The sequence below is a fragment of the Balaenoptera physalus genome, assembly GCF_965194825.1.
Source record: "Balaenoptera physalus genome assembly, chromosome: 1".
Classification (NCBI taxonomy): Eukaryota; Metazoa; Chordata; class Mammalia; order Artiodactyla; family Balaenopteridae; genus Balaenoptera; species Balaenoptera physalus.
Genome location: NC_138882.1, coordinates 189,466,843 through 189,755,200, shown reverse-complemented (window position 1 = coordinate 189,755,200; position 288,358 = coordinate 189,466,843). Strand labels below are relative to the sequence as shown.

The 288,358-nt window shown below is 46.4% G+C and overlaps 5 protein-coding genes and 2 long non-coding RNA genes across 14 annotated transcripts in view; 3 read left to right on the top strand and 4 right to left on the bottom strand.

Annotated features, from left to right (window-relative positions):
* The window catches only part of RERE (arginine-glutamic acid dipeptide repeats), a 419,625-nt gene extending 369,885 nt beyond the window's left edge, over window positions 1-49,740 (bottom strand). Inside the window, exons 1-2 of one of the 4 annotated variants that reach the window (XM_082460931.1) lie at window positions 49,005-49,740; window positions 29,507-29,579 (exon numbers count right to left, since the gene is read on the bottom strand). The gene's annotated coding sequence lies outside the window, so the exon portion shown is untranslated. The remainder of the gene's footprint in view (window positions 1-29,506; window positions 29,580-49,004) is intronic. The other 3 variants (XM_082460929.1, XM_082460934.1, XM_082460933.1) reach the window with 3 other exon arrangements.
* Window positions 48,774-76,860, top strand: LOC309660752. Its single transcript, XR_014263589.1, has 2 exons — window positions 48,774-49,035; window positions 69,085-76,860. It is a non-coding gene; the product is annotated as an uncharacterized lncRNA (long non-coding RNA).
* A 5,293-nt stretch (window positions 76,861-82,153) lies between these two features.
* On the bottom strand, window positions 82,154-96,402 carry ENO1 (enolase 1). Of its 2 annotated transcripts, none has more exons than XM_082461309.1 (12): window positions 96,245-96,402; window positions 93,706-93,799; window positions 91,130-91,225; window positions 90,053-90,111; window positions 87,933-88,002; window positions 87,347-87,480; window positions 86,739-86,961; window positions 85,397-85,594; window positions 84,622-84,823; window positions 84,101-84,209; window positions 83,794-83,852; window positions 82,154-82,585 (listed from the first exon to the last, which is right to left on the bottom strand). In XM_082461309.1, exons 2-12 carry the CDS (start codon window positions 93,788-93,790, stop codon window positions 82,516-82,518), a joined length of 1,305 nt encoding a protein of 434 aa, XP_082317435.1. In that variant the 5' UTR covers window positions 93,791-93,799; window positions 96,245-96,402; the 3' UTR covers window positions 82,154-82,515. The 2 variants fall into 2 exon arrangements, with proteins under 2 accessions (XP_082317435.1, XP_082317434.1); XM_082461308.1 differs by lacking the exon at window positions 90,053-90,111 and adding an exon at window positions 89,665-89,723.
* A 47,135-nt stretch (window positions 96,403-143,537) lies between these two features.
* On the top strand, window positions 143,538-171,142 carry CA6 (carbonic anhydrase 6; the record flags this gene model as incomplete). Its single annotated transcript, XM_082461644.1, is given in 9 exon segments — window positions 143,538-143,616; window positions 145,784-145,963; window positions 151,727-151,875; window positions 152,522-152,614; window positions 156,531-156,600; window positions 159,857-160,014; window positions 162,645-162,702; window positions 162,705-162,767; window positions 163,436-171,142. Coding segments are annotated over 9 exon segments (951 nt in total). The 3' UTR covers window positions 163,537-171,142.
* A 10,856-nt stretch (window positions 171,143-181,998) lies between these two features.
* On the bottom strand, window positions 181,999-205,323 carry SLC2A7 (solute carrier family 2 member 7). The gene is given in 18 exon segments (XM_082461628.1): window positions 181,999-185,599; window positions 185,603-185,716; window positions 186,312-186,373; window positions 186,376-186,423; window positions 188,216-188,291; window positions 192,163-192,243; window positions 194,322-194,369; window positions 194,373-194,405; window positions 194,407-194,436; window positions 195,073-195,197; window positions 195,200-195,259; window positions 195,738-195,741; window positions 195,745-195,863; window positions 197,637-197,789; window positions 198,608-198,700; window positions 198,703-198,731; window positions 201,386-201,546; window positions 205,040-205,323. Coding segments are annotated over 18 exon segments (1,584 nt in total). The 5' UTR covers window positions 205,283-205,323; the 3' UTR covers window positions 181,999-185,494.
* Window positions 205,076-206,704, top strand: LOC309660744. Its single transcript, XR_014263585.1, has 3 exons — window positions 205,076-205,159; window positions 205,317-205,477; window positions 206,530-206,704. It is a non-coding gene; the product is annotated as an uncharacterized lncRNA (long non-coding RNA).
* A 7,165-nt stretch (window positions 206,705-213,869) lies between these two features.
* SLC2A5 (solute carrier family 2 member 5) lies at window positions 213,870-277,819 on the bottom strand. Of its 4 annotated transcripts, none has more exons than XM_082461249.1 (13): window positions 273,603-277,819; window positions 260,920-261,133; window positions 230,687-230,785; window positions 229,726-229,886; window positions 224,482-224,606; window positions 219,621-219,773; window positions 216,735-216,860; window positions 216,437-216,624; window positions 216,208-216,318; window positions 215,702-215,803; window positions 215,327-215,402; window positions 214,731-214,858; window positions 213,870-214,638 (listed from the first exon to the last, which is right to left on the bottom strand). In XM_082461249.1, the coding sequence occupies exons 1-13, from the start codon at window positions 273,983-273,985 to the stop codon at window positions 214,435-214,437; spliced, it is 2,070 nt and encodes a 689-aa protein (XP_082317375.1). In that variant the 5' UTR covers window positions 273,986-277,819; the 3' UTR covers window positions 213,870-214,434. The 4 variants fall into 4 exon arrangements, with proteins under 4 accessions (XP_082317375.1, XP_082317374.1, XP_082317376.1 ...); XM_082461248.1 differs by lacking the exons at window positions 260,920-261,133; window positions 273,603-277,819 and adding an exon at window positions 238,035-239,024 and having other exon boundaries at window positions 213,870-214,279; window positions 214,409-214,638; XM_082461250.1 differs by lacking the exons at window positions 260,920-261,133; window positions 273,603-277,819 and adding an exon at window positions 247,615-252,686.
* Between the last annotated feature and the right edge of the window lie 10,539 nt (window positions 277,820-288,358).

Below are 288,358 nucleotides of genomic sequence, written 5' to 3'. Positions count from 1 at the left end.
AGATAAACCCATGCACCTATGGTCAACTAATCTATGACAAAGGAGGCAAGGACACAATGGAGAAAAGACAGCCTCTTCAATAAGTGGTGCTGGGAAAACTGGACAGTTACATGTAAAAGAATGAAATTAGAACACTCCCTAACACCATACACAAAAATAAACTCAAAATGGATTCGAGACCTAAATGTAACACCAGACACTATAAAACTCTTAGAGGAAAACATAGGAAGAACAACACTCTTTGACATAAATCACAGCAAGATCTTTTTTGATCCACCTCCTAGAGTAATGGAAATAAAAACAAAAATAAATAAATGGGACCTAATGAAACTTAAAAGCTTTTACACAGCAAAGGAAACCATAAACAAGACGAAAAGACAACCCTCAGAATGGGAGAAAATATTTGCAAACGAATCAACGGACAAAGGATTAATCTCCAAAATACATAAACAGCTCATGCAGCTCAATATTAAAAAAACAAACAACCAATTCAAAAATGGGCAGAAGACCTAAATAGACATTTCTCCAAAGAAGACGTACAGATGGCCAAGAAGCACATGAAAAGCTGCTCAACATCACTAATTATTAGAGACACGCAAATCAAAACTACAATGAGGTATCACCTCACACCAGTTAGAATGGGCATCATCAGAAAATCTACAAAGAACAAATGCTGTAGAGGATGTGGAGAAAAGGGAACCCTCTTGCACTGTTGGTGGGAATGTAAATTGATACAGCCACTATGGAGAACAGTATGGAGGTTCCTTAAAAAACTAAAAATAGAATTACCATATGATCCAGCAATCCCACTACTGGGCATATACCCAGAGAAAACCATAATTCAAAAAGACACATGCACCCCAGTGTTCACTGCAGCACTATTTACAATAGTCAGGTCATAGAAGCAACCTAAATGCCCATCGACAGACGAATGGATAAAGAAATTGTGGTACATATATACAATGGAATATTACTCAGCCATAAAAAGGAACGATACTGGGTCATTTGTTGAGACGTGGATGGATCTAGAGACTGTCATACAAAGTGAAGTAAGTCAGAAAAAGAAAAACAAATATCGTATATTAACGCATATATGTGGAACCTAGAAAAATGGTACAGATGAACCGGTTTGCAGAGCAGAAATTGAGACACAGATGTAGAGAAGAAACATATGGACACCAAGCAGGGAAAGTGGTGGGGGGGTGGGGGGGTGGTGTGATGACTTGGGCGATTGGTACTGACATGTATACAATGATGTGTATAAAATTGATGACTAATAAGAACCTGCTGTATAAAAAAATAAAATAAAATTCAAAAATTTTTAAAAAAAAAATTTTTTTTTAAACTTTAAATTTTTTTTTTTTAAAAACCAGACTCATCCATATATTCAGTCCTTCAGCCAACCATGTGCCAGGCACAATCCCTGCTGACTGAGGGAACTGCCTGGTTGGGAAAGGAAGTAGAGATAAACAGTCACAACATGGTGGGTTGAATACTAATAATGGGGGTCAGGAAAGGCTTCCTGAAGGAAATTACATCTAAACTGAAGCCTGAAAAGTTAAGTAAGAGCTGCAAAGTCAAAGAAAAAGGGAAGACTGCCACCAGAGACAGGGCTTTACCCAGGTAATTAATACAGTCACATTTGTATTTTTAAAAGATCAAAAAGCCCCAAAGAAGACAGCAAAGGGCCAATAAGTAAAAGAAAAGATGCTAAACACCATTAGGGAAACGCAAATCAAAACTAAGATCAGTTCACACCCTCCAGAATGGCTACAATTAAAAAAAAAAAAAAAAAACTGGTAACAATAAGTGTTATCAAGGATGTGGAGAAATTAGAACATTCATACACTGCTGGTGGGATTGTAACATGGTATAGACACTTTGGGAAACTATTTGGCTCAAAACGTTAAACATAAAGGAACTATATGACCCAACAATTTCACTCCTAAGTGTATACCCAAGAGAAATCAAAAAACATATCCACATAAAAATTTGTACATCAATGTTTACAGAAGCACTTTTTAACAGCGAAAAAGCAAATGTACATTGATGAATGAATGGATAAACAAAATGTTGTATATCCATACAATGGACGGTTATTTGACAATAAAAAGGAATGAGGGCTTCCCTGGTGGCGCAGTGGTTAAGAATCCGCCTGCCAATGCAGGGGACACGGGTTTGAGCCCTGGTCCAGGAAGATTCCACATGCCACAGAGCAACTAAGCCCCTGCGCCACAACTACTGAGCCTGCTCTCTAGAGCCTGTGCGCCACAACTACTGAGCCCACGTGCCACAACTACTGAATCCCTCACACCTAGAGCCCGGGCTGCACAAGAAAAGAAGCCACCGCAATGAGAAGCCCACGCACAACAACGAAGAGCAGACCCTGCTCACCGTAACTAGAGAAAGCCCAACGCAGCCAATAATAAATTAAATAAATAATTTTTTTTAAAAAAAGGAATGAAGTGCGGACGTATGTTACAACATGGATGAACCTTGAAAACATTATGCTAAGTCCAAGATGCCAGTCACAAAAGACTGTATAATTCCATTTACGTGAAATGTCCAGAACAGGCAAATCCATAGAGATAGAAAGTCGTTGCTTACGGCTGAGGGGTGGGTGGGGAAGAAATGAGGAGTGACTACTAATGAATACAGGGTTTCTTCTGGGGGTGATTAAACGTTCTAAATTGACTGTGGTGATGGTTGCACAACTCTGTGAACATACTAAAAATAAATGAATTGCATGCTTTAAATGGGTAAACAGTTTGGTATAGGAATTAAATCTCAATAGGGCTGTTATAAAACAAAACAAAACAAAACAAAAAGATCAAAAGGACTACAGTGGTGAAGAATACATTGGAAGGGGACAGGATTTGAACAAGCAGACTGGTTTCCAAGTTGTAAAGTAACTCAGGAGACAGTGGCCTGAACTAGAGAAACAGGAGTGGGAAGAGACAGAGGATAAAGAAACAAGGCTTGGTTTACAGTGGGGAGGAAAGAGGGAGTCTACACTATGCAGGGTTTCTGGCTTAGACAAATGAGCAGCATTTCTTTTTTTTTTTAAAGAAATTCACGTTCTTTTATTTATTTATTTATTTATGACTGTGTTGGGTCTTCGTTTCTGTGCGAGGGCTTTCTCTAGTTGTGGCAAGTGGGGACCACTCTTCATCGCGGTGCGCAGGCCTCTCACCATCGCGGCCTCTCTTGTTGTGGAGCACAGGCTCCAGACGCGCAGGCTCAGTAATTGTGGCTCACGGGCCCAGTTGCTCCGTGGCATGTGGGATCTTCCCAGATCAGGGCTCGAACCCGTGTCCCCTGCATTGGCAGGCAGATTCTCAACCACTGCGCCACCAGGGAAGCCCTGAGCAGCATTTCTTGAAACAGGAAAACAAGGAAAGACATGTTTGGGTTAAAGGAAATTCACTGTATTTTTAAGTTTAACTATTTTTATAAAAGTTGTATAAGTACTTGGAGAAGGTTTTGTTTCAAGACGTTATAAGCTTTCCCAGTCAGGCATTTGTTTATTCAATTTTTAAATGTAATTTAATGTTAGCTATGTTCATAAATGGAACTGGATGTTTAAAGGGAATTAAGTCTGTTCAAATTGAATTAATCAACATACATCAAAAGCTATCCTGAAAGTTATTTTTCTTATATTTTTATATAAAATGTACTGAATACATGAATAGACTAATGAGATTTATAAATTAAATTTGGGGCTTAAGGAAAGCTGGGTTTTACATTTTTTTAGCTTTAATAAATTGACTATTAATTTTGAACACCAGTAAATGTAAGTAGTTAGGTACGTAGCATTAGTGGGTGACATGTAGCATTAATGGCTGGAAATTGAGAGGTTCCAATCTGATGGCTTCTATTTTCTCTGTGAAATAGGAAGTGAGGTCATCTATTCAAAAGGTGGAAAGCAAGGATGAGAGAAACAGGAACAGAAACCCCAGGTCTAATGAATAGTTGAAATAAAAGTGATGGGCAAGGGGGATGGGGGGGAGGGGGGACAGAAGGACCACCTGGCATTGTCACTGGCCTAGTTTGGATGTGGAGACCATGACCTCACAGAGGCATCCATCAGCTGAATGATGCCTTTTTCTTTACAACTGCTTAGTTAGCATGACCTTCTTCCAAATAATGTTATATGCACTTGGTTACTCTGAGGTATAAACATAACATGCTTCCAAACTTTTGATTTTCAACTATACAGAAATAACTAAAAGGAAAATCTGTTCATATATTGTACAAAAAGAGGAGTACTTCTGTATTCTAATCCTGACCATGCAAAAAATTCTTTCCAGTAAAGAAATGTAAAACACAGTATGTCTTCTAGAAAATAAAGAAAATATCATTTACTCATTATGCTTTAATAACATTTCCATGCCTTTTTTCCTCTAACTCCTAAGTCAGGATTCTAGACCAGTGTTGTTCAACAGAACTTTCAGCAGTGATAAAAATATTCTGTATCTGTACTGTCCAATACAGCAGTTACTGGTCACATGTAACTGTTGAGCATTTGAAATGTGGCTAGTATGAAGAACTTAATTTTTACGTTAATTTTTAAGTTAATTTTATTTAATTTAAATTTAGGTAGCCAATGAGGCTAGTGGCTACCAAATGGGACAGCACAATAGACTTTTCTATTAACAAAAATGAATAAATTTATGGGCCAGCTAGGTGCCCAAGAGTCCTAAGTTTATAGTACAAAAGATAAAACAGATACATGAATTCACTCATCCACTCATTTATGAATACATGTAACAACTGTGATTCTTGCCCATGAAGAGTCTTTGGTTCAATTCTCATATACCACAGTTCTGAAGCCTCAAAAATGTGGGTGCGGACTAGGAGGACAAAGGAAACCCATTTGACACCCCAAGTTTCAATGGAATACAGTATACTTAAGAGAAGGAGCCATCATCCTTAGAGTGAACGTATTTATCAGGTATCTTCTAAAGGCTAGGTAAGGGTGGACAAATCTGGTCTGAAACCTGTTTTTGTAAATAAAGTGTTACACACACAAAAAAAGCTGGGGACTTCCTTGGTGGTCCAGTGGTTAAGAATGCGTCTTCCAAAGCAGGGGACTCGGGTTTGATCCCTAGTCGGAGAGCTAAGATCCCACATGCCACAGGGCAACTAAGCCCGTGGACCACAACTAAAGAGCCTGCGCACCGCAACTACAGAGCCTGCGCACCGCAACTACTAAACCCACACACTCTGGAGCCCACGCGCCACAAATGGAGAGAAGCCCACACGCCGCAATGAAAGATCCCACGTGACGCAACTAAGACTGGACGTAGCTGAGAATAAATAATTTTTTTTTAATGCCCATTTGTTTACATATTATCCATGGCGGTTTTGGGGTACAAGGGCAGAGTTTAATAGTTGTGACCAACACCAGCCAGCCCATAAAGCCTAAAACATTTACTATCTAGGCCTTAACAAAAAAAGTAGGCTGACCCCTGCTCTAGGCTAAGGGCTGCAAAAGCTGTTTGCACGAGCTAAGAGAAAAGAAGGCTCGATAGGCTACAATCACTAAATGAAGAATTCCTGATATCTAAACCACTTACATTATAAGAAAAGTTAAACCTAAAACGTATTTTTAAAAATCATAAAACTCTGGGACTTCCTTGGTGGTGCAGTGGTTAAGAATCAGCAATGAAGACCCAAAGCAGCCAAAAATAAATTAAATTTTAAAAAATAATAATTTTGTTGACTGAATTACCAAAAAAAGTTTAAAAATGTTTAACTCTAAAAATTTCACTACTACTTCACATCTTAAAGATCTGTAAGTCAAACATCTGTCTAAACCGAGATGTCTAAGAAATACTACATTCTTCGAAATGGTATAGCTATAATGTGAAATTACATTAAATCATATCCAGATGCTATGTCTTCCATAACAAGTCTCATCCAAAGAATGTAGCTAATGAATATAAGTTGTCATTTTTCTGCAACTCACTACTAATTGGAGGCAAAAGAAAGAATATAGTCACTACATAAAAGTACAAGCACAACATCATTTCCAGAATTTATAACACACCAAATAATGTTCTCATTCACATTTTACTACTATGAATAGTTTTTTATATCTTTAAATCTTTTCATGAAATATTTACAATGTACAGACTTAGAGAATACAAGGGACACCATGTGTACTCACTACCCAGATTTAACAAATGTTAACATTTTGCCAGATATGCTTCAGATCTTTTTGCCCTTAAAGCCCTTAATGTTACAGCTATAGTTAGATGCTCTCCGCCCACTTCTGTTTTGTTTTTTTTTTTAATATTCAAAAAGGAGAGACTAGATGTGACCAAACTTCAGGGTTCCTGGATATTTTTTTTTTCTTTTTTGCCGCAACACATGGCTTGCGGGATTCTTAGTTCCCATACCAGGGATTGAACTCGGGCCCTCGGCAGTGAGAGTGCAAAGACCTAACCACTGCACCACCAGGGAATTGCCCCTAGATTTTTTTTAATCCATAATAACACATTTTTATTATCCTATTTAAACCCTTCACCAATTCAATGTCCAGTCTGAAGCAAAAAGTTACTATAGGGGGTTTCCCTGGTGGCGCAGTGGTTAAGAATCCACCTGCCAATGCAGGGGACACGGGTTCAAGCCCTGGTCCAAGAAGATCCCACATGTTGCAGAGCAACTAAGCCCGTGCGCCACAACTACTGAGCCTGCTTTCTGCAGCCCGCGAGCCACAACTACTGAGCCCACGTGCCACAACTACTGAAGCCCGTGTGCCTAGAGCCCGTGCTCCACAACAGGAGAAGCCACCACAATGAGAAGCCCGCACACCGCAACAAAGAGTAGCCCCCGCTCGCCGCAACTAGATAGAGCCCGTGCGCAGCAACGAAGACCCAATGCAGCCAAAACTAAAATTAATTAATTTTAAAAAAAGTTACTATAGTTACACAAACCTATTTGCACCAAATAAGCTTCAAAAAAAAAAAACTACTGGCGAGTTCCCTGGCAGTCCAGAGGTTAGGACTCGGTTCTCTCACTGCGGAGGGCCTGGGTTCAATCCCTGGTCGGGGAACTAAGATCCCGTAGCCGTGTGGTGTAGCCCCAAAAAAAACAAAAAAGAAAACTATTAAAGCCATCCTCAGAAAGACTATAAAATGGATATCTTTGCCATCACCTATATTATTAGCATTTTGGTTCACAGTTTTGTTTTTAAATGATTCCTTAGATCTGCACTGTCCAATACAGCAGACACAGCCATATGCGGCTACTGCGCACCTGCAATGTGCTAATCCAAACTGAGATATAAGTGTAAAATGCACACTGGATTTCAAATACTTAGTATGGGAAAAAAAAAGAAAAAAAGAATGTAAACAACTTCACTAATAATTTTATATTATTTATATGTTGAAATAATATTTTGGACACAATGGGTTACAAAAAGTATATTGCTAAAGTTAATTTCATGCCTTTTTTTTAAGTGGCTACTAGAAAATGTTAAATTACATATGTAGTTCATAGTTAGTGCTCTCATTATAATGTCTGTAGTGCTATCCTAGATACATCAAATTAGCACCAGAATAAGAACTAAAATTTCAGAACAAGACAAAGATGTCCACTCTCACCACTTCTGTTCAACATAGCACTGGAAGTCCTAGCCGCAGCAATCAGACAAGAAAAAGAAATAAAAGGCATCCAAATTGGAAAGGAAGAGGTAAAACTGTCATTATATGCAGATGACATGATACTATATATAAAAAACCCTAGACGCCATACAAAAACTACTGGAACTGATAAACGAATTCAGCAAGATAGCAGGATACAAGATTAACATACAGAAATCGATTGCATTTCTTTACATTAACAATGAAACGTCAGAAAGAGAAAGTAAAAAAAAAAATCTCTTTTAAATTCACATCAAGAAGATTTCCCTGGTGGTGCAGTGGTTAAGAATCCACCTGCCAATGCAGGGGACACGGGTTTGAGCCCTGGTCCAGGAAGATCCCACATGCCGCGGACCAACTAAGCCCATGCGCCACAACTACTGAGCCCACACTCTAGTGCTGGTGAGCCACAACTACTGAAGCCCATGCGTCTAGAGCCCCTGCTCTGCAACAAGAGAAGCCACCTCAATGAGAAGCCCGCGCACCGCAACAAAGAGTAGCCCCCGCGCGCTGCAACTAGAGAAAGCCCACACACAGCAACAAAGACCCAACGCAGCCAAAAATTAATTAATTAATTAACTAATTAATTTTTTAAAATCGCATCAAGAAAAAATAAAATACTTAGGAATAAACCTGACCAATGAGGTGAAAGATTTATACGCTGAGAACTATAAAACACTGATAAAGGAAACTGAAGATGATTCAAAAATATGCAAAGATATCCCATGCTCTTGGGATTGGAAGAATTACTGTTAAAATGGCCATACTACCCAAAGCAATCTACAGACTTAATGCGATCCCTATCGAACTACCCATGACATTTTTCACAGAACTAGAACAAATAATCCTAAAATTTACATGGAACCACAAAACACCCAGAATTGTCAAAGCAATCCTGAGGGAAAAGAACAAAGCTAGGAGGCATAACCCTCACAGACTTCAGACAATACTACAAAGCTACAGTAATCAAAACAGCGTGATACTGGCACAAAAATACACATAAGGATCAGTGGAACAGAACAGAGAGTCCAGAAATAAACCCACACACCTACGGTCAATTAATCTTCAACAAAGGAGGCAAGAATATACAATGGAGAAAAGACAGTCTCTTCAGCAAGTGGTGTTGGGAAAGCTAGACAGCTGCATGTAAATCAGTGAAGTTAAAACACTCCCTCACACCATACACAAAAATAAACTCAAAATGGCTTAAAGACTTAAATATAAGACATGATGCCATAAAACTCCTAGAGGAGAACATAGGCAAAACATTCTCTGACATAAATCATAGCAATGTTTTCTTAGATCAGTTTCCCAAGACAATAGAAATAAAAGCAAAAATAAACAAATGGGACCTAATCAAACTTATCAGCTTTTGCATGGCAAAGGAAACCATAAACAATACAAAAAGACAACCTACAGGAATGGGAAAAAAATTTGCAAACAATGTGACCAACAAACGCTTCATTTCCAAAATATACAAACAGCTCATACAACTCAATAACAAAAAAAAAACAACCCAATCAAAAAATGGGCAGAAGACCTAAATAGACATTTCTCCAAAGAAGACACACAGATGACCAATAGGCACATGAAAAAATGCTCAACATCACTAATTATTAGACAAATGCAAATCAAAACTACAATGAGGGATCACCTCACACCAGTCAGGATGACCATCATCAAAAAGTTTTACAAATAATAAATGCTGGAGGGACCTCCCTGGTGGCACAGTGGTTAAAACTCCGCACTCCCAATGCAGGGGGCCCGGTTTCTATCCCTGGTCAGGGAACTAGATCCCACATGCATGCCACAACTAAGAGTTCACATGCCACAACTACGGAGCCCATGGGCTGCAACTAAGGAGCCCACCTGCTCCATAGTTGTATGTAAATTGGTAGTCACTTTGGAAAACGGTATGGAAGTTCCTTAAGAAACTAAAAATAGAATTATCATATGATCCTGCAATCCCACTCCTGGGCATATATCCGGAGAAAACTCTAATTCAAAAAGATATATGCACCTCAATATTCATAGCAGCCCTATATACAATTGCCAAGACATGGAAGCAACCTAAATGTCCATCGACAAATGAATGGATAAAGATGTGGTATACATATACAATGGAATATTACTCAGCCATAAAAAGGAATGAAATAATGCCAGTTGCAACAACATGGATGGACCCAGAGATTATCACACTAAGTGAAGTAAGACAGTGAAAGACAAACATCATATCACTTACATGTGGAATCTAAAAAAATGATACAAATGAACTTATTTACAAAACAGAAACAGACTCACAGATATAGAAAACAAACTTACAGTTACTAAAGGGGAAAGGCAAAGGGTGGGGATAAATTAGGAGTTATGGATTAGTTGATACAAACTACTATATATAAAATAAGCAACAAGGTCATACTGTAGAGCACAGGGAACTTCACTCATTACCTTGTAATTAGCTATAATGAAAAAAATCAGAAAAAGAATGAAAAAACAAATATATATATATACACACACACACATATATATATACCTGAATCACTCCTCTGCTGTACACCTGAAAGTAACACAACATTGTTAACTATACTTCAATTAAAAAAAAAAAAAAAACACACAAGTTCAGAATCAATAGTTAGAAAAACATGCAATGGTTGAGATGGTCAAAATGGTAGAGTTGTGGTTGTTATCTAGGCGAGTTAGAGGGAAGAATACTATTTACAGAAAAGCAGGACCCCCAGATTATCCTTCTACATCACCAGAACACCCCAGAAAAACACTCTTTGCTTCATTTCATTTTACTCATGTGTATCTGGAAAATTACTCTCTTTTCAGAAGTTAATTCTTTAGCAACTTAAATGGATTAAAAACAGATCTAATACAATTCATTCATCCATTTTACAATTTTTATTAATTGGGACTGGGGATACAGTGGTAAATTTACAACTGTGACTTGCCTTCTGGTGTGCGGGGGGAGGGGGGGGCAGTGATGTGCAAACAATGAACAAGTTAACAAATAAGTAAAAGACTCACTTCAGAAAAGTGCTTTGAAGAAGTTATATGAAAAAAGTCAGTAGTCATTCTTTCCAGTTCAATCCTATCTTTAGAATCAGCTTTTACGGGGCTTCCTTGGTGGTGCAGTGGTTTGAGAATCCGCCTGCCGATGCAGGGTACACGGGTTCAAGCCTTGGTCCAGGAAAATCCCACATGCCGCGGAGCAACTAAGCCTGTGGGCCACAGCTACTGAGCCTGCGCTCTAGAATCCAAGAGCCACAACTACTGAGCCTGCATGCCACAACTACTGAAGCCCCTGTGCCTAGAGCCCGTGCTCGGCAACAAGAGAAGCCATCGCAATGAGAAGCCCATGCACTGCAATGAAAAGTAGCCCCCCTCACCACAACTAGAGAAAGCCTGTGCACAGCAACGAACACCCAACACAGCCAAAAACAAATAAATTAAGAATCAGCTTTTAGGAGTCCTTGGATGCTGTAGACACTGAGATTTATTTTAGGGCGTGATAAATTAGTTATTTCAATGTGTTCATACTACAAGCTCATTTTCTGTGTAAATATTTTCAATCAAAGCTTTCTGCAAAACACGTGTACATCACACAAGAAAATGCAAGGCAATTTATGTCATTGTCATAATTCTCATAATACTTAAATGCCCAATTTTGCTTTTAATGCTTAATTAAGGTGAAAAGTCAGTGATTATTTACCCTTTTTCACTGAAGAAAAGCAAATAAGAATATCTTGCTGTTAACATGGCAAAATAAATTCCTAATTGTTAAACACCCAACATTCTTCAGTATAAATCTTCTGGGTCCAGGAAATGGCACAAAGACCAAGGCTGGCATGGTCAACTTCCTCTCATTAAAAAAAACAAAACAAACTCCAAAAATCCTGGGAGTTCATACTCAGAGAAAACATTTATGTGTGTGGCCATAACTATGAAACTGAATTGGCCTCCATAAATGACATGTCAGTCAGGTCAGGGGTTAAAAGCAACCCTTCACTACTGTCAACTCTCAGTGTACCCACACATCAAAACACTATGCAACCATTATAAACCATATTAAAGATACAATACACAATTGGGTGAGGAAAATAGCAGATGTTAGAAATGTTCGATAATAATCGGATTCAGTAAATTATGGCAAAGATACTAAAAAATCCTGAAAGTAAATTTATTGACACTGAATGACATGGAAACATTCATATTTTACTGAGTAAACAGTAACCGCAAAAATATATCTAACATGATACTATTTTTTAAATGTATTAATACTGCCTATGTAGGAAAAAAATCTGGAAGAACATATCACAAATAGCTAACATTAGTTGTCTAGGATCCTTTTAAGTTTCTTTTTAACCCTACTTTCTAACTTTTATACAATTAACTTCTACTACCACTTTATAAAGCAAGGAAAATGCAAAAATTACATTTAAAATAACTTCAAAAACAGTACAAACATATGATACCAATGATATTCAAACACAGTGAGATAAAGAGAAAAGGAAATTACACAAAAGAAATGTCACAGAGTGGTAATAGAACCATCTCTGGGAGACTGGTTCAAGATGGCAGAGTAGAAGGACGCACGCTCATTCCCTCTCGCAAGAGCACCGGAATCACAACTAACTGCTGAACAATCATTGACAGGAAGACAATGGAACTCACCAAAAAAGATACCCCACATCCAAAGACAAAGGAGAAGCCACAATGAGACAGTAGGAGGGGCGCAATCACAGTAAGATCAAATCCCATAACTGCTGGGTGGATGACTCACAAACTGGAGAACACTTACACCACAGAAGTCCACCCACTGGAGTGAAGGTTCCGAGCCCCACGTCAGGCTTCCCAACCTGAGGGTCCAGCAACAGGAGGAGGAATTCCTAGAGAATCAAACTTTGAAGGCTAGCAGGATTTGACTGCAGGATTTCGACAGGACTGGGGGAAACAGAGACTCCACTCTTGGAGGGCACACACAAAGTACTGTGTGCATCAGGACCCAGGAGAAGGAGCAGTGACCTCAAAGGAGACTGAACCAGACTTACGTGCTAGTATTGGAGGGTCTCCTGCAGAGGCGGGGGGTGACTGTGGCTCACCATGGGGACAAGAACACTGGCAGCAGAAGTTCTGGGAAGTACTCCTTGGCGTGAGCCCTCCCAGAGTCCGCCATTAGCCCCACCAAAGAACAGGGTAGGCTCCAGTGCTGGGTCACCTCAGGCCACACAACCAACAGGGAGGGAACCCAGCCCCACCCATCAGCAGACAAGCAGATTAAAGTTTTACTGAGCTCTGCACACCAGAGCAACAGCCAGCTCTACCCACCACCAGTCCCTCCCATCAAGAAACTTGCACAAGCCTCTTAAACAGCCTCATCCACCAGAGAGCAGACAGCAGAAGCAAGAAGAACTACAATTCTGCAACCTGTGGAAGGAAAACCACATTCACAGAAACACAGACAAAATGAAAAGGCAGAGAACTTTGTACCAGATGAAGGAACAAGATAAAACCCTAGAAAAACAACTAAATGAAGTAGAGATAGGCAACCTTCCAAAAAAAGAATTCAGGATAATGATAGTGAAGATGATCCAGGACCTCGGAAAAAGAACGGAGGCAAAGATCGAGAAGATGCAAGAAATGATTAACAAAGATCTAGAAGAATTAAAGAACAAACAAACAGAGATGACCAATACAATAACTGAAATGAAAAATACACCAGAGGAATCAATAGCAGAATAACTGAGACAGAAGAACGGATAAGTGACCTGAAAAAGAGAATGCTGGAATTCACTGCCACGGAATAGAATAGAGAAAAAAGAATGAAAAGAAATGAAGACAGCCTAAGAGACCTCTGGGACAACATTAAACTCAACAACATTCACATTATAGGTGGCCCAGAAGGAGAAGAGAGAGAGAAAGGACCAGAGAAAATATCTGAAAAGATTATACTCAAAAACTTCCTTAACCTGGGAAAGGAAATAGCCACCCAAGTCCAGGAAGCGCAGAGGGTCTCAGGCAGGATAAACCCAAGGAGAAACACGCTGAGACACATAGTAATCAAACTGACAAAAGTTAAAGACAAAGAAAAATTACTGAAAGCAACAAGGGAAAAATGACAAATAACATAAAAGGGAACTCCCATAAGGTTAACAGCTGATTTCTCAGCACAAACTCTACAAGCCAGAAGGGAGTGGTACAATATATCTAAAGTGATGAAAGGGAAGAACCTACAACCAAGATTACTCTACTCGGCAAGGATCTCATTCAGATTTGACAGAGAAATCAAAAGCTTTACAGACAACCAAAAGCTAAGAGAACTCAGCACCACCAAAACAGCTCTACAACAAATGCTAAAGCAACTTCTATAAGTGGGAAACACAAGAGAAAAAAAGGACCTATAAAAACAACCCGTAACAATTAAGAAAATGGTAATAGGAACATACATATCAATAATTACCTTAAATGTGAATGGATTAAATGCTCCAACCAAAAGACACAGGCTCGTTAAGTGGATACAAAAACAAGACCCATATATATATGCTGTCTACAGGAGACCCACCTGAGACCTATGGACACATACAGACTGAAAGTGAGGGGATGGAAACAGATATTCCATGCAAATGGAAATCAAAAGAAAGCTGGGGTAGTAATACTCATATCAGATAAAACAGACTTTAGAATAAAGGATGTTACAGGAGACAAGGAAGGACACCACATAATGATCAAGGAATCAATCCAAGAAGATATAACAATTATAAATATATATGCACCCAACATAGGAGCACCTCAATACATAGGCAACTGCTAACAGCTATAAAAGAGGAAATCAACAGTAACACAATAGTAGTGGGGGACTTTAACACTGCACTTACATCAATGGACAGATCATCCAGACAGAAAATTAATAAAGAAACACAAGCTTTCAATGACACAATAAAGCAGATAGATTTAATTGATATTTACAGGACATTCCATCTAAAAACAGTAGATTACACTTTCTTCTCAACTGCACACGGAACACTCTCCAGGATAGATCACATCTTGGGTCACAAATCAAGCCTTGGTAAATTTAAGAAAATTGAAATCATATCAACATCTTTTCCGACCACAACGCTATGAGATCAGAAATCAATTACAGGGGTAAAAAAACGTAAAAAACACAAACACATGGAAGCTAAACAATATGTTACTAAATAACCAAGACATCACTGAAGAAATCAAAGAGGAAATCAAAAAATACCTAGAGGCAAATTACAATGAAAACACAATCCAAAACCTATGCAGCAAAAGCAGTTCTAAGAAGGAAGTTCATAGCAATACAAGCCTACCTCAAGAAACAAGAAAAATCTCAAACAATCTAAACCTACACCTAAAGGAACTAGAGAAAGAAGAACAAACAAAACCCGAAGTTAGTAGAATGAAAGAAATCATAAAAATCAGAGCAGAAATAAATGAAATAGAAACAAAGAAAACAAGAGCAAAGATCAATAAAACTAAAAGCTGGTTCTTTAAGAACATAAACAAAATTGATAAACCTTTAGCCAGACTCATTAAGAAAAACAGGGAGGGCTTCCCTGGTGGCGCAGTGGTTAAGAATCCGCCTGCTAATGCAGGCGACACGGGTTTGAGCCCTGGTCCGGGAAGATCCCACATAAATAAATAAATAACTAAAAAAAAAAAAAAAAGAAAGAAAAACAGGGAGAGGACTCAAATCAATAAAATTAGAAATGCAAAAGGAGAAGTTACAACAGACACCGCAGAAATACAAAGCATCCTAAGAGACTACTACAAGCAACTCTATGCCAATAAAATGGACAACCTGGAAGAAATGGACAAACTCTTAGAAAGGTATAACCTTCCAAAACTGAATCAGGAAGAAACAGAAAATATGAGCAGACCAATCACAAGAAATGAAATTGAAACTGTAATTAAAAATCTTCCAACAAACAGAAGTCCAGGACCAAATGGCTTCACAGGTAAATTCTATCAAACATTTAGAGAAGAGCTAACACCCTTCCTTCTCAAACTCTTCCAAAAAATTGCAGAGGAAGGAACACTCCTAAACTCATTCTATGAGGCCACCATCACCCTGATACCAAAACCAGACAAAGACACTACAAAAAAAGAAAATTACAGACCGATATCACTGATAAATATAGATGCAAAAATCCTCAACAAAATACTAGCAAACAGAATCCAACAACACATTAAAAGGATCATACACCATGATCAAGTGGGACTTATCCCAGGGATGCAAGGATTCTTCAATACACACAAACCAATCAATGTGATACACCATATTAACAAATTGAAGAATAAAAACCATATGATCATCTCAATAGATGCAGAAAAAGCTTTTGACAAAATTCAACACCCATTTATGATAAAAGCTCTCCAGAAAGTGGGCATAGAGGGAAACTACCTCAACATAATAAGGGCCATATATGACAAACCCACAGCAAACATCATTCTCAATGGTGAAAAACTGAAAGCATTTCCTCTAAGATCAGGAACAAGACAAGGATGGCCACACTCATCACTATTATTCAACATAGTTTTGGAAGTCCTAGCCATGGCAATCAGAGAAGAAAAAGAAATAAAAGGAATAAAAAATGGAAAAGAAGTAAAACTGTCACTGTTTGCAGATGACATGACCCTATACATAGAGAATCCCAAAGATGCCATCAGAAAACTACTACAGCTAATCAATGAATTTGGTAAAGCTGCAGGATACAAAATTAATGCACAAAAATCTCTTGCATTCCTATATGCTAACAACGAAAGATCAGAAAGAGAAATTAAGGAAACAATCCCATTCATCACTGCAATAAACCTACCTAAGGAGGTAAAAGACCTGTACTCAGGAAACAATAAGACACTGATGAAAGAAATCAAAGATGACACAAACAGATGGAAAGATATACCATGTTCTTGGATTGGAAGAATCCACATTGTGAAGATGACTATACTACCCAAAGCAATCTATAGATTCAATGCCATCCCTATCAAATTACCAGTGGCATTTTTTACAGAATTAGAACAAAAAAATCTTAAAATTCATATGGAGACACAGAAGACCCCGAATAGCCAAAGCAGTCTTCAGGGAAAAAAATGGAGCTGGAGGAATCAGACTCCCTGACTTCAGACTATATTACAAAGCTACGGTAATGAAGACAATATGGTACTGGCACAAAAACAGAAATAGAGATCAATGGAACAGGAGAGAAAGCCCAGAGATAAACCCACACACCTATGGTCAACTAATCTAGGACAAAGGAGGCAAGGATATACAATGGAGAAAAGACAGTATCTTCAATAAGTGGTGCTGGGAAAACTGGACAGCTACATGTAAAAGAATGAAATTAGAACGCTCCCTAACACCATACACAAAAATAAACTCAAAATGGATTAGAGACCTAAATGGAAGACCCAACAGTATAAAACTCTTAGAGGAAAACATAGGAAGAACAACACTCTTTGACATAAATCACAGCAAGATCTTTTTTGATCCACCTCCTAGAGTAATGGAAATGAAAACAAAAATAAATAAATGGGACCTAATGAAACTTAAAAGCTTTTGCAAAGCAAGGAAACTACAAACAAGACGAAAAGACAACCCTCAGAACGGGAGAAAATATTTGCAAACGAATCAATGGGCAAAGGATTAATCTCCAAAATATATAAACAGCTCATGCAGCTCAATATTTAAAAAACAAACAACCCAACCAGAAAATGGGCAGAAGTCCTAAACAGACATTTCTCCAAAGAAGACGTACAGATGGCCACGAGGTACATGAAAAGCTGCTCAACATCACCAATCATTAGAGAAATGCAAATCAAAACTACAGTGAAGTATCACCTCACCTGGTTAGAATGGGCATCATCAGAAAATCTACAAACAACAAATGCTGGTGAGGGTGTGGAGAAAAGGAAACCCTCTGCACTGTTGGTGGGAATGTAAATTGATACAGCCACTATGGAGAACAGTATGGAGGTTCCTTAAAAAACTAAAAATAGAATTACCATATGACCCAGCAATCCCACTACTGGGCATATACCCAGAGAAAACCATAATTCAAAAAGACACCTGCACCCCAGTGTTCACTGCAGCACTATTTACAACAGCCAGGTCATGGAAGCAACCTAAATGCCCATTGACAGACGAATGGACAAAGAAGATGTGGTACATATATATAATGGAATATTACTCAGCCATAAAAAGGAATGAAGCTGGGTCATTTGTAGAGACGTGGATGGATCTAGAGACTGTCATACAGAGTGAAGTAAGTCAGAAAGAGAAAAACAAATATCGTATATTAACGCATATATGTGGAATCTAGAAAAAGGGTACAGATGAACTGGTCTGCAGGGCAGAAATAGAGACACAGATGTAGAGAACAAATGTATGGACACCAAGGGGGGGAAAGTGGCGGGGGGGGGGGTGCGTGAGATGAATTGGGAGATTGGGATTGAGATATATAGACTAACATGTATAAAACAGATAACTAATAAAAACCTGCTGTATAAAAAAATAAAATAAAATTTAAATGATAAAAAAAGGAGAGAGAGGAATCCAAAACAAAAAAACAAAAAAAAAAGAACCATCTCTGCGTGGTCTTTCCCCCCATTTACAGAAGTCTTTGACATCTGTTCACAGTCTTCCTTCTCACCTGAGTCCTACCATAATCAAGGTGATGGCAACAAGAGGATACCCAAGCCAGGTGCTTGGTCCTCAACTCCAGTGACCTCCCCCTTCACTCCATAAAGCCATCCGCTTACACAGCCACAACCTGCTCCATGCTTGAAACCATCAAATTCAAGGCATTCCATTCAGACCACTACCCCCAGCGATCCTGAATAATCAGATAGATTTGTCCATCAGAACCCTTCCTCCTTTGATCCTGTTTTCTTCCTGCCAATATCGTTCAGAGTTCACTCATACTTACTCTGGTTTACTCTCCCTGCTTCTAGGAATTTCATATCTTCCCCTTTATTTGGTAAACTATTTAAAAACTACACCCAACTTACTTCAATGACAAAAAAAGAATCAAAATGGATTATTATTCTATTATACAGACGAGAATCATACTTTACCTCATCCTCTTAAGGAGAGAATCATAAAACTGCTAGATTCAAGTACTGGCGTTTTCATTTTAACTCATGGACGGTCCAACCCTCATCTCCTGCTTTTCCTCAAAATTATTTCATTATTCCAGCAGAGCGAAATTCAATCACGTAAACTATCTTATCCTCATACCTCCTCTCATAATCTATTCTCTCAATTCTTTTTAAATCTTTCCCACATCTGTATTTCCCAGCACTTAACATCAAATACACATGGTAGACATTCAATAAACACTGGAATGCTTGACTGCTTTCATCACTTATGCTTTGTATATATTAACTCATCTAATTCTTTCTAAATTTTTTCACTCACAGCAAGTTATTAGGTACTTTCTTCCCCCAAAAACTGTCTCATTCTATTTTGAGTATGTAATGCACAATTTTCCAAATTTTAAAAATAAATTCTTCTCTTTCCAATTCCTCTAAATACCATCAATATTTGACCTTCCCCTTAAATATGTTCTTTTGCTGAATGTTAAAATAACATCAAAGCCAAAAATTAGAACTACTTATTCTGAGTGAAGCCAATAAGCGCTTAAACCTTTGAAGGAATTCTAAATGGAGCAAGAAAGCCATCAATATTTTATCTGCTAACATTTACACTGCAACCTACTTAAAACAGTAAGTTATATGGCTGTTTCCATTTCTGGAAGGTATCGGCTTATCTAAGAAATCCAGATTTCCTCTCTGCCCTCCTAGAAAAAAACATACTGTCAAGTGTCACTGAATATGTTTCTTATGTTTTACACCATTAAAATTTAATAATGGAACTAACTGTGAAAGGAAAAAAACGAAGAAGAAGGATCTAACTTAGGTTCAATTTTTAGAATTTCTTAATGCAAAATATCAATAAAATGGGAAAATAAAACAGAAGGGAATATTTTATTTTCTAAACGAAATTAAAGAAAAACACAGAGTTCTGGGATTCCCCGGCGGTCCAGTGGTTAGGACTCGGCACTTCCGCTGCCGTGGCCCGGGTTCAACCACTCGTCAGGGAGCTGAGATCCCTTATGTTTTTCTGGCACAGCCAAAACAAACATACGGTTTCAGACAGGTCATTCTACAACAAAATGTGTCATAATTTTAAGGAAAGGTGTAGGACACAGTAGAAAAGGCTTCAACTACCCAGACCTCAGTTTGAACCCGAAATCTGATATCACTACTAGACCTCTCTGAAGAAGAAATGGGTTATTAGAAGTAATGAGAGAATGCAGTAACTAGAATAATTCCCCGTGCTCCAATGCTATCTTATATTCGCCATACGAAGCTAACAGCAGAGCACCTCAAGTATCAGCCGTTATATAAAGTTTCTCTAATGTATATATTTACTATTCGACTAAGTATCAAAATAACTCACTGTGATCACCTACACAGACTGCTGTCTTAAAGTCCCTCTGCTCTATTCAGCTATAGGAAGCTGTTCTTGATGTGTAGTCTGAACAGATCAACTACCTTTTTTCCAGCTGAGGTTTGGTTATACCTTTTTGAAAGGAATATTTCTTTGTTAGGCACACTTCAAGTGCAAGTTCAAACTGGGCATCTCAGAGCAGACTGGATCATGTCGAATGCCATGCACCCAAGTCATCCAGTTTTATTAAAGATGCTGCCAAGTCCTTAAGAGAATTTCTAGAAATGAAAGCAGGATGGTGCAAGGCATGGAAAATTACTAGTCACCTTTACAACCTAAAATTTAACCTTAATATAGATCTTAACAGTTAAATTTACAATAAACTGACTGAAAAATTTTTCAACCATGCCAAAAAATCATGACATTAATACATTTTAGCTGATTAGTGGAAAAAAGCAATTAACCAAGTTCTTCAATTATCAAAAATTGATACTTAAAACACTTCCTTTTAGAGGTCCCTATTCATTTTAATTTTTGATAGCACTTATATGTAAGGGGGCAAACAAATCAAAGAAAATAGTGTAGAAAACTTCAGTTTTTTACAAAGAATTTAAAAGAAACTTTGTTCTAATGTTTAGATATGCTGCTACTGAATAGTTTTATTTGTAATATCAAAACTCGCTTATACTCTATCTAGGGAAATAATTGTAAATATGAGAAGACACATCTTGCTTATAAATACAAGCTCCATGAGAGCAGAGGGTTTTTTCCTATTTCTCTTTATTCATTATCCTATCCTCAGTGCCTGGAACAGTGACACTGGATATTTACTGAATTTTTTAAAAGATCCATACAATGTTACTCACAATAGTAAAAAACTGAAAACACGTATGAAACAGTATACATTCATTGTAATGATGAAGACTATATAATTGCACAGAAGTACTTATACTTTTTAAAATAACTTTTTTGGGCTTCCCTGGTGGTGCAGTGGTTAAGAATCCGCCTGCCAATGCAGGGGACATGGGTTCGAGCCCTGGTCCGGGAAGATCCCACATGCCACGGAGCAACTAAGCCCGTGCGCCACAACTACTGAGCCTGTGCTCTAGAGCCCGTGAGCCAAAACTACTGAGCCCATGCGCCTACAGCCCGTGCTCTGCAACAAGAGAAGCCACCACAATGAGAAGCCCAAGGACGGCAACAAAGAGCAGCCCCCTCTTGCCACAACTAGAGAAAGCCCACACACAGCAACGAAGACTCAATGCAGCCAAAAATAAAAATAAAAAAATAAATCTTTAAAAAAATTTTTAAATAAATAAATAATAAAATAAAATAACTTTTTTTTTTTTTGGTCCATACACACAGCTTGCGGGATCTTAGTTCCCCGACCAGCGGTTGAACCCGGGCCATGGCAGTGAAAATGCCAAGTCCTAACCACTGGACCACCAGGGAATTCCCAAAACAACATTTTTTAAAGTATTAACTTAGACATTAAGAAAACTGGGTTCCAATATCAACTCGGTCACTAAGTTGACTTGTGCTCTGGGGTAAATGACAATCTATATGGGTTCCAGTACCTTCATGTGAACTACTTCCCCTACTTCTTGGCCTCTGCTGGTCCATTCTCAAGTAGAAATTACAGGAAAAAGAACACACCTGAGTTACCTCAGAAAGCAAAGATTGACCACATGGTAGAGAAAAGGGGTAAGCAACCTGTATCAAATCAAATGCAATCTGCCCTATCCAACCAGACCGAGAATTTCTTAGTGATACGCTCTTCAAGCCACACTGACTCGGGGTCATCCATTTTCACTCTAGGGTCCCAAAGGCATACTTGAACCAACCACTCTACAATAAACAGAGGCAGTAACTTAGGTCATCTGATCCAAGAGAACAATGCCATCCAGGGTACACCAAAATATCAAGCCCTACTGTCAAAGGAACCAGAAAATAAAGTACAGGTGGAAAGGGAGCAATTTCACCTGCTGGAAATAGAGAACAAAGATCTCTGTGCCAGCCAACGACTCTCGTAGAGAGGAATAGGCTGCTCACCAATCTGTTGGAAGAAAAGCAGCTGTTCTCAAATCCTTGGAATAAAAACTATTATAATTTTACTATATTCATTACACATCACCTGGGACAAATCCACAAGAACACTTTCTATTTTACAGACTCTTTCTGATGAAACTCTCAAAGACCTTCCAAAAGCATCATTTGCCCTTCAACACCTCCCTCCATCCCACTTCCCTCACCCCACAGCCAAACACTATTAGCAGCCACTACAGAACTACCAGAGGAAGCACAGCGCTGTGGTGAGGAGCACAGACCCTGGAGCCAGACTGCCTAGACTCAAAACTTGGCTCTGCCCCTTCCTAGCTGGGTGACTCTGGGCAAGTTACTGAAACTTTCTGTGCCTCCACTTAGGGACAATAAAATAACATACAGGATTATTATAAAGGTTAAACTTACATAGAACAGTGCCTGGGTAAGTACTAAGTGTAAAATTATTATTTTTTAATGTAAGTAAATGATTTGCACTAAGGTCCACTCCTTATAAGGAAAACTGACGACACTTAGGAATTCTCATTCCCTGTGGTCTAATTACCAAACCATGCAAACTATTAACACAAAAGAGAAATCTCAAGGAAGAAAGTACGTTGGTGCCCCATGGTTTCACTGGCAAGCCATAGGCTAGGAATTCCTAAACTGCAGGTTCATGGAGGGATTCAGGCAACCCATTAATCCCCTGAAAATGCACAAAATTTTGAGACACTAAGATCCTTCTATACTATTATTTCTCCTATCTTAAAAAAAAAAAATTTCTCTTCTCTTCACTAAATTTCTACTACCTTCAACTATTCTCCCAAAAGGTGCTATATTCACTCTCTCAAATTCTCCTTTCATTCTCTCTTAAACCCACTCCAATAAGGCTCTTGACTCCACTGAAACCAGTCTTGTGAAGATCACTTCTGACCTCCACATTGCAAAATCCAATGATCAATTCTCAGTCCTAATCTGACCTGGTTTAGCAGGGTTTTTTTCCCCAGTTCATCTCCCCCTCTTGCTTGATATATTTTTCTTGCTCGGCTTCCAGGGTGCCATCTACTATCAGCTACAGTCTCTTGGTTTTCCATTTTTGCTGATCTCTTCTCAGAAATTTCTGTTGCCGATTGTTCTCACCTCAGTCTTCTCATTTTCCTTCCTGACAACACCATCCTTCTAGCTGCTCAGTCCCAAAACCTTGCAATCATTCTTGACTCTTCTCTTTCACCACGACCCTACATCAAAATTCATCAGAAAATATTGTTGCTCTACCTTCAAAAGACATCCAGAAGCCAAACACTTCTCACTCCCTCACTGCTACTACCGTGGTCTGAGCCACCATCATTTCTCATATTGATTATTACAATAGCCTCCTACCTGTCTCCTTATTTCCACCCTTTTGCCCCAGTCTGTTGTTAATACAGCAGTCAGAGTGATCCTTTAAAAATACAAATCATATGTCACTCTCTGCTCAAAACCTTCCAAGGCCTTCCCATTTCAATTTATGCCAAGGTCCTTAATAGGACCGCAGGGGCACCAGAGATCTACTTGCCCCTACTCCCTTACCAGTACATACTACACTTTATCTTAGGAGTCAATAGAGATGAATGGTGGTCCCCCAAAAGTTAAGTCCAAGTCCTAAACGCCCAGTTCCTGTGAATTTGGTCTGATTTGGAAAAATAGTCTTTGCAGATGTAATCAAGTTAAGGATGTCAAGATGAGATCATCCTGGATTTAGGGTGGGTCCCAAAACTGATGACAGGCAGAGGGAAATGAGAGAGAGAGAAGTGAAGACAGAAGCAGAGATTGGAGTGATGAGTCTATAAGCCAAGGGATGCTGGCAGCCACCAGAAGCTAGGAAAGAAGCATGGAATGACTACTACCTCAGAGCCTCCAGAAGGAACCAACTCTGCCAACAACTTGATTTCAGACTTCTGGCCCCCAGAACTATGAGCGAATAAATTGCAGTTGTTTTAAGTCACCCAGTCTGTGGTACTTTGCTACAGCAGCCCCGGAAACTAACACACCACCCTTCCCCTCTATTGTCCCGCTCCAACTGTGCTGTCTTCCTTGCTCCCACCTCTGTGCTGGCTTTTCCTCTCTTCCTGGAATGCTCAAACCCCAGAACTCCAAATGCCTAACCTGAGCACCACCTTTAACCTTTTGCTCAAATACCACCTTATCAGGCCTATCCTGATTCCCCTATTTAAATCCCTGGTGGCGCAGTGGTTAAGAATCCGCCTGCCAATGCAGGGGACACGGGTTCGAGCCCTGGTCCGGGAGGATCCCACACGCCACGGAGCAACTAAGCCCATGAGCCACAACTACTGAAGCTCGCACGCCTAGAGCCCATGCTCTGCAACAAGAGAAGCCACCGCAACGAGAAGCCCGCGCACTGCAGCGGGGAGTAGCCCCCACTCACCGCAACTAGAGAAAGCCCGTGCGCAGCAACGAAGACCCAACGCAGCCAAAAATAAATTTATTTTTAAAAAAAGACCCCAACCCTTAAAAAAAGCAAACAAAATCCATTAAACACTCAACACCATGACTTAACATCTTGCATCTTGCAAACAGCAGATATCATGAGTTTAAATTCCCTACTCCAAAAACCAGATTTTGTCTAAAAAAAAAAAAAGACAATCCACTTCAATTTAGTGGCTTAAGAAGTAACTTCACCCACTTTTCACAGGACCTTCTACACACTAAAGGGTGTCCCTGGCCTAAGCTATTGTCTCTCTATAGCTAAAGTAATAAAGAGGAGCGGCCATCAGTGTGAAGCATTCACATAAGTAAGTCAATGTAGTTTCACAAACCTCAAGAACACTGTCAAATACTTTTCTCTATCTAGCTAAAATCCTGTGCAGAACAGAGGAGTAGAACCAAAGCAAACCGTAACTGTCTAGTATCTATCTTTACTATGGAGTACACAAATGTTTACTCAAAATACAACATCATTGTTTATAAGGCCTTGAGAAACTGTTGTAGAATGAATGTCATTTACATCTACAGCTTAGTATGAACCATAAAGTGTAACAACAGGGAGCAGTCAAGCACAGCAAAACTCGTTAACGGACTCTGATAACGGCAGAAAGGCACCCACTGCATTCCTTATTATTGCTGCAGCGTATTTCACACTTAATCCTAAATGGGTCTACTTGAACACAATCCTACTAATAAGCACTAGAATTCAGTATATAATTTACCCAAGTATATACTCTTCAGACATACTTTTTATATTACATAAAGGACCATTACAGAAGAAAATCTGCACATCTGCTGTTATGGAATTTTTCTTGTTCCCAGCAAGCGGATTAACAATACAATTCCCAGCCCTCACCTTTACTGGGTTTTTTTCCCCACTTCACCAGTTTAGCAATTTCAAGACTACAAAATCTACCAAATACCCTGAAGAAAAAGGCATTTTGAACACTACTAACTCATATTCAACAAGAGGTGGTTTGCCTTAACTAGTGGTAATACTTCCATCTCTCAGGACACAGCATCTCACCAAATCCCAAATCTGCCCACTTTCATCACCCGCGGTCCAACCCTATCCAAGCCCCGGCCCTGCCTCTCCTGCAGGCCGCCAACAGCCTCCTCCCCACTCTCCCTGCTTCCACTCTGAAGGGCAACAGTCGTTTTACTCAACAGCCAGAGGGATCTTTTTAAAAGAGAAATCAGATCTTGTCACACCCCTGAACAAAACCTTCCGCTGGCGTCCCATTACACTTAGAGTAAAAGCCAGAGGCCTTACCGTGGTCTACGGGGACCTGTAAGACACACACATTCCCCCCCCACCACACCTCCTCCCACACCTCCTAAGCTCTCCAGAGCCAGTCCACTGTTCCTTAACCACACCGGCAGGCTCCCACCTCAGGACTTCTGCACCTGGTGTTCCCTCTGCCTGGAATACTCTATCGCCAATTCTCTGGACAGTTCCTTAACCTGTTCAAGTCCTGCTTAAATGTCACCTCTATAGAGAAGCTCTTCCTGCATACCCTACTTCACAGCATCCCCCATACACCCCATCAGTCTCTCTCCCCTGTCTAAGCAACACAGTTGCTTCATTTTATAATTTGTTTAATTTCAATAAGAATAAAGGTATATTTTCCTTGTTCAAAATGAAATCTGGGACTTCCCTGGTGGCGCAGTGGTTAGGAATCCACCTGCCAATGCAGGCCACATGGGTTCAAGCCCTGGTCTGGGAAGATCCCACATGCCGCGGAGCAACTAAGCCCGTGCGCCACAACTACTGAGCCTGCGCTCTAGAGCCCGCGAGCCACAACTACTGAGCTCGCGCGCCTAGAGCCCGTGCTCCGCAACAAGAGAAGCCACCGCAATGAGAAGCCCACGCATCGCAACGAAGAGTAGCCCCTGCTCGCCGCAACTAGAGAAAGTCTGCAGCAACAGAGACCCAACGCAGAAAAATAAATAAAATAATTTTTTTTAATGAAATCTGAGCAAAAAAATGCAATTTTTATAGGCTACTCCCTATGAAGTTAGACACAATATAGAAATAAATACACACACGTCTTTTTAAAAATAATTCTGTGCTTTGTGTATGGTTTTTCTTTATTTTATATTTAGAAGCATTGGAAAGAAGTGCTGTACGTACAAGAAAGTTATGTTAGTAGTACTAGACATAGTAGGAAAAAAGAACAATGGATATAACCTAAATGCCCGGTACATACATATATATATATATATATATATATATATATATATATATATGAAGAAATACGTACATTAAAAAACATAAGACAACCATAATAAATAATAATAATGAGAAAAGTGTTCAGGAGACATTAAGTTTTTTTTTTTTAATTAATGACAACGAAAAATAAGTCCAACCTTTACACTGCCCAAACATTTGCTAAACACTTGTCTTGTGCCTGGCCCGCCCTGACAGACTAGGACTGGGCCGGAGCTCTGGGCTCCCAGGTGGCAGGGGCTGAGCAGGCACTTATGACCCAGGATGTCCCAGGCAGGACAGGTGCCGCAGGAGAGCGAAGCTGGAGACAGCCCTGACGGAGGAAAGGCTGTCAGATGAAATGATGCCTAAACTGAGACCTGAAGGAGAAACAGGAGGGAGCATTAAAAAAAGGGGGCGGGGAGGGCGGATGAAAGAGGTATGAAGCAGAGTGGGTGTCTGGGGTGAGAGGCAAAAGAACAGATGAACCGGAATCATACATAATCTATAATTTACGCTTTTTTTTAGAAAACTAAAACAACTACTGCATTTGGTGGCAGGATCTTTGGTAAAGAATTTTTATGAGATATGATACTCAATAAAAGCCAACAGTGATTCTTCACCAACCACTTAGACTTCTAAGAGCCTGTTTTGTCGTGTGGCTATTTCTCTTTCCTCCAGTCTACCCTGCCATCTGACCAAATACAAGCAGGGACAGGAAGCAGTTCTAACACGGCACACCAGCACATACACGTCTTTCCCAGAACTGGCCAGGGCACCTCCTATCGCCACATTACAAATCTGGGGCCAAAAGTACTCAGTCCTCCACAGTCGCTGGCCACCTTGCTACTTTACTCACCCCCCGCTTCCCGTCAGGTGTCAACAGGAATTCTGTGCTGAGCATTCCAAGCCTCTCTCATATGGTCCACCTAACTTATCCCACCCCATTCCTCCCCACAGATTTGTTACTCCAACCAGGCTCTCTTTACTTAACCCTGGACACACCATCCTCATTCCTGCCTCAGGCTGACCCTGCTAGGACTGCCCTAACCTGCTCTCCCAGTTCCTAGTCAAATAGCACCCATTCTTCAAGGCCCCCCTCTTAGCTTCTCAATGGATTCTTAGTTAACTTCTTTAACCCACAATAACCTCTAGTTAGCCTGAATGTGAACTATATTTGTTATGCTATACAATAAGTAGTTCCACTTTTTTTTTTTTATGTACTTTCAACACAGCGCTTCATCCCTAAGAGACATGCACAAAAACATCGATTCTACCGTTGTAGAAGCGCAAAGTCGGGAAAAGAACAATCAACCATGCACACATTAATTGCCCATCACTAGGGAAAGAGTAAATAAACTGTAGCAAAATTAGTCTCTGGAATGCCACGCTGTAGTTAAAATTAATACATTGGGGAGGGGGTGGTGGGATGAATTGGGAGATTGGGACTGACATATATACACTAATATGCATAAAATAGATAACCAATAAGAACCTGCTGCATAATAAATAAATAAATAAGTAAAATTAATATATTAGATCTCTCTGTGTCAGCATGGATTAATCTCAAAACCGTAATTCTGAACCACAACAAAAAAGTAATCTGCAGAAAGAGACACGCAGTGTGACCTCACTTACGTACATTTTTTTTTAATTAATTAATTTATTTATTTATTTTTGGCTGTGTTGGGTCTTTGTTTCTGTGTGAGGGCTTTCTCCAGTTGCGGCAAGCGGGGGCCACTCTTCATCGCGGTGCGCGGGCCTCTCACTGTCACGGCCTCTCCTGTTGCGGAGCACAGGCTCCAGACGCGCAGGCTCAGTAGTTGTGGCTCACGGGCTTAGTTGCTCCGTGGCATGTGGGATCTTCCTGGACCAGGGCTCGAACCCGTGTCCCCTGCATTGGCAGGCAGATTCTTAACCACTGCGCCACCAGGGAAGCCCTTGTACATTTTTTGAACACGTAAAAATACTATGTATTCTCTTGGGGTATAGGCATGTATAGGATAACCAGAGAAACATGAGTGGTAATGAGAAATACTGAGATCTGCAGGGTGGCCACCTCTTTGGGGGAGTGGGGGAAAGAGTTGCAATCAGAAAGGGCATCTGAGAGAGATTCGATTATATTTGTCTTATTTATGGTGCATGCTGCAGAGTGGGACATATGGTATCTGCTTTAGCATCTTCTGTATTTTTCATATGTCTGATATATTACATAAGAAAAAAGAGAACATCTAAGAAGCTATAATCATTGCTCTGTGTGTGTGTGTGTGTGTGTGTGTGTGTGTGTGTGTGTGTGTGCGCGCGCGCGCGCACACTGATTTTTCAGCATCAGATCGCTTTTTTTTTTTTCAGATGACTATTATCATTTTCAGGTCTGCAAAAAGGCTTTGTCCAAAAGCAATGCTCATTTTAAGTGCAATATCTCATCGAGATTTTGGGGGGCACATAAGCAATGGGACGAAGTACTCTTGGTCCACAGGGCAAAAGCTGGACCAGTGAAACCGTTTCCTAATGTATTTGAGTAGTTCCACTTTTGTTCTAGAAAACTCAGAACGTTGCATTTTTGCAAGGCTTGCCTCCTAAACTGTAAGGCCAAAGTTTATATCCCACTTTCATCAGTATTAAACTTGGAAGCACATCCAGTACCTGCTGGCTGGCTGACAGAGCCTGTGTGGAAGGTTCAGCCGGGCAGAATTCAGTGCCAGCTTCTTCTCTGCAACTACAAGTTCAAACACCATGATTAGGATTGAATTTACATGCCCCTCTAGCACAGGAAACAGATTTACTTCTTTATTAATTCATTCATTCACTCATTCATTCATTCCTAATGCAGGCAAACATCGCCATAGTGCAAGTCTCCCCAGCACCTTCCACATTATCTAGCAAATAAGAAATAATAATACAAATAAATAATAAATCTATTTGGTGAATGAATAGATTTAATGCCAGTAAAAGAAATAAGGAAGTAATAGGTATGACTAACGGCTTCGAGTTTAATTAATAAAGCCCCAAGGTGATCCTTGTTGTCATTTTTTTTTTAATGCAATATATTTATTTTTAAACAATGCTTCATATCCTCCATATAGAGTTATCTTAATTTTTCTAAAAACTAAGTCAGTCATTTTCCAGGAAGAAAAAAGGGTCAGGATTTACTTCTTATTTAGGGAGGAAGGAGAGAATGAATTGAAAAACTAAGTACTGTGTCCCCCATCACGCCAAGAGGAAAACATGTAATAGGATCAGCACCTAATTCACTCATAGCATGTGTCCACAAAAAAAAGTATGCAAGCTCCCAAGGCAGAGAAGATCAAGGGGCAATGCTAAGCCCTTCTGCTATAGGACTCCTCTTTCTTTATTTGAAAATCGTTTTTTCCCCAAAGAAGGGGCTCAGGAAGAATGAACAAAACTATTTTCACATCACCTCTGAGAGAATGTTCTTAAAAGTAAACAAAACATATAGAAAGGTATTTGGTGTTAATACCGGGTTAGGATGCCCAACCTCTCCCAAGAAGAGATGTACCTTCTACTGCCTGGAAACTGTCAGTGACAAGGAAAACCTCATCCCAGTTACACCAGGCCACACATCCACAATAAACGTAGCTGCCTGAAGGGGGGCTGAAGGACCAATTTGTTGACAAACAAGATGTCTTGTGTTGTAACTCCGTTAAGTGCTACATAAATGTCCAGGGTGTATGTACGCTTCTCACTCTGGGCTGTCGGAGCATGATATTTCTTCTACTACAGTTCCTTTCAGACTGTATTTTAGTGATTTTTATTCATATCTGCTCCCTCCTTTTGCTCATGAACTCTGTTGAGAGCAGGGACACGTCTTACTCATCTTTGAGCTCCCACGGCCTAGTACAGTGCCCTGTAAAAGACACTAAAAATTACTGTCGACAAGCCCAATGTATCACTCAGATGCTCCCTTACCAAGCGCCAACTGCCCAGAGAAAAGGAGACTTAGCTGAGAGCAGCCTCCTAGAAGGTACAGCCTTAAATTACAGATCATTTCTATAACAATCATTATGTTTCACTTACTAATCACCTTATCTATCCTTTCGGAAAAACAAGATTGAGCTTTCCTTTTCATGATTAGTAAGGTACGTGGAAAGTATGATCACTCTGATATCTCTTTTTTTCAAATTAAACACATCCATGGGAATCATAGGGGAAGAAAAGGGAACACACTGTATTTAAGAAAAAGACATTAGTTACAAACCAATAATTCTCTAAAAATCAAGCAAAACAAAGTATGAAGGGAAAAACCTTTGTCAGAAACCATTTAAGGATAAGTAAAGTACATCATCACTATAAACTTAGAACAATTCTCTCCCAGAATTTATCACCAACAGAAAAGGTGAAGCTTCACAGAAAAAGATAAATCAGAAGGGCGCCTTCTTCACGTAGTGAAATTCAGGTTATATCTTTTCATAACCCATTAAGTTTATAATTGAAAAAGTACCAAGTTGTACAACTTTTCGACACATCTAAAAACAAACGTCAGGTCAGTAATTCACAGAAACCAGCAGAAACCAGGCAGTCACAACTGGTTTACCTCATCTCTGAAATATACTTTTAACTATGTGTTTGGCTAATTTCATAGCCATCTGTTATTCTTATGGACCTTTCTCTTATAATATCCACTAAAACAGAGAAATTCAAATACTGACCTCTAATTTAACGTAATACAAACAACAGGTCTCCTGTCCAGAATTACATCAAAAGGCCACAGTTCCTTTTTCAGTAACACCACGAGCAGGAGGCTAAAGCCCTCCACAGAGCATCTCTGTAAGTGGTCCTGCAGTGACTGTGCCACGGTGCACATACAGTTACCCCTAGACAATTACCTCCTAAAAGAAGACCGACGATTGTCACTGTGTCTAAAGTGAAACCAAAGTTTTCTAAACTAAACAGGTGTAGCAGATGAGCTCAAAACAGGGCCACCTCCTCCCTTCTTGGTGCTTTAGCAACATTCAATTCTCTTTTTTTTTAATTAATTGATTGATTTTTGGCTGCGTTGGGTCTTCGTTGCTTGCTGCATGCGGGCTTTCCCTAGTTGCGGTGAGCGGGAGCTACTCTTTGTTGTGGTGCGTGGGCTTCTCATTGTGGTGGCTTCTCTTGTTGCGGAGCACAGGCTCTAGGCGTGTGGGCTTCACTAGTTGTGGCATGTGGGCTTCAGTAGTTGTGGCTCGCAGGCTCAGAAGTTGTGGCACACGGGCTTAGTTTCTCCACTGCATGTGGGATCTTCCCAGACCAGGGCTCGAACCCGTGTCCCCTGCACTGGCAGGCGGATTCTTAACCACTGCACCACCAGGAAAGTCCAACATTCAATTCTCTTAACACTCCCCCAAGAGGTTGGATTCTTTTTAGTGATGTCTTACACCTAGTATTTTCTCTCAATTTTAAGAAGGTTTAAAGATGCTGTGAAGCGGCAGGGGAGGGGTACCTCAGAGAAGCAGGGGTCCATTTTTATTTTGGGAGCTAAAAGTGAATCATTTCTAAGCAATGTGCAGAGGGGGCTGAGGCCCACCTTGATGACAACAGTATCAAAGGCGTAAATTTCCAAGGGTCATGAATCACTACAGCAAGCATATCTGCAGAGTGTGCTACTCCGCAAGCGCTTTGCAACCTAAACATTTCCATCCTCTACGGTCCTTCAATAGCCTCAAAGGATGCCTTGGATATCAAAGCCAGCCCCACACCCGCAAGCCTGGCAATCAGCATTCTAGAAAACTGCAAGAAGGCAGGCAAAATCCAAGCAAAATGGACTTTGGGAATGCAAGGAATTTGACGGCACCTGTATTCTTCTCCGGGAGTGATAAAAATATGACCAGTTCCCACAGAATTTGATCTTTAAGGGGAGAAATTACCCCAAATATCCAAACCAAATGAGAAAACAAATTATCTGAACACCTCATGGGAAAAGTAAGCACTTAACCAGACAACTCTCCCCTGACACAGGACCATTTTTTAAAAGTGGGGGTGGGGGGGGGGGGAAGACCCATACTAACTGTTTTAATTACAAATTAATCTTTGACTCCCAGAAAGTAAAAAAGCTTCAAAGCTTCCTTCCTGAGTGGTTAGACTCGAATAACCAACTTAAACAGCCTCTTAAATCATTTCAGGGGCCACATGCTAACATCAGCTCTCTCTAGATCTTAACATTAAAAGTTCACAGGCCTGTGATTGACGTGGCAGGAAAAACTGCTACCTGCTCCTATCCCCTAAGTCAAACAACCTATTGATGCCATCCTCATTATATTTTTCCACCAAAAAATATATTTACAGATCTCTGAAATTTTTAAATTGCTGCATTTATTTAAAAAGAAGAAAAAAGCAATGCATTATCACTCTCATAAAATGCATTTTTGATGTCTCTTGTCATAAAATGAAAACAAAAATTTTATTTTAGGACAAGACATCTAAGTTCTCTACTACAGCTGAACACTAACTGAGCACTTTGTAGTAACTGCATAAAAACATCTAAAACAAATACACTTGCATGTAGTGTTCGTATAAGAAATACATCAAGAAAACAGTGGATTTCTCTAGAGGTAACATTACAGAGGATAAATACTGCTAGATTAAGTAAGGGTTGTGAGCTGCAATAGCCTAGGCTCCTGAGAAAGAAAAAGATAACTAAAGTACTTCAGATTTGTAGAGGTTTTTTTAAATAAATTTATTTATTTTATTTATTTATTTTATTTATTTATTTTTGACTGCGTTGAGCCTTCATTGCTGCGCACGGGTTTTCTCTAGTTGCGGAGAGTGGGGTCTACTCTTCGTTGCAGTGTGTGGGGCTCTAGGCGCGCGGTCTTCAGTAGTTGTGGCTTGCGGGCTCAGTAGTTGTGGCTCTTGGGCTCTAGGGCGCAGGCTCAGTAGTTGTGGCTCACGGGCTTAGTTGCTCCACAGCATGTGGGATCTTCTGGGACCAGGGCTCGGACCCGTGTCCCCTGCACTGGCAGGCAGATTCTTAACCACTGCGCCAACAGGGAAGCCCCCCAGATTTGTAGAGTTTATTTTTTCAATTTATTTCCATATCAATTTTTTCATTTCAGTTGATGTACTACAGTCCCCATTCGACAGCTGAGGAAGTAGGGCACTTCATCATCCCTCGAACCCACGGTACAAGTGGATTCAGACTCCAGGTCCTCTCACGTTAACTAATCAAGCTCATTTATAATGCTCATTGGTTGTCATGGTTCAGGACATTTTGGTGAAGCAAGAAAGAACATGAATTACACAGCACGTACAGTGTGTTTAAAAGACCCAATTATTCTCTCCTATCAAATCAACATCACATATCAGCAAAACATTATTTCTAGGGTTATAAACACTGTTTCCCCAAAGGTCACCCAGTTCTCGTATCTCACCTTGACCCAAATGCACACAGCACACAAAAATTTTATTTGGGTATTTTTTTAGGACAGTGCTTCTAAGCCAAGAAACTGCCCTCAAGTATAAATGGAAAATCCATAAATTAAGATAATTCAAGCCACTCAGTGTTCACACTAGTCTCACCCTAAGTAATCATGCCACTGACCCAAGTGTCAGTCAGCGCCATCTTCAATCTCCCTATGAAGAGCTAAAGGAAAAGAAAATCTAATTAAAAGCCCAAGAAAAAAATCCACTTTAATCAAAACTACAAGCCAAAGGCCAAGGGACTTCATGGTAGGAAAAACCCTAAAACTTGAAAAAACTGTTAACAAGAAAAGAGATATCAAGAGAGAAAAAGAGGAGACACTTTAATTTAAAGGACTAAAACCAAACCAGTCAAAAACAACTTTCCAAACAGAAGAAGCATAAAAATATGGAGAAATAATAGAAGATGAGGGGATTAAAATGCAAAAGAATCACAGTTTTAAGGACATTTTACTAAGAAGAAAAGGAAACTAAATGTTTAAAGCATTACTTTATAAAAATCAAAGAATAACTGAGTTCTATCAAAATCAATAGAAAATCACTATGAGTCTCCGTCAACATCTTTCCCCAAATGAACAACCATATAGATGAGGGTCCCAGATATAACCAGTAATAAGAGCTACTAATCTGTAATAGTCCTTGGACAGGAGCTACCTGGGACTCTACCAGATGGGAGTCAATGCTAAAGGACAGAAAGATTTTACTCAAAAAAATCAGTCTGACAGTTGCCAGCATGCTTTTCTCCGCAAGAAAATATCTGTGAAACATAACAGAAACACGCACAAGCCAGATCACCACTGTTCTTAAAGTGAAGCAATGTAATCATCTTATCACACACACACACTCACACACACACACTTTAGTATATATTAAGAAATCTCTGAATAAAAAATGACCATAGTAATTACACAGGAGTTGACTCATCCATGTAAAAAAACTGACTTACTAATTTTAAACACTTACCGTATTTTTTAAATCTTTTTACCTCAGAAGCTTTTACACTTCAGATTTCGTATTTTTTTTTTAATTTCAGAAAAAGTCGAAAAGTTTGTGTCACCTTTAGCAGTTGGAAATCAGTTTCAACTACAAGTTATTTAAAAGAAATCACTCCCCATCCAGTACCAAAGCACTGAGATTCCAAAGCAGTTGTCATGCATAATTCCATTTTGGAACCCAGCTAGCCCAACTGCACTCTCAGGTAAGAGAGGCCTACAGACTGGAAAAATAACAAGAAAAGTTGTATTTCCCATTTCCTATTGAGCCTAATATGCTGATGAGCTTGGAAAGAAAGAGAGGACCTCAAGTCCAGCTTGATAGTTATTTACTATAAATAATAAAGCAATGGTTGGCACTCAATTTTAAAACAAATGAGTAAAACCCACAAATTGTATACTTTAAAAGGGTAAATTTTATAGTATGTGAATTATATCTCAGTAAAGTTATTTTTTAAATAAACAAATAAATGGTACTTGGAAAGAAGTGATCCATATAACATAAACCACCCAGCTCTACTACTGAGAGACAACAAAAATGTGTATTTTAAAATTCTGATATATAAAAAGATCATTAACTTCATTCATGGTCTAAGATGCAAATTAAGATAAAATACTGTACATTTTTCACCTATCAGATTACCAAAGATCAAGAACTTTCATAATGTCCAGGGTTGGTGATAAGATAAGGAAATCTAAACCTTAAAACACTCTGTGTGCACTGGCACATCTTGGAGGGCAACTTATTCACAGCTCTGAAAATTAAAAATGCACACACCTATTGCTGCAGCAATTCCACTTCTAAGAATTTATCCTACAGATACACCTATGCAACTGTACAGGTACAAGGATTAAAAAAAAAAGCCAGAATCAATCTAAGTGTCCATCAACAGGAAATTAAAGTATGCATCCACACAATGCCCCACTATGCAGATTTTCTTTAAAAAAAGAAAGACAAGGTATAATTACAATTGACTTGAAAAATGTGTGATTGGAGTATTAAGTAAAAAGCAAAATTCAAGATAGTATGTATAGCATATACACATGTGCTTATATATGCATAGGAAATGTCTAGAAGAATATTGGGGGAGTGGGCACTACTCTTTTTGAACTGTATGAATCGATTATAATGAGTGTACATTAATTTTATAATTACAACTTATATTTAATTACAATGTATCAGGCTCTCAAATAGTCTCACCCTGGTGTGAAGTCTCCCCATGCAATGACCCCTGCCTTTCCAGTGCTCTACTGTTCCAGCCGAATGAGTCTGTTCTTCCTTAGAGAAATCAGCCCAAAGGACTCCTCTTCAAAATGCTCTTGCGATCTGGTTGTAACTGCTACCAGCAACAGCTTCAAACATAAATTACCTGAGTTGAAAGAACTACGTCTGCCTGCACCTGCTACAGAACATTTCTAAACACTTTTTTTAAAAAAAGGAAATTGAAACACAATTTAATAATCCTCATCATAGAAGCAGCAAATGTACCATTCCCCATGTTTTCCAGCCTTTGTGCCTTTGCTCCATGAAATTTCCTGCCTGAAATCCTCTCAGCTACTTATCACATGTCCAAATCCTGCCAATCCTTCAAAACACAGGTTAAACACCTTCTCCTACACCACATCTTCCCTAAGGCCTCCAGCCAGAGCTAATTCTCTTTCTTAAACCACAGCACCAACACCTTGAGGTACTTTCCTCTACCTAGTACTCCACTGTGTACATGTCTTATTCTCATTGGTGAGAAAGTTCTTCAAAGGCACACAACTGGTGTATAAGTCATTGTGTATACCCCAGTTCATACATAAATTAACCTGATGTGTTACTATAGCATCTAATAACAAAAGCATGGCAAGAATCTAAAAATAAAAAGCACAGCTTTTTCTTATGTATTTATGTAATATTTACACATGACAAACAGTAGGAGTATGAAAAGGTAAGGCTCCCTCTCTCTCCATCCCCCTCCCCAGTGCCCTACTATGCCTCCTTAAAAGGCAATCACTATGATCAATTTCTTAACACAGGGTTTTAAGAAGTTCTTGGACACTATAACTTTACAACACATTCATAACTTTGGGTCTAAGTTGACAGAAGTAACTGGTATGTCAATTATACAACTGCACACTGTGTACATGTATGTTGCGGCAAAGAAAATATGACAACCAACAGATGGAAAGATAAACTGTGTCCTACGACTTACAAAACTAAATTTCTCCCGAGTTGTGAGAAGAAAAGTCATTGTTCATTATCAAGAAACTTATAGACTGTTTCAAGCATACCTATAAACCAAGTTATTAGAATTATTAGTTATTAGTTTTTTCATAATGTAAAAACTGCTTAAGGATTCCATAAAGACTCTAAAATTCCCACTAAGCTATGAAAAAGGTGCTAAGCCATTACAGATAAAATACTAAAAAAAAATGTAGATGTTTTATAAAGCTAGATATCTTAAAGAATATTAATAAACTGTTTATAAAAGCATTTCTCAATATCATATATAGTGACAAGATGTCTGCACAGTTTTCTAATTTATAAATGATAAGAATTAAATGTTTGGGCTTCCCTGGTGACGCAGTGGTTAAGAATCTGCCTGCCAATGCAGGGGATACGGGTTCGAGCCCTGGTCTGGGAAGATCCCACATGCCGCGGAGCCACTAAGCCCGTGCACCACAACTACTGAGCCTGTGCTCTGGAGCCCATGAGCCACAACTGCTGAGCCCACGTGCCACAACTACTGAAGCCCGCACACCTAGAGCCCGTGCTCCGCAACAAGAGAAGCCACCGCGATGAGAAGCCTGTGCACCACAACAAAGAGTAGCCCCCGCTCGCCACAACTAGAGAAAGCTCGCGCACAGCAACGAAGACCCAACACAGCCATAAATAAATAAATAAATAAATTTTTTTAAAAATGTCATTCTCAAGAATTTGTCCAAAACTCAGCTTCCTGAATATGTCTTGGGGCTAAGAGATTACGCCAAATCTCCTTTATCATCAACATCAATAATATTACACAATAAAATTATTCATTCAGTCATTCAACAAGTGAGTGAATACCTACGGCGTTCCTCACATGCTAGACGCAAGGAACACTGAGCTCTGCCCTCCTGGAGTTTACCTGAACAGTGTACCTGAGGTTGCAAAATCTGAAGGCAACACTCCAGGTGCCTCTTTTCTAGCCTCCAAGTTAATCATCCCCCATCTGTCGTCATAGTCTTGTTTTAGACTGAGCATAATATGATTAGGCTTCAGTTCTGCTCTGTTAACATAATCATATATAATCATATTCCTCAAAGATTACACTCCCGTTACCAAAATTAAAATCAGCACATTACCGAAATGCCACAGTAGCTATCATTAATGGTGGGCCACTTTTCCAAATGGTAAATCTTATTTATCACATGACATTTCTCGTTAATTTCATCTCAAAGAGTAACCTTATCCTTAAATTTGAAAAATACTTTGCACCTCCCCCCAGGCCCCAGGGGTGGACCTAAAAAAAGTCAGAATGTAGGGCTGCTAGACCGATAGCCAACTGTTTTTGGTTATTTCTCACAGGCCATTAAACCAAGCTCACTAGAGAGCTGAAGGTGGACCAACAAGACGCGCCTCTCTCTCTCCATATCCTACCTTCTTGAACCTCTCTAAGAGGAGGGAATATTAATCTGATGGGGTCACAGTTCAAAACGCTGATTGGACTTGTTTATAAGTTCAAATATTAATTACAGATTAAAAGTTACACACATATATACTCAAGGGATGGCTGTCTTGCTCTTGCTCGTTTCTCTCACACACACTCTAGAAGACTAACGTTTGGGTCTTTGGTAAAGTGGCCAGCCAGAGGAGTAAGTCGGTGAGATTTAGGAGGAAGGGAGGTCCCTTGCCTAGGCTTTAAGTTTAAGCAATACACACCCCAACCCAGTTTACTAGACAGCTCTGTATTGGTATTTTGGCCAAAAGCCCAATTAATAATAAAATAATACTTTGAATTTCCCACTTGCCATTATTCTACTTACATAAATCTCCTTTAGGAACATCACAAGGAAGAGGGGCAGCTAAGTTATGACGTCTGATCATTCATTAACACCCCAAACCTCACCAATACTTTCTGGTCTATGTCATTCACTTTATATTTAATCATGTACTGTTCTGTAGCATTTCCTATATTCAAGGGATAGTAAAAACTTTATGTTGCTGACTTAGAACTTATTTGAACCCTCTAGAGTTGACCCATTGCTCCTACGTATCTCGTAGTCGTTGAGTGTTGCAGATAAAGAAACGGAACATAGTGGAAAGCTAGATCTATGGATGACAATGATAACAGGAATAATTTTAAAAATTAGGCTAACATTGAGCACTTATTATTTACCAGAGACATTTTAAGCACTTTATGTGTATTAATTACACTGGTCCTCGCAACAAATTTATGAGTACTATTATTACCCCTACATTGCAGATGAGGAAACTGAGCCACAGAAAGGTAAGTAACTTGCCTAAAGTCAGAGTTGATAAGCAGAAAGCTGGGAATTGAGTCTAGAGCTCTTAACTACTTTGCTACAATAGTATAATAGTTATGGGTGGACAAATACAGATTGGTAAATTTTGAGGCTCAGTGCCCAGAAGACATCTGAGGAGACAGAGGGCAACACGGGTCCAGATCTCAGAAGAGAGATCAGGGCTGTATTTATAAACTTGCAGGTTGGAAGCACTAGGTGGAATGAGGTCACTCTGGAAGACAGCGCTGAGGGAGGAGTTAATAGACAGAACCATGAGGAACACCAATATTTAAAATAAAGTTGACATTTTAAGTCAAACTGACGATGCAGTAAGCTGGTATTTTTGTATTATATACATATAAAACACACAGTACATTATAAATCAAAATATGTAATAGGTATACCTACTCTGGGAACTAGAACTACAACGACTCTGGGTTATGGTAGCACCTGCTTTCAATGTACTGTTGGACGTAGCACGTTAGACGGGACACCACCCACAACACTGTTTCAACGGGAGGGAATAATCTGCTCTAAGATCTAACTTCAGAAATGACCTCCAAGGAATACACAGTTGTGAAAAGAAAGATGGCCTGAATAGATGGCCAAATTTCAATGATTCTAGGGTGTACGATGTTTTACATTTTTAAGTCATGAGAACTGGGACAGGTCTTACATAGTTTAATTGGCAGCATTTTATTTCTTAGTGGTACATAAAATATGGTGCATCTTACTACTGATGGCATCTTAAGACACAATGAAATGTGTCTTTTAGAATACATCCCATTCTACATGTGAGCATACATACTGGTATAATTACAGGAAAGCTTTCTGCTTTCAAGGGGTTTACAATCTAATGGAAAGAACATGATTAACAATAAGATATAAACGCAAAGAATAAACATTAATACAAGATATGAAGTGATAAAATGAGTGGAAAGGTTAAAGAACTGAAGGTACTTAATTGCTAGGAAATATGAGTAACCAAACCAAAACAACTTAAGGCAGTGTGTCCTAAGCACAGTTTTAACTGAAATAGATGAAAACTGATGGAAGAACAACAGAAAGAAGGTAGGAAATAAATGATATCTCAACAAAGGCAGAGGGAGAAGATGAATAATGTGAGGTTATGGTCACATCCCTCTCCTCTCAGAACCAGCAACTACCTGCTAGTTAAAGTAAAGCACTGCTTGAAGATAACTAATCAAAGGGAAAAGCTTTTTTTAATCTTCTATATCTCTCTCCTTTGAATCCCTGTGATAGCTTTTTTTTTTTAATCTATTTATTTCATTTATTTATTTTTGGCCGCATTGTGTCTTCGTTGCTGCATGTGGGCTTTCTCTAGTTGCGGTGAGCGGGGGCTCCTCTTCGGTGCAGTGCACGGGCTTCTCATTGCGGTGGCTTCTCTTGTTGTGGAGCACAGGCTCTAGGCACAAGGGCTTCAGTATTTGTGGTGTGCGGGCTTCAGTAGTGTGCCGCACGGGCTTAGTTGCTCCGCGGCATGTGGGATCTTCCCGGACCAGGGCTCAAACCTGTGTCCCCTGCATTGGCAGGCGTATTCTTAACCACTGCGCCACCAGGGAAGCCCCCCCTGTAGTAGTTTTAAAATCTACAAATTCTTTGATACTCCTCCCTTCAAGAGCTGCATCTTAATTCCCTTCTCTCTGCCTGTGGGCTGGACTTAGCGACTTGATTCTAACTAATAGAATATGATGGAAGTGACAGTGTGTGAATTCTGAGACGAGGCCATAAAAAACTTCCTCCTCGCTTTCTCTCTTTCCCCTCCCTCCTCTCATTCTGGGGGAAGCCAAATGCCATGTAATGAGGTCATACAGGTAACCATATGGAAAGGTCTATGTGGCAAGCAACCAAGGCTTCTTGCAGAGGCCTTTCTTCCCACAGCCAGGTGAGTGAGTCACCTGGAAGCAGAGCCTCTAGCCCCGATCAAGCCTTCAGACGATGGCAGCTCCAGCTGCATCCTAACTGCAACCTCAGGAGAGACCTCTGAGCCAGAATCACTCAACTAGGCCACTCCCAGACTACTGACCACGGAAACTGTGAGATAATAAATTTTACTGTGCTGTCACCAAGTTTTGAGGTAATTTGTTATGCTGCAATACATAACTAATACAACCCCAGAATATTTTGTCTCTCTAAAATACTTATCTTTTTTTAAATTTTATTGAAGTATGGTTGATTTACAGTGTTGTGTTAATTTCTGCTGTACAGCAAAGTGATTGCATTATACATTTATATATATTCTTCTTCACATTCTTTTCGATTATGGCTTATCACAGGATACTGAATATAGTTCCCTGTGCTATACAGTAGAACCTTGTTGTTTATCCCCTTAAACACTTATCTTTATCTTCTAACAACTTAAGTGTACACCGATGGCCAGTATAGAGAAAATTTCTAGAAGGCTGCTCTCTTCATCTTTACATGCCTATAAGGCTTACTTCAGTGAACTGCATAGTTAAGTACCTGTTTTTGTTTATTATTTGTTAAAAGACCAGTGCTTATACAATTGACTGCAGTTATCCAAAAATGAAGTGATTATATCTTGAATAAGAATATAGCTACTGGAGCAGGGTAAAAAAGAAAAATATTGATTTGACCTGATTACAAGATGGAATGAGGGATAACAGATGCAACAATCAAAAGTTAACTCCAGAATGACAAATGTATAAAGTGGAAATAGTAGTTATGTTGTACCCTTGGAAAGACTAGAGTGGAAAACTTGCTTGAAGAAGAACAGTACAGAGCAGCAAAGCATTATAACAGTAACACCCAGAACTTACTTCTTCATTATTAAGGAAAAAAGGACAAGCCACTTGATTAAGGAAGGATTAGCTTCACATGTGTTTCTCAAACTGTTCTACAGAATAGTGGTTCTCATTAAAACATCACAGGCATTCTTTGGGGAAGGGAAAAACAAACAAAAACCCTCTACATACCATAGTCCTAAGTTTTTAAGGCTTTAGGGTGCTAATATGCATTATAAATTTATTTGACCTTAGGACACTTAAAATACTTGCAGCATTTTAGTATGCCATGAATATAGTTTGGGAAACACCAAATTGGGTAAGCAGGTAGGTAGACAAGTAGATGAGGAGATTCATAGGAAATAAAACAAGACAAATGTAATAAAATGATCTCACCTAAAAAAGAGAGCTGACTACCACTGATGATTATGTAGTTTCTTAAAGGAAAATAAACTTAGATAAGCTATCAAAAGCAACAACAGCTGCACCAGATGTCAGGGAAAATGAAGATGGAAAAAATGTGATAGGATAGAAAAGAAGAAAAAAAATTTCCTTTCCATAGGCCATGGCTCAGAATGCCTTCCATCCCCTCAGCTCCTACTGTGCACCTCAAGAGAGCTGGTGTGAGCAACCCGCCATCTAGAAGGCAGGCAGGTAGCTTAAGAGGTGGTCTGATCCCAAACCCTTTACCAACAGTGATGATAACTAACAACCTATCAGATCTTCTTTCTTGGGAAACGTTAATTAAATATATTAAGAGTCCTTAGTGGAAGTGGAAGCAGAGGGACAAAGACACGAAGAAACCAGAGATTAACCAGCTGAGTGAAGACTAGAGGATTAGGTGGGCAAGCTCTGGCTGTTTAGTGCCTTGTGCAGGAAAAGAACACCTTTCTTCAATAAAAAATTTAAGTTAGTATACTATTGTTCAACCTCAACAACCTTATGTGATGGCCCTGCCAGAGACAGCAGGACCTCAGCCAGGTGATGCCCCTTCAGTCACATTCAATGACCCACCCAGAAAGAAGGGAGAGGGAAGGGAAAGAGGAGTGAATGGGCAGGAGGAACACAGGCTCTGCCTTCAATAAGGAGCATCTAGTTTAAATTCACCAGAGTGATGTTTTCATATATCAAATATGTTTTTAAATCAGTGGCCAGAGTCTACCCACCCCGTGAGGAATCAAGCCAAGCTGTTCTAGCGTGGATACACTTCCCCAGGGTAGCCAGGTTCTGCCCAGGGAGGGAGAGGTTTCCAGAGCCTCCCAGGCAGCGTCTCCAAATTCATACATGCAGACACATGCCCACACTCCAGCTGGCTCACACTCCCCTTAAATTGTATTCGCCCCACACACATTAAGTGCCACCACCACTCCGCCCACCTCCTGCTCCCCACCCCGCAGAGAAGTAAGGGGGTCAGGAATCAGACCTCTGGGAGCCAGTGGACACCTGTAGGTGTCTCTGCTGAGCGTGGCCGTGGCCATGGGTGCTGGAATGGGTCTCTGCAGGAGGGGCTCTCCCGTGCTGCTCCAACACTCTGCCTAGAGATGTTGCACGGCCATGCTTGCTCACGAGTTCTCCTTCAGGTTAGTCCAGGCCCACAGCGCAAACACTGTGCCCTTATGAGCGGTGTCCTTGCGCTACACACAGTCTGGACATCCATGCACTGCCCTGGCACTAGGGTATACGGTCAACAAACTCTTCCCACTGAGGAGGCAACGCGGTAATCGGGTCACTAAAGCTGGGCGGCATCCATAGCCCTAACAGCATTCCAGCGTCCACAAGACCCGTCTGAACCTGTGGTGCTTCTGCGAGGCCTCTCGAAGTTTAAATTTCTGTTCCACTTTTTCCCAATATGTGAGAATGACTTGGAAGACTTTCTGTTCCTCGTACAAAACCCTCACAAATCACACGTATATAACTAGTTTAAAATCAGGATATGACCCATAGCTTCAACTTCTGTTGCAAAAGCCCAAGACAAATAGGCTGTAAGAATTCCTCAAATACCAAGTGATCTATGAATTAGAGGTCTTATCATTTTGTAACATAACCACATAAAGAAATAGTCCACAGTTAAGTATGTTGCTGACATACTGGCAAATTTTACCAAATAAAAACAACAATTTTACACTGGCACAAACAGGTCACCTTACCAAAAAACCTCATACAGTATTAGCAGTCCTACTGACCTCGCTACCTAATGTACAGACACATATTACCTCTTGCATTGCTTGCCAAACCAACAAGTTATACAAATCACAATTCCAAACAAAATCCAATCTAGTAAATAGATTTCGTATTTCAGCATGTTGGAGTTATTTGTGGTCAAATGTTCACTAAAATGACTTAAGCAATCTTAACCATTTTCTCCTCATTATTTAAAAAACACTAGAACTCTCTTAGACAAGAAACTAAGCACAAGTCAAAAGGCTCACCAAAATCACACTTAGGACAAGTAGAGCTACAAATATGGAATAATTACCAAGATATTAATTATTAACAATCACTTAACTATGATTCAAGAGAAATTCCTGGTTGTTGAAAAACCCTACAACGGACTAGAGCACATTATCAGAAACTGATTATCTCAGACAATAGTGTATTGTTTCAGGGTGTGTGGGTGTGTGTGTGTGTGTGTATGTGTGTGTGTGGGTGTGTGTGTAATGAGGTTCACAGCTGTGTTACACTAATGACTCAAACACCTGAATTTTCTGCTATCTTAACCTTTAAATCAACTACAAAAGAAGCTGCCAAAAGTAGTTAGGAGAAGAGCACAAAATTCCCCAAAGAACTTGGTATATACAACTTATTTTACTACGTAAATTTTCATTACTGAGCTTTGAACAAGATGTTAGAGAGTCAAAACTAATTTTAAAAGCAAGGGGTGCTTACTAAATCCATAATAATATTCAACATACACTGGTTTTTAGAAGGGGGCACAAGCCATATTCGTGTGTGTGTGTTTACAGCACCTGGCATATTTCTGTTCAATATTACATATAATTGCTGCAGGACCTGACAATGATTACTGTCTCACTTTTTAAAAACTTTACGACTAACCATTAAGTCAAAGTTGAAAAAGTAACTGATGCATTTCTTGATTTGGGTTACCTTCTTGTAGTGAACTGGTTCTCAGTTATTCTAGTTACCTTGTAACAAAACATTGGCAGAGACTATACAGGATTGAAATTACCTGACTCTATTCTTGCTGAATAAATAATACATTTGACCTGTTCACATTTCATTGTAAAAGATCCACAGCTTTAGAGATTACACTCTAAGCTTTGAAAGCAAAGTGAATCAGAAATCACATTCCTAAGAGCAGCCAGTCTGGAACAGAAGATGTTTATTCTACACTGAATCCCCCTTGCCACTGCAAACCTCTCTAACAGTTCATTACATTTAAAACAGTTGAGATGGGTAGGACGTGTGATAATAAGAGTTCTTCAAGGTATTTATCAAGCAGATTATTTCTATCAAGCAGATTATTTCTGAAACTACACCTTGGTTTAGAAGCGTTTGAGCAGGAATTTGGCCTTCTCTGTTAATCTGTACGTACTCACTTCGCATCTTCTCTTGATTCTTATTTTTTTTTTACTCTAATCCATAGAACAAGTTATCCTATCAGACTTAATTTTATTTGTTTCTATGACTCTTGGAAACACTGCTGCAGTGCAGCACTATTACATATGCAAAACTGCTGATTTCAGTGAGCTCCTCTCCTACCCCTCCATCCCCCACCCCTCCCACCCCCATTAAATCTTGGGGGAAAACTTCCGGGTCCAGTGCTGGGATTTTTCTTTTCGATAGGGTAGGTCTACTTGACTTTTTACTAATGATACTGAAAACTTTTTAAAGACTGCTAGTGTGGGGCTTCCCTGGTGGTCCACTGGCTATGACTCCCGAGTTCCCAGTGCTGTGGGCCCGGGTTCAATCCCTGGTCAGGGAACTAGATCCCACATGCTACAACTAAAGATCCTGCATGCCGCAACTAAGATCCGGCGCAGCCAAATAAATAAATAAAAAGACTGCTAGAGTATGTAGAGTTTCAGACACCAAGAACACAAATAAGCCCCCTTACTTTTTTTTACTATTTCAAGGCAAACTGTATTTCTCATAAAAGACAGAGAGTCCTTGGAAGTCACAATGTATAAATACTTCTAATAATAGAACAAATTAATGTCAAGACAGCCAATAATGTAAAAAGCCTCAATGCAGCCATGCCTGTCAAAGAGCATCTGTATTAGCAGCCCAGGGAAGTGGCATTTGCAGGAAAGCACTACAACTGTGTTCAAAAGAAAATCATTAGGCCTCAGAGGTTAATCCCCTCCCCCATCCTCTTCGTCTGGATCCTTCAAGGCAATTAACCAGTAGAAGGCGCTACTCTGCAACCCACAATATTCACACCAACCTGCATCCTTGCCCCAGAGCTGGGTCTAACCCAGGTGTACTCTTCTCAGCCTATTCCCTGCCCAGCGTTCCAGGAAGCCTCTACATTAGCCCCAAAAGCAGAAAACCAGATCTTTTCTTACAACCCCGATTTTTCAAACAATACAAAACAAAACACAGAGAGCTCAGCAGCCAGTATACCTGTCTTATCAAACCTTCAGACCACCACCAATATGTCAAATCATAAACACACACACTTTGCTAACTATTAACCTCAAATACAGTCTTTATTATCTTAACTGAGACAATCTACTTCTACCTAGAAAAGACGACCCTGGTCACATTCACTACAGTAACAGTCAACTAAACAAATCACTGTCTCCAACAAAGTCAGGGGCAATGAGGAATACGAAAGCTGACTATAAGGCCACGACATATAATGAGGGATTTTATCTTTACATGCACAAAAAAGAAAGAGCAGTAGAAACCAGGGCTGCAAAGGCAAGAAAGGGTGATAGAAAAGAGGAGTCTCTGAACATGTTTTCGAGTGTCCTTTAGTTTCCGACGTACTCTTCTGCCTCTTACAAGGTTGCAAAAAAAGGCCAGACAGAAGATGGGTGAAAGAAAACTGAAGAAGAAAAGCACCCACCCTTCCTCCATCTCCTCTCCCCTCTCCCAAAAAGAGCTGTGTTTGTCTGTGCAAACCTAGTCCCAAATATGGGAGAGAGAGAATGAATGTGTGTATGGAAGAACAATGAGCCCTCTGCCTGGTATTTTGTGTGTGTGTGTGTGTGTGTGTGTGTCTGCCTCTGCCGTTTTTCCCTTCGACCTCAACAACAGGGAGAGCTGGAAGCCAGCTTCCCATCCAGCCTAGGCCATCGAAATCCAAACTGGTTCATAATTACGGTGGAATTAACTCAGCAAGCAAATCGAGGAGAGGAAATAGCTACCCAAAGATGATTTTACTATTGTAGAGATCCATCCTCTCTCCCCTCCCCCAACAGACTGAGACTACAGAAAGCAGTGTACACCAGACAAAAAGGTCTCTTTAAATGGAAAGCAATTATGGAAACTGTTTCAAACCTAAACATAGGACGTGTTAGTTTGTGTTACATTAAAATGTTTGTTGTGCAATTCACCGAGTTACCCTTTTACTAGTTATCTTTTTTGTGTTTAAAAAATTGCTTTGGAGAAAACTATTTCAGGATTCATACAAAACTACTTTCTAAATGTACCTTAAAATAGCAACACATACTGAAACATTTAAAGCACCCATTTTCTCAAGGACACATTTTGCTTAAATCAATGTTTGAAGTCTGTAATCCAGAAAAAACTGTAAGCAAACCTTGGAAAAAAGGCAGAGAAAAATGACAATTCAACAATGAATCATTTTGTTTTCCTTTCAACAACTTCTCAAGCAACCAGTTTCAAAGGAAACCTGCAATACTTTCTCCCTCCCAACACACGATCTATGTAAAACTACTTTTTCTTCTTTCCAAAACCTTAAAAAATATAATAATACTAATAAAAATAAAAGCCACTCTCCTTCAGAGAGCTGAACTAAAACATGACAGTAAGAATCCTGTTCTGCCGCAAGTAATTTTTGGTTTTAAAATTCAAGAACCACACAGAGCAAAGGACTAGAGATTTCGAATACAAAGAGAGAATCTTCCCCTAATGTGAAAATGAGACTTTAAGAAAAGTCCTCCCCCAAGACCCCCAAATCCACAAACATTCAAGAAATTCACAGTTTCGGTCCTGGACTTCCTCCCTTCCCGCCTCCCCGCCCCCCGCCCCCCAGTTCAGCCCATGATTTAGTCACATGAAACAGTTTAACCTCAGACAAGTCAAACCAGAGCAAGACTAAGCAGCAAAGAAAGAGCAGGGGTCAGCGGGCGAGAGGGACAGCTACCTGGCCCGCACAGGGCCAAGCGGCCCCCGGCCCTTTATTCCCGCCCGCCCCGGCCGTGCGCGGCCCCCACCCGGGACCCGGGCTCCCATGCCGAGCCCTCGGCCCGCCCCATGCCCGCGCCCAGGACGAGGGGCCACAACAGCTGGCAGACGCCGCGCGCGGGCAACTTGGAGACTTACCTCCCCCGGACGCGCTACACCATCAACGGAGGTGTGTTCGGCCGGCTCCTGGGAAAGTGGGGGGACGGGGCGGGAGGCCCACAGGGCTGGGGCCGCCGGGCTCGGGCCGAGGGCGGGCCGGCCGCGGGGACAGAGCCGGGGGCTGCGGGGGCTTCCCTCCCGTGACCTTTCGTGCGGGCTCCACCAGGCTCCGCGCTCGGCCAGTCCTTCAGGAACGGGAGCCCAGGCTCATGTCTGGTTTTGTTTTTCTGAGGGCGAGGGGGCTCCCGGAGGATGATGGTGTATTTTTTTTTCCCGTCAAGTAAGAGAGAAAACGAGGCAGAGACAATGTGGGAGGCGAGCGAGGGGAGAGGAGCGCGGAGGCGGCGGCGAGACCCGAGCCGGACGACCGTCTCGGACGTGCGGGACGAAGAGGAGGCTAGGAGCGCGAGGGGCGGCTCGCGAGCATCTGTAGGAGCGGCGGCGCCTCGGCTATGGTGGCCGAGCCGCGGCGGGGCTGCTATACCGACCCACCGCCCACTCCGCGCTCGGGCCCGGCCCACCTCGCAGTATCGCGCCTCGCCATTGGCGCGGCCCGGCGTGACGCATGTGGAGGCCGGGCCAATGGGAGGCGGAGGGCAGGCGAAGGGGCAGGACTTCTTTGAGACCAAGCTCGCTCGTTCTCTCTCTTTCTCTCTCTCTCTCTTTTTTTTTTTTTTTTCTCTTTCTAATAAAATGAGCAGAAAAGAAGGAGGGGAGCGGTAGAGCTCTGGCTACGCGGCGGCCAGGCTTGAGCGCGCGCTCCAGGAGGCGGCCTGGCGGTGGGCTGGGCTCCCCGCCGGCCGTGTCTTTGTGCGGGTCCCGGGCCGCGGCGCGCAGCGGGCTGGTCCCAGGGGCGGGATTGGCCGGAGTCCAGTGCTCCTGTTATTACCAGGGTCACGGTTTGCCTTTTCAGCCACTTAAGACGCGGGTTCATATCCCTGGGGGGACTTGGAGTGGGTTCGAACGATTCGCTCAAAGACTCGAAATTCTGATGCATATTAACGTCTTCAAAATAAGTCTATGGAAAAGATTAATTAGAAAAAGAAAAAAGAAATTGGTAGGGGCTTCCCTGGTGGCACAGTGGTTAAGAATCCGCCTGCCAATGCAGGGGACGTGGGTTATAGCCCTGGTCTAGGAAGATCCCACATGCCGCGGAACAGCTAAGCCTGTGTGCCACAACTACTGAGCCTGCGCTCCAGAGCCCGCAGGCCACAACTACTGAGCCCACGTGCCACAGCTACTGAAACCCAAGTGCCTAGAGCCCATGCTTCTCAACAAGAGAAGCCACAGCAATGAGAAGCCCTCGCACCGCAATGAAGAGTAGCCCCCGCTCACCACAACTAGAGAAAGCCTGCGGGCAGCAATGAAAACCTAACTCAGCCAAAAATAAATAAATAAAATAAATAAATTTATTTAAAGACAAAAAAGAAATTGGTAGATTGCACTGCTTATTTGAAAAAAAGTATAAAGATGAAAAGCCTGAAAATTCTCATCAAGGAATAAAGAAGGAACACAGACACAGAGGGGATTTCGGAAAGAGAGGAGTGTACACAACTCTATGCCGTAAGTTTGAAAAAAAAAAATCTAAAAAAAATCCAAGTATCACCTTTTCTGTGAAAAACATTGTATTGTGTCCCACTTTCCCAAAAACTGATAATCACAGGGTCTACAGTGCTATAAGGGGAGTGAGGGGCAGGCCAAATGCTCATATTCTATTTAACATAATTTATAGGATTGAAGGGTTTGGAATTTTTAATTATGATTAGCAGTTTTTGAAATGCATATCATGCTTATTGAGTTCTTTTACAGACCCTGGCATGAATCCAGGGTGAATCATCAACCTATTGTTAGTTTGTTAATACACTGTAAATGCTTATTGGAGTCCTTGTATCATACACTCTTCCTGAAGGAGTTCAGATCTGTATATAATAGAATAATTAAGGGATAGAACATAGGGCAAAATAATTCACTCATGTATTTCAAATAAAGTGATAATTTTCTCTTTGCACTATCTATTCAGATTGCAGTTTCCCACATCCAACAGTTTAAAAAACGATAGGGAGCTTCCCTGGTGGCACAGTGGTTAAGAATCCACCTGCCAATGCAGGGGACATGGGTTCGAGCCCTGGCCCGGGAAGATCCCACATGCCACGGAGCAACTAAGCCCGTCCGCCACAACTACTGAGCCTGCGCTCTAGAGCCTGTGAGCCACAACTACTGAGCCTGCGTGTCACAACTACTGAAGCCCACACGCGTAGAGCCCGTGCTCGGCAACAAGAGAAGCTACCGCAATGAGAAACCCGCGCACCGCATTGAGGAGTAGCCCCTGCCCACCACAACTAGAGAAAGCCTGAGCGCAGCAACGAAGACCCAAGGCAGCCAAAACTAAATTAATTAATTAATTAATTTTAAAAAAATGATAGGGCTAGTAGATATTATTGGACTGTGACCCAAGGGATCTAAAATCAAATGGGTCTTTGCCATTACCTTTCTGAGTAACTTTCAGCAGGAAAAATCCTTTCTGCTGCAATTCCTTCAGCTATGAAATGGGAAAACTAGTTAGTACCGCCTTATCTATCTAATATGTGAGAACTGAATTTTACAGCATAATAAATTCAGTAAACGGTTCTCAGATGGAGCTATTCCACATCAGTTTGGAAATAATGAAGGGTAAAGTGCATTAGTTAGATGGCTTCAGTTTCCATCAAAATCTGCATTTACAGGAGTACTATTTCTAAGAAAGGTTCAGCTCCATGGTGGAGGAATGGACAACGGTTCCAAGGTGATGCCCGTGGATCCTGCAGTGCCATTCAGCAGGGAAGAGAGAGGTTCTCAAGATCAGGAAACTATATTTACCATAGTATTAGGGACTGACATCGTTTTCATTTAGTTTTTTTTAATGTAGATTTAGAAGTCTCAAAATTCCACATCGTCATAAAGCATAATATTATGGTATTGGGCCAAAAATTAGCAAACTAGACCTTTTTAACTATAACAATCCCATGCAAGAATTGCAGTCCAACCATAAAGCCAGAGAATACAGGCTTTCTTCCAAGGAACTAAGAGACTGATAAGGTAATAACAATACACTGTAATAAGAACAACGATTAAACCATTGATTGAAAGGTTATTATGTTCCAAGCACCAGGCAAAGCATGTTGCTTTCTTGGCCCACTTAGTCCTGACAGCAGCCCATGAACTGTATTATTATTATCTCCATTTTAAAGGTCAAGAAACTGGGGCATAGAGAAGTTAAACAACTTGCTCAAGGTGAAAGAGTTCAAATATCCAGTGGGGTTTTTTCCCATTACGAAATTAGAGAAAGTTTCATTATTTTCTTTTTAGCAAGCTTTAGAATATGGAGAACACTTACCTGAATCTGAAAACATCAAGAAGGATTTTCGTTAGTTTTATATATCTTACTACAGGTAGAAGCAATTTAATTTGTATATAGAAGTCACATCAGAGATGTAATACCATTATTTAAAAGAAGCCAGGAGAAAAAAAAAAAAGGATTATTTAATAAATGATGTTGGGTAATCAGATAGCTATATGGGAAAACAAAAGCAACACAGAAAAACAAAAAATTTTTAACTAGATTCCTATTATTCCTAATTACCTTCTCCCAAATTATAAATGGATTTTTTTAATGCAAAAATTGAAGCCACTGAACCATTATTTCTTAGGTTGAGCTTAGTGGTTATTTTATTATTGACCTCTAATAACCCACATATAGGTTATGTTTATTCTTTTGTATATGTCGGCTATTATTTTTTTTAAATGAAACAATAAAAGTATTAGAGGAATACTAAAACTTTTTCAAATCATGGATTGAGGAAGTTTTTTCTAAGCATGACAGGAAGCCCAGAGGTCATAAAGGAAGAATACCAATAAATTTTGCTGCATAAATATTTTATATCACTATAAAGCATAAAAAACACCATAGCAGTGCAAGAAACAAGCAAACAGAGGGAAAATATTTTCAACACCTATAATAAAGGGCTGACTTCCTTAATACAAAGGCTCCCACAAATCTGTTGGAAAAAAAATCAATGGAAAAACAGACAAATATATGAACAAAAGAGTCTCAGAAAAAAATGTGTTCAATAAACACATACTCATAATGAAATAAATGCAAATTAAAATCACCTCAGGAGGCTTCCCTGGTGGCGCAGTGGTTGGGAATCTGCCTGCTAATGCAGGGGACACGGGTTCGAGCCCTGGTCCGGGAGGATCCCGCGTGCCGCGGAGCAACTGGGCCCGTGAGCCACAACTACTGAGCCTGTGCGTCTGGAGCCTGTGCTCCGCAACCAGAGAGGCCACGACAGTGAGAGGCCCGCGCACCGCGATGAAGAGTGGCCCCCACTTGCCACAGCTGGAGAGAGCTGTCGCACAGAAACGAAGACCCAACACGCCCATACCATAAATAAATAAATAAAATTAAAAAAAAAAAAATCACCTCAGGAATTTTTTTTTTTTTTTTACTTCAAAAGTATTGATGAGGATATGGGAAAACAGGCACTCTGCTGCACTGTTGGTAAAAATGTAATCGTTCCGTTTTTTAGAACACAATTTGGCACGATCTGTGAAAATGTTAAATACCCATACCCTCTGACCCAGCGACTCTGCTTCTAGAAAGCCGTTCTACGAATAATCTTGCACAAGTGTACAAAGATATATACAAAAAGGCTTGCAAGAAAAAAAAAAAAAAAGGCTTGCAACATGATTTATTATAGTGAAAACCCGGAAAAAGCCAAACATCCATCAACAAAAAATGTTTAAATAAACTATGGTACAAACATACAATGGAATACCTTACAAGTTTCAAGAAGAATGCGGTAAATCTGAATTGATAATGAATGGTAGCCGGGATTCAGAGTTAAATGAAAAAAGCCAGTCACAGAACAATTATGTAAAGTATAATTCCATTTGTATTTTTTTTAATAAATTTATTTATTTATTTATTGACTGCATTGGGTCTTCATTGCTGTGCGCGGGCTTTCTCTAGTTGCATTGAGCGGGGGCTACTCCCTGTTGCGGTGCTCTGGCTTCTCATTGCAGTGACTTCTCTTGTTGGGAGCACAGGCTCTAGGCACATGGGCTTCAGTAGTTGTGGCTCGCAGGCTCTAGAGCACAGGCTTAGTAGTTGTGGCACACGGGCTTAGTTGCTCCGCGGCATGTGGGATCTTCCCGGACCAGGGCTTGAACCCGTGTCCCCTGCACTGGCAGATGGATTCTTAACCACTGTGCCACCAGGGAAGTCCCCATTTGTATTTTTAAAAAGGACAAATTTGTATCTGCTTCAAAACGTCTAGAAACTTATCCACCAGGCGTGGAACAGAAAGCAAGGAGGGAACAGGAGACTGACTTTTGACTTCATTCAACTCTGTTCTTTTTAATTTTTTTTCTGTTTGTATCAAGCATGTATAATTTTTATCATTAAAAAAAAAATTCAAATTCTTTGAACGTATGGCCGGTAACTAGCCTTCATAATTCATCAGAAGTACTCAAGCTTTAGAACAAGTAAATTATTTTCCCCTGAAATGCCTTAAGCGAAACTACGGTACTTTATCAAGCTTGGTAACACACGGAAGCTTGTTTCTAGGCATTTTCTTTGAATTTGCCTTCCAAGTTTATGTAGTGCAAATACCAGCCAATAAAGAGCTTCACCCCACCCACCACTGCACCTTTCGGTCCAGCCACCAGCAGTGCTGGCTACTTACTCCCCACAGCAGCCCCTCTTTCTGCAGGCGCTCAGCACTCACATACCCACAGTGGGTTTATACTTAGCCTTCTTCCTCAGGCCAAATAAGTAAGCCGTGGTAGCCTTTGAAAGTCCCTGCACTGAATTGGAATGGAGCAGTGGGTGAGTATTGGGAGCTTACTGCAAATTGCAGGAGGCAGCTGTCATGCATGCAAACACGTGCAAAAGGGAAACAGCCTTTCCCCAACCCCAAAAAAAGGATCAAAATCGGAAACCTTCTTCCTTTGTTTGGACATGACTAATTGTGGACAGCAATTAAGGTTCTCAATTCAACTCCAGACTCGATGAATTTTCTTTCAGCCAGAGTAGAAGCGGGTCTGTTGACCAGTGGAGCGTGCTCTTCTCTGAGTCACGCTTAGCCAGCCAATGTCACAGTGTGCTGTCCGAGGGCACAAGGGTGCCTTCTGGATGAGATCTAAACCCCAAATCTGACTTCTGACCACGTGCGGTGATTGAAAAGTCGCACAGGGCTTTGTGAAAGAAGGAAGGGGAGGAGATGCTGATTTTCATTGTCTTGGCCTAATTCCAAGTTTGATCATTAGCCGTCTCCTCCTTTGTCTCCCTGCCGTCTCAGTGAGACGTGCCATTCCACACTTCCTGCCATAAACAGCTGTCCACTGTTAACTGAGCGAGCCAAAGAGCCAGCAAATTCCACCCTGGGGAAAACTGAATTTCGAGATTAACATATCCTCTGCATCTATTGGTAAATTACTTAGGTTTACCTTGGAGGGAAGGTGTAGTTTTCTAGGGAGAATAAGGGCATAATAATGGGGAGTTGAAAATTATCCACAAACCCTGTTTTGTCTAAATGGTGAACAAAGAAGGCTGGCATGGATCACAAAGGGGCCCTCGGAAGGAAGAGTCCAAAGAAAATATATTTTAGATTCTACTGTATTATTTGGGGGACCCAGAATTCAGTCTTACAACATTGATGTGGCAGGTGCTATATGCCACCAAAATTCATTTTTTCAATCCAAGGCATATACACACACAGAGAAAACAGGCAAGTAACTCATAACCCAGAAGAAACAGCAAACTTCACCCTCTGTCATCCAGCTTTGGTGTCTAAGTTGGACATGTCTGGGGCACTCATTTTAATGCCTCTCTCTCTTCAACACTTAAGGCATCTATATTTCAAAATATCTACATTCCTGGCCCTCTCAACCCCAATTGCCTCCTTCTAATACTCCAAATTCCAGAATAAATTCTTCTATGTTTACTTTTTCCATCTTAAATAGAGCATTTTAACGTGGAAGCATTCAGGATGTCCTTCAATAAGCGAATGAATAAACGGGTACATCCATTCAATGGAATATTATTCAGCAGTAAAAAGAAATAAGCTATCAAGCTACAAAAAGGCATGGGGGAACCTTAAAGGCATTACTAAGTGAAAGAAACCAATCTCAAAAAAGGCTACATACACACTGTTTAATTCCAACCATATGACATTCTGCAAAAGGCAAAAACTATGCTGAAAAAGAGGTTCTGGAAAAGGAAGTAGAAAGATCAGTGGTTGCCAGGGATGGAGGAGGGAGGGATGGATCTGTGGAATACAGGGGACTTTTAGGACAGTAAAAACTATTCTGTAAAATACTATAAGGGTGGATACACACCCACAGAATATGCAACACAGAGTGAACTCAATTGTAAACTTTGAGCTGAAGTTAATAATAATGTATCAATAGTGGTTCATCATTGTAACAAATGGACCACACTAATGCAAGATGTTAATAACGTGGGAAACTGGGGTGGGAGTGAAAGGGTATATAGGAGCTCTGTACTTTCTGCTCAATTTTGCTGTGAACCTAAAACTGCTCTAAAAAATAAAGTCTATTAATTTTTTTAAAAAGAGCGTTTTAGTTCTGTTCTTTGTGTTGCAAAGAATGGAGACTCACTCAGCATCTCAAGGAACAGGGGATTTACGTGCAGATGCTCCCATACGGAAGCCCGGGCAAAGCTGAACCATGTGACATCAGGAAAAGGAGGGACTAGAAGTAGGGCCACAGGAAGGTCAGGACCCCCAGCTCTCTCCACCGTTAGCATCAGTGGCCCACTATTCTCATCTTTCCCACCAGCTGACCTCCTCACCCTCTACGGTTTAGCTTTTCTTCACTTCAAAGAGTCTGCTCTCCCTCGTAATTGCTGCTTTCATGGGGTCCCTCCCAGATTCTCTGGTTTTTCTGGAGCTTATGACTTATCAGCTACAGCTGCTTCTGCCAGCTGCTTCACGACTTCAGTATTTCCTACTTAAAATTCCTGAGAGTGAAAAACCTAATTGGTCCAGTTCATCATTTTAGACCTGGTCCTGTCCTGGTCCCTGGCCCCCTGTGGGGTGCAAGTAGCAGCAGAAGGGTGAACAGGGGTGAAGGGTGTCCTGCAGTGAAAACCCCAGGAACTGTGGTAGAGCAGCTTCCCTGATCAGCCTAACATCCAGAGCAAGCTTTTGGAATGGCTTGTGCCAATCAATCAGTCAATCAATCAATAAAAAGAAGAAGAGTAAAATTGAACCTTAGCAACTAAGTAATTCAACTTTTTTTTTTTTTTTTTTTTTTTTGGCTGTGTTGGGTCTTCGTTCCTGCGCGCGGGCTTTCTCTGGTTGCGGCGAGCGGGGGCTACTCTTCGTTGCGGTGCGTGGGCTTCTCATTGCGGTGGCTTCTCTTGTTGCAGAGCACCGGCTCTAGGCGCGCGAGCTTCAGTAGTTGTGGCACGCGGGCTCAGTAGTTGTGGCTCGTGGGCTCTAGAGCGCAGGCTCAGTAGTTGTGGCCCACGGGCTTAGTTGCTCTGCGGCACGTGGGATCTTCCCGGACCAGGGCTCGAATCCATGTCCCCTGCATTGACAGGCAGATTATTAACCACTGAGCCACCTGGGAAGCCCTCAACACATTTTTTAACAGTAACTTTTACAAGGGACCTTTGGCCTTTCTGATAGAGAAAACCCAAAAGGAGCAGACACAAGTGACAGAATGTTCACATTCTCTTGAACGATAAAAATTTCATAAGAGTTATCCCAGAGCACATCCCCCCCCACAAAGGCCTTCTAGCCAACCTGCAAAAGAGCCCCATTACCTTCAAACTAACAGCAAATTCTTACTACACTCAAGGAGAGGAAAGAGAAAGCCAAGAAAAACTAAGACGGATCTTTACACTGAAGCACCTTCTACCCCATCTGACCTAGTAATATGTGATTAATTTTCATCCCAGGGTGAAAGAAAGAGTCTAGGGTTAATAAGCCAGGGAGAGGTGACAAAATGACTTTCTCCCAAGACATAAAAACTTTGGGTAAGTTGATTACCACAAATACAAGAAAGGAATTTAAGCCCCAATAATTAAGAATAAAATCGAGGAAAAAGAAACTAATGAAAGCAACAGGCTCATAGATCATAGCCAGCAGAGGTTAAGACATACAAACTGGGAATTCCCTGACGGTCCAGTGGTTAGGACTCCACGTCTCCACTGCAGGGGGCCTGGGTTCAGTCCCTGGTCAGGGAACTCTGATCCACACGCTAAGATTTGCATGCTGCGTGGCGTGGCCAAAAAAAAAAAAAAAAAAAGACATACAACAAACTAACACACCACAAAGGGAGATACTGTGATAGAGAAAACCAAGGTTGATAGTTACCCAGTTGTGTTTTACAAAATCTTACAAGTCAGTTACACCTCAATTTTAAAACTTAAAATATATTTAAAATAATTTTTTAATCTTTCAGATGTTTTTAAACTTCTTTTAGGAGCCTGTGATAATATACTAATGAAAAGGCACTCCCAAATCCAATATAGACATCAAATAGTGTGGTTTAAAAACTCAAATGTGAAATGCAAAATTAAGAAATTTTAGAGTCAAATATGTGAGAAGTTTCTGAACAAGACCCAAAAAGGACAAAGTGTTCAAAGACACATTTGACTAAAATAATATCAAGGACTGTTTACATTCCATGGTCAATTTGTGCACCTTCTCCCTTGCATATACCCTCAGCAACATCTCCCCTCTAGCTTCCTAATGTTTCCTGGACAAACCCGCAGCCGTGGTGATAATTCCATCTTGCACCTGCACCTGTCCAGCCGAATGAGGCTGGCATCACACCGCCTGCTTTCATTTTAAATTCATGACCACAAACCTCAAGTGGCTTCTTAAATGCCCTTGGCAATCATACAATACTAACCCAGGTTAATTTCTCTCCTAATTTTCTTGCCTGGGATTTCACATCCTCTCCTCTCTCCTCAAACCTCCAACACCTCCTTCCTTCTTTCCAGGTTCATCTGGGTATTGATGCAATTAGCAGAGAAACACCGCAGACTGCCCCCTCCCATCCATCTATCCATCTCTAAGCCCCCCACATTCTGGCTTCCTGGCTGCTATTACAGATGAATCATCTGTGTTCCTGTCAAAGCCCAACCCTCTGCTCGTGCCCTCGATCCCATCCCCTCTCATCACTCCAGGATATCACTCAGCAACTTGCCCCTCTCTCTGCTACATCCATTTCTTGCTGTCTGCTAGATCATCCTCATTAGAATACAAGTAAGACAGTTTTTCTTCCACCTTTGGCCTTCTGTTGACCACACTTTACGTGTTATATACTCCCCCATTTCTTTGCTCCCTTTTGAAGCAAAACACTTTCAAAAGAATTGTCTATACTTGCTATCTCCAATTCCCTTTCTCCCATTCTCTCTTTTTAAAAAAATATTTATTTATTTAGGCTGCGTTGGGTCTTAGTTGTGGCACACAGGATCTTCGTTGCAGCATGCAGGATCTTTTAGTTGCAGCATGTGGATTCCTAGTTGTAGCATGCGGGAGCTAGTTCCCCCACCAGGGATCGAACCTGGGCCCCTGCATTGGGACCCCAGAGTCTTACCCCCGGACCACCAGGGAAGTCTCTCTCCCATTCTCTTTTAAATCCACTCCAATCTCACATTGACTCAACCTCTCCACAAAAACTTTTCCGCTCCAAGTCACCATGAATTCCATGTTAGTAGAAAGAAGAGTCAATTCTCTGTCCTCCACTTTCTTGATCCAGCAGCAGTATCTGAGACAACTGACCACCACCTCTTTCCTGGGGAACTAATATCCCACAAGCTGCACGGCCAAAAAAAAAGAAAAACCTGAAGCAAATATGAAAAACAGAACATTTTCAAAATCTATCTATCTATTATCTCCTGTACTCAAGGAAAAGTTTTGTTTTGTTTTGCTTGTTTGTTTGTTGTTGTTGTTTTGGCTGCCCTGCATGGGATGTGGGATCTTAGTTCCCCAACCAGGGATCGAACCCGTGCTCCCTGCAGGGTAGGCATGGAGTCTTAACCACTGGACCACCAGGGAAGTCCTCAAGGAAAAGTTTTAAAAAATATTCAAGGAATCACTTTGCTGTACACCTGAAACTAACACAATATTGTAAATCAACTATAGTTCAATTTTTAAAAATTCAAGGAAACAGTTACTAGTCACAGAATCCTCATACTATTACAAAAAGCCACTTTCTCTTTCTCCTCCGTATTTTTAAAGACAAATACCAGCACTCAGTTTACAAAGACCTTTTCACCAGTAGAGATAAGCTCAGCAACAGATAAGAGAAGTGACAAGTGCCCTTCCCAGTAAACAACACTTCCATTTGCTTTGCATAGGATCTCAAAGCTGAACTTAATGGGATGTAGGATCCAGTTTAGGAAACAGCTATTTGAAATGTATTCCTGTTCAGTACGGAGAAATTTTCATCTGGCTTCAATCCCCATGAAAAGGCTTTGGTATCAGTGCTTCTAATCACCCTGGGTGCACCATTGACAGCTAATACCTTCAGTTTATATCACTTTTTTTAAACTGATATTTTGATCTTTGAGGGTAAGTATAAACATCTATAAATCAATAAAATGGTACTCGTGGAAGTAAACACAAATGACACAGCAATGGTCTCATTTTGTCATGGCTGTTAGCACTGATCTAGATCCTCAGGATGGTGTAAACATACAAATATCATTAAACTCAAGGTGAGAAAAGTACAACGTTAACAGAAGCCAAGTACTTCAAATCCATTAAAATTTATCTTAGAATCTCATAATGTTTCATGACAGTAGAACCCTCACAATCACCTAGTCAGACTCTTTGGTTTCAGAATCTTAAATATTATTGGTGACTGTTTTGGGTTGAATTGTGTCCCTCAGAAAAGATATTGAAATCCTAACCCCTGCTACCTCAGAATGTGACCCTGTTTGGAAGAAAGGTCATTGCAGAGGTAACTAGTTAAGTGAGGTCATACTGGAAGATACTGCTTTGGGAAAGATCTCTGGTGTTCTCCTTCCTTGCTGTAAGTACTAATAAATCCTTCTCTTGGGAAAAAAAAAAAAAGATGAGGTCATACTGGAGTGGGATGGGTACCTAATACAATATGACTGATGTCCTCATAAGAAGATGGGGCCACGTGAAGACACAGACACTCAGGGAGAATGCCATGGGAAGATGGAAGCAGAGATCTCATGATGTGTCTGCAAGCCAAGGATCACAGGGATTGCTGGCCATCACCAGAGCTAGAGAGAAGCATGGAACAGAGACCTATCACAGCCCTCAAAAGGAACCAACCTTGCCAACACCTTAATATTGGACTTCTAGCCTCCAGAGCTGCAAGAAAATAAATTTCTGTTGTTTTAAGCCACGCAGTTTGTGGCACTTTGTGGCAGCAGCCCTAGGAAACTAATAGAATGACCCCAAGAGCTTTTGTTTAGGTGGGTTTTTACCCTCTGATATTTATTGCATTCGGTGTCTTTGAAACACAAGAATGTACAAATGCACATTCCATTGACTGTCAGAGCAATGGCGTCGTCACAGGTCACGTAGCCTCTGGAAAACTCCACTGTACACTCGTGGCAGGGAGGGAGTAAAAAAGGCAAATTACATCTTATTTTGTTGCAGAAATAGTTTTGACCCCACAGACCCTGAAAAGGGTCCCCAGACCTCACTTTGAGAACTGCTGACTAATCCACATTTTGTCTTTGTTATGAGAGGAGACTGAGCCTCAATGATGGGGAATTGGCCTCCCTCCTCTTGGCCTAAATAGAGTTCCAGCTTCCCGACTCCCATGTGGGTGTTCCTAGAATCACAGAGCCATGAACAAATGTTTATGGGGGGTTGGGGGGGAAGACAAGTAACTGGTGTGAAGCGAACTAGTTAGTCCAGACTAGATGCTGCTCTAGACTTTGTTACATCACTAAGCACAGACTTTTTTTATTTTATTTTATTTATTATTATTATTATTATTATTTTTTTTTTTTTTGGCTGCATTGGGTCTTCATTGCTGCACGTGAGCTTTCTCTAGTTGTGGCGAGCCAGGGCTACTCTTCGTTGTGGTGTGCGGGCTTCTCATTGCGGTGGCTTCTCTTGTTGCAGAGCATGGGCTCTAGGCGAGTGGGCTTCAGTAGTTGTGGCACACGGGCTTCAGTACTTGTGGTGCATGGGCTCAGCAGTTGTGGCTCGTGGGCTCTAGAGCACAGGCTCAGTAGTTGTGGCACACGGACTTAGTTGGTCTGCGGCACGTGGGATCTTCCCAGACCAGGGATCGAACCCGTGTCCCCTGCATTGGCAGGCGGATTCTTAACCACTGTGCCACCAGGGAAGTCCAAGCACAGGCTCTTTACTTTTTTTCTCTTTTCTTTCAATTTTATTAAAGTATAGTTGATTTACAATGTTGTGTTAATTTCTGCTGTACAGCAAGGTGATTCAGTTATGCATATATTTATTCTTTTTCATATTCTTTTCCATTATGGCTTATCACCGGATATTGAGTATAGTTCCTGTGCTGTACAGCAGCACCTTGTTGTTTATCCATCCCATATATAATCGTTTGCATCTGCGAATCCCAAACTCCCAATCCTCCCCTCCCCATTGATAACCACAAGTCTGTTCTCTATGTCTGTGGGTCAAGCACAGGTCCTTTAAACGGGCTTGTGCACAGCACTCATTTATTTTAAAAAGTGATTTAAAGAGCATGGTCCACATTTTAAGCCAGGAGCAAATGCTTATTCCCAACATTGAAGGACACATCTGACTCTGATGCCACGGAACCCCCGAGATTATATGAAGAAAATGTGAGTGTGTGTGTGCCTGCGCGTACACGTGTGTGTGAGCACCTGACACATGCACTTTTTGCAAGGGAGGAGGATCCATAACGCTCGTTTCAAAGGGGGTCCAAGGCTCAAAGAAGGTGACGCACCACTGCAAGGAGTCAGCACTCCCCTGGTGGCGCAGTGGTTAAGAATCCACCTGCCAATTCAGGGGACACGGGTTCGAGCCCTGGTCCGGGAAGATCCCACGTGCCGCGGAGCAACTAAGCCCACGCGCCACAACTACTGAGCCCATGCGCTGCAACTTCCGAAGCCTGCGCACCTAGAGCCCATGCTACGCAACAAGAGACCCCGCCGCAGTGAGAAGCCCGTGCACTGCAACGAAGAGTAGGCCCCGCTCACCACGACTAGAGAAAGCCTGTGTGCAGCAACGAAGACCCAACACAGCCAAAAAAATTTTTTAATTAAAAAAAAGAGGGAAAGGTCATCCAAGGGGTGCCGACTTAGAGGCTTTCTCTCTCCACTGAGTGAGGACTTTGAAATCAAGCTGCTTCTCCCTTTTCTGCCCGCAGGACAAGGCTTTCTGCACGGCTCTCCACTATGTGTGGATGGGACCTCCCTCAGTCTTGACCCTTTCACTCCACTCTCATGACATGAAAACAGCTGTGCATGAAACAGCCAATTCATTAAAAAGTCATGTGAAGAATGACCTCCACCTGCGGTAGCCATCAAATAACAGAATAATTCAGGGCTGGAGGGGAGGGAGGGGGGACCAGGAGGCAGAGACCCTGCCCCTTTTGCTCTTTCAGTTTGCCCCAGAACGACCAAATGTTCATATAAACATGAATCCTGGAACAGTGACGTTTACAATTCTAAATATTTTAATACTTGAACCCATATATGGTGGACCTTGATGGACTAAATTCAGCTCTAGGTAACTAAAGGGAGCTTTTTCTAATTGGAAATAAACAGTAAATATATATATTTAAATATATATAAATATATATGACATTTACAAATGCTTGTCTTTTTCCCTCCAATGGTGTAAAGTTCAATTTCATGATAGTCAAGTATCAGTCATTTGTCTTTGCAAGTTCATTAATCAGCTGCACTTCTCCAAATCACTTTTTTTTTTTGGCTACACTGGGTCTTCGTTGCTGCGTGCGGGCTTTCTCTAGCTGCGGCGAGCGGGGGCTTCTCTTGTTGCGGAGCACGGACTCTAGGCGCATGGGCTTCAGTAGTTGCAGCACTCAGGCTCAGTAGTTGCTGTGCGTGGGCTCTAGAGCGCAGGCCCAGTAGTTGTGTTGCATGGGCTTAGTCGGTCTGCGGCATGTGGGATCTTCCCGGACCAGGGATCGAACCTGTGTCCCCTGCATTGGCAGGTGGATTCTTAACGACTGCGCCACCAGGGAAGTCCCAAATCACATTATTTTTGGAGGATTCTGAGCAGTGAAAATTAGCAGCTTGATTCTCATCTAAACACCAAACTATGCAGCATAAAAACAATTTTTAAAAAACTTCAATTGAACAAATGTTTGAAATAACTCATCATTTATTTTTGTATATTTTGTGGCACAACAAAAAGAGGTCATGGCTGTTTCTGGAAAAGAAAATTTCTCTTCCAAGAAGCGTATTGGTTCACCTTTAAATTCACAAATGCGGAAACTGCTTCTGGCCAATGAAGGTCTTTCCCCCTGAGTGGGATTTAATTGCATATCCCCCCAGATCCCTGCTTATGAATTCTGTTTATATCTTGCAGCAATAAAAAGTAGTTCATTCTTGGTTTTTATCTGGTAAAATATTACCGTTTAATTAAAGTATTTTGGTTTGAGTCCAAAACAGTCTCTTTACGATGTCATAGAAGTTATAGGTTTTCTGATGGATGCCAGGACTATTAAGAATGAATATTATGATCATTACCTGTCTCTATATTATGGTCCTCTCTATTTTACAGTTCATTATTTAATAGTGCTTATCTAAAAGGTTAAAGTCTTTATAGGATCATTTGGTCATTCTTAACTTGGCTAATTTACAAATAATTTCACAAATATCTTTGTGTCACAATTAGTTGTTTACATAACCCATGTCCAATCTGTGCGTAAATCCTACCTCAAAAGAAATATAGGCTCTGACCACATCTAACCACCTCCAGGGCTTCTGACCTGGATCATGGTATTGGCGTCCTCATATTTGTCTCCTCACCTCTGACAGTCTATTCTCACTAGAGCCACCAGACTGATGGTTTTAAAACTTAAGTCAGATTTTGCCTTCCTCCCCTCAAACTCCTCCAGTGGCCTCCAGGTCAGTCAGAGAAAGCTCAGAGGATTTACCAGGGGCTGACAAAGTCCTACATGATCTACGTGCATTTTTTTCTCCAGCTTCATTCCTTGGTTCTCTCATCCTGGCTCATTTTGCTTCAGCCACACTGGCCACTGGGTTTTTATCCACACAAACCTAGCCTGCGAGATTCGGCACCCCAGGATGTTGGCATTTGTCATCTTCTGCCTGAAGGGCCCTGGTGTGGACTAAGTTGTGTCCCCCCAAAATGTATGTCCAAGTCCCAGCCCCCAGCACCTGTGATGTGACCTAGTTTGCAAATAGGCTCTTTGCAGATATAGTCAAGTTAAGCTGAGGGCATACTGCTGTATGATATCATACGTGGAATCTTAAAAAATGCAACAAACTAATGAATATAACAAAAAAGAAGCAGACTCAGAGATACAGAGAACAAACTAGTGGTTACCAGTGCAGAGAGGGAAGGCGGGAGGGGCAATATAGGGGTAGGGGGTTAAGAGGTACAAACTGTTATGTATAAAATAAGGTACAAGGATATAGTGTACAACACAGGGAACACAGCCCATATTTTATAATATAACTATAAATGGAGTATAACCTTTAAAAATTACAAACCACTATAACTGTAACTTATACAAGTGCACCTGTAACTTATACAATATTGTACATCAACAGTACTCCAGTAGGGCTTCCCTGGTGGCACAGTGGTTACGAATCCACCTGCCAGTGCAGGGGACACGGGTTCGAGCCCTGGTCCGGGAAGATCCCACATGCCGCAGAGCAACTAAGCCTGTGCGCCACAGCTACTGAGCCTGCGCTCTAGAGCCTGCGAGCCGCAACTACTGAAGCCCTCATGCCTAGAGCCCATGCTCCACAACAAGAGAAGCCACTGCCATGAGAAGCCTGCGCACCACAACGAAGAGTAGCCCCCGCTCGCCGCAACTAGAGAAAGCCCGCGAGCATCAGTGAAGACCCAACACAGCCAAAAATAAATAAATTAATTAATTAAGAAAACAAAGAACAAAAACCAATACTTAAATAAAAAAAAAAAATCTTTAGGGACTTCGCTGGTGGTCCAATGGTTAAGACTTCGCCTTCCAATGCAGCGGGTGTGGGTTGGACCCCTGGTCAGGGATTTTAGATCCCACGTGCCTCGTGGCCAAAAAAACAAGACATAGAACAGGAGCAATGTTGTAACAAATTCAATAAAGTCTTGAAAAATGGTCCACATCAAAAAAATCTTTAAAAAAAAAATCTTAAATTTTTTTTTCTTTTTTTTATTAGTTGCTTCCCCCACCTGCACCCCAATCCTTAAAAAAAATTTTTTTTTTAATGAGGTCATACTAGAGTAGGGTGGGCCTTAAATCCAATGACTGGTATTCCTGCAAGAAGAGAGAAATTCAGAAACTCACAGAGAGGCCGTGTGATGATGCAGGCAGAGGCTGGGGCGATGCAGTTACTCAGCACAAGCCGAGGATCGGCAAGGAATGCCAGCAACCATCAAGAGGCCAGGAAGGAGCCTCCCCTAGAGCCTCGAGAGACCATGGCCCTGCCGACACCTTGATCTCAGACTTCTGGCCTCTGGAACTGTGAGAGAATACATCTTTGTTGCTTGAAGATACCCAGTTGGTGGTCATTTATTATGGCGGCCCCGGGAAACTACTATACCCCTCCCCCGAGTAGCAGGCGCTTCACACTGTCACTTGGGGTGGGGTGGGGGAGGGGCACTGCTTGCAGGGAGGGCTCCCAGGGTAACCCCCTCTGCACCTCTGCTGCACCACCTCTTTTCAGGTGACCCCCAGCCCAGGGGACTCTCGCATGGTCTGGGCAGAGGCAAGGGTGATCCTCCTTCCGATTCTCTCCGCGTGACATAAACTCTGCTGCTTCCCTAGCTTTTCCCTGTTGAGTCCCCCCACCAAGGGGCTATCGATTGTTTCTTCGCCTTTACGTTCTTACTGCGCCTCATACCCTTGAAGCAATGCGGACGCCTTCTCTTAAGGGAGGAGGCGCAAAGGAAGCTGGAAAAAGAAAAGCACACATGCTAATAGTAGTTCAAGATTTTCAAGATCCTGCCTTGCTTCCTTAACTAGTGGACACGTGGAGTTCACCCGAGGGCAGTGCCAGAGGGAGCACAAGCCTTAACCCCTTCGTACCTAACTTAACTCCTTTGTAATTCAACTCCTTCGGCCAATCCTCCATGATAAAGAAGCAAAAATGGTAGGAATGGTAGGTGTTACTGGTGGGATAAGGAGAACAGGTAGTGTCGTGAATGGGCTTTGTGCCCTGCAAAGACCTGAACAAATCTAAGTCGCGTTTGCTGCTGTACTGGGCCCAGAACATCAAGATCCCAGCTCTGACTTTCATGCTGTGTTGTTTCAGGCGTGGTGCCATGGCCTAGCATCCCCACGCCCAACTGCAGGCTGATGACTCAGGTGGCAGAGGGTTAGTGGGAGGTAACAGATGGAAAGCCGTGAAGCCCGTCCCAAGACCAACAGTCAGAGGGACAGAGGGCTGAGTCCTCTGGGAGCCGTATTCCAGGGGCAGACACAGAGCTCAGCAGAGCAAAGACGCCTTAGTGGCTGGAATCAGAAGGGTGGTCAGTTTTTTCTTTTCTTTCTTTCTTTCTTTCTTTTTTAAATTGTGGTAAAAGTCTCGTAATATAAAACATACTGTTTTAACCATATTTAACTGTACAGTTCAGTGGCATAAATACATTCACATTGTTGTGCAACTCTCACCATCATCCATCTCCTGAATTTTCCACCTTCCTAAACTGAAACTCTGTCCCCATGAAACACTAACTCCCCATTCCCCCTCCCCATCCTCCCCACCTCCCGGTCCGTTTTTTCTTACTGAAAAATGGTTCATATTACCATACATTTTCTGTTCCATTTTCTTTCTTTTTTTTAATAAATTTATTTTATTTATTTACTTTTGGCTGCGTTAGGTCTTTGTTGCGCGGGCTTTCTCTAGTTGCGGCGAGTGGAGGCTCCTCTTCGTTGCGGTGCACGGGCTTCTCATTCTCTTGAGGAGCACGGGTTCTAGTTGTGGCTCGTGGGCTCTAGAGCACAGGCTCAGTAGTTGTGGCGTATGGGCTTAGTTGCTGCGCGGCATGTAGGATCTTCCTGGACCAGGGCTCGAACCCGTGTTCCCTGCATTGGCAGGCAGATTCTTAACTACTGCGCCACCAGGGAAGCCCCATCTGTTTCATTTTCAATCGTAGCATGATGGCTTATGACTGTGCAGGAGAGATCACTCTGATATACTTTGCGTTTAAAACTCTGTGGTGGGGGGAGGGATAAATTGGAAGATTGGGATTGACATATACACACTACTATATATAAAATAGATAACTAATAAAGACATACTGTATAGCACAGGGAACTCTTCTCAATATTCTGTAATGACCTATTATGAGAAAAAAAAATCTAAAAAAGAGTGGATATATGTATATGTATGACTGATTCACTTTGCTGTACACCTGAAACTAACATATCATTCTAAATCAGTTATATGCCAATAAAAATTAAAAAACAAAGCCAAACAAAACAACTCTGTACAAAACTGTGATAAGCATAACAGCCAAGAAACGCTTCTTCTGTAAGTGATGCCAGGAAGAACAGGGAGAGGTTGGGAGGAGTAGCTGGAGGGATCTGGGGCTTTATTCACAGCTCCAGGCAAACCAGTTCAGAGTCACTGGGAAACAGAAGGAAGGACCGGTCACCCTTCACCTCAGCTGAACCAGGATGAATCCAGCCTGGTCACCGGCAGAGCGGTGGCCATAAATAGGTCAGCTATCGGCTGCACACGGACCAGCCTCCAGCAGCGCCCTCGGGGCTCCAAGGGAAAGAGACCGCCTTGCGTAACTGTGCTCGGACCCTGGCTGTGGATGGGTCCCTGAAATCAACATGCCGCCTTGTCCAGATGCTGTAAAAACAGGTAAGGACCCCTTTGCTCCAGCGTTTCCAGGAAGAACAGAGGGCCAGGTGGAGGTGCCCGACTCCGTCTCTGCTCAGCCCTGACGGCTCCAAGGCCCCAGAGGGAGAATTGAGGCTCCAACACAAATTCAGACAGGCCAGGACCTTGACAAGGCTGCCTACTCCCTCTGTGCCCTTGAGCTGGGCCTCCTCCTCATCTGAGCTCCACTTCCTCCTTCCCTTTGCTGAACACCTTTAAAGAAAGGTAAGGGAAAGCAAACCCTGAGGGGTTTACCTTTGCCAGTATCATTATTTTCCATTCCTCTTCCTCATCCTTTGCTTATCTGGGCTAAAGGAACTGAATTCTTAATAAATCACCTCGTAATCTATTCCAACGGAAGTTTCCAATACAGTAGGAGCCCCGGGATACCTCTGCCCCATCCCTGTTTTTATAAAGGAAAGGACATTAAAACTGAAGCAAGTTGTGTTTCCAGCTGAGGCTCAGAGAAGTTAAGTGACCTGGACAAAGTCACACAGCCAGGAGGTGGCAGGAGTTGCTGCTCTGAGAGAGCAGGTATGGAGTTTTTGCCTGACTATCATCCATTCACCCTTTTTCTAGTTGCAGCATCCCCATTCTTCGTTTGGGAAATGTCCCTTCCCTAATTTTAGTTCATATTGTTGAGTGAGGCTAACCTGGCCCCAGAATCTGGGTGTAAGCATGTGACCCAGGCCTAACCAATCAGTGATTTCATCCCCCTTGGCCACAATGATTGGTTCAAGGATGGGCACATGACCCAGTTCAAGCCCGTGCGAGTCAGGTTTAGGATTTTGGCTAGAACAGTTGTGAGAGAGAAGCTGGGGCAGCTGAGCTGAACATAAAGAGGTGGGGAGGGGCCGCCAAGCCTGGAGAGCCTGTCTGTGGGTAAAAGCCAGCACAGAGGACAGCAGAGTGGAGAGATGGAGAGATACTGAGTCTTGGTGACAGTCTTTCAGCTTCTGGATCCAGCCATGCCTGAAGCTAAGTGCCAATAAATGTTCTTTTTGGTTTAAGCCCATTTGAATTGGTCACTGCCATTTGCAAACGAAAAGTCCTTAACCAGGTGGACTCCAAATCCATGCCCCCTCCCGACACCAAACTGCCATCAGCCAGTCCATCAAGCCCCCAGAGCACCATTCCAACCCTCCCTGGGGTTCCTACTCCAGCAGTGCTTAGCCTCAGCTTGTCTCTGCTCTGTAAACTGTGTTCACCTTTAAAACCCGGCCCCTGACAAGGTCCCAGCCCAGGATAGGTGCTGGTGGGGACAGGTGACCAGGAGGCTGCTGCTTTGCTCTTGTCCCCTCCTTTGGATCAAATTAGCTCCAGGGAGAGCGGGACCCTCAGCAGAGCCCAGGATGCCCTCCGTGCATTTCCTTCTGCCTCCTTTCCAGTCACCCTATGGGCTCTTCGTCCTTCTAAAAAGGAGATAATTAGAGACAAGTGAAATGGAAGCTTCCATCTACCATCTCAAAGGAGGCAGGAACCATGATGGGGACCCACAGGTAAAACTTCATAAGCTTTGTATCTTATAAACTTTTGTTATTTTTATTCCACAGATGTTTCCTTATAGTATCTGGGGGTGGGGGAGGAGGAGGAGAAGGTGGGGGGAGAAATTCCTTACAGAGAAAAAAAGAAATCAAGGTAGGGAGCTGGTCTGTGCCAGTGTCTGCATGAATTTCCAGCGTCACTGTTGGTGTGACAAATGCAGCTGCTCTGCTGTGGGCTTATGGGTGACAAACATCGTTTTTGGCAAGCGCTGCACCCCGAGATCTCAAGGGCTGTCTGATGATATGTCACCCCCAGTCTGTGTGCAGTTTCTGGGGGATTTTACTCCAAACCTCACGTGCCAACACCCCTGAGGAACCCGCATCCCCACCCTTCCACGTGAATGGGACTCAGGGCACGACAAGATTTTGTGAATACAGAGGCTGTCGCGTTACTGGGCAGGCATGGTTAGGACAAAGGACACCCACGTGGGCAGGGGCATTTCTTTTTAGCTCCAGCACTTGAGGTCAGTGGTTAATTTCTAAGTCTCTGTACTCAGGGTCACTTGAATTGAGGTGATACGAGTATGGAGACATTAGTCCTGGTGGATCAAGTTGAGCGAGTGGCTTTCTTTCCGGAGGAGGGGCCACACCCCACAATACACAGCCTCCCCTGAGGCCGGAGAAGCAAGGGTCAAGCCCTTGCTCTTTCAGCCGGTGTCTCTCTTTCTGCTCTAGGATTCAGATGCCTCCAGTACCGATATTTCTAGAGCTCATGGAGGTGCTGGCCAGAGTCTTTTAATGCCACAGGCTCTTTCTGCCAAATACTTCAGCACCTTTTCTCTGGAGGCTGGCTGGATCTGACGCTGGCAGATAATACAGGGCCGACACTCCAGAAAAGCAGGGAAAGGCGTGAGCAGGATGCCGCAAAGGAGAGACTCAAGGAAGTGATCGCTGCCCCCCCCCCATCGCGGGCCCTCCCTCCCCAGACTAGGCATCCCTGCCTTTCGGGCAATTGCTGATTCTCCCTGAAGGGAACCAGAGGAGAACAGAGAACAGGGCAGAGCCAGACTGCAAGGCCAGAAAGCCGACCCTAGAGCATCCCTGGAAACGGGTGCTGTCACTCAGGGTGTGGGAAACTCCCAGCTCGAGTTGCTGTCTGAGCGCAGAGGCGTCCAGCGAGCAGTGGTTTCCTTGGGAGCAGGGGCACGTGGACCCATCCACCACGATGCAGCCGCCTGGGCCCTGCTCCTTGAGAGTCCGCCGGGGCGCCTCCCAGGAAGAGCCACGCCGGCCCTCGTGTGCTGGACCGAGTCCCCGGGAGGCTGGGCAGGCGAGCTGAGGCCCACTGCTTGACCCCAGAGTGTGGTTTTAGGGGCAGCACAGCAAGAGCGGGAGGCATGTCCCTCTGCCGGTTTCCTTCTCCTTTCCGTTGGTTCCTGGAAAGACTGAACAAAAGTCCTCAACGTGCAAGAAATTGAAGGGAGGGGTGTGCATCCTGAAAGGTTCAGAGAGCAAAGCAAGCCAGGACCAGCTCCCCTGGGCCATGTCCCCGTGGTGCTGTGGTGGCCTCTGCAGTGGCCAGTTCCTCTGTGCCTCGACACAGCATCTGTGTGACAGGGGAAGAGCAGGTGTTGACACTGTCCAGGAATTTCCCTTTGTCCTGTGACAGCTCCACTCATCTCACCGAGCATTGCCCAGAGTTTTGGGCCGCCTTGGTCTTGGCCCCGAGCCCCTGAGAGCCACAGGGCAGTGTCAGCTGGGGCTGGGAGGCTGGCCAGCCCGGCAGAGCCAGCAGGCAGGGCGAGGCCGGGAGGCCGAGGGGCTCAGGGCAGCTCCCACAGCACCCCCTGGTGGCTAAGGGCTGCCCTAGCACCCCTGACCCCCCATGAGCCCAGACTGTTAGCCACTAGCTTACCTTCTGCCCATGAGTAGCCAGGATGAGAGAGCGGGAGCGAGCATCTCCTTACATTTTGTGCCCCGCAGGCTTCTCTTGCCTCACCCTAGCCCTGGCCCTGACTTTCACCCTAGGATGGTGGACGGAGGGTCACCTTGCTCTCATGCCAGGGTGCTGAGGGCTTGGGATCCTTTCTATCTCTGTAGCCCCAGGCGTTACACGCCTGGGGTCCTAGTTCCACATCAGCAGACAGACTGAAGGTTTCATGCTGACTTGGGAATTTCGTTTTCCCAGTCCTAGCCAGGATTGAGCTCAGCTGAGGCAGCAGTTTTGACAGCCCTTACTGTACCCTAAGAGTTCATTTTTTTTGGAAAGATAGCAAGAAGCACAGCCAAGGGTGAGGCAGGGTGCTGGGGGTGACCATGACATCTGAGAATCAGGTGAAAATGACATCTTTTCAACAAATGGTGCCAGAACAACTGGATATCCACATACCACAGCTTACATAAAAATGAACTCAAATAGATCACAGACATAAATGTAAGAGCCAAAAATATTAAACTCTTGGAAAGAAACATAGGTGTGAATCTTCAGGACCTTGGATTAGACAGTTGTCTCTTAAATATGGCACCAAAAGCACAAGAAAGAAAAGAAAAAAGAGATAAATTTGACTTCATCCAAATTAAAACCTTTTGTGTATCAGAAGACACTATCAAGAAAGTAAAAAGCAAACTACAGAATGGGGAAAAATATTTGCAAATCATATATATGATAGTAACCAGAATGTATAAAGAATTCTCACAACTCAACAACAAAAAGACAAATAAACCAATTAAAAAATGGGCTAATGATTTGAATAGACATTTCTCCAAGAAGATATACACGTTGCTAATAAGCACACTGAAAAGATGTTCAACATCATTAGACATTAATAAAATGCAAATCAGAACCTCAATAAGATACCACTATTCAAAAAACGAGAAAATAAATGTCGGTGAGTATATGGAAAATTCCCAGTTTTACTTTCCCAGTATTGGTGGGAATGTAAAATGGCGCAACCACTGTGGAAAACACTTTGGCAGTTACTCGAAAAGTTAAACATAGAGTTACCATATGACCCAACAATTCCACTAGTAGGTATGTACCCAGGAAAATGGAAGACATATGTCCACACAAAAGCTTGTACATGAATGTACACAGCAGCGTTGTTTATAATAGCCAAAAAGTGGAAACAACCCAAATATCCACCCACTGATGAATAGGTAAATATCCACATGCAACACCTTACACAAAAATTAACTCAAGTGGATCAAAGACCCAAATACAAGAGCTAAAGCTATTAAACTCTTAGAAGGAAACATAGGTGTAAACCTTTGAGACCTTGGATTAGGCAATGGTGGTATATCTGTACAATGGAATATTATAAAAACAAGTGACACACTGATACAAGCCACGACCCAGATGAACCTTGAAAACATCACTGCTCCCTGAGGGGCCCAGCAGCCCCAGGCTGACATTTCTTGCCTCACAGCTCAGGGAAGCCCCAGCCTGCGGGATCCAGGAACTCAGGTACTCTCAGGTCCAAGGCGCTGCCTTCCTCATGATCTCGCCTTTTGAAAACATCTGATTCCCGGCTGACCCTATTCTCCAGGTTTTCCCTCTCCTGCAGCTGATTGCTTCTGAGACCATGCTCGTGGACTTCAACCACTAACTTTTTTTTTTTTTATCTCTGTAATTAAAAAAAGTCTTCCTTTCCTTTTCATCTTAAGCACTCAAGCTTCTGAGCTCAAAGGTCCACTCGGCAGAGGTGGCTACATTCTTCACGCATGGCAGCTGGTGTGGCCTGTGTGGACCGCAGGTCTGGTCCACGCACTCATTCACGCCTGAGGCACCTGCTATGTGTCAGGCACTATTCTCGGCCTCAGGCACACTGCAGTCAGCAAAACTAAAAGTCCCTGCAAGATAAAGTCTCGTGGAATTTACATTCTAATGAAGGAAGACCAAAAAGCAGACGCCGGATATTTTAAGTGATGTCATATGCTTTGAAGAAAAATTCAGCAGGGTAGGGGGTCGAGGGTCAGCAGGGGCAGGTGTGTGTGTGTATGTGCATTTTGGGGGAGATGGCAGCACCCCCCTCGTCTTGAAAGTGTTTCTCAAAGTCCCAGCATCCTGATAGGCAGGGAACTCACGAACAAACAGACACGCCCAGACTGTAGAGCAGGTCAGAGGGAAACTTCCTTGCAAGACCTGCCCAGAATCGTGACCAGAGAAAGCAAACCCAAACAGCTCCAGGGTCTCCTTCTTTTTTTTTTTTAAATAAATTTATTTTTTTATTTTTTTATTTTTGGCTGTGTTGGGACTTCGTTTCTGTGCGAGGGCTTTCTCCAGTTGCGGCGAGCAGGGGCCACTCTTCATCGCGGTGCGCGGGCCTCTCACTGTCGCGGCCTCTCCCGTTGCGGAGCACAGGCTCCAGACGCGCAGGCTCAGTAGTTGTGGCTCACGGCCTAGCCGCTCCGCGGCATGTGGGATCTTCCCGGACCAGGGCTCGAACCCGTGTCCCCTGCATTGGCAGGCAGATTCTCAACCACTGCGCCACCAGGGAAGCCCAGCGTCTCCTTCTTTTAAGGAAAAATTTAGCTGGGGTGCAAAGAGGGCAGCTTCAGCCCTTTGGGCAAAGGGAGTTTGTAAGCAGCCGTCTCCAGGAGGGGATCTGTGGCCTTTGGGGGGAAGGACCTTCTTGTCCTCACCTTGATCAAAGATGCTCAGGGTCACTTTCTTCCTCTTGGAAGATCCTGGCTTTGGGATCCTCGTTGCTGAAGGCCTGGCTAGACATCACCTGACTATGGAGGTTGTTTTTAAGGTCAAGATACAAGAATTCACTGTTATTGTATGTCTGTCAACCTGGGAGCACTTGCAATGTCACCTTGCAAAGGATAATACATCCACCAATTTTGTGACGGAGGGTAAGTCACCCTAACCTTTTAGGCCTGACTTTACCCAGTAAGAATGATCATAATGCCTACTTCAGAGCGTTTGGTGAGGAGGAGATGAAGGGCCAGGTACGTAAAAGGCCAGGTCATGTCCTATAAAGCGAAAGTGATTGCAACAGTGTGGCGTGGCATAAGGACAGACATACAGACCAATAGAATAGAGAACCCAGAAATAAACCCGTATATATAGCGAACTGATTTTCAATAAGAGTGCCAAGACTACTCAGTGGGGAAAAGACAGTCTCTTCAACAAATGGCACATGCAAAACAATGAAGTTGGACCCTTACCTTATGCCACATATAAAAATTAACTGAAAATGGATTAGAAACCTAAATACAGGGACTTCCCTGGTGGCGCAGTGGTTAAGAATCCGCCTGCCAACTCAGGGGACATGGGTTCGAGCCCTGGTCCGGGAAGATCCCACATGCCGCAGAGCAGCTAAGCCCGTGTGCCACAACTACTGAGCCTGTGTTCTAGAGCCTGTGCACCGCAACTCTAGAGCCCGTGAGCCACAACTACTGAAGTCTGCGCACCTAGAGCCCGTGCTCCACAACAAGAGAAGCCACTGCAATGAGAAGCCCGCACATCACAACAAAGAATAGCCCCCACTTGCTGCAACTAGAGAAAGCCTGTGCGCAGAAACGAAGACCCAACGCAGCCAAAGAAAAAAAAAAAAACAAACCTAAATACAAGAGCTAAAACTATAAAACTCTTAGGAGAAAACACAGGGGCAAATCTTCATAACCTTGGATTTGTTTTTTAAATATTTATTTATTTATTTAGGCTGAGCTGGGTCTTAGTTGCAGCATGTGGGATCTTTTTTTTTAGTTGCGGCATGGGGGCTTCTTAGTTGTGGCATGCGGGATCTAGTTCCCTGACCAGGGATCGAACCTGGGCCCCCTGCATTCAGAGCACGGAGTCTTACCCACTGGACCACCAGGGAAGTCCCCATAATCTTGCGTTTGACAATGGTTTCTTAAACATGACACCAAAAGCACAAGCAACAAAAAGAAAAATAGATAACTTGGACTTCAAACTAGAAACTTTTGTGTATCAAAAGACACTACAAGGTGGGAATTCCCTGCTGGTCCAGTGGTTAGGATTCCGCGCTTTCACTGCTGAGGGCCCAGTTTCAATCCCTGGTCTGGGAACTAAGATCCTGCAAGCCGCGTGGCCTGGCCAAAAAAAAAAAAGTTTAAAAGAGACTACAAGAAAGTGAAAAAACAAACTACAGAATGGGAGAGAATATTTGCAAATCATATATCTAATAGGATCCAAAAAATATAAAGAACTCTATGACTCAGGAACAAGACCACCCAATTAAAAAAATGGCCAAAAAAAAAAAAAAAAAAGGCCAAGTGACTTGGAAAGATTAAAAAATGGCCAATAAGCACATGAAAAGATGTTCAACATCATTAGACACTAGGGAAATGCAAATCAAAACCATAGTGAGATATCGCTTAACACCTACTGGGATGGCCATAATAAAAAAAAAAAGGAAAATAACAAGTGTTGATAAGAATGTGGAGAAATTGGAACCTTCATACGTTACTGGTGAGAAGGTAAAATGGTGCAGCTGCAGTGGAAAATGGCTTAGTAGTTCCTCAAAAAGGTAAACATAGAATTACCATGTGACCCAGCAATTCCACTGCTAAGTACATACCAAAAAGAATTGAAAGCAGGGGCTAAAACAGATATTTGTACACCCAGGTTTATAGAAGCATTACTGGCAATAACCAAAAGGTAGAAACCACCCAAGTGTCTATCAACAAATGAATGGATATATGTGGTATATCTATAAAATGGAACATTACTCAGCCATAAAAAGGAATGAAGTATTGACACAGGCTCCAACATGTATAAACCTTGAAAACATTACACCAAGTGAAATAAGCCAGATGACTATTGTATGAACCCCCTTATATAAAATATCTCGAATAGGCAAATTTACACCCAGAGACAGAAAATAGAATAAAAGTTACCAGGAGTTAGGGTGGGGGTAGGAGAATGGGGAATTATTGCTTAACGGGTGTAGAATTTGTTTGGGATGATGAAAAACTTCTGGAAATAGATAGTGGTGATGGTTATGAAAGCTTTGGATGTACTTAACACCAGCCAATTGTACACTTAACAATGGTTAAAATGGTAAATTTTGCTATGTATATTTTGCCACCAAAAAAAAGAAAAAGAAAAAGACTAAGGCATTGTCTTTCACAGTAACTTGTCCATAATAGCATCAGGGGCCCTACAGAAAGACCGAGCGTCTGGGGAAGCTGCCCCTGCTTAGGCACGAGCGTGCCCCCCTCAAGAATGTGCAGTCATGGTGGCCGTCTGGTGGCCAAAAGAGGGGGCCCAAAGGTGATTGTCATCAGTTACAGCCGGTCTCAGAAGTGGCGGCTGTGTGACAGTGATGTTGGAGGGTTTTAATTGCTCCTGAATTAATGTGCTTACTCCTCACCCCTGGGGCGCCTGGGTTTAATTACTGTCTTAGGTCACATATGCAAATGAGTCTGCTATCATTCCTGGTCCCTGTGGATGGCAGCCCTGATTACCAAGCCCTCACACTTTGCAGCAAGATGGGCAGGAAGAAGGCCGGGCTGGCCTCCCCCTAGAGCAGAACTGGATGAAGGTGGTGCCTTGCCGGCCACATTTATGGGCCTAGATGAGCTGACACATTCAAGGCTGCGTCTGGGGAGTCGTTACTACCTGGAGGCACCGGGAGATGAGTTGTCAATGGCAGAGGAGCCCTGGCGGACCTGAACTCCGGAACCCTTGGAGATAGAGGGTTCTTACAAAAAGGAAAGATTTGGGACGATGTCGGCCTGCAGAAGAGACCGTGGACCAGGGGTGGCCAATTCAAAAGCTGTGGAGGGCTGGGCAGGCATGTAACTAAGGGAAGCAGGAGGCAGGGGGCTGCCTTCAGAAGAATCCCTGGCGGTCCAGGGGTTAGGACACTGGGCTTTCACTGCCGAGGGCCCAGATTCAATCCCTGGTCGGGGAACTAAGATCCCACATGCCGCAGGGCAACTAAGCCCACTCACTGCAACTACTGAGCCTGAGGGCCAGAACTACAGAGAAGCCCTCGTGCCGCAATGAAAGGTCCTGCGTGCCACAACTAAGACCTGACGCAGCCAAAAATAAATAAATAAAGATTTAAAAAAAAAAGGCTTAAAAAAAAAATGGTGGCCAACTGCTGTCTTCTAGGAATGCGGGCCCAGTGTTGGCAATTTTCCAATCCATTAGAACGCAGAAATAGGAATTAAAAAAAAAAAGTATTTATTTATTTTTGGCTGTGTTGGGTCTTCATAGTTGCACACAGGCTTTCTCTAGCTGCGGCGAGCAGGGGCCACTCTTCATTGCGGTGTGCGGGCTTCTCATTGCGGTGGCTTCTCTTGTTGCAGAGCATGGGCTCTAGGCGAGTGGGCTTCAGTAGTTGTGGCACGTGGGCTCAGTAGTTTTGGCTCGCGGGCTCTAGAGCACAGGCTCAGTAGTTGTGGCGCACGGGCTTAGTTGCTCTGTGGCATGTGGGATCTTCCTGGACCAGGGCTCAAACCCGTGTCCCCTGCATTGGCAGGCGGATTCTTAACCACTGCGCCACCAGGCAAGATTTCTTTTTTTACAAGGAATCTGTTTTTTAGATTTTGACAACTCATTTGAACTAAAAAAAAAAAACAACACTAGGTTGCCTGCGTTTGGGGGGTGGGGGTGGGGATTAGCCGGGAAGGGGCTCAAGGAACTCTTGGTGGTGTTGGAAACGGTCCGTTGTGGTGGTGGTGCTGGTTACCCAGGCGTATATGTGAAAACACATCAAACTGTATACTTAACACAGGTGCCTGTTACTGAATGTTAATTATACGTCACTGAGGTTGGTTCAGTGGGTCCCCACACTTCTCCCAGGTTGCTGTGAACTTTCCACTCCAGACTCTGTCCCTTTTTGTTCAGTCATGGCCACAGGTGCTTTATATGCTCTGAAGACCTTCCTCCTCTTTCCCTATGCCCTGTACCTCTTCCTAGGTAAGTGTATCAGCACCTGATGGTTTAATTCATTCTATGCTGGGTGGGAGCCTAAGTTGATGTGACCATTTATAATACTCTGTAATAAGCCATGAGGTAGCACTATTGGAGTATTAGCCTCATCGTACAGATTTGTTCAGTTGTTCAGTGGGAGGGCCAGAATCCAGACCTAGGTGGTCCAGCTCCTGCTGTGCTCTCAGCCACTGCACTGCATGAGCTTGGGCTGCTGTGGGGAGCAGGATCTCCACTGCCGGGAGGAGAGCTGACTGTACACAGAATTCTTAGTCAAGAGCCAGGCTCCTGTCCGGGCTCCCTCCCTGCAAATGGCACAGCTCGCAGCTCTGTGGCCTGAGTTGACTGCCTTCAGACGCCATCTTCCGGCCTCAGCTGCATTCAACAAAAATAAAATTACCAGGGCGGACGGGTTTTTTTTCGGGGGAAGCCTGGCATTCTAGGCCTGCCTGGTCATCACCAATCCTGCAATCCATCTCCTGTACTCTAGTGCTTCTCAAGCTGAGCTGCACATTGGAGTCAGCTGGGAAACTTTTAATACTGAGTCTTTGGTTTCTACTCTGAGGTTCTGATTTACTTGGTCTGGGCAATGGGAGACTTAAAGGCTTCCGAGGTGATTCCAATGTATGGCCAAGTTTGCAAACTACACTGTTTCAACTTTTCAGCTGATTTTTGTTCTAATGTTGCAGGAATCTGGAAGTTGGAAGACAACCACAGATGAAAAGTAAATATTTTGCGGGAAAGTATTTGTATTATGAGGTTAAAATTTAAAAAGAAAACACATAATGCAAGTCCAGAGACTACTACCAGAGATATTTACTTTAAAAACACTTTAAGTTCCTGCAGTTGTGATCCAGAGAAATGTTTAACATCATAGGTCATCTTAAAGCCCAAGCGTGGCTTTCTGGAAACTCAGAATTAACGTTGCCTGTCCTGCTTCAGACGGGGCCCCCAGGAAGAGGCCAATGGTCTGCAATTCCTCCTGGCCTACTCCTGCCCATCCGCATCAGGAACATGCTTTGAGCTTGTCTCTGCTGGGTCAGAGCTGTCAACCATCCTCCCCAGGGGCTCGGTGTCCCCAGGGCCAGGGAGGCCCCAGCAGCCTTCCTTCCGGGTGGAGCAGATCTGAAAGGGCTCCTTGCCCTTTAACCCAAGAGTGAAAAATGCGTTTAACTGCCATTGTTTTAAAATAAAAGTGTCAGGAAATGTTGACATGAAACCAAGTTTAGAGACACTAAAGCTAACTTGCTCTTTTAAAGTTTGGATGAACAAACATTCTAGTGAGACTGTCAGGCCGAGTTCGACTCACTTCCTTGCAGAGTCAGTTTTTAGATGGAAACCAGTCATACAAAGCTGGGACAGGCGAGTGGTATTGGCTGTACACAGGAGAGCTGTACCACATTAGGTGAAGAAGCATTTTGTCATTATTTGGAGATTAAGTTATGGTTTAAGACGTATGTGTGTGGTTGCCAAGTTCAAAAGGGGTGGTGGCTTTGTGACATGACTCGAGTCCTACTGTTTAGTCAAATACTAATCTAGGTATTACTGTGAAGCTATTCTGCAGACATAATTAAAACCACTTACCTGTTGACTTTGAACAAGGAATGATCTTGGATGATCTAGGTGGGCCTGAATCAGGTGAAAGGTCTTAAAAGCAGGGCTGACCCAAGAGAAATTTCACCTGTGTCCTGGTCACCCTCCCTTCTGACTGGCTGCCCTATAGATTGTGGATTAGCTTAGCCACAATCACAGGAGCCAATTCCTTGTGATAAATCCCTTAATATATGTACCTTCTACTGGTTCTGCTTCTTGGGTTAAACCCTGATAGATGAGCAATAACAACAATGTCCACTGGGGGGCCTCGCCAGGTATTATAACCCAATTCAGAGCAACCATAGTATTTCATGTCTCACTGGTGCTTAGTCATTTCTCCAGAATGGTGCTTTCTGCAATGCTAATGCTTCACACCCGTGGTACCCAACTCAGTGGGCATCAGCCACGTGGAGCTTCTGAGGACTTGAAATCAGGTTAGTGAAAATGAGGAAAGAAATTAAATTAAAAAAATTTTTTTTTCAATTTTTTAGGCCGTGCTGTGCAGCATGCAGGATTTTAGTTCCCTGACCAGGGATCGAACCCGTGCCCCCTGCATTTGGGGTGTGGAGTCTTAACCACGGGACCATCAGGGAAGTCCCCAAATTAAATTTGAATGTATCTAAGTAGGGTTCTCCAAGACCCTCTGGATGCCCTCCTACTGCCCCAGAGCTACCTCTAACCATTCTTTTACCAGTTTCCCCTAAGGATGGAGAACCTGCCCCGCAGCCTGCCCAGGATGCTCAGCTTCCCTCTGGTTTGGACTCATGGTGTGACCTAGAAGCTGCTGTCCTTGAGGTAATCTGCGAGAGCTCTGCATTTGTCTTTTCTCCCAAATTAACATGTCTGATCCTCAAGTCAGGCCTCTGGGCACTGCCCGAGCTGCTGTGGAAGGGCACGGGCTGCCCCATCTCTCACCTCTTCCCAAACCGGCCCTTCCCCAGGGCTTACGCGACATCCTGCACAAACTCCTCTTCCCCTTCTGTCATGACACAAAGCCTCAGCTCTTGTAGAGGTGCTCCATGAATACTCAAGACGCGAGGACAGACAGACTGACGGACCACTTCATACACACACAGAGCATCCCTATGGGTCACTGAGGCCTTTTTATTTTGCACACAAAACCACCGGGGATCTTGCCTGTGGACGCCTCGGAGATTACAATGCAGATACACATGGCTCCAGACACGTGGTGGAAGCGAGGTGAGAAAAACAATGATTTGGGCCAATTATATAATTAGAGAGCTAGGGTTTCCAGCAGGGTTCCAGATGGTCAAGCTCGGCTTCTGCAGCAGGTCTAAGGAAGCAGTGAGAACGTCACAGGAAGGGGAGAGGGCAGTTAACTATCAGAGGCCCCTCAGAGCATCGGCGGGGGCCTCGAGCTGCCCAGGTGACATCAGGAGCAGGTCTAATTAGCCGACGAGTGACCGCAGGGCTCACCCGCACAGCTTACTTAGCAAGGGGGTTTCTGAAGTTCCTGCCGGCAAACTTGGCCTTGCTGCCCAGTTCCTCTTCAATTCTTAGGAAGCAGAAAGATAGAGAGACGGGGAGGGAAAGAGACAAGTCACACCTCAATGCAGTAAGTTTTCCCACCCAGAGAAGTGGTCAAAGACACATTTCCTGCCAGAAGTTGGGGACCCAACCATCGCCCAGTCTGTCTAACTATTCCCCTAAACGTGAGCTTCTTGGAGATGCCAGGAATAGAATAGCATTCGGCTCTCTCCGTCCACCCAATTCACGCAACAAGCTGTCCACCGGCTGCCCCTTCGCCTTCCTTCTCTTCCCCCCAGTGTTTCTGAAGGACAAAGGAGAAGATATGGTAGGACTATTTCTTAGAATATTTAAAAAAATGTTTTTTCAATGAAAGGATAACCCAGTTTCTGCAACAAATGGCACAGGGAAATAAGGAGGGGGCACTCATTAGTGTGAACTCTGTTTGGATCCTGATATCAAAAAAAAAAAAAAAGGGTACTGATGTTACCACTAATCGTCGGCATCATCACTATAGAGTGGTTATGTTAAAAAACAAAAATAAGTCCTTATCTGAAAGAAATATATACAAGTGAAATCATAAGATGCCTTAATTTGCTTTAAAATTCTCCATGAAAAAAGGGTGTAAAGAGACAAAACATGGAGGAATACAGACAGCTGGTGTATCCGGATAATGGGGAAGGGAGTACATTCTACTGTTCACTGATTTTTTTATAGGCTTGAAATTTTCCAGGATAAAGTTTCAAAGACGGGGTAATGTGGGAGGACTTATAATACGGACGTTCCTTTTCCCTTCAAAACTGTAATAAAATAACAAAAGGGCAGGTCTCCCTGTGTTTATAGGTGCTTCCCAAGGACACACTGAGACAAAAAAGGGGAGGGACCAGAACATCAGAAGGCGCTGAAGAGTGGAAACCCTGCTGTTTGCCCTTTGGCAATTTTTCTTCCTCTCTCTGAGCTCTGGTATCTTTGTCCACAAGGGTGTAAAATGAGAGCATCAGTTGTCTAAAGGGGAGCCAGTTCCCTCTCCCACCAGAAGATGGCAGCATCGTGTGGAGCAGGCCCCGCTCTGGGCCAACACTGCCAGGCACCCGACCCGTCCCAACCTAACATATCGTCCCAACCTAACATATCGGGCCAGGGCCCCTGCCCCACCCTCGTACCAGCCCCACAGGGCCAGGGGCTCCTCCTGGAGACCAAGCAAGCCCACACAGGCAGCGAAGGCAGCCGCTTTACCTGAGGATCTGATTGTACTTGGCCAAGCGCTCAGATCGGCACGGTGCACCAGTCTTGATCTGGAAGGAGGAAAGAAAGGCCACAGTTGCTTACAGTGGACGCTGAATCTTCATGGGCATTTTGGGCAAGGGGAGGGTGCCACGGCAGAGAGCCAGCAATTTCTTAAAGAGGATCCCTGGCCCTAGGAAGGAGGGGATAAAAGGGGCACCCAGGACCCCATTCTCCCCCTGCCCCCCCAGTCTGTGCTCAGGAAGTTGAGGTCAGAGAGAGAAGCAGGGAGCACCTTTCACCCCAGGGAGCTCTTTACCTGCCCGGTGCACAGTCCCACCACCAGGTCGGCGATGAAGGTGTCTTCAGTCTCCCCGGAGCGATGTGACACCATGACGCCCCACCCATTGGACTGGGCCAGCTTGCACCTAGAAGCCAGGGACAACCAGACGGCATGGGTCCACTGCCTGGGCACTGTGGCCCCTTCTGGCCTCCTGAGGCCATGACCCATGACTCCCGGTGGGGGGCCCGGGGCAGCCCTGAGCTCCCAAAGGCTGGGGAAGAGGGTAACCCTCGCCCTCCTCTGAAGGGCCCGAGGACCTTTCTCTGCTCTCTAGTCACGTTTGAAAAACTGGGTTCAGACTCCTCAAGGGAGAGAGACGTGTGTCTCCTGACAAACGTTCTCCGTGTGATATTAAATCAGGAGTGTAGGGCCACCAAGTGGTCAGGATTAGAACACAACTGCCCAACGCCCCGATCCCCTAGGGGCCAAAGCTTACTTTAAACGCCACCAGGAGTTCCAGTCAGGAGGGCCCCCTCCCTCCGTGCAAGGGCACTTACGCCTGCAGGGACTCGGTCACGGAGCCGATCTGGTTCACTTTGAGCAGGAGGCAGTTGCACGACTTCTCGCTCACAGCCTTGGAAATCCGCTTGGGGTTGGTCACGGTGAGGTCGTCCCCCACCACCTGGATTCCCGCGCTGGCAGTGAACTTCTGCCAAGCTTCCCAGTCATCCTGGTCGAAGGGGTCCTCGATGGACACCACTGAGCAGAGCAGGGCAGAGCGTGTTCCATCGGCGTGGCCTCCCAGGCTGCTGACCCGCAGCACCCCAGAGCCCCCTCCCGGGACCAGGACTGCAGTCACCTGCGATCCCGCAACCCCACAGTTGTTAAGTGGGAAACTTGCTGCCCAGGGTGGTTTGAGTTTAGCGCCACCGAGAGTAAAAACAGAGCTGTGGACCCAGAGGGGTGAAGACCGGGCTTCGGGTCCTGGCTCCGCTTCCACCAAGTTACTTAACGTTAAACGCAGGGACTTAGAGACGCCTCCCGGTCTGAACACCTGCTCCACCATTTGCTGTGTGCCCCTGGGCAAGTTCTAACCCACTCTGTGCCTGTGCGTCCCCTCTCCCGTGTGCATCAGGTGACGCAGAGCCTAGGAGCACCCAGTGGTCCTGGCTCTCAAGGCTCCTTTCCTCACTGTCAGTGGAGCCAGGACCACGTTTGCTCAGGAGGTGATCACACTGCACCGCGGCTGGCCGGCTGCCCGCTCTGCGGCACCAAGCACCCCAGCGAAGGCTCCAGCCACTCGCACACCTGCAGCCGCCCGGGAGCACTCACCTGGGTGGTCCCTGATGAAGGACTTGTACAGGCTGGCCAGCTCGTCGGCTGTGATGTACCTGCTGGGGTCATCGGGGGACTTGAAGTCCAGGTCGTACTTGCCCGACCGGAAGAACTCAGAGGCAGCCACATCCATGCCGATGACGACCTTATCGGTGTAGCCGGCCTTCCCGATGGCGTTCTTCAGCAGCTCCAGGGCTGGAAAGAGATGGCGGTGAGAGTCTGGAAACCAGGAGGATGGAGACAAAATTCCCCTTTAACTCTGCCAAATGGGAACCGTACCGGAAGAGGAAGAGATGCTCTGGCCCCAAGCACCAGTTTCAAAAATTCCAGTTACTCTTTTCTGCGCTGGGGCAAGAAACCATTGGTCAGGGGCACTAGTGCATGGCCAAGTTGGAAATGGACCCTAAGAGGCTTTTTCACTGACAAATGCTCCCAAATTTAGCACCAAAGAACAGCTGTGCCGGCCAAGATACAGTGACCAGCTGAGACCAGCTGTCCTGCAGAACTAGCTTTAAATAGAGCCAAGGCTGAGATCCAAGAGGGAGCCCAGTGGACGGGGGGCCCGCACAGCGAGGCCCCCGCCCCTGCTCTGCTGTCCGGCCCAGGCTCAGGGTTGGCCTCGCTCAGCAGCACTGCTGGTTGGGAAACTGACAGACACCGGCCCCCGTTCCACAACAAAGATCCCCAAGATTCAAACTGCGTGAAGGGCCACTTTTTATAGGTTAAAATAGCCGAACGTCAGCAATTTCGTATGACTGACCCAAAGAGCAGGATGGACATTTTCTTTCACTAGCCATCCTTGAAGGCAATGAAATATGCTTGGAACCCTACTTCTTCTTCTAAAACAAAAAATTCATCCGTGAATTCTTTTCCTAAGACTTCTGTATTCTCTACTCAACTCTCACATTTAATCCTGTGCCTAAGGATTCAAAGCTAAATAAAGCCTGTGCAGCATTAGGGCGGCCGGATGACCCGAAACGGTTACTGATAGCAGTCCTCATCGCAGCCAGCATCCTTGAACACGGAGCAGGTTGCAAACCTTTGCCATCGCTGGGGGAGCAAGGACGACAGCAAGAAAACGAACCGCCTCCCTAGCCCACCGTCAGCCCAGTTTAAGCAAATCATCAGGCCGTTCAGAGGTCGAATTAATAAGAAAATTTCTCGTGATTTTTTTTTTTTTTTAAAATGAAGCACTAGCTCCCACATCTGCAGGGTTTTGCATTTTGCTACTTAATGAACGAAAGGTGGAAAGAGCAGCGCCCCTGAGGGCAGGCGTGGAAGGCTTGCAGACGCTGGGGGTGGTGCTCAGAAATCCAGGGGCTTCCTCCGGAGCCTCTACCTTCTTTGTTCTCCAGGATGTTGGGAGCAAACCCGCCTTCGTCTCCCACGTTGGTGGCGTCTTTCCCGTATTTCTCCTTGATCACATTCTTCAGGTTGTGGTACACCTCCGCTCCGATGCGCATGGCCTCCCGGAAGTTTTCGGCCCCGATGGGGAGGATCATGAACTCCTGCATGGCCAGCTTGTTGCCAGCGTGAGAGCCCCCGTTGATGACGTTGAAAGCCTGTGGGGAGAGAGACAAGTACAGCTCCAGGCCTGGGGGGATCGCGCCCCTCAGCAGCCCCCCGATGCCCAGGTGCACGGCTCCCACGTGGGGCCCGTGCGGCTCTGAAGCCACCAGGTCTTTCTGCACTGCGGTCACTACCACCACAAGTGCACACAATCCGACAAGGCAGGTACAATTTTCATCTCCCATCGACAATTAAGGAGATGGGTGCAGGGCGGCCGAGTCACCTGCTCAAGGTCACTCTTAGCTGGTGGCGGCGGAGTTATTTGCAGCCGAGACCCCCAGAGCCTGCTCTACCCGTGTGCTGGAGAGTCACCCGTGGATGAGGTCGAGCGGCGGGAGGTCTCGGGACCCCATGAGAAAGCGAACGCTCGCCACTCACCGGAACTGGCAGGATGACCTCGGCATTGCCAGCCAAGTCGGCGATGTGGCGGTACAGGGGCACCCCCTTCTCAACGGCGCCAGCCTTGCACACAGCCAGGGACACGCCCAGGATGGCGTTCGCACCAAACTTGGCTAGAACAGAACAGGTTATGTTAAGGGATTTCTTACTCACCAGCCTTCCCGCCTCCCCGCCTGCGCTACTGTGTGCACCCTGGATTGTATTCGGAACCTTTTCCTTCCTATCTCCTTTGCATATTCACACCAGAAATGCAATAGCCTTCCACGTAGGCTGCTTTTTCCCCCAAAGAGAAAGCCCTTTCCTTGGTCCATGGGACTCTGGAAAATTCCACAAATTGCTCAATTATATAAAGCACGAGCCTCTTCTGAGTAACCCTACATGCCTGCTGCTGTCAGCCAGCTATGCTCCTGATATTTAAAAATGTGATTTATTAGAGTTAGGGGAGGACCGCAGACAGTTATGTAATTCATCGTTAGGGACGACACGACCTCTCCCCAAAGGACTTCAAGGGTCTTCAGGAGAAGTCACAATCTTCCTGGCAAAGACCCCACCTCAGGCCACTCACATTTATTTTCTGTGCCATCCATCTCTATCATCAGCTTGTCGATCTTCTCCTGCTCCACGACGTTCAGTTTCTACAGGGAGAGGGAGGATAAGCTGCTTGGGAGGGAGTGGTGCCTCTACCTGCATGCCCTGTGCCCTCCTGTCACAGAGCCATCAACCCTTGGAACCGTGCAAAGCCCAGATCAATTCTATGTTATCCATGTGTTTGGCAGGCAAAAAAAGGGGGAATGCCAAGAGAAAATGGGGAGACAGAACAATGCCCTTCACTTGCTTTAAGAGCATCAGGCATTTCTCCAAGCACGAGGGATCCGACAATGCATGGTCCTCATGTCATAAAGGGGAGTCTACTGAGGGAGTCCGAGGTCACGTTACACATGAGGCAGAATTGTCTGCTTCATGCTAAAGAAGGAATTACTCCAAAGCAGTGTGACTTTTGGGGCAGCAAATAACAGAATTCATTGTTCTTTACCATCAAAGTCAGTTTCTGCTGTCACTCGGCTGCCCTCAGTGACAGCAAACTCCATCATCTGATGGGAGATACGAGTTTTGTACGTAGTCCACAATCATTTAGCAAAATGTTTGACGACTGATGAAAATGACTATTTTTGGTGAGAGTATAAATAAAACCGGTGTCTTAAAAACTGGCTCAAAGTAATGTAATAAAAGTCGGCATTACTTTAAAAACTCCATAAGTGAATGATACCAGCATGTTATTTATAACATTTCTTATATAAAAGCTAAAATATGAAAGAAAACCAGAATCTGTAAGTCCATCATGCCATGTTAACAATACGGCATCTTTTGCTTTTGTGACAAGGCATCTTTGGGTAAAGTTAGAAGCCACCCCAGCAGATGGCTTGAGGCCAACCCTCACCAAGAGTTAGACTGAAGTTTGTCTCCCCCAAGTAAAGAAAAATGTCCAGGAAAGCCCTGCTCACTGTCAGTCAGGCCAGGTGAGGGCGCAGAGGCACAAAGAACAGCGGTGTGTGGAGGGCCCCAGGAGGCTGGGCCGGAAGGTGTGCGTGGCAAGGCAGTGCTGAAAACCTCCACCTGGGGACCCATTACAGACAGCCACGTGGGCCAGGCCACAGCAGGCAAGCTGGGGAGAGGATCAGCAGAGGAGCCGCTTGCCCCCGGCGTACAGGGTGGAGCCGGGAGAGGGGCCATACCAAGGAGGACACACAGGCCGAGGCTGGGTTTGGACCCGAGAAAGGGCCATAGTTACGGAGAGCGGGGCTGGAGGGAGGATAAACGAGACCAAGCCCCAGACCCACTTCAGCTACAGCAGCTCCACTTTGATCTGTCTGACACATTGAGGTTTCAAGTAGGATTTTATATAACGGGAGTTCTGCTGTTTACAAACACAGTAAATAATTCCACAGTTCATGAAAAATGAGTCAGTCGCCACGGATACTACACTTAACGCCCCTGAGAGCTGCTCTTAAAATCTGGATCTTAACTCCCCGAAGGTCAAGATGGCTGTGGGGAAACATCAAGGCTCTAAGAGCTTCCCGTCCCTCGGATCCAATTCCATGCGCTGTTAGCCATGGACATGTGGACAGGCAGAGGGTGGGTTAGGAAAGGCGAAGTTATTCGCATGCACGACAGGGAATCCAACTGGCTTCTTTAGCTCTCAGAATAAGCTCTTCCATGAACAGGAAAGCCTCCTGGGCTGGCCTGGGAGGCGCTTTGATAGCATTAATATACATTAGTTATCAGGAGGCAGGTCCTACCTTGCTAACCAGGGCAGGCGCAATAGTTTTATTGATGTGCTCAACAGCCTTTGAGACACCTGGAAGGAATAATCAAATCAAATTACCGACATTAATGAAAGACAGGCTTGAGCAGCGTTGCTGGAGAGAACCACTCACCACGTTAACCCAGATATTCAGAGCCCACCAAAGACCTTCAATGGGACCTCCTTCAAATCCCCATCGCCCTCTCCCCCCCCGGAATCGGAGGGCTTTCTGGCCCAGTCTGAGTGCTCTTACCTAGGACCCCCAAGGGTTAGAGCCGCACACAGAGCAACCATCCAGAATGTCTGAAGGGGGGTTAGTTGGCAAGACCATGCACTGGACAGGCCAGCTGCCGAGACTAAAGGACGCCCAATGTATGTGTTACCTGTGTGCACAGGGCTGGTGCCAGGAACTCGTTAATATACTTAATGGGTCTGGAGACACCTGACCAGTAGAGATGGGCAGAGAAGGAAAAAAGAAAGACTGAGAAGAGAACAGGCTGTGCAGGAGGCTGAGTGAGAGAAAGAGAGGAAACAGGAAGACAGGGAGAACGCTGCAGGGACCGTGCATCTGTCCTCATTACAGCCAGGGCACAGCACTGCCCTGCTGCTGTAGGCACGTGCGGCCTGGGCCGCCAGCAAGGCCCCTGGGGAGAGCTCTCTGCACAGGCTGCCTCCCTCCAGTGGGGCGCCGTGACCCTGGCCCAGCGCCCCCAGCCCCACCTCGCCCTCGCCTCCTCCCCTGCGGCGTTTTTGGACTCTTTCCTCATCGCCCTCCCTGGAGAGTTGGCAGCACACGTGCTCTCCACCTGTCTATACGTGTGGCCCTTCGGAAGGCCACAAACCGTGAACCGTCATGATATGTTTTTGCTTCCTCTCCAGAACCAGTTCCCGTCCCCGTTGAGAATGCCCAGTCTAGCCCTATCTGCTTTTCTGTAGTTTGGCCGCACAGGTTCTATCTACAGAAAGGTGAACACTGCCGACACAGTACCCAGCCCGTGTGCATACAGCCCAGCGGAGGCTGGCTCTGCCAGAGACCGAAAGACAATGACAGGCCATCAATGGTGAGCCATCAGCCAGGCCTTCGGGAGCTCTTCTCCTCCTCCTCCTCGACTAGACCCTGAAGAGGCCTGATGGCCCGGAAGGCCCTCAGAGCCCTCCCGGAGGATGGGAGGCTGCTCCTTAGTACTAGATAACTTGTCTTCTTCTTCTCCCACATCCTCTGACCCAACCAGGAGTTCTTCACAGATTGGAGACAAACCGCAGTAGAAGTAAGTGTTAAAACGCCTGCCCTGAGCGCCAGGGTCAGGGATGCTGGAACCAATCAGCCAGCTCTCCCAGCTCCTCCACGTGCGGCGCCCACACTCTGGGCCGAATCAGAGGCCTGCTACCCTCAAACGCAAGCCGCGGGGAGCAGGAGGCAGGCTGTGGCTGCCGGGGGCCGGCCTCGGCTCGGCGCTTACCTTTGCCCATGTAGCGCGTCTTGTCATTGTCCCGGAGCTCCAGGGCCTCGTAGATACCAGTTGAGGCGCCACTGGGCACAGCAGCTCTGAAGAGACCTGGATGTGGAGAGAGGAGGGCGAAAAACAGTTAATGACTAAGAAACAGCTCCCGCCCTCGCCCAAGTCCCTCCCCGCTCACAGAGGGCAGCTGCCCTTAGGAAAGGGTTACTTCCTCCCAATGACGGCAAGACTCAGACGGGCTGCTCCTCCTGCCTTTCATGTTTTTATGATTCTGCACTGCAGACACTACAGCATAGCTGATGAATTTCTCTAAAGAAAAAGGTCTAGAGCAGAGCTTCTCAGATTTTAACGTGCACACATATCACCTGTGGGTTAAAGTGCAGATTCCAAAACAAATGGGAGGTCTGAGCCCACACCTCTCAAAGCTCCCCACTGGAGCCCCGGAGCTGGGCCGTGGACCACCCCCAGCAGCGCGGCCTAAAATACAATGCAAGCCACCTACGGGATTTAAGCTTATCTAGCAGCTAGTAACCCACGAAAACACTGGGCTATTTTAGACAGTCCAGCTGTAGAGCACCGTGGCCAAGCTTCCCTTAGGCCAGTGAGATGAGGCTGCTAGCTTTCCAGCCTTGAAAGCGCTGGCTCAAGAGGTATCTCTACAGCTCACCTGCCTCAGCTTAGGGAGCAATAAATGCTATTTGGGGGTTCTCTGCATAACAGGAAACCAGAAAACAGGACAGATTGGAAGAGAAAAGAAATAAGCACAGTAACACTAGAACCCAATCAAGCATGCACTGCACAATCCTGCAGATATAGAAACCAGCTGCCTGGTTAAGCCTAGACTGTGGAGCAGAAAAACGGCAAATCTTCTTGAAGAAGGACAGACAGTGCCAAGAACGGTACTGCAGAAATCGGTTACACAGGGCAGAAGGGTTAGGGGAGCAGGAAGTGTGGGCAGCCTCTTGAATCTCCTTGAAACCGTTAGGGATTTCCCCATCTGAGGTATGCGGGAGATGTGAAAGGAAATGAACTAAGAGGAAAAACCCAACCAAGTATCGCAGTCATACTTGGTTGCATGCCTGTGCCACCGCACTGACTGTGCGACCAGCAGGACACACGTTCTTCTCGACACAGGCCCTGGCTTTCTCTGTATCCATCAGGCGCTGGACCAGGTGAAGACATGAGGAAAGCAAGAGTGACCCTAATGTCAACTATGGACTTTGGGTGATGATGTGTCAACGCAGGTTCGACTGTAACAAAGGTACCGCTCTGGTGGTGGCGGTGATAGTGGGGACAGGGGGTAGACGGGAATGCTCTGTACCTTCCACTCAATTTTGCTGTGAACCTAAAACTGGTCTAAAAAATAAATTCTAAGAAAGAAAGAAGTGATGAAAGTTTCTTAACAAATTTATGACTTCCTGTTATTTTTTTCTTTTCTTGAAAGGATTAAGACACATAAGAGAAAGTTCCATTCATTTAAATGTCAAAAGACATTAATTTTAGTCATTTTAAAGAGTTTCAAAGAAAATTCCCCTCCCAACAATCTTCTAGTGTCCTGGGTCTTTTTTCGTTGTTCAAAGTCCATTAATTTCCAAGTGGAAAGTTCCACTCTCTGACTAAGTGTGCCAGTTTCATAAGCTGAAAGGAAATTCTCACCATCTTCCGAGAACACACGGCATTTGCCACAAGGCACACGCCCAGAAGCGATCGTGTTCTGAGGGCACCCCGACAGTAACCAAAGGCAGACTCCTGCCCAGTGAATCTCGACTCGAGGGGCCTTCATTTTCTGGGCAAGGGGGAAGGAGGACAGGAAGGGAAGGGTTCCACAGCCAGGCCTGTGATTCAGACCATGACTCAGCTCTGACTGGCAGGCCTGTGCTCAGCACCACTGGGTGATTCTGCCTGAAGTTCCTTTTCCAGCTTCAACCATTTAGAAAACAGCAGAGACATTGCTGGAGGTAATGCAGGGCTAGGGAAGCACTACAGTTTCTTAAAGTAAAAAAGAAAAATGGGGGAGTTTTTAAGGGTTCCCATTCTATTCTTTTCTCACGTGGGCAAATTCTTCTTACGGGGACTTACAGCCAGGTAAAAATATGAGCCTCTGGAATGTTCCAACACCCCAAAGTAAAAACTGTCCCGGATCCTCTAAGAGTGATTTCTGGAAACGGAGATAAGAGCGCTATATATACCCTTGTACTCCCCTAATCTCTTTCCTTTTCAAGGAAGAAAGATCCATCCTATCACGCCGTATCTACGTATTTGGTCACAGCAAGCTGTGAACCAAATTAGCGATAGGCCCTTTTAGGGACAAGGTTATCACATTACCTCCCCACCTCACTGACCTAGCAGCCAACCCGTGTTCTGCTCTATGTACCAAGAAGCACCAAGACAAGGACCTCTTGCCTTAAAACCCTCCCAACCTCCCCCCAGTGGGGAACCACAGCCCACCAGCATGTGCAGACCAGAAAGAAGGGCTTTTACCACAACAGACGTTTTCTTGCCTAAGGCTCTGTCATTTGAAGTTTTAAAAAATGGAGTGTGGTGCTAGGGACTACAGAAACAAAGGCGGCCCATACCTTTTGAGGTGTAGAGATCAACCTCAACAGTGGGATTCCCACGAGAGTCGAAGATCTCTCTGGCGTGGATCTTGAGGATAGACATGGTGAATTTCTGTGGGGAAGCACAGTCCATATTTTCCATAAACCATAAGGCAGCCTCGACTCATTATGCAAGGGGTCACTTCTGAGGATCCCTAGACTAGAAAGAGTCTGCATAAACTAAAAACTGGATGTAGGAAGGCTGACTGGAGTGGGAGAAAATGCCTGCTGGAGAGCACTGGGAATTGTTCCTAAAAAGTAGGTAGGGGCAGCTCTGCAAGGCCCTAGTAGTTCAGGTCTTGTCCTACAGGCAAAGCAAGCCCGGCAGTGCGCGTGCTGGTGGGCAAGATTCACACGTTGACGGCGTGCAGAGTGTCTGAAGAGGAGAGAGTCTGAAACTGGCTGTCATTAGTTACCAACGAGGGTAGGCGCGGGGCCATGGGAACGGGACCAAATCAGGACCAAGGGGACGTGAAGGCCGCAAGCAAACCCATCTAGGATTAAAAAAAAAAAAAAAAAAAAAGGCGGGGGGGTGGGGGTGACCAGGAGGAAAATCTGGTTTGTAGTGGAACAGTGAATTAAAAGTTGGGAACATGGGAACACAGTTCATCAAGTAAAACCTGAGGTAGCAGGAGAAGGCTCAATTGGTCGATGTTGGATAATCAGTTAGAAATTCTGAACCTGGAGGCCAGGAATGAGCTCCTTGGTCTATGTGCTGTGATCTTTGCCAATTTCTGAGCCTTTCAAACCTCACAGTACTTGGGCCTTTAGCAAGACAGGGCACACAAATAACATGATCTAGTCAGTGTTGCTTTCAATGGGCATTTCACCCCATTTAAAAAACTTAATTATGAAATGTCGTGATCTGTAACTGGAGAAAGGATTCTATCTTTGAGCACCAGGATACGCCAAGGGAAGAGCTTTCCTTTGAAAACACCTTTAGAAAGAAGGGGAGGGGGGTGGTCTGCAGCCACAGAGAACAAATATCAAGAGCTCAGAGAAAGCCCCTTTCTTGCTTTTTTCTCCCAGAGGCTCTCCAAGGAACAACAGAATCGAACAACTTGTAGAACTGAAGTGGAGAGGAACCAAATCAGTGTTTGGAAGCCATTATCTAGCTGGGCTCCTCTCCATTATCTTCTCTGGAATGTTCTGAAGCAGCAAATGGCATCTTTTTAAGTTTCAAAATTAGATACTGAAGTCACTTCTGTGGCTTTGTTTTTTCTTTGTAACAATGGAGTTTTATTCATTAGCCAATAAAAAGGTATCTAGTTTTTAATCTCAAAAAGGCAAATTTGTTTAAAATCTTTTAAGTTTTAAAATTTTAGTTAACTTTGAGTTTTGGCAAATCATATACCCGTGTAACACTGACCGCCCCAAAAAAGTCCCCAGAGGCCATTTCCAGTCACTGCTCCCCCTGCATCCCCAGGCCACCACTGATTTACTTCATAGATTTTAGATGCACTTTTAAGCACATCTTCATTACACTTCCTCATCATACAGTTGTAAGATTTCATTTCTGGTTTTATTTTAGTGATATAAAACAAGGCAGTCGACTGATTTCACGATGTGAAAATAAAATTCAACTTATCTTGAAATTAGGTAGTAAAACTTTTCTCCGAAGTCATTAAAATGCAGGGAGCACAGGCAGGGCGGAAGGTGGGTCTGACTAGGAGCCTGCACAGCCTTTTATCTGCCTGGACTGAAGCCCGGACCAGGGGCGGCACGAGCACACCGGGCAGCCGGGGCCTAGGTGTGCCCCGGAAGCAGGTCAGCCGGCTGCCCACACCGCCCAGGGGGAAGACCACATTGCCGAGGAAACAGCGAACAGGAAGTTTTCTCAAAGTACATCCTTTTTATGTCAGATCAGGGGCCGACTGTTGGTGGCCAGCCCCGGGGAGCAGGGAGCGCCTCGTGCCCGACTTGGGCGAGGTCGCCTGCAGGGCTTCCAATGACCCCACGGCTCTGCTGCAGTCCCCTCCAGATCAAGTGCCTTCTGAAGGCAGATCAGTCCCTGCTCATTCCGGAGCAGCGACGGGCTGGACACTCAGGCGCCAGGCCGAGGGCCACCAGCGGGAGGCAGGGGCGCGGGGCCGGGGGTGGGGTGGCCTGCAGCTTCCCGGGCCTCTCTCCTTTTCCGGCCCCCTTTCTCCATTCTCGGAAGAGCCGGGCTTTAATGAGCACGCGGGTTAGGCCTGGAGCGCTCGCCACACCTTCCACCCTCACCGCCTGCTGTCCTGGTGACCGCGTGTTCTACCTCTAACCTCCCGAGACAGTGACGCGGCCCCGTAACTCGTAATCACAGGCTGAGCTGCACCTTCGCCTCCGGAGAAACCGGGCGCCGCGCCCCCGCCTCGGGCCGCGACTCCGGCCCGGGGAGGCCGCTCGCGCGCGCCGACCCGCCCCTTCCCCGCCGAACCCCCGGGCACGCCGTCTGAGGGGCAGGAGCGCCCGCGGGCCCGGGGCACCCACGCGCCGCCTGCCCGGGCGCTTGCTCGGCAGCCCTTCCTTGAGTCCTCACCCGGCCGCCTGAGGTCGCCGCACGAGAGAGAAGCAGAGGGTGCTGCGGACGCCGAGGGCGAGCGTTAACGCGCAACGTCCGGACGTTCCAAGTCCCGCGAGCTCGTCTCCGCTCCGCCGGCCTGGACTTCCTGCCGAGCTCGAGGGGACCCCGCCCACTTCCCGCCCCTCAAGCCCACCGCCTCCGCGCTGCCTCGCCATTGGCCCAGCGCGCCGTCACTCGGGCCCTCGCCTCCGAGGGAGGGGTGGGACTGCGGGCGCCGGGAACTGGAAGAGGGGGCGACGTCTCGGGTAGTTGGGGCGGGGTCGGGCTGGGCGCCCCCACTCGCCCGCGGCTGTGTCGGCATGCGGGCGAGCCCCCGTCCCCCTTCGCTCCCGCCCGCCGTTGGGACCCGCGGCTGAGCGGAGTCTGTGGCGCCGGGGCCTCGGGGGAGGGGCGGGCCGGCGCGGCCGGCATGAGGGCTCGGGGCTCCGTCACGTACTCCGAGTCCCGCACGCACGCCGCGTCGCCCCGGCGCCGCACGTCCGGCCCACGACCTTGGTGACGACCTTCGCGGCCCGCTCTTCCCGGCCGCCCCACCCGTCGCCCCTCAGCGCGGTGCCGGAGACCCCGGCGCCCTGGAGACGTTGGCGGCCGCGGGGTCGCGAGCCCGGCCACGTGTGCCCGCCTGCGCTCTGCGCGCCCGGCTGCCCTCCCGCCAAGGTGACCCGGTCCCTTTGTCCTTGCGTCGGTCACACAGGAGTTATTAGGCCAAGAGCCGAAAGGATGTTGGCTTTCCCTTAATTACAGCGCTTCCTATGTGCCAGGCACTCCTCCACGTACGTGCCCAGGGTTAGTTCATTCTTCGGCTCTTGTTAATGTTGGATCTTGAAAGTAAGCTTCTATACCTCCCTTTCCCATACATGTGAACCATACTTGTACTGATTTGGGAATGGAATTTCACACAGACTCGGGGAATTTCTCAAAGTTCAAAACAGGTAATATTCCAGAGTAGTCTGACGAATGAAAACCAGGCAAGAGTGGGTGCAGTTATTTTCCCCTTCTGATGAAGAAAGAACTGATACCCATTTCAGATCAGTTCTACAGCACATCTCCCCTCGACCCCGCAACACACACTCAAGGCAGGGCTTCGTTTTCTAATAGAGTTGTTTTTGTATTTTCTTAGCGCTCCTCTTGGTCTGTAAGTCTGCGAGCTAAAACAATGTCGTACATCGCCATACTTAACCCGTTGCCTTACATGGAGAGATTTCGAGTGTATATTTGATTTTAATTATTATTTCTTCTGGTCAGCTGCAAAAACTGCTTTTATTCCTTAATTCCTAGCCTTGGGTAAAGCTGAAGGCCTACTGAGTCCACTGTATTTGTTTTCCATTGACTAAGGAGAAAGAACTTTAGGATTAAATTCAGCAAAAAAGCAACAAGGAAATTGTAAAATGTTTCCTAAAGAATTATGTGAATTTTGCAAGCAGTTTGTGATTTCCCCAGCAATACACTGGTGTTTCAGACTGCTTAAGACCAAGATCCCAGCCCCATGACTCAGCAGCTAAATCAACAGCCACCATCTGCTAAACCTTAAGAACTCAACAGAAATCAGACACTTAGAACTCTTATTTTCAGAGCAATTCTAAGGTGTGGCCCTGAAGGGGCTCCAAAACAATCTTTCGTTTTATGTTAAAATGGTTAGAGAGATAAAGATAGAAAGACATAGCTCTTTTAACAGTTCTCTGGCCACAACCAGTGATTCCTAGCAGGAAATCAGATGTAGAACATGATCTCAGACCGCTGCTGTTGCAAGATTCTTGGAGGCCACAGCACAGTGTTCTGAGCCAGCACTTCGACCTCAAATTGTAGCTCAACTGTTAATGAGAGGTGCCCTCAGATCCTTTCCAAAATCCACAAGCTGCCAAATGCCCTGCCTGTCTCCACAGCTCCTGAGGCTTTGCTAGCAGGCTGTGGGACTCGTGTGCGCCTTCAGTCCAGTGCAGGGGCATTTACCTTGTTATAGGCATTTATTTGACAGTAGGCTTATTGAGCAGTTTTAGTGCAGTGGCATACCAAAGGCTGGTGGGCAGGGAGGGGAAACGTGTGTGCAAGGCTATTATCAGAAGACCACACTGCAGGTAGTGCCTGCATGACATTTGCAGGGGGACATCAGAATTGAGGGAAGATGAATCTGCAGCAGCCTATGACCCACCTGGATTACTGACTGATTCTATCTGTGGTCTGCGCACCCCTGGTTGAAAACTGCTGGTCGGTGGAGAAAGTGACATACCTCTTTTGGAAGGCAGGTCTTTAGACAGATAGGAAACTTCTGGGTTGGAGAAGCAGCCCAAGGGAGATCAGATGAGTGAGGAAGGCCCTCAGGGGATCTAGGTGGATCACCCCTCCCCTTAACAGACTAGGAAGTTTTTGTGTTTGTTTACCACTGAGGACAAAGAATGTCGCCTGCCTTATCAGTAAACAAAGGATGTTACAGCCATCAAGTCATCAGCCACTGTAGTCACCTCCAGCACTTTGAAGGGATTCAGGATGGAGAAGAATAAGATACTGGCCCTAGATAGTTAAGGTGCATCTCAAAAGAATAATTTCATTTAGCCCGGATTCTTGTATCTTCCCATACACAGAAAAGTACTAAATTCATTAATTTGAGATGTCCGGTTTTTCTGTAATTAGCAGTAATCTCTTGCTGTTCAACTACCTGGGTCTTTTTTTTGCAAAAACTTCTATATATCCTGGTTCCTCCCATACCTCTTTGGAATAGTCCCTCAGAGCTATCTGAGAGGCTGTATCCTGTGCTTAAGCCCTCAGTAAGTCCACTGAATAGAACATAATCCTCAACTTTTAGATTGTGCATTTTTCCCCATTCTACACCACTAAATATTTAACATATACCAAAGACTGCATAAAGTATATCTGATGTAAAAAATAATAAACAGAAGTGTACCCAACTTACCAGCTTAAGAAGTGGGATACTGGCAATGCCATTCACGTGCCCTGTGTATTCTTCCCTGGCCCCAGAGGTAACCACTGTCCTATATTTTGTGTTTATTTTCCCCTCACTTTTCTTTGTGGTTTTTAAATATTTTTTGAACTTTATATAAATGGCATCATACTGTTTCTAGCCTTTGCTACAATTTTTTTTGCTCAACTTGACATTTGTGAGCTGTAGATGGTTTGTTTCAGTGCTGAATAGTATTCCATTGTGTGACTATCACACGTTTTCCTGTCAATGTACATTTGAGTTTCCCAGTTCTTTTTTTCTTGTTAATACCAACACTGCAACTATGAATTTTGTTGCAAATGTCTCCTGAGTACAGGTACAAGAAAGAGTTTCTCTAGGGCAAATACCTAGGACACACACCTGGACATGGAATTCCTGGGTCATGGGTATAAACATCTTCAACTTTGTTTTCCAGAGTATTCGTATCTTTATGTACTTCCACCAGCAGTGTATACGAGTTCTGACCTAGATGGAAAAAAATAAAATTCAGCTCTTCCTTTGCAATTCTTTTCTAGAAATTTGATTGATTTTTTTTTTTTTTCTGCACGGCATGTGGGATCTCAGTTCCCGGACCAGGGATCGAACCTGTGCCCCCTGCAGTGGAAGCGTGGAGTCTTAATCACTGGACCGCCAGGGAAGTCCCTACTGATTTTCAATTTAACATCCTTTCCAAGTCCTTTGCTTAAGGAAACCCTTGTGCCTTCTGTGTAAGTTACAGTCAGCATTCTACCCTTATGATGGCTTTGAGGGCACCTCTTAGGGCTCCCTGCTGTCAACAGCTCCTCACAAAGTCCGCTGTAGAAGTAGGGACCGGGCAAGGCAGACGCTAGGGAGGCAGAAGGGAGAGCACAGTATGGTTTTTAAACAAAGTCATTGCTAGGAGGGCATTTATCAGGGGTGCCCAAATGAGGGGAGTAAGGAGCAGAGAGATTAAAGAAAGAAACCCCAGGAGTCTCAGGGAAACCAGGAGCTTCCCGGAGGAGCTAATGAAGAGGGGCAAATGGGCACTGAGAGGGCTCTGCCCCAGCAAGAGAAAATCTCAGGGAAGAGTTGCTGTCCTGTGTCAGAAAGCTCTGCGTGGATCCTCTGTGCCTCAGCTCCTTAATTTCTGAAATGGGTGTGAAAAGACCACCCTCAGGAGGCAGTTTTGAGCCGCACCAGCCCTCTTACCATCAGTTTGGGAATCATTGCTTACAGCTGGAATGGAGGCCTGCAAGGCACTGATATCTCTAAATAGCAGCTGCGTTCGGCCCCCTTGCCCAGCAGTTTCCCTTTTCATCTCTATCTCTCCCCATCCTCTTTTTCTCACAGTTCTTAAGGTGGTCTCTTAAAGGGAGGCCCAGGGCAGCTGCAGCCCGGGAGCCAAGAAACCCCAATCTGCAGTCACCAGGTTGGCAGCCCTGCTAGAGGCTGGAGCACCAGACCCTCGGATGGCCCGCTCCAAAAATGCCAGTCGCTGTGAAGGAAAGAGAAGTCCTGTAATAGGGAAGACTCCATATTAGATCTGTTTCTTTTACTTTAACCCTTGTATTCTATTGCTTTTGCTTTGCGTTAAGAATGTTGCCTACAGTGCATTCCCTGGCGGTCCAGTGGTTAGGACTCAGCGCTTGGCGCTTTCACTGCTGGGGCCCAGGTTCAATCCCTGGTCCGGGAAATAAGATTCTGCAAGCCTCGTGGTGTGGCAAAAAAAAAAAAAAGAAAAATGAAAAAGAATGTTGCCTATAGCCTGAAATATACAGGATAGTTCATTCTCAAGGCTCTGACCTTTAAGGGTATAACACTTTCCCATTTATATAGAGATTAAAAGTTGCAGAACAGAGAATAACATTTGTCTTGTTGGAGGTTTACAGGAACATCGTGACCTGACCTACATGGACAGATGTAAGAACAAAGGATGCTGACACCAAGAAGTCTGCAGCAGCCGACCACGCCCCTCCCTCAACTGGCCTTTAAAAATGCTCTGCTGAAATCCTTTGGGAGTTCCGGGTTTTGGGGGCATGAGCCACCTGTCTCCTTGCATGACCCTGCAGTCAACCTTTCTCTGTTCCAAACTCTGACGTTTCGGTATTGCTTGGCCTCAGAGCGCACTGGGCACACGAACTTGCTTTCGGTAAAAGTCAGACGATGCAGTGTGTGAGCTCCAGATGGAAAAACAGGAGCCAAGTTCTTCCTTCAGAAGGAAGTGGCCCCTTGTGATTCGCTGAGAGTAGGGTTTCCACGGAGGCTTTGCATGGATGGCCTGATAATGAGAAATTCCTCCCTCCTCCTATCAGTGACTGAGGCCATGTTATCTGCCAGGTGTAACTCATTTAATCCTGCTCCGTGTGGTCATCTCTGCTTTTCAAAGCACAGAGAGGTGAGCTGAGCTGCCCAAGCCTGAAGCTAGTGAATAGAGGCGTGGGGTCGTGGGTCAGGGGTCGGGAACCAACCCAGGCAGCCTGGCTCCTCAGGCCTCGCCCCCAACCATCCAGCATCCTGCTCTTCCGAGATGAAGTTCACTTTGACCTTGGATATGGATGAGATGCCGCGACACTAAACTTAGCCCAAAGAGCCCCCCCTGAATTTGCACCTCTAAGCCATGACTATAACCATACAAAGAATTTAACTGTAGCAGCATCAGGATTTGAGAAGCAGGACTCAGGAAGGTTTCGTGTCTGCTAGATACTGTGTTCTCTCGCAAATAAATTTGCAGCCGGAAGGAGAGAGCAGCCCACAGAATGGGAGCGGCAGTTATATTGTATGGCAATTCGAGTTCCAATCACAAAATGTCCCCAACCCCACACTCGTGGTGGCATTTGCTGGCATTTCCTAAACAAAAGGGTAGAAACTCTCTGATTTTCTACAATCTTTGACAGTTCCCTTGAAGCGAGATCCCTGGTCCTCCTACATTGGAATTCCCTGACTGATCTGGTGTTTCATTTGTTTGTTTCCTGGTGGCCAGGAAAGTGAGGAGGAGAGAATGGATTTCAGCACAGCATTTGTCAGAGTCCATCAGGATATTCTTGTGGCCAGAAGAGCAATGCAGACTGCAGCCAGGCGGGGCGGTGGGGGTGGGGGGTTAGACCTGGCTGCATGGGTCTCTTAAGGGGCTGATCTCAGACTGAAGGCTCGCCCCTGGACGAGTGTGGCGAGGACACGCAGCTGTAAATTCACAGATCAGCAGAGCTGGGCGGGACAGCTGCCCTAGTGAAGGGCTGACTCAGGATTCACACCAGAAGGGCCAAGCAAGGTGCCAGGCCGATGAAGTGCCCCCTTTTCTGGAGCTTATGAGTGCCTGCCACTTTCACAGAGCCATTGGAAGGATTTCGCAGACTGGGCAGTCCTTGGCCACCTCCACACAACTGACTGGACCGAGGATTAGCACCACATCTCTCTCTTTTTATAAGCAAGTCACACTGGATTTAAAGCCCACCTTAATCTAATATGACCTCATCTTAATTTGATTACATGTGCAAAGACCCTATTTCCAAAGATGGTCACATTCACAGGTTCCAGGTGGACATGAAGTTTTGGGGGACACTATTCAACCCAGTCCAGCCTCGCATCTTGCAGGGTATCTCCCTGCAGCCCCTCATCATTCAGCAGTCTAGCTCAGGGGCTGACAAACTATGGCCCATGGGCCAAATCTGTTTTTGTAAATAAAGTTTTATTGGAATACAGCCACGCCCCTTTGTTTCCATATTGTCTATGGCTGCTTTCAAGCTACAGTGACAAAGTTGAGTAGTTGCAACAGAGACCATAAGGCCTGCAAAGCCTAACCTAACCCTTTTTCTTTTTAAATTAATTTCTATTAGAGTATAGTTGATTTACAATGTTATGTTAGTTTCTGCTGTACAGCAAAGTGAATCAGTTATACATATACATATATCTACCTTTTTAAAATTCTATTCACATATAAGTCATCAGAGAGTGTTGAATAGAGTTCTGTGCTATACAGTAGGCTCTTATTAGGTTTTGTGTTTTTTTTGGCCATGCCACATGGCATGCGGGATCTTAGTCCCCAGACCAGGTATCAAACCCATGCCCCCTGTAGTGAACATGCGAAGTCTTAACCACTGGACCGCCAGGGAAGCCCCTTAGTTATCTATTTTATATATAGTAGTTTGTATATGTCAATCCCAATCTACCAATTTATCCTCCCCCCCTTTCCCCCTTGGTAACCATAAGTTTGTTTTCTACACCTGTGACTCTGTTTCTGTTTTGTAAATACGTTCATTTGTACCATTTTTTTAGATTCCACATATAAGCCATATCATATATTTGTCTAAACCTAATCCTTATAGAGAAATTTTGCCCATCCCTTGGCTTTGTCTGTCCCAGCTTGTCTCATGGCAGCGGTAGCCCAAGAAGCATCCATCCAAGAGGACAAGACTCAGTGTGCAAGAGGTGATGGAGACGCCTCTTGCTGATGTCCTATTGGCCAAAGCGGGTCACATGGTCGAGCCTAGCATGAGTGTGGGAGGGGCTACCCATGTGGATACCAAAAGGTTGGCTCATTGGGGCCACCAAGACCAGTCTTCCACAGGGGCAGGGCTGGAAGCAGGAAGCCTGTCTAGGGGAGAGACCATGGTGGCTCCATAGGTTCCTAGGGTGGTAGCAGTGGAGGTGTGAGAAGTGACTGGATTCCAGATATAGTTGCAAACAGAGCTGATGTTTTTTGCAGATGGGCTGGATGTGAGCAAAGCACAGGATTCTTTATTTCTACCCCACCTACTTTTAAAAAAGATCTGGGATTCCTCGAAGGAAGTTTGCGATAAAATCAGTACATGCTAAATCAAGACTGGAAAAATAAGCACCAAGTATCAAGGGAGAGAGGCAAACAGCCATAGGTGGGGCCAAACCCATGGGAGCAGGGCTGCCCTTGGGCCAGAGGGCACCTGTGTGGGGATAAGAAAAAGCCACCTCTTCCTCAAGACATTTTCCTTCCATCTTAAGAGTTTACAGTTATAATAAAAATATCAAAATGCCAAAATAAGAAAGATGGCCATGATAGAAATGATGCTTCTTTAGAGGCACCCTTGGGTGTTGCATTCTGAGGGCACACATGTGATGACCCTGCTTTCGGACTTAGTTCCCTGTAAACACTGAGGGTGTGATCGGTCATCGTCGTAGTGTACATATTATAGAAGATTTGGAAAAGACTACGAGATTGCTTCCATTAGAGCCAGGAATGTAAATTATAATCACTCTTTTTTTTTTTTTGGTATAAGTAAAATATTTAAACTTAAAATCATGTGAGTTTTAATACACCTACTTTTCAATTTTTAAATATTTTTTTCAACCATTTTAAAGTTCTGAAAAAAAATCAACTATTAAAAAAATATATAAAAACGTACTCGGGGGGGCGCCATACATCTTTCCTCTTGCTTCAGGTTCTTATTTAAAATTTTGATATTTTTGCTCCTTGTGGATTTTTGGTGTAAATGTTGATGTTTTAAATATGATTTCTCTCGATTCCTGAGGTTTTCGGCACCCTCTTGAATTTTTTTGCCCAAGGCGAGTGCCTCACTTGCCTCACCCTAATTCCTGGCCCAGGGTGTTGTGGCCGCTAATATTTAATATTTAATAGAAGATGCCCGTCCAGTGTGAAGGTCAGGCTCTGGAGAAGGGTGCTGAGTTCTGAGTAACAAGCCCACATAGGACCTCTCTAGGGAGGTAAGATTGGGGGGTAGGGATGGAGTACCATACACCCCTGTGGAGGAGTGCAGACTTGGGGGGTCTTGAGAAGCAAACAAGAATTATTGAAGGATTATTAGGCAGTAAAGGGCATACATTTAATTTTCTGGCTCCAGCAATGAGGATGAGGGCTACAGGGAGGCCGAGAGCTACTCAATTTAAGAGAAAATAGAAAGAAGGAATCTTTTCCAAAACGACACACAGTTCCTGCCACTGGAAGTTGTTCAGGGAGAGCCTGGGGTCTGCAGTTGCTCGTGGTGTATATATATATATATGGTGAATTAAAATTAATTTACTTTCATTCCTTTTGAGATTTTTAGAGTATGTGAAACTTACTTTGGGATTAAAAAAAAAGATAAGCAAAACCCCAAGGCTGATCGCAATTAAAAAAAAAAAAAAAAGACACACAGCATAAAAACCATAAGAAATAGTTGAAAAAACAAGAAAACCAAGGCTGAGAATTAACATTCCAGTATCCTGCCTCTTCTTCCATTAATTGCAAGTAGATTTTTGGATCCAGGAAAGACAAAGATGATTCAGCAAAGACAAAGATGCTTCTGTTACTTTTCAATTAAAGTCTGCCCCATTTGGACACTGTCCCAGGCCTCGCTAATGTGAGGCCAGGGTCCCTCTCTTGGTCCCATCCTAATGGTGGGACCAATGGTCTTTGGGCTCACACTAGACAGATCCTTTTTTTTTTTGGACAGAGCTTTTACTCCCGCCAGATCCACGTATACCAGCTCCATAGGCAGGAGCTTACGTCTTGGCAGTGCTCCTTATACTGTAAGTTTGATTGATTCTCTTTCCTCAGAGGAGTCAATATATTAAGTCCCATTTACTGCAAAGCACAGTTTCTTAATCTGGGCAGGAGTCCCATGAACAAGCTGTTAGAGGTCCAAGGAATGCCCCAAACTGTGTACAAATGTGGTGTGTCTGTGCACATTTTCTGTGGCTAAGGGTTCTGCTTTAAACTCCTAAAGGGGAATTTAATTTGGAGAATCTATGATAAATTTAATTTTATTGCGCCACATCCCTGCCAATTTAATTTGGAGAATCTATGATAAATATTTCAGAAGAATATAACCAAAAAGGAAAAAAAAAAAAGGCATGAATTTCTACCAGACAAATTGGTAGTTTTTACCTTTCAAAGAGTGTTTTATACCTTTTTTGAATTTGGGGTTCTCTCCCAATAAAAAAGTACATTTGGGGCTTCCCTGGTGGCGCAGTGGTTGAGAATCTGCCTGCCAATGGAGGGGACACGGGTTCGAGCCCTGGTCTGGGAAGATCCCACATGCCGCAGAGCAACTAGGCCCGTGAACCACAATTACTGAGCCTGCGCGTCTGGAGCCTGTGCTCCGCAACAAGAGAGGCCGTGATAGTGAGAGGCCCGCGCACCGCGATGAAGAGTGGCCCCCGCTTGCCACAACTAGAGAAAGCCCTCGCACAGAAACGAAGACCCAACACAGCCAAAAATAAATATAAAAATAAATAAATAAATAAATAAATAAATAAAAATGTTACCATTCTAAAAAAAAAAAAAAAGTACATTTGTGTGTAGAGTCACGCAGAGTTTTGGGTTGTTCTTAGATGTAGGTGGGGAGAGGGCACCCCCTTCTTGCTTGCTTTACGGATGAGCTGTTCAGAAAAGTTTCTCACACAGAGATATTTTTTAAATACCTCCCACCCACTAGCTCAGTGCTGGGGATTCCAAGATGAGTCAAATACAGTTCCTGCCTTCAAGACACCTTAGCTGGCTGAGTGGACAAAAGCATACACAGCTGTGATGCAAAATTAAATGTTGCTGGGGTCTGGAATATGGCCCTGTGGCATGAGAATTATTTTGAGCTGAAGGCATTTGAGAACAGGATTTGTTTTTTTCTGAACTCCCTTATCTGCCCAAAAGCAGAACCTCCAAAAAGAACTCAATTTTTCATAAATTCCCTCCCTGGGATAAACCAGGGAAGATCGGCTCCTGTTTAAATTGTTTTTTTTTCGCCCCATGTTGCAGTTTGCGGGATGTCAATTCCCCGACCAGGGATTGAACCCAGGCCACGGCAGTGAAAGTGCCACATCCTAACCACTAGACCACCAGGGAACTCCCTTGGCTCTTATAAACAGACATTGTCACAAAACTGTCCTATGTCCCATCTATTTTCCTAAGGGCCCTTCCCTCCCCTCCCTTCCCCTAGTAAGATGGTATATAAGCCTCTAATTCTAATCACCCCTAGTTACATTTTTCTGTGAACTCCCCTATATATGTGAATAAAAATCTTTTTTTTCTTGCTAATCTGTCTTTTATCAGTTTTAATTTGCAGGACTCCAATGACAGAACCCAAGAGAGTAGAGGAAAAGTTTTTCCTCCCTGACAATGTCATAACGGGGGAAGCAATACCTTTAGTTTCTGATTTGTGATGAAATATGCAGGCTACATACTCTAAAGTTACCGTGCTCTTCCTCTGCTGGTCAAGGCTCATTCAACAAATATTTATTGAGGGCCTGCTATCTACCAGGAACTGGAGATAGAACAGAGAACAAGGCAAATTTCTTGCCCTCACGGTACTTGTACTCTGGCGCAGAAAACAGACAATAAGCCAGTAAATATATAGATTGTCAGTTGGTGGTAAATGCTACAGAGATCAGTAAAACAGTTCTCAGGGGGAAAGGGACTGCTGTGTGTATGAATAGTATATGATCCATATGAAAATTCTCAATATAAAATTCTAGCAGTTTATATCTTTAAAGATGCTCCCTTTTTTAAAAAATTATTTATTTATTTATTTAGGCTGTGCTGGGTCTTAGTTGCGGCACGCAGGATCTTTTAGTTGCGGCGTGTGGGCTTATTAGTTGCAGCATGCAAACTCTTAGTTGCAGCATGCGGGATCTAGTTCCCCGACCAGGGATCGAACCCAGGCCCCCTGCATTGGAAGTGCGGAGTCTTACCCACTGGACCACCAGGGAAGTCCCTTTTTTTTTTTTTTAAAAAAAAAAAGGGCAGAAAAGAAGCAGTTGAGTTTCTTGCTACTTGCTTTTTAAAATAACAAAAGTACTCTATGCTGGTTATAAAAAATGTCAAAACAGAAATATACTCCTTCCGTTTCCTCTTTATTTTGCTTTCCACTGTTAACAGTCTGGTTTGTGACCCTCCAGGTTTTTTTTCTATGCACGTTCCAAGAAACATATACATATTCACATAGAGATGGTTACATACTTTAAAAAAAAAATGAAAATGGAATAATGGTAGATACATTCTGCAATTTGCTGTCCTCCCCGCACTGTTATATCATGTGTATCTTTCCAAGAACACCACTGCCATTTATCTGTCCTTGCTCTTCTAAAGGCTATCTTGGATGTCATCGTTTAAATGTCACTCAGGATTTAATTAGTGTCCCGTTGATGGACATTTAGGTTGTTCCCAAATTTTCACTCTTATGTGTAGGGCTATGACAAACATCCTGAGTGTGCAAGTGTTTCTGTAGGACAGATTTCTAGAATTTGCACTGCTGGGTCAAACGGTACGAATATATAACATTTTCATAGATATTGCTCAAGTGACCGTACAAATTTCCATGGCCGCACTGTCAGCAAAAGAGAGCTCATGTCTCCATGTCTTTCCCAATATTTGATAATACCAATATTTTAATTTTTGGTAGTCTGTGAGATGAAGGGCATTATCTTGCTTTAATTTGCATTTGTATTCATGAGTTTAGGCTAAACTGAGCTTCTTTTCAAGTTTATTCTTTTTTAAAAAAATTTATTTATTTTATTTATTTATTTTTGGCTGTGTTGGGTCTTCGTTGCTGCACGCGGGTTTTCTCTAGTTGCTGCGAGCGGGGGCTAGTCTTCGTTGCGGTGTGCGGGCTTCTCATTGCGGTGGTTTCTCTTGTGCAGAGCACGGGCTCTAGGCGCGTGGGCTTCAGTAGTTGTGGCTCATGGGCTCTAGAGTGCAGGCTCAGTAGTTGTGGCACGCAGGCTCAGTAGTTGTGGCTCGCAGGCTCTAGAGCGCAGGCTCAGTAGTTGTGGCGCACGGGCTTAGTTGCTCCACAGCATGTGGGATCTTCCCGGCCCAGGGCTCGAACCCGTGTCCCCTGAGTTGGCAGGTGGATTCTTAACCACTGCGCCACCAGGGAAGCCCCCATGTTTATTCTTTAGCCCCTGCAGTCCTCTAAGCAGAAAGAATGAGAGAGGAGAGTAACGAAATTTGAAACTTGCTTATCCATTGGCTTCATCCAAGCCAGCAGTTCTGTCTGGGGCGCAGCCTTCCCTTTCATAGGCTGGGAGATTCCTTGGCACCTCAGTTGAGATTAGCTCAAAATGTAAAAAACCCAGTAGGAAGTAGAGATCATCTACACCTAAAAGTAAAAAACAAACAAAATACCCCCGAAAACAAAAAAACAAGGGCCACCAAATCATTAGATTACCATCAGTTGACACTATTAAACCTGCATACTTTTTAGAATCAGCTAGAATAATGTTATGTAGATTTCATACTTAAAAGAAACACCATAAGCCATCTATTAAGCCCGTCATTAAAACTTTAAGCTTGTATCTGTAAAGTTAGCTAGCGATGGAGGTAGAGGTCAGTGTCCCCAGTAAGCCTTAGGACAAGTAGAATTAGTGGCAAATAGAGTATATGGTAAGACCCAGTAAGACCTTAATAAATGTTTATTGACTGGTATTACATGAAAAAAAAAAAATTCCCTTGTTTTCTGAAAGCAGTCTGAAGGTTGTGAACCATGGTCAGAACAAAAGGAGCAAAGCAAGAATATTAATATGCTGTGAAACATAATCTTTTTAAAAATAGCCCTTTTCCTTTTAAAAAGTAGTCAGGAATTTAGAAAATACAGATGAGTGAAAAGAAGCAAATTACACCCACTCATCATCCCATAAACAGTCCTATTAACAATTTGCAGGTTGTTTTTTTTTTTTCCTTAACAGCTTTATTCTATTGAGATAGAATTCACATAATAGAGAATTCACCCATTTAAAGTATTTGATTCAGTTTTTTTTTTAGTTTGTTCAAAGGGTGTGCAGTCACTACCACAATATAATTTAAAAAATTTTTTTTAAATTGTTTATTTATTTATTTATTTATTTTTGGCTGTGTTCGGTCTTCGTTTCTGTGCGAGGGCTTTCTCTAGTTGCGGCAAGCGGGGACCACTCTTCATCGCGGTGCGCGGGCCTCTCACTATCGCGGCCTCTCTTGTCGCGGAGCACAGGCTCCAGACACGCAGGCTCAGTAGTTGTGGCTCACGGGCCCAGTTGCTCTGCGGCATGTGGGATCTTCCCAGACCAGGGCTCGAACCCGTGTCCCCTGCATTGGCAGGCGGATTCTCAACCACTGCGCCACCAGGGAAGCCCCATAATATAATTTTAGAATATTTTTGTCCTTCCTAAAAGAAACCCTTACTCATTAGCAGATAATTCCCATTTTCCCCAGTCCTAAGCAACCACTAATCTATTTTCTATCTCTGACAAAATTTGCCTACTATGAACGTTTCATACACATGGCATCATACAATATATGACATTTTGTGTCTGGCTTCTTTCACTTACCATAATTTTTTCAAAGTTCATCCATGTTGTAGTATATGTCAAAACTTCATTTCTTTTTAATTGCCAACTAATAATCTACTGCATGGATATACCACATTTTATTTATCTGTTTAACAGTTGGTAGACATTTGGGTTGTTTCCACTTTTTGGCTACTGTGAGTAATGCTTGTATGACCATTTATATTCATGTTTCTTTGTGGACACGTTTTCATTTCTCTTGGGTGTAAACCTAGAAGTGAAATTCTTATGGCATATTCATCTTTTTGCCTTTGCTTACATATTGATATATAGGGGTTCCCTCCCCCTACTAATGGACTCATTTTGAACATACTGTTAAGTAGCTTGCTTTTATTTTTTTACACTTAAAAACATACTCTGAAACATCTTTTCATATCATTAAGTATGCCCAAACTCTAATCTCAAAAACAAATGCGTGTTTTGGGCAAAATACAACCCGTGTCTAGAAAATAATATTTAGGAGGTGGTATTGTAAGCAGCTCCCCAGAGGCCCCCACCCCATCTTTTCTGGGGGTTATTTTGATAATAAAGCGAAACAAAACACAAATTGTTTTCGTGGAGTGATGCATAATTTAAAAATATTAATAAAGCTCTAATAGGGAATCATAAGAATTCCTTACTGTTGGGAGTTTGGGCCATGTATTTCCACTTGGATGCCTTCAGCCCGGGGTTCCTTCCCCAACAAAGGCCCTGCAGGAGGGAGGGAGGCCATTTCTTCTGCAGGGAGAGGCTTCCTGTGTGGCTAGCAGGGGCCGGGAGTCCCCCGGGGGTTTCACACTGTCCTCAGCTCCTTTGTGACCTGCTGACCCTCCAAGTGTTCAGAGAGCTCTGAACTGACAACAGCATGCTTCCTGAGAAGGATTTTAGGGATTTTTCAATTCAATTTTCAAACATTTTGGGTATAAAAAGGACTAACACCAAATACAGAAAATGTACCTAAAATGAAATTCTGGGATTAAAAATGATTAAAAGTTAAAATGGTCCACTGGGACGCAATAAAGGACACAGGAGGCTCGTACTTGAAAACGAGTGTGTCTGGTCATGTCCCAGACGAGGAGGCAGAGGTGAGGCATGAAAAGAAAGAACAGGAGCAGGAGAAAGGAGTTGGCGATTCAGCAGCACAGGCTTCCTTCTCTTGTTTTTCATCGTTTTGAGTAAATTTTGGATTAGACACAAAGTGATATTTTATTTATTTATTTTTGGCTGCGTTGGGTCTTCGTTGCTGTGCATGGGCTTTCTATAGTTGTGGCGAGTGGGTGCTACTCTTCGTTGCAGAGCACGGGCTCTAGGCACACGGGCTCAGTAGTTGTGGCACGCAGGCTCAGTAATTGTGGAGCACGGGCTTAGTTGCTCCGTGGCATGTGGGATCTTCCCGGACCAGGGCTCGAACCAGTGTCCCCTGCATTGGCAGGCAGATTCTTAACCACTGTGCCACCAGGGAAGCCCCACAAAATGATATATATATATATATGTATTTTAAATTTATTTATTTAATTTTATTTTTGGCTGCGTTGGGTCTTCGTTGCTGCACGTGGGCTTTCTCTAATTGCGGTGAGCGAGCAGGGGCTACTCTTCGTTGCAGTGCGCGGGCTTCTCATTGTGGTGGCTTCTGTTGTTGCGGAGCGTGGGCTCTAGGCTTCAGTAGTTGCAGCACACGGGCTCAGTAGTTGTGGCTCTCGGGCTGTAGAGTGCAGGCTCAGTAGTTATGGCACACAGGCTTAGTTGCTCCTTGGCATGTGGGATCTTCCCGGACCAGGGCTCGAACCTGTGTCCCCTGCATTGGCAGGGGGATTCTTAACCACTGTGCCACCAGGGAAGTACCAAAATGATATTTTAAAGGTCAGTTATGCTATAAACAATAAATGCGGGAGAGGGTGTGGAGAAAAGGGAACCCTCCTACTCTGTTGGTGGGAATGTAAATTGGTGCAGCCACTATGGAGAACAGTATGGAGGTTCCCTAAGAAACTAAAAATAGAACTACCATACGACCCAGCAATCCCACTGCTGGGCATATATCTGGAGAAAACCATGGTTTGAAAAGATAAATGACCCCAATGTTCATTGCAGTGCTGTTTACAACAGCCAAGACATGGAAGCAACCTAAATGTCCGTCGACAGAGGAATGGATAAAGAAGATGTGGTACATATATATACTGGAATATTACTGAGCCTAAAAAAAGGATGAAATAATGCCATTTGCAGTGACATGGATGGACCTGGTGATTATTGTACTAAGTGAAGTAAGTCAGGGAATGACATATATCATATGATATTGCTTATATGCAGAATCTAAAAAAAAGATACAAATGAACTTATTTACAAAACAGAAATAGACTCACAGACTTAGAGAATGAACTTATGGTTACCACCATAAGTGGTGGGGAAAGTGGGTCAGGGGGAGAGATAGACTGGGAGTTTGGGATTGACATGTACACACTGCTATATTTAAAACAGATAACCAACAAGGACCTTCTGTATAGCACAGGGAACTCTGCTCAATACTCTGTAATAACCTAAATGGGAAAAGAATTTGAAAAAGAATAGTTACATGTGTATGTATAACTGAAACACCTGAAACTAACACAACATTGTTAATCAACTATGCTCCAATATAAAATTAAAATTAAAGAAAAATAAAGGTCAGTTATGGACGACGGAAATCCACTGGACACCGGGACCACCGCACACTGGAGAAAAAGAACGTGGGGCTCTCTGTGAAGACCCCTGGTCCTTCGATTCCACCCACTCCTTGCCCACCTCGGGGGAGCCCGTGGTCCTGAACTGTGTTTACGGTTCTCTTGCCTTTCTCTGAAGTTATATTACACGTGCTCTTACCCCTACATAATAGATTGTATCATTTACATGTCTTTGAACTTCATAGAAATGGAATTATACTCTGCTTTCCTCTCACTCTGTCACCCCCTTCCTGCCCCCCGCCCCCGGCTTCCAATATTTCATGCCCGAGATTACTGCATGTGGTTCTAACCCGTTCATTTTCACAGCACAATAGGGCCCAACTGTAGGAATAATCCAGCTTTGTTTCCAGTCTACTGGTGATGGATCATTTGAATGCTCCTTTTTTTCTTTTTAGTTTTCAATTATTTATTTATTTTATTTATTTTTGGCTGTGTTGGGTCTTCGTTTCTGTGCGAGGGCTTCTGCTAGTTGCGGCGAGCGGGGGCCACTCTTCATCGCGGTGCGCGGGCCTCTCACTGTCGCGGCCTCTCCTGTTGCGGAGCACAGGCTCCAGACGCGCAGGCTCAGTGGTTGTGGCTCACGGGCCCAGTTGCTCCGCAGCATGTGGGATCCTCCCAGACCAGGGCTCGAACCCGTGTCCCCTGCATTAGCAGGCAGATTCTCAACCACTGCGCCACCAGGGAAGCCCCTCCTTTTTTAATTTTATTGTATTTTATTTTTGGCCATGCCGCGTGGCTTGTGGGATCTTAGTTCCCCCACCAGGGGTTGAACCTGCACCCTCGGCAGTGAAAGAGCGGAGTCCTAACCACTGGATCACCAGGGAAGTCCTGGGTGCCTCCGTTTGATGTTAGCAACAGAACGTGGATGAACATTGAACATTCTTGTTCTTGGGGTCACATGTTTGTCCTTTGATTTCTCATGATGGCAATCCCTCCCATTCTCAGCCTCATCACCTAGTCCTGTTCACCTGTACCCAGTTGTTGCGGCAAGTGCTGGGGGAACCCACCTGAGTGAGTTTTCCAACCACCTTTATTGTATGTCTGGTTTCTACAGAGCTCTGTCCAGGCCTTTCCTAACTGCGGCCCGTGGGCAGCTGGGTTCTGGCCTCTTTGAACTACCCTTGGCTTAGTGATGGTTTCCTTCTGGGAACTAGCTGATGCTTGTTGTCAGGGGATGAACCCCTGAGCCTGGGTCTCTGGTCCTGCCCCTACTTGGGACATACCTTATGACTTTCAGTACCTCAGTTTCCCTATCTGCTAAATGGGGGAAGAAATACCTGTCCTGCCTAACTCAGAAGGTTGTCACAAAAAGGAACTGTTGAAAACTGGCTCCAAAAAATATCACCAACACAATCTGCTGAGAACACCAAGTTGAGTTTATTGCTTACCAGGTAAGGAGGAATCCCACTTGGCAAAGTTTCCACAGGGCCTCTGAAGGGGCAAGGCAAGGTCAGAATTGATTGAGAGTTGGAAGTGTGGCTTCAGGCAAATCGTTCAATGAGGAGACTTGATTAGGTCTGGGTAAGAATCATGACACAACGGTCCAGGATTTTTGGGAACGGTTAAGACGAGAATTTTGAAATAAGCCAAGAATTCGAGGGATTCAGAGAATCTTAGGGTGCAAACTGTCTGTTGGTGCTTTCCACTGAAGAGTTGATGGGTCTTTCAGCAATTTCTTGTGATGATCAAACCATTTTCCTGGACAGGAGACTCTGGGCAGCACAAAGACTTGCTCCGGAAGACAGCGGAAGAGTGAAGTCACCTTAATGCAGACAGTCGGGTCTGGTTCTCAGCTGACTGTTGGCGAAGATGGTTTCTGTTTCCCAAACCCAAGCATGGACTGGAAAGAATAAAGCTCTGTACAAAGTCAATGAATTAGTGATATTAATAAATATGTCTTTATAGAGAACAGACTCGTGGGTGCCAAGGGGGAGGAGGAGTGGGGGAGGGATGCAGTGGGAATTTGGGGTTAGCAGATGCAAACTAGTATGTATAGAATGGAGAAACAACAAGGTCCTACTGTATAGCACGGGGGACTATATTCAATACCCTGCGATAAGCCATAATGGAAAAGAATATAAAAAAGAATGTATGTATATGTATAACTGAATCACTTTGTTGTACAGCAGAAATTAACACAACATTGTCAATCAACTATACTTTGATTAAAAAAAATATCTCTAGCTTTCTGGAAAGCACGGATGTCCAGATGTGGAGTGAGATGACCTTAGTTTGTACAACCCAGAAATACAGTACCTGGGGAGGTAGAATTCCAGGTTCAGGGCCAGGGAGCCTGAGGCTCAAGGATAAGGAAGCATGATGTCCCAGCCCTTGTGCTCTGGTCGCCCCTTGTGCAGTTTGGCAGGGTCAGGGGACACATGGGGAGGTCTGCAACAACCTGTGTTTCTGTTCGTGGGGTTTCTTCCACCTGGGGTACCGACCTTCTTCCTCTTTGGCTGGCTGATAAAAATGACAGAACACCAAAGCCTCTTATGTTGCTTTAAATAGAGCCCGTGCGGAGGACTTGTAAACCAACTACCTCTTCTTCCATCTTCACACTGCTCCTGACTCCCCACACTGTGGACTGAGTGCTCCCTCCTCTGGGCTCCTGGCACCTGTATATCCCACATCTAACACCGCCTGCTCGCAAGGTTGTCTCCCCCATCAGACAGGGAAGACCAGGCTGGGACTCCTCCTATTCACCGTCATGTCCCCACGTCCAACCCAAAGCAGATGCTCAATGCGTTTTCTTTGGATGGATGAAGTGCTTCTCCGTAGGGGATGTAGGATTCCATTTTCTAGCTTCCTGAGACCCCCTCTCTGAGTCTCAGATTACTCTCATTGTCCTCTCATTGTCTCATATCATTGTCTCAATACTGAGATTTGCTGGTGACCTTCTTCAGGAATCTACCTGCACCCGTGAGCATCTGAAGGAGAATGGGATCCAGGCTTTGCAGGCCTCCGGATCCCCTTTCCAGTGGGGACTGGCTGTGGGGATGGCAGGAGACCCCTCCGTCTTCCCGTGGCTCCAGCAGGATCTCTCTGGACTCCAGCAGGTACATGGATTAGCGGGCCAGCCACATCTCTCCCCAGCTTCCTGGACCAAGAGGATGAACCAGTCAGCAACTCAGCTCAGCAGGCTGCCCGAGGCAGCATTAGCCAGGCATCCATGACACGCTGGTTTTGGCACCGCTCTGCTGTTTGGATAATGTTTTTCTCCTGTAATCAGCAATTGACAAAGCACTCTGGCTCCAAACACTATGTCAGAGAGGGTGCGTGGAGCAGGCTGAGAAAACGTCAGCTCCAGGCCGGGCTCAGTACCTCTCTGAATGGAGGGAAGGGTACTGATTTCTCTGCAGCTTGTGGACCGACCTTAGTGGGGGCATCCATAGAGGGTCTTTAGCTTCCCTACAATCTCCACCAGCATCTCCCCCAAGTCATCTCCCCAAACACAATCTAGATAAAAATGTGCATGAGTGCAGTTTTTGTTTTTTGTTTTTTTTTAATGATTGCTTATTTATTTATTTATTTATTTGGCTGTGTTGGGTCTTCATTGCTACACGCGGGCTTTCTCTAGTTGCGGTGAGGGGGGGCCACTCCTCGCTGCGGCGTGCAGGCCTCTCCTTGCGGTGGCCTCTCTTTTTGTGGAGCACGGGCTCTAGGCGCGCAGGCTTCAGCAGTTGTGGCACATGGGCTCAGTAGTTGTGGCATGTGGGCTCTAGAGTGCAGGCTCAGTAGTTGTGGCGCACGGGATTAGCTGCTCCGCGGCATGTGGGATCTTCCCAGACCAGGGCTCGAACCCATCTCCCCTGCATTGGCAGGCAGATTCCTAACCACTGCGCCACCAGGGAAGTCCCACGAGTGCAGTTTTAAGGCAAATCTTTGAGTCTCTCTTCTGACCCAGATGCTATATTACCCAGAAATTCCTGCTCAGCTTGTATCAGTGTCCTCTAGGCTGAAGTTCTGTTTCCTGGCTAAGTTTATCCAGCCAAGTTAGCAAGGATTGCAAAGAGATTTTACGTGGTAACATTCCTGTGTGACTGTGAAAATAATTTTTTTCTAAAGAAAAAGGATCTCACATGACTTCATCACACAACTACCCATTTCTTTCACTGCCTTTAACACCCATCTCAGATGTTTTCTCTCTTTTCATCTCCTGGGACACTTAGTGCTTCCACTGTGTTAGACCACCGGGCATTTTATTATATATCATTCACTGCTTTTCCATTTTGTAGCTGATTGTGTCACGTTACTCCTCTCTGGAGGAAAGTACCCCAACTTAGCCCTCAGGATTACACAGACTAAGTTCAACTAAATACAGGCTCATGATACGTGATTTCCAAACACATAAGGAAACCAGCCACCGTGAGTGAGAATCAGCAGAATCTATGAACAACAGATTTAGATCACCTAAGATTTCAGATTGTGGAGCAATCAGATACAAAACACGAAATAATGGTATGTGAAATTAAAAAAAAAAAGAGTTTAAAAAATGAACAATCAGAAGAGACTTCCAAAAATGACCAGGTATAATTTTAAAAGAACCAAATAGAATTTTTAGAAATGAAAATGAATGGATTAAAAGCAGACAATTAGACACAATTGAAGATAGAATTGATCACCAGGAGGACTGAGTGTAAAAAGTTAGCCAGTATGCAGCATAAGGAGACACAGACAAAAACCACAAGAGGTTAAGAAACACAGAGGACTGAATGATAAAGTTTAATGTAAGTTTCATTGGAGTTCCGCAGCAAGAAGAGAGAATGCGGAGAGGCAATGTCTGAAAAGATAATGGCTGAGAGTAGTCTATGACATACATAGGTTACATGGGAAAATCCATATGATGATCTCAATAGCCTGGAAAAATCATTTGAGAAAAGTCAACAGTCATTAATGGTAAGAAAGCTTAGCAAAACTAGGAATAGGAGGGAAATTCCTGAATCTGAGTGGATTAGTTTTCTAGGGCTGCCCTAACAAAGCACCACAGACAAGGGGACTCACAACAGAAAAACATTTTCTCCCAGTTCTGGAGGCTGGAAGTCTGAGATCAAGGTGTCAGCAGGCAGTTCCTTCTGAGGGCTCTGAGGGAGAATCTGCTCCAGGCCTCTTTCCTTGTAGATGGCCGTCTTCTCCTGTGTCTCTTCAAACTGTCTTCCCTCTATGTGGCTAAGTTTCCCCTTTTAACAAGGACACCAGTCATATTGGATTACTCCTCCTGCCCCCAGCCCAGCCAATGACCTCATTTTAACTTAGTTATCTCTGTAAAGATCCTGTCTTCAAAACCAGTCACATTCTGAGGTACTGGGGGTTAGTACCTCAACATATGAATTTGGAAGGGGGGGTACAACTCAACCCATAACATAAACTAGAAAATTCCTTAATCTGAGAAACCATCCTTTTAAGTTGGGAACATAACAAGGATCCCCACCATTACAGTTCTATTTAATATGAAATAGGAGGTCTTAGCTAATGCAGTAAGACAAGAAAAATAGATTAAATGTAGAAGAATTAGAAAGAAACCAAACTGTCATCATTTGAAGATGACCTGACTGTTTACATCCATGCTACCCAATAGAAATATAATGTGAGCCACATATATAATTAAAAATTTTTAGTAGCCACATTAAACAAAGTAAAAAGAAGCAGGTGAAATTAATTTTAATACTATATTTTATTCAACCCAGTATATTCAAAATGTCATTTCAATATGTAACTAATATAAAAACTTATTCATGAGATATTTTCACTTTTTCTTTGAAATCCAGTGTACATCTTAAGCATACAGCACATCTCACTTTATCCACATTTCTGGTGCTTGGTAACCATGTGTGGCTCATTGGACGGCCACACATACCTTCAGCAGTGAAGCAGCCGTGTTTCTGTGGGAGGGTCTGGGTTACGTCAGGCACTGTTGCAGCTCACACATGTTGATCATTACAGGTTCACCTTGTTGGTGTGGAGCCACAGGTGGTCCAAGGCAACTCCAGCTCCTGCCGGACCTCCTCCAGCCAGGTTTGTGTGCAGCTCTGGAGGGAAAACCCCGACTTCTCTTGCAGGTCACCCACACCATTGAAGTTGGAGGCATTGAGGAGGTGATTGATAGACAAACATGGGTCCAGCTCATCCTTGTGGGTTCCAGTTATCCTTACTTTCCCCATTTTATGTCCATCTTTCCTGTTCAACTGTCTGCCTACACTGAAACACAGCTGTACATAAACTATGTGACCAGCTCCCACATTTACCCAAGGTCAAAACCTCAAAATAGTACCTTCTTCTATAGTTCATTCTTAGTGGTTCTGGTCAAACCTTAATGGATATAGGAAGAATAGTAATGGAAATTCCCTGGTAGTCAGTGGTTAGGACATGGTGCTTTCACTGTCCGGGCCCGGGTTCAATCCCTGGTCAGGGAACTAAGATCCCACAAGCCGAGTGGCACTGCCAGAAAAGAAAAAGGAGGGGGGGAAGAATAGTAGATGACTGTAGTGAGTTCTACCATAATAAATATATAAAAATCCACAAGTCAATGATAAACAAGATAAAAATATGAAAAAAAAGCTTAAAAATATGCCCGTCTCATTTGTTACCATTGGAGATGACTATAACATAAATTCTTTTCTCTGGAAATTGGTAATTGAAGGAAAAGAATGAGAGCATTTATCCTGGTAGAAACTGTATTTCAGGGGCTCCCCTGGTGGCTCAGTGGTTGGGAGTCCGCCTGCCAATGCAGGGGACATGGGTTCAAGCCCTGGTCCGGGAGGATCCCACATGCTGCAGAGAAGCTAAGCCCCTGCTCCACGACTGCTGAAGCTGAGCCTGTGCTCTGGAGCCCGCGAGCCACAACTACTGAGCCCACGCACCACAACTGCTGAGGCCCGCGCGCCTGGAGCCAGTGCTCCGCAACGGGGGAGGCCACCATGGTGAGAGGCCCGTGCACCGCGGCGAAGAGTAGTCCCCGCTCACCGCAACTGGAGAGAACAGGCCACCGCACGCAGCAATGAAGACCCAGCGCAGCCATAAATAAATAAATGAATTTATTAAAAAAAAAAAAAAAGAAACTGTATTTCAGGGTAACCAAGTAGCGTCCATTGATAGGGGAAAGCTCTGCTTACAGAAGAATGCCAGATAATTAATGTAGACTGATAAAATTAGAAAATAAACATTGTGTGTCCTTGATGCAATAACAATTATCAATGGATGCTAAAGCAGCGAGGCAGAAGGTTGGTAGTGACGTGTGTGGTTGCATGATGCCCAAGTTCGCCCCTTGCAGACTGCTTTCTGGCTCTGGGGGAGGCATGAGGCTTCTACTGTCTTCGCCCTGTGATCAATCCTCACATTACAGTACCAGGACCAGCAGACATGTCCTCATGACCTGATGTTATAGAAAATACTGAGGACCAACGTCTGAAGGATTCCTGCTTAAAAAAAAGGAAACTGGATCTAGATCTGCCCTTTCACAGGAAACACAGGAGACAGAGGAACAGGTTAAATTACACCACAAGGAAGCAATCCACATACTCCACATGACAAATGACCCAGTTTCTCTAGCAAATCACAGTTGTAAAAAAAGAAATAGGAAGGAAGGAGTGACTGGTAGAGAAAAATGGAGACTTACAGGAGCCTGACAACCTGCCACAATGTGGCTCCAGATCCAAACAAACTAAATGTAAAAAACACTTTTGAAAAAAATCAGAGACATTTAAATATGGGCTGGGTATTAGATGATATTAAGGAGTTACTGTAAATTTCATTAATTGTGAGGATGGCATGGTCATTCTGGCAGGCTGAATAATGGCCCCCAAAGATATGCCCGTATCCTAATCCAGATCTAGAAATATGTTACCTTACATGGCAAAAGGGACTTTGCTGATGTGATTAATTTAAGGAACTTGAGATGGGGTGATTGTCTTGGATTACCTGGGTGGGCCCAAAGCAATCACAGGGATCCTTATAAAAGGGAGGCAGGAAGGTCAAAAGCAGAGAGGAAACATGAAGTAGAGGTTGAAGTGATGGCAGGGCTATAAGCTAGAGAATGTACGAGGCTTTGGAAGCTGGGAAAGGCAAGGAAAATTGTTCTCCCCTAGAAGCTCTAGAAGGAATGCAGCCCTGCCCAAACTTTGATTTTAAACCCATTTTGGATTTCTGACCTTCAGAACTGTAAGATTATAGTGTGTATGGGTTTTTTTTTTTTTTTAAAGAATTCCTTTATTTTTATTATTTATTTATTTTTAGCTGTGTCGGGTCTTCATTTCTGTGCAAGGGCTCTCTCCAGCTGCGGCAAGTGGGGGCCACTCTTCATCGCGGTACGCGGGCCTCTCACTATCGCGGCCTCTCTTGTTGCGGAGCACAGGCTCCAGACGCGCAGGCTCAGTAATTGTGGCTCACGGGCCCAGTTGCTCCGCGGCATGTGGGATTCTCCTGGACCAGGGCTCAAACCCGTGTCCCCCGCATTGGCAGGCAGACTCTCAACCACTGCGCCACCAGGGAAGCCCGTATGTATGGTTTTAAGCCACTAAGTTTGTGGTAAATTGTTACAGCAGCAATAGGAAACTAATACAGTGGTTATTATTATTATTATTTCTTAAAGGCCTTGTCAGTTAGAGATGTAACGAAGCATTTAAGGGTGGAATGACACAGGATTTACTTTAAAATATCCCCAAAAAGAAAAACAGTGCATGTGGTAGGAGATAAAACAAAGTTGGAAAAATGTTGATAATAGTTGCAACTGAATGGTGAGCTTAAGGAAGCTCAGTATACCATTATCTCTACTTTTATGCATGGCTGAACATTTCTAGAACAAAAAATTTTTAAATATACTGTGTCAATGGTGTGACCCTGGACTCCATCCCAGACCACTTCTGTATCTACAGTCATACCCTGGGTGGTCTCACTTGCCTCCCAATTTTATATCTCAAGCCAGACCCTCTTGTGAGCTCCAGACACGCACATTCAAGGGCCAGCTCACTTTTCCCTCTGGGGCCAATGAACATTCAAACTCAGCATGTCCAAGGAGTGATTGCCAGGATCTACTGTAATGTGAACAAAGCTAGGTGCATAACAGGTTTTGTAGAATGCTAGCTTTTAAGCAAAAAGTGTGGGGAGGGGAATGTGAATTCACACATGTGTGTCTGCATGTTTATTTATGTGTTCAAGGAGAAACATGACACGGTCCCAGATGTATCATTCCTAACTGTCTCAATCTCCCTGCTCCCTTCTTCTGCTTGCTTGGATCACCCCCGAGTGAACCACCCACCCCCAAGTTCTTGCTGCAGTTTTGTCTTTGGGGGACCATGTCTTTCCTGTCTCAGGAAATGGCAGCTCCCATCTTCCAGTTGCTCAGGTCAAAACCTTGAGGTCTAGGTCAAACCTTGACTTCTCTCTCACACCCCAGATCCAATTCATCAGCAATTCCTATTGGCTCTACCTTCAAAATACATGCAAGCTCCAGGGACTTCCCTGGTGGTCCAGTGGTTGAGACTCCGTGCTTCCACTTCAGGGGGTGCAGGTTCAATGCCCGGTTGGGGAACTAAGATCCCACAAGCCACGCAGTGAGGCCAAAAAAAAAAAAAAAAATACATTCAAGCTCTAGATATTTCTCCAAACACTTCTCACCACTTCCCTTGCTACCCAGGTAGGCTGGGCGTAGGTTATCTCACCCCTGTGTTATCATAATTGCTTGCTAACTGGTCACACTGCTTCCATCCTTGGCCCCTTGCAGCCTCTTCTCTGCACAGAGTGCCCAGGGTAGTTGAATCATCAGATTGTGGTCCTGCTCTGCTCAAAATCCGTACAACATGAAAAAAATGTCCACGATACAGAGGCGGAAAAAAAAATCTAACCTTGGAGCCATCTGCATAATATGAACCCAACTGTGTGTGCATGTGTGTGTATGTGTGCATCTAGAGAATATCTAGAAGGACACACACCTACAGTTAACAGTGGCTGCCTCTGGGGAGTGGGCTGAGTGGAGGAAAGGAAATGGATTTATTTTTATTCCTTGATACACTACTTGGATATTTAGTTTATTGCTTTATTTTATTTTATTTATTTCATTTATTTATTTTAAAAGCAAGCATGTATTACTTGTAGTGTACAATTTCGTAGTCCATACACATTTGCCTGTGGCTGGAATTCAGATCAGGTGCGGTAAGGGGTGGCCCCGACAAGAGGGGGTGACATCATGTGTGCCCCTAGGGCAGATTGGAGAAAGGGAATGGCCGGGGGGAGGGGAGGAGAGGAAGCAGCATGGCTAGCTTCAGTTGGGTTTTCATCTTCACTTCCTCGCCCTCAACGGGGTTATGAGCCACAAGCTAGGTGGACCTCTTTGTGGGGCCCTGCGGGGTCCACTCTGGCCCTCGGCCTTTTCTTCTTTTCTGGGGAAGGGTTTATTTGATGATGACATTTCTTGCTATGCAGAGTTGGCCCTGGGTTCCAGAAGTAAATAAAATGATGCATTTTCTTCAGTCTCCTTTTGCTTTGTCTTCCCCGGTGGGGTGTTAAGGACCAGCCAGGGCATGTTTCCAAACGTTCCTTTGATTATTTAGAAAAAGCCTTACATAATTTCACCAGAGGGACCCCAGGAATCAAATGCATAGTCAGCGTAAGGGTGTGCTGAACAGAAAGTTCAAGTTCAGTGACTAGGGCTGTTTTGCTTAATTAACCACCTGGGTCTCCCAGTAAGGGGTCTCCAAAGACTGCAATGTCTTTGCTGGTCCTGGAGGGCCCCCCGGATTAGCTTCTATGTGAACACAGTGGTATTGGGTGAGTCCATGCTCTGGGGATGGGCAACTGGGTCAGGGGTGACTCCCAGGTGACCCTGACCTGCTATCGGCCAACTTGAGAATTTTGCTGCTGTCATCTCTGAGGTTGGGCTGATTGAAAGTGACACAAAGATTCAGGTGACAAAGGCTTTGTGAAGATTCTTGCTATTTTTCAATGAACATTTTAAAGATACATTTTGTTACAGGGGGTGACTCCTCAGAAATCATCCCTATGTTATTCTTGTTAATTGCTCTGTGTGTGTGTGCTCTAAAAATGCAGATAACTTACCCCTTAGTTTATTTCCTTAATGAGTTCATATTGCAGAGTTTCTAGAGACCCAAGGGTCAGTAATGCAGGGCTCCATCCCCTCTTGGGAAAATCCCTTTCCACATGAGAAATGACTCCTCGGCTTGTTCTCTAACCTGGTAGGGAGACACAGTGTTGGGAAGACTGCCAAGGCTTAGCTCATAAGGAAGGAGAAGTTCCTAAGCAAGGGCTTTGGAGTCTGAGCTGGGTCCTGGTGTCTTAGACGGGGTTCCCGTGAAACACTGCAGAGGTTGCCTGGGGAGTCTCTGGGGAGAGATGCCCAAGGCAGTGAGGAGGGCAGGACTGGGCACAGGGAGAAGGCAACCCTAGTAGCTGCGACTGAGGCCCATCCTGCAGGAAAGCTCTGGTCCCAAATTGAGGCAAGAGGGCTGGGCCTTTGTATGCCCGCATCACCAGGTGGAGGATGGTTACCTGCCATGAAGAGGGGATCTGGATGTGATCATATTATCCACTACACCTGGCTGCCGCTGGCTGGCCAGGCTGCCACTGACACCTTCATATCACCTGAGAAAGTTACTGAATTCCTCCAAGCCTTCATTTGCTCGTCTGTAAAATGGGTCCAAAGATACCTTAACTTTCAGGGTTGTCTTAAGGATTAGAGATACAAAATGCATATAAAGCTCCTAGCACAGTGCTAGTATGGCTAGTAATATGCAAAATACACAATGGATTGCCAAGACTTAGTACGTGAAAAATAACGCAAAATATCTCATAAATATTTTTCTTATAAATTACTTGCTGAAATGATAATATTTTGGATATGCTGGATTAAATAAAATTTATTATTTAAATTAATTTCACTGTTTCTGTTTACTTTTTTAAAAGGTGGCTATTAGAGAATTAAAATTACTTGTGGGGGGCTTATTAGATTCATACCCCCTGCTCATACACAGATAGGAATGTCTAGAGTCTAGATCCTAGACAATATCCTCGGCAATTCCATCATTTCATCAATGAAGAATTATTCTTAGCACCCACTGTGCTAGTTAACAAACCATCTGGCATTGATTGAAGATAAAGAGAGCCAACGTGAGCTTTTGATGAGTCTTTTATTTTATTATTGTTTGCAATGAATTAATCCTATTTATTTATTTGTTTTTTCTTTTCTTGTGTTTTTTTTTTTTGGCCACGAGGCTTGTGGCTTGCAGGATCTTAGTTCCCCGACCGGGGACTGAACCCAGGCCCCGGCAGTGAAAGTGCCGAGTCCTAACCACCGGACTGCCAGGGAATTCCCGAATTAATCCTATTTAATTACATTAATTTTAAGGAAAAAATTATACCAACACATTGGTCTTTCACAGTAATGAATAATAACATTATGTTACGCGAAAACTGGGTTCACCTCTTGGCGAGCGTTGAGCCAAAAGACACAACCAAGCCAAATACTGGGAGAAGGGAGGATTTATTATTTGCAGAAAGTAAGCGGAAAACGGAGGATCTTTCCCAAAGCAGTGTCTCTGATGAGTCTTTTAAATGTAGGTTCTAACTACCTTTGGATTTTTGCATTTCCAGCTTAGCAGAGCAGGCTGCCCCTAGGAAGTAGATTGAAACTAATTCACATGTACAGATAGATCCTGCTGAAGGATTTTAAAGTAGATTGCAGGGACTGCCCTGGTGGCGCAGTGGATAAGACTCTGCGCTCTCCAGTGCTGGGGGCCCGGGTTCGATCCCTGGTCAGGGAACTAGATCCCACGTGCATGCCACAACTAAGAGTTTGCCTGCCACTACTAAGGAGCCCGCCTGCTGCAACTAAGACCTGGCGTAACCAAATAAATAAAAATAAATAAATATATAAACATTAAAAAAAAATAGATTGCAGGCACTATCCCCACTTTCCAAGCTTCGCTCTTGAGAAGACCACTGTGTTGTAGCTCAAACTGGGTCTGACTAATGTGTTTATAATCACATTCAGAACGTTCTGTTTAAGGAAACAGGAAATCAAATGCTCAGTTTTAGAAAGCATTTCATCCAAAATGTTTAACATATTTATCATGGGGGCTTAAAGGGAACGTTTGTTTATGCCAAGCAGCTCCTTCTCCATTGATACTAAAATCAAGAATATTTTACTGTAGCGGGCACCCAATACACCCCCTTACTGTTTTCTCCTTTTAAAGAAAACATGACAAATTAGTGACCTGGAAGCTTTGAATAAAAAACACACCAGGGAAATCATTGTTTTGAGAGTTCTTTTCAGCTTAATTAATTCACTTTGGCTGTCCAAATTCATTCTAGGTCTGCAGGCAATTTTCAAACAAAACGTTATGACAGAGTTCATACCAAATATTTGGGGCAAGAATTTCTGTTTGCTGAGCTGTCATCTCAAGATAAACAAATGCCAACAGAGAATCCTTAGGCAATTAACTTTCCCCTGAATGGGTTCTTTTATGTCACCCATCTGCATTCATTCTGGTGGGTACTTTCAGATAGGGCTAGCAAGTTAGATCAACAGGTCATTTGGGAAAATTTGATCCTGGTCTAAATGAAATTCTTCCTCTATCCATTTCAAAGAATCTAAAAATCTATTTCAATTTTCCCTCTCAATTTCAAGGAGCCTAAAATTTTTTTTCTTCAACAAGTTAAATGGGGAGAGAGTGATAAATTGGGAGATTGGGATTGACACATACACACTACTATATATAAAATAGGTAGCTAATAAGGACCTACTGTATAGCACAGGGAGCTCTACTCAATACTCTGTAATGGCCTATACGGGAAAAGAATCTAAAAGAGTGGATAGGGACTTCCTTGGTGGTCCAGTGGGTAAACCTCCATGCTCCCAGTGCAGGGGGCCCGGGGTTCGATCCCTGGTCGGGGAACTAGATCCTGCAACTGTAGGGGCAACTAAAGAGTTCACGTGCCGCAACTAAAGAGTCTGCATGCTGCAGCAAAGATCCTGAGTGCCGCAACTAAGATCCGGTGCAACCAAAATAAATAAATAAATAAATATTAAAAATAAAATAAAATAAAAAAGAGTGGATATATGTATTTGTATAACAGATTCACTTTGCTGTACACCTGAAACTAACACAACATTGTAAATCAATTATACCCCAATAAAAATTAAAATAAAAAGTTAAATAGAATTACCACATGACTTAGCAATTCCACTCCTAGGCTATATCTAAAAGAATTGAAATCAGGTACTCAAGCAACGGCTTGCACACACATGTTCACGGCAGCACCGTTAATAACAGGCGAATGGTAGAAAGAACGGAAATGTCCATTAACAGCTAAATGGATAAACAAAGAAATGGAATACAATGTTGCAAATGGATGAACCTCAAAAAAATGCTAAGTGAAAGAAGCCAGACATAAAAGTCACATACAGCACGACTCCATTTATATGAAATATCCAGAACAGGTAAATCCACAGCGACAGAAAGCAGATTGGTGGTTGCCAGGGGCTGGAGGAAGGAGGGAATGGAGAGCGATGGGCACAGGAGTTTTGTGGGGGTGATGAAAATATTTTGGAGCTAGATAAAATGGGGATTGCACAGCATTGTGAGTAAACTAAATGACACTGAGCTGTACTCTTTAAACAGGTTAATTTTATGTTATGGAAATTTCACCTCAATTAAAAAAATTCTATCACTTTCTCTATAACCACATATTTGATGGTTTGGGAAATAGGATTTCCTGAAAATCCAAACCATCTTTTTTTTTTTGGCCACACCCTGTGGCATGCAGGATCTTAGTTCCCCAACCAGGGATTGAACCCACATTCCCTGCAGTGGAGGTGCAAAGTCTTAACCACTGGACCGGCAGGGAAGACCTTAAACCACATTTTCTGAGCAAAGACCCTAAACCACCTTTTCTTTTTTTTTTTTGGAGTTGGGCACAATGGATGTTTATTAGGGACGAACACCTATGGAAGGAAAGGGCAGAGAGCAGGGGTGGGCAGGGGGGAAGTTGAACCGGTCTGACAGATCTCAGCCCACCCTGGGGAGCTCTCGAGCCTATATTGTCCCGCAAAGTCATCCCTGGAGGGCCGAGATGGCTGGGCCTTTATACCCACCATGTGGTCAGTCGCAGGGGTGGGCTGGGCTGGAAGAGGTGATCATCACAGGCAAGATGCCATCCTGCAGCTGAGATAGTTCCTGAAGGAACCATAGCTGGAGGCTTCTTGCTGACAATTGGGGCAACAAGTCCTTCTTTGAAGGGGGACCTGGGGGGTGCAGATCCTCGTTCATCCCAAAAGAAGAGGTGAAAATATGCCAACCTCGAGATGTGACTGGCCAGTATCACAGTGGGATTTCCCACTGCGCGTACCAGGAATTGGGTTGTACGGCATTGTAGATACTGCCGGAGAGCAGGGTGTTTCTATCCTGCTCCCCTCACAGAGTGACATGTAACACCCCCCTACGTGAGGGGGTGCCGACCGCAGCACTTCCTGTGACTAAGGTCTATGCTTTTCTGGAAGCTTGTGTTGCTATAGCGCAGGGTTAGTTAGAAGAGGCAGAGGCAGGGTTACTCACTGCCCAAGGAGGAGTGGACAGCAGCAGTGGCTACAGACAAGGAATGAGAAGACAGCTAGCTCATCCACGAGTGTTCTGGGAAAAGCTAAACCACCTTTCCTGAGCATCCGTCAAATAGGTTTCTTGGTCCAGCCTGGATTCTCCTTGACATCTCAGCAGCGAGATACCAAACTCATCCCTCTTTCACTGTGGATCCTTTATCCCTCTACAGATCAGCTGTTTGCAGTTACCCTGGCTCTTGTATAAAAGTTTAAAAAATTCTGCATGGTATTTTTCTGACCACTGGATGTCATGAGCGCACAGTATATGCTTCAGCTAGAAAAACAGCATGCTTAGGGGAACACGGCTTCATCCACTCTGGCAGCGCTCCTCTGCGTGACCGCATGGAGGGTGCCTGGCAAGTAATCAAGTAATGAGCCCTTGAGAAGTTTGTTTCTGCAAGCATGACGGAGAAGCAAACAAAATGCAGGGGATTGAAGATAAGCAAAAATACAGCACTGGCTTCTTCTTTGTGTTTTCCAGGATATTTCAACGGATCACCTGTTACGGGAAGAAAATCAAAATCTAACATAAGGTATTCTTAGGGCCACTTCTCAAGTATTTTGGCCAAGGAAGGTGAGTGACCTGGGACTCTTTGACCTCAGAGACTACAGGACTCCGCTCAACCAGAAAATTAAAACGAGGACGAGTAGATGCCAGTTGTCACGATCTTATTTCCCACCGACTGGTCTTTTGATTTCACTAGAGAGTAACTTCCTTGTAAATCTTCCTGAGTACAGTTGATCCCACTTCATAATCGTATGATTATGGAATTTTTGGCTATGCCCAGTTTTGGCACCAGTACTTCCTCACTGATAAATGTACTCTTGGTTTCCTCTCCAAGCTGGGGTAGCCGAGGAAGGCCTGAATGTGCAAACCAGTCCCTTTAATTATTCCTCTTGGCTATGGGAAATCGCCTGTGTTGATAACATCATTAACATTTTTCTAATGAGGACGGAAGGTCAGTGAACAAAGTAGGAAGTAAATTGGGGCTCTTGAGAGGTTAAATCTAATACTTCCGAGGACACCACGGAAGGTGGGTCATTTACCCACGGTGGGTCTGTCTGCAAGTTATAAGGATTTTAATGGTTTGTTAAAAACCTATTCATGTTCACGAAGGTGGAACTGTTGAGATCTGGGCTTAGGGAAATTGGAGCCAGGGGGCTGGAAAAAAAAAGAAAATATCCACAAATATGCATAAGACTTCTAAAAAATATACTTTTATTTCTATGAGGTATTCAACAATAGATGATTTAAAGCAGCAGCCCAACATCTGAGCAAACCCAGGAGTGAAGAGAGGGATGCTTTGACTTTGAGAATTCACCCCAATTCTCCCCATCCTTAATGCTAAGAACTTCCAGCATGGAAAAAAGATCAGACTCAGAACTTAAAAAGAAGATTTGGCCGGTCTTCACAACTATAGCACAGGAATAAATACAAAGGACCCAGAGCGACAGGTGGGTGTTTTGGGATGGGTGGTCAGAGAAAGCTTCTCTTAAGAGATGGCCCTTGAACAGTAATCTGAATGGGATGAAGGAGGAGCCACGTGTTATCTGGGGGAAGAGCATTCCAGGCAGGGGGAACAGCAGGTGCAAAGGCCCTGTGGTGAGAGCACGTTTGGTAGGTTTAAAGAACAGCAGGAGAGGAGGGCGGAGTGGTAGGAGATGGTGTTGCAGAAAGGGCAGGGCAGATGGTGTAGGGCCTGGAAGTCATGGTGAGGACTCTGTAACCCTGAGTGAGATCGGAGCCACTGGATGGCTTTGAGCAAGGATTGCCCTGAGCTCATGTTTTAGAAGGATCTCTGTGGCCACTTGGAGAATAGACTTCAGGGACCAGAGTAGAAGTGGGAGACCAGGTGGAGGTCACTGCAGGTGTCCAAGCAAGGGAGCTAGTGGCTTAGATCAGGCTGACGATGGGTCAGGGGATTAATGGATTGTGTGTGGGTGACCTTCACACTTACCGAGTTTCTTCCCACCTTTGGGTGGCCATCCTGGTGGGTCTCCTTTGCCATTTCCATTTTTCGTTTCTTTCCCTGAAAGCTGTGCGCAGGTAATTCCATGTGCCATTGTTGAAAAAAAACAAACTACTTTTTAGATTGGTGCTGGTGTAAGTGTCCACTTTCCTCTTAAGTGTGTATTTTAAAAGTTTTTTTGTTTGTTTGTTTTTAAATTAATGCCAAAAAGAAAAAGCATTATAATTTGTAAACTTAATTATATGTCTTGTATCTTATTAGCTTAGCCGTTGGAACCACTTAGTCTTTAGCTGCGAGACTGTTGCTATAGTACCAAGAAAAAAATGTTGTATGGGCTATGAGACTATACACTTAAAAAAAATAGCAATATGCAATAAAGAGATGAATTTAAAAAACTGTTCTTTGCCAGGAACACTCGTCCCCTCAGATCTTCACTTTGCTCCTTCTCAGTCAGGCCTCAGCTCAAATGTCACCTCAGAGAGGCCTTCCCCGACCCCCCCCTCTTCCTCCTCCCACCTTCCCCTCATCCTCCGTCTCATTATCCTGCTTTATCTTCTTAATGTATTTATCATTATTTGAAAAACCTTATCTACTTTTAATATTTGTTTCCTCCAACCAGAATGTAAGCTCTGTGAAAGCATAGCTAAGAAAAGTGACAGAAATATTGTATATTTGTGGATGTATCACATGCTTTTATATGCAGTTGACAGCCCCCCTCCCCCAACTACCAGAGACTCATTAAAAAAGGTATTTTGCTTGGATAACAAGACGTCTAGAGGCAGTTGTTAACACTGCTTCAGCTGCTCTATGAAGCCATTGAGGACCCAACTTTCCTTTCATTCTGCTCTGCCATCATTAGCACCCTGGCTTTTTATCTTCATGGTCACAAGATAGTTGCCTCAGCTCCAGGCATCACACCTGATTTTAGTGCCAAAAAAGGGGGAACAAACAATGTTGGCAAGCTCTCCTCTTGCCTGTTTTTATAAGAAAGCAAAAGATTTCCCAGAACTGTCCCCAGCTGACTACCCTTTATGTCTCAGTAAGAGACATGACTACAATTAGCTACAAGAGGGGCTGGGAAGTGGGCAAGGAAAAGGGGATGCTTAGCCAGAAATGGTGCCTTCCAGGGTTGAGTAAACGAATTGGAAGAGATTGATCAATAAAAAGATGACACTCATCTAAGGGACCCAAAATGCCCAGTGAATATAGGCTGAAAACTAGGAAAGTCTCAGGAAGATGGGACTTCCCTTGTGGTCCAGTGGTTAAGAATCTGCCTTCCAATACAAGGGATGCAGGTTCGATCCCTGGTTGGGGAACTAAGATCCCACATGCCGTGGGGCAACTAAGTCCACGTGCTCTAGAGCCCGTGCTCCACAACTAGAGAGCCTGCTCACCACAACTACTGAGCCCACATGCCCCAACGATGATCCCGCGTGCCGCAACTAAGGCCTGACGCAGCCAAATAAATAAATAAATAAATATTAAAAAAAAAAAAAGTCTCAGGAAGACTTTCATTCATTCATTCCTGTCTTGTTTAGGTTTTTTCTGTCCAAGTTCACAAGTGACATTGGCTTATAATTTTTCTTTTTCATGCTATCCTTGTTAGATTTTGGTGCCAAAGCTATACTTGCCTTATAAAATGAGTTGGAGAGAGTTCTCTATTTTTGGCATGTTTTTTTCTGTAAAGGGCCAGATAGTAAACATTAGAGAGTAAATATTAGGCTTTGCAGATTCTATGATGTCTGTCCTAACTACTCAGCACAGCCGTTATGGTGTGAAAAGAACCACAGACAATACGTAAAAGAATTGTCCTGGCCAAGTTTGGCCCACAAGCCGTGGTTTACCTATCCCTGTTCTAGGCTATGTTTTATGTACATTTGGAATTATTTGTTTTTTAGATGTTTGGGAAAACTCTCCAGTAATACCTCATGGGCCTGTTTTTGATTTGTGAAAATATTTTTAAACAGTTGATTCAATTTCTTTAATAATTATAGGACTGTTCTGATCGTCTCTTCCTAAGAGACATTACGTTACATTGCGTTTTTGTAGAAATGCGTCCATTTGATCTATGTTTTCAAATTAACAAAGAATTTTTGACTATTAACTCTTTTTTTTTACTGTGGTAAAATACATATAAAGAAATTCATTCTAACCATAAAACTTAAGAATTTAAAAAAATTGTGGTAAAATATACATAACATAAAATTTACCACTGTAACCATTTTTGAGAGTATAGTTCAGGGAATTCCCTGCAGTGGGGTCCTGGTGGTTAGGACTCCACACTCCCACTGCAGGGGACCTGGGTTCAGTCCCTGGTTGGGAACTAAGATCCCACAAGCTGAGTGGTGAGGCCAAAAAAAAAAAAAAAGGAGTATGGTCCAGTAGTGTTAAGTACATTCACATTGCTGTACAACCCATTTCCAGAACTCTTTTTACCTTGCAACATTGAACATTTTAGCCATTTTTAAGTGTATAATTTTGTGGCATGAGTACATTCACAATGTTGTAGAATCATCACCACCATCCATCTCCAGAACTTTTTCATCATCCCAGTTAGAAACTGTACCCATTAAGCAAAACCTCTCCATTCCCCTCTCCTCCCCAGGCCCTGGTAACCTCTATACTACTTTCAGTCTCTATGAATTTGCCTATTCCAGGTACCGCATTTAAGTGGAGTCATACAATATTTGTCCTTTTGTGTCTGGCGTATTTCACTTAGCACAGTCTTTTCAAGGTTCATCCTCGTTGTAGCACGTATCAGAATTTCATTCCTAGCTAATGCTATGGTGGCAATCATTTTGCAATATTAACAAATTAACATGTTGTACACCTTAAACGTACACTATATGTCAACTATATCCCGATAAAGCTGGGAAAAAAATTAGAAAAAAAAGAATCTCATTCCTTTTTAAGGTTGAATAATATTCCATTGCATGGGTCTACCATGTTTGTTTTTTTTTTTAATTTATTTTATTTACTTATTTTTGTCTGCGTTGGGTCTTCACTGCAGTGCGCAGGCTCCCCACTGCTGTTGCCTCTCGTGTTGCAGAGCACCAGCTCCAGGTGTGAGGGCTTCAGTAGTTGAGGCTCGTGGGCTCAGTAGTTGTGGCTCAAGGGCTTAGTTGCTCCGTGGCACGTGGGATCTTCCTGGACCAGGGCTCGAACCTGTGTCCTCTGCATTGGCAGGCAGATTCTTAACCACTGTGCCACCAGGGAAGCCCTGGGTCTACCACACTTTTTTCACCCACTCATCTGTCGGTGGGCATTTGTTTGCACCTTTTGGCGATTGTGAATAATGCTGCTGTGAACATGGGTGTGCAGGTATTTGAGTCCCTGCTTTCAATTCTTTTGTGTCTACACTGAGAAGAGGAGTTGCTGGCTCATATGGCAATTCTATGTTTAACTTTTTGAGGAATCGCCAAACTGTTTTCCTTCATTATGAACTTTTTGATTGAAGTTTTACATACTGAAAATTGCACAAATCATAAATGTACACTTCATTAAATCATCTCAAATCAACATCCCTGTGTAAACTGTCACCAGTTCAAAATCATGACCAGCTCTCCAGAATATCCCTTATGTCCCCTTCCATTCATTTCTAACACCATTGATTAGTTTTGTCCATTTTGGAACTTCATAAATATAAAGTCATATTTTACTTATTCTTTTGTGATTGACTTCATTCAACATATTTTGAGGTTCATCTATGTTGTTCCCTGGAGCAGTAGCTAATTCATTCGGTTGTACAAATATACCACCATTTACTTATCCATTCTTCTGTTAACGGGTATTTGGGTTGTTTCCAGTTTGGGGCTATAATGAATAGGGTTGTTACAAATATTCGTGTGCCTGTCTGTACACAAATGTATGGATTCCTGTTGGGCTATACCTTTGCGAAGAATTGTTAGGTCATAGAGTTTGTTTATATTCAACTTCAGTAGATACTGACAGTTTTCCAAAGTGGCTGAATCAATTTCATGCTCTCCCACTGGAAATGGACAGGAGTTCAGATTGTTTTGCAGTCTTGATGACATTTGGTATTATCAGGCTTTAAAGTGTTTGCCATCAGGGTAAGGATGACTGTGTAGTGCTACCTCACTGTGGTTTTAATTTTTATTTCTTTTGTCACTAAAGAGTTTTAACTTTTTCTGATGTTAATTGTCTATCTGGAAAGTCCCTCTTTTTTTGTTTTTACCATGTTTATTGGAGTATAATTGCTTTACAATGGTGTGTTAGTTTCTGCTGTATAACAAAGTGAATCAGCTCTACATATACATATATCCCCAAATCTCCTCCCTCTTGCATCTCCCTCCCACCCTCCCTATCCCACCCCTCTAGGTGGTCACAAAGCACCGAGCTGATCTCCCTGTGCTATGCGGCTGCTTCCCACTAGCTATCTATTTTACCTTTGGTAGTGTATATATGTCCATGCCACTCTCTCACTTAGTCCCAGCTTACCCTGCCCCCTCCCCCATGTCCTCAAGTCCATTCTCTATGTCTGCGTCTTTATTCCTGTCCTGCCCCTAGGTTCTTCAGAATCTTTTTTTTAGATTCCATATATGTGTGTTAGCATATGGTATTTATTTTTCCCTTTCTGACTTATTCACTCTGTCTGACAGTCTCTAGGTCCATCCACCTCACTACAAATAACTCAGTTTCGTTTCTTTTTATGGCCGAGTAATATTCCATTGTATATATGTGCCACATCTTCTTTATCCATTCATCTGTCGATGGACACTTAGGTTGATTCCATGTCCTGGCTATTGTAAATAGTGCTGCAATGAACACTGTGGTACATGACTCTTTTTGAATTATGGTTTTCTCAGGGTATATGCCCAGTAGTGGGATTGCTGGGTCATATGGTAGTTCTATTTTTAGTTTTTTAAGGAACCTCCATACTCTTCTCCATAGTGGTTGTATCAATTTACATTCCCACCAACAGTGCAACAGGGTTCCCTTTTCTCCACACCCTCTCCAGCATTTATTGTTTGTAGATTTTTTGATGATGGCCATTCTGACTGGTGTGAGGTGATACCTCATTGTAGTTTTGATTTGCATTTCTCTAATGATTAGTGATGTTGAGCATCCTTTCATGGGTTTGTTGGCAATCTGTATATCTTCTTCGGAGAAATGTCTGTTTAGGTCTTCTGCCCATTTTTGGATTGGGTTGTTTGTTTTTTTGATATTGAGCTGCATGAGCTGCCTGTAAATTTTGGAGATTAATCCTTTGTCAGTTGCTTCATTTGCAAATATTTTCTCCCATTCTGAGGGTTATCTTTTCGTCTTGTTTATGGTTTCCTTTGCTGTGCAAAAGCTTTTAAGCTTCATTAGGTCCCATTTGTTTATTTTTGTTTTTATTTCCATTTGAAAGTCCCTCTTTTAAAGTGACTCAAGTCTTGGCCTATTTGTCTACGAGCTGTTGCATGTTTTTTCTTACTGATTTGTAAGAGCTCTTTACACAATCTGGACATGAACGTTGGTTACATGTATTGAAAATATCTTCTCCCACTATAGGGCTTAATTTTTCACTGGGTATGGTGGCTTTTTTTTTTTTTAATTTATTTTTGGCTTCATTGGGTCTTTGTTGCTGCGCGTGGGCTTTCTCTAGTTGCGGCGAGCGGGGGCTACTCTTTGTTGCAGTGCACGGGCTTCTAATTGCAGTGGCTTCTCTTGTTGCAGAGCACAGGCTCTAGGTGCGTGGGCTTCAGTAGTTGTGGCTTGCAGGCTGTAGAGCGCAGGCTCAGCAGTTGTGGTGCACGGGCTTAGTTGCTCTGCGGTGTGTGGGATCCTCCTGGACCAGGGCTCAAACCCATGTCCCCTGCATTGGCAGGAAGATCCTTAAACACTGTGCCACCAGGGAAGCCCAGGTATGGTGTTTTGATGAGCTAAAGTTTCTAATATTAATGTCGTTCAAACAATCTTTCTTTATATCTTGTTTAAGAAATTCTTGCCTATTCTTTTATTTATTAAGGTTTTTAATTTCCCTCAATAATCTCTTATCAGAATTATCCAAGGGCATTTGATATTGTCCGATGCCATTGTAAATGATATACTTAAAAAAATAGACTTCATATTTCAGAATAGTTTTAGTTTTACATAATATTTACAAAGATGATGCAGACAGTTCCTGTAGTGGAATCACTTTTTAAATAAAAAAAAAATTAAGTTTTATTTCCTAATTTTCTGTTGCTGTTATATAGAAATACAATTGTATTTAGTATATTGGCTTTGCGTATATTAGCTTTATATACTTGCTCATTAATTGTAATAATTTACCTGTTGATCTTTTTGGATTTTCTACCTATCCAATTATGTCATCTAAATAAGACTTTCTTCCTTTCTAATACCTAAAACTTTTCCCCTTTATTGTATTTGCCTGGACTTTCAGGAAAAATTTGATATAAATTGTGGTAGCAAGCATCCTAGTTCTCTTTCCCAAACTCATGGGAAAAATCCACTATTTCTCCACTAAGTGTGATGTTTGCTGTAGAATTTTTTTTTTTGTAGATATTCTTTATCTACAATTTAGATTGAGGAAATCCACCCTTTTCCCTCAGTTTTTAAAAAAAATTATAAGTGGATTTTGATTTTCTCTTCTGGATGATGAATTTTATAAATTGATTTTTCTCCATATGTTGAAATGCTTTTGGTATCTTTTTCTCCTTTATTTTTGTTACGTTAATTTTCAAATGTTAAACTAACCTTGCATTCCTGGGACAAACCCAACCTCTGGTGATATATTATCCCATTTATATAACTCTGCCTTGATGATCTCTGATGCTATTAGAGAGATTTTTCAAAAAAAAAGTAATTTGTCCCACATTTGAAGTATTGGGATAACCTTTGCTGAAGATTTTTAATTTCAGTGTACTGTTCTGTCCTCCAGAGGGTTGTGTGGGCACAGAGTAAAGGATTCTGTATCTGATGCAGAGGCACCCCATGCGTGACTCAGGCCAAAGGCTGACCGTTCCTTCTCCCACAACACATTCAAAGGGTGTTGGTCCCACCCACACCTGGCAGATTGGCTACATTGGGTCTTTGACCCCTTCTCCTCCGTGCTATTGACACTTTTTCAGGCTACTGGGTTTCTGTTCCAGTCCAACCAGCTGACTCTGGTCATACCATTATGGCCATTGAGAGCTCAACAAAGTGCCTGGCAATTGTGTGTTCTCCCAACAGGTCAGCTGTTGTCCATCTTGTTCTCCCACAGACCTTCCTTTCTTAGTGTATTTCATGACATTGTGGATTTGTTCCTCTGTTCTTTAAAGTCTAAATCCCATTTTCAGCTACTCATGGTTTAATTTAGCTTGGTAGTCCCCTGAACCCTTGTGGTAGGCTGAATAATGGCCCCGCAAAGATGTCCACATCCTAATTCCGAGAACCTGTGACTGTTACAAAAGAGACTTGCAGGTGTGATTAAGTTAAGGATTCTGAGATGGGGGAGATGATCCTGGATTACCTGGGTGAACCCTAGATGTGATCACAAGGATCCTTATAAGAGGGAGGCAAGAAGATCAAAGGAGGAAGTAGGAGATGTGATGAATGAAGCAAGAGATTGGTGTGATTCAAGAAAGGGGTCGTGAGCCAAGGAGTGCAGGTGGCCTCAGGAGCTGAAAAGAACGAGGGGTGGATTCTCCCTTGGAGCCTCCAGAAGGAACCAGCCCTGCCGATGCTGGACTTCAGCCCAGTGGAACTGATTTTGGATTTCTGACCTCCAAATCTATAAGAGAATAACATTGTCTTGTTTTAAGCTCTGAGTTTGTGGCAATTTGTTACAGTCTTCTACTTGTGTAAACAGTCCCTTGGGGGTAAGGGGAGAATTAGGACTCAGTATAGATTTGGAATTGCATATTGAACAGTTAAGGGTGGAGGTGAAGGCACACAAACCTGTCCTACAGAAATAAACTAGGGGAGGAGTACATAAAAGGGACTGAAGCAAGACCTGGCCCAAGAGTCTTCCAAGAAGCCAAAGGGACAGCCCAGCCGGAGAGGCAAATGGGACTTCCAACTCCAACAGCAGGTCCTGCGGTGAGTTTGCACAGACAAGGGGCACAGAATGTGGATGGCAGGCTGAGCTGTAAATATTTTTAGGTATTTGGATCCTATTTTGCTTATCCCTATATTAATAATGGAGAATTGCCACCAGGGTTTTGGTCTGGATGTTTTTTGATGTGGGTTACTGGTACCCAGTAAGGAAGAAGGATAGATATAATGGAGGAAAATGCCTGTTGGTAGACTAAATGGTAGATGCCAAGTTCTAGGAGGACAGATGAGACTGGAAATACCCTATAAGATTGGGGAATTCATCCACTAAGAGGCTGGTGAGAGAAAACATGGGCCCCACTGAATTGGGGCTGGATATGTTTGAATATTCTGCAAGTAGGTTATTTAACTTGACAATTCAGTAATGCTTCACTTATATGGGTATAACCAAAAGTCAGAAAGGAAATAAAAATTTCATGAGTAGTCAAAACGAATATTTCAGTGTTTGCGTTCTTTGGTTTTAGAACAGCCTCTGGACTCTCAGTTCAGCTCTATCCGTTCTTCCTGTGCATATAATTCTAAGAAGTGCAGTCATCTGATCGCTGGCCAAATAGGTCAAAAACAGCAAGTAAGAAGTCAGGAGAGGAGGGCAGGCAAACAGACAACTAAGATGAAACAGCTGGCAGCCTATGTTGCAACACTAACTATTAAAAAGTGAACATACACACCCTGGTACCTCCAGGGCCCCAGCTGCCCAGCCTTTCCCCAGGATCTCCCAATCTCTTTATAATCCATTAACTAAAGGGTTAACTCCTGGCAGAGCAGGGGCTTCCGGACCCTGCCTTAGCACAAAGTCTCATTTCTGTTCTGATTTGTCCTGCCCTGGCCTTATGCATGTTAATAATTTGGCTCTCACCCATGAACATAGGTGTACATTGCTTTAATATTTGAGCAATTGAATCCCCCCCCTCAATATCTAAAATAAGAAATCCAAAAGTATAACAGTTAGGGTTGTTTCACATAGGAAGAAGAATCTATAATTATAGGCCCAGCGGGCGTCAATATATTACAATGCAGGATAACAACTGATATTTATATTAGTGGGTCTCAGTCATTAAGAAAAGTTTAACTGGGACTTCCCTGGCGGTCCAGTGGTTAAGACTCCACGCTTCCACTGCAGGGGGCGCAGGTTCAATCCTGCTCAGGGAACTAAGATCCCGCGTGCCTCGTGGTGCAGACAAAAAAATGGATACATATTTTAAAAAAAGTTTAATTGCATTCAGCTTAATCTATTTAAGAAAGCAGGCAAGAGCATAGTATACTTTATTTTTTAAATATTAAAAAAATTTTAAGTTTTATATTGGAGTATAGTTGATTAACAGTGTTGTGTTAGTTTCAGGTGTACAGCAAAGTGATTCAGTTTATACATATACATGTATCTATTCTTTTTCAAATTCTTTTCCCATTTAGGTTATTACAGAATATTGAGCAGAGTTCCCTGGGTCCACTTTAGAAGTTTTAATCCAAAGTGGACTAAACGTCTTGGTGCTTAAATAGAATTGAGCCTTTACTCATCTAGACAACTAACTTGTCCAGAATGACTCAGTCTTCAGGGTGCCAGAGCTGGAACTCCTGAATGAAACAGAACAATGGCCTGTCTGTATTACTTAGAGTCAAAATGTGCATATCCTTGTGTAGCCAGATTTTTTTAAAATTATTTATTTATTGTTTGGCTGCATTGGGTCTTCGTTGCTGTGCGTGGGCTTTCTCTAGTCGAGGTGAGCAGGGGTTACTCTTCATTGCAGTGCGTAGGCTTCTCATTGCGGTGGCTTCTCTTGTTGCGGAGCACGGGCTCTAGGTGCGTGGGCTTCAGTAGTTGTGTCTCGCGGGCTCTAGAGCGCAGGCTCAGTAGTTGTGGTGCACAGGCTTAGTTGCTTCCCGGACCAGGGATAGAACCATGTCCCCTGCATGGGCAGGTGGATTCTTAACCACTGCGCCACCAGGGAAGTCTCCCAGATTCATTTTCCATGCCAGTCCTGTGCAAACCTGAGCATTGGCTCACCTGGGCTGACGGTGCCACCATGCTCCCCTGGGCTTATGGTGCTTCCCTGTTTATATGGGCTGATAGTACTTCCCTGCTCACCTGGGCTGACCACACCTCGCTCCCCTCTCTTTTTCTTGGCCTCAGTGGGCCTCCATCACGGAGCTGTGGTGGCACCAAGGAAGAACAAATCTCCTTCCTCATTTCTGACATTGTGTTGTGATTAAAAATGGCATACTTGTCAACCATCTCAGACAGCCACTCAAATCATAGGCTCCAGAAAAACAGGAGTTGAGCATAAGATACATCCTTGATGAGCTGGAGATGTGGTTGGATGAAGGCAGAAAAAGCAAGTTCAGAGTCGAATGTGGCACACAAGCGAAACAGAATCAAAGCAAACAATGTGCTTTGCAAATTGCAAGGCGGAAACTCATGTTCAAAGTTAATGGAAAATTTTAGGGTTGAAGAACACAGTGAGTTAGAAAGTAAGCAACAAAAGTGCCTGATTCAGTGTGGATGAGATCCCTGGAGTACGCTCCCTAGGAGAGGGAGGGGACCCCCACCCCTCTCTAGTAACGTGCCTCGTTAGCAGATGGGTCTTGACTAGTCTGATTGCTTTATTAACTTAACTACTCACTCTAACCACTTATTCTCAGCATTAGCTGCATAGATTACCAGCCAGCCCTGGCTCTTCCTGAGCCAAAGATACGGAGAAACCAGGGCAAAACTGCAGGTCTGGTGGAGGCATGTGTTGCAGTAGGGCTCCATGGGAGGGTTGCTAAAATTACAGATGCACAAAAGTAACCCTGCACTCACTGCGAGGATTCTGTGGGGCCATAAAAGCACCACGGTTCTCCTGGGCATCCCCAAGCATTGGCCTCAGGACCGCACTTCCCGTGAGAGCCCAGGAACCATTGGAAGTGGCTGTGTGTGTCCAGGAGCCCGCTTTTATCCGAGCATCTGTTCCCGTCTCCTCTCACTCCCCACGGCCCCTTCTTGCCTCCCTCTCTCTGCAGTTTTCCCTGCCTCACGGCTCAGGCTTACTCAGAGCTCCTTCTCACCCCAGCAAGCCTCCCTGGCTTCCCCACATCGTGATCCTTCTGGCTCCCTCTGCAGTTCCCTAATTCTTTGTGTGATTCTCAAGAAAAAAATTCAGATGTCTCAGTTTCTGTTTTCTGAGCAGGATGTCAGGGCTCCCTGGTGCATCTAAAAGGTCCTAAAGATTGATGCCCATCTTGCTGTCCTTAGCAGAGCTGGCGTCTCACAAGGTGGCCCTTTCAGCCAGACCGGGGCCCAGCGGGCAGGGATCTGACTTCCTTAGCAAAGACTGGAGAGTGGGTTTCCTATTTCTGAAATCATGGGAAGCAGTTCCACGAGTTGGAGATCGAGTCCTTCATTCTCACCTCTAGTTCCCTTACAAACAGGCTGGGTGACAATGATGTCATTTCCTTTCTCCATAAAATGAGAAAGGAAATGATACACACCAGGTGCTACTCCGAGTATTATACACAGATTTGTTATTGAATCCTCAGGAGGAGGTTCTATCATTAAATCCTATTAAACTGGGGAAACGGAGGCACAGAGCAGTTGAGTAACTTGCCCAAGGTCACACAGCTAGTAAGTGGCAGAGCAGGGATCTGAACCCTGTGGGTCTGGCTGCAGAATCCTTGCTCTTTACCATGGTTAATTCATGCTACTGTCTTGCCGTTAATTCATGCTACCGTATTGCCATCCCATCATCCCTCAGACTCCAGCAAAAAGTGGGCCATGAGATAAAAGAGGCTGCAGAGGGCGTTAGCTCTGTTCTGCAGAACAAGATGGTCCTTTGTTTCTGGCCAGGAACGCTGCTGCCCTTCACCTGTGCCCTCTCTGAAGGGCATGGGAAGAGCTGGCCTGTCAGCAGGTATAAACCCAAAAGTTTCTCCCTCAGCTAATTTCAAGGACTGTTTACCTAAGTGAACGCAGGGGGATTAGGCAATCCACTGATCCACGTGCTGGGTGGGTTTGGGTGTGACCAAGCGCACTGCGTGCGGCTGTCAGAACAAATCCATCCCACGGAGAAACTTGGACGCCTATAGCAGTTCGGACAGCCCAGGACACGTGTTGGGATGTGGCTCATGAGCTGGGGCTAAGGGTCCACCAGTGATTAAAGAGTTAGGATGAGACCAGGACTGCCGCCAGTTGGATTCTCCACTTTATGCCCAATACGTGGGACCCAGGCCATCTCTCTCGCCGCCTGGCTGAGGGCAGCCCTGAGTCTGCATGAGTGGCAGGTGTCGATTGCTGAGACAGGCAGGAAATACCACTCGGCATCCGGCTGGCGTTTTCAGGCACCCATGATGCCCCTCGCCAGCTCCCTGGGCCCCCCTTGCCAGGAGCAAGGGCACAGGAAATGCCATTGTTCTGGGAAAGCCTCTCCATCCTGCTTCTCTCTGCCTCGGGCCATGCCCTGGCCTGTAGTCACTCATCCACAAAGGCTGCACTGTGGGACCCTGTGAGTGAGTTTTCATAAGTCAGACAGTGAACAACCAAACCCTTGGGCTAAGTGGACACATCACAGCTGACGCCAGAGGTGATGAGACAGGTGCACCCCACCTGGCTGAGTGAAGCCGGTGAGAAGGCCGTGCTGTTTTTCAGTGGGTGCAGCAAAGTGTGGATCAGCTGACCAGACTTGGTAAATTGTTATTTACAGTTTCTGAGCTTTTAAAAGAAGAGCTTCCCCAGAATCGGCCCTGATTCCAGACCCACAGCGTCATGACGGCTCTGGTCACCCTGCTGTCCCTGCTCCTGCTGGGAGCCCAGGCCCAGCACGGGGCCGAGTGGACCTACTCAGGTAAGGCCCACCCCAAGGGCTGCATGCCCCCTTTCTGCCATCACGTCAAGGAAGGGGGCACCCCCTTCTTGAGGACGAAGCCTGGCCTTTCGGGGCGACCATGAACGATGATTGTGTACGGTGCTTGCTGGGGTCTCAAGGTCTCGGGCTGGGGCAAGACCATACTGAACTTAGACCTCGGCTAAGGAGAGGAGGGCAGAACTCTCCCCATTCCTGGATCCCTGAGTCACCCGCAGGGTTTCTGCTTTTCTGCCCCAGAAGCTGGCTCGAGAGCCCGCGTTAGTGCTTCCAAGGGCAAAGCCATTTGCTCTCTTGGTCTGTGTAGACAGAAAATAAAGCAGTTGCAGGGGGCTCCCTGCAGCCCCACCGAGGGTGTGTGGGGTCTGCAAGAGCTTTCTTCCAGGAAATTTCATGATACACGGTTTATCCAGAGCGTCTCGACGTGCCGAGAACCCAGTGACCATTGCATGGCCTCCAGGCTGGCCTCTCTTGGTCGCTGTGGCCCTGCTGAGATCCCAGTCTCACATCCAGAACCCCGCTTATAGGACGTGAAGTGGAAAACCTTGGCATTTAGCACAGGTCCCGGCCCACGTGTGGACCAAAGAGAGGAAGACAGTGGGGTTCAGACACGAAACGCCCCTTCTGGGTGGCAGGGGGGAGAGCGCCTGGCTGGCCCTCCTCTTCTCTGTCCTGGACGGAGGCGTGGGGCCGGAGAGGATGCTCGTGGCCGCTGGCTGATGCAGGGTCCAGGGCCAAGCAGGGTTTAGAGCCTGCTGTCTGCACGGTCTGCCCTGGCCGCAGACACAGAGTGAAGCGTCCTCCCAGGGTGGATGTGTGTCCTCTAAGTCAAGGGCAGCGGAGTTAGAAGCACTGTGGCGAGGCTCAAGAAGCCCAGCTTCAGAGCGCGGGACAGCTGACTCTGACCAACTGCTCTGTCTGGACCAGAGGATTCCCCCACCCGGCCCAGTGCCACGAGACCCCGGGGCCTCTGCTCGGTCAGGCCCATTGGTACTGGGAGTGGTTCGAGGGTAAGGAAGAGAGAGGATTCCAACAGCGGAGTCTGTCCTCCCAGCTCAGCACAGCCTCTGAGACGGGGCCCAGGAGAACTCGGGCAGCTGCTGCGAATGCCTGGTGGGGATACCTGAGAAACACCAAGGCTGGTAAAAAACCTTTTGATCCATGAAGGGGCTGTGCTCAAGACGTCTGGCCTTGCTCCTGGCACCTGCCCCTAGGAAAGAATTGTCTACAAATTGGTTTGTATTATTAAACAGTGAAGAGAGGTACAGAGAAAAGAAGAATTGACTTTTTATTGAACCGAGAAGCTGTGAGAGGCCTAAGTACAAACATCTTCCTCAAAACAAGCTATGGATGACGTTGTCCCCTAAGGGGGAAAGAGAGCTGGATTCCCTACTGCAAATGGATGAGACCAGGACCCACAGTTGTTTGGAGGCCGAGCCACCCATTATAATGACTTGCTTTTATCACCCTCTCTCCTCTCTTCTGTGATTAGTAACTATCTTAAAAAAGATAAATTTCCTTATTTTGATATTTTTTCAACTAATCATTCTAGGTCATCCTTGAACCCTATGCTTCCTTTCTGGTCCTGAATCCATAAGTGTAGGCACCCAGGCGGTCTTTACCATACTGGGAACCAGTTAAAAGGGAGGGGTCAAGAAAGGACGTGGGGAGGTCCTGCCATAGGGCCTAGGGCGTGGAGTGGGCCGTGGTATTGTTGGGGGCTGGAAAAGAGAAACTGCCATTCAGAGGAAGTGAGGAAAAGGCCCTGAAAGTAACACAGGGATGCCAAGCCCAAGTAGCCCTCGAGTACATTTATCAGCCGACAGTCATGCAAAGGAAAAGCCAAAGCTATGTATTAAAGACATTCATTGCTTTCAAAACACGAAGGCATGTTCTCAGGGCCAGTGGGTGCAACAGGAAAGTTACGAACCAGCCCCAAAGCCCCCCAGACACCAGGGTCCGTGGAGCTGATTTAGATGCCCCTCCCGCCTCCTTCTGGAGGCCCAGCCCTGCTTTCTAGAAGGCAGACTTCTGGTCTTGACTGTGGCCTCTGCAGGCCTCCTGTTGGGCAGGCCCAGCTGTGAGCTGCAGGCTCTGGCCCTGAGTGAGGTGCCCACAGGGAGCCCCTTGCACTGTGACCCCCTGTCAGAGGGGTTGCTGGATGACGCACACTGGCCGAGGGTGTACCCCGACTGCGGGCGGAAGAGACAGTCGCCCATCGACCTGCACAGGAAGAAAGTGTGGTACAACCCTTCCCTGAGGGCTCTGAACCTGTCCGGCTACGAGGTCCAGCACGGGGCGTTCCCTATGATCAACAATGGCCACACAGGTAAGGGTGGGCGACAGGCTCCCGTCCCGGGCGGGCATCGGGGGGAGGCAGGCAGGCAGGGCTGCCAGGAGCTGTATGCGCAGAGATCCAGAGTGTGGCCGGGGGGCTGCAGGCCTCAGGCTCGGGGTAGACCGGTGTTGAGTCCTGGCACTTTGTCCCTGCTTGGGCAGCATCCGTCTGTAGACTCGGTTCCCCACTGGCCCCTTCATCCTGCACTGGCCTCTTCATCCTGCACTGGCCCCTTCATCCTGCACTGGCCCCTTCATCCTGCACGGGCCTCTTCATCCTGCACTGGCCTCTTCATCCTGCACAGGCCTCTTCATCCTGCACTGGCCTCTCTCTGAGCTCACTCTGACCCAACCAGCAGGAAATTCAGCGGACAGAGAGGCAACACCGAGAAGCCACAGGACCCACTGTCTGTTCTGTTGATCTGTGCCCAGGTCTGATCTGCCATATTTTCTATGTGTGAAGGTCAGACAGGAAAAGCTGGGTTTTGGGGGCCTCCATTTCAGAAACCTAGACTGGACAACCATAAAATCCTGCTTAACGTTTGCAGACACCCTTCTGATTTTTTTCAAGTGGGCTTGTCTCCTCTGAGCCTCATGACAAGCCCGGGGGGGGGGGGCATTTTTTAAGCTGAAACCAGAGGCTTTGGGAGGCCGAGGGACTTATGGTCATGTAGTTTCTAGTGGCCGAGCTGGATCCAGACCCCGGATGTCTGATTCCTCGGTCATGGCCTCCTTGGAAACTTCCCTCTCCACTCCCACCTGGGCTGGGACAGTTTACTGTCCATTCGCATAGGTGTATGTGGGGGGGTGGGTCATAGGACTCAGATTTCCTTTTTGCACTATTAAGAACATAAAACCATTTGCCCTTGATGGGGCTGGTGAAGGTAGTGGCCCTCAGAGAGCTGTGATTTGGATCACTGAACTCCACACATAGTTCGTGAAAGCCTCATTTTATCATCCATATCAAGTTCCTGTTTCCAAAGTTACTCTCTGAAGCTACCAGCAGGTTGGCAGAAGTGTATCGCCTTTTCAGATTGGCTTCTTTCACTCAGTAATATGCATTTACGGTTCCTCCGTGTCTTTTCATGACTTGATAGCTCATTTCTTTTTAGCATTGGATAATATTCCATTGTCTGGATGCACCACAGTTTATTTATTCATTCACTTACTGAAGGACCTTGTGGCTGCTTCCAAGGTTCAGCAATTATGAATAAAGCTGCTATAAACATCAATGAACACCAGTGTGTAGATTTTGGTGTGAACATAAGTTTTCTGCTCGTTTGGGTAAATACCAAGGGGTGTGATTGCTGGATCATATGGTAAGAGTATGTTTAGTTTTGTAAGAAACTGCCCAACTCTCTTCCAAAGTGGCTGCACCATTTTGCATTCCCACCAGCAATGAATGAGAGTTCCTGTTCCTCCACAACCTTGCCAGCATTTGGTGCTGTCAGTATTCTAGATCTTGGCCATTCTATTAGGTGTGTGGTAGCACCTCATTGTTGGTTTAATTTGTATTTCCCTGATGAACTATGCTGTGGAGCATCTTTTCATATTTGCCATCTGTACATCTTCTTTGGAGAGGTGTCTGTTATGGTCTCTGGGTTATTTGTTTTCTTATTGTTGAATTTTAAGGATTCATTGTATATTTTGGATAGCAGTTCTTTATCAGATGTGTCTTATACAAATATTTTCTCCCAGTCTGTGGCTGGTTTTCTCATTCTTTTGATATTCTTTTTTGCGGGACAGAAGTTTTAAATTTTAATTAAGTCCAGCTTATCGATTCTTTCTTTCATGGATTGTGTCTTTGGTGTTGTATCTAAAAAGGCATCACCATACTCAAAGTCGTCTAGGTTTTCTCCTATGTTATCTTCGAGGAATTTTATATTTTTGCACTTTACATTTAGGTCTGTGATCCACTTTGAGTTAATTTTGGTGAAGGGTGTAAGGTCTGTGTCTAGGTTCATTTTTTGGCCTGTGGATGTCCAGTTGTTCCAGCACCATTTGTTGAAGAGACTCTCTTTGCTCCATTGATAATCTTTGCTCTTTTGTCAAGGATCAGTTGGATATATTTATGGGGGTCTCTTTCTGGGCTTTCTATTCTGTTCCACTGATCTATTTGTGTATTCTCCCACCAAGACCACACTGCCTTGATTACTGTAGCTTTTTTTTTTGGCCACACCATGTGGCTTGTGAGATCTTAGTTCCCAATGGAACCCGTGCCCCCTGGAGGGGAAGCGCGGAGTCCTAATCACTGGACCGCCAGGGAAGTCCCTACTGTAGCTTTATAGTAAGTCTTTAAGATGGGTAGCATCAGTCCTCCAACTTTGTTACCCTCCTTAAACATTGTGTCAGCTATTTTGGGTCTTTTGCTTCTCCATGTAAACTTCAGAGTTAGTTTGTTGATATCCACAAAATAACCTGCTGGGATTTTGATTGGGATCACATTGAATCTCTAGGTCAAATTGAGAAGAACTGACATCTTGGCAATAGTGAGTCTTCCTATCCAGGAATATGGAATCTCTCTCCATTTATTTAGGTATTCTGTGATTTCTTTCATCAGAGTTTTTCAGTTTTCCTCGTATAGATCTTATATGTAATGTGTTAGATTTATACCTAATTATTTAATTTTGGGGGGGAGGTGCTAATGTAAATCGTACTGTGCTTTTAATTTCAAATTCTACTTTTTTTAAATTAATTTTTTTTTTTAGCTCCATTGGGTCTTCGTTGCTGCGCGGGCTTTCTCTAATCGAGGTGAGCGGGGATTACTCTTTTTTGCGGTGCGTAGGCTTCTCATTGCGGTGGCTTCTCTTGTTGCAGAGCACAGGCTCTAGGTGTGTGGGCTTCAGTAGTTGTGGCTCACGGGTTCTAGAGCGCAGGCTCAGTAGTTGTGGTGCACGGGCTTAGTTGCTCTGTGGCATGTGGGATCTTCCTGGTCCAGGGCTCGAACCCGTGTCCCCTGCAGGGATTCTTAACCACTGTGCCACCAGGGAAGCCCTAAAGCTTATTTTCAATTTCTCTATTTTGTTGTAAACAAGGGACAGTTGGTGGACCAGTACTGATAGATTGATTTTTTTTTTTTTTTTAATTCCCCGAAACACATATGCATAGGCTCCAGAAAAGCTTAAAGGCTGGAAGTACTGGGCCTGTAGTGTTCAAGGGGAAGGGCAACACTGCTCTCTTAATAGGTACTATCAGCCACTCCATTTATTGGGCTCATTGAAAGGAGGGATGATCTCTCATTCATCCTTCTATCCTGGTACCTGGCACAGAGCCTGACATAGATTAATGCATTTGAGGCGAAAAGACTTGTGCACGAAACGATAAATCCCCAAATAGGCTCCATGAGCAATGCAGGATTCTGAGTAGGTTGTTTTTTTTTTTTTTTTTGGCTGCGTCAGGTCTTAGTTACGGCGTGCGGGCTCTTCGTTGAGGCACCCGGGCTTCTCTCTAGTTGTGGCTCGCGGGCTCCAGAGCGCACAGGCTCAGTAGTTGTGGCACGTAGGCTTAGTTGCTCCGCAGCGTGTGAGATCTTAGTTCCCTGACCAGGGATCAAACCCACATCCCCTGCATTGGAAGGCAGATTCTTAACCACTGGACCACCAGGGAAGTCCCCTGAGCAGGTTTTGATCTTTGAAAGTTGCAGGAGCAAGACTGGTTCTGTCTTTGTGTTTTTATACTTTTATTTTGAAATAGTTTTAGGCTAGAAAAATTGCAGAAATAGTACAGAGAGTTCCCAAATACCCTTCTCCCACTTCCCCTAATTTTAATATCTTATAACTGGACTGCGTTGATACCACGTGATGAACTACACTCTAGACCTCATTTGCATCTCATCACTTGCCCATAATGTCCTTATCCTGGTCCAGCATCTAATCCAGGATCACACATTGCCTTTTGTCATCATATCTCCTTAGTCTTCTCCAATCGTGGTCAGTTCCTCAGTCTTTTGTAGCCTTGACACTTTGCCGTTGTTTCTTGAGCACAGAAAATGCTCAGATCATGTGTTTTTTCTCTGGTCTGATAAGAACTTGGTTAAATTAGTTTCAAACAAAGGGGAGTAAGTTCTGGAAGTTAAATCAATTTTTTTTCAGAATCTGGAAGGTTCAGCAAATTGATTTTTGGGAGGACAGATATTTGGCCTCACCTTTTCAAAAGCACAGTGATAAGCCCAGAATTGCTGCCATTTTTCAGTCTGGCCTGTGCGATCCTATTGATACAGCTTGAGAATTGAGACATTCTGTCTGCAGGGAATTGCGTTTCAAGGGAAACACGCTTGTCTGGATCTCTGTTATTGCTCCTGTGGTACTAACTCTCCTCAGCTCTCCAATCTCTGGGAACAGATGACTGCACATCTCCTTTGAAAAGCTCTTCCATTTTTCTCATGTGAGCAGTGATTTTTGAGGCCAGCTACAGTTTAAGCACTAAATACCAAGCACCTGTTCTGCCAAAGGGCATGTAAAAATCTTTGAGGCTGGATTTCTGCCTTCTGGCATTATGAATACATACATTATGAATTTCATCACAGCTTCCTGCTGCTTTAGATAATTTGGAAGGGACGAAGGGGGTCATTTGACAGATATCAAATACCTACTATTTGCTCTTTAAGAAAATCTACTTGTTTATAACCATCTTCGATGACTTTAAATAGAAAAACTTTGTTATCAGGAGAGACGCTGACTGTCCCTTTTCAAGTCCTAAATTATACCCTCATAGATATTTTTCTTGGTCATTTTCTGGGGTCACTCTCCATGTCTCCCTTTTGCCTGGGTCATCCCAAAATATAGAGATTTCTCTAAGACCTAAGCCAGTGGAATGAACAAGGCAGCTGTCTCACCAAAGTAACCTCCCTGTAGAAAGTCTGTGGGGCACAAGGCAAAAGGAAGCTGGAAGAGTGATCCATTTTCCCATCGGCAAGAACCTAACGTTTGAAAGCATCTGTTGATGATCACATCAAATTCAATCCCAAGCCAGGAGTCTGTGTGTTCCCTGACTTGCCGCAGAATGTGGTCTTTTGTCTTCTGAAGACAAGTTGAAGCCTATAATGGTGATGTCCCGTCCAGGCCCAGTTCTGGCCCAGCTCTGCCCTGACCAATGAACTGAGTGACTCTGCAAATCTTTCTACCTCCCCGGGTTGGCTTCCTTGTCCATAAAATAAAAGTACTGAAGCCCCGCAGAGATGCTACTTTCTATGAAGTGGGATGGGTTGTTAGTTGGTCTAGTTCTAGAAGTCGATATGGGATGAAGATTTTAACCACATCATAGAGAAGATAATGACTTCAACTTGACCTTACAGAGTACTCACGCTGGGTAGTAAAGTAATCAAAATAGTCCCAAGAGGCCCCACTTCCTATCCCTACCCTGTGGGCAAATTCCAAAATTGGTCAGAGGTGGAGAGTGGAATTCTGATTTCCACACTCATTAGCCCTGTTTTTTCAGGGCTCCCCCCTTCGTTAGGGCTAACAAGCTGGACCTGCCACTTGGTGGTCCTGCCCCTGACCTTCTGGTCCTGGGTGGGAAGGTGCGTGCCCTGGGACAAGTGCCTGTCCAGCCCAGCTTACTCAGTACCTGGTCCCCATCCTTCCCCATGTGCCAGGTGCCCCCTCTCTGTTGGTCACCCTGCTCATGGCAGTCTAGGCCTGTCTATAGTACCAGCTTGCCCCAGGAGTGGGCAGGTGACCGGGGAAGCTGCCTCACCTGTAGGCCTGACCCATCCACGCCCATCTGCACACTCCCTGCCCCTCGTCTTCTCTTCCAGTACAGATCAGCCTGCCCCCCACCATGCGCGTGACGGCTGCCGATGGCACCCAGTACGCAGCCCAGCAGATGCACTTCCACTGGGGTGGCGCCTCCTTGGAGATCAGCGGTTCCGAGCACACCATTGATGGGATCAGATATGTGATCGAGGTACCCTGAGGATCCTCTTTCTTTCAAACCCCATAGTCACTTTTCTTATTAAAACAGCCAAAAAGACTTTGTGCAGTGGTGAGTCAAGTCACCCTGAGGTTGAGTTTATTTTTCATTCATTTACAATTCACTGGTCACTGCTATGTGCTGGGGGTTCGGGCAGGGTCCCTGCCCTCACAGAAGTCACCCCAACGCAGGAGTTTACAGCCCACAGAGTGGGGCAAGCCCTCTTTAGTTTCAACTGGATTTCTTTGTGGTAGATTTGCTGGGTCCCCCTCTTACTTAGGATGACCACAGGTCTACAGTGGTCTCCTGGGGTAAGGGGGCACATGCCCACGCTAGGGAGACCTCGGGAGAACCCAGTGGCCTCATATGATCCCTTGGACTCTGCCAGCTTGTCTGCCGGGGGGAAGGTGAATTGCCATCTCCCCAGAATCCCACTCACACTCTTTGCATTCTTGGAGAACCTTCTGGTCTTGATAGATCTTGTAGCCCAGAGGGAGGGAGACGGTGGTCAGAGGTGTTTATGTGGGTCAGCTGAGGTGTGGGACGGAGCATCTTTTGTTATTTTCCTCCTTCCCTGAAAACCTGAAGCACTTGAGGTTTACAGGAACTGCCCTTGACTTACACTTTCTTGCTTCCACAGATTCACGTCGTTCATTACAATTCTAAATACAAGAGCTACGCTAAGGCTCAGAAAGCACCGGATGGTTTGGCTGTGCTGGCAGCCCTCGTTGAGGTAGGCTGAAACGCCACATGCAAAGTTAGAAATTGGTGTCAAAACAAGGGGTTAAGTGTAGACAAAGGGTCTTCCTACTGGTCCCTCCTCATCTGTTCCTGAGCTCACAATTCTTGGAAACACTCACCCAATGAAAGACCTACCCTTTTTCCAGTCCTTGCTCACAGTTACTGCGTTCCTTCTGTGTCACCAACCTCAAGGACGTTGCATAACTTGGACGAGCTGACTTAAAAGAGCTGGGATCGCGGAAGGGTTCACTGGACATAAACTGCTCTGAGGGCAAGAGGAAGCCTGCAACCCCCTAGACAAAGCCAACATCTCTGCATTTCTCAGGAAGTCTGGAGGGTGGGATTTATGTCTAGGTAGCAAGAAGTGGTCAGTGAATCCAATCACCCCCAAACAAGTTTTATATTGGATAAAATTGTCAAAAACAAACATATCAGTGCTCTGGAAATGGACCAAAGACAAATAACAAGGTGAGGCATTTATTTATGATAAATGGCTAGAATTTTGAGTAAGAACAATGGGAGTTTGTGGACATCTTGCCTGGGGCTGTTCCCATCCCCTTCCCCTAACGTAGTCAGCAAGGTAGTTTTACCGGGGCAGCATGGACAGGAAAACCAAAAGCTTCACTGCCTGATACAGGGGACTAATTTGATTTGGAGTAGAAGTTGAAAACCCATGCCCAGGGGGCACTGCTGGTAAAAGTAGCAAACAACCGAAAAGACAGAAAACGGAAAACTTGCAGGTTTGATAGTCTGAGATTGCAGTCCTAGTTGAGGTGAGTGGCAAATGGCAGACCAATCAGAAATTTAACTGGGAGATGAGCCACAGAAAGGCTGTATAAGCTTCCCAAGAAACCCTGATGGAAAGTAAAGGCTGAGGCTGACTTGGTAACTGGCTGATCTTTGAATGTGCTTCTCAACCCACATACAGATCCATCCGCAGAGGGTGCAAATCTTGGGCTCACGGGGTTTGAGCACAACCTCTGCAAAAATCATTGGCCACAAGACTATGTTGACCCTAGATGGCCCCAGGCTGAAAAATAAAAATAAGACTTAAGACCTAAGCAGGTTCATCAGCTGCTATACACTGCTGTGAGACATATCCTGCAGAAGGAGTCCAGGCAAGTCACTGAACAGTCACATGAAAACAACAAAAACCCCTCAGGACAATTTTTAAAAATCAGAATTCAGATTTGCTGCCATGTATTATCTAAAATGTCCAGTTATCAAGGAAAAAGTTGGGCATGCAAAGAAATAGGAAAATGTGATCCATATTTAGGAGAAAAAAAAAACAGTCAATATAAACTGACTCTGAGTAGACCAAGAGTGATTTAGCAGACAGTACTTTCTTTATTATTATTATTATTTTTTAAAAAAAAAATAAATTTATTTATTATTTTATTTATTTATCTTTGGCTGTGTTGGGTCTTCATTGCTGCATGCGGGCTTTCTCTAGTGGCGAGCGGGGGCTACTCTTCTTTGCGGTGCGTGGGCTTCTCATTGTGGTGGCTTCCCTAGTTGCGGAGCACGGGCTCTAGGCGCGCAGGCTTCAGTAGCTGTGGCACGTGGGCTCAGTAGTTGTGGCTCGCGGGCTCCAGAGCGCAGGCTCAGTAGTTGTGGCACACGGGCTTAGTTGCTCTGCAGCATGTGGGGTCTTCCCGGACCAGGGCTTGAACCCGTGTCCCCTGCATTGGCAGGTGGATTCTTAACCACTGCGCCACAAGGGAAGCCCTATTATTATTATTATTATTTTATTTTTTGGCTGCTCCACGTGGCTTGTGGAATCTTAGTTCCCTGATCAGGGATCAAACCCTGGCCCTTGGCAGTGAAAGCATGGAGTCCTAACCACTGGACCACCAGGGATTTCCCTAGCAGACAGTACTTTCAACAACTATCATAAATATGTTCAAAGCATGAAAAGGAACTATGTTCAAAGAATTAAAGGAAAATATGATGACAATGATTCAAAAAGGATCTCACTAAAGAAACAGAAACTATAAAAATGCACCAAATGGAAAGTCTAGAGTTGAAAAGTATCATAAAAAGATGAAAAATTCACTACATGGGCTCAAAGCAGATTTGAGGCAGCTGAAGAAACAATCAGTGCATTTGAAGACAGATTAAATAAATTATTGAATCTGAAGAACAAAGGAAAAAGCTAGAAGAAAAATGAGCAGAGCCTTAGAGACTCATGGGGACAAGATCATGCATCCCAACATATATGTAATGGGGGTCCCAGAAGGAGAGCAGAGAGAGAAAGTGGCAGAAAAAAATGTTGAGGAAACAATGGCCAAATTTTCCCAAATTTGATGAAAAAACAATAATTTACCAATCCAGGAAACTCAACAAACTCCACATCTGATAAACACCTAGACACATCAAAATCAAACTGTCAAAATTGACAAGAGGAAAAGGGTTCATTATATAGAGGGGGCTGACAGTGCATTAATGGCTGACTTCTCATTAGAAGCAAGGCATCAGAAGGCAGTGGAATGACTGACAATCAGGATTCCTATGTCCAACCAACCAATCTTCAGAAATGCGGCAAAATAAAGACATTCCCAGTTAAACAAAAACTGAGATAATTGTTAACAGATCTGTCTTACACGAAAAATTAAAGGAAATCCTTCTGGCTGAAAGGACATCACACCAGACAGCAATTCAAATCCACAGAAAGAGATGAAGACTGCCAGAAATGGTAAATATGTAGGTGAATATAGAAGACTATATATATATAGTCATATATATATATATATATATACACACACACACACATACACATACATACACACATATATATATATACACATATATACATATTCTTGTCTTCTTTTAATTTCTTTTTTTAAAAAACCCATAAGATTGTTTAAAGCAATAATAATACCCCTGTAGTATTAGCTTTACAATGTATGACAAAAATAGAAGAAAAAATGAGGAAGAAATAGAGCTATGTTGGAACAAAGTTGCTATATTTTACTAGAATTAATTTAGTATTTACCTGCTATAGATTGTGATAAGTTGTATGTTGTAGTCACTAGAGCAACCACTAATAACTTAACATGGTTAAATGGTATGCTAAAAGTGTTTGTTTAACACAAAAGGTAGAACAGAGGAACAAAAAAAGATGAGACGTTTAGAAAACAAATAAATGGCAATCAGAAATCCAAGAAAGTCTTAATTTATAGCCAGTGAAAGAATGGATCAGCATCGCGGACTGAAAAGAACCATTGTCCATAGACCTTTTTCACAGAAAGCAACTACTCTGACTTCTAAAAAGTCAACACTCATACAATAAATAAAGGATGGCGGTGGTCAGAATTGGAGCAGTTTTGCCTTGGACATTTGGCTTTCCTTCACTCAGTCAAAAGTCCTGAGGATGAAGAAGGGAGCACTTCAGAGCAAGCCCCCGCATCACCATGAATCTGGGGACTTTCCTGGCGGTCCAGGACTCCACGCTTCCAATACAGGGGGCATGGGTTCGATCCCTGGTCAGGGAACTAAGATCCAGCATGCCGCATGGCCAAAAAAACAAAAACAAACAAATGAAAAAACACAGTGAATCTGACTGTGGCTGACATTGCCCAAAGCAGGGTCACTGGGGATATCTTGACAGTGACTTTTGGCCATCCTTGAGGACATCACCAGTCACCACCAAGAAGCTCTTTTTCCTGGAGGCTGCCAAAATGCTTCAGATCTTGTCTTTCTGGAAGAGACTGGTGAGCCCAGGCACTTGGTGGCAAAGAACAGCCAGATGTGGGCTCCCCCGGCACAAGTGGGGCACGGGTGGGCTGCCTCCTTGCCCTCGCGGCTCTGCCCAATCAGCCAGTGTACAAAAGAGCTGGATTAGAGGGGATGGTACTGGATGGACGGCCCTTCTCCATTAGGTGAACTGCTCTGTGTTTCTCTTGCAGGTCAAGGATAATGCTGAAAATGCTTACTACAGCAACTTCATTTCTCTCTTGAAGAGCATCAGGTATCCAGGTAAGGGAAACCAACAGCGGCTGCACGAGGGCAGAGGAATGAGCGTGAGTGTGATGGGGGGCAGGGGAGCAGGGAAGAGTGTTGCTGGTGGAGAGGGTGGCAGATAAGCCTGCCAGGGGACGCTCCCCTCCGTGTGCAAGGTCTCTGGTTCCAACAATTCCCAAGGTTGGCTCAGGCTGTGCACACCTCTGAGAAACCCATTCATAAATTTTACCTGTCAATTGCCACGGTTGGAACTTCTGGATGGCCAGAGTTCCACTAATGAGGGATACCTTCATTTAAGCGACTCTCACCTCTGGCCCCAGCTGGAAGTGATGATCCTGGTCCCTAAAGAGAGATGGCCTCCTTGGCTTCAAGCGGAGAAGAATCTCAAGAGTGAAGCCTCTTGTCACGGTGCCTGTACACACAGACACAGGGCTGGTCTCCCTTATCTCTGACGCCAGAAGGCAGGGTTCTTGTCAGAGTGTCTGCCCACTCCCATGGTCAACCCTTGACCTTGAGCAGTAACCAGGTCTGTTGCAGCCTTGGTTCTGTGCATCCCACTTTGGCCACATCTCCCAGACTCCAGGTCCCTGACCTCAGTCCTCACCCCCTCCAGCAATCTGCTGACCTCCAATCCATGGACCTCCACGTTCTCACTACTAGTCACGCCTCATGCCTCTCATCTCTCTTTACCTAGCTTGGATTCCACAGGCCACACTTCTGACACACCCACTCAAATGCCCTCCATCCCTCCACAAGCTCACCTGGCAAAGCCCCAGACTAACTCCCACTTACTCACAGCCTGTAGCCAAATGGCTGAATGTAGCTGGAGAGAAGCACACAGACTTCTAACTTCATTCACAGCTACAAATATACACAAGTACTAACACTGCTCAGAAATCCTGAAATACTACTCTGGGCATTTGCTTTTCCCCTCTCCAAAATTACTGCATCATATTTTCTCCTCTCTCCCAAAGCCCCTCCTCTCTGGCCCCAGCTTCTCCCTTGGAGACGATGCCTGGCCTCCCACTCCAGGGCGAAGGTAGTCAGAAACTCACTCATCTTAACCTGCCTGCGCCTGACCAAACTCCATGTCCCCTCCTCTGTTACACTGGATGAGAGGTCCCTGCTCTGGTCCAGGACCAACCTTCCGTGTGGGCACCGACGCCCGCATTCTCAGGGCCTTTTCTCCTGCCCGTCTCCCCTCTCTCCTGCATCTCCCCCTTCACCTGGTCACTCCACTCAACACACATCACAGTGCTCTCATTTCTTCCATTTCAAAACACAAACCCCGTCTCTCGACCCCATCACTCCCTCAGCCTCCACCCCATTCTCATCTCCCCTTGAATGAGTTGTCTACTGTCCTGTTCTCTTTTCTCACTCAGCCTAAGCCTTCAAGGTCACCCCGGTTGTCAGATCTCCTGGGCACTTTTCTCCTCTTCTCTTACTCCACCTCCAAACAGTGATGCATTACACGCGGCTTGCGTTCTGGCCAAACCCCGCCCCCGCCCCCAGCACTATTCTCTTGCTCTCTCTTCCTGGCTCCTGCCTTAATGTCCGAGGGTGCCAGGACTCTGACATCTCTCGGTGACCTCCTCTTTAGTCCCATGGCCTGAATTGTCATCTTTAGGCTGTGGACTCCAAAAATCTCTATCTGGTCCTCCAGGCAACATCAGCATCAGGCAGGACAGGTGAGGCAAAGTCGAGGCAAGAACTGTCTAGTTAATCTACTGACCATGAACAAAGCCAGCAGGAGACACCACAGGCCTGTGGTATAACTAAGGAGTTTCCTTGAATTCACTGACCTCAGATATTCTATTTCTACGAACTGATCCTGATATATTTCCTTCTCCAATTCAATAAATTCCACTGCTGATCAATAGTGCCCACAACGCTGGCCTCTCTCTGAACTCTGGATTCCTTCACCCAACTGTTTAGTTGATGTTGCCATATGGATCTAGAACGCAACATGGCCAAAGCATAACTTATTCCCGTCCCTTTCCAGGCTTGTCCCTAAACCGACTTTCCCATTTCAGCAAACAGCATCCCCATCTATCCCCTTGTTTAAGCAAAAAATCCCAAAATTTCTCTGGACTTTCCTCTTTTCATTCCCCACCCTGCCCTGCCACACCCAAACCATCAGTGGGCCCTGTTGTTTTTACCTCCCTGCTTCCAATTCTTTGGGGTATATTCCCAGAAGTGGAATTTCTGGATCATATGGTAATTCTATGTTTAATTTTTTAAGGAACCACCATATTATTTTCCACAGTGGCTCCACCATGTTCTGGAATTCTTCACTCACTTGAACGTATTGGAGTTATGAAACAAAATCTATGCAATAGAGTCCTTTAGAAGGTTATATCTTGAAATCTATCCAATAAAAACAAAACTTAGAAATCTTTTACTTATTCATGGGATTATGCACTACTACACTTCACAGCCTTGGTTAAAGAAACCTGTTTATGTATATAACAAAATGATATCCTCTTTGCCATTAAAAAATGCAAAAGCACTCAGGGAAGGTGAAGCAAAAGTCAACTCGACTCCGTGTTGCTTTGATAGTCTCTTGCTGAGTTCAGGGACTCAGCGTCACTGACATGAACAAAAGAGGAATTCTACAGATGCGGCGATAAATGTGGGTACTGTGGAGGCTTCAGATGCCCTGTGGATGGCCCCCTCCCTACACGTCACCTGTGGCTGAGCTTGGTTCCCAATGGGCATGGCAGGAAGCGCTCGTGACCTGACGCCTGCACCTGGACTCCCGCTTAGTTCTGATTCTGCCTTTCTAATCTCTATCCCTCCCCTTCATTTATAAATGAGCACAACTCAAGGAATTTTGTTCTTTCTTTGAGAGCACTTACCCAAAAGCCCCTAGGAGTCATAATTTCTTTCATTTATCATAAAATGTATCCTCTGCCTAACAATGACGATGGTGACGGCTACACTCATGACCACTTTCCTATGTGCGGGTCCAATGCTGGCACTTCATAAACACATTCCCCTTTACCCTCACAGCAATGCTCCTGGGTGTCCCCTTTCTACAGACCCCGCCAGGGCCACTCAGCCAGGAGGAGGTATTCGAGTGGGTTTCTGCCCAAAGTCTTTGCTCTTAACCCTTCCCTGGAAGCAGCACACTGGGGGATGTTTCCCAATGACCAGGTTCTATGTCCCCCTGCTTAAATCAGGAGATTTAAAGATGGTGAGATCTGAGCCAGAGCTGTCCTTGCAAGGGGCAGCAGTGGTCCCTAACATTCCTTTTTGTCCCCTCTTTTAGGACAAAGCGCAGTTCTGAGGGGCCCTGACGTTCAGGACATGCTACCTGGGAACCTCCACTATTACTACAGCTACTGGGGGTCACTCACCACTCCTCCCTGTACTGAGAACGTCCACTGGTTTGTGCTGGCAGATACTGTCAAGCTCTCCAGGACGCAGGTAGTGTGTAGAATCACTTTATCCAAGTCTCTCCTTTCAACGGCCTGGTTAACAAAAGTGCTCCCCAAATCTCACCTAGTGCTGCTACCTGGGCTCCTACAGTGTTTTCCACGTACAGGGCTGCAGTGCCTCACCTCTATTGCTATGGGGTGATCTTACTAGCGTTGTGGCAGAAACGGGCAAACGGGCATCAGGGAATCCAAGAAACCTATAGCTGATGCAACAAAAAAACTGGGACGTGGTCCAAGTCATAGGACAAGAGTTGCACAGTGAAGGCAAATATTTACTGAGTGCTGCTCTCGCCAGGCACAAGTAATACATTACTTCATAAATGACTTCATGCGAGAAGGATAGCTTCATATTTAGCCTTTTACCACGTAAAATGCCTGTAGCCCTTTGAGGGGAAGAGCTATATCAGTTGTCTTTTGTCCTTCAGCATAACATGGGTACATAATAAATATTTGTTGAGTTAAATAAAGGACACACGTTACTGAGGTTTCAAAACAAAGCTGACATTTCCTTCTGGGTGATGTTCTTCCTCAGAAACAAATATTTCTTTTTTTAAACTTTCCATTTCCCTATTCCAGGAAAAGGTGGAAAGACCCCTATTCTTATAACCACACAAAAAACATTGCCAACCAGGTTGGAAGTGCCCCTAGATACCTAACAAAAGCCAATGTCAATTATCTCAGGAAAAGTGTATGTTACATCCAGATCTATAAGAATTTACACAAATAAAGTTACCTGAAATGAGCTCAATTTTTAAAAAATCACAAAATATCAGGAAAAAGGCACTATGAATGAGTGTCAGCAGAAATAGAACTACAAAGATTTCAGATATAGTAATTATCAGTAAATTAATATGAAATATGTTTAATATGCATAAAGAATGCATAATATGTAAAATAAAACATATTTAATATGTTTAATATGTATAGGAGTTTTAAATATGAGGAAAGAACAAAGTATAAAAATGACCAAGTAAACTTGAAGAAGAAAAAAAACCAAATGGGTTGTTAATTTCTAGAAATGAAAAGATAGTAATGAAATTAACAACCCAACAAATGGGTTTAATAACATGTTAGACACAGTTCAAGAAAGAATTAGTAAACTGGAAGACAGAGCTGACAAAATTATGTAAAATGCAGCACAAAGAGAAAAAGAGATGGAAATATGAAAAAGAAGTAAAGAGATATAGAGAATATACTAGAAAGGTCCAACAAATGTCTGGCTGAAATTTAGAGGGAGAAGAGAGGTAGCATAGAGAAGAGGGATATTTGAGAAATGTTGGCTGACAATTTTCCAGAGAATTGAAAGACACCATGTCATATATGAAGGAAGCCCAACGAGTCAATGAAAACAAAAAGAAGCCCACACTAAACCATCACAGTGAAACCACAAATTATCAAAGACAAAGAGAAGATTTAAAAATCAACCAGAGAGAAAAGACAGATTTTCATGAAAGAAATACTATAGACCAAGAGTAGGTGCAACACAGCAACAATGAAAGTCAGAAAGCAGTGGAACCATATTTTCAAAGAACTGAGAGAAATGAATAGCTAACCTAGAGTTGTACAGGCAGCAAAAATGTCTCTCAAGAACATAGACAAGGGACTTCCCTGCTGGCGCAGTGGATAAGACTCTGCACTCCCAATGCAGGGGGCCTGGGTTCGATCCCTGGTCAAGGAACTAGATCCCACATGCATGCCGTAACTGAGAGTTCACGTGCTGCAACTAAGGAGCCAGTGAGCCGCAACTAAGGAGCCCACGAGCCACAACTAAGGAGCCGGCGAGCCACAACTAAGGAGCCAGTGAACCGCAACTAAGGAGCCCACCTGCTGCAACTAAGGAACGCACATGCTGCAAGTAAGGAGCCAGTGACCTGCAACCAAGGAGCCTGCAAGGTGCAACTAAGGAGCCCTCTTGCTGCGACTAAGGAGCACACATGCTGCAACTAAGGAGCCGGTGACCTGCAACCAAGGAGCCTGCGAGGTGCAACTAAGGAGCCCTCTTGCTGCGACTAAGGAGCGCACATGCTGCAACTAAGGAGCCAGTGAGCCACAACTAAGGAGCCCACGAGCTGGAACTAAGTAGCCAGTGAACCGCAACTAAGAAGCTGGTGAGCCACAAGTAAGGAACCCATGTGCTGCAACTAAGGAGCCTGCCTACTGCAACTAAGGATTGCATGTGCTGCAACTAAGGAGCTGGCAAGCCACAACTAAGGAGTGAGTGAGCCACAACTAAGGAGCCTGCCTGCCGCAACTAAGACCTGGAGCAACCAAATAAATAAATAAATAAATGTTAAACAAAAAATAATGTAGACAAAATACAGACATTTTCAGAAAAAACAAAAATTGAGCTTGCTGCTTGGTATGTCTCTGTTTACTTCTTTCTCTCCTTTCTACTATTGACTAAATACTCATAGAAAAAGACTAAAAGAGATTGTTGGAGGAATGAATGGGTGGATGAATGGCCTGGCACATAGCACCCAGACCACTTCTGGAATTGAGATCTTCTCACAACCGCTTTATCAGGGTTATATAAATCCAAGCTCTAGTTCAGTTGCTAGCTAAATTTAAAAACTCACCCAGTGCCTCTCCTCTCCATAATTCCCTTCATGTTGCCTGCAGGTTTGGAAGCTGGAGAATTCCTTACTGAATCACCAGAACAAGACCATCCACAATGATTACGTGGGACCCAGCCCCTGAACAACAGAGTGGTAGGAGCCAACTTCATGTCTCAACCTAATCAGCGTGAGTGAGATCAACTCTTGTTTGTTCTTTGCAATTATAATTTCCTGTTTTCCTCCTTCTCTGGGTGGACCCATCTCTTCTGGCAATAGTAAGGAAAGGAAAAGGGACTTCCCTGGTTGTCCAGTGGTTAAGACTCCATGCTCCCAATGCAGGGGGCATGGGTTCAATCCCTGGTCGGGGAACAAAGATCTCTCATGCCACACGGCATGGCCTAAAAAAAAAATAGTAAAGGAAGGAGAGTTATTTAAACAGCAGGAGGCTCAGGGCTGTACAGGGCAAAGGGGATGACCCGTTTTCCCAGTCCAGGCAGTGGTACCAGTGAGTAGAACAGAGGGGACGACGAGCAGCTACATGATTTATTACCCACCTAGTCTTGGCCAGAGACAGTAGGAGAAGCAAGACATCAAGCAACATCCAGATACTCCCATAACAGTTTCGGCTCAAGTTAATCTTATCAAGTCCAACTCAAATATTTCACACTTCTATCTTGGTCTCTATTACAAACCCAGCCACAGCTCCTCCTATAAATTCCCTCAAGGTGGGGTTAACTAGCCCACAATTGTCTACTACCTTTTCTTGGGGATCAAACTGCAGACACCAGGGTGCTGGAAGTAGGCATGAGGACCTCCAAAGTTCTGAACTTTTCCTATTAACTCTTCTTTTCATAGGCTCTGAGCTCCAGTTTTATCTAAACAATATTGACAGTAATCTTGAGTACTTGAGAAGGTTTATTGAACAGAAGAAAGCAAAGAGAAAAAGACAAGGGTAATGACCTTGAAGAGTGAGCCCTGCCTTGTCTCCAAGAAGCCCTGTATGTCTGGATCACACCATTCCCACTGAGGCACCTGTTTAACTTATGATTAAAACAGGAGAAACCATCACCCGTGAAAGGAAGTGAGATGGCTTAAATATATGAGAAGGCATTTGAGTTAGACAACACCAATGGGAATTGATTGGAATAGAAATTTAAAGGAGATGGAGACCTAACTATCCTCCTCTCGAATCATGCACATTGATGTGTCTAAATTACAAATCAGGCCAAACATCCCTGTAGCATTTAGATGAAATAAAATAACTTTGGAAATTTGTTACTTAAAAATTTTCTCTTTTCTGTGCCTTTGTACCACTTCAAATATCCCTCCACTTCAAGTATCCCTTCTTTGCTCTATGCTGAGGGACCCAGGTGATGGGGTAGAAATCAAGGTGGGAGGGATTTCCAGGACAAAGATTAAGAAAAAGGAAAGAGACCTGGGAATTCCCTGGCGGTCCAGCGGTTAGGACTTGGTGCTTTCCTCTTACATTAGGAACGTGTGGGTGGAGACGTTTGGAGCAGTGATCTTGCCCAGTGAGTCAAAGAGAGACAGAAGAGGGAGGAGGCGGACTCCCGGGAGAGGAGGCGGGGGTGCGGGCTGGGGGGAGGGGTAAGGGCTTCCCTGAGATCGTGTCCTTGCTGGTCCAATGGTGTCTGCTGTCACTAGTCCTGGGTTCAAGTGCTAGTTCTGCCATTACTAGTCACATGGGATAATAAAATTACCTTTTAGGGCTGTGGTTTTGGGTAAATAAGACAAGCCTGGGGAGCAGCCCGCAGAATGGCTGTGAACCTTTACTGGCCAGTTACCATCCTCTTCATGGAGGACCTTCCTTGTCCATCTTCAGCTTCTCCCTCATCTCCGACTGAGCTCACCCTCATTCTTCTGAATCCCTTTATCTGCTCTCATTACTACCTTTGTTCTTCCATGTCGTTATTCGTCGTATCCAAAGCACTTTCACATCTGACTTCATTGACCCCTCCAGGCAATCCTCAACGAAGTTGCATTATCCCCAGTTTCTGGAAAAAGAAATCAAGTTGCAGAAAGGCCAGGTGACTAACCCAAGATCGCCCAGGTGGTAGACGATAAAGTCGGGATTTGCCCAAGTCTTTTGTATCCAAGTTCTTTTAACTACAGAAGTTGTCCCTTTCATTTACTCAACAAGCTTTGTCAAGCACCTGCAGACATCATGCTAAGTACTGGGGTGTAGAGAGGGGGAGGGACGGTTCCTACACTTGGAGCTCTGGTCCGTGAGCAGGACAGACGTTTACATAACCAATCACCCTCTCATGGCGAGAACAACTGCTTAAAAACTCCACGGAGGGGCTGGGGCTTGGTGGAGGTTTGTAAGGCTGAGGAGTTCATCTGGTGAGTCAGTGGGGCACCGCAGCCAGTGGGGGAGCACGTAAGGATGGTGAGAGTAGTCTAGTGTGGCCAGAGGACCAGGTTCAAGGGAGCTGGCAGGGAAAGTGAGGATGTGGCTGGGCGAGGTCAGGCATCCATCACTAATGCTTTCTGTGCCACTAAAGGCTTTGGATTTTACCCTGTGGGGGATGGGCAGCGGTTGCAGGGTTTTCTGCAGGGGATGACATGACGACATGATAAGAGTCATGCTTTCGACCAGAACTGAGTCTGTGGTGCATCGGAGATGAAGCAGTGAACAAGACAGCCAAGGACTTACTTACGTTCCTGAGGGTTGAGAGATACTATAAACAAGTCAATGAATACACAGAAAAACAGGGCTACACAAGCCTGTTTGTGCTTGAAAAGGGAAAAAGGAGTTCCTGAGAGGTGGGCGCGTGAATCGCCGGCTGCGATCTCTGCGGCCACACCCACTCTTTCACCTTCAAGGTAGAGGAAGAGGGTGATGCGGCCACGTGCTGGCTTTGACCATGCTCTGCCTCACCGAGGGGACCAAACATGAGTGTAAGGTGGTAGAAGTCGTGGCCTGGAACCACGACCACCAGGAGATCCCAGTCGCTGTGGCCAACCTCAAGTTGTCCTGCCAACCCATGCTCAGTTTGGATGACTTCCTGTTCCAACCACCTGTAACCTTTCACCTGAAGTCAGGTTCTGGCCCTGTGCGGACCACTGGGCGGCACCAAATTGTTACCATAAGCAATGACCTTTCTGAGGAAGAGAGCGAAGAAGAGGTGAGGAGGAAGAAGCTGAGTAGTGCCCCGTCCTGCCTGCCAGGAAGCAGGGGGGAAGCACTGACCCTCCCTGGTTAGCTAGCTGCCTGCCACGTGCACCATGCACCAGGTTCCTGTACAAGTTTCAAGAATTTTGTGTCTTCTCCATTGAAGAGGAAGGGTAGCGGTGGGGTGGGTGGGGTCTTGGTCTGGTGCTGGGAGAGAGGGGGTCCCGTTCTCCATAGGGCCCTGGTGTTCTAATCCTGTACCACACCGGGAGTGTGGTATAGGAGTGGGAGGAACTCTGAACTTCTACCCTGACCCTCTCTCCCCACTTGCCTATGAGGTTGTAGTTCAGCATCTGAAGCTCAGGACTACACATTTTAAACATTTTTTACATTTTTGGATAAAGGTTGAAAAAAGGGAAAAAGGAACCAAAATTAATTACAATGGTTACCTAAGCAGGGGGTTGGTGGGCACGGGAAAGGGTGTAGGATGGGCTGGAAAATGGACTTTTCTGGATGCACCCTTTTTGGTAGTTTTAACTTTGTAATCCTGGGTTTTACATAGTTATAAAATTAAATGATTTTTAAAATCCCTAAAACTTCAGTTAACTTAAAATGTAAAAACACAGTAAAATGACTGAACAATCATACACTGAGTTGGTAGCATAAACACAGAGAGAAGAGTTTTTCCTTAAACACACTATTTTTACTATCATATCTAGCGGGGTTTAATTCTAGGCACGAGAAGAACGGATGTGCGTGTGTGTAATTACTATAATATGTTACTATATACACATAAATAATTATGTTTATGTCTTTAGTAGCATGATTTTCAGCATAGGAACATAGAGATCCAAATATAAAATTTAAAAAGCTAAGTAAAAATAAGAACCTGCTGTATAAAAAAATAAATAAAATAAAATTCAAAAATTCAAAAATAAAAAGCTAAGTAAAACCCCTGTATTTGTAGATTTGAATTGGAAATAGTATAATTTATAAAATATTTTTCTCTTTCTAAAAGCACATATTGGGACTTCCCTGGTGGTCCAGTGGTTGAGACTCCATGCTGCCATTGCAGGGGGTGAGGGTTCCATCCCTGGTCAGGGAACTAGGATCCCACACACTGTGCCGCGCGGCCAGAAAAAAAAGCAGGTATTTCCTAGCTTTGTGCACTCAGGTGTAGAAACAACAGTAACTCCATAGCAATGAACACCTTTATATCCAGACAGTGGTCTCTCAATGTTATTTCCCACTATCAGGAACCAGGGTTCCTTGGAGAAATGGCTGATTCCAGATCAGGGGCAAGGATATACCAGATGAACCTGGGAAATCTTTTTAGGCCAGAAAACAAGAAATCTACCTAAGTCTACTGGGGTCATGCCCAGAAGACACAGGGACTGTCTTTTTTTTTTTAGTTTTTGAATTTTATTTTATTTATTTTTTTATACAGCAGGTTCTTATTAGTCATCAATTTTATACACATCAGTGTATACATGTCAATCCCAATCGCCCAATTCAGCACACCACCATCCCCACCCTCCCGTGGCTTTCCCCCTTGGTGTCCATACATTTGTTCTCTACATCTGTGTCTCAACTTCTGCCCTGCAAACCGGTTCATCTGTACCATTTTTCTAGGTTCTACATACATGCGTTAATATACGACATTTGTTTTTCTCTTTCTGACTTACTTGACTCTGTATAACAGTCTCTAGATCCATCCACGTCTCAACAAATGACTCAATTTCGTTCCTTTTTATGGTTGAGTAATATTCCATTGTATATATGTACCACAGCTTCTTTATCCATTCGTCTGTCAATGGGCATTTAGGTTGCTTCCATGACCTGGCTATTATAAATAGTGCTGCAATGAACAGTGGGGTGATGTATCTTTTTGAATTATGGTTTTCTCTGGGTATATGCCCAGTAGTGGGATTGCTGGATCATATGGTAATTCTATTTTTAGTTTTTTAAGGAACCTCCAAACTGTTCTCCATAGTGGCTGTATCAATTTACATTCCCACCAACAGTGCAAGAGGGTTCCCTTTTCTCCACACCCTCTCCAGCATTTGTCGTTTGTAGATTTTCTGATGATGCCCATTCTAACAGGAGTGAGGTGATACCTCATTGTAGTTTTGATTTGCATTTCTCTAATAATTAGTGATGTTGAGCAGCTTTTCATGTGCTTCTTGGCCATTTGTACGTCTTCTTTGGAGAAATGTCTATTTAGGTCTTCTGCCCATTTTTGGATTGGGTTGTTTGTTTTTTTAATATTGAGCTGCATGAGCTGTTTATATATTTTGGAGTTTAATCCTTTGTCTGTTGGTTCATTTGCAAATATTTTCTCCCATTCTGAGGGTTGTCTTTTCGTCTTGTTTATGGTTTCCTTTGCTGTGCAAAAGCTTTTAAGTTTCATTAGGTCCCATTTGTTTATTTTTGTTTTTATTTCCATTACTCTAGGAGGTGGATCAAAAAAGATCTTGCTGTGATTTACGTCAAAGAGTGTTCTTCCTATGTTTTCCTCTAAGAGTTTTATAGTGTCCGGTCTTAACATTTAGGTCTCTAATCCATTTTGAGTTTATTTTTGTGTATGGTGTTAGGGAGTGTTCTAATTTCATTCTTTTATATGTAGCTGTCCAGTTTTCCCAGCACCACTTTTTGAAGAGACTGTGTTTTCTCCATTGTATATCCTTGCCTCCTTTGTCATAGATTAGTTGACCATAGGAGCGTGGGTTTATCTCTGGGCTTTCTATCTTGTTCCATTGATCTATGTTTCTGTTTTTGTGCCAGTACCATATTGTCTTGATAAATGTAGCTTTGTAGTATAGTCTGAAGTCAGGGTGTCTGATTCCTCCAGCTCCGTTTTTTTCCCTCAAGACTGTTTTGGCTGTTCGGGGTCTTTTGTGTCTCCATACAAATTTTAAGATTTTTTTGTTCTAGTTCCGTAAAAAATGCCATTGGTAATTTGATAGGGATTGCGCTGAATCTGTAGATTGCTTTGGGTAGTATAGTCATTTTCACAATATTGATTCTTCCAATGCAAGAACATGGTATATCTCTCCATCTGTTGGTATCATCTTTAATTTCTTTCATCAGTGTCTTATAGTTTTCTGCATACAGGTCTTTTGTCTCCCTAGGTAGGTTTATTCCTAGGTATTTTATTCTTTTTGTTGCAGTGGTAAATGGGAGTGTTTCCTTAATTTCTCTTTCAGATTTTTCATCATTAGTGTATAGGAATGCAAGAGATTTCTGTGCATTAACTTTGTATCCTGCAACTTTACCAAATTCATTGATTAGCTCTAGTAGTTTTCTGGTGGCATTTTTAGGATTTTCTATGTATAGTATCATGTCATCTGCAAACAGTGACAGTTTTACTTCTTCTTTTCCAATTTGTATTCCTTTTATTTCTTTTTCTTCTCTGATTGCCATGGCTAGGACTTCCAAAACTATGTTGAATAATAGTGGTGAGAGTGGACATCCTTGTCTTGTTCCTGATCTTAGAGGAAATGCTTTCAGTTTTTCACCATTGAGAATGATGTTTGCTGTGGGTTTGTCGTATATGGCCTTTATTATGTTGAGGTAGGTTCCCTCTATGCCCACTTTCTGGAGAGTTTTTATAATAAATGGGTGTTGAATTTTGTCAAAAGCTTTTTCTGCATCTATTGAGATGATCATATGGTTTTTATTCTTCAATTTGTTAATATGGTGTATCACATTGATTGCTTTGCGTATATTGAACAGGGACTGTCTTGAAGCGGCTCCTGGGACAACTTAAGCATCAAAAAGAATAATATCAGAAAAAGAAGAATAACTGCAATCGATTGAAACACAGCATATATATAGAAAGACATGAACTCATAATGCTGCTAAAAAAAGAATGAAGGAAAACTCATTGGCCAGGACTTCCCTGGTGGCACAGTGGTTAAGAATCTGCTTGCCAATGCAGGGGACACGGGTTCGATCTCTGGTCTGGGAAGATCCCACATGCTGCGGAGTAACTAAGCCCGTGCACCAGAACTACTGAGCCCACGTGCTGCAATTACTGAAGCCCACGCGCCTAGAGCCTGTGCTCTGCAACAAGAGAAGCCACCGCAATGAGAAGCCCGCACGCCGCAAAAAAGAGTAGCCCCTGCTCGCCACAACTAGAGAAAGCCCGCGCACAGCAACGAAGAACCAACACAGCCAAAAATAAATTTAAAAATAATAATAATAATAGAATAAAACTCATTGGCCAATTTTGGAGGTTGCCAGGGAAACCACTTATTATTCTGTAAATCGGCAAATAGAGGGGGAGACTCAAGTATTTGTCCTGCCTTTCCTGTCCAAATTGTATTTCAGAGTACAGTAGTCTCATAGTTGGTTGTTTTTGCTTCCTGTGGCTGCTATAGCAAATGACCACAAACTGCATGGCTTAAAAGAGCAGAAATGTATTTTTTTCATAGTTCTGGAAGCTATAAATCTGAAATCAAGGTGTGGACGGGGCCATGCTCCTCCCAAAGCCTCCAGGAGAGAACCCTTCCTGCCTCTTCCGGCTCCTGGTGGCTTCAGGGGTTCCTTGGCTTGTGGCTGCATCCCTCCAGTCTCTGCCTCTGTCTTCACCTCACCTCCTCCTCGTCTCTGTGTCTGTGTCCCTCTGTCTTTCTCTTATTACACTCGTCATTGGATTTAGGGCCCACCTCAATAATCCAGGACAATCTCATCTCAAAACCCTTCACTTAATTACATCCGTGAAGATCCTTTTTTCCAATAAGTTCACATCTACAGTTTCTAGATGGACATATCTTTCTTGGGGGGCCGCCATCCAACCCACTGCACGCAGTGAAAGGAAACTCTTCCTGGAGCAGTTCCATCTATTAAGTTCAGAAGGAATCATCTTGCAACTGAATGAACAAATGGGCCCAAGAGCTGATCATCACTGGTCCCTAACGCCAGCAGATGGAAGGTTGATGGGGTTTTCATACCATGGATTTAAGGACACTGAGCAAGGTTAACGCCACTTGACGTGGAACAAGCTGGCATTCTGGGCTTCTTGGAGTCCCCAGCACTGCCCATAAGGACCAGTGGCAAAGGGAATTTTTTTTTGAACTTGGATGTAATTAAGGCTTTAACTATAACAAGCAGTTTTCAGGAAATTCAGAGGATAGAAGAACGTGTATTCACCAAGAAGATATAAGCTCCGTGACAATGAACTCCAAGGACTTCAGAGGAGTATCTGGTGCATAAAGGTGCTCAATGAAAATGTGCTGAATGAATGAATCCAGACTGTATAAAGAAATCCTAAAAATCAATAAGAAAAGGACCAGCAACCCCAGAGCAAATCAGAAAAGGGGATGAACTGACAATTTACAGAGAGAGAAAATGGGAAGGATCCATAAATACATGAAGAGACTCAATCTCACTAGTAATTAAGGCAATAAAAATGAAAACCTTAATGAGATGCCATTTCACACCCCCAGATTGGGATCTGACAATACCACATGCTTCTGAGGATGTGGAGCAAACTTCCTCCTTCTGGTGGGTGTGTGAACTGGTCCAACAGCTCTGAAAGCACTTTGATGATACCTTGCAAAATGTGCATATCCTATGACCCAGAAATCCCACTCCTAGGGATTTACCTTAGAGAAACCTGCGTATATGCATGAGAAACAAAAGTGTTCACAGCAGCATTACTTGTAATTGAAAAATAGGGGAAATATTTGTTAACAGGATCACGTAAAATAATCATACTGGGCAGCAGTAAAGAATGAATGGATCAGAACTACACCTACCAACATGGTAGAAAGTCACAAGCAACAAAACAAGTAGCAGGGAAAATATAGTATTATATTATTTATAAAAGCTGAACAATAACAAGAGAATTATATACCTACATAATTTTAAGATGTATTTAATAATACATAGTAAAGGTGATTTATAAGAAAAACTCCAAATTCAGAACGTTACTGAATGCACAGTGAGGTCAAACAAACCGAAATGTCAGAGTTTGGAGCAGAGAAAGGTTTGTTGCAGGGCCATGCAAGGAGAATGGGGGGCTCGTGCCCCCAAGACCCTGAACTCCCCAAAGGGTTTTAGCAAAGCATTTTAAAAGGCAAGGTGAGGGAGGGGCATTGTTGGTCGTTGCAGACTTCTTGGTGTTGGAATCCTTTGTTCTTGCAGCTGTCCGCGTAGGTCAGGTCATGATGTTCCTGTAAACCTCCAACAAGAATAATGTTATTCTCTGTTCTGCAACTTTTTATCTGTGTATGAATGGAAAAGTGTTATGCCCTTAAAGGTCAGAGCCTTGAGAATAGGCTATCCTATATACTTCAGGCTATAGGCAACATTCTTAAATGGAAGCAAAAGTACTAGAATACAAAGGTTAAAGTAAAAGAAACAGATCTAAGATGGAGTCAGATTTGTTCTTCCCTATTACAAGAGTAGTGGTGGCATCCAGCATGGGGAGGGAGGGGTGGGAAGAAAGAGCCCTCAATTGTGTCTGTAAAGACATTGCTTAAAGTGGGTGGTGGATACATGGCTGGTCATTACTCTTTGTTAATTACTATTTATTCCTTTTAAAATATGGAATCACTTTCCTACTCAAAACCCTCTAATGGTTTCCCATTACACTTTGAATCATTTCCAAAGCCCTAATTGTGGTCTACATCATTTGGCCCCTGGCTACTTCCTGGACATCTTCTGTTACCACTTTCCCTTTTGCTCACTGAGCTCTGGCCATACCAGACATACCAAATATGTTCCAGCCTCAGGGCCTTTGCATATGCTATTCTCCCTGCATTGAATGTGGGCATAGGCTCCTACTCTTTCTTGCTATGCTTCTCTACTGACATCTCCACAAAAGCCACCAGACCACCTTCTGTTTTACCTTAGAGATTGACAATGAGCATGAGATGACCCTGGCTCTCTTATGAAGCACTGCAGTGGGCTGCTTCTTCACCCTCCTGCCCTGAACTGTGATCCCAGGGTTGGGCCCATTGCTGTGTGGTCATTTAGGGCAGGCGCGTCTGTGGATGGGGAAAGAGGTTGTAAAATGGCTCTGGAAAGGATGCGTCGTGTAGAAGGGGGGTACTGTCATTGCGGGTAGAATCGTGGTGGCCTCCAGGGTCCTCTCCAGTGAATTCCTGGGCTGGATGAGCTCTCTGCAGCCTCCCTGGGCCACCAGCAGATTCAGACATTGCTCTGGGGAGACACACAACTCCAAGTACAAGATGTGAGGCTGGTGGAGGCTTTGGGATGAGCTAGGCAGGAATCGGACTCAGCACTGACCCAGCTTCCGGGACATTTTAATTACATAAAATTAAAACTCACTCACATTTATGTTGTGCTTCAAAAGTTAGCAAAAGTTCCCACAGACCTTATTGAAAGGCTGAAAATGAAAGTTTCTAATCACCAGTTGATATTTTTATAACTTTTATGGAAATTGTAAATACTACTGTTTAATTGTATTATTACTTACTGTTAATTTATGATGCTAACTTTTCACTATTACAAACGACACAGAGTAGGAATTTGGCTGAATTTAGTTTAAAAACTAAAAAAAAACCAACAAAAACAACAACAAAACCCCCCAAAACACCAAACACCCAAGGAAAAAAATAAAATGGCTTCAGGTGGTATTAATTTGGGGCTCATGTTATTTCTCTAGATTGTCATCGTGAACACTTTTTAAACTAAATTGCTGTCAACTTTGTTTTCCAAAAGTTTTCTCCCGGGAGCCGCTGAGGATGGAGAGCACATCCTCTCCCAGTGAAAGCAGAAAGAATCTGCTCTTTAAACAGCCTTAAAAACAGCTGCCGGTTGTCAGTGGGAAGAAAGTCACCTGGCCGACTGCCCCCCTCAAGGGCAAGGCTCGGTCCCCCAGGAGCAGAAGCTGGGAAGACCCCCCCTTAGCAGGCCCTGGGATTTCAGAATTCCAAAACTGGTTTCTGTGAGTTCGTGGTTCTCGAGAAAAGTTTTGAGAAACAAAATATCCCTTAGAAACAGCCCCTTAGCTGTTCCATGGTGCTCTCAGCTGATGTTCCTCTCTCACCAGTGCCAGAAATTTCCCCAAAGGCCTTCTGTGTTGGTGCCATTTTGTGAAAAACTAACTAAAGCAAAGGTGTTTGTGGAGGACGGATTAGAGGGCTGAGTGGATGGGCTGCCTTTGCAGGGAAGCTGCTGCCCTTTAGTGGCCACTCTGAGGATGGCGAGGTCCGTGCCCAGGGGACCTTGGGTATCCCATCCACCCCTCCCATCTTTCTTATTGGTAAACTGGGATACACAGGACCCCTAAAGGTCTCCTGTAAGTTACCGGCATATCAGGGACAAACAACACAATGCATGTCCCTGGACTGCCATCCTTTCTCACACAATAAGACGTAGGATTGCACTGAGCTATGGTCCCTCTTGCCTCTATGTCCTGCTTTTAGAATTTCAAAGCACTGTCACCCTGGATGATAGATACCCAACCGTTGCCATCTACCCTCTTGTCACCTGGGGGGCCACCTCCCCTGCCTCCGCTGAACGGAGAGGCGGGCCGCTCAGATGCCACTTCTCAGGCCTGAGTCAGCGACTTGAGGCCCAGCCGACATGAGGCCGTGCAGAGGGGCCCAGGACTGGCACCTGGTAACCCCACACCTCACATAAGTGGATGTTGGAGGAGCAGACACCCTGCGCTCCCAGGGACAGCTGTGCCCAGAGAGAAGGAGGCAGGTGCTGGAGAGCAGCAGAGAAGGACCTCCAGGCCTCAGAGAGGGGGGTCAGTGTGGTGAGGTGGTGGGTGTTGACCTGCTGGTGACCACTGATATGAGCTGTACTTCCTGCCCTTGGAAATCCCGCCCCCCTACCCCCACCCCAGGTCTTGACTGAGCAGGTATGATTGCATTTTTGCTCTCCACAAACACACAATCCCTAACTAAGACACAACACGTCTTATTTTGTTGGAGCCTCAGAAGCAACCAGGGATGCTGGAGGGCCTGGTTTGATCATCTCCAGTTGAAGAAACTGGGACAAGAGTGTGCTCTGACACACAGCATCTTAGTAGGGAAGCGGGAACTCGAAGTCCTGGGCTGCAACCACTTTCTCGTTGACCCGTTGGACTGTTGGAACTGACTTAGGGAACAAGTCAGGAAGAGGCATGGTGTTCATTTTCCGGGGTGCAGCTCAGCAGCCTCAGCTCCACCAAGGAAGACCCCTAGGCTGAGTTTTAGGGTGTCAGGACCCCAGCATCTCCAAGAAGCATGGTAAATGTCCCGTTGACCCCTGCTCCAGAGTTCCCCACCCCACCGCTGATAGCATAACAGGCTCCTGGGGGTGGAAGCCGAGAGAGAGAGAGGCCCCCCCACTGCTCCAGGGTGGGCTGCTCAATCACTGGCCCCTCTTTCAGGGGGGACGTGGGAAAAACCTGCTGATCACATCTTTCTTAGAGGCAGACACACGTGGGCAAAGAGAGCCATCATTAGGCCCTGGATCAAAAATACCAGATGGGACCACTAGCCTTTGTCAAGAATGAAAGGACCTACCATCCATGGAAGGGTCCCCTGAGGCAGTGCCCCCTCCTCATGTACAACAAGGAGGGTGTCATATGTGCTTCTCGCTCTGTCACCCCCATCCACCTGGTGAGCTCCACTTCACCCTTCAGGATGCAGTATCCTTACCCACGAGATAGGGCACCCATATCATGCACATTTAAGAGCAAGGAACAGAGGTGAGGAGGTTAAGCAATTTGCTCCAGGTGCCTCGGGTACCAAATGGCAGAGCAAGATCTAGAACCAGGTCTCCTGTTTCTTAGGTTAGTTATCTTTCTACTCATTTCCCATTTGAGGAGAACCACAGGAGCTTCTCTTTGAATCCCAAAATGTGCTACTGAGCACTTGAAATGTGGCTAGTGCAAATTGAGATGTCCTGGGATTTCATTGACTTAGCATAAAAAATGTCAAATATCTCATTAATAATTATCTTTATGTTGGTTGCATGTTGAAATAATGTTTTAGATATGTTGGATTAAACCTAGAATATCATTAAGACTTAAAAAAAAAACCACAAGCTTCTCTTTGAAACTGAAAACACTACGGGGAAAGTTCACAGATTAGGCTGTTACCAGTTATTTAAATCTTGGTGTGAATTAAATGGCACAGCTCAAGCCCAGTAAATATTTGCAAGGTGAAAGATTGTGATACTTTTCCTTTGGGTTTAGAATGGTGGTTTTGATGAGGAGGAAGAGGTAGGAGTAATTTGGAGTGTCACAGGCTGCTGGAGGGCTAGGATTGATTGCGTGAGGGCCTGAGGTTGTTGGCTTGAGGGTTCATGGATACAGTGATGAAAGAGGGTCTGGAAGGTGAGAAGGCACTGGAAATTATTTTCTCTGTGGTGACCCATGGTCTATCGGCCAAGCCAAGGGTTTAAAGGGCTTCAGAACTGAGCCAAAGGAACCTCCACCTGAGCCTGGTGGGCTGTGAGGCCACTGTACTGAGCCTCATCTCCTTACTGCGCTCTGGATCTGAATCTAGGAACCTCTGGGGCCACAGAAGAAGGTTTGCTAGGGCATCAGTGGGGCTGTTCCTGGAAAGATGGTGGCGGTAGGGGAGGTACAAAGTGAAATGGATATGAAGACACAGCCAAGGTCAGACAGCTCAGGGGCCAGGCTCTGTGGGCAGAGGCAGGGCTGTCTGTGGCTGAGGGGGCATGGGCTGGGACCTCTGAGAGTCCTGAGTGCATGGATCAACCTGTGGATCCCACCCTCCATCACAGGAAGAAGGAACCACACCTGGGATTTTGAGCACCTATATGGGCCTCAGGGGCTCTGTGGGCATTATTAGTAAAATAAAATTAGGATGTAAGTCTTCCAAATGTGTATATAAAAATAAGCAAAATGTATCAATATAGCAAAAGAATGGAAATTGAAAAAAGAAAACAGCAAGAACATATAAGAAGCAAAACATAAAATAAGATGCCAAAGAGCAAAATGTTGATTATAACAAATATAAATGGATTAAACTCTGATATTCGAGGGCAAAGACTCTCAGATTAGATCAAAGGACAAAAAAATCTAGAGCATGTCTAAAACATAAGACACAGAGAGGTTAAAAATACAGGGGTGAGCGCTTACATACCAGGCAAATGCAAACAAAAAGCAAGTCTTGTTGCTTGAATGTAGAATTCAAGACTAAAAAGTATGAAATATAAGTTGAAATAGTAGCTACAGCATATATTTGAGATGTTGTGGTGTGATCAAGTTGGTGTTTCAATAGCACTGTGCCAGGAATACCCAATCCTGACCCAGAGCCCCCTTCCTTAGAGGTCTCTGTGAGGAGCAGCTAATTCTCTTCTTCCTCTCCAACACTCAGTCCACATGCTTTGGGTGGTGTGGTCATTCAGCATGCTCCATCCCGTTGGCCACAAGGATTGTTTTCAGGGATACAGGGTTCCAAGTGGCCCAATCAAAGCCAATCCCAGAATTTGGGGGAACTCAACCACAACATGCACAAAACTAAACTCATGGTTTTCCTCCACAAAACCCAGTATTCTTCTTGTGACCCCAAACTCTAAATGGTAGCACAGTCCGTCCAATGAACCATGTAAAACAAAACCAAAACAAAACAGCAAACCTTTTAAACATCTCCCTCTTCCTCACCCACCATCCAATCCACTCCTAAGTCCCATTGATCTTATCTCCTAAATATCTCTTAACTCTCTCCGGTTACCTCTATTTTTAATTGACCCCTCTCAAGTCCATCATCCCTTCCCTGGGCTACTAAAGTAGCCTCCTCATTAGTCTCCTTATTTCCACACTTGGTTGCTCAATTCCAATCCAGCTGCCGTCAAAACAACCTTTCTAAAATGGAACTCTGATAGGGTCCCAGGGTGAGATTTGAGTGAGGGCCTTGTGTTAGGTTAGGATCATCGGGAAGCCTTGTTAAAACACAGATTCTTGGGCTCCACTCCAGAGTTTCTGATTCAGGGGGTCTGGGGGTAGGGGGTAGAATCTGTATTTGTAACAGGCTCCCAGGTCATGCTGACGTAGCACTTGAGAATTGCTAGTGTCGCTTACCTAGTTTACAAGAAGTCTTCATTGGGGTGTGGGTCTAAATCTCCAGTGACCCGTGAAGAATTTCTCTGACTTGCTTTGTTCCTTAAGAAACTATTTCATTCAGGACTTTTGTTTTCAGAGACAGAAAACCCAAATCAAGCAGGTTTCAGCAACAAAGGAAATCTATTGGTTCACTGAACTGAAAAATTCAGGTGAAACACAAAAAAATTCAAGCTCAGTGGGATCCCAGCTCACACCATGTCATCAGAACTGAGTTCATCCTCCGTCAGCCCTGCCCTCCTCCCTCTGGCCTTGCTCTCACGTAAGTGGTTCCTCACAGTGGGCGCCAGAAGCTCCAGGATTCTGTCCTCTGGGCTCAGCAACCAAGATGGAGAAGTTCCCAAGATGGAGAACTGGAATAGGGACCCCTATCTAAAGTGGGACCCTGGGGGGGAATACCTTCAGCAAAAGGGAGAGCGGGACAGAAGTCCACCCAATAAAGGGAGACAGCGTCCAGGTCTCAGATCTAGGCGGAGGGTGAGAAGTTCGGCCTTGAGCAAATATTCATAAGCACCAGCTGGCCCTTCCCTGGCTTTAGGGTTCAAATTCATATTATCTGTTTGTTAAAAGGACTCAAAAATAAAAACAATAGAAAAACACATACACCCAGCTAAACCAAAAAAAAACAAAACTAGAAACTTCAATGGCCCCTCCTGGTGCCTGACAGGAGCACACACAGAAATGTTTTGGGGACAATTGCAGATATTTGAACATGGCAGAAATATTAAATGATATGAAGGGCTTACTGATATTTAACATTTTTTTATGTGAAATAAAAGTATTTAATAAAAATATGACTTTATTTTTAAAAGATCCATAATGAGGTATTTAGGGATGAAATTCATGATGTCTGTAATTTACTTTAAAATACATCCACAGGGGCTTGCTTCCCTGGTGGCGCAGTGGTTGAGAATCTGCCTGCCAATGCAGGGGACGCGGGTTTGGGCCCTGGTCTGGGAAGATCCCACATGCCGTGGAGTGACTAGGCCCGTGGGCCACAACTACTGAGCCTGCGCGTCTGGAGCCTGTGCTCTGCAACGGGAGAGGCCGTGGCGGTGATATGCCCGCGCACCACGATGAAGAGTGGCCCCCGCTTGCCGCAACTGGAGAAAGCCCTCGTACAGAAACGGAGACCCAACACAGCCAAATAAATAAATAAATAAATTTATTAAAAAATATATATATATATCCACAAAGAAGGAGGAGAGGAAATATGGCAAATTTATAAGTGTTTTTTTAAGAAAATCATTACTGGGACGTATCTAGGAGTTTGAGGAGACTGGAGCCTTTCAAGACCTGAGAATGAGGAGTAGGGGATTGTGGCAGGCAGAGTGGAGAATAAGGACTAGAGTCTGGGACCCTCTTAGCTGGTCACATTCTGTGCCCTCACAGGGAAGCAAAGACTCTAATTGCCAAGTCAGGAAAATCAACAGGAGCCCTGACCCCTGTCCACTCCTGTTTCCAACCTTGGCCAGTGGTGTTGACCTGTCCCTCTCAGAAACCAAAGCACACAGATCCTCCCCCAGCTGGTGACCTAAGCCCAGGGCCAGGGCGCCAGCACCCACCAGTCTGTGCACGTACAGACTGCCAGCAAGAAAAGTCTTTCAGCTCAAAGGCCCGGACCACTCTGAAGCTCCCATCAGGATGACGGGAATGATGGTGAAAATGTTCTTGATCAAGGGCATGACCTAGGGTCAGACTCTGGGGACAGAAGGTGGTTGAGACAATGGTATTTCTCTTTTTAAAAAATTAATTAATTAATTAATTAATTAATTAATTTATTTATTTATTTTATGGCTGTGCAGGGTCTTAGTTGCGGCATGCATGCGGGATCTAGCTCCCTGACCAGGGATCGAACCTGGGCCCCCTGCATGGTAAGTGTGGAGTCTTACCCACTGGACCACCAGGGAAGTGTCAGAGACGGTGGTATCTAACTTGGACATAAAAACACAACAAACTGAATGACAAGGGGGAATGTAATGGGTGAGCCTCCTTACGGAGATGCCGGGAAGGTGTCTATGACAGGACAATGGAGCGGACAAACACAAAAGTGAGGACCATGGGGCCCACCTGCAAGGAGGAAGGTTTGGGATCAATGTAGGAAGAGCGTTTTATGGGATAAAGCTGCTGACATCAGTCGCTAACATGAATACGCACGCACTTCATGCCGGCCACTATGCAAAGTGCTTTCAACATTGGCTTAGTTCGGGTTCCCCAGAAGCAGAGCCTGAGTCGAGGGCAAGTAGTTCATTTGGAAAGTGGAAGAAAACACGGCAAGGGAGTGGAGAAATGATCCTGGAAAGAGCAAGGAGCCCATGAAGGGTGTGTTATGGGGCCAGCTACCAACAGGCATCTGTTGCTTTATCCCCAGAAGGTACATGAGGAAACATGTAGAACACACTCAGACTGACCTGGCGGGGGTTGTGGAAACCGGAGCATCTACACACCACCTCCATCAGCCAGTGGTGCAGGCACCCACCACCCAGCTCTTTGGGCTCACCTGGGCTCAGAAAAATACCTTCAGGTGAAGAGAAGGAGGGCAGACACAGACATACAGTGTCAGCCAGAGCACGCGGAGGGTGTCTGCCCCCCACATGTTGACACATATAATCCTCTCAACAATCCTACAAGGCAGGTGCGAATACTATTATTGTCCCCATTTTTCTGATGGGAAAATGAGACAGAGAAGTTAAGTAACTTACCCAAGTGCAGAGCCCATCAGTCTGGTTCCAGAGTCCATGCTAGAATGGGCTGTCTTTGGAGGTGGTGAACTGCCTGTCAATGGAGGCATTCAAGAAGAGGCCTGATAACAACTGCAGGAATGTTGAACGAGGGATTCCCACTGGGGACAGGGAGTAAGAGACAGCTAAGGCCCCTTTCAGTGTTGAAATCCAAGATCTTATCAAGAGGCAGGGGGAGTACCTGAAAATCTGGTCCAGGCAGACTACCTAGGAGGCTCTGATGCCAGAAGATGCAGGTGGGTGGGTGGGGCCTAGAAGAAGTCTCTGCTGAGTGGGTTTTCTAGTGGCCACCTGGCTCCACATCTTGAGGAGAGAACCCTGGGGGACTGCTGGAGCCCAAACCTTGCCAGCCGTGCAATCGGCCAGCTCTTTCTGATGACCAGGAGCCGTGTTCGCCTCAGGCAAACTCCGATCCCACTAGCACAAGGTTGGCTCCACCCCGCAGCTCCTGGGCTCAGGGTCCTCATCTGCAAAATGATGGAGGTGATGGGACCCATCTCTGGTTCCTCTACCACTGAAGTTCTGTGACTCTGGGTTCAGACAAGGAAGTGGAGGCCAAGCTTCTAGAACAGTCCAGTCACTCTTGGTATAGCTGAGAACAGCACAATGTGAATTACAAAAAAGCCTGGATTATGGCATAATTGCAATATAGTGAATGTTTCCTTCAATCAAGTATACAACGAATGGTAAATTAATTGTTAATCAAGTATCTATGAGAAGAGGTCCTAAGAGTCCTGCTTTAATACATAATTTTCAATTGCCAATATTTTCTTTTATGCATGAAAACTGAACTGGTATGGTTCTTTAAGAGCTAGTTTTCTTTAGAGGGCTTCCCACTCCTCCCTACAAACTGCCAACCATGGCACATCAAGTCCAAGTGTAACCGTGAATTCCAAAGAGTGAGATCTGGCCACATGGAATTCCGTGGGGCCTCACCCTGAGAACTTGGCTCACGCCCTTCCTTCCTGGGAACCTTGATCTGGACATCCCTCCTTACCTGCAGAGTCACGCCTTGGCAGCAACTGGGCTTACGTGTAGATTAGTGAGTCTGTGTAAACCAAGCAAAGTACAAGAACTATTCTTCATTCTCAAACAAGACACAAGTCGGGGTACGTGGACTGACTCAGTCTGAACCCCAAACCTCAGAACAACACAATGTGGCTGCATGGGGAGAGGCTGCAGCTGTTACAACTTGGAGCCATGGGTCACCTGACCTCGAATTAAACCCAGTCAACAAGCATTTATTGAACACCTGCTAGAAGTGCTGAGTATGGTCAAGACTTTGCTCTCAAAGGCTGATCCATCTCCGCGGGGTGGACAACAGAGGGGCAGCTGACAAGGGGAAGAAATCCCAAGGGATTCAAGGACTTGCTTTAGGGTCAGGATGTCTATGGCAAAGTGGACTTTAGACCTCCTGATTTTCAAGGTTGCACAACTCCCCATCAAATGCACAATCTCCAAGACACAGCATGGTTTACTAATGTGAATTTTGAAAATAGTTTTATTAGCCATTTTATTTCTTATTTTAAATGCACAATTTGATGTTTTGACATCTGTACACATCCATGATATTATTACCCCCACAATGAAGATAGTGAGCATTTCCATCATTCCAAAATTTCTCCCAAGCAAACACTGATCTGTTTTCTGTCACTATAGATTAGTTTGCGTTTCCTACAATTTTACATATTTGAAATAATATAGTATATACTTTTTTGTCTGGCTTCTTTCATTCAGCAGAATTACTTTGAGATTCATGCATACTGTAGCATGTGTCAACAGTCATATCTTTTTATCGCTGCATAGTATTCAATTGTATGGATATACCACAGTTTGTTTATCCATTCACATAGGGATGCACTTTGATACTGTGTCCAGTTTTGGGCCATTACAAATAAACCTGCTATGCACATTTGTGTACAAGTCTTTGTATGGACATATGGACATATGCTTTAATTTCTTTGGGTAAATACCTAGGAGGGAATGCTGGATCATATGGTAGATGTATGTTTAACTTTGGAAGAGACTGGCAAACTATCTTTGAAAGTAGCTGTACCATTTGCATTCCTAACAGCAGTGTACCAGCAAGAGTTTCTCCACATCCCTGTCAATACTTGATATAGTTGGTCTTTTTAATTTTAGGCATTCTAACAGGTAGGTAGAGGTATCTCACTGTGGTTTTAATTTGCATTTCCCTAATTACTAATAATTTAAGCATCTTTTCATGTGCTCACTTACCATCACATGTCTTCTTTGGGGAAGTATTTATTCAAATCTTCTGCCCATTTAAAAAATGGAGTTGTTTGTTTTCTTATTATTGAGTTTTGAGAGTTCTTTATACATTATACATCTAGATACAAGTCTTTCTCAGAGATATGATTTGCAAATACTTTGTGCCAGTCTGCAGCTTGTCTCTTCATTTTCATAACAGTGCCTTACAAATAGCAGAAATTCTTCATTTTGTCCAAGTCCAATTTATCAACATTTTCTTGTATGGATTGTGCTTTGGGTGTTGTTTTGTGCAACTCAAGCGCACAAATATTTATCTCTTATGTTCTATTCTAGAAGTTTTATAGTTTAAGGTTTTAATTTAGGCCTATCATCCATTTTGAGTTAATTTTTATACATGACGTGAAGTATGGATAAAAGTTCTTCTTCTTCTTTTTTATTTTTTGCATGTGGATGTAGTTGCGCCAGAACATTTGTTAGAAATACTATCCTGTCACCATTCAATTGCTTTGGTCAAAAATCAGTTGTCTATATCTAAATCTGTTTTGATTACTGTAGCTTTATAATAATTTTGACATCAGGTAATATTAGTCCTCCAACTTCATCTTTCTCAAAGTTGTTTTGGTAATTCTAGCTTCTTTGCATTTCCACATAAACTGTAGAATCAGCTTGTCTATTTCTATCCCCCCAAGACGTCCTGCTGGGATTTTGATTGGAATTGTGTTGAATCTATAGATCATCTTGGGGAGGATTAAGCCAACCTTGCATTCCTAAAATAAATCCCACCTGGACAGGATATATTATTGTCCTTATAACACTTTATTGTATTCTATTTAAAGTTGGTTAATAATTTTCCTATCTATGTTTATGAGGGTGTTGGTCTGTAGTTTTCTGTCTCTAGTTTGGTTTTGGTATCAGAGTAATGATGGTTTCTAAAATGATTTAAGAAGTATTCCTTCCTCTTAATTTTCTGGAAGAGTTTGTGTCACATTGGTATTATTTCTTCCTTAGATGTTTGGTAGAATTCACCAGTAAGTCCATTTGGGCCTGGAGTTTCCTTTGTGGGGAGGTTTTTAACTATGAGTTCAATTTCTTTAGTTGACGGAGGACTATGCAGGTTATCTATTTCTTATTGTGTGGCCTTTGGCACTTAGTATCTTTTGAGGAGCTTGTCTATTTCATCTAAGTTGCCAAATTATTGGCATAAAACTGTTCATAATATTCCCTTCTTATCCCATCACCTTGCTGTATTCTATTGGGTAGAAGCCTGTCAGGTTTATCCAGGCTCAGACTGTACGTCCACTCCCACCAACGACAAATGCACCAGACCATCTTCTGTTTTACTCCAGAGGCAGCTAATGTGTTTGGATGACCCTGGGCTCACTCAGCCAACATTGTGGTGGGCGTCTCCTTTATTGTTTTGCTCTTGCACCACCAACTGGGCCCAGCACCATGAGACCCGGGCTTCCACTTCAGGACAGGCTTATCTGTGGCTCATGGGAAAGGCTGGTGGAGAAGACCTCTAGATGGGGTATGTGATCTAGGTGGGAGGAATCATCATTCTGGGGGAGAATCCTGGTGAGCTCCTGGAATTCCTGTATGAAATACCCAGGCTGGATGAGCCACAGGACCTGCTGGGGCCACATCTTGAACCTCCTGAAGATTCAGTCACTGCCACAGGGCATTGGACACATCTTTGTAAAGAGAGCGAGGCCTGCGGCGGGGTGGGGGTGCGTTCTGGGATGAGTGTGCTGGAGGGCTCAGCTAACAGATAGGTTATAATAGTAATCATAAAAATAACCCCTGACATTTGTAAAATGCTTCTTAACTTACCAAGCATTTCCACCTGGTTTATATGAGGCAAGAATGATCAGCCTTAACTCAGGGATGCAGAAACTGAAGCTAAACAAGATTAACTTACTTGACAAAGGACCAGATAGGCAAAAATGTTGGGGCCCCCAAAAAGATCTTGAGATGGTTTTAAATGATTTCTGTAAATTTTTTGACAAGCCTCTGTTCAAAAGTTGCAGTCTGATTTCCACCCACCCTCAGTGTGGGCTGGAATTAGTGACTAGTTTCTAAAGAACAGAATGTGGTAGAACTGATGCTATCTATGTGATGTTCAAAGCTAGGGGTGTGAGTGTGTATAGCATTTTGTTTCTCTCTCTCCTTCCCCCACACGCAGGAATCCAGCTACCAAGGTATGAGGAAGCCCAGATCATGTGTCAGTTTCAGCCAGCATCAACCATCAGAAATGCGAGTGAACAACTCCTGCAGTCTGTAAATGCTGACCAGGATTAGCCCTGCAACCTACAGCCACAGAGAGAGAGGAAGCCACCCCAGGAAGGCGATGGAATCCAGAGCCTTGGTTTCTAGTTCTTTGATTCTCTGACACTTTGATCGGGATTCAGCCTCCATATCAAATGCTGAACTTGAAAAATTTTACTTTAAAAAAGTGTGTCCATCCACCATTTGAGTTTTGATGCTGAGGTAGAATCGGAGAATCTATTCTTGCCAATCAATACTCACGTACCTGCCCGTCCTCCTAGGTCATTCCTCCCAGGGTTAGCATTGGAAGCTAACTGCTTCTTAACTAGATCAGGGACCAAACTGGAAGACCAAAGTCTTCCAGTTGCCACTGGGGGCACAGAAATCTCACAGCAGTCACCTTCCCTCGAGGCCTGGGGCAGGGAGACCCTTCCTCAGAAAAGGAAGCCTTAAATGTGCCACCTGGGGGACGAGTTGAGCCACTAAAAGGAAGTCTCCCTGGCAGGCACAGACGGTATGTGAGGCCCAGCATCTGTGATTTCTTCTTTCTTCTCCAGAAACTCCACTCTGTTTCTCTGGGCAAAAATTCACTTTATCTCCATAAATGTTCGGCCCTTGGTCTCAGGAATGACCACGTAGATGTAAACAGCACTGAGGAGGCAGATTCTGGCAAAGATAATGAAGCTGTAGGCACCACTGACCTCCTAGGCCAAGAGACAAGAAAACAGGAGGGGATGGAGGAAGAAAGGAATGCCAGGGACAGCTCTGGGTGAGGCCTTTGTGAGTCACACAGGAGTTTCTCAGTGGCCAGTTCTACTTTACACCCAGAGGAGTGGAATAGCTAGACAATTGGGTCCTGCCCTCACATCAAAAAGGACTCGGCCTTTTAACAACAGGGACAGAATGTCCTCTAGGCTTGACTGCACACCTTCAGAAGCAGAGGAAGGAGGCGGACGTGGGGGAATCGTTCCCTCACCCTGGCTCTAGCTTGCTTTGCACTTGGCCGACCAGAGCCCCTACATAATGAACGCATCACCGCCTGAGTGTGGGACCTCCCTTCAGTGGTGGGAAACTGGCATAGTTACAGTTTGGCTGAAGTGGCACCATGTGTGTTTTATGGACCTTGGAGAGACGCCCCCCCTTGTCAAATTAGCAGATGTTCTTAGCAGAAGAGGGACCCCTGCCTATTTCCCGGAGCCCCTTCTGCCTGGGGCGGCGGGGGGGAGGCAAGATGGAGCAGGAATTGGGGGCAAGGGGCCGCCCCCAACGCCGTGCTCCCCACCGCATGTCCCCACTCACCTGGACGGACGGGAACGCGAAGCCCACAATAATGCTGGTGAGCCCGAGCACGGCCCCGTCCACCGCGAGGACTGCAGGAAGATCGCCGTCCTCACCACGGAGGGCACGGGACCCGGGGGCAGAGAGCGCAGGACCAGTGGAGCGGAGAGGGGCGCGGAGGGCCCTTTAGGGGCACAGTCTGTTCCGGATGGCCGAGGAAGCTCACATGTCTCCTCCTGGGTGCGCCCATAGCTGAGCTTCGAGCTGAGCCCCTGAGGGCCTCGAGGTCACACCAAGGCCACTCTACCCCGTGGTGGTGTCATTTTGAAATTCGCAGACAAGGGGAGGGGGAGCAGAGCTGAATGAGCGCTTGCGCCTGGGACGTGCTGCCCCCTGTGGTAGATCTGGGGAATGGCAGGCACCTCGCCTTGGGGCAGTTTCTCAACCTTTATTCATTCAGGAGTCTTGTCTAAAATGTCTAAGGCCATTTTTCCCCCTTAATCACCATCCCTCATGAAATTATAATACAACAGATATACTGTATATCCGTTTATATACAGTAGGTCTGTCTATGACTTTATATATTCTTTATATATTAACATATTATCTATATTCTTTATTAAAAAAAATAAGATTCTGTCTCTCTCCCCCCAGTTAATTTCCGACCCCTGAAGATGGAGAGGAATTCAGAGCCCCGGAATGAGCTGCCCTCGGGACGTCAAATGGGAAACTCCTACAACTGGTGAGGAGGGGGCCCCTTCCTCAGGGCTTTGTGCCCCAAAGGGGTAGCAGTGAGGGAAGTTATCCACGATGCCCTCCCTGGCCTCCTCCCTCCTGCCCCCTGGGGTCGGGCAGCCAAGCAGCCCTTTAGGAGCCGGCTCACATGTCAAATCAGCCCACCATCTGATCCCACATCTGCCGGCACAGCTGATTACCCCTGGTCTTCCAGGAGGAGCCCGAGGCCCAGAGAAGCACAGTGGCTTGCTTCGGGGAACGCACAGGCAGTAAGGGGCGGAATGGCCCAGAACCCAGGTCTCCTGACACAAACACCAGCACTGCTCCCACCAGGCCCTCCTGCCTCCGTATTGGAGGTGTGCCGGGAAGGCTTCCTGTCGAAAATCCCACTTAAATATCCTTCAACACGACCGTGTCGGTCTGATTCACAGCTGCATCCCCAGTGCCTGGCACAGCAGGTGTTCCAGCAGCGTGTGTTCAATGGATCAATACCTTTATTTTGGTTTATGGACATCTCTTTCAAAACCAAGATTCTGCAGGGAATATTCTAGCCTTAGGAGTCAGAGGAATCTTTCCCCAAGCAGTGGGAACTGCATTAGATTCTCAGGAGGACACACAGGTGAGGGGAAGCCTGGAGTCTGGAGGCTGCCCCCAAGGAAGGTGGAAGTGAAGGCCCAAGGCTGCCAGCACATGGACACGGAGATAAAGCAACACAGGACTGTAGCTGGAGGCCAGGGGACCAAAGACAACTGAGCGTCGGGTGGGCTGTGGGCTTGGAGGCTAAAGTGAGCATGTAGAGGGTTTGGATGTGAACTGAGGGGCCCCCAGTGGGGTCTGGCTGGCAAGAGCTCCCTCTTTGCAGAGGCACATCTCCTTTTTGGGCACTGGAACTGAAGCTGGGCAACTCTGGGAGCCACAGGAGATTGGGGGGCCCAGCCTGGCCGTGGCACTGGTTGGTACTTAGTAAATGTTTGTTGAATGAATGAATGAATGTGAGCTGGAACGGCCTTTCAAGAAAAAGGTAAACTGAACTGAGAATTCCAGTGTGGGTGGGGCTTGTGTAGGAACAGGGGAAAAAGTGGAGAGAACATCATGAGAATCCCCAATCAAGGGCATCCATTCATTCAACAAATACCGGGCACTTCCTATGTGCCAGGCCCCGGGGGGCAGTGGGGCATACAGGTGCTCACTGGGCCCAATGGAATGTCCTGCGATGCAGGCGAAGACACAGATGATGTCAAGGTAAGACAGCTCAGGGACCGTGCTCTGTGGGGAGGGGCAGGGCTGTCCGCGCCTGAGAGGCCCAGGCCTGGGACCTCTAAGAGCCTGAGGCCAAGAGCCCCACGTGCAGACAAGCCCACGTGCGGGCCTCACCTTCCTGCCACAGGGAGGAGCCACACCTGGATTTCTGAGCACCTGCGTGGGCCTCCAGGGCTCTGAGGGCAAGAGAGGGAAGATGAGACCAGGAGTGACACCGAGCATTCTAGTCAACGGGGGCCTCCAGGAGCCGTACTTGATTGAGAGGAACGTAACAGGAGGAACGCCGACCACTTAGTTATTTTCTGCCCTTCACAGATGCTGACCCACTGAATCTTCTTGACACCCCTCTGAGGGAGGATATTATTGTCTCAATCCTACAAATGTGGAATCAGAGCACAGAGCGCCTGAACACAGACAAGAGGACACTGGGTCCCTCAGGGGTCCAGCAATGGCCCAAGTCAAATGATCAGCAAGGGATGGAGCTGGGACCCGGATTCTGCACTCTCTGCTAGAATCCTTCTAGAAGGCATCAGACCAGGAGAGCTGGCAGACCCCCATCTCTGCTCCCCACTACCAGGGCAGCAGATGACACAAACTCAGGGTGAACAGACTTCAACCAAACTAACTATGCGGGTAACTGTTTCACTACAGTTATGAAAAACGCTGCGAAGGTGGGGTTCGTGCAGGGCTGGCGGTGGAGGTGGACCAAGAACGACTCCTTCAATGAAGTTGTCTCCAGGGGGCAAGGTGAGAGGTGAGCTGGGGGAGGGGCAGCCTCCTAGAATCGATGACTTGGGGGTGAAGAGCCAGCCAGGCTGCGGAGCAGAGGCGTGACAAGCTCTGATCCACGCAGGCAGGCAGGGTGGGGTCCATTTCAATATTTGAAGCAAAAGAGGAGTTGGCTGCAGCTGGAGGGGATATCCTGGGTCTGGTGCCACCTGGGCAGCTGCTGGTTACGTTTTCAGGCAGAACCAACACGACTGGCCAATGGGTTGGAAGGAGAGAGTGAGAGAAAAAAAGTTGCCAGGGATGCCACCAAGGTTTCCAAAAGGCAAATGGCAACTATCTCTATAGATAATGTCCAGTTTTATTTACTTCTTTTCACCTAAGTCCCTAAATGTCCTAAGAACTTAGATTATTTTCAAATGAGAAAATAAGGTCTTTAAAAAGGAAACTTTGATTAAACCAAAACAGGACTGTAACTAGCTTTTTTAAAAAAATCACTTCCTTTTGGTAAAGATTTATTTATTATTTATCTATTTATTTAATTTATTTTTGGCTCCGTCGGGTGTGGCACACGGGATATTCGTTGTGGTGCACGAGCTTCCCTCTAGCTGTGGCGCGCGGGTTCCAGAGCATGTGGGCTCTGTAGTTTGCCACACGCTGGCTCTAGTCGAGGTGCACGGGCTCAGTAGTTGTGGCGCGCTGGCTCAGTAGTTGTGGCGCGTGGGCTTAGTTGCCCCGCGGCATGTGGGATCTTAGTTCCCCGACCAGGGATCGAACCTGCATCCCCTGCATTGTAAGGCAGATTCTTTACCACTGGACCCCAGGGAAGTCCCTGAAACTAGCATTTTCCTCCATAGCTGCATCATCACCCTCCACCTCGCTTGTTCCTCCACATGCTCCCCTGCCCTGCTGTTCCCTGACCACAGCCAGCTTCGTCCCCCTGAGGGTCCTTGCGCTCACCCAGGAATTAGAAAGGAAGTCATGATGGAGAGGACAGCTTGGCAAAAAAAGGCAAAGAATGAAGACATTGTCTCTGAATTACAAGAATAATCTCTTCGCACATTCTCATCCTCACATACGATTGTGTTTTCAACTACAGACGGTCCCCTGACTTAAGAAGGTCCAAAATTTTCAACTTTACCATGGTGGGAAAGTGATACACAGTCACTAGAAACTATACTTCAGGGACTTCCCTGGTGGTGCAGTCGTTAAGAATCTACCTGCTAATGTAGGGGATGCAGGTTTGATCCCTGGTCCAGGAAGATCCCACATGCCACGAACCGCCACAACTGCTGAGCCTGCGTGCCTAGATCCCGTACCCGAGCGTAGCAACGAAGACCCAATGCAGCAAAAAATAAACGAATTTATAAAAACAAATAAGAAACTGTACTTTGAATTTTGATCTTTTCCCCGGGCTATCAATAGGCAGTACGATCCTCTCTTGTGACGCCAGGCAGCTCCCCGTCAGCCACGTGATCATGAGGGTCAGTGACAATCACGCTGTTTTTCATTTTCTGTACAGTATTCAATAACTTACATGAGACATTCAACACTTCATTATAAAATAGGCTTTGTTAAATGATTTTGCCCAACTGTAGACGAATGGACGTTTTCTAACCACATTAAAGGTAAGCTGGGCTAAGCGATGATGTTTAGTAGGTTAGGTGTATTAAATGCATTTTTGATTTACAATATTTCAACTTACGATGGGTTTATTGGGGATGTAACCCCAGTGTAAGTCAAGGAAGATCTGTATATAGTTTTTTTTTTTTTAAACAGGAGAAAATCAAACAAAGTTTAATAACACGTATATAAGGCAGAGACCCAGGAAAACTAACTCTCTATCTGTGTATGGTTGTCTTTTTTTTTCTTTGGCCCTGCCATGCGGCATGTGGGATCTTAGTTTCCTGACCAGGGATCGAACCTGGGCCTCCTGCAGTGGAAGCACAGAGTCCTAACCACTGGACGGCCAGGGAAGTCCCATCTGCGTGTAGCTTTAATTGTAAAGGCACAGTTACTGCAAAAGCAACAACAGGGCAGAAACAGCTGAGGATATACAAAATGCTGTCTGCTTTCAGAATCTTTAATACTATGGCCATCCTATGTATTTTCAAAATTTTTGTAGAACACGCATAACAAAAATATGCTAAGAAAATGACAAATTAAAGTGATGTATTTCTTGTTTGGGCGGCCTTTTGTGTTTTAATCTTACTCTGATACGATTCCCAGCTACTCCATAGTCTCTCATTGCTTCTTTTCCTACTTCTTCCTCATCGGGGCTCCAAGATATTTTTAATAGTAGAGACCGACATGCTTGTTGACACGTGTTAGGATTTCAAGATGAGAGCTCTACCCCATTTTATACTTGGGGCACACATCAATCAGACCAAGCTCACCTGCCAGCACCTCACCTTCATTCTCCACGTCCTCCATCCTAAACTTCCTATTGGCCTGTGAGTGGTGTTCCTACTTGAGTTAAGGTATCTTCCTCTTTGTCTTACCACATACGAATATGTTTGGTCCCTGGTCATCACTTATCCTCACACTAGTGTAGTCTGCCGTCCACGCCGACCTCTGTTCTCATTTTCTTCTGCTTGTTGAATGGAATGACGTCCGATCTTCCGTCTCTTTATTCTACTCTAGATCATTATTGGTGGGCATCTTCTAGTGCAGTGCGCTTAAGCATTTGCATGTTGAAATATATGTTTTATGGAACTTCTTGTTTCTCCTTTACTTCATGGTTAGGACATTCGATTTAATTATTTATTTGCATGTACATGGGTAGGTAATTGAAGTCACCCACGAACTCTACTTCAGGACGGGGCATTACATTGCACACGAAGGGGGCGTGGAGTTTGACACGCGGAGTTTGAGATCACTGGCTCTAGGGGTGTGGGTTCTGTTACAGGGACCTCCCACCCCCCTGCTCGTCACCCCCTGCGTGCCCCGCCCCCGTCCCACCCCTCTGCGTGCCCCGCCCCCGTCCCACCCCTCTACGTGCCCCGCCCCCGTCCCACCCCTCTGCGTGCCCCGCCCCTGCCCCACCCCTCTGCGTGCCCCCGCCCCCGCCCCCCTCTACATGCCCCGCCCCTGCCCCACCCCTCTGCGTGCCCCCGCCCCGTCCCTTCCGGGCAGGAGAGCGAGGTCCGACCTGCAAGCGCAGCGCGGAGACGCGGATGCCGTAGCCGACCAGCAGGAGGCGCCGCCTACCCAGCCGCTCGACGGCGCCTGCCTGGAGGGGATGGGCGGGCGGTGAGGAGCCTCGACGGCACCAGGCGGGGGGCGCCCGGAATTCTTGGGCCTGGGCCCCCCACTACCTCCTCAGCCCCTCCTGAAGTGCCCGCTCGCCCCTGCTGCCTGCTCCGTGGAACTTAGGCCCTTATCCCGACGGGAACTTGACGTTCGTGCCGCAGACTCTGCGCCACTACTCCTCCCTGTCTCAGGCGTCTACAGACCCCGGGTCTAGGCTCCTTGACCACCTCCCCACCCCCGCCCCCCCCGCACTGTAATAACTACGTTTTCTAGTTTCTGCGTCTGATGCTTTGACATCTGGGGGCCCTCCTGACGCTGGAGAGACTGCCCCCTGCACACACCGTTAGCCAGTTTCTAGAGATAGCAGACAGCTCAGCTGTGTGTGCGCCTTTCACATGAAACCAGCCCGGAGCTACCCCATCCCCACCCCCTGCTCCATCAGGCTCTCACCTGCCCCCGCCGCCCCCAGCCAGCCTCCCCCTGCCTTATCACCCAGGGCAGGTACCAGACAACCAGGAACAGCCCGGCATCGATGCCCTGGAACCGCCGGAAATCTTTCAAACTAGGCAGTCCTAAACCTGCTTACCCTGTCTTGCCTGTTCCTTCCCACGGAAACCACAAAGGCTCTTGCCCACGTACTGCTGCCCCCCGCCCGCCCCCAGATGCTTCTCCATGTGGCCTTGTGTGCACCTCTCTCCCTTGGGAACCGTGAGCAACGCTGTCTTTTCAGTGGCAATCATCTCACACCCCCGAAATAATAATAATACCTACATTTTCAAATAGCCCCCTCCCATTACCTGCTACTTCAGTTCACATCGAGGCCACCCAGACTCTGGCTTCACATCATGAGGGTCCCTCTCACCCCCAGGTACTTTCTTTTCCACTGCCAGGAAACACACACCTCCTGATCAGCCTGTACCTTCTCGAATATTCCAAGCTTGGACAATGCTTCGTCCGACCAGCATGCCTTCCTTCCTTCTTGTTCTAATGCCCTTTTCATTCTACTCCATCCTCACCTGGAGCATCCACAACAGTGCCATCAGCAAGGCACCACCGTCACTCCATGCCAGGCCCTGTACGGTCACTTTACACATGTCCCCTCCGTCCTCCCAACAACCCTACAGACGGGGATTATCACTGCCATTCAGTGAGGGCCCAACAGGAGCAAAGCAGCAATCCCAGGACTGTATAAACAAGGTAGAGGTAAGACCAATGTGTCCTACTGTGCTTAGTACCCAGACACTGCTCCTCAGGGAGAGAGAGGGAGGCGCCCCTGTCTTTCTGGCTTGGGTTTCTCCAGGTAGGATGATGGGGAAGAGGGTCCTAGTTATGACGATGTACCCTAGAGGAGGAGGGCTCTGAGGACAGAGGGTGGACCCTGCCCTAGAGGAAGGCGAGGGGCTACGGGAATCCGCTGGAGGAAGGGGTGCACAGACTCCAGGAAGGGTGGAGAATTGGGCCTGGGGGCCTCCCAGCTCCTCCCATTTCCGGCGCTTTTCCTTCACTCGCCCCTCCCCATCATGCTGAATCCTCTGAAATTTGATTGGGGCTTAAACTGGCTCTGGGGAAAATACAGATAAGTAATAAATAATTTTCTAAAACACCTTTGACCGCCAAGGTAACTCAAGAAACAGGAACCAAAATAATAGTGAGATAACTTGGAAAAGTTCTAGAGAAAGGACCATCATGGTCACTTGACCTTGTAAATGAGCACACCTCTGTCTATTCACTTTTTTAACACAGGCATAAGTGGTTCAGATTTTAAATATAAAACTCTGAAATAATAGTTTTATGCCAACAGTAAACAACACCTGCATCGGTATACTGGGTATTACAGTCACCGTAACCGTTGTACAAAGGAAGAAACTTGAATTTGAAGGTGTTTAAGTGGCCTGGTTAAGGTCACACAGTGGTAAGTATGGGCACATCCGAAAGTCTGTGTCCCTCCAGTCACCCCAGGACCAGTGCCACCAGCAGTGGACCCTGGGGGGCTCTTGTCTGCCTGTGGGGCACCGACTCAGAGATGCCCAATGGGAAGGACACTTCTGGGTGGCTCACTGAGATGACGGTCATCACTATGTTGACCATGCTGGCACCCACTGTTACTTACTGGGAATGAGCCACCTCCATGCCAGCTGAGGGAGGTGTAGATCATGTCCACGTAGTAGTTGACCTAAAACAAAAGCACAAGGGCTGTGAGGAGAGGCCTGGAGGCCCAGGCCGCTGACAACCTTCCTGACTCTGTAACACACAGTCCTGAAAGCCTAGGGGACCCCTTGGACAGGAAGGAGGCAGTAGGTGGGAGAAAAGAGCCGTGACCTGAAGACTTGAGACCTGGGATGGAGGCTGGCTCTGCCGGAGCCCAGGTTATAGCTCTTCCCCTCTCGGGGCCTTGAGTTCTGCATCTGTAAAATGGGACCCTGAGATTTCTCCCTCTGTCGCTTTGTAAGTCTATGATCTCAGGCCCCATAGAATGACCCCTCACCTCTCATTCCAGGCCTAGGCATCCCCAAGCTCAGCTTCTCTCCTGGCCCAGCCCCAAGGATGTGGGCAGTGCAGCACTTCCGAAAGCCACCACGTGCCCTGGCCCCTGCCTGGGCTGTGTACCACTCAACGTCTCCTGCTGAGCATCCGTGCGTCCCCGAGGGCCTGATGCCGCCACTTCCTGACACTTTCCTTAAGCACCATAGGGGTTACGCCTCCAGTCCCCGACGTTTCTGGAAGCAGCCTCCCACCCCTGTTTTTGCAGCTCTTCACCCTTCGCCAACACCATCAATAGATACAATTATAGCAAAAGAACCGCGCATACCGCGTTGACCCTGGAGAGCTGCTGGCCGGCCATGGGCACGATGATGGAGACCAGCTGCCGGCGGACAGGCGGAAACGTGAAGAGGCTGAGCACGGACAGGCGGCCCTCGGTCCTCTCGGCCGGTCCTCCACGCGCATTTCTTCCATCTCGTCCTCCACATCTGCCCAGCCTCTCAGCTTCCGCAGAGCTGCGGGGAGCAGAGCGGTCCCCTCCTGTCGCTGACAGCAGCTGACCCAAGGCTTAGGGACACACAGGGGGGCAGCTCCCCAGGAGCTCGGCCCAGTCCTGGCCACAGGCTCCCCGTTTTCCCAGGGCAGGATGCTCATTGGACCCCAGCTAGGCCCCCAACACTGTGACCGTGTCCCCCGTCACAACCACGCCCCCACCTGGGCAAGCTTGCAGAAGTCAACGCCCACCAACCATGATGCCGGCTCTGACCATGTTCTCCGCTGGACCACACCCCAGAGCTGCCCTGGACTCCCCAGTGCCAGCGGCACCTCTGTCCCATCCCACTGGTGCCTGCGTCGTGGAGTGCCTTTCCCCACCCTGCCCCCTGCCCGTTCTCTGCTTCGGGCACTAGGAGGGATGTTTGACGGGCACGGGGAGGCGGCTGGGAAGTGAACATGGTGGAAGGGTCTTGACGGAGCAGCCTGTATCTCCAGTACCTTGTCAAACTTCTTCTTCATCTCTTTTCTGAATCAGGGTGGACCTCGGGCTCTCAGGGAAGAAGGGCGGAGAGGGGAGCCAAAGCAGTGTGGGGACCCCCGTGAGTGCCAAGCGCACAGGCCAGCCTGGAAGGACCCAACACTGAGAATAGCCTGGAAGAACCCAACACTGAGAATAGCCTGGAAGGACCCAACACCGAGAACATGAACACCCAACACTGGGGAATCCCTGCCCTCCAGCCGACCTTCCGCATGTCCTGACTCTGTCCTGACTCTCTCCTCTTACAAACTCACTCACCCACATTGTTCCAGCCCTCCGTGAGAGCCAAGGACAGCAGGGACCTAGTCCTTGCCGAGATGTGGCTGCCCAGGACCCACCCACAGCAGGGTTCCACATTTTAAAATGGAGAATATAATTACAATTTTCAAAAGATCTGCTGTTAACTCATTCTGCAGGAAGACTATTGCTTTCCTTAGGAACAGCATATGATTTAAAAGTGTGAGCCTTAGAAAAAGTGAACCCATGTCTTGTTCCTAACTTTATGGCTGGAAATGGCATAATCTCTGCCTTGCTGGAGGCTGGGGTCGAGAAGGGTGCTGGAACCAGCACTGTGGCTGTGTGAGCTCCTTCTGGAAGGTCTGGGTTAGGGAGGCAGCATTGAGATTCGTCTAAGCCTTACTAGCTATGATGGGAACCGCAAGAGTTATTTCACTTCTCTAAGCCTCAGTTTTCTCATCAGTAAAATAAAGATGATGATGATGATGATGATGGTGATAAAGTGCCCCCTGAAGAGTGGTGAGGGGTGACAGGCATCGCACACTAGGCATCAGCACAAGGCAGCTGTTGGCAGCAACGGGCCCAGCCTGGCTTCCCCTTCAACTGCACTGGGGTAGTTTGGGAATCGTTAAAACTAATGACCTTTCACTGAGCACGACTGGGTCCTGAGTCTCTTCAAGGTACTCTGGGGAATACAAAGTCATAAATCCACCCGTTAAGGAATTCCTGTGGAATTTAAGTAATTTGAAAATGTTTACGAGGAATAAATAAATAAATAAACCCCACTGTGTTCTTGTGGGCCTTTAATGCTGGCCTGCATTAAAGCCACACTCTCGGGGCCATTGTCTCGCCCACTCCCCCAGAGGACCATTTCCCCCTTTCTCCTCTGTCCTAAAGCTTCCCTCCCGCTTCCCCAACCCGCCCTCTCAGGCAATGGCCTGGCCACCTTTCACTTGGATTGAGTCTTTTAAAAAAAATTTTTGGCCACACCCCACGGCATGTGGGATCTTAGTTCCCAGATCAGGGATTGAACCCCTGCCCCTTGCATTGGAAGGCAGAATCTTAACCACTGGACTGCCGGGGAAGTCCTAAATTGAGGATTGAGTCTTTTTTAAAAATTTTTTGTCAGTTGGAAAGTAGAAGCAACCAGAAGAAAACGTCTAGAGGAGCCACATCCACCCACGTGACAGTGACCTTGGCTGTGTGCCTGCCCCTCTTGCATCGATTGCCCTCGCTGCAAGACCATTCTCACAGCGTCCCAGCTGAAAAAACAAAACAAAACAAAAAACCCTTCTCTCCAGCCTGCTTCCCCTTCCAGCTACCCCCCAACTTCTCTCCTTCCTTTACAGCAAAACTCCCAAGAGTCATGTGTGCCCCTTGTCTCCGGTCTCCTCCTCCCAGTCCCACGCACAATTTGTCCCCATCGCTCACCCGAACTGCTCTCGTCAAGGTCACCCGTCTCCAGCGAGCCACACATTGCCCAACCCAAAGGGCACCTCTTGGCCTCACCTGACTTGACCCGCCAGACACATGGGCACAGCCAAGGCCCATGTGTCCAGACCCCTCCCCCTCGGCCCCGCCTCCCCCCCACCCCACACCGCACCTCGGTGAGCCGCAGGTACCTGTAGGGTTGCCCAGGATGGCTTGCAGGCCGAAGATCTGTGCTAGGAAGATCCCCACGATGACAAACACCTCCGTCATTGTTCCCAGAGCACCCCTAAGGTTCTTGGGAGCTAACTCTCCCAGGTGCATGGGAAGGGCACTGTAGGAGATCCCTGGATCTAGCAAAACAAAAACCAGGGGAGGAGAAAAGAAACGGTCCCAGCCTCCTGGGGCCCGGAGACCTGAGATTTAATTCATCTCATAGTCCCTGAGTTTCTCTGTGGTGTCAGCACCACTGACGAGCAGCCTGTACCCCCCGCTTCCTCTCCATGGAGATGGAAATTGGCCACGTGGACTGTTTAGTTCGCACTAAGAAGGAAGCCTTTCCAGAATCCTCAGACTCCCAGGGGGCACGGCAGGATATCCTCTCCTTCCTAGCTGCGGAGCTGGGGCCCCTTGTTACAGGCAAGGACTGTGTTCCTGGGATGTGGGACTGAAAGATAAACCTTTGGCTTGGGATTATTTTCTGATTTTTCTGAAGCACAGGTTACTTGTATCACTTTTTTTTTTTTTAATAGAAGAAACCACCATAGTTAAGAAAGCTCAGTCCCCTGCTGACAGAGTCCCCAGATTCTGTACTCTTTTGCTTGAAGCTCCTCATCCTCAGTGTGAACTGTACACCTTCCTTGGAAGATACCTAGTAAAGCCTTATCAGTTTATACTTCAAGGTAAACGTGTGTTTTTAAAGATCTTCCCCTGATAGATTTTGTTAAATAAGGGGAAGGGGAGAGAGAACATGAGGTTTTCGAGAGTCCGGGGATGGAGACAAGAGGATGCCCCCAAAGGGAAAAGAGCCATTCAGAACCAGGAAGACCCTTGCCGCCCCTGCTTCCAGCCTTGGCCAGTGGTGCTGGGTGTGTCTGACTCAGACCCTTCCCCCCACTGGTGACCCTGAGCATGGGCTTGGGGCTTCAGCCATCACTGTAGGTACCTGCACAGACTCCCAGCGCCACTCGAGAAAAGATGATCAGCTCGGAAGCTTTGCTCACTTTGCTGACTCCCTTCGGGGTGGCAGGGATGGCAGGAAGACATTGTTGATCAGCAGTGTTCCCTTTCTGCAAGGACAGCAGAGCCCAGAGGGCAGGGGGGCTGAGGCAGCAGAAGCTCTCTTGACACCAACTCCTATTCTCCAGGGCAGCCGTTATAGAAGTGCCAGGAACGTGCCTGAGAAAGGCTGATGGCTGGGAAGCACAGAAAGCAAGGACCAGTGGGCAGAGGTCCCAGGAAGGGAGGTTTGGGGTCGGCAGGGGGTGGGTGAGGAGTGGGAGCACGCTAACCATTGGAGCTGACTGAAGATGGTAGGGAAGGGGAAAGGAATGGGCCTGCCTCTGCAGGTAGCGAGCTTCCTGTCACTGGTGGTATTCAAGCAGAGACTAGGCCGGATGAAGACTGTCAAGAATGGTGAACAGGGGAACCCCACAACAGGTGGGAGACAGAGCTGGATTAGATGATCGCTAAGATTCCTCCCAAGGGTGAAAAACCATGAGTCTATGAAGTGGGGGGAGGGAGTGTCTGAAAAATAGAACTATGCTGGATGCCCCCTGCCTGTCCCCCAGGATCCATACCTACCTTCCAGACTGTGTTCTGTGCCCCATGCTGACTGGCATCAGTGGCTCCCTTGCCCCCTCATCCCCACATGTGGCTTGGATTTTGCCAAAGGAGAAAACAGCAGTGGATCCGGAAGGAAGATGGTGGCCCAGCTACAGCGTGGCTGCTGGCTGCCCCACCCTTGGTGATCTCGCCACACGCTGCCCGCATTCGAGGACCATCAGGACCCTGACTGACACAGGTGCATCATCTCTGCTGCCAGGAGTGGGGGAGGGGGGATCTCTAAACAGAAACCCAGACACCCCTCCTGGGGGGATAGTCCTAAGAGTTCTACAAAAGTCCCCTGCTAGGCAACACCGAGGACTCATCAGATACACAGACCGGTTTTCTCAGGCCACTTTTCTCTTCCTGGGGTGGCCATACCCCCGAGAGAACTGCCGTCAAAGCCCAAACTCAGAGCAGAGGATCAGCCAGCCCAGAGGCTGCAGGTCCAGAGAGAACAAAACAGCCCACACGAACCCCTTCCTGATGACCAGGAAGCCTTAGCTTAGCTCAGGGCTTGCCCCGACCCCACTAGGGCAAGGCCAGCTCCACCACACCAGCTGGTCTCAGGGTCCTCATGTGCAAAATGAGAGCAATGATGAAACCATCTCTGAGGTCCCAAGTTCTGTGACTCTGGGTTCAGACAAGGAGGTGGGGGCCAAGTTTCTAGAACAGTCCAATCACTCTTGGTGTAGCTGAGAACAGCACAGTCTGAATTACAAAAAAGTTTGGATTATGGCATAATTGCAATATAGTGCATGTTTCTTTCATTCAAGTGTACAACGAATGGCAAATTAATTGTTAATCAACTATCTATAAGAAGACGTCCTGGGCTTCCCTGGTGGCACAGTGGTTGAGAATCTGCCTGCTAATGCAGGGGACGTGGGTTCGAGCCCTGGTCTGGGAAGATCCCACATGCCGCGGAGCAACTGGGCCCGTGAGCCACAACTACTGAGCCTGCGCGTCTGGAGCCTGTGCTCCGCAACAAGAGAGGCCGCGATAGTGAGAGGCCCGCGCACCGCGATGAAGAGTGGCCCCCGCTTGCCGCAACTAGAGAAAGCCCTCGCACAGAAACGAAGACCCAACACAGCCATAAATAAATAAATAAATAAATAAATAAATTAAAAAGAAAAAAAGAAGAGGTCCTATGAGTCCTGCTTTATACATAATTAATTTTCAATTGCCAATATTTTCTTTGTTTTTTTGTTTGTTTTTGTTTGTTTGTTTGGCTGAGCCTTGCCATTTGTGGGATCTTAGTTTCCTGACCAGGGATTGAACCCCGGCTCTCGGCAATGAGAGCTCGGGGTCCTAACCACTGGACCACCAGGGAATTCCCCAGTATTTTCTTTTATGCATGAAAACTGAACTGGTATGGTTCTTTAAGAGCTAGTTTTCTTTAGAGGACTTCCCACTCCTCCCTACAAACTGCCGACCATGGCACATCAAGTCCAAGTGTAACTGTGAATTCCAAAGAGTGAGATCTGGCCACATGGAATTCCGTGGGGCCTCACCCTGAGAACTTGGCTCACGCCCTTCCTTCCTGGGAACCTTGATCTGGACATCCCTCTTTATCTGCAGAGTCACGTCTTGGCAGCAACTGGGCCTACGTGTAAAGATTAGTGAGTCTGTGTAAACCAAGCAAAGTACAAGAACTAATCTTCATTCTTAAACAAGACACAAGTCAGGGGCACATGGACTGACTCAGTCTGAACCCCAAACCTCAGAACAACACGGGTTAGGCTGCACGGGGAGAGGCTGCAGCTGTTACAACTTGGAGCCATGGGTCACCTGACCTCGAATTAAACCCAGTCAATAAGCATTTATTGAACACCTGCTAGAAGTGCTGAGTATGGTCAAGACTTTGCTCTCAAAGGCTGATCCATCTCCACGGGGTGGACAACAGAGGGGCTGCTCTTCCCGTGCAGCTGACAAGGGGAAGAAATCCCAAGGAATTCAAGGACTTGCTTTAAGGTCATGATGTCTATGCCAAAGTGGGGGCTGGACTTCAGACCTCCTGATTTTCAAGGTCGCACAACTCCCCACCACATGGACAAATGCCAAGAGACAGCATGCTTTACTAATGTGAATTTTGAGTGACAGCAGCACCCTTCTTCTTTACCTGCCACATTTGTCAACCAGCAGGCCAATAAGCAGGAGCCCCATCAAGATGCCCAGAGGAGACATGGACATGGTGCAGGACCACAGCAGCAGCATGACTTTCTCGTCCATGAAGGCTCCGTGTCGCTCAAAGTAGGTTTCATTATAAAAGGACTTCAAGACCTGGAAGACATTGCCCCATCCATAGACAATCAGGCAACTCATGAGAGACCAAGAGGTAATGTTCTCAGTTGCCTCTGGTCATTGTCCTGAAGGATGTGTCTACCAACACCCTCAGGACACAATTGATTCTCTGTTGTTACTTGGAGATAAAAAAAAAAAGCTTACTGTATGATGGGGTGAGAAGAGGAACCAGACTGCTCAAAATGTTAAAAATTCACTGTTGGGAATTCCCTGGTGGTCCAGCAGTTAGGACTCCAAGCTTCTACGCCAGGTGGGGGTGCAGGTTTGATCCCTGGTTGGGGAACTAAGAACCCACATGCTGAGCGGCACGGCAAAAAAAAAAAAAATCACTTTGCAGAACCTTGCTGTGCAAGAGGCAACATAAGAAATATTGTTACTTCAAGACAGTATGGTACTGGCACAAAAACAGAAATATAGATCAGTGGAACAGGATAGAAAGCCCAGAGATAATCCCATGCACATATGGTCACCTTATTTTTGATAAAGGAGGCAAGAATATACAATGGAGAAAAGACAGCCTCTTCAATAAGTGGTGCTGGGAAAACTGGACAGCTACATGTAAAAGAATGAAATTAGAACACTCCCTAACACCATACACAAAAATAAACTCAAAATGGATTAAAGACATAAATGTAAGGCCAGACACTATAAAACTTTTAGAGGAAAACATAGGCAGAACACCCTATGACATAAATCACAGCAAGATCCTTTTTGACCCACCTCCTAGAGAAATGGAAATAAAAACAAAAATAAACAAGTGGGAGCTAATGAAACTTAAAAGCTTTTGCACAGCAAAGGAAACCATAAACAAGATGAAAAGACAACCCTGAGAATGGGAGAAAATATTTGCAAACGAAGCAACTGACAAAGGATTAATCTCCAAAATACACAAGCAGCTCATGCAGCTCAATATCAAAAAAACAAACAACCCAATCCAAAAATGGGCAGAAGACCTAAATAGATATTTCTCCAAAGAAGATATACAGATTGCCAAGAAACCCATGAAAGGATGCTCAACATCACTAATCATTAGAGAAATGCAAATCAAAACTACAATGAGGTATGACCTCACACCAGTTAGAATGGGCATCATCAGAAAATCTACAAACAATAAATGCTGGAAAGGGTGTGGAGAAAAGGGAAACCTCTTACACTGTTGGTGGGAATGTAAATTGATACAACCACTATGGAGAACAGTATGGAGGTTCCTTAAAAAACTAAAAACAGAACTACCATATGACCTAGCAATCCCACTACTGGGCATATACCCTGAGAAAACCATAATTCAAAAAGAGTCATGTACCACAATGTTCATTGAAGCTCTATTTACAATAGCCAGGACATGGAATCAACTTAAATGTCCATCAACAGATGAATGGATAAAGAAGATATGGCACATATATACAATGGAGTATTACTCAGCTACAAAAAGAAACAAAATTGAGTTATTTGTAGTGAGGTGGATGGACCTAGATTCTGTCATACAGAGTGAAGTAAGTCAGAAAGAGAAAAACAAATACTGTATGCTAACACATATATATGGAATCTAAAAAAGAAAAAAGGTTCTGAAGAACCTTGGGGCAGGACAGGAATAAAGATGCAGATGTAGAGAATGGACTTGAGGACATGGGGAGGGGGAAGGGGAAGCTGGGACGAAGTGAGAGAGTGGCATGGACATATATATACACTACCAAGTGTAAAATAGATAGCTAGTGGGAAGCAGCTGCATAGCACAGGGAGATCAACTCGGTGCTTTGTGTCCACCTAGAGGGGTGGGATAGGGAGGGTGGGAGGGAAAAGCAAGAGGGAGGAGATATGGGGATATATGTATATGTATAGCTGATTCACTTTGTTATACAGCAGAAACTAACACACCATTGTAAAGCAATTATACTCCAATAAAGATGCTTAAAAAAAAAAGAAATATTGTTACTAATTGTATGACTTTGCGCAAGTTCTACCTCTGTAAGTCTTTGTTTCCTCCTTGGTTATAGAAATAATATATATCCAATAGAGAATTTATGAGCATTCACTGTGATATAGTGATGGTACATTGCTTGACTGAGAAAAAAAATATTCCTTCAATGGTAATAATGATAAGTATATTAATATAAGCCATGAGCAACTACTGCAGTACCGCCTATAAAGCAGAATAAAGTGTAGTTATAAAGTAATGACAGTGATTTTTAAAAGTAGAGCAGGGGGCTTCCCTGGTGGCGCAGTGGTTAAGAATCTGCCTGCCAATGCAGGGGACACGGGTTCGAGCCCTGGTCTGGGAAGATCCCACATGCCGTGGAGCAACTATGCCCGTGAGCCACAACTACTGAGCCTGTGCGTCTGGAGCCTGTGCTCCACAACAAGAGAGGTCGCGATAGTGAGAGGCTCGCGCACCGCAATGAAGAGTGGCCCCCACTTGCCACAACTAGAGAAAGCCCTCGCACAGAAATGAAGACCCAACACAGCCATAAATAAATAAATAAATAAATAAATAAATAAATAAATAAAAAAAAGTAGAGCAGGACTCATACACCCAAATGAATGGGAACAGACACTGGGTCCTCTCCTTGCCCTTTCAGGGACCTTCTTCCTGTAACTATTTCCTGTCTGTCCTGCATCACTGGTTCAGTTTTTTTTTGGCCACGTGGCATGGCTTGTGGGATTGAAGCTTGTGGGCCCAGGTTCAATCCCTGACCTGGGCCCTCCACAGTGAAAGCACCAAGTCCTAACCACTGGACCACCAGAGAATTCCCAGTCCATCTTTCTTTACTGCATCCTTCTCATCACAATACAAACATGACTCTTGCCCTATAAAACCCTAACACAACCCCCCTTCTCCCTTCACTAAGTTTCATTTTTTGTTCCCCTGTGCAGCAAAACTCCTTAACAAGCTGTCTCTCCTCCACCCCGCCCATTCTGCCCGAACCCACTCCAATCAAGCTTTTGTCTCAACTCAGCTGCTCTTGTCAAGGTCACGCATGCCCTCCATGAGGTCAAAGCCAGTGGTCAACTCTCACTCTTCATCTTTACTCGTCATCAGGGCCTGTCCCTCCCTCCTGACTCACATGCTTTACTAGGCCTTTGGGATACTCTTTTTCCTTTGCTTCCCTTCACCCCAATCCCAACCCCTAAGGGTTTAGTCCTTGACCCCATCCTTTTTGTCATCTGCAAGTGGCCTTCCCAGGGGAACGGCAGTGGGACTAAGGCCCAAAGCGACTGGGCAGGGAATCCAAGTCCATCCCCTCGCACCCCCTTCCCAATGTGCCTGGAAAGGATGACATTGCAGGGCAGGGGGGGAGGGGGAGGGGAATAGCCCACAACCCTAGTCATTCCCTGCTCTGCAGAGGCCGGCCTCCCAAGAGTACTAGAGGAAGGCAGCTGCTTCCGGGAAAAAGCCGGTGGCTTCCAGAAGAAAGATGGCGGCCTCCACAGAGCAAGATGGCAGCCTTCTCCTGCCCACCTCTTGCCCACCCACCTTGTGCAGCGTGTTAACCACAGCGATGTTGCAGCCATGTTGGAAGGCCGAGCCAAAGGCTGTGCTCAGCGTGGGTTGGAGGCGCTGCGGGAGAGGAGGTTTACGGTCAGGACCTGGGAGGTTAGTCCTCGGAACTTCCGGAAGTGGGGCCGAGGCTGGGCTGGAGGTGGGGGTGGAGGACCCCAGGCCATGCCCAGGGGAGTGGGGAAGGTGCAGGAGGCTGGGGGGAGTGGATGGCATCATTTCCTGTTCCTTGAACGCATCCCCCTCCTTAAAGATATATCTGTGCGTCTCCTCTGGGCCTGGCCCTGGATGAAGTAGGGGAAGCTTCAGGAAAAAGGTCCAGTGTACTGTGCCCTTGAGGAGCTTACATTCTAGTGAGGGGAGGCCAAGAAAACAAAACAAAAACACAGACAAGTACGAGACCTCCAAATAGCGGTAAGGCTATGAGGACAATAAAACAGGTAATGGGATAGAAACCAATGGGGGACAGAGGAGGGGGCTCTCTGAGCGGGTGCCTTTAAGCTGAAACCTGAAAGGATGAGGTGGGCCTGTGAGCTGCTGGGGGAGGAGTTTTCCGGACAGAGGAAGCAGCAAACAAAGGTATGGCTTGCCTTTCACTCCTGGACAGGCCCTGAGGAAAACCAAGGCAATCACGTTTCCATGGCTACCCCAGCACCCAGGGTAGTTCCCGGGAACTGGCCCCCGGGCCAAAGTCTGAGGAGGGGCCAGCAGAACTGGGGCAGGGTCTGTGGCTGCCTGAGTCGGTGCCACCCAGGGCTCCAAGAAGCCAGCTGGTGCAGAGCCATGGCCCCAGACCATCCCCCCACCCCTCTGCTTGCCTATTACCTGCACCTCTGACCCCCACCCCCACTATCTGCCTGACTGCCGACAGCCCTCGCCCTGTGCAGCCAGCAAACCAGCCAGGCAGACAAAAGCAGGATTTGGGCAACTTCAGAGGCTGGGGGAATAGGATGGGGACGGGGGTCTTCCACACTTCCCTAGAGCTGGACTCAACCCCTCCTCTCTTGTGTCTGAGCTGGGATGTTTGGGGAAGCTGCTTCCCCCCCGCTGCTCTCCCAGGGCGGGTGGCTCCCCAGGAAAGGCAGGGGCAGTGTTGTCCTCTCCTTGCTAGAAGCATTTCAGGAGTCTTCCCCTCCCTCCACAGTCCCCTCACGTGCTGGCAAAGGGACAGTGGCAGTGACAGTTTCCTAGACTTGGCACTTACCCCTTCCCTGGAGGGGTGGGGTGGGTGGAGGAGTCCCTGCCTCTTTTTTTCTCTGTCCTTGTTCAGCTGAGAAACAGGTGTGCTCTGCCTCCCAAGTGACACCTGGGTCCTGCTCTGTGTTGACAGCCTGGGGCCTGCGAGGCTTTATTACCCTTTTGGTCTCTGGACCCTGCTGACTTGCCCCAGGAGAATATTTTCCTTGGACGTGTTGATAAGATAAAGATTCACACTCAGCGTGACTTTTGTCTTTGTCTCCATCAAGCCTCAAACCAGAAACTCTCTGGTTGCACCAAGGAGAAGAAAAACACCACCTGCCCTGGGTCCCTAGAAATGAGGTGTCTTGGAAACCAAGTCGGCCTGACTGCCTGGATCCTTTATGCATCTCCTGTGTCATCTCTCCATCTGTGCTTCCTCTTACGAATTTGGACTAATTGTCCATTTGGACTAATTGTCCATTTGGGGGAAAGAGCAAACTAAATACTTTTAAAGAGATACAACTTAGTTATTTCTACTTACACTTATTAGTATTAAATAAGTCAATAAAATATTGAACAAAAAAAGTGCTCATTTCAGAATTATCACTATTAGAAAGAGAAATATCATATGATATCAGTTATATGTGGAATCCAAAAAGAAATGATACAAATGAACTTATTTACAAAACAGAAACAGACTCAGAGACTTAGAGAATGAACTTATGGTTACCAGGGGGGAAGGGTGGGGGAAAAGGATAGTTAGGGAGTTTGGGATTGACATGTACACACTATTATATTTAAAATGGATAACCACTGATCTATATTTCTGTTTTTGTGCCAGTACCATACTGCCTTGATTACTGTAGCTTTGTAGTATAGTCTGAAGTCAGGGACAGATGAATGGATAAAGAAGATGTGGTATATGTATATAATGGAATATTACTCAGCCATAAAAAAAAGAAATTGGTCATTTGTACAGATGTGGATGGACCTAGAGTCTGTCATATAGAGTGAAGTAAGTCAGAAAGAGAAAAACAAATTTTGTATATTAACACATATATGTGGAATCTAGAAAAATGGTGCAGATGAAGTTATTTGCAGGGCAGGAATAGAAAGGCAGATGTAGAGAACGGACATGTGGACACGGGGGAAGGGGAGGGTGGGATGAATTGGGAGATTAGATTTGACATAAATCCACTACCATGTGGAAAATAGGTAGCTAGTGGGAACCTGCAGTATAGCACAGGGAACTCAGCTCGGTGCTCTGTGATGGCCTAGTTGGGTGGGATGGGGGGGAGGGAGGTCCAAGCGGGAGGGGACATGTGTATGCATATGGCTGATTCACTTTGCTGTATGGCAGAAACTAACACAACATTGTAAAGCAATTATACTCCAATAATAAAAATAAACTAAAATGGATAACCAACAAGGACCTACTGTATAGCACAGGGAACTCTGCTCAATGATATGTGGCAGACTGGATGGGAGGGGAGTTTGGGGGGAAATGGATACATGTACATGTATGGCTGAGTCCCTTTGCTATGCACCTGAAACTATCACAACATTGTTAATCGGCTATACTCCAATATAGAATAAAAAGTTAAAGTAAAAAAAAAAAAAAAAAGGAATTATCTCTATTAGCAAAAATAAAAAGTAGGGAATAACTGAATAAATTATGACAAATCAACTGGAATGCCAGGCTGCCATTTCAAGGGATAATTATGAAAATTACGTAGGGACATGGAGACATGTTATGAACGTCATGTTAGGTGACTAAAGCAAAATACACTTGTGTGCCTGGGTAAAAACGTGTTGGCACATGGACAGCCGCATGACGGCCACAGGGATGAGAGAACATGGGGGCCTTATTTCTCCTAACGGTCTGCTCATGACAATTTAGGTATTCTCCCAAGTGCTACGTGTTTTGTCTGCTGTGCCCCTCATCCCTTCTGAGGCCTTGCTAGCAGAGTGTTAACTCTTGGGAAAGGCCTGGGCCCGGGACACTTCTCTACCAAGACATGAAGAGCCCGCACAGCCTGTGCTGGGCTTTTCACCCTGGGAGGGACTATCTTTCCGTCTCAGGCTCAGTGTGCGCTCCAGGGTTCTGCTTAAAGCACATACAGCAGTGGCCAAAGGCAGGCCCCCAGCTTCTGTATTTCAGCCCTCACGGGGTTGGGGGGGAGAGGGTGGGGTCCTCCCACGCAGCACAAAGTGGTGCGTGTGCAGCCTCCAGGGCTGCGGATCCACTGGCTGTGGGGTGGTGGATGCTTTGCCGGGAGCTGGATCTGGCACGTGCTCTCTCTCCTCTTCTGCAGTAAGTAGACGCTGTACCGCGTGAGCATGGTGTGTGAGTGGTCTGTCCTCAGCAACCTTGAATCGTGCACTCATCTCTCCCCTGGGGGGCACTTCCCTGCCTTTTAACCTTGACTGCACAGCCTGGTCCCCAGTGAACAGTGAAATCTTAACATTTCTATTTCTACCACGTCTGTCCAAGGCCATCTAGGCTTTTTCTATCATGTCCCTGAAAGACCTTCCAGCCTCTTCCCATTGCCCCATGCCAAAGCCACTTCCATATTTTTAGGTATTTGTTACAGCTTCCCCTGCTTCTCAGCACCAAGATCTGTATGAGTTTCCTGTGGCCACTGTAACAAATTACCACACATTTAGTGGATTAAAACCACACAAATGTATTACCTGACAGTTCTGGAGGTCATAAGTCTGACAAGGGTCTCAGTGGGCTTAAATCAAGGTGTCGCCTTTCTGGAGGCTGTAAGGAAAGGCCATTTCTCTGCCTTTTCCAGCTTCTAGAAGCCTTCCCCCATCTTCAAGGCCAACAATATCAGACTGAATCTTTCTCATGCTGCCATCTTTCTGGTTCTTCCTGCCCCCTGTGATTACATTAGTCCCACCTGAATAATCCACGGCAGTCTCCCATCTCAGGGTTAGCAGACCACAGTTATCTCTCAGTTTGTTCCTAAGGACTCTCGAATGCCAGTCCGCTCGATCTTTCCACTTTATCAGCCGAATTCCGTATCCTTTTGGCAGAAATCACAATACCTAGTCACAATGCTTACAGTCTAATAACATTGATTCAACGCTGTATGCCTCCCCTCCTCTCTCTGAGTCAACCGCAGCAACAAAGTCAAGCTGATGGCAAAACCAAGCTCCTTCCTGCTGTTCCTTCTGCTTGAAACATTCCTCCCCCAGGTCTCAGGTCAAATGCCACCTCCCTGGGGAGGTCCTCACTAGGACCACCCTTTCGAAAGTAACCCACACCCCTCACCTGGCACTCTCCACCGCTTTCCGCTGAGCACTATCTGAAATGACCTCCAGTATTTGCTTACTTGTATTTTTGACCATTGGATCCATTACATCCACTGCCTGGCACATAGTAGGTGCTCAACAAATATTTGTTGAATGAATGAATGTCCTTGATTCATGATGCTCCCTCACCCACTACCCTCCAAACATCTTATCCTCCCTTGCTATACAAATCTCACCCATTCTTAGAGGCTCAGCTCACCACCTTTTCCTTGAAGACCACTCCAGGTCACGTCCATTCAGTCAACGTTTACTAAGTGCCAACAAGTGTCAAGCTCCCTATCAGGCACTGGAGCTGCTCGGATGGTTAATGCTCAGAGCAGACTCAAAACTAGATACAACAGTCTTCTGTCAATTCTTATTGCCCCGTAATTCCTTTTTGCATGTGGTTTGCATCTTCCTGCCTAGACTGTAAATTCCTTGAAGACAGCAGATGCCATATAGGCAACTCTGCCGTGTCCCAGTGCTGAGCTGAATGTTGGGCGACTGAAGAGCCCTCAGCAGCACTCGATCAGCTGGTTAAGGAATAACAGGCGAGGGGAGGAAGAGGAACTGTCCACGGGTAAGAGAACCAAACCACCACACACTTTAACGATGAAACCCATGCAAGTGAGGGTCAGAATGGCAGCTGCCTGCCGCCTCATTCTTCCTCTGGGAACTGAGGAACCAGCCCTCGAGGAAGCGGATTGAAGATGGCAAGACTCTGTGTCACTTTCATTCCAAAGTGGGACTTCAGACTCTGCCCTCCAAGCTCTTCCGTAACAAACATCGCCAGGGTTGCTGCCCTCCCATTCCTGAAGTCTGTCTTCTGCGGGTTAAGTGACACCAGAACAGAGGGCAACGTAGTGAGGTTTCCATGAAGCAAAATCTATTCAATTTAAAGGACTGAAATTTATTCTGTGGTCACATCTTCCCTATATAGTAAAATGCCCTTTCTTTTAAATCACCTACTTCTCATTATGATAGTAGTTGAGAGTTATTATTATTATTTTAGGTTTTTTTTCTTTTTTTTTGGCCATACCACGCAGTGTGGGATCTTAGTTCCCTGACCAGGGATTGAACCCACGCCCTCGGTAGTGAAAGCACGGAGTCCTAACCACTGGACCACCAGGGAATTCCCTATTTTAGGTTTTTACTTACAAAATAAAAAGTAGGCAGCCCAATGCTAGTTCACCCAGTTTTGGTCTGTGAAATCCAGAAGCGTGGAAACCACTGGTGAAAGATACCCGCCTCATGGGGTTATGAACGTGTTGCCTTGGGGCTGGCAACTCGTCCAATTATGCTCTCCCTACATCAGCTCAGCCTCACGCTGCTCTGCTCTCGCACTTAAAATCCTCCCGGCCAAGACTCATCGATTCAAAACAACACTCAGTGAGCCCTGCCGCGTGCTCTTGGCACCGTGGATACACAGCAGCGAACAAACAGGGTCTGTAGCCCCTCACCGCCATCTCTCTCACTTGCTAACTGCCCTGACCTTGACTGACCTTGATCAGCATCCACGGACCTCCCATCTCCTGACATTTTCTAATGGAGTGACTCTTTAAATTGCAAATCAGATCAGAATTGTCGGACTCAAGTCAACCAGTGACTTCCCGTCACGTTCAGAATAAAATCCCCAGTCCTCCCGGTGGCCTGCTGAGTCTCTGCCAGCCACCGCCTTCCTTTCCCTCTCTGCTCCGGCTCCACCGACCTCCCTCCCGAGCTGCGGCCAGCCCTCTCTCACTTCAGGACCGTTTGCACCAGGCCGGTGCTTGTGCAGATTCTCTTGTGGCCGCCCCCTCTCTCCCTCCCTCAGAGAGGCCTTCCTCCCCCTCCCTGGAAAGCAGCCGTTCTCCACCTGTCACCCTCACACTACTCGATTTTTCTTTATCGCACCTCTCACTCAGTGACATGGTTTTCTTCACTGTTGCAGCCCCAGTGCCTGGAACACAGTAGATGCTTGATAAGTATGTGTGTTTCCCCTAAATCTACATCCTTGCTCTTCTGGCTTCAGAGCCATACGGTCAACTTCCTTCTAGATGTCTGCCGTGTGTTCCGTGAGCTCCCCCATCTCAACAGGTCCAAAAATGTTAGTCTTCTCCCAAAACCTGCCACTCCGCTCCCCAAACCATTCGCCATTGGCCCCTGTTAGAAACCTGGCACGTATGCCAGATGCCTCACCTACAGTGGCCGAGTGGCCCCTAAATCCCACCAAGTCTCTCTGAATTCTCCCTCACTTCTTGGCCTCACCACTGCTGGCTTTGCAGGGCCCTCATTATTTCTCACCAATCGGTCTCCCTCCCCAAGTCCTGCCTGGTCTTGTTACTGCAACCGCACTCTCTGAAACTCAACAGTCACGTACCACCAGGTTTATCTTTTTTTTTTTTGGCTGCGTTGGGTCTTCGTTGCTGCGCACGGGCTTTCTCTAGTTGCCGTGAGCGAGCAGGGGCTACTCTTCGTTATGGTGTGCGGGCTTCTCACTGCGGTGGCTTCTCTTGTTGCTGAGCACGGGCTCTAGGCGGGCAGGCTTCAGTAGTTGTGGCACGTGGGCTCAGTAGTTGTGGCGCTTGGGCTTAGTTGCTGCACTATGTGGGATCTTTCCAGACCTGGGATCGAACTTGTGTCCCCTGCATTGGTAGGCGGATTCTTAACCACTGCGCCACCAGGGAAGTCCCGCCACCTTTACCTGGAGGACGAGGTTCAGGCTCAGTGTGGCTCACAGGGACCTACAGGATCTAGTTCGGGCTTTCTGGCTTCACGTTCACACCAAGCTACCTGGCGTTCCCCTCAAACCCTCTCATCTCTCTGTGCTGTTCCTCGCCTGGAATGACCATTCTTCTCTTTCCTACTGCATTTTCTCCTGGAGAAATCCTTTTTGTCTTTCCTAATTCGCCATCTTCCTTCTGTGCAACCAGAGCACCAGGCCCATCTCTTTCTCCTCCTGTTGTATTTTACCAACCCATGTAAATCCACATATCTATAAATATTTCTATGTGTAGCCGCCTGTGTCTATATTCAGCTGAACAATATCTCCAACTCTCGTCTATTACCACATAGATCATTCTAGACTCTCTCGGCTTATCTGTAATTTCTCACTGCGACTGTGAGATGGTTCCCAGTATCTGCCATCCACTTACTTGTTTAATCCCAGTATTCATGTAGAGTGGTCTCTCACTGTATTTTCCCTGTGTGTTTGTCTACAAGATCAACATTCACTCCCAAACACTTAAAAATAACTAAGTGCTTAATACACACCAGGCACTGATCTAAAAGCTACAAGCATAGTATTTAATTCTCATAACCAACCATGTGAGGCATTTACTATTAGCTCAACCAAAAGGGAAACCGAGGTACAGAAAAACCAAATAAGTTGTCCAAGTGGCTCAATTACTAAGTGGCAGAACCATGGTTGACCCCAGAGAATAGACACACAGAATCATGAACTCCAGGGCCTCCCCTGGGTTAAGGGTGCTGCAGGTAACATGAGCTGAATTAATAATGCCACAGTCCCTTAATTCTGACATTCTGGCCTTACTGTTTCTCAGCACTGCAAGCTGCCATCTATGGTTGTTTTCTGTGCCCCCTCACACTGTAGGTCCCTGTGGCAGAAGTTAAGGATGGTTCAACCACAGCATTGTGCTCTTTAATTTGTCTGGGCCTTCACTACTTTTGTAAGTCATGGAATTCACCACCTGGGGAATCCCCATTCCACCCCCACGAAAGCTGCTCCCAACCCCACCTCTGTCCCACCCGGCCTCTGGCCTCTGCCTCCCTAACTCCCAGGAGATTTCACATCCTGTCAGAAGCCTTTCAGCAGGTGGTCCCTGCACTTTCCTTTCCTACGCCTCAGTTTTCTCCACCTTTTTGTACACGCCCTCTTCACACACACCCCTCTATGAAAGCCTCTAGCTCTGCTGTGTGTAGGGGGCACTGCCTCCTTCTCCCGACACCCTTCCCGGTCTACCTTCAGGGCCCCTCGGTGTTCGCTATGCACCTTCAGGGCCCCTCGGTGTTTGCTATGCACCTTCAGGACCCCTTGGTGTTCGCTATGCACCTGAACACATGCAGAGGCTTCCCCAACCTTAAGTCTTAAAAATCACAACTTTGCGACCACCTCATCTCTCACTCCTCTCCTTCTTTCAGCAAATATCATCTGAGGGGCCTCCTCCATGCCAGGTTCTTTTAGGCGGTGGGGATTCCGGGATAAACACAACTGGCCAAACCCTTGCCCTGAAGGGGCTGACACTCCAGTGCAGCCGAGCTGCTTGAAGGAGCAGGGAATGCCCCCCTGCCCTCCACCGGCTCACAGAAAAGCAGCACATCTTGGTGAAAAGTGATCATATTTGTTTTATTGAGTATACAGAGGCAATTCTATTGTCCTCTAATAATATAATTTGGGAACAATAATCTCTGACTTGGTTAAAGTCTCCATAGGGACCTGCTTCCCAGATTCCTAGACATCATTACTTGTGACATCATACTTTTCAAAACTAGTGTTTCTGGAGATGGATCTCACAAGAGGATGGATTCCACCCTGAACACGTGCCCGTGGCCCCCGGAAGACTACGGGACTGGAGAAGAATTAGTTTCTTTGGCCACATTTGATTCCTTCCATCTCAACACCACGGTAATGGTTTTCATTATAAGAGCCGGTGTTGCCAGGAGCCACACAATGGCTGACCCAGCATGGTTGAGGGACAGCTGCCCGGCATGCCTTGGGGTTGGTGACGGGTCAATCTGGAAAGAGACAGCCTGGCTTTAAGAACTGCACAGAAGCCCTTACGACAGTCCCATCAGGGCCTGTCCTCCACACCGGACTTGTCCTAGTTCTGGATTCATAGCCCAGGAGGGAAGCTCCACGCAGACCTGATTAACAGGCTCCTGCTCTCGAGTTACAGCCCCGCAGTAGAGGGCGGAAAGTCCTTTAGCTCCTCCTTTTCTGGGTGCACCTCTGACACTTTGTTCATCTTGCTGAAGATCTGACTGATTTCTATGAAGGTCTTCGACTTGGTCTCGGGGACAACCAGGAAGGTGTAGATGGTGGTGAGAAGACATATCACGGCAAAAATGATAAAGCTGTAAGCTCCGAGGCCCACCTGTGGGAGGGGAGAGGGTCCACGTTCTTGAAAAGGTTCTCGATTTACTGTTTGAGTATTTTGTGCATCTGGGGCCCCTGGGTCGCACTTACTTGAATGAATGGGAAGATCAAGCCCACAGTGAAGTTGGAGAGCCAGTGGACACTGCCCCCCACCATGTAGGCAGACGGCCGGGAGGACTGCAGGAAGATCTCGGTGATGAGCAGAGCGGGGATAGGACCTGGGGAAGAAGAGGAAGAGCTGTCTTCCCTGCCGGCCGAGCAAGCCCACAAAGGGTCCTGGAGCCCCTGCCCGTGCAAGGTTCCAGGGGCATCCGGCCCAAGGCTGAGCAGTGCGTCTCCAGGACTCCTGGTCTCGTGGAGAAGCAGTGTGAGAAGGCCCCTAGCAAGAGTCGGGCACAACAGGCGACATCCTGTGATGTCCCTAAAGGGGGCCCATGACCACCTGTAAGACTCTCTGTGCCAACCGCACGGGCACCGTGCTCCAGCCTACACAGGCTGCTTAACTGTCCTCGCTCTAGTCATGCTCTGCCCAAGCCCCTCTGCCACAAGGACACAGGCAGAGAAGCCATTTGGGCCGAATTCGTCCCTCCCTGGAGCCTCTCTAAGGAGCTCAGGCCAGAAGTTTCTAGGGCTGGTGGTACAGGACAGGGGCAGTGAAACCACAGAACCAGCTCTGGGGTACATACTGGGCCCAAGGGCATGTCCTATGACATAGGAGATGATGCAGGCGATGCTGACGTAGGGCATCCAGGATACTGTGTCCTGTGGGGAGAAAACAGAGTTGGATCACATCTGGCAAAGCGGAGACAACCTGGGACGGGAGCGTCAGGACTCTCGGTTCCCGGAGGGCCAGTAGCTCTGCCTGGGTTGGGAAGGCGGGCGCCTGGCACCCCTCTTCTACAAGCAGCGCCACCTGGATGCCCCTGGAATATCGGCAGGAAGTGGGCGATGCGCTGCTGGGGCGGGGATCGGGGCTGCACGTGATCCCCAGGCAGCGGACTCGCCGTGATAACGCGCATGCGCACGAGGGCGCGCGGCACCCCAGGCCGCACCTTCCTCACCTGCAGAGCCAGGGCGGCCGTCAGCACGCAGCAGGCGGTGCAGCAGATGGAGAAGCCTAGGAGGAGAAGGACTCTCCTCCCCAGGAGCTCCACCACGAAAACCTGGAGGGAAAGGGCGAGGAAAAGTGGGAGGCTCAGCCGGCTCACCTGCCCTGTGCGCCCACCCGCCCGTGTGTGTGTGTGTGTGTCCTTGAATGGCCAGCGGGCCACCGCACTGCCCAGTCCAGGGGCCCCATTTGTCACGCGGTGGCCCTGGCACAGGTGGTGGTCCCCAGTGTGAGACGTTGGAGAAGAGCCACGTCTCACGGCGTAGCTTCCAGAGTGGACGGTGGGGACGGGTCTCCATCTTTGGGGCCACAGGCTACCGCCCCCCCCAAGAGACAGGCTGTCATCTGAGGACAGCCCAGAGGCTAGAGAGGAGGGGACCGAGGGGCACGTCGCCACCGAGATCCGGGCTCCTTCCTGGGCCAAGACTCCCCACTCTCAAGGTGCCCGGGGACACTCACGGCGCAGACGGTCATCAGCACGTTGACTGCGCCTGTGCCCACCGTCACATACTGGACATCCTGTGCTCTCACCCCAGCGCTCAGGTAGATCTGGTCTGCGTAGTAGTAGATCTGGAAGGCCACCCCCGAGGCTGGTGAGGCCGGCCGGGCAGCCTGGACCCCTCGGCGGATGCCTCCCCCCACCCGCCCCCGTGCCTGCCCGCTGCCCCGGCCCCGGCTGCCCTGGTACCGCGTTCACTCCCGACAGCTGCTGGCCGCCCATGAGGACGACGATGGAGATGACCTGCCACCGCAGGGACCTCTTTCTGAGCAGCTGCAGCACGGAGATGAAGCCCGCGGCCTTCTCGGCCTTGTCCTCCTCCCGCATCTCCTCCGTCTCGGCGTCCACGTCGTCCCAGCCGCGCAGCCTCCTCAGCGCTGGGGGAGGGAGCAGAGGGGGCGCTGGGGGCTGAACCGCGCACCCCCCTCCCCCTGGCAAAGATGCCGCAACCTGCGTCCTTTCTCCTGGTCTCCCGGGAAAGCCTTACCGTTTTTGGCAGCCGCTTCATCTTTCTTCTGAATCAGCAGGTACCTGGGGCTCTCGGGGAAGAAGGGCAACAGAAGGAGCTGCAGTGCCGCGGGGACCCCGGTCACCCCGAGGAGGATGGGCCAGCCTGCAAGGAAACCAGTCTTAGGTGAGAGCTGGCGCCCCAGCCTCCTCTCCTGCTTCTCTCCGCCTCCTGCCCCACGGAGCCGCTCTGGCCCATCATCCTGATTGGTTTTCTTTGGAGCTGGAACACAGGCTGGGGGTCGGGGTTGGGGGCAGGGCCTTTATCTTTCTCACTCTTCTGTCCCCAGCACCTAGGATGGTGCCTAACGAAGAGCGGACACTCTAAATACTTAGAGAATGGATGCTGATGAATAGCCACTACCCACCTGTCAGATGGACAAAGTGAAAAATTCTGACAACACCAAGCGCTGACGAGAATGTGGGCAGGTGGGAAGTGTCCACACCGCTCTGTGGACACGTGGCATCTTTAGGGGACAGTCTGGCAGGAGCTAGTGGTGCTGGACACCCACATGCTCTAACCCAGCAGTCCCGCTCAGGAACGCACGCCTGGGCCACCAGGACACCGGAAGGACAAGGGCAGAGCAGCACTGGTTATAGAACCAAAACCCAGAAACAAGGCGAATGTCCACACAGTAGAATGGATGCATAAGTCACGGTTCATTCATAAGATGGAATTTTATACTGTGATGAAAATGAAGCAAGTCAGGACAGGAGCCAGTCCCACCAATGCGATGTTGGGTGCAATGCGGTTCCACACAATGTGCTTCCATTGTATTAAGTCCGGAAATGGAAAATTAACTCTATCTTCTAGAAAAGTGGTGAAACTATAGGGAAGAGTAAGGATGCGATGATCATAAATGTTGGCACAATGGCTCCCTTTGGGGGCGGGAAGGCTGTGATTGAGGGGCGCACAGGGGGCTGGCGTAGTTCTAGTTCTGGACCCTTATATATGTTACATCACACGATAAAAACGGTTAAATAAGTGAATGAGTGGTTCAGGCTCCTTCTAGGAGCTGTGAACGCCCGACTCACCTCCTTTTCTCCTATGCAGGAGGTGATAACTGCAGACATCAGCGTGCCAGGCACTAGAGTCTAATGGCTTTTCACATGTAGCCCACTTCCCCATTATAGCAATGTCAGGAGGCAGGTACCAGGATCAACCCCATGTTACACCTGCAAACACTGAGGCCTGGAGGGCATGTAGCTCCCTTGCCCAAGATCAGTTATTTAGGAGCAAAGCTGAGATTTGAACTCAGGCACATTGAACCCTGAATCCCCATCCTCCCAACCTTCTCCCACCTCTTGGCTCTGAATCCAGGGCCTAGCTGATCCGGGTCCCGCTTCTATCACCCTTGCACAGACTACAGCGAGTATGGACGTGCCTGCCGTTCGGGCCGTTGCCGTCTGCCTTCTGGCCCCCACCCCACCCCCTACATTGAAACTCTTCTCATGAGATCTCAGTGACCCCTAACTGCCAAATCCAGACACCCTGTTCCGATCGTGACCCCCATGATTTCTATGCAGCCTTTGTGCTGTGACTGCCCACGCACTTCCAAGAACCCTGACACTGTTCTCTCTGGCCTTCCTTCCTTCCTGCCATCCTTCCTTCCTTCTTCACTGAGCACCTAGTATGTGCCATGAATTGTGCTGGAGAGTCAAAGATGAGGAAGGCCAAGCCCTGCCCTCCACACTCTTGTCTAAAGGAGGGTACCGATGGCTGAATAGTCATCATAAAGGATGGAGGGACAAAGTGAAAGTCCACCACAACACCTGCGGCTCCCTGCATGCCCAAAGAACTTTATGCTTCCATCCCCTCTGCCCACATCTGGAATGCTGGTCCTACCCGCCCCCACAAGCCCAGGCCCTCTCTGAGACCCCCTCCCTGGGTGGAACCATGGCTCCCTCCCACACACCACAGAGCACTTCGCAGGTGCCAGGGATCCGTGGCTGTTTCTGGGTCCAGCTGGTTGGTTACGTGCCATCACCGGGGGACAGGAACCTAGCTCCTCCACTCCTGGTCCCAGCTCTTTACAAGGGCGATTGAAAGGTGGGAGAGATGGTAGTTAAACTCGGACTCAGGGCTGCACTGCCTGCATTTGTGTCCTAAGGAGACATTGGACATGTGATCCAACTTCTCTATGCCTCAGGTTCTGCACCTGTAAAATGGGTATAATAACAGTACATGCTTCATAGGTTGTTTGGAGGATTAAATGGATTATATAAAAGACTTCGTGTCTGGCCCATCCATTTTGACTGGTGCTTTGTTAGTGGTGATTTCCCTTTCAGAGGTTCGAGACCCAAGACAAAAAAAAAGGGAGGTCACGCAAAAACAACGACAGTTATGAGTTGCTGTGCACCTACTATGTGCCAGGCCCCAGGCTCTTGGGGTGGGTGAGTGTGGCTTCGAAGTCTGGGTCTGGTGTGGATACCGGCCCTGAGGCTCACCACCTCACCCACGGAGGCTGGGTCTTGTGACCCTCTTTCCTGGTCTGTGATGGGATGACCACGGGTCCCTGGGCAGCTGCATTGCTGGGAGGCTCCAGTGCAATGGTGCCGGAGGCCTTAAGCACAGAGCCTGGCACCCTGGTGGCCGTCATTACCACGCCCCGGGTCCCTGTGTGACAGCCACCAAGCAACCAAGAGAAAGATAGCAGCACCTCCTGCTCCCTCACAACTCCCTCCTCCGTGTCCCAAGAGGGACTAGAGAACGTCAGTCTGTCTGTCCCCACCAACTTGTTCAGGCCCGCTCTGGGCAACCTCCAGCTCAGCACCGTGGGGTCAGGGCTGTGCGGGGGCCCCGTCGTTCAGAGAGAAAAGACCAGCTCATAGAACGGGCTGGGGGTCTGAGGTGTCCTGAGCTCACCTTCTTCGTTTGCGAGGAGACTCTGAAGACCCAAGATCTGGGCCGCAAGGATGCCGACGGTGATGAAGAGCTGGGGCACCACCCCCAGGGCCCCCCTCAGGTTCTTAGGGGCCAGCTCCCCTAAGTACATAGGGACGACATTGGAAGACAGACCTGGGAGGGAGGGTGAAATAAAGACACCATCAGGAAACATTAATCTGGCAGGGATGAGCTCTGTCTTCAAACACATTTATTCTTCCTCAGCAATCGCATTAGTTGGGCTGAAACTTTCTCAAAACTGCAAGAGTAAGCAAACAACCCCTCTTGCTATTCTTAGTCTTTTAAACTTTAAGAGAAAATAGTGTGACCAAAGAAGTTCATGGACAGCGCGTTTGCTTCCAGACTGGTGTCACCTGGAGACACAGGCCAGCCGGACCTCAGGTCTTCCCTCCTGATTGGCTTGGTCTCGGAGAGGAAAAGCCCAGGTGTGGTTAGACTATCTCTTCTCTCTTGCTCCTTGGGGGGGAAACCTGTTAATAAAAGGCCAAGGACCCCTGCCCACCAGCTTTACCTTCTGAGACTGTATATTACATAATAAGCTGGTGCATAGACATTGAAGCACAAGCTTTATTTGTCAGTAAACATTGAAAAATTAAATATATATTGTAGACTAACTGCATTCTGGGATTTGTGTAATGACTGAACTACTTCTGAATCCTCAGTATTTGAACTTGTTGGTTTTCCCGTCTTACCGATATCTGACCCCCTTACGAATAGGTGAAACTTAATTTTATAGACTCTAAAGTATTTTCATAGATATTATCCCATTTAGTTCTCCTAAAAGTCCAATGAGAGGTTGGGGGTCTGGGAGGAAGGTCAGGTGGGTTGTTACTGGTCCAAGTATCGCACATGGAGCCAGAGGCAAGCTGATGCTCAGAAAGACGTGGGGTCTGAGAGGGAGGCTGTGGCCAAGGGCAGACCAAGGGCGACAGTGTGGGGTGAGGGGAGGCTGGAGCTGCTGGTGATGGGAGGGTATTTTATAGCACTGAGATAAGGAAACTGACGGCCAAGTTTTCAAGCTCTGCAATTCTGCCCAAGGACATCTCTGCTTAGTATTTTATTTTATTTTTTTTTGGCTTTTTTTTTTTTTAGCATCTTTATTGGAGTATGATTGCTTTACAATGTTGTGTTAGTTTCTGCTGTATAACAAAGTGAATCAGCTATACATATACATATACCCCATATCTCCTCCCTCTTGCATCTCCCTCCCACCCTCCCTATCCCACCCCTCTAGGTGGTCGCAAAGCACCGAGCTGATCTCCCTGTGCTATGTGACTGCTTCCCACTAGCTATCTATTTTACATTTGGTAGTGTATATGTCCATGCCACTCTCACTTCATCCCAGCTTACCCTTCCCCCTCCCCGTGTCCTCAACTCCATTCTCTATGTCTGTGTCTTTATTCTTGTCCTGCCCCTAGGTCTTCAGAACCTTTTTTTTTTTTTTTTTTAGATTCCATATATATGTGTTAGCATACGGTATTTGTTTTTCTCTTTCTGACTTACTTCACTCTGTCTGACAGACTCTAGGTCCATCCACCTCACTACAAATAACTCAATTTCGTTTCCTTTTATGGCTGAGTAATATTCCATCGTATACATGTGCCACATCTTCTTTATCCATTCATCTGTTGATGGACACAGGTTGCTTCCGTGTCCTGGCTATTGTAAATAGAGCTGCAGTGAACATTGTGGTACATGACTCTTTTTGAATTATGGTTTTCTCAGGGTATATGCCCAGTAGTGGGATTCTACTTAATATTTTAAAAGGGACATCACTGTTCATTAATTAATACCAATTCTTTCTGATTTTCAGACAAAGAGGGACAGTCTTTAGAGCAGCTCTTAGGTGTCTTGTGTGGTGGACGGGGGGGACCCTGCAGGCCCAGTGCCCAAAGGGCTATGGAGAAAGCGAGGCCCTCGTGTTGCCCGGTCACCATTCAGGCCCTGGTGGCTGCTTCTCACGGCCAAGTGCTTCTGAACTTAGTTAACAGCAACACCGGAGAGACAAACACCAGGAGGTTTGTGAAGAGATGGGATTCCCTTCATGCTGGTGGAGGACAGTCTCATTCTGTCTTAAAACAACTCCACGGGGCAACCCCCGGCCAGCCTGTTCTGACACCAAAGTCAGAGAAGCAGCTTTTAAAGTTTAAATTCCCTTAGTGAAAGTCTGAAGTGTTCTTATCAAAGATGTTGACTAACAGCAAACCAGCAAACTGAGCATCTGGGGGTCCAAGCTGCATTGACCCTGAACCCCCAAGGTCAGAGTGGCCGTTTACTTCGTTTTTAGGGTGTCTAAGTACCACAGGGCTTGATGACACCCTTTCCTGACTTTTCAGGAAATACGTGAAGGAATGAACAGCAAATAGATTAGACTTCCGCTGGAGTTCTTCAAGTATGACCTGAAGACACAGGGGGTTCCTGACACCTTTCAGGGGGTCTGTGAGATCAAAACTGTTTTCAGAACCGTCCTGAGATGTTACTTGTCCTTTTCATTCTCGTTCCCTGACCAGTTTTCCAGAGATCACATGCCCTCTGACATCACACCAACAGAACACAGAAGCAGGTTTGAGAGTCTGGCCGTCTTCTGTTAAGCCAGACATTCAAGAGATTTGCAAAAACGTCAAGCAATACCACTAAACTATTTTGTTTTAGAAAATAGAATTATTTTCATAAAGACATGTAATGGGCTTGTTATTGTGATCTTAAAATGAATTAATACATTTCTTGGTTACAATTTCTAACATGGTAAATATTGATCAGTATAACGCATACGAGCAAAAGCTCCTTAGAACCCTCAGTCATTTTAAGAGTGTAAAGGGGTCCTGAGGCCAAAAAGTTTGAGAACTGTTGACCAGAAGTCATGCTTATTTAAAAGCAAAGGTTGGTTGGGAATTCCCTGGCAGTCCAGTGATTAGGACTCCATACTTTCACTGCCGAGGGCCTGGGTTGGGGAATTAAGATCCGGAAAGCTGTGTGGCATGGCCAAAAAAAAAAAAAAAAAAGCAAAGGTTGGGATGTTAAACTGTGATTTTTCTATTGGAGCCTAACATTTCTATTTTGGAACCAACTCTGAATTGTTGGCTGTCAGTAGAAACGTGACAGCACCTGCCCACTGCCGACAACTTCTAGGAATCGTCCATTTTTCATAAAGGTGAGCCTGGCTGCAGAGAAAACCTGCAGGAGCAGGGCCAGGCACCTCGGGACTCCTGCCCAGACGGTAGATAAATGTCCAGGTGCTCTCAGGGAAAGCTAGAATGAATGCAGTTTGCCAGGGGGCCCATCAGTCCCTCCTTGAGGTGACCTCTTCTCTCTTCGGGAATCTTGTTTTCCTCTTTATTCCCCAGCCCTGCAATCCCTCGCCACTTCCCCCAATACCAGGCTCCTTGCTGTCTCCTCTATTGTCAGTAAACTCCAGGGAAGGGGTTTGCTGACATCCGGCCAAATTTTCCCTTCTTCATCCCGATCCCCGTGTTTGGAAGGAGAACAAGTCACTTGGCAATGCCACAGCCTGGTGGGGGGGGGGCGAGTGAAGCGCCCAGGGTGCAGCATTTCCAGGGGCGCTTACCCTTGGGGGCCCACCCTGCAGTGCACGGCCCCAAGAGTGGGCACCTCGCTTGCCTCGACGGCCCTGGCCCTTCTGCCTACAGAGGAAGCCAACCTGGAGGAAGGCCACAGCATGGCTGAATCATGTCTCTTCAGTCTGAGGCCATCATGGGGGAATTTTCTATAACCAGGGAAACCCGGCCTGGGCAGAATGGCTTTGGAGAGGTTACTACCATTAACTCTTTTCTGGTAGAGGGATTCATGTATTCGATAATTTCTCAAGCTTTTTTGACCACAACTCACGGTGCAAAATACAGAAATACATTTTACATCCAACTTGGTTCTCACATACGTATAAAGATAAAGAACTGAAACGTTTCAGAAGACAATCCTTATCCTTACTACATGTGACACAGTCTACCCTAGTTAAAAAAAAAAATAAAGAAAATACTGTTTGCTAAACAGATGTCACCACCCACCAACTGATCCTGAGACAGGCTGGGAGCTGGGACCGTTTACTGCAGTGTTTGCACCTGGACAAACATCTCCTTGAGCAACCAGCTACAAAGAAACTATAAGGGACTAAAAATAACTGTGTGCATGTGTAGTTGCGGCAAATTATGGACAAAAAGATACAAAAAGACCAAAAAAAACCCTAACTGTCACCTCTGAAGAGCCAGGAGAAAACACTGGATGTCTGGAGCAAAAGCAGGGTACTGCGCATGCCCCCTGCACTCAACAGCACAGAGGGGTGGGCAAAACGCCTAAGCCACTCCTCTGGCCTGATGCCTGGACACACCTCTTCCCTCACCCTATAAGGAACCAGCTCGCCCCCGCCTCGGGGAGTGAGCAAGGGAATTTGTTACTTGGTTTTGCTCCCTCCTGGGGCCGCAGGGGCCCCAACAAAGGCTTGCCTGAATTTCTTGTCTGGCCTCTAGTCAATTTCTGTTGATTGGGGAAGGCCAAGAACCCTGGTCAGTATCAGTCCCCACCTGCAGTTTAGAAAACATTGAGATAAAGGATTGGTTGGAAGGACCAGTCCGGTCCTAAGATTCTGTATCTCAGTCTTTCAAAGAACAGCTTTCTTCACAGGAAGCTCCACAGTGAAGATCTGCCCGCGGTCCACACACATCCCTATCACGCAGGGGCTTAAGCGTCTACCCACAGCAGAGGTGTAGGAACAGCTTGAACCTGTATGCTTCAGAGACCCCAGATTGGTTCAGACCCCAGGTGCCTGTTCTCCCTCCCTCTGACCATCCCGAATCACAGAATGGTTTACCTGCACATATTCCCACCAAAAGTCTGGACACAATGATCATCTCAAATGACCTGGCAACTTCACTGCATCCCATTAAGATCGCAGGCACGATGGAAAAGATGTTGTTGAACAGCAAGGTTCCTTTTCTGCAGAGGACAAAATACCAGTTGGTTTGGTTTAAGGATTTGCCACTCCTTTAACAAATGTTTGCCGAGCATCTGCTCAGTTACAGCAGTTGCTGTTCTGTTGTTCGATTTGCTGTTGACATAAGATGGATACAGGTCCAGTTCATGGCCTGGTGTGGGAATATTCTCTGTGGGAGCAGATGTAAATGACCCCAGTGCAGAGGGCATCAGTAGTGGGGAACAGAGGGAAAGGCTCGCATATTACAATACAGTAAAGGGTTCTGCAACCACAAACTAACATGATTTTAGTGTAATCTTGAAACCCAGACTGGATGAGGGCATTAAAGGAAAGGTTTAGGCCAATCTCACCTATCAACATAGATGTGAAAATCCTAAGTGAAGTATTAGCCAATTGAATTCAACAGCATATATAAGAATCTTTCAAGGTTAAAAACACCATATTAAAGATTGTACTGGGGAAAAATATAGGATTATCAATTGAAGTAGCAAAGCAAGTCAATAAAATTTGATATGTATCATGATTTAAAAAAAAAACCTTAACAAACTATAAAAATGAGGGAACTTACGTAAGCTGATAAAGGGTATCTCCTGAAAACCTATAAAAAAATCAAACTTGGGCTTCCCTGGTGGCGCAGTGGTTGAGAATCTGCCTGCCAATGCAGAGCACACGGGTTCGAGCCCTGGTCTGGGAAGATCCCACATGCCGCGGAACGACTAGGCCCGTGAGCCACAATTGCTGAGCCTGCGCTTCTGGAGTCTGTGCTCCGCAACAAGAGAGGCCGCGACAGTGAGAGGCCCGCGCACCGCGATGAAGAGTGGCCCCCGCTTGCCGCAACGAGAGAAAGCCCTCACACAGAAACGAAGACCCAACACAGCCATAAATAAATAAATAAATAATTTAAAAAAAAAATCAAACTTAATACAACTTACAAAGCAGTCCAATTTAAGTCAAGATTGGAGTTGGACTTGGGCCCTGGAGAGCCAGACAAAGGCAAAGGGAAAGCTTCTCTGGAGAAGCCCCTCCCATTGGGGTCCCCAGGAGTCCCCCAGCCAGGGACCCCCACCCCCTGAGATGAAGCATCACCATTACAGGACACACAAAACAATCCACCACCTGCAAGAGGCTGCACAAACAAACAGCACAGCTTCAGACAACAGGATTAGATAGAAGCCATAAAATATGCTTTAAATGAGTAGTGTCATAAAATAAGGAATCAAAAGGGTACTATAGAAAGAACAAGAACATATATAAAACAGAACGATCCAAAACAATAGCAAAAAAAGATAGATTTCAAAAGCAAATGAATAAAGTTTAGAAATGAAAAATATAGTCATTGAAATAAAAACGTAGTAGGTGAATTGCAGCTGAGGAAAGAATTAATGAATAGGAAGGCAGACCTGAGGAAGTTACATAGAAAGCAACACAGAGAGAGAGAGAGAAGATGGGAAGTATGACAGATTAAGATAGGGAGCATTATAATATCACTAGTCACAGTAGCCAGAAGGTGGAAGCAACCCAGATGTCCATCGACAGATGAATGGATAAACTAAATGTAGTACATTCATACAACAGAGTATTATTCAGCCTTAAAAAGGAAAGAAATTCTGACACGTGCTACAATATGAATGCACCTTGAGGGCATTAGGCTAAGTGAGATAACTCAGTCACAAAAGGACAAATCTTGTAGGATTCATTCATATGAGGTCCCTACAGTAGTCAAATGCACAGAGACAGAAAGCTGATTGGTGACTTACGGGAAGACAAGAAAGGGGAGTTATTGTTTAATGGGTACATGGTGTCCGTTTTTGTAAGATGAAAAGTTATAGAGATGGGTGGTGGTGATGGTTGCACAACAGTGTGAATGTACTTAATGCCAAAAACCTGTACACTGGACTTCCCTGGTGGTGTAGTGCTTAAGAAGCCACCTGCCAATGCAGGGGACACAGGTTCGAGCCCTGGTCCGGGAAGATCCCACATGTCACGGAGCAACTAAACCCGTGCGTCACAACTTCTGAGCCTGCGCTCTAGAGCCCACGAGCACAACTACTGAGCCCGTGTGCCACAACTACTGAAGCCCACATGCCTAGGGCCCATGCTCTGCAACAAGAGAAGCCACCGCAATAAGGCCGTGCACTGCAAAGAAGAGTAGCCCCCGCTCGCCGCAACTAGAGAAAAGCCTGCACGCAGCAACGAAGACCCAATGCAGCCAAATAAATAAATAAAAATTAAAAAAAAAACAAACCTGTACACTTAAAAGTTGGTTAAAATGGTAAATTTTATGTTATGTATATTTACCACACTTTTTTTTTTTTTTCCGCACCGCGCCACTTGTGGGATCTTAGTTCCCTGACCAGGGATCAAACCCGGGCCCTGGCAGTGAAAGCGTGGAGTCCTAACCACTGAACCACCAGGGAATTCCCACCACAACTTTTGAAAAATAGTTTTTTAAAGAAGTCTTTTTACAGACAACAACAACAACAACAAAGGCACGGAGGAACTTCCAGAAGAATATAGAAAATGGAGGAGAGGAAATATCTGTAGAAATGATGGCTGAAAACTTTCCAGAACGGATGACAAAGACATGAAACCTCAGACAAGGAACCGCCATGAGTTCTGGGATAAATAAATCAGCCACAGCTTGCTCATGAAAAGGAAGATTCAACAGTGTAAGGATGTTTAGTTTTCCTCCAATTAAGTGATAAATCCAAATAAATTCCAAGCAGAACCCTTTTTCAGGGATTTTGATAAGCTGATTTTAAAATTAACACAGAAGACTAAAGGAACATGAATAACTAAGATAAATTTGAGAGCAAGTGATTTTTTACATGGAAAAAAATTAAAATAAAATTGGCCTTCCCTCACCACTCACCTACTAAATACAAAATAAAATTCCAGATCTATCTGGGAAAGACAAAATTGTAAAATTATTTTTTTAATTATAGAAGATTATCTTTATGACGTCTGGTAGGGAAGACTGTCTTAAGACACAAAAAGCAAAAATCATAGATGAGTTAAATGTGATCACTTGAACATTTAAAGATTTTGTATCAAAAAGATACTACATGTACAATTAAAAAATAAAGCAACAGGGCTTCCCTGGTGGCGCAGTGGTTAAGAATCCGCCTGCCAATGCAGGGGACACGGGTCCAAGCCCTGGTCCAGGAAGATCCCACATGCCGTGGAGCAACTAAGCCCATGCACCACAACTATCGAGCCCGCGTGCCACAGCTACTGAGCTCGTGTGCCTAGAGCCCATGCTCCACAAGAGAAGCCACAGCAATGAGAAGCCCGTGCACCGCAACAAGAGTAGCCCCTGCTCGCCGCAACTAGAGAAAGCCCGCGTGCAGCAACGCAGACCCAACAAGCCAAAGAAAGAAATAAAATAAATAAATTTTTAAAAATAATAAATACATAAATAAATAAAGCAACGGATTGAGAAGACATATGCCAGATACAACAGAGTACAATGTGGACATTACTTGCACGACGTGCTCAGAAGTGAAATTTCCTCCCAGCACCCTCTGTGCCTCCTTTTCCCATGTGTGAAAAGGGGATGGGGCTTTTGTAAGGATTAGTGGAATTAATATCCCCTAAAAGCACTTAGGATAGAGCCCGGCAAGTAGGAACCGATCAATTAATTGTTAGCTGCTACTGATATTTAAAGAACACTGATAAATCTTTAAGAAAACCACAAACAACTGAATAGCATTTATCACATTTTCAGTTGGACTAGCAACTGTCAGCTCCATCTTCAGACCAGACGGCTAGCCCTTCACTCAAGAAGCATCCTGCAGATCTGTGACTTGATTGATGTTCTGCCCACCGGCGGTCCACAGGAAGAAGTGTGCGTTCAACACCAACCTCCCAGGAAGACTTCAGGACCTTAGATCCTGAATCACAGCTTGTATGTTTCTATTCTCAGATTCTTTTTGAAAAAGACTGGAGAAGGAACCAAGGTCTGGGGTCTGGCCTTGAGCTCACTAGATCTGTGGCCGAGAACGGGGACTTTACCTCAACCCGCCTCTGTGTGCCCATCCTCGAAGGGAGGGGGTTGGAGGGGAAGAACTCTTAAATACTGTTCATAACAAGGCTGCTTGCTCTCTCGTGCCCATGGCATTTACCAGGGGAGTGGGAGGGCTTAAGGACCTTTCTTGGAATCAAATACAGAATCTCTAATGCTTCTAGAATTAGGGGCAAAGATTTAAGCTCTGCTCTTGCCATTGATGGCACTCACAGTGAGGGTCGCCCTGGGACCACACAGTCTCACACTGAAGGGCTTGACGTTAATCTCAGCCATTTCAGAGTTTTACAGGAATTTAATTTGGGCTACATTTTGCATATTACTGGATTCCAAGGTAAAAGAACAGAGCAGTTATCTTGTGTTCATTTAGGAAGCAGAGTTCAGGAACATCAGTCTATGGTCTACATTGGGCCTGATGTCTTGGCCATGCCATCTGGCATTTGACTCTTCTAAAGGCCAAAAGGAAGTTTTGGAAAGGACGATTTCAAGGCAAGAGAGGGTGAGAGCGGGAGTGAGTCCTGATATCTGAAGCATTCTCTGCTCTTTCCATGCCCATCCCAGACCCTGAGACCCATGACTCCCCCCCAACTCCAGCCCTGAGACCTTCATTGCCTAAGTCCCCAAACACTTGGTCAATGTCTGGTCTTCTTTTTTTTTTTTTTTTTAATTAATTAATGAATTTATTTATTTATTTTTGGCTGTGTTGGGTCTTCGTTTCTGTGCGAGGGCTTTCTCTAGTTGTGGCGAGCAGGGGCCACTCTTCATCGTGGTGCGCGGGCCTCTCACTGTCGAGGCCTCTCTTGTTGCGGAGCACAAGCTCCAGACGCGCAGGCTCAGTAGTTGTGGCTCACGGGCCTAGTTGCTCCGCGGCATGTGGGATCTTCCCAGACCAGGGCTCAAACCTGTGTCCCCTGCATTGGCAGGCAGATTCTCAACCACTGCGCCACCAGGGAAGCCCAATGTCTGGTCTTCTTAACCACATTAGGAAACAAAAATCATCGCAGCAGTCATTACCTGGTTTTATGATAATGATTTCTGCTTTAGGCCCAGATTTTAAACTTTGAGTTTCAGGGAGTTGAACATTCACCTTCCCTTACCTGCCTAATTTATTCACCAAGGGGCCGACCATGAGGGAGCCGAGGAAGCCTCCGAAGGGAAACATGGACACAGAAACCGACCACAGCAAGGTCAAGGAAAATTCGCTTATGTATTCACTGATTCTGTCATAGTAGGTCTCGTTATAAAATGCTTTCATGAGCTGGAGAGCAAAGCAAAACAGAACACCAAAATGATTTGAGTTGGTTTTGCAGAAAGAACAGTGTACGTTGTTGGGCCACCCAATGGGATGAGCTGGGCACGTGAACATCAACATGATTAAGTGGAGGAGAGGGAGTGAAGATTAACAGCAATTAGCAGGGGGCACCCACGCCGGGGCGGGGGGCTGTGAGGCCTCTGATGGGCAAGCTGCCAGGGATGTTTCTTTCTTTTTTTTTTTTTTTTTTTTAAGAATTTGGTTGGTTCTCTTCATTATTTATTTATTTATTTGGCCACGCCCCGCAGCATGTGGGATCTTAGTTTCCCGACAAGGGATCGAACCCGCGCCCCCTGCAGTGGACGCTTGGAGTCTTAACCACTGGACCGCCAGGGAAGTCGCTGCCCAGGATGTTTCTAACCCCAGAAAGGAATGACTCCAGGCTTCCAATCACGGAATCATTGTTGGATGATCCCCGGCCCTCCAGACTCCGCTATGGATTACAAGGCTGCAGAAGATCAGAGTGCCCCCAAACCTACCTCCCCACCCCTGGAGGCCAGCCCACCGTGTGCCCAGCCAGACCTGGCTCTCCACGAGAACCTGGTGTGTCCCCGTGACCCTGTGCCTGCAAGCCCCTTGGGCTTGCGCTGTTTATTTCATGGGTTTCCCCCACCCTTCACTTGAGGTCCCACTGTGTGCCCTCAGCGTCTGTACAGTCCCACCCTAGTGGCCACCCAGGCACCGGCTGCTCCAAACCCACCTCCCGGTTCCCTGGGGGCTGCGTCTCGCCCACCATAGCGACCTACCTTGGCAGGGGAGTTAATGACAGCCACATTGTACCCATACTGGAACGATGACCCAAAGGCAGCTATCAGCGTCGCCAGAGCAAGCACTGGTGTCAGCCTCTGCAGGAGGAGAGATCACGGCTTTAGGTAAGGAAGCAACCCGGGGTTCCGGGGAACTCCTGATTTACTCAGAGTCTTGCAGAAAGATGGATGTAATGGCATCTGAAGACCGGTGGCCTTTCAACCACTCTGTGTCTGGAAACCTACCCTCCACGCGCCTTGGGTGGAGCAGGTTTCTTTAACTGTAGCACTTAAGCCTGGATAATCCTTTGTTATGGGAGGTTGTCCTGTGTGCATTGTAGAGACACCCCTCCCCCCACCTGTGACAACCTAAATGTCTCCAGACATCGCTAAATGTCCCTGGGGGCAGGTGGGGAATCGTCCCTGGTTGAGAATCACTGGGTCTCAACAAAACCGAAGGGTCACCCCCTCCAACACTCCACCTAATGTCTGAGTTGCTTCTGTGACATTCCTGCCGCGGGACTGCCTCTGCTGATTGCAGCAAATGCACTCAGGCACTGCCTCAAACACAACACCCCCCAAAAATCAGAGAGAAAATGTGAAAATTTTTAATGATTTAGGGCCACTGATTAACTTCCCTTAGCCTCTGGACTGTTGCTCTAAGAGGCAGAAGGCCCGGTGAAAGAAATATTTAAAGATAGATTTCTGGGGACTCTTAAACACACACGTTCTGTGACGATATCCCCTTTGACACCTGGTTAACTGAACACTCATTTAAGACAATCTTTAATGACACGTGGGAATTCATCAGTAAAAGAATGAAAATTGGGAGAAAAATAAAAGTGGAAAGAGCTTTGCCCTTAGAATCTATGGATCTCAGTTTGAATTTGCTCACTGCCACTTTCTGGCTTAATTTCTGTGATCTTCAGTTTCCTCATCTTTAGCGTTAGGATAATAACACCTCTCGGAGTTATTGCAAGGATTAGTTATGGAAGCGTCTAGCTGTGGAGGTGAATCCACTGACCGGGGTGGGCCTGGGCTCTCTGAACCCACCATGGACGCCCTTCATCCTGTACTACAACCGAGGTCCCCATCACATGAGACTCAGCCCCTCTGGGGGCGAGCTGAGGTCCTCGTGTCTCCCCTGGGCAGCATTCCTCCGAATTGAAGGGGGAACCTCTTGAGAGAGGCATGTAGGAGCAGGACAGGCAGAGAAACAGGGGCCACCTGGGCCTCACCTCATGCCCGGGGGGGACCGCTGAGCTAGTGACCCCCTCCCCGACCCCATGGAGCAGGTGCAGGACCCGCAGGAGTCCCGGTCAAGAGCAGAACCGCAAGTGAAACTGCCCGTCTCCTCTTCCACCAGATAATTAACAAATGCTTAATTCACAGGAAGTTTCTGGTAAAGACGATAAGAGCCACAGACAAGGCAGCCTATCAAGGAGCAGCGGACTCTGGTTTCCAGTCTCTCCTCAGGCCCCACCACCCCCTCGGGCCAGGGGGGCAGCAGGTGACAGAAGTGGGGGGGAGCAGGGGATGGTGCCCAGGAGGGGAGGCGGGTTCCAGGGCTGTTGCTACACCGTGTTTTCTAAAGGCAGGGGGTACACAAGTAGGCATACCCACCCCACCCACAAAACCCCACCCAGGAGGTAGCATAGGGCCAACCATGTTATACTTCACCTCCTGAAGTGCTCTGGGTATTCATTCATTCATTCATTCATTCCTTCACAGATTGAACACCCACTGTGAGCCACCCATGGCTCTAGGTTCTAGGTACTAGGGATACACTGGAGGAGAAAACAAAGATCCCTGCCCTATAGCTGTCCTATTGCTTGATTTGGTGGAAGGAAGGAAGGAAGAAGGGGAGGGAGGGAGGGAGGAAAGAAGGAGGGGAGGGAAGGAAGGAAGCAAGGAAGGAAGGAAGGAACGGAGGGAGGGAGGGAGGAAGGAGGGGAGGTAAGGAGCGGAGGAAGGAAAAAAGTGTTGATTAAAATTTCTCCTTTTCTAATTCCCTTCCCAGTAAATGATAAACTATAAATATACCAGGCTTCATTCATACTGCAGGTGCAACTCCAACATTCTGCTTTGATGGGTCCTAAGGTTTGAAGTCCTTAGCAAAGCTCAGTGGGGGAGCTGGCTGGTGCCCCGAGGTTCATGCCCCAGACAGGGGGGATCCTGCCAAGTACGTGGATAGCCAGCTCTCTGACTGCTTTTATGGGATCCTAGCAAAAATTATCAGAGACCTCACGCTGTAGAGTGTCTAAGCCTAGAGCACATAATTCAACTTCTATTCCTTGGCTTCGTCCTTGAATTCAAGCCATAGGCACATTCTAAGGACCCATAGGAATCAGGGCTCACCCTTTGTGGAAATAGCAAAGACATTCTGGGTAAGTTCTCAAGTTCTCACTGACCTTGCTGGTCCAAATGCCTTCATTCTGATGAAACAAAATTATTTTTAAGGCAGGAAAAGAAAAATTTAACATAAAATTTTCTCTGCCATTTGAGCCACTATCCCCTCCCCTTTAGTGTGCATTAAGCATATGCATGACACATTAACTAGATCCCCTTAGAAGACACAGGAATGCCTACTCACAAAAAAAAAAGAAAAGAAAAAAAAACAACAACAAACAATATCCTCCTGGCACCAGCAAGATAAATCCTTAGGAGATAACATTCCTTTCCCAATCCTGTAAGGGGTCACAATAACTCACTACTCACCTTGCTAGACTATGTAAACTGTCAATATGTTACTTTGATGTATAACACTTCGTCTCAAAAATTATATAACTGTGCTCTGACTTCTAACAGGAAGAACAGTCCTCAGATCTTTCTGAAAGACTGTCTGCCAGGTTATAATCCTCAGGTTGGCTCGAATAAAAATTTCATTTCTTTCTTAGATTGACTGTTGATTAATTTTTTTCATGGATGATGCAATAAACATTGCATTGCATATTTATTGACAGCTATCTATGATCTGTGTACCACGCTATAGTCCAGTGAGCAAAACAGCTGCCCTCAAGAAGACTGTGGTCCAATGGGAAAGACAGACATTTTTTTAAAACTACATAATAATTTAATAATGAAACTAGAACTGGAGTAAGTTTTATGAAGAAAATCCACAGAAGTGGTTAAAGAGGGGAGTCAGGAAAGTGACTGAGAGAGGATGGGGGCCTGGGTAGGGGAGTGACTGAGGCAGGGGAGCAAGAGGTACCAGCTTTGAGGACTACTTAGGAAGTAAAATCAAGGGATTTGGTACCTCTTGAGAAAAATGGAAATCAAAACCACAACGTGATACCACTTCTCACTCATCAGGATGGTTAAAACCAACAAGACAGGTAAATGAGTTGATGAGGATGTTGAGAAAATGGGAACCCTCTCACATCGCTTATGGGATTGTAAAATGGTGCAGCCACTTAGGAAAACAGTCTGGTAGTTCCTCAAAAAGTTAAACACGGAGTAAACATATGACCCAGCGATTCCACTCCTAGGTATATACCCAAGAGAATGAAAACACATATTCATGCAAACTTGATCACAAATGTTCATAGCAGCATTTTCATCATAACCAAAAAGTGGAAACAACCCAAATGTCTATGAGCTGATGAACTGATAAGCAAAATGTGGGATACTCATGCAATGGAATATTACTTGGCCATGAAAAGGAATGAAGCACTGATACTCGCTACAAAGTGGATGAACCTTGAAAACAAGCTACGTGAAAGAAGCCAGTCACAGAAGACCACCTGGTTCCATCTACGTGAAATGTCCAGAATAAGCAGATCCACAGAGACAGAGATAAATCAGTGATTGCCCAGGGTTGGGGGAGAAGAGGAGGAGATGGGGGGAAATGCGGAGTGACTGTCAGTGAGTAGGGGGTTTCTTTTAGGGGTGATGAAAATGTTCTAAAAGTGATTGTGGTGATGGATATACAACTCTGTGAATATATATTGAATTGTATACTTTAAAGGGGTGAATTGTATGGTCTGGGAGTTATATTCTCAATAAAGTTACTATATAAAAAAGGCATGTAAGAGAAATTCAGGGCTTAAGCTTTCTTTTTCTTTTCTCTTTCTTTCTCTTTTCCTTTTCTTTCCTTTCCAGGAGGGGAAAGAAAAGAATTTGGTACTGGGCTGGATTAGGGCATGAGGGAGAGGAAGGGGCTGAAGAGGATGTCCAGGTCTCCGACCATCTTATTGAAAATGACAAATGGCTCAGTGGCCTCAAGACACGAGAGGGGACCCTCCTTAGAGGCCGGGGGGGCCGGGACTGTGAGATGTGCTTTTGAGAAAAACTAGGAACCAAATCCCTCATGCCCACAGTAAACTGGCTTCCTGTTTTTCAAAATGTTGAGAACATTCTGAGACTTTAGTGAAACAACCACCTTCAGGGCTAGCCCTCTGACAGGGTGTGATTCAGGCTCTCTGGGAAGCAAGCCCCACCCAAACCATCTCTCTCTTAGGAATTTGTCTCCAATTTCTCTTTCTACCACCAGAGAGACACTCTCAGTCTCAGACTTTTGTCAGGCATCTCCAGTCAGAATGCAAATATGCCTGGAAAAGTGAGTCCCTATGAATTATTAACACTGTAAGTCTCTTTATCACACTATGGAATGAACCCAAAGTTTCACAAACATTCCTTGAGGTCCGAGTGACGAGGGGAGAGAGGAGAGACAAACGTCATAAACTTTTAGAGCTGGAGGTGCCTGGTGTTGCCGCTGCGGGGGGTCTAGAGCGTGGCCACTGCAGCCCAAGAGCCAGGGGTTGAATCCTGCCTCTCCTGCTGCTGGCTGTGTGGCCTAGGGCCAGCTACTAAACTTCTCTCTGTCTTGGTTCCTTCATCTGTAAAATGGGGACAATAAGACTGCCTTCCTCACAGGACTGATGTGGGGAATAAATGAGTTCATACATGTGAAACAGGCCCACAGCTGGCTCGTGGTGGTACACACTCCAAGCATTACACATTATATCACAGGTTTGCTATCGATATTAATTATTAACAATGAGGACCCAGAGGGGAAGTTAGTAACTCAACGACACTCAACTAGCTGGTGGTGGAGACACTCCACAAAAAATTCTGTTTTCACTTTCCAAACATTTTGGCATTTTTTTCTAATCATCTTATTTGTTTCTTTCAGGCCAAGAGTCCTTTTTCCCAGCGGAAAGTCCTTGATGCACACCAGATTCATGTCTTTTCTCTTTACATATGAGGAGCCCAAAGGTCCTTGAGGCCGTGGTCACACAGCCACCAGGGGACAGACAGCCGGGCCCTCCTCACCAGCCCTGAGCGGCCCCTGGCAGCCCAGCCTCTGTGGCCTGAACTGGCCCCCCCCACCACTTCCACTCAGCTCCTAAATCCCTCCTTGGCTTCACTTCGTGATTTGAAGGTTCTTACAGTCACCACTGGAATAGTTCTGTGTTGATGTCTCCTGGGACACCCAGCGCATATTCACCCAAAGGGCCAGGTCTGCCCTCAGGCACCTGGGAAGGGGCAGCCTGAATCCCCCTGGATGGATCCCTGGAGGAGGTCCCCTTCCTTGGGGGATTGCAGGAGCACGTGGCTGTGATCAGCCCATATCTTTTGCCTGCGACCATTTAATCATCTCCTTTCAAAATGTTATCATTCATTTTCAGGGACCACCACGCAGGGTGTTTCTGTTCTTTTGCAGCTCCACCTGGGGGCACAGCTGGGCGGTGCACTTCTTTTGAAGAGACGGCACAGACCAGACCAGGGCCCCCCTGACCCCCAAATCCCTGAGTTCTGATTACCTCACAGCTCCTTTTCTATAAAATAGAGGCGATAACATTTGACCTAACACGTTCTTGTTGTCATGAAGTCGACAAGACAATCCCTGTGAAGTGACGCAGTCATCTCTAAAGCAGGCAATCTCGGGGGCGAGAGTGCTACTGGCATCTAGTGAGTAGATACCAGGACGCTGCTCAACGTCCTACAACACCCAGGCCGGCCCCCCATGGCAGAGAACTATCCGGCCCCAAATGTCAGCAGTGCTCTGCTCTAAAGGATGATCAAAAAATAATAACACTTATGGGGGATCCACTCTGTGCCAGGTAATTTACACACATGATCTCATTTACTTGTTCCAGCATCCCTCTGCGGTGGTCTGGTTATTATTCCCATTTTATAGGTGAGAAAACCAAGGCACAGAGCAGTTAAATAACTTGCCCAAGTTCCCACAGCTAGAATAGGATGGAGCAGGAACGAATCCCAGGTACTTCTACCTCTCAGACCTGTCCTTAATCTGTGAGCTACAGAGCATGGACCCAACCTGTCTATGGCAAGGCTCTCCTGTCCACGACTGAATAAATAATAATTTGCACAAATAAGTACCTCGCCCATCAATATAAGCAGATGCTGTTGTGACGAATAAAATGCAAATCTCTTAAAAGTGTTAATAAATTTATGTTACCTTTCTGTCCTTATGCATTTTCCTCAATCAAAAGACTCTAGGACTTCCCTGGTGGCGCAGTGGTTAAGAATCCGCCTGCCGATGCAGGGGACACGGGTTCGAGCCCTGGTCCGGGAAGATCCCACATGCCGTGGAGCAACTAAGCCCGTGCGCCACAACTACTGAGCCTGCATGCTGCAACTACTGAAGCCCGCGTGCCTAGAGCCCGTGCTCTGCAACAAGAGAAGCCACCTCAATGAGAAGCCCACGCACCGCAACGAAGAGTAGCCCCCGCTCGCCACAACTAGAGAAAGCCCGCGCAGCAACAAAGACCCAAGGCAGCAAACAAACAAACAAAAAAATTTTTTAAAAATTTATAAAAAAAAAAGACTCTAAAAGTACAACGGCAATTATATGGAGGGCAAGGGTGGGTGGGAAGAAGTTCAGAAAAATCTTTCATCTCTAAAAAAAAAGGATTCTGATTATCTAAAACGGAGGGAACCTCTGCTGCAGATCTGAGTTCAATTCAAATCCTGCAACATCTTTTCTATCTTTTCGTGCTGGCTTAGCTCTTCGCCTGCTGAAAAGGTTAGTGAAAATGCCCTGAAGCGAAAATCAAAACAAATGAAAAACCTCTCACAGGCCATGTGTAAGGATTTTGTTGCTGGTTTCCGAAGCCCTTCACCTCAAGTTCTTACGGGGAAGGAAGTTGTGACAAACTCATCCTTTGAGTCTCATCATTTCGGTTCCAGCCCAAAGAACCTCTGAATCTAAATGTCTCCTCTCTCTAGTCCCTGTAAAAGTCCAGCTGCTGGGTGAACTCTGAGGGGCAGGTGCCCCGGTGGTCCTCGCCGTGCACGGAGCTCCGAAGGGCATCGCCTAGCAACGCTGAGCAGGTCCTGCCGTGGGGCTGCTCCTTGCTGTCTCTCTTGACAGCAAACTTACCCCTTCCCTCTTGATTGTGTCCCGTTGCTCCATCTTTGCTCTGGAAGCGCAGGGTTCTGCTTATTTCCTTTCAGCCAAAATAACAAATGCACTGAATGGCGAGAGAAGACATTCTGGCTGTACTTTGGCCAAGCCAGGTAACAGCCAATAGCATTTTTATAGGCAGGCTAAGGCAGAATAACCCTTTCGGGAACCCAGAGGTTTGTCTCGTTTTCGCTTCTTCTTTTAAGGGAGATGTCTGGGGTCTAGCTCAGCAAGTGGGCACCCCCCAGGGACTGCAGGCGCAGCGCCTTCCCGATTGGGACAGTCTGCGGTATTTCCTTACTGCGAAAGTCAGGCTCGTGATGAGTGACTGGAAGGGTTATTTCCGTCACCAACACATGGAAAGCAGCAGGTGCCAGTGACCCTACAACACACCAGGTAACACGGGGGCAGGAGATGGGGTCATTAGAGGCTTCTCAGGAGTGGTCCCTGCCAGGAAGCCTGCAGCCAAATCTCTCCACTAGGAAGTCGGCTTTTGCCCAAACTACCCCGCAACACTTTTCTCAGAAAGTTTCTTATTTTCCTTTTTAAGGAACTCAGAGTCGCCTAGAGATGAGATTTTTCTGTGTAATCATCACTATTGCAAAAGCAGTAAATATTTCAAATCCCTTTATCTGCAGGGCAGGGAAAGTGAGTCACAGCTGCTTGTCTAGGTCCTCCATGCATGGCCAGGCCCCTGTCGGCTCCCTGTGCCCAGCACGTGTTCGGCTGCCATGCGGCCACGACACCAGGTCAAGCGGCCAAAATCCAGAGCAGGCTCTCAAAGCCGATGGGCTTTCACCTTTACAGGGCATCTTCCCTGTTTTATGTGCTGTGGCACAAATCCAGTTAATGTAGTCACATCTTCCCCTGTTCACCTTCAAATGACAGTTAACTGGGGGTCCACTGTGTGTCGGGCACTGGTCTTGGCATCAGTGGCAAACTCGGGAATTGTCATCAGGTGCCTCTGTGTGGGAGGCTGAGAGGAAGGTGACAGCGTGTGTGTGTGTGTGTGTGTGTGTGTGTGTGTGTGTGTTGGTCCCTGCTTCCCCATTCACGTGGGGGGTTTGGGGGGATAGGGAGGTGTTGGGGAGCCGTGGGGGGCGGGACTGACCATTTCCTTTCTCTAACTCCATTTCCTGTCCTTTTTCTCCTGGGTCACAGCTCTAATACCATGATTTCCCACTGAGGTTTGGCAAGACCAGAGGTTCCCAATTATTTCAAAGAGTTTTGAAAAATTCTCCAAAGAAAATGCACTTTAGTTGCGGGGCGGTGGGCGGGGGAGGGGTGGGGGGTGAAGGGAAGGGGACAGGTTGGGAAAGCAAAAAGAGCTGTCAGAAGTTTGCCACCAGTGGTCATTGCCGGGCCCATCGGAAATCAAGAGAACTTCTCGGCCCAGAGCTTCCACTTGGCTCCCTGGGGAGCTGAAAGCTGAGAGATGGGGTTAGTGGTGGGCCGATGCAGACCTCCCCTCCTCCAGCCTCGACCTCCCACCTGGAGTGGAGGTGGTGGGAGGAGCCGGCGGCCCAGCCTGGGCCGGAGGGGGCTCTCCTGTGCCCCCCTGTCCCGGGTGGAGGGGGAGGGGGAGGGGGAGGGGGAGGGGGAGGGGAGGGGGAGGGGGAGGGGCGAGCCGCAGTACCTGGCTCGGCGGCCCCGGGGCAGCGCAGGTACAGCCTCCGCATCACCAACGCCTCAGCGGTGGGAGCGCAGCACGAGCAGAGGGAATGCGGCGGGGAGGCCGCTGGGATGCTGGGCCGCGGGGTGCTGTCCCCTCGCCCCTGCCCCGGGTCCCCCTCAGCCCTGCCCGCGGCCTCCTCAGCCCGGGACCCTCGAGCCCCGCGGCGGCCAGTAGACACCGAGGGAGGGCACCTGGGGACCCCGGAGGGCCGGGAACGGTCGGGAGTGGGCCCAGAGCTCGGGGACTGTCCCCGCCCAGGTCCTCTGTGTCCCCTGCCCAGTCCTTCCCGGCCCCGGGACCCGGGCACAGCAGCCTCGGGGTCTCAGGCCGCCTTTAGGCCCTTGGGGGCAGGGGGTCCTTTGGGTGCCCAGGGATCTGGGGGCTCAGAATGGGGAGTGGCCCACTGGTCCGAGGCAGGGACTGTCCCTGCTGGGATCTTGCAGGAACCCAGCGTCGGGGCGACCTGAGGTGTGTGGGCCGGGCTCGCCCACTGCAAGTGTCTTTTTGTTTTTGTGAACTTTCCACATTTATTTATTACCCACGGGAGCTGAAAACGGGGGCGGGGAGGAAGAGAGTGTCCCATCACTGGCCCTCGCCCTCCCTACCCTGCCCTTGTCTCTGTCCTGCCTGCACTAGGAAGGGGACCTGCCAGTTGAAACCTATTTTTGCCTTGGGGTTTAAAATGACAATAATAAACAACACTGATTAACCCAAGGATATTTTGGCTAATTGCACATAGCAGGCCAAGGTGTGTCACAGGAACACGTACTAATGTTTCCAAGAAACGGACCTGTGCTTGAAACTACCTCTGTTGAGAGCCAAAGAATCACTTTTAAAGTAAAAAGAAAGTGACCAGACCCGCGTTCTGCCAGGCCCTTCCTGACTTTCTCTTTCCCACCTTCCATACAGTTTGATTCATTACAGGGAAATTATATTAGGATTTTATCATTGAGGAAGAAAAGGACCCAAAGCTAATTTTCCTCTTTCTTAGACGGCTGTGTGTTAGGTCCACTCTAACCTGTCACAATGGGGAAAGTGCTTGCTAAGAATCCTTGCTTGTCAAGGATTCTGACATGAGGATTTGGGTCCCAGATCTCAATTCCCAAATCATTATTATTAACATATATTATTACTATTAAACGTTATTATTAACATAAAATGTAAATATGTTAGCACAGGATTTTAGAAGACTTATCAGAATCTGAAAACAGTGGTTATTCTGGGATGTGGGATTAGGAATGATTTCAATCCTAGCATATATTTACATTTATATGTACTGAGTCTACGACTGTCCTAGAGGGGGGATACAACAGGGTGCAAAAAAAAAAAAAAAATAGCCTTGTCCTCAAGCAGCTTAGACTCCAGTTAAGAAAGCAGGATTTAGTCAGATATATACACTGATGAATGTATAACTATAAAAGAACTCTAAAGAAGGGGGTTGGGGGGCTGGTCAGGGAAGGCTTCCCTAAAAAAGTGAGCTTGAGCTGAGACGGGAAGGAAGAATGAATAGAGCTTACCTAAGCGAAGGGGGGGGTGGGGTGGGGATGGGGGGGTGGAGAGAGCCTTCCAGCTAGGGAACAGTATGTGCCAAGGCCCTGTGGTACAAGAGAAATTGCAATCAGTGTAGCTGAAGAGCACAAAGCAGAAAGGAAGGCTGGATGGAGAAGGAGGCTGGGGAGATAGGCAGGGCCAGACTATATTTAGCTCTTAGAGACCATGTGAAAGAGCTTCATTTTTGTTCTAGGAGCAGAAAGAAGGCACTAGAGGGTGGAGGGTGACTAGATTTGTGTTTTGAAAAGTTTACTGTGTCTGCCTAGAGGAGAACTGATGAGGGGACAAGAGACCAGCGGATTTGGGGAAGAGGAGAGGGAGCTTGCTGCAGAGCAAGTGAGATATGCCAGCGACTTGGACCTGCGTGGTGGCAGAGATTAGAGAAGCAAATGCATCTGAGAGATATTTAGGTTGTAAAATTGACAAAACTAGGTGATTGACACCAAGGGGAATTAAGAGGATTTTTGTATGACTTTTATAAGAAAACAAAAAATAAAAATGGTCTTTCTGAAAATGAAGCTTTTCAGAATTAAAAAAAAAAAGTTTGTATAGGAAAAGTTAACCAGGATGTAAGCTGTTGAATTAGCATCACAAAGCAGGTCGGCAAGTCCCTGGGCTGTTCTTGAACCCGAGCAGGACCCTGTGGGGCTCCTGGGCGTGGAAGCGTTTCTGTGTCTCCCATTTCTTGCTTGCAGGGAACACAGTCCAGCCTCCATGACCGTCCCTCAGTTCCAAAGGGCAGATCTGAACAGTTGCCAATCAGGGACGGGAGGCAATGCAGAGACAAGGGAGGAACAGCCAAGAAACAATAGTGCGGCCTTGGGGCAGGGTCCTGGTTCGCCTCAAGGGATACACATGACAATATCTTTAAGCTCTTTATGGAACTAAAACCCCCAACAAATGGAAGATGTCAGCATTCTTCATTCCAGAGAAGCTTTTCAAGAAGACCACATGAGGCCAGATTAAAGGAACCACAGAAGCTCATCAGATTACCTGAGACCAGATTAAAGGAGTACAGGCCCTGCACACACACCCTAATCTTATCAGCAACCCCATCCTTGAACTATAGCTGTAAAACTCCTCGTCAAATCCTCCTGGGTTGGGACACATAGTTTGTGAGGGGCACGAGCCCACTGTGTCCCCCTTTGCCTGGCAAAGCAATAAAGCCATTCTTTTCTACTTCATCCAAAACTCTGTCTCCGAGATTTGGCACTGGTGCACAGATACCGAGTTTTCGGCATCATTCTGAGACCAGACGATACCAGGACTTTAAGTCACTCTTGGTCTCATGTCTACTAGGAATGTTCTGGAATTTTAAAGTTTTGTCGTGGACCTCTATTGTACAGACTGCTGTGGCTCCCCCAACGCATCCCCAAATCCATTTGCCCAGTCCTTCTAGTAATAGAATTTGGGGCAGGACCTGAGGCTTTCCAAAGGAAAGACCAGGTTTCCCATCACCCTTGCGGTTGGCAGGGACATATGACAAGTTCTCTCTAAAGCAACATATGCGAAGGTGTCACGTCCTGGCTTGTAAGAACCTTGCTCTCTTCTTTGTTCCTTTTGCCATCCTGCTGCCTGGAATACGGGTGCCACCAGCTTGGACCACAAGGTTGAGGCCACACAGGACAGAGCAAGAAGATGGAAGGAGCTTGGGTCCCTTCCCCTTTGAAGTGCTGCCCCAGCCCAGACCACTGCCCGGACTTTCCATGAAAGAAAAACACTCCTCTTTTTCATTTTCTGTCACTTGTGGCCAAACCCAGTTCTTACTGATATAACCATCAAACATTTGCCTGAAAGTCTGTTAGGACAGAAAATGGGAAGGGACTCTTACCCTTGAAGAAGCTGTGAAGACATGTCTCTCTCTCTCTCTCTCTCTCTCTCTATGTATATATATATATGTATTTGTTTGTTTTGACTACAGCCTAAATCAGGTTTTAAAATGTGATGACACGCTCTCAACTGGAAGCGAATGGCCTAAGAACACTCATTTTAAGGGAGAAAGTGAGAACCCCCTAGCTGCTGGGTGCAAATATCAGTGGAGATTTACCCAGGCTGCTGTTTTCATTAGGACTGTATTTGTTTTTGTTTGTGTTCAGATTTTAAAATTGCGTGGTGGTCTGCCCCAACCCTATTTTCCCCTTAAATCCTGTTATTTATTTATGTGCCATATGATAGAAAGTGCGGTTCTTTAGGAACATGTGCATCGCATTATAGCAGAAGTGCCTGCACGTGCCTCGGAGGGCACAAAACAAGGCTGCTACCAAGGTGCAGAGTGTGTGTGGATTGCTCCATTGGAGGGACGTGTGGGACGGCAGGAAACAGCGCTGGGTCATCCCCATTCCAGGTGTAGATAAGGAAGAAGAAATTAGCAGGTCCCGGCATGCATCCAGCTATCTACACAGGCAGCGCTCCTGCTGCAGGGGGCCTGGTAGGATGACACAAGACTTCCCAAGCCCAGTGCCCAGTGGGGCCAGCTACCCCTCGCCCAGGCCTGCCTGGCTTCTGGCCATCGGAACCCAACTCTGCGACGTGGGTGGAAGGAAGAGGGAGAAAACATGCCTGATCCAAACTGTCTTGCTCCACAGGCCAAGATTTTATCAGATGCCCCCAAGGCAGAAAGGCTGTGGATCACGCTGACACACCTGGTGAGTAAACTTCAGAGATGATACAAGGCTCCTAAGTTTTCTTTCCAAGAATAGAATTTGACCTCACCTATCAGAGTGCCCATGCACTAAGGAGTGACCTTTGGGAATCTTGGACAGAATGCATGAAAGCCAGGGGGTCATGAGGCTTCTCAGGGACCCCAGTGGCTTTGTTGGTTACACATTACCTTGGGTAGACAACTCTTTTTTTTTTCAAACTGTGGTAAAAAACTTAAAACAAAAGTTTGCTTTTTTAGGTGTACGGTTCAGTAGTGCTAACTATATTCACTGTTGTACAACCAGTCTCCAGAACTTTCTCATCTTGCTAAACTAAGGCTCTATATCCATTAAACAATAACTCCTTCCAGCTCTGGCAACCTCTGTTTTACTTTTTGTTTCTATGAACCTGACTACTTTAGTTGTTTCATATAAGTGGAATCGTAGAGTATTTGTCTTTTTGACTGTCTTATTTCACTTAGCATAATGTCATCAAGGTTCATCCATGTCATGAGCAAGGATGTGGAGAAACTGGAACCATTGTATGTTGCCAGTGGGAATGTAAAATGGTGCAACTGCTGTGGAAAGCAGTTTGGTGATTCCTTAAGAAGTTAAACAGAATTACCATACGACTCAGCAATTCTACTCCTAGATATATTTTAATTCCAAAAGAATAAAAAAAGAAACTGGCACTCAAGCAAATATATGTATACGCATATTCCTAACAATGCTATTCACAATAGCCAAAAGGTGCAAACAGCCCACACATCCACCAATGGATGATTGGATAAACAAATTGTGATATATACACACAACAGATTATGCAGCTATAAAAAGAAATGAAGTCCTGACACAAGCTACATGAACCTCAAAAATATTATGCTAGGTGAAAGAAGCCAGGCACAAAGAGGGCACATATTGTATGATTCTATTTATATGAGAAATCCAGAAAAGGTAAATCCATAGAGACAGAAAGCAAATTGGTGGTTGCCGGGGGCTGGGGGGAGAGGGGAATGGGGAGTGACTACTTAACGGGTGTGGGGTTTCCTTTGCGGGTGATGCAGATGTTTTGGAACTAGATAGAGTGGTGATTATATAACATTGTGAAGGTACTAAATGCCACCGAATTGTACACTTTAAAAAGGTTAACTTTATGTGAATTTCTCCTTAGTAAAAGCAAGGGAATAAATGCTGGGATACTCTAGAATAGTATGCTACTTTGCCCATCTCTTTCTGACTCTGGGGTTAGTGACCTTACATTAATAGTGTTAAAGGATAATTTTCAAGAAAAAAGGTAAAAGTTATGACTTTTTTTCCTTCCAGTTTTCTTGAGATGTAACTGACAGCACTGTTTGAATTTAAGGTGTACAGCATACTGGTTTGACTCTCGTACATCACGAAATGATTTAGTGAACATCCATCATCTCCTATAGATACAAAATAAAAGAAAAAGGAAAAAAAATATTTTCCTTGTGATAAGAATGCTTAGGATTTACTCTCTTAACTTTCATATATGACAGGGTTCCCCAAACCCCAGTACGGGTACCAGTCCAGGCCTGTTAGGAACCGGACCGCACAGCAGGAGGTGAGCGGCAGGCGAGAGAGTGAAGCTTCATCTGCAGCTCCCCATCGCTCCCCATCGCAGGCATTACCACCTGAACCATCCCCGCCTGCCCCCCGCCCAGTCCGTGGAAAAATTGTCTTCCACCAAACCGGTCCCTGGTGCCACAAAGGTTGGGGACCACTGATATATACCATACAGCAGTATTAATTATATTTATCATGTGGTACTTTACATCCCTAACACTTATTTATCTTATAACTGGAAGTTTGTACCTTTGGACCACCTTCCTCCAATTCCCTTCCCCCTGCCTCTGGCAGCCACTAATCTGACCTCTTTTTCTATGAGTTTGTTTGTTGGTTTTGGAGTATAATTGACCTACAGCACTATGTTAGTTCCTAGTGCACAACACAGTGATTCTATATTTCTATCCTTTTCAAAGTGATCACCACGATAAGTCTAGTTACATGAAATAGGTCACCATACAAAGATATTACATAGTTATTGACTATATTCCCCACGCTGTACATTTCATGCCTGTGACTCATTTATTTTGTAACTGGAAGTTTGTACTCTTACTCTCCCTCATCTATTTCTCTCCTCCTCCCCTCTCCCTCCCCTCTGGCAACTGCCTGTTTGTTCTCTGTTAACTAGGACTCTGAATCTCTTCTGTTATGTTTGTTCATTTGTTTTGTCTTTTAGATTCCACATATAAGTGAAATCATAGAGTATTTATTTTTCTCTGTCTGACTTGTTTCACTTAGCATAATACTCTCTAGTTCCACTGGCAAGATTTCATTCTTTTTTTATGGCTGAGTAGTATTCCAATGTGTGTGTGTGTGTACCACCTCTTCTTTTTGGCTGTGTCTCCCAGCTTGCGGAATCATAGTTCTCTGACCAGGAATTGAACCCCCGCCCTTGGCAGTGAAAGTGCAGAGTCTTAACCACTGGACCGCCAGGGAATTCCCACCATCTCTTTATTCATATTTCAATGCACACGGGTTGCTTCCATATCTTGGCTATTATAAATAATGGTGCAGTGAACATAGGGGTTCATATATCTTTTCAAATTAGTGTTTTCATTTTCTTTGGATAAATACCCAGAAGTGGAATTGCTGGGTCATATGGTAGTGCTATTTTTAATTTTTTAAGGAACCTCCATACTGTTTTCCATAGTGGCTGGGCCAGTTTACATTTCCACCAGCAGTGCGAGGGTCCCCTTTTCCCCACATCCTCATCAATACTTATTTTTTGTCTTTTTGATAACAGCCGCTCTGAAAGATGTGAGGTGATATCTCATCATGGTTTTGATTTGCATTTCCCTGATGATTGGTAATACTGAGTATCTTTTCATGTGCCTGTTGGCCATCTGTATGTCTTTAGAAAAATGTCTATTCAGATCCTCTGCCCATTTTAAAATTGGGTTGTTTGGGCTTTTTTGATGTTGAGTTGTGTGAGTTCCAGCATCAGTTACCTACAACTTGCAGAATTGTAAGCTCAAAGGTAGTACAAGGGCAGAGCGCTGTGCCAGCGGGAAGTATGCTGTAAACAGTGCGCGACTTTCCCCTGAAGCACACGCCTTTCCCTACAGTCAGTTGAAAAGAACCTCGGTGGGCGCATCACAGATATCAGCAAAGGCTGTAAATCAGTGCCACCCCCGCCTCCAGTTGGTCCGTTGTTGAACGGTTACAGCCTCCCACAGAATCTAGTGCTACGTGCCGCCCCAGGACCAGAGAATACATTTTACTTGTCCAACCTGGGATCTTAAGGAGCATATTACGGAAGCCAGAGGTCCAGTGGGTACTGCCGGGCCACTCAAGTTCTCCTTGAAGCCAAACCCTGCAAGCATCCGCCCACGCTTTTGAAGCCCCCGGAACCGGAGTTCCTCTAGGTCTCCTAGGTCTGCAGCAGCCGCCTTACCTGGGAGCTTGTGAAAAATACAGACTCTCAGACTCCACCCCAGACCCGCTCAAGCAGAACCTGCATTTTAACCAGAACCCCGGGTGGTCCCGGCTCTCAAGAAAGTCAGAAGCACTGCTCCGCGCTTTTCCTGAACGTGGCATCGGCGACTCTCCCTAGACACCCAGCCCCGAGGTCTCCCGGATCTGTGCCCGGCCAGGGCGGACTCACCCCCAGGGCTGACACAGTGTCCCCAGTGCTCTCCTCGTCACTCATGTCACTCATCATGGCGCTGGTTGGTTAACTTCAGACAGCACCTGCCCTCCGACGCCCGACGCTCCCCGTCTGCTTTTCCTCCTGGGGTGGTGGTGCCAAGACAGGGAAGAGACAAACGCTGTCTGCTGGTATTTGAGAAGCTCTCCCAGATGCAACAGGTCCAGGCAAATCCAGCGATTCGCTGGGTGCCAGGGAGAAGAGAAGCTACAGAAAATGTTAGCGAAAGTGAGAGTCTGCTCCCATCTCTGACATAATGGTCATGGGAAATTCTCCAGATGCTTGTTAAATAGGGACTGCCCAACAAGAGTAGGTGTGAGATTGTTCCGTCTGGAACTGGGCCTGGGGCACTGGAAACAGAGGGGAGGATCCAGCTGTGGGGGAGGGGCAGGAAGTAGTAGACCCTTCAGGGGCTCTTAGGTGACACAAGAAAAGCTAACCGAGAATAATGACAGCTGCGGCTTCTAGAGCTTTCCTCTGGCTCAGTCCTTGTACTAAGCACTGGGTCTCATGTTAGTTTCATTATTATCTCCTTTTTAGATGAAATCGAGACTAAGAGAGGTCACAATTCTTTGCCCAGAGTGACACCATTAGGAATGGCAGAGGCCTGGTTGACCCAGTTTCTCTCCTTCCAGAGCCTCGTTGTTCACACACCTGTCTCTCCTGACCCCCTTTCTTGGACCATGGTTTGTCGGCCAAGACATGGCTGGGTGAAGACGTCCCTGCCCTCATCAGCATCACTTTACTACTCCCAGGAGACTGGCCCAGAAAGATGTAAGTTGCAAGTGTCATCTGGAAAAAAATAAAAGCTCAACCTAAGAGCTGTGAGTTGAGTTTTACTCAGTATCTTACTGATGACTATGGCCCAGGATACAGCCTCTCAGAGAGCTCTGAGAAACTGCTCCAAAAGAGGTATTGGAGGAGCATATATATGAAATTTTTTGACTGGGAAATACATGTAACCAAGCCTACATCTTGTTAAAAGATTACTGCTAATCACAGAAAACAGATATCTCCAGTTAATGATTTTAGTGCTTTGTTATGCATGGGAAGGTGCATAGAATCTGGGGTCATCAAAATTCTTCCTTAGACATGCATCTTAACTATCTAGGGCCCCATGTGCCCAAAACACAGAGTGCTTCATCCTGAATTCCTTTCAGGGTATGCTATAGGTCAGGGGCTAATGACTTCATCCTTGTAGAACTGGAATTGTGGGCAACATTTTTTTGTTTCCACAAGTAACTTCTACTTCCCTCCAAGAGCTTTTAAGAAACGATGCATTCTTTAACAGAAAGCATCGTGACAGTTTACACCCAAAACTCTTTAAATTCTTCACCAACAGATGCTTACCCCACTATGCCCACTGATGCAAAACTGGGATGTCATGATCCTCGCCCAATCCCCAGCACATTAAAAGGCCCACCTTAAATCACACTTCAAAAATGCCACTAAAGGGAATTCCCTGGTGGTCCAGGGGTTAGGGGTGCATGCTTCCATCGCAGGGGGCACAGGTTTGATCCCTGGTTGGGGAACTAAGATCCTGCAAGCTGTGCTGTGCGGCCAAAAAAAAAAAAAAAAAAAAATTCACTAAATATCCCACTAAATGTCCCTCCCACTCTGAGACCCTATTAAGGCTTGGTTGGGAGTGCTTTTCCTTATCCTGCAAGCAATGCACGGCTTTGTCTTATCAACAGGCTGGGCCGACTCTATGGCAGGCCTGCAACCTGTGCGGTCGCTAGGGCCTCTGCTGAGAAGGGTGACCTCATTTGGCCCCAAATGTAATAAGAGCTCAGTAAACATTAGCTGTTAGCTACTATCAATGTCCTGACCCCATAACACCAGGCAAACCTTTTCTTCATGGAGCCTGGATTCTGCTCCAATAAGTGATTCTGAGTTTTGGGGGTTTTTTTGGTAGGGGGACCCACATGCTCCATTCAGAAGGTCATTTAGGGACCTCCCTGGTGGCGCAGTGGTTAAGAATCCTCCTGCCAATGCAGGGGAGATGGGTTCGAGCCCTGGTCCGGGAAGATCCCACATGCCGCGGAGCAACTGGGCCTGTGAGCCACAACTACTGAAGCCCGCGTGCCTAGAGCCCGTGCTCCTCAACAAGAGAAGCCACTACAATGAGAAGCCCGCGCACCGCAACGAAGAGTAGCCCCCGCTCGCCACAACTGGAGAAAAGCCCATGCGCAGCAACGAAGACCCAACGCAGCCAAAAGCAAACAAACAAACAAATAAATAAATATATTAAAAAAAAAAAAAAAGACAGTCATTTACCTCTTCCCCCCAAACTTCTAACTTTTTGGATGTGAAAGGCTTAAACCCCACCTGCATGCTGGGCTGGCCTTAGGGTCTCACTCTGTGCCCAGAACCGGGCAGGCTCCGGGGGAACAGGCCAGGTAGAGTGGTCCCTGGAACTTCTGGTCTCTATGGACACCGTGGCATCTCAGAGGTCTGCTTAGAAGGCCATGGAGCAGAGGGAGGTGGGCTTCAGGGTGTCTGCTGGTTAAGGGCAGAAGCAGGGAGCCAAGCAAGAAGGGAAAAGAAGGGCTTTCCAGGGAGGGGGAACAGCATTGTGATATTGTGATTTATAATCAGAAATATATATTTGGTCTTTACCCCATCCTGGCACATAGATACTAAAATCTTGGAATTTCCTCAGCATTGAGAGTGTCTTTGTTATGTCAGTGAGGTGACTTTTGGAAAAGCCCCTAGGTAAGCAAAGGATGGGGCTGGTTGCCAGGGGAACCAACCCTGTGATTAGGGAGTTGGAAATTTCAGTCCTATGCCACCAGCCTCCTGGGAGGAGAGAGGGGCTGGAGGTTGAATAAACCACCAATAGCCAATGATTTAATCAATCATATAATGAAGCCTCCATAAATACCCAAAAGGACAGGAAAACACAGAGGTTTGGGGAGAGTAGGACTTGGAGAAGATGGAAGCTCCGTGTCCTTTCCCCACACCTTGTCCTGTGCATCTCTGCCATCGGGCTGTTCCTGAATTATGTCCATGGTAATAACCAGTGCTCTAATAAGTAAAATGTTTCTCTGACTTTTGTGAGTTAATCTAGCAAATTAATTGAACCCAAAGAGGGGGTTGTGGGAATCTCCAGTCTACAGGTGGTTGGTCAGAAGCACAGGTGACAACCTGGACTTTCAGTTGGTATCTGAAGTGGGGAGACAGTCTTTAGGGCTGAGACCTTCACCTGAGGGTGTGATGCTGTCTCCAGGTAGACAGTGTTAGAATTGAACTGCAGGACACCCAGCTGGTCCTACAGCTGGTGTCAGACGATTGCTTGCTGGGGTTGGGAAAAACCACACGCATCACAAGTGTGGAAGGGTGCGCTGTTTGCTGGGGTGAGGAAGGCGGAGGCGACTCCAGAGAGGGGGACAGGTACAGGTCAGAGGAGGCCTGAGAGCTTGGACTGTTCGCTGCATCCCCTGGAGTCCCTCAGGCCGGGTCGCCTGGCCAGACTGTGCCTTGGGTGGTGGTGCTCAGAGCCTCCCTAAGCAGGACGAGGGGGCTGGTGGGAAGGTCAGGGAAGAGGTGATGAAGGGTCACCGAGGGGAGATGGGGTGGATGGGGAGAGGCACACAGCACCTAATGAGGAGTGGAGGGTCTCAGGAAGGTCTCTCAGCACCGGCCGGGAAAGGCTTCTTCCATTTTCTCACAGATAAGCACATAGCATCTGGTTCAAGATATGGAGACCAAGGCAAGAGAGAGTGGCTAAAACACCCTCCCAGGTGGTTGCCTGGAAGAAGCAGGACGGGACACTGCTAATTTTGTATTGTTTAAGTTTGTGTATGCTGTATCTTTTTTTGTGTGATAATTTTATTGTTTTTATTTTTTTAAATTTCTTTTTAATTTTTATTTTATACTGGAGCATAATTGATTAACAATGTTGTGTTAGTTTCAGGTGTACAACAAAGTGATTCAGTTATACATATACATGTATCTATTCTTTTTCAAATTCTTTCCCATTCAGGTTATTAGAGAATATTGAGCAGAGTTCCCTGCTCTACAGTAGATCCTTGTTGGTTATCTATTTTAAATACAGCAGTGTCTACATGTCAATCCCAGACTCCCAATCTATCCCTCCCCGCCAAGTTGCATCTTAATAACAAAATTAATATAAAAAAGATGCAAGCCATTTCTAGGGGCTAGTCAATGTATTTTTATATTAAGACTTTATTTTGGTAGAGCAGTTTTAGGTTTATAGCAAAACTGAAGGGAAGATACAGATTTCCCATGTGCCCCCGGCTCCTACACCGGCACAGCCCTCCCCAGCATAAACACCTCCCACCAATGGTACCCTTGTCACCTGGGATGAACCTGCACTGACACATCATTATCACCCAGAGTCCAGAGTTTACATTAGGGCTCACAATGTTGGACATTGTGTGTTTGGACAAATGTGTATTGACAAGTATCCATCATCATAGGGTCATACAGAGTGGCTTCACTGCCCTAAAAATCCCCTGTGCGCCACCTCCCTCCCCCCAACCCCTGGCAACCACTGATCTTTTTACTGTCTCCATAGTTCTGCCTTTTCCAGAATGTCCTATAGTTGGAATCGTACAGCATGCAGCCTTTTCAGATCAAATTCTTTCACTCAGTAATGCATTTATGTTTCCTCCATGTCTTTTCATGGCTTGATGGCTCCTTTCTCTTTAGTGCTGAATAATATTCCATTGTCTGGACGCACCACAGTTTATTTATCCATTCATCTGCTGAAGGACATCTTAACTACTTCCAAGTTTTGGGCAGTTATGGATAAAGCTGCTACGAACATCTGTGTGTAGGTTTTTGTGTGGACGTAAGTTTTCCACTCATTTCGGAAAATACCAAGGGGCATGATTGCTGGTAAGAGTATGTTTAGTTTTGTAAGAAACTGCCCAACTTCATTCCAAAGTGGCTGCACCATTTTGCATTCCCACCAGCAATGAATGAGAGTTCCTGTTACTCCACATCCTCGCCAGCATTTGGTGTTGTTGGTGTTCTGGATCTTGGCCATTCTAATAAATGGGTAGTGGTATCTCGCTGTTTTAATTTGTGTTAACTGGTGACACATGATGTGGAGCGTCTTTTCACATGCTTATTTGCTATCTGTGTATCTTATTTGGTGAGGCGGCTGTTAAGGTCTTTGGCCCATTTCTTAATCGCGTTGTTTGTTTTCTTATTGCTGAGTGTTAAAAGTCCACTGTAGGGCTTTCCTGGTGGCGCAGTGGTTAAGAATCCGCCTGCCAATGCAGGGGACACGGGCTCAAGCCCTGGTCCGGGAAGATCCCACATGCCGCGGAGCAGCTAAGCCCGTGCGCCACAACTACTGAGCCCGCGAGCCACAACTACTGAGCCCGCGTGCCACAACTACTGAAGCCTGCGTGCCTAGAGCCCGTGCTCCGCAACAAGAGAGGCTACTGCAATGAGAAGCCTGTGCACCGCAACAAAGAGTGGCCCCCACTCGCCACAACTAGAGAAAGCCCACGTGTAGCAACGAAGACCCAATGCAGCCAAAAATAAATAAATAAAAATAAATTAAAATTTGAAAAAAAAAAGAGTCTGCTGTATATTTTGGTAACAGTCCTTTATCAGATGTGCATTCCCCCCAATCCCCCGTTTCACTGAAAAATAATTGACACACCTCACTGTATAAGCTCAAGGTGTACGGCGTGATGGCAATTCACATACATTGTGAAATGATAACAATAGGTTAGCATCCGTCGTCTTGTATAGATACACAGATGTGTCTTTTGCAAATATTTTCTTCCCGTCTGTGGCTTGTCCTCTCATTCTCTTGACAGCTGATGTATTTTTAGCTTTACAAAATCCAGAAAGTAGAACAAATAAACAAGGAGCACTTCTGGGAGCAAAGTTCCCAAGATGTAGCAGTTAAAAAAAAAAAAAAAAAAGACTTGAAGGCAGGGCTGCAGGGCTGCGAAGGTCTGCACCGAACGAGGCAGCCGGCTCCGATGGCTGGTTTTGGAAGGCTGCTCCCTTCAGAGAAGAGCCCTTGTACCCCAGCAGTTCCCGGCCACCTGGGAGCCTTAGTTGCCAATGCAGAGGGTCACCGGGTGTCGGGATAGACTCGTGCAAGAACGGAGACATGGTTGGTGGGTCAGTATCTGGAGTGTCTCACTCATGAGAGTTTAGCCCTAAGCTGCGGGTCCTTGGAACTTGGCTCTGTTGATCCTCATATGGGACGGGGCCTGGGAATCTGTATTCTAAACACCACCATCCCTGCTCCCCAACCCAGACCAGGGATTCTATCAGGCAAACTCAGGAGAAGCAGGCTATACCAACCAGGTGGCCACCTACCTGACTGCATTTGCCCACAGAGAAGGACACAGACGTGGTCTCCAGGGCCCAACCGTGTGGAAAGCTCTGGACCTGCCCCACAGCACAGGCCCGTCTGAGCCGCCCTGCTGACCCGCACCCACATCAATGGCAGTCGGTTTACCAAATACACAAAAGAAATACAGTTTATTTAATTTAAAATAGCAAGACTTTGGCCTTGACCCAGACGGTCAGGGTTTGCATTACAATTTTGCACGTGCACAAAACCTCCCACGATGCCATTATGCCAAGCCGGGAAGCCTGCAAAAATGTTCTTTTCTTGCTGTGGACACAGGCAGAGCTCTGTCTGCACCCTTAACCCCGGGCCAAATCATAACCTTTATTAAGAAACAAAAACAGACAGACACAACTCTGAAGCACAAAGAGGCAGAAAGTGTTTAGTAAACCTGAGGAAAAGACCAAGGTTCAGCAAGTGCCTGAGAAGAAAGGCGCTGGGGACTGAGACGCAGCCCCTGTTCAGGCCGAGGTCACACAGCTGTGCCCGGCGGGTGAGGGTGGATAAACATTAACTACACTGGTCGAGAGAGAGAACCCACGGGGGCCCAGCCACGTGTAAAAGGAACGCACTTTCGTCTGGCTCTGATCCGAGGCAGGAGACCCTCCTGGGCTTCATGATGGTGCTGTTTGCAATGCTCCGGGCACCAGGACGAGCCCCTCCCCTGCCCGCATGTGTTCTCCACTCGCAGTAACATGTTCACCCGTCTGCAGAGACGGGGTGGGGAGCAGAGGGAGCGAAATGGAAATACTCAGCAGCGGCACCTCACAGGTGGAATGAGAACGTGAGGGAGGCCCGGGCACACGGAGATGTTCTTCTCTGAGCCCCGACTCCCTCTGCGGGTGTTTTCCGGCTGCAGCCGGTCCGGGGAAACCCAGGTCTCAGGCCTGTCCTTAGGGGCCATGCCCAGCGGGCATCGATGTTGCACCATCTGAGCCAAGGCCTCTGGGGCCCCCTTCAGAACAAGAGGTATTCGAGCACCATTCCCCCAGGGCCCATACTCTTAACTCAGCCGTGAGTCATCTTCTCTTTTGCAGCAAGCAACTTCCTGAATTTCTGCTCCATTCTAGAAGCTAATGTGAGGCTCTTTACCAGGTAGGCACCCGTGATGAGCTGTAAGGTCTTTGGGGGAACCCCAGACTCCCCTCACGTGGGCCACTCATGTAAGGGGACCGCCTTACTGACAAGTAGCTTTCTGTAGGGCAGCCCAGAGCTTTCTTTGAATCCTAAAGGGATGTTCACCTCTTGCTGATTTTCATAAAACCTTCTTTTAAAAAGGGAACCCAAAAGGAGCGTTTTGGACCTAGTTCTGTAGAGGACTATTCCTTTCAGAGTCTCTTCCTGTTACAGATTTTGCTTTTGAGAGTAAAAGAGGAATCAACAGTAGGGTGTGGCTTTGGTTTTAATCCAGAACCCTTTTACAGGTTCAGAAAATCAGTTTTGCAGAGTTCTCATGGGACCCAAGGGAGGGGCACCTATCGGGTTAATTGCACTTTTCTTCCCCAAGGCCCCCGCACGCGGTGACAGTTACACCTCCCATTCTTAGCCAGTGGCTTCTGTGATTGAACAGAGAAATTGTTTTCTGACCTAAGACAAAAGGGTCGGTGGAAGAGTCATAGGTTATAGAGATACGGATGCTTCTTTTAAATCCTTTTTCTTTTAAATCACGCCATGATGCATGCGTCACTCTCCCCAACCAACCCCCCAAACCTTCACCTTCAGGGAGGAATCAGTATTTGGGTGTTCCCTGACCCTCTGGTCACCTTTCCTATAAAAAATTAACCTAGGAAGTGAATGAGCCAGAGCCTTCCCCGACTCACCCGTTTCAGTCTTTACAAGAACAGACCCAAGTGACAGTGGGGCGTCTGCGGGGACTTCTGCAGTGGCCTCTTCCTGTCCTGTTCCAGCCCTTGCGGTGGAGGAGGGACCTGCATTTTAATTTTAAGGGCCTGCGGGAGACAGGAGTCTGGATCCTGGCCTCTGCTTGAAACTCAAACACAACGCATACATCAAGGGCTGGCAGCCGGTGGAGAGAACTGGGGAGGCCCCAGGGGACCAGCTGCCCGAGCAGCTGTGTACAGCTGTGCTCATGCTGGTCACCGGCGGGGGGACCTCCTGGTTAAAGGTAACTGGCCCTCTCGTTGACCTGCAACGCCATCCAAGAAAAGCCAGGCTCTCAGGGGAATCTCAACGCCCTGACAATCCAGGAATCTGCTCCGTGATACCTCAGTGGGGGCCACGTCGCTGGTACCCCCTGACATTTTCTTGAGGACGGGTGCACAGTGTACATATACCTCTTTGTGCTTTTCCCACCGGTGTGGGTCCCTCCAGCTGTAAACAGTGCTGTGTGGTCACGAGGCCGGCGACGCCCGGACCGCAAGGCAACCCGGCAGTGATCAGCTACCACGGGTTTCCCTGAAGCTCAGTGCAGCCCTCACGCCGACGAGTTCCCCCGCGTGCAGAAGGACGCGGTGTGAGGGGGACGTGCTTGAGGGTCGAGGAGGTAGACAAGCTGAGTCTGCGCTGCTCCCCACGGGGCTCAAGAGCTTCGGCAGCCGAAGGCTCACAGCGCAGCTGACGTCCCGCTCCCTGCAGAGGGAACTCAGCGCCGCCTGCCCCAGGTCGGCAGCGCCCAGGCACAGAACTAGGAGGGGAGCAGCTCGGGCGCTTGGAAGTTCATCTGCGGCCCGCCTGGGCCCCTGAGACTCGCTGGTCTTGGAGGGCGCAGAGGCCCTGGGGGGCCCCCCAGGCTCTCGGCGGTGGCAGCAGAAGGTTGAGAGGTGCAGCAGCAGCAGAGAGAGAGGAGCCGGGTCCGGACGGTGCGGGTGCAGAGGACGAACATGATGCAGTTGGCGCCCCCCTGAAAGGTGTTCCCGATCCCCTGGCAGGGAGAAAGGAAGAGGCGTGAGCGACAGGGCCGGGGCGGGCCTGAACAGCACACGCAGGGAGGCCGGGAAGTGCTGGGGACCCAGGACCCGGTCCTCCGCCCCTTGAGGCTGGTCTGCGGGGAACCCTGGCCACGTGGGCCTTGGGCTGAGCACCGGGCAGGCCTGGACTTGCAGGCGTGTCCCCGGGTCTTCTGGGCTGGGAAGGACTCAGGGTCAGTCAACTCTCCCGGGGCTACTCCTAGGCCACTGGACAGCAACTCAACACCCCCGGGCTGCCCCCGAGCCACGCTGACCTTCCACCGTCTCTCGTCAAGGCTCCCTGTGGGGCAGAGCCCCCGGCCTGCCCGCCCTGCTGGGGACAGGGACCTGACCCTGCCGACCCCGCGGTGGGGCCGGGAGCCGCGAGGGCGGGGGCGGGGCGGGGCGGACCTACGTGCAGAACCACGAGCACCGGCGTCTGCACTGCCGGGGAGCCACAGAGGGTCAGGACGAACCGCACGGTGCTCCAGACCCGGAGGCAGATGAAGATGATCGGGATGAGGACCAGCTTCTTATCGGCCGCGGAGGTGCGGCGCCGGAGCTGGTGCGCCCGGGACACGAGGGGCCGGTACTCGGAGAGAGCCTCATGCTGCGCGAGGAACGCGTAAAGCAGACGTGAGCGACGGGGCCCTGCCGCCCCCTCCAGCCCCACCGCAGGCTGCCCTCCCCCCGGGACGCGGAGGTCGTGAGCCGCGCAGTGCCTGACGCCGGCAGCCCAGGTTCCCACCTCTGCCCCGTCTCCTCCATCCACTGCCGGCTCCACACCCCACGTGGGTGTCTAAAGCACAGCGGAAGCTTCTCAGGTCCGAAACACATGCCTGATCTCGACCCCCAGCCTGCTGCATGCTTCCCCATCTCAGCTAAGGGGAGCTCCGTCCTTCCAGCCGTCCAGGCCCCAAACTTGGGAGTGGCCTTTGGTCCCTCTCTGTGTGCGACAGCTCACGTCCGATCCATAGGCAAGCCCTGCAGGCCCTGCCTTCAAAACAGACCCAGACCTGGATGTCCACTGCCACTGCCACCAGCCTGGTCCAAGCACCACCACCACTTCTCTGGAGAGTTGCCACTGCTTCTTCGCTGGTCTCCCTCTATCGCCCTGACCACCCCACCCTGTCCCCACTGCAGTCTTACTCTCAACACAGAAGCAGTGTGGCTCGTTGAAAACCTAGGTCGGATCAAGCCAGTCTTCCACTCAAAGCTCTTGGTGTCTCCCCATTTCACACGTTCCTTACGATGTCCCCAACCCTGGTCTAGCTCTGACCTCATTCCTGCTACATACCCCCCGTTTACTCTTCTCCAGACACACGGGCTTCCTAATGCTCCAAACATGTCAGGCACACCCCACCCTAGGGCCTTTGCACAGGCTGCTCCCTCGAGCTGGAATGCTCTTCTCCAACCGTCTATGTGGTTCACTCCCTCACCCTCTTCAAGTCTTTGCTCCAGTGTCGCCTTCTGGATAAGGGCTATCCTGTCAACCTATTTAAACTGCAAAGGCGTTTCCCCGCTGGTCCTGTCCCCACCTCCAGCTCTTTATCCTTGTCTGCTTTTCATAGCTCTTACCATCCTCCTTCCTGGACGCCATTCACCCTCGTTTATCAGGCCCATCGCTCATGATCCGCCCTCTCCTCCAGAAGGCAAGCCCCGCCTGTCCCCCGGCCCTGCTGTGTCCCCCCACCCCGCCGGCCTGCCCCGCAGCAGGGGCTCTGCCCAAAGCTGGGGCAGGAAGAAGAGGTGAGCAGCCGCCAGCTTTGGTTTCCCCGCTCCTCGGAATGCCCTTCAGTGACAGGAAAGGCAGTTCCAGATCACAACCGAATTTGTAAAAATAGATGAAAAAAACACTGCTCCATAACAAAGATGCGTTTTTGAGCCTGGCCTTCTGTGGGGGGCACTGAAGGCGCAGGTGAGGAGAAGAGCCACACCCCTTGGCATCTCTGGGCACCCAAGCTGCTGCAGCTCACCTGCTCTCAGAGCACCTGCTTCCTCCCCGGGGCCTTCAGCACCCAGAGAATGGCACCACCCACCCCCTCCAGGACCACACGGGTGGGCGGGGGAGCCGGGCACTAGCCGGGCACTAGCCGGGCGCTAGCCAGGGCTGCTGGTCCGCTCTTCCTCAGGGCAAAGCTCACCCAGTTCATTTATTTTTAGTTCTCCCTCCTAGCTAGAGGCAGGGAACGACCCGCACATTCTCACCTCCCTGCTCACTAGTATTCCTTTTCTCTGGAAACACCTGCAGAGTTGTAGGAGAGGACCATTCTCACATGGGGGGGGTCAGCCTCACAGGCAGGGCCCCAGGCTTCCTGCCCCCGCTACAGGAAGGGCAGGGAGGAAGACAGACACACGAGGGACTCCCCTGGCAGTCCAGTGGTTAAGACTCTGGGCAGGAGGGAGAGCTGGCGGTGCCAATTTAAAATCTGGTGATCAGGGGGACTTCCCTGGCCATCCAGTGGTTAGGACTCTGTGCTTCCACTGCAGGGGGCACGGGTTCGTTCCCTGGTCAGGGAGCTAAGATCCCGCATGCCCCTCAACATGGCCAAAAACAAACAAACAAACACATGAAAAGGCAGCTGGGGGAGAGCATGGGGAGGTCCTGGGCAGAGCCTGGTGGGGCTCCTGGGAGCTTTCATCGGGGAGCCAGGAACCTTCCCAGGGCAACGGAAAAGAGGAGGTGAGAAGGGCCGCCCCGGCCCAGGCAGGAGACCAACTAAAAAACCCTAAGTAGACAAAGAGGATCTCAGACCCATCGCTAAGCCCTGCCAGCATCTCTGTCAACGACTCCAAGATGAGCCAGAAGAGGGCGGCAGGGAGGGGTGAGAATCAGGTAAATTTTGGAGTAAAAAGAGAGAACCCAAAGTGTGCATCCCACATACAGGGTGGGCGTCAGGTGTCAGACAGCTGCAAGGAGCGCCTTACACCCTTGGAAATGACCGCTGAGCCAGCAGCACACCCGAAAGTCGAAAGTTGGGGACATTCTCGCCTACAATTTCAGCCTTGAAAACTCAGAGCAAAAAAGAAACACAGGCACCACACCAGCAGAATGAGCTTGGAAGTCTATCCCCAGAGCTTTCACGAGGTTACTGCTCTAGCCCCGTTTCATCTTCCATCGTAATTACACTTCTGCCTCCTCCTAGGAGGGCAGGATCCATGCCTGAGTTCTCATGAGCATTCCCACCGACACACAGAGCTTTTGTGCATAGTAGATGCTCAATAAAAACGCACTGAATGAATGGTTGAGCGGACCAACGGATGGGCTAATCTGAGGCTTCTGGGGGTAGCAGTTTGCTTGTGGCTAGGAGAAAGCCCATACTTTACATGTGCGGAACCGGTAGTCCAGAGCAAAGAACAATTTGGCCAGATTATCAGAGGGAAACCATTCTTTCCTAGAACTTCTGGCCAGGAGTCTAGGAGACTTCAGAGCAGCCCAGCCTATTGATTTATGAATTCCTGAGAGCCTGAAAAGTCTACCACTTATAATATTTTAATCACCAAGGAGAAAAAAGTGAGTTATTTGTATCGCTGGTTGTGAAAGTCTGTGGTCTCCCCTCCTCAGGGGCATGCCCGTTCAATTCTTATTTGGCTACTGTTCATCTTTCAATCAAATTCCTCTCCAGGTTAAGCGACCGTGGTGATCTGTCCAGGAGGGGGCAGTAGAGAGCTGTGGCCCAGAACACAGGCTGAGCCCGCAGTCTCCTTGGTTTCACAGCAGCTCACTCTGAGTTGGGCGAGTCTGGGGAGCCCCTGAACTTCGGTGAGCCCCCGTTCCCTCATCCACAAACGGAGGATAACAGGACCCGCTCCCGACAGGGCTGCATAATTAGCAAACCAGACAACCCACGATGCTTATTAATTCAGCGCACGTCACGGTGCCTGAGGCACAGCAAACCCTCCGTCACTCTGGTCGGTCACCAGTCCTGTCCCCTACGGCAGCCAACCCTGATGCCGGGACACAGTGGCCACACAGAGCTCTGGGCCGGGGCCCCGTGGCGCACCTACCGCTCTGTTGATGTGCTTCCGGATGAGGAGGTAGAGCACGGGCAGCGTGACGTAGGCGAGCATCTCCCACGCCTTCCCGGTCAGCAGCATCCACAGCACGCGGTCCTCCGCCTCCAGGTCGATCCAGCACCAGCCCACGGACACATCCGAGGCGTCGTAGCCGATCTTCTTTAGAGTGACAGCCGCCACGGTGATGACCAGCGGAACCCCCCAGCTGAGGAATAAGGAGCAAACGGGAGGCTGTGAGGTCAGACCCGGCTCCCGGCAAAGCCAGCGAGGGCGAAGGGACCGGGATGCTGGGTAGGCAAGAAGGACGGTGCTCTCCCAAGCATGCAGCAGACAGTGTCCCTGGAGAAAGGAGGGGCGGGAGTCCTCAAATCCCCCAACCCAGCCCTGCTCTGCCCAAGCCCTGCCAAGCCCGGGACGCCCTGGCCTCCCACCTGGACAAGCCCTCGCAAGCCCTCGGAGGCCGGGTTCTATTTCAGAATTGCCAGGCTCCTCGGGGATTACGCTGGGATGCTGTGGCATCGGGACGGCCGGCTCCTTCCCGCACCGACGGGCCTGTGCACCGGCCCGCAAACGCCAGCCCACCTGGCCAAGCCTCATCCACACACCCCGCCAACAGTCAGGCCCCCTTGGCCAGCCTGGGCCCAGAGGTGCACACACTGGTGGCTTGGGGATGTCTGCGTCCCGTGCACCCGCAGCAGGAACTGGAAGAGGGGCCCTGGGCTCCGGGCGGACACATCTACTCGGTCCTGAGCCCTCCTTGCTCTACGGGAAGGGGCGGGCACTGGCAAGGGTCCAAGGGGGCCCACTAAAGCACAAAGCCTGGGGCGGGGGCCCCCTCTCAGTGCAGTGCTGGGCTGACTTTTCTAGAGTTTACTGCAATGGCGACACAGCTGGGATTAGGGCTGAGCCCCAAGGCCCCTCCCCAGTGGTCCCCGCACGAGTCTCCTCGCCAAGCCTTTAAAACCAGTCAGGGGGACACACAGGAGCTATGTGGCGGCCCGGCAGGGTGGTTAAGAGCTTGGACTGCGTTGCAACAGGCTGAGTCTGAGTCTCGGCCCTGCCCCACGCGGCTGCAACACATCCGTGTTTTTCTCCACAAAGTGGGGATGATCACGGTGCCTGGAGCAGAGCATCGTTGTTGGTTGTCACAAGAATAAACTCATCAGCGTTACATCCAGCATGCGGGACAGGGTAAGCGTTTCCACATTTACGACCAATGTTGTCAGTGAGGCTTGTCCCCAGGTCCCAGGCTCCGGGCCTGCGGTGCAGCCACCAGGGATGCACGAGGCCTGTGTGGTCTCTGCCCCCAGGAGGACACATGGGCCTACGTGGTAGGTCAGCCGCCCAGAGAACAAGCAGCAAGTAAACAGGACAGTGTTATCAGGAAAACGTTTAGTTCAGAAACTGGTTCTGTCTTGAGGGCTCTGTGTAAGGAATATCGGCTCTTTCTGAAAGAAGGTCATAGAACAGTGATGAGGCCACAGTTGCACTTAGTCTGTTACCAGAACGAGGCTAGAAGGCCTGTGATTTTATAAGGTTCTCCAAATGCCGCAGGGCTAGGGATGAGGCAGGGCAGGGATGGCGAGGAAAGGGAGAAAGTCCGCTTCCTGGGCCCAGGAAAGACTTGGTACCTCCTCCCTTCACTGGCCTCTGCAGGAGGGACCAGAGCCTGGGGCGGGTCACTGGGCGCCACCCTCAGCTCTGCCGCCCTGACAGCCCCGCAGAGGTGGAAGCAGCATATCCTCCTTGAAGTCACAAGAGCACGTAAGGGGCCAAAACCCCATAGAAATTAAAGGATGGTGGGGACTTGCCTGGTGGCGCAGGGGTTAAGAATCCGCCTGCCAATGCAGGGGATGCGGGTTCAAGGCCTGGTCCGGGAAGATCCCACGTGCCACAGAGCAACTAAGCCCGTGCACCACAACTACTGAGCCTGCGCTCTAGAGCCCGCGAGCCACAACTACTGAGCCCACGTGCCGCAACTACTGAAGCCCGCGTGCCTAGAGCCCGTGCTCCGCAGCAAGAGAAGCCACCGCAGTGAGAAGCCCGTGCACCGCAACAGAGTAGCCCCCGCTCGCCTCAACTAGAGAAAGCCCGCACACAGCAAAGAAGACCCAATGCAGCCAAAAATAAATACACAAAATAAATAAATTTATTTAAAAAAAAAGGATTATGAGAAAGGTACCAAGTTACACTTCAAATGGCTGGAGTGTGTCTATTTTAAATGTTTGTGCTATGCAAAGTTATTGATCTGGTGAGTTAATATATATTAGTGTCAAACCAAAGGGTTACCATTTTAAAACTCACGCCATCCTGGGATTTTAGGACAACACACGTCAGCTATGAGCTCCATGAGGCGAGGGCCATGTGGGTTCACTGCTCTATCCTGGCATCTACACCAGTGCCTGGCACATGATAGGGGCAAAACTAGGACGTGCTGAATGAATGAATGAACTGAATGAATGAGTGAATGAAGTTTGAACCAAGTGACTGAGACAGATTTTCCCAATTTACTCCTTAAATATTCACTGCAAGGACATTACTGAAAGGAGGTGAAAGGCTTTTAAAGGGCTGCACCGTAAATCCTGAAGTTAGAGGTGGGAGAGCAGTGCTTAGGGACCAACAACCGGCAGGACTGGAGCCGAGGATTCCCACCCCGGCGGGAAGGGAGAGCACAGGCTCGGCGGGAGGAGGCAGCTTCTTTCCCCCCTCAGCATCCCTACGGCCCCTGGGGACCACAGGGTGACAGCCCCACGTTTTACAACTTTAGGTCTGTTGTACAAAAGCTACCCAGTGATGTATTTCCTCTGTGTTACTGGGGTGTGCCTGGGGCTGAATCTGTGATGGAAAATAGCCAGAGGGAAGACCAAATAGACGGCTTTGAAAGGGCTGAGCATGTGGGTTGATCAATCAGAGTTGCTGTTTGAATTCAAGCACAGACAGCAGCTCTGCTGAGGCCAGAAGCTGCCTGGGGAGGTACCTGAGTGGAGGTGGAAGAAAAGGTGACCTCAGAGAGCAGTGGGAATGGAGTGGGAGGGATGGCCTAATAACCCCGCCAAGCAGGCTCTGCCAGACTCGTACTTTACAGGTACAGACAACGGTGTGCTGGTGATGTTTTAGCATCAGAAAGACATCTACGCACGTGTGTGTGTGTGTGTGTGTGTGTACATACACAAACATAAACTGATTATGAATTTTACTGATATAAAGGATGTGGGGCACACGATTTGTAAATAATAATAAAATACACACTACTCCTTATCGTACATTCCACACAGCCAGTTGATTCTCACAGGAGGCTTCTGCTGATTTTTGCGGAACTCTGGTATCTGCAGCCAACCTGTGGCTGCACTCAGCCAATGAGAGTAGTTCCGTGATGAGAAGGCGGCTGATGTTTCCATTTTCCTTAATGACTAAGGAAACCTCATTAAGTTTCAAACCCTCAAACTCCAGAAGTGAAATGAGGAAGACCTGGGGGACCAGATGAGAGCTGGGACTTCACTGGGTCGACTTGACATGAGCGACCTCTCTGTGGATCAAGTAATACTTTTCCAACACTGGAAGAATGTTTCTTCTTTTTTCCTGCTCTAGGACATGGCCCCTTCTCAGCACCTCCCCCTGAAATATGCGGCTTCCCACCTGCCCCGACATGGCTGCCGCCAGGGCTTAAGTACAGAGACAAGAAACACTTTTGCATTTAATCTTTACTGCTAACATTTTCTCTATCACTTTCTTAAATCTAGAACAGGGGTTCAGCAAACTGGGGCCCTCAGGCCAAATCCGGCCCAGTCTGTTTTTTATTTATTTATTTTATTTTAAAAATTGGAGTATAGTTGATTTAAAACGTTGTGTTAGTTTCAGGTGTACAGCAAAGTGAATCAGTTATACATATACATATATCCACTCTTTTTTAGGTTCTTTTCCCATATAGGTCATTACACAGTATTGAGTAGAGTTCCCTGTGCTCTACAGTGGGTTCTTATTAGTTAACTGTCTTATACACAGTCATGCGTATGTGTCTATCCCAAGCTCTCCAGTCAGTCTGTTTTTTAAAATAAAGTTTTACTGCATACAGTCACACTGACTGGTTATATATCATACATGGCTGCTTCCCAGCTACCAGAGCTGAGCTGAGCAGTGGCGTCGGAGATCACATGGCCTGCAGAGCTGAAAATACTATCTGGTCCTGTACAGGAAAAGTTTGCTGACATCTGCTCTACAAATCAACAAAAGTATAATTAGGGGACTACCCTGGTGGCGCAGTGGTTAAGAATCCGCCTGCCAATGCAGGGGACACGGGTTCGAGCCCTGGTCCGGGAAGATCCCACATGCCGCGGAGCAACTAAGCCTGTGCACCACAACTACTGAGCCTGCGCTCTACAGCCCACGAGCCACAACTACTGAAGCCCGCGCACCTAGAGCCCGTGTTCTGCAACAAGAGAAGCCACCGCAGTGAGAAGCCCACGCACCACAATGAAGAATGGCCCCCGCTCGCCGCAACTAGAGAAAGCCCACGCGCAGCAACGAAGACCCAACTCAGCCAAAAATAAATAAATAAAATAAATTTTTTAAACAGTATAATTAGGACCTAAGGAGTTTTGAGTATGTTACTTTTGTTTTTAATGCAATTTATTTAATTGTAAGTTTATATAATTTAATTTTTAATGATGTTCTATCTAACAATCAGCCCACAAAATGCCCTGAAATTTAACAATCGGGTCCCGCAAGCCGGCTCCAGGCCACCACTGGACAGAGGATGAAAAGGACAGGGGGCTGAAGCTGCCCTGCCCCAGGCTCTCACCTATAGAGCCAGGAGAAAATCTGTTTGGCGACCTCAATAAGCCAAGCTGTTCTCTGGCCAAGTGGCCACCCTGAGTTGTAAGTGGTGTCCAACTCTGGGAGGAACTCTACAAAGACATGTGTGACCTAATTCCCACTTTCCAGAAACGTCTACTACTAATTTCTGACATGCACCACCTAACAGTTTTTTATCCCTTCAAAAAAAAAAAAAAAAGCAGCCATCAATCAAAAAACAAACAAAATCAGAACAAGTAAGATACGGCCTAACAACAGCACATGTAAAACAGACCAAGGGCTGTAGCTGACTGGGACCCAGAAGGTATGTGGTCGGAGGGGTTGCCCTGATGCCCAGACGTGGGTGATGGAGAACAGCCAGCGAACTGTCCTGCCTCAGTGTGGACACCTGGGACCCACATTCTAAACCTGAGACTGTGAAGCTGGCACCAGAGCGGGCACGTGAGGACGTGCTGGGCCTGGAGCTGAGCCTCGAGTATTGGAAGACTCTTGGGGACGTCCTGCTCCAGAGCAGACTCAGGCGGCCGAAGGAAAGGGCAGGTATCCTGCTCAGTCTCAAAGCCAAGGGCTAAACTGTCAGCATCCCCCATCAAGGGGAGGAAGCCATGTGACCACGTGCAGCAGATGCTATGAAAGGCACTGAGGAGGAACATGGTTAAAGCAGGTGACCAATGAGGCTCCTTCTCTCCAAACCTGTGATGCAGGCGGAGGAGAAGCGTGGCTGGGGTCACCTAGATGGAGGGGGCCTGCAGACCACTCTCTGAGCAGAATCACCCACTTGGAGGGGCACCAAGAGCTGCTCCCAGAGGTGCCCAGGCCCCAGCTTTCACGTGTGTTTGCCTGGAAACCGAGGCCAGACTCCAAGTTGGCTTCTTCCCCCTTCGGAGGCAGTTATAGGCTGAGTATGTCCCCTCCTGCCACCAAATTCCTGTGTTGAAGTCCTAACCCCCAGTACGTCAGGATGGGACCGTATCTGGAGACAGGGTCTTTAAAGAGGTGATTAGGTTAAAATGAGGTCACTGGGTGGGTCCTAATCCAATAGGACAGGTGTCCTTGTAAGAAGAGGAGATTAGGATGCAGACACTCACTAAGGGACGACCATGTGAGGACACAGGGTGCAGACGGCCGTCTGCAAGCCAAGGAGAGAGGCCTCAGCGGAAACCAACCCTGCCTACACCTGGATCTCCGATTTCCAGCCTTCAGGACAGGGAGAGAAGGGATGTCTGTTGTTTAAGCACCCCACCCAGTCTGCAGGCTTTGTTAGGGCAGCCGCAGCAGACGAAGGCAGATGCTCTCTACCAGCTCTGGGGGAGAGACATGCCAGGACAGGGGATGGCAGCCCAGCCCTGGGACACACCCCAACACCCAGACCAGCAGAGCTGGGGGTCCGCAGCAGGCTTAGGGGAGGGGTAAACTGACAAACGCCCTGCAGACTGGTCATGAGCTTGGCTTTTGGAACTCGACATTCACTTTGTTCTTCAGTCGCCCCATGAGAAGCTGAAGCACCGCGGGATCAGCCGGCCGGTGAGCAGGCCGCGTCCCACACCTGGATTCCGTGGCATGTGTCAGACGACCACGGGAGGCGGCCGGTGCCCACGAGAGCAAGGCTCTGGGTTTCCTTCAGAGTTCCCAGTCTGCCCAGCTGGGGATCTTCTGAAACCTGTCCCACCAGTCAGGGAGGGGCACACCTGTGGTGACAGAGCCGCTTTCACAGTCCGGGCTGGGAACACCCTTCCCCCTCCGCACCAAGGGCTCAAGGTCTGCTCAATCCACCGTTGGATTCCTGCACTCCCCCCTCCCCCCAAACCTCCCCCTTCCTACAGATCTCTGGTGGGGGGTGGCACCTGATGGGAAGACCACAAGAGGGTCTTCTCCCCCAAACAGCAGAGCCTGGTCCATGTGCCTGGGGCCTATGGAAGGCCCTGAATGTGACCATGACCCCAAGATGCTCTGAGAACGAAACTATCTGGCAACCATGTGCCAGTTTCCAAAGCTCTTGGGAGCAGGACAGAGCCGGGCCCGGAGGGATGCAGCTGCAGGAAGCACGGCCTGGTGAAAGGAATCCAGGCCCGAGGAGGCCGCCTGGAGGTTTCTGCCCCAACAATGGGCTCTTATTGTTAAGGGTGGGGCAGGGGCAGGACGTGGGAGTTCAGGATGTCAGCCACTGACCAGGCCATCATGAGGTCAGTCGCTCGGTAGCCCTGGCCGCAGAGGTGGGGAAAGGCGTCCAAGGGAACTTCTAAACACTCAGCCCCTGGCACGGGCCTCTGCAGCCCTGGTTCTGTGGGTGCCGAGGTGCACTCTGCAGCGCTCAGGGACGCTTTCCTGCCCACCTGGCCCCGGGGTAGAATCTGACTCTGCCCGGCAGGGTCAAGGGGCAGCCTCTGGGGCCACAGCGGGTGCCCCGCAGACATGCAAATGCAGCACAGAGACCTCACTGCAGCAGGGCCCTCAGCAAACAAAGCCGGATTAGCTCTTGTCATTTTGGGGAGCACCGTCTGATGTGGGGTGCTGTTCACACAACCACTGGGTTCACCCCCCATTCAGACACTGCCCACCTGGGGCCTTGTCACTGGGCTCCACCGTGAGTGAGCTGGTGTCTGATTAGAGAGCTCACAGGCTCTCCCCTTCGGGGCCCACGGGTCCCCTTTTCTCTGCGCTGGAACTTCCCCATCCCCACAGCAGGGGTTTTCACGGTGAACTTGGGGTGCCATAGACTTCTCTCTTCCTCCAGAGCCTCCAGCAAATGCCAGAGGGTGGGTGGGCACGTGGGCCGGGGGTCATGCCCACACCTATCCCCACTTCAGTGCAGCCAGAAGAAACCCAAAGGTTGCTCGAGGCAGCCAGCTCAGCTTGGGCTCCACTTCTGACGCAGCAAGATGAGGCGCCCTAGCCTGACCTCCCCCCACAATCACAGGACACACCTGGCCCAGCGGCGAGGGGACAGTCCGTGACCCTGCCGTACTGGTTCAGAAGAAGCCCACCACCTTGCAGGGGAAGAGGGGCTGAAGACTGCTTTCGATAGGCAGGTCACCTTCTGCAGGGGGACAGAGACGGTTTCATGCTTATCTTATCTGAAAGGAAATGACCCCGCCCATAGCCGCTGCAGGCTAAGCTGCCCAGCCCTTTCTTAGGTGAGAACTGCAAACAAACGGCCACAGATGCTTATCCACATGCATGTAAAATATGGGTACAGACCTAGAAAACAAACTTGCGGTTACCAAAGGGGAAAGGGGGGTGGGCAAATTAGGAGTTTGGGATTAACATAAACACGCACACTATATAAAAGAGAGAAACAACAAAGACCTACTGTATAGCACAGGGAACTATACTCAATATTTTGTAATAATCTATAAAGGAAAAGAATCTGAAAAACAACATAAATATATAATGGAATCACTGTGTTGTTCATCCGGAACTAACACGACATTGTAAATCAACTATACTTCAGTCAATCAATAAAATATGTGGTGTCGGTATCATGGCGCCTCCACAGCTAAGACACAGTAGAAAGGGACTTATCACAGGGCTTTCCCTGAACACAGAATATTCTTACACTTTAAAAACGCGGCAACATCCAGAAGAGTCCCCTCAGAACGCTGTCGGAATCAGGGGGTGTGAAACCCTTGGGTGAGACTTTGAGGAGTTCCAGGAGGTTCATCTCGACAAGATCCTTATTAATTACAAAAGGAAAAAGAGTAACTGTGGTGGAGAACTGGCAGATAACACCTTGACCAAGCAATCAAAGTGAACATCACCGGGAACGGAACAAATCAAAGTCGCCAGCCACCACCAGGTAGGAAGCGAGAACAGGTTTCTGTGAGATTCCAGCCCAAGGTGCAGATCCTGAATCCACTCCCGAGGAAGCATCAGGCAACCCAGGTGAAGGGGGACATGCTACACAGTAACGGGCCTGTACTCTTCAAAAAGACCAGTCGTGAAACACCAAGGAAGACGGAAACACTGCTCCCGACCGAAGGAGGATAAAGAGGCATGAAAACAAAGCTCCTTTGCTATCGGCGACCTTATTAGACAACTGGCAAAACCTCAATAGATCCACAATCAGATTTTTTTTTACCAGACACACACACATATTTTTTTCTTTTTAGTTGCTTTGCCTTTTTCCTTCTTCACATGACACAGTCAGATATTAGCACTGCTCCACGTTACTCTCTGCTTTGGGGAGGTGTACGTGGTCACGCAAGAGACTGTCCTTGCCTTTTGGAAATACATGCACACTGAAGGATTTAGGAGTTGGGGGCATCAGGTCTGTAACTTACTCTTTTTTTTTTTTTTAATTTTACATTTGGCTGTGTTGGGTCTTCGTTGCCGCACGCGGGCTTTCTCTAGTTGTGGCGAGCAGGGGCTACTCTTTGTTGCAGTGCGCGGGCTTCTCATTGCGATGGCTTCTCTTGTTGCGGAGCGCGGGCTCTAGGAGTGTGGGCTTCAGGAGTTGCAGCACATGGGCTCAGTAGTTGTGGCTCATGGACTCTAGAGTGCAGCCTCAGTAGTTGTGGCTCACGGGCTTAGCTGCTTCCCGGACCAGGGATCGAACCGTGTCTCCTGCATTGGCAGGTGGTTTCTTAACCACTGCACCACCAGGGAAGTCCCTGTAACTTACTCTTACATGGTTCCAGAAAAAAAATAATTGGAGAGGATAAATAAAGCTAACATGGTAAAGTGTTAATAATGGGGGAAATCTGGAAAGTTAAAAATAAACGATTGTCGAATTCTCTCTCAGTTTAAACAATTATTGTCAAGGCCAAGAGACACGATGGAATCCTAAAAGGGGCACTGACCTTGAAGTTCTCACCCTGAGCCTCCTGCGAACAGCTCTGTGGCCTTGGGAAAGTCTCATCAGCTGTGGCTGGAGGGTGACCATCTCTGGGTGAGTCCCCTGGGTTATGGAGGATCAAAGCGTGATCCTTGCAAGACCTCAGGAGCCTGATGCAGCTTGTGATGACAGGCAATTTCTCTGAGGATAAAGTCTAAGCTGCCCTCCTTCCCCAATGAGATAAAGTCTTTCTGTAAAGGAAACTATGTCAGGCATTACGATGGGGTCCCAGGGGCCATGCAGGCGCTTTGTGTGAACTTGCCTACGACTCTCTCCAGCCTCCTGCGGTGCATGGCTGCATTTAGCTTTATAGATGGCTTTCCCCACTTAACGTTGTATCATACCATTTAAAAAATATATGACTTATAGAGTTCATGGCCAGTATTTAATGGCAGCATAACACTTCTGGGTGGGGTGTAGTCTATAACTTACTGATCCCCGATTTTTTGAACATTTAGGTTGCTTTCAAATTCTCATCACTGTTCTGGCTAACATTGCCACGCAAACTCCTCTGTACATCCAACTTTGCATGTAATCTGGTTTATCTCCTTAGACTAGATGCCTATAAATAGGATTGCTGGGATCAAGGGGTATGAACCAAATATTTTCTACATGGATTATTCCAATTTACATGGCCAATAATAATGTAGGAAAACACCAGTTTCATCTGCATTTATCACATTAGTATCCTGCCTTACTATTTTTTTCCCTCTAATTTAATGAGAAAATGGTACCTCATTGTTGTATTGTTTTGAGTATTCATGCTTTTACTATTTCGTCAGAATGTCCTTTGTCGGTTTCTCAAGATATTTGTCAGTTTTTTTAAAAAAAATCAACTCATAAGAATAGAGAGAGCAACCTTTTGTGTTGTCATATTTTAAAATATTTTCCGGGGGACTTCCCTGGTGGTCCAGTGGTTAAGAATCCGCCTTCTAATGCAGGGGATGCGGGTTTGATCCCTGGTCAGGGAACTAAGATCCCACATGCCGCGGGGCAACTAAGCCCGTGTACCGCAACTACTGAGCCCATGCGCCACTAGAGAGCCTGCGTACCACAGCTAAGACCCGACGCAGCCAAAAATAAATAAATATTAAAAAATAAATAAGTAAAAATAAAATATTTTCCAAGACTGGAAGGTTTGAAGAAGAGAACTGATTTGCAGTCATTTGAAATGGTTAGCGAGTGGTGCCTGGGCAGCGAGTCTGAAGATGAGATTTCCCACGCCAAGAGGTCCTTCAGCAGCAACGAACTAATCCTCCAAAGAAAGACACTGAAGAGTCCTTAGCAATACAGTCTGAGAGGATCTAGGTCAATACATGAACCTGTTGGACAGGTCTTACCAAGTCTCACACCAGCAACATGAGTGCTGACTTCTGACGAAATAAACTGTCAAAGTCCCTTTCTAGCTTGGATACAAGTAATTTTCTTTCTTTCTTCTTTTTTTTTTTTTTTTTAAGAAGCAGGTGGATCACATTCAACAGACAAGAGGAACAATTCGCTTCCTTTTTATGGCCACAGAAGGACACATGGGCTTTCTTAGGAAGCCTTCCCTAAGCATCACAGAAAACATCCCTAGAAGTGAAAAGAAAGGTTTCTTGGGAAATGTCTTTTCTATAGGAGCTGCACCAGGTTCTCTTTATCACTTGAAAAATACGTTGTATTCAGTATTTTTCAAAAGAGGGGGAAAAAGACAAGAGAATCTTGCAAAGAAAAGTCTTGGACTCCTTTTCAAGTACACGTGAGCTCCACGCTGCCCACAGCCAACCAGCCTGCCAAGGACGGGGTCTCCGAAATGGATGGTGGGATCAGGTTGGATGTGTGTGGGGGAGGCAGCCCCTCTCTCTGTGGGTCTCTGCAGCACCTGAGGCACGTCTGAATGGCTCGCTACAAACATTTTGACTTGAACAGCCGAGAAGCAGGCCGTTTAGTTTCCCAGGGACCAGCTGGCCTCCATCCAACGGCTCTGAGACCTGGAGGTCAAGTGACTCTTGCAGGCTTGTGACCTCACTGTTGTGACACCCAGGTGACCTGTCTCTACCAAAGTGCTGACTATCTTCAGTCCCTTGGAAAGAACTCAAGTATTTAACAGAGAGGACCTATAATTAGGGCAGCATTTGGTACTCCTATCTGGAGGAAGGAGAAGAGGAAAAAAGCTCTATAACATTCCTGCCTTGGGTTCACCAGAGGACACCACCAGACGTTTGAATCTTGAAATTACACCAGGAAGGGGCCAACCTTCTTCCATAGATGAGGGCTACTTGGATGAGACCCTTCAATGCCAGGGCAGGACAAGGCCTTGGTTTTCTCTACTCTCAGAGACTCCAGGCCGCTGGCTGCCCTCTTCCAGACCAGCCTCTGCCTCTGACCTCAATTTCAGAGTTGCTGAACTCCGGAAAGAAAGATAATCTAGAACAGAGATAACAAGAGATTGGGGCCTGAGGTTTAGAGACGAGCAAAGATAAAATACACAAGACTGTCCTTCCTAAATTTTACAGCTGAAGCACTGCATCTGGCACAGGGCTGGGTGGAGGGCAGCCTGAGAGTGGCTGAATGCACCACACCTAACTCATCCCCCAGCCTGGCCAGGTGCTTCTCCCCATCCCCATGGTCAGCAGAGATGGCAGGAGCGCACTGAAGCAGGAGGCCAAGGGCCCAGAGTGGCCTCGCCAGCTCTCCAGGTGCTTCCAAGTTACCAGGGCCGGGCTCTGAGGGCGAGCTCTGCCCACCCCCCCACCCTCCAGGGCCTGCGCTAAGGCGCCCACCTCACTGGGAGGCTAGGGCTGGGGCCGCCTCAAAGGGGCGCCCCCTGCGGCGATGTTCAGGACAAGTTCATCTCCCCGGCAAGCCTAGCATCATTCTGCTGGCCCAGGGCTGTCCCGGGACAGGAGCAGACACTGCCCACCGGGCGCCTGGCCAGGGGTCCAATCAAGACGCAGGGCCCAGAGGGTGGCGAGGGCCACAGGGGCAGCAGACAGGATCCAGGCAGGGGTCACTGGACCCGAGGGAAAGCAGCGTCGCCGCCACCCACCTGACGACGTGGAAAGCACAAAGCAGGCGGCCGTCTCCGGGGCCGCGCGACGTGCGGACGATGCTAAGATACAGGTAGAGGGCGATGGCCACCGTCCAGAAGAAGGAGCTGGTGTTGGCGAAGGTGGAGAGCGCGCCCTGCAGCACGCAGTCCCACGAGGGGCCCTCGAAGTCCTGCAGGACCCCGTAGAAGTAGGAGGCGGCCGAGAGCAGGTCGGCCAGCGACAGGAAGAGCAGCAGGCGCCGCGCCCGGCTGCGCAGGTCGGGCCACAGGCCGTGCGTGGCCACCAGCAGGCCCGAGCCTAGCGCGGAGAGCGCGCACGATAGCAGCACCACGGCGCGCTCCGACGGCACCAACTCTGTGGGGGGCGCGGGAGGTGGCATGGTCAGGAGCGGAGCGGGCCGGGGCCGGGGCGCCGCGTGCGGCCGCCGCCGCCGCCGTCTGGGCACAGACCAGCGAGCGGCTCATGCCCCGGTGCCCGCTCCGCCCGCGTCTCGGCCCCTCCCGGGCCTTCCAGGTCCGCCGCCCAGCGCCCCAGCGGCCACGCCCCGCCCCTGTCCCTAGGCCCCGCCCCCGCCCCCGCCACGCCCCCGCGCCCTCCACGCTCCACCCCGCGGCGCCCACGTCCCGACCACGGCCGCGCCCCGCCCCCGCGCCCCACCCTCGCCCTCACACCACGCCCCTGCGTCCTCCACGCTCCACCCCGTGGCCCTCACGTCCCGACCTCGGACCCGCGGCCGGCCCCTGAGCCTCTCCCGCGAGCCCCACCCACGCCCCGGCGCCGCGCCCCTGTGCCCGCGTCCCTAGGCGCTCGCGCAACCCCCGGCCCCCTCCCCAAGGCCCCGCCCCTGCCCTCCCACCACACCCCTGGCGCCCGCGCTCCACCCTGCAGTCCCCACGTCTAGTCTGCAGCGCCGCACTCCCTCCCCCCACCCCCACCCCATCCTCCAGAGGTCTCTGCTCTTGCCAGCCGAGTAGGACGCCCAGTCCTGGGGAGGGATGCACTGACAGTTTTTTAGGGCTAATATTACCTTCTTTGTTTACGGCCAGCATGTGTGCGGGGGTGGGGAGGTATCTTGGCGGGGTGGAGGCAGTCTTTCCACTGGTAGCAACAGCAGCTGTCAAAGTGATCCTCGTTCCTTAAGCAGCCCAGCCGTACCGGAGGTGTGCGCTGGTAGGGTGGCGGTGGTTACTTCCTGAACGGGGAGTTTCCAACTTTTCTTACAATGAGCACGCTATTTTGTTAAATAAAGCTTATTGTGTGAAATTGTTTTAAAGAAATTGAAACATTAATTCCCAATTTTACTGGGTTTTTTTCTTTTTTGAAAATTTCATTTTTAAAAAATTGGGTTACCATTCACGTGCCATAAAATCGGCCCTTTTAAATGTACAGTTATTTATAGCATATACACAAGTTTGTGCAACCATCCTCATTATCTAATTCCACAACATTGTTATTGCCTCAAAAAGAAACACAGTTGTGTCAAAAGAGAGGTAACAGGTCCCACGTGGTGTCACTTGTGCTAAGTCTCGTCACCAAACCAAGACTTCATACCTAACCTAACTGCGGTTTCAAGCTCTCCTACGAATGTAATCTTAACCAGTCAGTCTGGAATTTCCTGGTCAGCACTAGTGAAGTAATCCTTCTGGTAGATCCCTGCCATCCCCCAAAGGAAGGCGACCTTGCCTGAAATACTCAGCTCTTTGCTAGACTCATTTCCTTGTCCCATCTCTTTCTGCCTGTAAAAGTCTTCCCTTTTGAACGGCACTTCAGAGCTCCTTTCTATTTGCTAGATGGGACGCTGAGTGATTCATGATCAGTGAATAAAGCCAATAAGATCTTTACAATTTACTCAGTTGATTTTGTTTTTTAACAGTAGTCACTCCCCCCCACCCGCCCCCCGAAACTACTAATCCACCTTCTGTGTCTATGGATTTGCCTCTTCTGGGCATTTCACAGAGATGGAATCCAATAGGTGGTCTTCTGTGACTGGCTTCTTTCACTTAGCTTGTTTTCAAGGTTCATCCACGTTGTGGCATACATAAGTGCTTCATTCCTTTCTATGGCTGAATAATGTTCCATTGTACGAATATCCCACATTTGTTTTTCCATTTATCAATTGATAGCCATATTTTGGCTATTATAAATAATGCTGCTATGAGCATTCATATACAAGTTTTTGTGTGGACATATATTTTCAGTTCTCTTGGGTATGTACCTAGGAGTGGAATTGCTGGGTCATATGGTTACTCCATTTTTAACTTTTTGAGAAACTGCCAGACTTTTTTCCAAAGTGGCCGCACCATTTTGTATTCCTACAGCAATGTATGAAGGCTCTAATTTCTCCACATTCTCCTAACACTATTTATCATCTGCTTTTTGATTCTAGCCATCCTAGTGGTGTGGTGTTTCATTGCGGTTTTGATTTACATTTCTCTGATTAATAGTGATGTGGAGCATCTTTTCCTATGCTTATTTTCCACCTGCATATCCTCTCTGGAGAAATGTCTGTTCAAATCCCTTGCCTATTTTTAAAATGAGTTGTATTTTTGTTATTGAGCGGTAAGAGTTCTTTGTATATTCTGGATACTAGACTTATCAGATACGTGATTTACAAAAATTGTCTCCCATTCTGTGGGTTGTCTTTTCATTTTGATAGTATAGTAGGAAGCGCAAAATTTTTATTTTGACGATGTCCAATTTACCTATTTTCCCCTCTGGTTGTTGTGCTTTTGGTGTATTATCTTTGGTGTCATATCTAAGGAGCCAGTGCCTAATCCAAGCTCATGAATATTTACACCTATGTTTTCTTTCTTCCCAGGATGGCACAGCTTTGGTCACTGTAGCTTTGTAGTAAGTTTCAAAATGGGGAAGTGTGAGTCGTCCCACGTTGTTTTTCTTTTTCAATATTGTTTTAGCTGTTTGGTGCTCCTTGCAATTCAGTATCAATTTGAGAATCAGCTTTTCCATTTCAGAAAAAAAAAAAAATCCAGCTGGGATTTTGGTAGGGATTGCATTGAATCTGTATATAAACTTGGGGGAATAATGCTATCTTAATAATATTAAATGTTCTTATCTATTCCAGGGGATGTCTTTCCATTTATTTAGGTCATCTTTAATTTCATTCAATGATGTTTTGTAGTTTTCAGTTTACATTAGATTTGATTTTGCATGTGATTCATAAAAGGCAAAGTTTATCATCTGCATAGATTATCTTTTTGCACCTAACTTTTAAAAACATTGTGTTATGAACTATGCATACTGACAAGTACCTAAAACACAAATGTACAATCTGATAAATAATTATAAAGCAAATACCCACCCAGAGCAAGAAATACATTACCAGCACATCAGAAACCTCCCCCCCAAGCCTCTTTCTTCCCCCTTAGTCATTTTTTTGCTTTTCAAAAACCATTCATGTATGCATCCCTAAACAAAAGAGTATAGTTTGACTGTCATTGAACTTCTTTTTTTTTTTTTGGCCACGCCGTGTGGCTTGTGGGATCTTAGTTCCCCATCCAGGGATTGAACATGGGCCCTCAGCAGCAAAAGCGTGGACCGCCAGGGAACTCCCTGAGCTTTATGTAAGTGGAATAACACCCTATGTTCCCTTTTGTGTCTTCTATTTTTTTTTACATGTATTTTTAAAAATTTTAATTGAAATAGTGTTGATTTACAATGTTGTGTCAGTTTCAGGTGTACAACAAAGTGATATATATATGTATATATATATATATCCTTTTTCTTACATTCCCTTCCATTATAGGTTATTACAAGATCTTGAGTATAGTTCCCATGCTATACGGTAGGTCCTTGTTGGTTATCTATTTTATGTATAGTATTGCGTATATTTTAATTCCAAACTCCTAATTTATCCCTCCCCCCACTTTCCCTTTGGTAACCATAAGTTTGTTTTCTATGTCCGTGAGTCTATTTCTGTTCTGTAAATAAGTTCATTTGTATCATTGTGTCTCTTATTCTTTTGCTCAACTTATTTTTGTGAGATTCATCCATGTTCTCACACGAAGCTGCAATTCTTTCATTTTCATTGCCGTATAGTATTCCATCATATAAATAAAATATTTATTCATTCTACGGTTTTTGGACATGTTGGGTTTTTGGACAAGCAATGCTGGAATGAGCATATATTCTCTTTTGATCAGGAAAAAAGTTACTAGGAACAATTCTCAGCAGCTGGATGGAGCAAGCGTATTCATGGACGTTGCTCTGCAGAGGTCGAAGAGCAGCTGCTTTCCTTCTGAGTCACTTAGGAAGCCCCTGACCTCCTCCTGAGAGGACCCCAGACCGTGAACAGACCCGGGCTGTCAACGAAGCCTCTCAGCTTTTTACTGGCCTGAATAGTTCTAAGCTTGGATTGTGCAACCAGCCTCAGCTTTGGCACATGGCCATGCAAGAGGCTGGAATGAACTCTTCCTGGATCAGAGTCATTTAATCCTTAGGGTATTGCGGGGACAACAGGGCACAGGAGAGGTCTTTTCTCAAGCATCTCTGTCACGGATCAAGCCAGACTATATCTTTTCTGCTTTACTGAGATGAAAGCCCTTTGCCCACCTCCCCAGGTGAGCCGTTGGTTATTCTACAAACTAGTTTGATCAAGAGAATGCTTGGTTTTCTCTGCACTGGAAAACAACATTCAAAGAATGGTCACACTTCCCACTATAGGGAAAGAATGGGAAAGACATTCAATGATACAGCTTCAGATCGCTTAGGTTTAAGCTTGATGCTAATTTTCCGTAGTCCGATTGCACCGATATTGCCCGGATGGGTGCAGGGACTAAGCAGGAGGTGAGAATCACGACTCCCAAGTTGCTGGGTGCCCTTAAGCCACATAGTGTGGTCTCCACCAAAGGGAGCCAGGGGCTCCGGATGCCCTGGCTCTCAACAGAGTTCCCGGGCTCTGCTTTTCCCATCCCAGGGCTGTTGGTCCTCCAGGGAGGCATGACCCAAACAGCAGACCCAGAAAATCCCCAGGCTCCAAGCTTCTGCTGATGGTTCCCGCCCATATGGAACACGATGTCCTATGAGCCGTATTTTAAATTATTGGTATCTCAGTCCTCCCTCTCTCTCTCTCCTTCCTTGGAGAAATTGGTAAGGAACCCAGATGGATTCTTCTTGTGACCCTGAGTCATCTCCCTAGCGTCTGCGCCAAGCCAGCTGGTCCTTGTCTGCTGCCCCATGTCCAATGTCCCAAGAGGCCGTGTCTAAAGGTCCTGGCACATCATGACAGGCCCCCTTGCCCTGCAGTAGCCCTGGCTACAGAACTAAGGGCCCAGCCCCAGAGAGGCCCCATGGCCATGGCCAGCGATTCAGGAGCAGATTGGCTTCGGTTTGCTTCTCCCCTGTCTTCCCACCCCAGTAACTGGCACAAGATTTTTCTCCTCTGACAACTGCAAAAGGAGTGGCAATTTGGTGTCTCTAAACTGGAGGGGCTGTAAATGATTTTCTGAGCTCAACTCCAAACTAAGTAACAAGCCATGTATGTGATTTTTAACACTAGAACAGAAGAGGGACTTTTCCTCATGTCACTGGTAGAAATGTGGGCTGGTCACCTTTCTCATTTCCCTCTTTGAAGGTAAATGTGGCTCATCTTGACCTTTTCTACGTAGGTACCACAGAAAGCAATGGCCATGGAAGAGGAACTTGGTTCACGTGGGCCCCTCTCCATACTCCCCGCTCCAGCATCCCCAAAGGAGGTAGTGCAACCCCTGGCACGCTCATGTGACCATTGGGCCACACAGGTGGAAGACCAGGGCAACCTGACCAGCCACGTTTGTGCAGTTGTTACCCATCAGGGTTCTTGGCCTTCTTAATCAATAGAAATTGATCAGAGGCCAGACAGGAAATTCAGGCAAGGCTTTACTGGGGCTCCTGCTGCAGCAGGGAGGTTGCAAGAATAAGCCACAGGTTCCCTTGCCCGCTTGCTTCCTGGGGGCGGGGGGTGAGCTGGTTCCTTATATGGGGTGAGGGGAGGGGCATGTCCAGGGGTCTGGCCAGAGGGTGGCTTAGGTGGTCTGCCCACCCCTTTGGTGGTGGTGTGTGCAGGGGGCATGCGCAGTGCCCTCTTTTTGCTCCCGGCTCTTCAGAAGTGGCAGTTGGATATTTGGTCTTTTGTACCTTATTGTCCATAACAGCATGCACACAGCTATTTTTAGTCCCTTATAGTTTCTCTGTATTTTATAGCTCGAGGAGACGTTTGTCCAGGTGCAAACACTGCAGCAAAGGGTCCCAGGACCCCGCCTGTTGCACAGTCAGGGGCCTCTTCTTCAAGGGGCACAGCTGGTGGGTGTATTTTCCTACAGATGAGACCCTTAGGTCTCAGTGAGATGTGTTTAAACCCTCCCCCCTCCCTCCCCATCACCTTGAGCCTTTCCTCTCCCTATCCCAAAGTCCCCAGCTTGCTGTGTACCCCGCCCTCCTGCCTGCAGAAACCCTGAAGACCCTGCTTCTGCCAGGCTCTTACATCGCAGCAGCTCTCGGAGTAGCCACCACTGCAGTTCCAGCTGCCTGGGCCAAGTTAAAGAATAGCCGAGCCGCTAAAGGGAAAGGCTACTTTCCTCTATACCTCTCTACTTGGGGACTCACTTTGCAGGTGGGACTGGCTGCAAGTACATTACTGGTACCAAGAGAGTGTGGAAGACCCAGGTTCTAGCCCTGCACCTCTGTCCTGGCCTCGTTGGTGGGCAGAATTCTAAAGATCTCCCCACTCAAGATTCCTGTGCCCTGGTCATTTCATCAAACACTAACCTAGGTACTGCTGTAAGGGGATATTGAAGGTGGAATTAAAGGCTTGTTATGGTCTGAATGCTCTCACTCCCTGCCACCTCCACCCCTCACCAAATTCATATGTTGAAACCCTAAACCTCCACGTGATGGTATTAGCAGGTGGAGTCTTTGGGAGGTAGTTAGGCATAGATGTGGTGTGAGGATGGAGCCCCCATGATGGGATTGGTGTCTCTGTAAGAAAAGGAAGAAACAGCTGAGCTTCCTGTCTCCGTCATGTCAGGATACAGCAAGAAGGCAGCCGTCTACAAGCCAAGAAGCAGGCTCTCTCCAGGAACTGAATCTGCCAGCACCCTGATCTTGGACTTCCAGCCTCCAGAACCATGAGAAATAAATGTCTACTGTTTAAGCCACTCAGTCTGCGGTATTTTGTTACAGCAGCCTGAGCTAAGTCAGGTCCCATGTCAGTGGCCCCTTAAGATACAAAGATGATCCAGGTTAGCCCGAACCCTCTAACAGGCGGAAAGTTTTCTTTGGCCAGCAGCAGAAGAGGAAGTCAAAGAGTGCTGAAGCGTGAGGGAGATTCCATACGAGGGGGATTCGGCGTGAGGACCCCGCTGGCAGCCGTGATGTTGTGAGAGGGCCTGTGAAATGCTGCTGGGGATGAGAGAGACCCAAACCCCGCCAGCCACGTGAACGAGCTAACACAGCCGCCAACGCTGGAGTGTGGGACCCTGAGGAGAAGACCCGTTGAGCCATGACAGACTTCTGACCTGCAGGGTCTGTGAGATAATAACTGGTTGCTGTTCTATAAGCAACCAAGTTGGCGTAATTTGTTACAAAGAAATAGAAAACCAATACACCACATGACCCGAAGGGGCTCCTTAACCTTTCTAAGCCCCCATTGCCTCATCCAGAAAACAAGGACAGAAAATCCACAGGGCTGTGCTGAATAAGGGACTTTGGGGCTTGTAGACAGAGCCCTGGAGATGGGGCTAAAAGGCCCAAAGTTGCTAGTTGTGTCACCTTGAGTGAGTTACTTAACTTCTCCTAATCTCAGTTTCCGCACCTCTAAAATGGAGCCAACAGCAGCTATTTCCTTAGTAACTGAGGGGTAGCTGGGCTCACCGCCATCCAGCCAGAGACTACATTTCCCAGAACCCCTTGCAAGGAGGTGTGGTCTCCTGACCAAGGCCTCACCAATGAAAGGAGAGTGAGGCATGTGGGCTGCTTTGAGGGTGGACCTTAAAACATGGCACATGCCCTCCAGGTCCTGCCACCTCCTATGACTGGAACACTGAGGTGCCAGCCACACAGCTTCAGCAAGCAGACGAGGAACATGACCTCCAGGATGGTGGAGAAAGAAGACGGAAAGAACCCAGGTCCCTGAGTGAGGGGGTTGCTGAGTCACCCACTGACCTCGCATGTGAGAGAGAAATAAACACCTGTTTCCTTGTAGCCTTGGGGGCCTCTTTGTTACAGCAGTCTGATCTCTGCCTTAACCAATTCAAGCAACTAATACGGTTAGTCCCCCACATACGAACCTTCAAGTTGCAAGCTTTCAAAGATGCGAATGTGCATTCAGGCGTGAGTGACATTGCACCTTGCCCTCCGTCTCCTATTGCTGACGACCCTTCAGCTCTACCATCTCCCACCTCCTCTCCCCACTCCGGTCAGTAACTCTTCTTGCCTGTTCACTCGATGCCAGCCCCCATATGCCAGCTGTTGTACTGGACTACTGTACTTTTCAAGGTACTGTACTGTAAGATTAAAAATGTTTTATTTTTTGTTTGTTTTTTATGTATTATTTGTGTGAAAACTATTATAAACCTATTAGAGTACAGTACTATATAGCCGACTGTGTTAGTTGGGTACCTAGGCTAACTTGCTGGACTTACGAACAAATTGGACTTATAAATGCGCTCTCAGAACGGAACTCGTTCATAGGTAGGGGACTTACTGTACAGGGAAAACAGGTCCAAGGGTGGCAGTGAAAACTTGGGGATGCCATGTAAGCGTTGATTAGCCCAGAGCCCCCTTTTCACCCAGGATTTTGTTTTGTAAAATGGAGCTATTATACAAATCCCAAGTGATTTGTCAATGCTTCTAAAAAAGTATTATTTAAAGAATATTCTAGCAGTTCAGTGAATCAAGGGATTCTAGTAATTTATTCATTCCACAAATATCTATTGAGCCCCTACTAATTGCCTGAAGATATAACATTGAACAAAACAAAACACCCGCCTTCGAGGAGTTTTCCTGCTGGTCAGGAGAGAGATGATAAACAACCAACAAATATATAATGTGTCAAATGGCAATAAGTGTGGGAGAGAAGAGTAAATAATGGGGCGCGGGCATGCTGGTGGGGGTGATGGGAGTGCTCTGTACAGGTGTCCACAGAAGATCTCCCTGATGGCATGGCATTTGAACAAGATCCTGAAGTGAGGGACGGAGTCCTGGCAGACCCAGGGGAAGAACGTTCTAGGCAGAGGAAACAGCATGTGCAAAGGCCCTAGGGAGGACCATAGTCTATGCTGAGGGAACAGCAAGGAGCCTCTGGAGGGGGAGCAGAGGGCAGAGAGGCAGGGAGATCATGAGGGCCCCGAAGTCAACGTGAGGACTTCAGCTTTTCACACTGAGCGACACGGGAGCTGAGCAGGGGCGTGCTGTGAGCTCCTTGTAAGGAATAAAGCCTGGCTTAGGGGCTGCTGTATCATCGAGGTGAGGGATGATGGAGGCAGAGGTCATGGATGTGTTCTAGATGCAGAGATCATAGGGTTTACAGAGGGGTCAGATGTGTGAGCAAATGAGGAGTCAGAGAAGATTCTAGACTTCCAAGTTGAAAGTCAGAGTTGCTGTTCCCTGGAGGGAGCAGACTTGTGGGGAGGCAACAGCAGGAGCTCGGTTCTGGATGTGTTTGATTCCCTCTGGATGAGCCAAGTGGTGGGGGGAGGTCGGAGTTCGGGGAAGGTCCTACCTGGAGATAGAAATCTGGAAGCAGTCAGCGTAAAGATCGTGTTTAAGCCATGAGACCTGAGAGCTCCCAGGGACCAAGTGCAGAAGAGACATCTGTGGAGGGAACCCCGGGCACTGCAAACTAGGGTGAGGGGGTGAGCCAGTGTGACCAGAAAGATGTCGTTAAGCAGGGACTCTTTTTATTGTGGCAAAATATATGTCATAAAAATTGCCATTTTAACAATGTTGAAGTAGACAATCCAGTGGCATTGATGAGCTTCACAAGACTGTGTAACCATCACCAGTATTTCCAAAACTTTTTCATCACCCCGGACAGAAACTTTTGTACCCCTTAAGCAATAACTCCCCATTGCCTCTTCTCCTCAGCCCTGGCAACATCTACTTTCTGTCTCTATGGATTTCCCTTTTCTGGACATTTCACATCAATGGACTCAGACAATAGGTGGTGTTTTCTACATGGCTTCTTTCACTTACTATGGCGTCTTCAAGGTTTATCCATGTTGTAGCATGTAATGGCACTTCATTTCCTTTTATGGTCAAATAACATCCCATTGGATGGATGTTTTGCTTATCCATTCATCTGTTGATAAACACTTGGGTTGTTTCCACCTTTTGGCTATTGTGAATAATGCTGCTATGAATAAGCAGTGACTTTTTTTTTTTCTCTCTGTCGTGCCACGCGGCTTGTGGGATCTTAGTTCCCCAACCAGGGATCGAACCCAGGGCCCTGGCAGTGGAAGTGCAGAGTCCTAACCACCGAACTGCCAGGGGAGTCTCAAGCAGTGACTCTTAATATGGGTTTGGGGAGGAAATAAAAGGTATGAGCATCTTTCCTTCCCAGAAGCCCTTCAGAATCTTCCAGAGGATTTCTTTTGCTCTATAAAAAAGGAGTATGGGCTAACCTAGGTTGAGAACTTGGCTTTAAAGGGAACAGAATTAAAAGAAAACTTTCAGTAAGAAGCATTATATCTCAGTTAGGCCGGAAGTGTTGTTCTATATTACATATATATTCAACAGGAACATGTGACCTAAATGTTGAGCGTGTACAAGCTGTGCTATGTCTTGTTCATCACCTGTCTTTCTGTAGAAAGCGCGCTTGATAAAGGCAGGGACCTGTTCTGCATAGAGCATGGTGTCTGTCACACATCAGGTCCTCGGTCAGCGTTTGTGGGACGATTGATGGGCGTATGGAGCAGCGAGGTGACAGTAGCTGGAGTCCTAGTGAGGGAAGCACAGTGGCCCTGAGTGCCTTTCTAAGGCAGGGTTCTGACCTGCGGGCAGTAACCTAGAGGGTGACCAGGTGTGTCTGTCTTCACCAACTTCCCAAAGGAATCAAGCAGTTCCTTTACTTACCAACCTGGAAAAAAAGTCCCAGGAGTTTGTGTTTTTCTTGTTTTTTTTGTTTTTTGTTTTAGCAGTGCCTGTGATTCTGTGAGCAATAGAAATCACAAATATTTTCATATCACGTTGCAGGTTTCTCAAAATACCACTCATGCTCATCACTACTTTTAAATTACAATCATTATTAGACCAGCTGCTGCTGGATCTTATTTAATGTGCTAATAGGGGCACATGTACCACTGTAACAAATTGGGTTTTATCAACTATTTTGATAATTATATTACACTATATTTATTCTGCTTTGTAATCCATGTATTTTTTTCGCCTTTATCCTTTGGGTCTATAGGCATTGGTAGATGGGCAGAGGGGTCACGGTATAACCAAGGTCAAAAGCCTGCTCCGAGGGCTTGCCCCACTTCCCCCTGTACGGTCATCCCTAGGACACACGTTCCTGGTTCCAGATTTACACCCAGACTCCAGGTCCTGACCCGGCTGTTACTGCCGCCTCTCGCCACCAGGAGGCGCTGCTTCCCCCGTGTCAGATGAAGCCCAGGGGCAGATACAGGGTTTCCTCCTTCCATCTTCGTCCTAACCAGGGCTGGTAACGGAACCTCCTGGCAGTTTTTTTCCTATTCTCATTCTCTCCTCCCCCAGGTCCCTCTCTTTCCCTCCCCCATCCACTCTCTCTTTAAAAACAAACAAACAAACAAACAAAAACTTTGTTATGGAAAATTTCAAAATGTTCAAAAGTATATGACCCCCCTGGGAGCCATGAGGCAACTTCAACAGTCTTGTTTCACTTACATCCCACCTGGGGAACTGTCTAAATGTGCAGATGCTCAGGCCCCACCCAAGATGCGGGAAACAGAGTCTCAGGGCTTACAAAGCTCTCAGGCCGTTTGGGAACCACGGCTACAAACCTGGCCCCGCCTCTGGGATGCTCCCCTACCTCCAGCCCAGTGTGGGTCTCACAGCCTCCTCGGCCTCCGACCCCTCCCCCCGCAACCCTAGGTCTTTTCCCATCTCTGACCCAGATCATCTAGCTCACATCATTCCTCTTCCTCAAGCCCCGCAGGACTCGGGCGCAGCTGGCCCCTGTCCTCTGTACGGTCACTCTTCCTGTGTCTATCTGGAACCAAGCCTCACACCCTTGAGCAATCTCCCAGAGCCCCATTCTGCTGGCTCCCCGGTCTTTCGATGCCTCTTCCTGTGGATAGAGAACAGACCCCAGGGTCGATCATTTCTCGGCTGGAAAGACATTAAGCTATTAAAACGATTTTGAAGTGTCCAGAAAAATCCCAGTGACGGGCTGAATGGTGTCACCCCCCTCCTCCCCCCACAAATCCATACTTGAAGTCCTAACCCCCAGGACCTCAGAATGTGACTGAATTTGGAGATAGGGTCTTTAAAGAGGTAATTAGGTTAAAATGAGGTCATTAGGGTGGGTTCTAATCCATTATGACTGGTGTCCTTATAAAAAGGGGAAATGTGGACACAGGCACAGAAGGCAGACCACGTGAGGACATAGGGAGAGGACAGCCATCCACGAGCCAAGGAGAGAGGCCTCGGGAGGAACCAGCTCTGCTGACATCTTGATCTCAGACTTCCAGCCTCCAGAACTGTGAGAAAACAAATTTTCTGCAGTACTTTGTTAGGGCAGCCCTAGCAGACTAATACAATCCCCAAGTGGATACAATCCACAAAACCAACAAAACCCCTCCCTGACTTCTGATGAACCAGTTTCTGGCCAGCCCCAAGCACTGGAAGCGGGTTCTCTATCTGTAGGTGTCCCCTGGGGGGGCCCTGGGTTCAGCGGGAGGGAGGATTCTGGTCCCACCCAGCCCCACTCGCCCCGACCCTCTGGGTGGGTCGGTCCCCATCTTTTGCTGCAGCACCTGCTCTGTGCCAGGTCCTCTGGGGAAATGGGCACCAAGTCCTGATCCCACACTGGGTTAGGAGTTCGAAGTGGGATGACCAAATCCTCGTGACCTGCAGCCTGAAGGCCTGCGGAAGCTGTTAGTCAGAAGCGGCTACACAATTCATAGGCCTGGTGCAACATGAAAACGCGGGCCCTTGTTCAAAAGTCGTTACTAATTGCAATTTGGCGATAGCCCAGATGCAGGCTCTACTAAGCGCAGGGTCCTGGGTGGCTGTACGGGCCGCACTCCCACGAAGCTGGCTCTGCTGCTAGGGAACAGCCAAGGGAAGCGCGAGGCCAGTGCCCAGGGCACAGTGATGTCACCAGGAGCCATTGACTTATCACAAGGGCTGCAAACCAGCTCCCTGCCCCTTGGGTCTGAGGCTTGCGGAAGCTTCCAGACAATGACCTGGGGGAGACGGCTTCTACGCTGCTTCTACATTAATAGTTACTAGTTTCATCTCTTCTCTCCTATCTGGATTCCATGTTTTAGGAGTGACTTCAAATAGAAAGAGACAATCTTCAAAGTTTGTCATTTAGAGACAGGATAATCTGTGATTGCCATGGCCTAATGTTTTGTTGTAGAATGATGCCTCAAGGATCCTGGGGATGGGGAGAGGTGGTACCAGCCTGAACAATTACTACAGAAATACTTCAGCGGCACAGAGCACCTCTTGGCTAGAGTACAAGGGCCCTCGTGTTTGGTAGTTTACTTTAACGTTTCCAGTCCCAGTGAAGAAGGATGGAGGCATTTGTCCAAAGTGGTCTCAGGTCATGTCCAGTGAGAGGCACACAGGATGAAGAGTGAGGGTCCCCCGCTTCCTTCCTCCGTGTAGGCATATCGGTTAGAGTTTGTGAGTTTCAAACAATAAATGGGACTCTGGTGAACTCCTATCTATCGGAAAATAAGGCAGCTCCTAGGATGGCAGGAACACTAAGGTCCAGGATGGGGCCAGGGAGCTTAGGGGACCCAGGGGGTCAGAGTGATGCCCCTTTGAAGGTGTGCAGTGGGACCAGTGAACTGCAAGCATGCCTCATCTGCACCCCAAGCTCACAAAGACCCACACTGGCCAGGGGAGCCCCCAGACTGCATCTAGTGGGGTGAGCAGTTTTCCCAAGGACCGCAGGTGCTGCTAGAAGAGGATGCTGGGCACCAAAAACCCGCAATGCCCACTAGTCCTTGGGCATCCCTGGTAGCACCCTGCCAAGTGGAGGGCATGGACTAGATGCTGAATTAATACTTTCATTTTGACTGGATTCCCCACCATACCCACCAATTTTAACCATGGATCCTCAGGAGAGCCCCAGAAAAGACTGGCAAAGGTCATTTCGGTTTTTTTCCCCCTTAAATGTATAACAGCTACAGTTTATATTTTGTGCGTGTGCGAGCACAAGCTTGGAAAGCAGAAAAGAATTTGGTTTTAAACATTCCAGGAAATCTCAACCTAAATTACATCAGTTCTCGTCCGTGCCTCAGTTTCTGATCCAGAAAATGGGACTGTATTACAATGAACTCTCCCCAATGTGTGACTCAGACGCGGGAGAATTCAGGGTTCCTACTGGGTTTTAAGAGCTCTGTAGGGTCCCTCTGGCCATACAGACAAATTAGGGAACAAAATGATCCTGCAGTTCGTTTGTCGAAAGGGCCCTTAATTATCAACTCATCTCAGAGGCACCATCTGATGCCTCGTCTAAAGAAAGTGTATTTTTAAAGGCACTGGTTACGTAGATGTGCTTAAATATAAATGTAATACATATGTGTATATACATATATATACA

Excerpts from the sequence above, each read along its gene's own strand:
- ENO1 (XM_082461309.1), bottom strand. The coding sequence starts at position 93,790 with ATGTCTATCCTCAAGATCCACGCCAGAGAGATCTTCGACTCTCGTGGG. Across the intron at positions 91,226-93,705 it reads TGATCTCTACACCTCAAAAG|GTCTCTTCAGAGCTGCTGTG; the intron begins GTATGGGCCGCC and ends CTCCACATCCAG. Across the intron at positions 87,481-87,932 it reads GGATGGCACAGAAAATAAAT|CCAAGTTTGGTGCGAACGCC; the intron begins GTGAGTGGCCTG and ends GTTCTGTTCTAG.
- SLC2A5 (XM_082461249.1), bottom strand. The coding sequence starts at position 273,985 with ATGCCACCTCCCGCGCCCCCCACAGAGTTGGTGCCGTCGGAGCGCGCC. Across the intron at positions 216,625-216,734 it reads TGAAGCGGCTGCCAAAAACG|CGCTGAGGAGGCTGCGCGGC; the intron begins GTAAGGCTTTCC and ends TCCCTCCCCCAG. Across the intron at positions 215,403-215,701 it reads CGGCCGCCCTGGCTCTGCAG|GACACAGTATCCTGGATGCC; the intron begins GTGAGGAAGGTG and ends TTCTCCCCACAG.